The 288,358-nt window shown below is 40.4% G+C and overlaps 3 protein-coding genes across 5 annotated transcripts in view; 2 read left to right on the forward strand and 1 right to left on the reverse strand.

Moving 5' to 3' along the window:
- Positions 1-81,255: 81,255 nt before the first annotated feature.
- CD109 (CD109 molecule) lies at positions 81,256-201,940 on the reverse strand. Its single transcript, XM_080665861.1, has 33 exons — positions 201,620-201,940; positions 200,307-200,479; positions 180,465-180,493; positions 174,839-175,069; positions 168,546-168,671; positions 152,090-152,129; positions 149,409-149,493; positions 139,427-139,523; positions 138,780-138,921; positions 137,769-137,878; positions 134,539-134,763; positions 133,845-133,946; positions 133,694-133,756; positions 132,077-132,253; positions 131,448-131,600; positions 121,482-121,556; positions 120,901-120,961; positions 115,777-115,918; positions 114,820-114,937; positions 112,996-113,109; positions 111,120-111,338; positions 109,627-109,771; positions 106,631-106,807; positions 99,241-99,322; positions 96,950-97,178; positions 95,788-95,953; positions 92,047-92,237; positions 91,423-91,578; positions 90,292-90,357; positions 87,348-87,490; positions 85,109-85,256; positions 83,287-83,389; positions 81,256-81,731 (listed from the first exon to the last, which is right to left on the reverse strand). The coding sequence occupies exons 1-33, from the start codon at positions 201,700-201,702 to the stop codon at positions 81,559-81,561; spliced, it is 4,344 nt and encodes a 1,447-aa protein (XP_080521987.1). The 5' UTR covers positions 201,703-201,940; the 3' UTR covers positions 81,256-81,558.
- Positions 116,538-116,989, forward strand: LOC308247169 (eukaryotic translation initiation factor 1-like). The gene has a single exon (XM_080665862.1). The coding sequence runs from the start codon at positions 116,565-116,567 to the stop codon at positions 116,904-116,906; it is 342 nt and encodes a 113-aa protein (XP_080521988.1). The 5' UTR covers positions 116,538-116,564; the 3' UTR covers positions 116,907-116,989.
- A 50,075-nt stretch (positions 201,941-252,015) lies between the features above and the next one.
- Positions 252,016-288,358, forward strand: part of SLC17A5 (solute carrier family 17 member 5) — a 79,301-nt gene continuing 42,958 nt past the window's right edge. For 2 of the 3 annotated variants that reach the window (XM_080665500.1, XM_080665502.1), the window contains exons 1-6: positions 252,016-252,259; positions 266,237-266,433; positions 277,357-277,590; positions 280,135-280,222; positions 286,920-287,006; positions 288,175-288,293. In XM_080665500.1, the coding sequence (XP_080521626.1) occupies positions 252,169-252,259; positions 266,237-266,433; positions 277,357-277,590; positions 280,135-280,222; positions 286,920-287,006; positions 288,175-288,293 (816 nt within the window). In that variant the 5' untranslated portion in view covers positions 252,016-252,168. The remainder of the gene's footprint in view (positions 252,260-266,236; positions 266,434-277,356; positions 277,591-280,134; positions 280,223-286,919; positions 287,007-288,174; positions 288,294-288,358) is intronic. The other variant, XM_080665501.1, reaches the window with a different exon arrangement.

A 288,358-nucleotide genomic window follows, 5' to 3' on the forward strand; every position in this document is an offset into this window, starting at 1 on the left:
ACCTTCCAAAACTCAATCAGGAAGAATCTAAACATCTCAACATGCCAGTAACTATGGAAGAAATTGAAGCAGTCATCAAAGAGCTTCCAGCAAACAAAAGCCCGGGGCCAGACGGCTTCACAGGAGAGTTCTACCAAACATTCAAGGAAGAACTAAAACCTATCCTCCTCAGACTATTCCAAAAAGTTCAAGAGGAAGGAACACTTCCAAGCTCCTTCTATGAAGCCAGCATCACCCTAATACCAAAACCAGATAAAGACAACACAATGAAGGAGAATTACAGGCCAATATCCCTCATGAATGTAGATGCCAAAATCCTCAATAAAATTCTAGCAAATAGGATCCAGCAGTACATCAGAAAGATCATACACCATGACCAAGTAGGATTTATCCCAGGAATGCAAGGATGGTTCAATATCCGCAAATCAATAAATGTGATACATCACATAAACAAATTGAGAGATAAAAATCACATAGTCATATCAATTGATGCAGAAAAAACATTTGACAAAATCCAACACCCTTTCTTGATAAAAACTCTCAACAAGGTGGGAATAGAAGGATCATACCTCAACATAATAAAAGCTATATATGATAAACCCACAGCTAACATCATACTCAATGGGCAAAAACTAAAACCATTTCCCCTAAGAACAGGAACAAGACAGGGATGCCCACTCTCACCACTCCTGTTTGACATAGTACTGGAAGTATTAGCCACTGCAATTAGACAAGAAGGAGAAATAAAAGGCATCCAAATTGGAAAAGAAGAAGTAAAGCTGTCCTTATTTGCAGATGACATGATATTGTACATAAAAAACCCAAAAGACTCCATCAAAAAACTAACAGACTTAATAAATGAATTCGGCAATGTAGCAGGATACAAAATTAACACCAAGAAATCTATGGCATTTCTATACACCAACAATGAACTTACAGAAAGAGAGACTAAAAAAGCAATCCCATTTTCCATCGCACCAAAAAAATTAAGATACTTAGGAATAAACCTAACCAAGGAGGTAAAAGACCTATATGTGGAAAACTACAGGACACTGAAAAAAGAGATAGAGGAAGATGTAAACAGATGGAAGAACATACCATGTTCATGGATTGGTAGAATCAACATCATTAAAATGTCCATACTACCCAAAGCAATCTATAGATTCAATGCACTCCCCATTAAAATACCAACGGCGTATTACACAGACCTAGAAAGAACTCTCCAAAAATTCATCTGGAATAAAAAAAGACCCCGAATAGCCACAGCAATCCTGAGAAAGAAGAATAAAGTAGGAGGGATCTCAATACCAGATTTCAAGCTGTATTACAAAGCCACTGTCCTCAAAACAGCCTGGTACTGGCACAAGAACAGACATATAGATCAATGGAACAGAATAGAGAATCCAGATATCGACCCAAACCAATATGCGCATTTAATATTTGACAAAGGAGGCATGAGCATACAATGGAGTCAAGACAGTCTCTTTAATAAATGGTGTTGGGAAAATTGGACAGATACATGCAAAAAAATGAAACTAGATCACCAACTTACACCATACACAAAAATAAACTCAAAATGGGTACAGGACTTAAATATAAGATGGGAAACCATAAAAATACTAGAGGAATCCACAGGCAGCAAAATCTCAGACATATGCCAAAAGAACTTTTTCAGTGATACTGCCCCTAGGGCAATGGAAGCCAAACAGAAAATAAACAAATGGGACTACATCAAAATAAAAAGCTTTTGCACAGCAAAAGAAACCATCAACAAAACAACAAGAAACCCCACTGTATGGGAGAACATATTTGCAAATGGTATCACTGATAAAGGTTTAATTTCCAACATCTACAGGCAGCTTATACAACTTAATAAAAGGAAGATAAAGGATCCAATAAAAAAATGGGCAACGGACCTAAATAGAATCTTTTCGAAAGAAGACAGAAGGAAGGCCAAGAGACACATGAAAACATGCTCAAAGTCACTAATTATCCGAGAGATGCAAATCAAAACAACAATGCGATACCATCTCACACCTGTCAGAATGGCTATCATCAACAAATCAACAAACTACAAGTGTTGGCGAGGATGCGGAGAAAAAGGAACCCTCGTGCACTGCTGGTGGGAATGCAGACTGGTGCAGCCACTGTGGAGAACAGTATGGAGTTTCCTTAAAAAACTGAAAATGGAACTCCCATTTGACCCAGTAATCCCACTCCTAGGAATATATCCTAAGAAACCAGAAACACCAATCAGAAAGGATATATGCACCCCTATGTTCATAGCAGCACAATTTACAATAGCTAAGATTTGGAAACAGCCTAGGTGCCCGTCAGCAGATGACTGGATCAGAAAACTATGGTACATCTACACAATGGAATACTATGCTGCCGTAAAAAAGAAGGAATTACTACCATTTGTAGGCACTTGGATGGAATTAGAGAACATTATGCTAAGTGAAATAAGCCAGTCAATGAAAGAAAAATACCACATGATCCCACTCATTTGGGGATAATGAAAAACATTATAAACTGATGAACAAAAAGATAGTTACAGAGGCAGTAAAGCATCAAACAGACTGTCAAAATACAGGGGTAAGGTTAGGGAGAGGTGGGGGAAATAAGAGATCAACTGAAGGACTTATATGCATGTATATAAGAGTAACCAACGGATGCAAAACATTGGGGGGTGAGGGCATGTATGGGAGTGGGGTGGGGGGGGCAATGGTAAGATATGTACACATATAATACCTTAATAAAAATTTGAAAAGAAAAAAAAAAATAAAAAATATAAAAAATAATAAAAAAAAAAATATAAAAATAAACGGCACCACCGACCTGGTGCCGACGGACAAACACTCAGCTTCCCCCAAGTAGGACACAGGCCCCGCCACCACCCCGGAGCAACAGCCCACCAAATCACAGCCAATGCTGCCAAGACCCCATAGCGCAAAATGCGGCCCACAGCCCAGCCTAGCCCGGAAATGGTTGCTGTGGGCACCAGGTAATGACATCACATAGCAATGCCCGGCTTCCTCTCTCTAGGGACTAGCCTCCTTGCAGTATCATCAGCCCTGGAACCCGACTTGCTTTATAGCCAGGTGCAAACATTTTACAGTTTAACCAAATGTTTGTGATGCATTTTCCCATGCCCCATCTCATTAGATTCTCACAGAAGTCCTAAAGTAGGTAGATAGGAGACTCGGTAGAATCCTATTTTCTTTTCATTAGCCAGAAAATGGAGATTTAGAAAGTTTAGAAACTTGACCTGACTGAAAAGAAGTAAGAAATGGTGGAACTTTGACTATATTCTGTGCAGGTTTTCTCACTGCACAGAATATAGTCAAACACTGCTGCAGTTAAATATTTTACCCTTTGTTCTCCCTGCGTGATCTACAATAATAATGTGCTTCATGTTGATATTTACTGCTGAGTTGCTGACAATTACCTGAAAGAGGAGTTGGGGTGCTTTACTGGGCTGGGAAAAATTTAGCTAAATCAGAAAGCAGGTCTAATTAAGCAAGTTTATCTATACATATAAAGCTCTCGCTGGTGCCAATCACACGCATGTGTTTCGATCTGTCATTGTCAATTGTGAATTTGGTTGACACTTCTATTATAGAGAAAGGGTGAGTAGCAATATTTCTTCTAATTAATTTTCTTTCCATGTGCATGATTCCATGCACCGGGACACTAATCGTATTATAAAAGACTATAGTAAAAATAGTAAAAGCACTATAGAATGCATTTTTATTTACAAAAAGAGCAGGTACTATTCAACATGAGGCACAGCTAAACAAGCAAATATCTTGTTATACACTGAGTGGCCAGATTATTATGATCTCTGAACGCATAATAATCTGGCCACTCAGTGTATAGAGTGGAAAGTCTAATATGCAAATTGTCCCCTCGACCAGGAGTTCGACCAGCAGGCAGGCTGGCCAACCGCCATGTCCCCTACCCCTAGCCTGGCTGGCCGGACCCCACCCATGCATGAATTCTAATATATACACACACACACACACACACACACACACACATACATATACACACACACTGTTCAGAGATCATAATAATCTGGCCACTCAGTATATACCTTTCAGTCTGATTCTCCTTTCTGAACCACAAGACTTTAAACATAAACTCAGATTTACCCATTTTACCCATCTGGGGACCTCTCCCTGGATGTCTAAATGTATACTTATAATTCATAGCCTTATAAAGGAAACAAAAGATTGCTGGAGAATTATAGAGCCTGCACTACTAAGTGCATTGTGGATGCTTTCCAAATACTTGTTATTTAAGCAAATACTACAAAAGACAACAAAGCAATAATATTTACATATACCTATTGAAGTCTGGTGTTACTACCAATTCTTTATAACTAGAATATCAATAAAATCTTCATAATAAAATAAGTAAAATATCCCCTGAACCTGTTCAGATCCTCTTCTCACAGCATTCATGCCATTACCATTCCCAAAGGATAGACTATTGAAAACACATTTGTCAAAAAAGAATGAGCCAAATGTCAAAAACTGAGAAAGGAGCCAAGGAAATTGCAAGCTAGAGGAACTAATGCAAGGCAAGACAAAATAACAACAGGAGGTCAAGCGCAAGAGAAGCCAAAAGTTAGAGAAAGTCAGGATTGGAGATGAAGACAGACTGGTTGTTGGCAGCTCTGGGAATGCCAATTGTATGATTAGCATGTGTGAGTCAGCATGTGGCACTGGATAAAGCTTGACTAGTTAAGGAGTTAAATGTGCCCAGGCACCACCTTTACCCTCAGGCTTCCTACCACCATACAAGCACCTATACAGACAACAGGGAGAGGCTGCTCTTTTCCCAGTTTCATCTTTTGAAAAGCCCCTGTGTAGTCTAGGGCTCCTTTAAGTTCAGCCAGAGAATCCCACATATAATTCGTTCTGCATCTCTGAAGGCCCACAAGTCCTACTGGACCAGTTCTCTTTATGCTACAGCTCCCAACCAGCTCACCTCCCCTATCCCTGTGGAATCCTTTGGCCCAAAGGCCACTCCTGTTCTGGCATCTCTACCCTGATGACTGGAGTAGATAGGATAATGGACTGGAACCTGCTCATTGGCCCTGGCTGAAAGCAGTGGACACATGGATAAGGAAGCTGAACATTATAGAAGCAAGTGTAGGAATTGTTCTTTCAACCATAAAGGGCTGGGGGACACAGTTATGACACAGAAAAGACCCTAATCTGGCTCTCCTCCCAATCACTGCCCTATGCTTCCAAATGTTAATGGCCAAGGCCTAATGCCAAAAATGCTTCACAGAAAATGTAAATTTTACACAGGTTGTCTTAGTTTAAAAATTTTTTATTGTAACTTTATGTACAGCAATCAATAATGGTGACAACCACAAATATTTGAGCCATGATCACAAACCTCTCTATAAAATATCCTCATAACTTCTGCACATTCTAAGTTGTATTTACTTTTTTATTCCTTTCTTGGGTGGCCAACAAGGAATACCATTTGCTTTGTCTCATATGAGAAATAAATGGGTTGAAAGAACATAAAGTTTCCTATCACCTCTAGGTCATTTATATTCAACAAAGATTTATCGAACACTAATAATGGCCCAGGCAATATGCTGGGGATTAAATCCCCAATCCTTAGAGATTCAAAACATGACTAAGTCACAAACTTTTGTTTTGATTGGCCAATACTTGAGAAACAGCTGTCTTAATCCTCCGGGCAACAAGCAAGGCTAGATGGCATCCTGGTGGTTATTATGCTGAAGGAATTCAGTACCAGGTGGGCCCTCCTAACCTCTCTTTTCCATGACCGCTTCCTTTTTTCATAACTTTCATGTCACCTTCCTTCCTCCACTTACTCCCGGTCACTGTCTGGCATCCTGTCCTCAACTAGCTACTACTGAAGAGTTATGCAAACCCACAAAATTGAGCTTTCTTTCCTACTGTTAGAGAAGAGATAAAACAAGTAGGAGATTGAAAAATAAATATTTTTTTAAATTATTATAAGAAAAAATAAATAAAACAGGAGAAGAGGCAGGGAAATCTTAGAAGAAGAGTGTCTGAGGTGTGAAGGGCTTGTTCCTGTTACCACTAATCATCTTCAGTGCGAACTTCTGAAGCTGAGTGAGAGGTGGGAGAGTCATAGAAAAAAAGGACACTGTATCTCCTATGATTTGGGGGCTCTAAGGAATAGGGAAAAATATATTATAAAATACACCCCCATTTGGACAACGCTGTGGTGATTGTGGAGAAGGGGTGTGAGTAGAGGTGGAAGAGGGCATAGAGGGGATAAGTGGTGGTGGAAAAAAGAAAATGAAATACACCCCCAAAAGTTTCTCCCACAGTCAAATTTGGTATAGAGGAATTTATACATTTTTGTGGACCCAAAATTAAGTGGGTTAACACACCAGCAATCCACTCAGCAGAGTGGTAGGGGTCTAACTTTGAAGGTTGGCAGGATCAGGAATGCTGCACTTTGGGGGTTCACATCAGGAAACCAGGCAGAGGTCCCAGAGGAAACAACCAGGCCAACTAATGATTACCTGACAGATCCCACATTGAACACCACACTCCACATAAGGATCCTAGCAGATGGTGACACAGCAATGGACAAATGCGGAAAAGCAAACACAACACCACACAAAAGTGAGAAGCCTGCAAGTCCAAACAAAAGCCACCCCTCTGCACCACTAGTGTATGGCCAGTCATGGAAGTGGTTCTTCAATTAAGAACCACTCTCAAACACACACCTACACATATATACATCTATACACACACACACACACACACACACACACACACACATACACACATCTCCATCAGACAGCAGGCATGACCAGAAAGAGAAAAAGAATAAATAGCCTAATAGATCCCATGGAATGAAATGTTACTAAGAAAATAATCCTGAATTTCAATGAAAAATCACTGAATTGAACTGCATTTTCTTGGAAGAGTCTGAATAAGTTTTCCACGAGCAGTGGAAATTTAGTTCAGCATCTAGATAATTGCATTCTACAAGTCTCGTACTCAAGTTTAACTTAATACATTAAATGTATATCTGTTAAATAAGAAAATCATGTGTCAAATTAAATTCCTTACAGAGGAAACTGAGAAGATCAATCAAAGCCTGTGACTCTACCAGAGTGGGATTTCAAGTCATGAAGTAACAAATCAAGTATTTTACTATAAATATTAGTGTATTAAGTTAATTAACAATTAGATTACTAAAGTATTTTTATGCCAGAGTCATTAAAATTGATTACATTGTAGGAAGAAAACAAAATTTAAAAATTAATTCACCACCTGCTGGTGTGACTCAATGGTTGAGCATCAACATATGAACCAGGAGGTCAAGGTTGGAGTCCCAATCGGGGCACATGCCCAGGTTGTGGGCTCAATCCTCAGTGTGGGGCATGCAGGAGGCAGCCAATTGATGATTCTTTTTCATCATTGATGTTTCTCTCTCTCTCTCTCTCTCTCTCTCTCTCTCTCTCTCTCTCTCTCTCTCTCCCCTCTCCCTTCCTCTCTGAAATCAATAAAATATATTTTTTAAAAATTAATTCGCCAACCCATCCAACACATTGATTGGGTTGATTTATTGTATAGCTCATTGACAGGGGTGGACATAACAAAGTCCCTAAATTCCAATAGGTCATTTTCCACTTTACAGCACAAGTATGCATTGAAACTGTAAATAAAAATAAATACTGACAACATTAGGAATGATGCATGAGGGGGAAAGGGGAACATCTGTAATACTTTCAACAATAAATATTTTTTCAAAGAAAAGGGAAAGATTAATAACATCTAAAAGCAAGGCAAACCTTCATGAAGGACTCCAGAACCCAACTGAATCTTGAAGGAGAGGCTTAGGATAGTTCTGGAACAACCAACACACTATAGAGAAAGAATTAAAATCAAGGATGTCATCTCTCTTTTTAACTTTATCATGTAGCAATTTTCATAAAAATAAATGAAAACTAATGAGTAAAATTGGATATATCTTATATTTTAGCACCTACCACAGATCTACAGATTAAATAAAAATAAAAGAAAAAAATAAAGAGGGAAAAGCAGGTAGTTGCATGTAAGACAGAAAAGTTCTAATTTTAAGAGAATTTATAGAAGCGAGTTCATTCCATTTTGAAGTCCTAGAATCTAAAAATAGGAATCACGTCAAAACATTACTCATGTATGTCTATTTTTAAGTTTTCTTGTGGGGATTAACTACATCTATAATCAGAAAATAAGAAAACTCCCCTAAATAAAGCCCCTTATTCTGTGTATCATACCCCAAGGGAATAGTATAAATGCTAGTGCTTGAAACTTCTTGAATGAACCAAGATTATCACTGGCAAAAGCATTGCAGGGACCGCTCTTGCATGAGGCAGGAGAATGAAACCAGATGATTTCCTTGTCTAAAATGATGAGTCTGTAAAGTGGGTGAATCGTTTTTAAATGACCTTTTTTAAAAAAATTGAGACAAGAAGAATGAAAGTAACTGTTGTGCTATTAGAATGCAGCTGAATTTGAAATGCACACAAGGGAGAATTATATTCCAATAAAAGCCAAGAAGCCATAATTTTTTTTTCTCCTTTGCCTGGGAAAGAGGAAATGGAAAGAAAGAAAAAATGAAAATAGCCAAGAGCAGCTCTGGTTTACACGCTGTCTGCTAACATTTCAGCTGGGATGGAGACAGGAGAGATGTGGGTTTGGGGAAGATTACATCATGAAGAATGTAGGAAACAAAAGTAAAATTAGAGGATGTTTCCATTGTCTATAACTGCTTAGATAAGTAGATTTAACAGAAAGCAAAAGTTCTAAAACTTACACAAATGAATAAAGTACAATAAATGTAAGCTAACCTTTTTGTATTTGAACCAGGTTCTTATAAATATTTGTTTGAACTACATATTCTAAAGATAGCATTCTAGCAACAGAAGCAGTGCTAAGATTGCATGGGACAAGGCTCAGGGGATACTGCAGCACTTAGCCTGAAAATGACCCTAAGATCCAGGATTTTTGTTTGATTTTGTTTGATTTTTCACTACTTGTCTCTTTCTCGGGAAGATAGTACTCATATTAAGTATGCATAGCAATGTCACTTTTGAAGCATAACTCATCTGGAATCATACTGTATCAAATATGATACTCAATTTTTTTATTACATGACCCTGAGTCACCTTCGTCTCTCACCATTCCCCTACTTGAGTATTTAACACCAGGCAGGGCTGTCAATCCTTGCCAGTGGAAGCATCTTGTTCTCCCAGGTCTAAGGTGACTAGCCATGTCCTTCCTGAAACTCATTTAACGCCTCACCTAGGGCAGATGTCTTGTAAGAAGTGCACATTCTCATCCAGACCCACCCCAACTATTCCTTGTTTTTAGCAGTCCAGGGATGGAAGGACAAAGTTTGATATAGGAAGAAAAAGCTTATATATCAAAAGATTGCAAGAGTATGTATATAAACTGGAGACCAAAGGGAATAGACTAAATTGGGATCAGGCTAAATGTATTGATTTGGGTATACTAATCTGAGATTTGGGGTTGAAGGCTGTAGCTTATGCAGCTGGAAGTGGTCCCAACAGTTTACTTGGTTGTTGGCTAGAACTCTCTCCTCCAGCAATCACAATCACAAAGTCAAGCAAGTCACAAGGCTGAACCCTCAGGCATCTTCATGGACAAAGTCTAATGATTCTTCTGAATCACTTCTGAACCATCCATTATGCATAGCACCATGGGTGACCTCTCTTCTTTGTTACCCATGCTGACAATTTTGACTTTATAGCATCATTAGGACCAACAATGGAATCAATATTGAAGATATTGACTCCATTTCCTGTTTATTTTTTCCTTAATTGACTTGCCCATCAAGTGAAGTTAAATGACCTTTCCTGAAAGTTAGACAAGTTTTTGACAGAGAAATGTTGCCTATCTGTGCAAAAAGCCCTCAAAATACATGAAAAGAGTATAGCAATCTATTTTAGCTTGGAAAATTCTATGATCTATTCTGAGATACTTGGCAATTGCTACTATTTCTCATTGCATTGCCTATAAAATGAAATTCATTCTTTCCCATAAACAACATTTTTTTTACTGCTACATGATGGTATAATCTTTTTTTTAATATGTTTTAAGTGATAGTTAAGGATCCAGATTTAAAATTCAACCATGTGTGTACTTAACAATGGCATAATTATACTGAGGTGGTAACCATAAGAAATGATTACATCTGTGCATAGCATGGCTCTTGCATGTATAATGATAACTAGGTCATAAGTTTTTCCTACATCTGGCAGACAACTTTTTCCACATTGCACTCCAGTTGCAGATACATATTTAGAAGAGAAAAATTACATCTTAGAAGAACTGTGGGAACTTGATATCAATGTATTTTAACCTAGATAAAATCATATTACAGTATCATCTTGAAACCTTCTTTCTCAGTTAATAGTCATATTTATTTTAGTATATATAGCTCTACATATTCTTTCCAAAGGATAATTTTATAAAATGTATATATCATATTTACTTAACAATTTTTCAATTTATCTGCATATGAGGGAATTCTTACCTTGTTTGTTTCAATGAAAAGTAATGTTAAAATGAATATCCTTACAGAAATACTGTGGAATAAATTTCTAGAAAGGAAGTTATTGGTTTCAGGGCTTTAATGTATTAACGAGGAAAAAAAAGGAATGTGTAAATTGGTATCACCAATTTGCCCACCAAAAAATGCTGTATTAATTTACTCATCATCCAACAGTCTGTGAGGGTGTATGTTTCTACATATGCTCGCCCTCTAAAGTATTGTCAAGCTTTAAGATGTTTACCAATTTTATGAGCAAAAAATATTACCTCATTTTCCTTTATTTTACATATATTTAAAGGGGTTTTTTTTGCCAGTTTTATTTTATCTGAATTGCCTATTCATATCTTTTACACATTTTTCTGTTACATTGATAACCTCTTTATTGATAACTATGACATCTTTATATTTTCTGCATATTAAGTCTTTGCTTTATGCTACAAATATGCAAACTTGAATCTGTCCATTGTTTCTTAACATTGATAATAGTGTTATTTGCCATGTTAAAGTTTTATATTTTATGTGAGTAAATCTGTCAATATTTTTCTCTGAGGCTTTCAGTTATCTAAATTTCATACATTGTTCTTATCCCAAAACCATCAAAATAGTCATTTCCTAATAAATGCTTCTAAGACTAAAGTATTTAGTCCTATTTATGGAAAATCTTACATGCTTGTTGTGTTAATAAATGGTCTAATTTTTACTTATTCCTAGTAGATAATTATTTTTATTTAACTCCTTAGTAAAGAAAGCTTCAAGAGAAATATTTTTAAATTTCCAAATGTACAGGTTGGGATTTTCATTAGTTTTTATTCTCCTTCATGTGTTCAGAAATGTAGTATTAATGATTTTCACTTTATGGAAATCACTGAGATTTTTGTGTGACTAACACATGGTCAAATCTGTTCTCTAACCTAACATTATGCAGGGCATGATTTTCAAAATACTTTTTTAATTTGCATTTAAATGTTTATAGCAGTGCCTTCCTTAGTCTCCAGGATCTGTCTCTTGATTCAACAGTTTTTTAATGGAACAGACCCAGGGATGCCCCTTCTTCCTCCTTCCACCACCTTCCAACCTCTTTTCCAGTCACCACCCTTGAAACCATCTCAACCATTCTTAGCCTCTGAGACCACCCAACCCACCCAACTTAACTCCTTATTGCCAAGCTACCATAAGCTCCTAAATTCATCAGAATTATTTCACCGAGGTGGAGGCCACTGTCACCTGCCTGGTCAGCCTGCCATGATGCTGTGGCTCTGAAGGGTGTGGGCTACATCTTCCCCGAGTTGGCCGAGGAGAAGCCAAAGGTGCCAAGCTCTATTGAAGACACACAATGAGCACTGCCTGCCGAAGCTTTCCCAAGATGAGTGGGGTAAAACTCAGGACACCAGGGAAGCCACCTAGGTCCTGGAGAAGAACCTGAATGAGGACCTTTGGATCTGCATGCCCTTGGGTTCTTCTCAAACAGACCCTCAGCTCTGCAACTTCCTGGAGAACCACTTGCTGGAAGAGAAAGTAAAACTCACCAAGAAGATGGAGGATACCTGACTCACCTCCACAGGCTGGCCAGTACCCAAGATGGGCAGGGTGAGTATCACTTAGAAAGGCTCACCCTCAAACATAACTAGGAGCCTTCAGAGCGCAGAGGCCTTTGAAGGGCCCCTCTGCATCCCCCTGGTGTCTGACTTCTGCCTGCAACCATTAGGCTGCCTTTTAACCACCCTGGAGGCCTCTCCCATGCCCTGAGCCAAATGGAAACCATAAAGCTTTTTTTCAGAAGGAAAAAGGGATCACATATATTCTGCCTATATTCCCATTTTAATAATTAATAGCTGAAAGTCACATCAGCCATTTTTGTTTTAAGAAATAAGGTGAGGGAGAAACCAAGATGGCGGCATAGGTAAACACCTGAAATTGCTGCCTTGCACAACCACTTCAAAACTACAACTAAAAGACAAAACAGACATCATCCAAAACCACGGGAAGGCTGACTGAGTGGAAATTCTACAACTAGAAGGAAAGAGAAAAGCACACTGAGACTCAGAGTAGGTGCGGAAGTAGAGTGCAGAGGTATGGAGGCGCGAGTGCTGAAAGGGCTGGGAACTGAGGACACAGTTGTCTTTTTCAATTGGGAGGGAGACACAAGCTCCTGACTGCTCTGAACTCCAGTTCCGGGCAAGACTCTGGGGACCCAGACTCATATGGGGAAAAAATGGACTGTCTGGCTTCGGGCTGAACTTGAGGGTGGCTTTCTCTCAGAGGTGCTTGTGGCGATTACCGAGGGACACTGAGACCTGAGGGCCTCTTAGGGCAGGGCTGACAGTCAGCCATAGCTGTTTGCTCCGCCCTATTGATTCCCTGAGACCCCGCCCCACCCAAGCTGTGCGCAGAAGCTTTTGCATATGAATGGTCTTGTCCTTTGCAATCTAAAATTACCTAACAAACTGCAGCTGGGTCAAAGAGCCCCAGAACATCCAAAATAAGGGCCAAGGCCCCACAGCAGTTTGCATTGCTTCACAGCTGGGCCTCATCTGGGCACCTCCAAACCCCAAACAAAGAAGAGGAATCTGAAGATCTCTCCATAGCTCTTGCTAGGTGGCCTCAGGCAGAGGCTAAATTAGCACCTCCTTAGAGATTCAAGAGCCTGTGTACCCAGGGGTCAGAGTGGGACCATTCAGATTACAACTTCTCAGATCCATAAGGGACACACTCAGGGGGCAGACTCAGTAAGCACCAAAGTCCCACTGAAGCAAGTCTTGCCCCATAAGGGTGTCTCCAGCACAGAAGTTCTCCCATCACAGACACAGCTGATTCTCACAGCCAATTGACCTGGAGGTCAATTCCTCCCAGTGATATCAACAACAATCAAGGCTTAACTACAACAAGACTGTGCACACAGCCCACAAAGGGGTGCACCAAGAGTGTCCACCTCAGGTAACTGGGGAGGCTGAGCCACTGGGCCCTATAGGACACCTAGCACACAAAGCCACTCTATCAACACAGGGAAGCAGCCAAAATGCGGAGACAAAGAAACAGATCACAAATGACAGAAATGGAGGAAAGCAAATGACTGGATATAGAGTTCAAAACCAAGGTTATAAGGTTTTTCAAGAATTTACTAGAAAAGGCCAGTAAATTTGGTGAGACCCTCGAGGATATAAAAAAGGACCAACTAGAAATTAAGCATACACTGACTGAAATAAAGAATATTATACAGAGATCCAGCAGCAGACTAGAGGATTGCAAGAATCAAGACAAAGATTTGAAATACAAAGAAGCAAAAAACACCCAACCAGAAAAGCAAAAAGAAAAAACAATCCAAAAATATGAAGATAGTGTAAAGAGCCTCTGGAACAACTTCAAGTGTTCCAACATCCAAATTATGGGGGTGCCAGAAGAAGAGAGAGAACAAGATATTGAAAACCTATTTGAAGAAATAATGACAGAAAACTTCCCCTATCTGGTGAAAAAAATAGATTTACAAGTCCAGGAAGTGCAGAGGACCCCAAACAAAAGGAATCCAAAGAGGACCACACCAAGACACATCATAATTAAAATGCCAAGAGCAAAAGACAAAGAGAGAATATTAAAAGCAGCAAGAGGAAAACAGTTAGTTACCTACAAGGGAGTACCCATATGATTATCAGCTGATTTCTCAACAGAAACTATGCAGGCCAGACAGGAGGTCAAGAAATATTCAAAGTGATGAATAGCAAGAACCTACAACCAAGATTACTTTATCCAGCAAAGCTATCATTCAGAATTGAAGGGCAGATAAAGAGCTTCACAGAGAAGAAAAAGCTAAAGGAGTTCATCACCACCAAACCAGTATTATATGAAATGCTGAAAGGTATTCTTTAAGAAGAGGAAGAAGAAGAAAAAGGTAAAGATAAAAATTATGAACAACAAATACATATCTATCAACCAGTGAATCTAAAAATCAAGTGAATAAAAAATCTGATGAACAGAATAAACTGGTGAATATAATAGAATCAGGGGCATAGAAAGGAAGTGGACTGACAATTCTCAGGGAGAAAGGGGTGTGGGGGTGCGGGAAGAGACTGGACAAAAATCGTATACCTATGGATGAGGACAGTGAAGGGTGGTAAGTGCAGAGGGTGGGGTGTGAACCGGGTGGAGGGGAGCTATGGGGGGAAAAAGAGGAACAACTGTAATAATCTGAACAACAAAGATTTATTTTAAAAACTAGACTAAAAAATAAAATAAAAAAAGAAATAAGGTGAATGGGACAAAAAATATTTTATAAAATATATAAAATAATTTTTATAAAATCATTTATATTTCATATTTATCAAATCCTTTACACCCCTCTTTGCCCACACCCCAACAGGTTTCATGAAATCATGTGATCTTGTGAATTAAGGTGAGTACACTCAGAAGAATAGGGTTTGACCCCTGGTTTGCCACAAATAATTGCATGATTCTTGGCAAATCATTTAATCCCTTTGAGCCTTGGTTTTCTCACCAAAATAAAGGGGGGTGGGAGAATACCCACCAAGAACATCTGTGGTGATGATCATGAGAAATTATATTATTGTACTATTTAATGTACACCACGTTAAGTAATAATCAGTAACAGGTTAATACTACTGGATAATAATGAAGACCACCCATTAGACTATAATCAAGATTCTTACTTATTTAAGTCAACCCAGAGAAGGCTCCTGGCTGATTCCTTCTGACGTCAAAGTAGCATCCTGCCACTCCTTTGCATATTATTTTAGCAATTAATAAGCAAGACTGGTGAGGAATAAACCATGGGTGACATATTATATCATTTCTAGATTAATTTTTATGTGGGCAAGGAGTTATCAAAATTACCAATCTTCATTCACCTGGATATTGCTTTGTAATTGTATTTGGTTCCTTGACCTGTCACTAGGTCTGTGTTATGGGGAATCAGCACACTTCAAATTACAAATTTCTTTAAATATTTTATCTAAAAAACTATCTCACACTTGTCAGAATGGCTATCATCAACAAATCAACAAACAATAAGTGCTGGCAAGGATGTGGAAAAAAAGGAACCCTGTGCATTGCTGGTGGGAATGCAAACTGGTACAGCCACTGTGGAAAACAGTATGGAGTTTCCTCAAAAAAATTAAAAATAGAACTCCCTTTTGACCGAGTAATCCCACTTCTAGGAATATATCACAAGAAACCAGAACACCAATCAGAAAGAATATATGCACCCCTATGTTCATAGCAGCACAATTTACAATAACTAAGATTTGGAAACAACCTAAGTGTCCATCAGCAGATGAGTGGATTAAAAAACAGTGGTACAGAATCAAGATGACAGTGTAGGCAAATGCTTGCACTGGCTGTCTCCCACAACCACATCAAAATTACAACTAAAATACAGAACAACCATCATCCAGAACCACTGGAAAGCTGGCTGAATGGAAGGACTGCAACTAGAAAAGTGAAGAAGAAAGCACACTGAGACTGGTAGGAAGTGTGGAGGTGAAGAATGGGTTGGGCTGGCACCCAGGTGTGCCACTTTTTTAATCCGATGGGAGATCGCCTCTGTGGAGACTGCCTGGAGGAGCTAGGGGCCCCAGCCCCACACCAGATGCCCAGACCAGAGTCACAGAGCTGGGAAAAGAAGTCCCTACAGGCAGTAAGGACTACGGGCACCACAAACTGAACTTACAAGCTCCCACTTCCTCTGAGCTCCAGTGCCAGGCGAGGCTCTGGGGAACCCAGACATATACAAGGAGAAACTGGACAGTCTGGCATCGGGACAGGAACTTGGGGGCAGCTTTCTTCCAGATGGAGATACTCACAGCGGTCATTGTTCTCATGCTGGGACCTTCCCAGTCACAGGGCTGACTGGCAGCCATTTCTATTTGCTCAGCCCTGGTGATTCCCTGAGACTCCACCCCACCCAATTTACAACCCCACTCAAGCTGTGGGCAGCAGCTTTTGTATATGAATGGCCTGTCCTTTCTCAGGCTAAAAACCTGTCAAACAAGCTGTAGGTGGGTCAGGGAGCCCCAAACCTATCAATAAAAGGCATCAATACCCAGCACCAGCACCAGCCTGCCTTGCTTCACAGCTGGGCCTCATCTGGGCACTTCAAAACCCAATACAAAGAAAAAGAATCTTCAGGTCTCTCTTTAGTTCCTGATGGGTGGCCCCAGGCAGTGGCTGACTTTGCACCTCCCTGGAGACCCAAGAGCCAGTGTATCCAGTGGTCAGTGTGAGACCATACTAGATTACAACTCTTCACATCCATAAGCGACACACTCAATGGGCAGAATCAGTAAGCACCAAAGCCCCACTAAAACAAGTCCTGCTCACAAAGGTTGTCTCCTGCACAGCATCTTTTCTCACTGTAGTCACAACTGGTCCCCACAGACAATTGGCCTGGAGGTCAATTACTCCCAGTGACACCAATAGCAATCAAGGCTCAATTACAACAAGACTGTGCACACAGCCCACAAAGGGGTGCACCTAAAGTGTCCAACTTAGGTGACTTGGGAGGCTGAGACACTGGGCCCTATAGGACACCTACTACACAAGGCCACTCTATCAAATCAAGGAGACTTAGCAGCTACCCAATACATAGAAACAAACACAGGGAAACAGCCAAAATGTGGAGACAAAGAAACATGTCACAAATGAAAGAAATGGAAGAAAGCAAACCACTGAATATAGAGTTCAAAACCACGGTTTTAAGGTTACTCAAGAATCTTCTAGAAACCTCCAAGGGACTTAATGAGATTTTCAAGGATCTTAGAGAGAATGCCAAAAAAAAAAAAAAAAAAAGGAAAAGGACCAGTCAGAAATTAAGCACACACTGACTGAAAAAAAGAATAATATACAGGGATTCAACAATTGACTTGAGGATCCTGAGAATCAAATCAACAATTTGAAATATGAGGAAGCAAAACCAGAAAAGAAAAAAGAAAAAAGAATTCAAAAATATGAAGATAGTGTAAGGAGCCTCTGGGACAACTTCAAGTGTACCAACATCCGAATTATAGGGGTTCCAGAAGAAGAGAGAGAGCAAGATATTAAAAACCTATTTGATGAAATAATGATAGAAAAGTTCCCCTACCTGGTGAAAGAAATAGACTTACAAGTCCAGGAAGCGCAGAGAACCCCAAACAAGAGGAACCCAAAGAGGACCACACCAAGACACATCATAATTAAAATGCCAAGGGCAAAAGACAAAGAAAGAATCTTAGAAGCAGCAAGAGAAAAGCAATTAGTTACCTACAAAGGAGTGCCCATTTGACTGTCAGCTGATTTCTCAACAGAAACTATGCAGGCCAGAAGCGAGTGGCAAGAAATATTCAAAGTGATGTATAGCAAGAACCTACAACCAAGATTACTCTACTCAGCAAAGCTATCATTTAGAATTGAAGGTCAGATAAAGAGCTTCACAGACAAGAAAAAGCTAAAGGAGTTCATCACCACCAAACCAGTATTATATGAAATGCTGAAGGATATTCTTTTAAAAAAGGAAGAAGAAGAAAAAGGTAAAGATAAAAAATTTGAACAACAAAGTGGCAACAAATACATGTCTATCAACAATTGAATCTAAAAATCAAATGAATAAAAAATCTGATGAACAGAGTAATCTGGTGAATGGAATAGAATCAAGGGCATAGAAATGGAACAGACTGACGATTCTCAAAGAGAAAGGGGTGTGGGGATGCAGGAAGAGATTAAACAAAGGTCTTATATGCATGTATGCATTACCTATGGACACAGACAATAGTGTGTCAAGGGCCTGGGGCAAGATAGTAACTGGGTGAAAGGGAGCTATGGTGGGGTGGGGGAGACATCTGTAATAATCTCAACTATAAAGATTAATTTTAAAAAATAAAATAAATAAAAAACAGTAGTACATCTACACAATGGAATACTACACTGCTGTAAAAAAGAAGGAATTCTTACCATTTGCAACAGCATGGATGGACCTGGAGAGCATTATGCTAAGCAAAATAAGCTGGTCGGAGAAAGAAATATCACATGCTCTCACTCATTTGTGGAATATCATGAACAACATAAACTGATGAACTAAAGTGGATCCAGAGACATAGAAGCATCAAACAGACCATCAAACCTCAGAGAGACGGCAAGTGTGTGTGGGGGGGGGGGGGCAGTGGGGGAGGGTGTTGAAAGATTAACCAAAGGACTTGTATGCATGCATATAAGCATAACTCATGGACATAGACAGTAGGGGGGTGAGGGCAGGTGCGGGGGAGGGGGGGAACGACCAGGGAGAGAACAATGGGGGGGGAAAGGAGACATACGTAATATTTTAAACAATAAAGAATTAAATTTAAAAAAATAAAATAAGAAAAAAAATAGTCTACCATGCAAATTAAACTACAATCTTGGTTCTTGTACAATCTTCTCTTCTTGAATTCTTTTTCAGTAGTCTGCATAAACTATACTGACTCCAAACAAGCCCATTAAATTCAGGAACCATGTCTCACTCATTTTTTTCTTTCCATACCTAAGCAGAATATTTAGCACATAGTGGAATTCAGTGAAACTGAGCAACATTATAGCAGCATTTAACTTACATGAGTTTCAAGCATATGGTCTCTGGAAAAAGAGAAAGAATGAAAAGAAGGATGAGGAAAGAATTAGCAATTATATAATGTAGGTAATTCTTCTACCCATTCTACTACATATCTATGTATCTACCTATATATCTAGAGAGAGAGAGAGAGACTCTGAGTGTGCAATGGAAGGTGTAAAACTAATTGTACCCCTGTTCTTAGTTTCTGGCAAACTCTCAAGGTATGAGCATGTCACTGATCTGAGTGATTTTAGCCTTGAAATATTCATATTTTCCATACAGAATGACCCCAGAGCAAAGCCAAATATGTTATCTATTGCTTTAAAAAAAAGAATTTTCTGTTTCAATAACAGAGGTAAAACTGGCTGAGCTCACCTTCATAAGGGATGTGAGCTCATACACGAAGTGACATTTTCCTAAGGGCTTTGACTCTTCACAACCTGGTTTTCCCTACTAGTTTTAGAATCTATGTCATATGGCTCCTCTTTTGCTCCTGTCTCCATCCTAGCCCCATCTCCTCCTATGTTCTGTATTTCAGGGAACTACAGTTACCAAGGTCTCTTGCTCTCTGCCTTTATTAGAGAGAAGTGCACTCTTCTGCCTTCCAGGTAGGTCTGGCCAGTGGGAGGCACTGACATAAGATTACAAAGCTAAAGTAGCTAAGCCAAGTCTTTCTCCCCTTCTCTCTGTTTTCGACGGCGCTAAAGGCAATAGCTATACTCTTCTGTGATTTCAGCTCTCACTAGACATCCTCCGTGAGGTTTCTAGATCTTTCCATAATGCCCCAAATTTTAGGATCTGAAACAACACTTCTCTCACTGTCCCTCTGACATGATGGCTGGAGCAGCATTCTGCGCTTGCTATTCTCTGGATTGCCTCCCCATTCCTTTTGCTGCTGAGCTCTTTCTTCGAGTTGTGACCAAGTCCCTTTACTAAATTCCCTCTGCTAAAAAGCCTAGAGTGATTGCATTGTTTCCTAGCTGGATTCTCACGGATAAAGAACCTGCTCCACACACAAATGAGACTACCCTGCATGAGGAGACTACCTCACTATGATTATTTTTTAAGTAGGAAAAAATAGATGCTGAGCAGAGGAATAAAGGGAAAAAATATGAGCAATAACATAGCAGAGGAAGTAACTCTATCTTTTCACTTTTGAATATCTTAGAAACAATTTTAAGACCCTCATCTGGGAATAACAACCCCATATGGAATCCAGATTCTCTTCCAAATTTGAATAACCAAATATGGAGAAATGTTGTTTTTTTAAGTTGTTGGTTTAATGCCACATGATTAATTTGAATTGGATCAAACGAGTATTAACAGGCCTAGCCTCTACTAAAAATGTTAAGATTTTATTATTTTAAAAAGTCATTCAGGTTCTCAGGGACTCAGTTTCCTCAACTATGTAAGCTAGGAAAGTTAGGCTACATCAATGGTTCTTAACCTTTTGGGGGTTATCAACTCATTTGAGAATTTGTTCAGAGCTATGGATTCTCTTCCCGGAAAAATGAATTTAGTCACAAAATTTTTCATACCACTTCAGGGATTCTCGGACCCTTTGAAGCTCACCCATAGTCCTTCATATGGTCCATGGACTGACATTTTGGGCCTGTGGACTACATTCTAGATAAATCCAAAGGTCTATTAATTGTTAAGTTTTGTGAGTTTTCCTATATCAGGTCAGGAAACCAAGACAGAAGGAAAATGATTTGAGAATACGCCGCAGTTATCTTTGATATTTCCCAGTAGACTGTGCTGACAAAGATTTTCCCAGTCCTAGGACACACACTCTTTCCCAAGTGCCTGAGATGAGATCAGCTTTTTGGAGTTATCAACTCGCTGGCAGGCACACAGAGCGTGAGGGCCTCCCTGGGACTGACAATGGAGCAAGGCTGCTTGCCATTGCCTCCCCAGTCTGTGAAAAAGCAAGAGAAACCCCTAGGGGCAGTGCAGAATGCTAATATTTCCAAACTTAGGACAGAAACAGAAAACTTTAATAAAGCTCAGGTTTGACTCAGCTGTTCCTACATCATTCATTTGGAAGGCTTTTTCTCCATCTCCCACTCCTCCACTCTCCTCACTCCCCTCCATAGACCTTCTGGTCCCCATCTGTTTCTGAATTGCTTTCTTCATGGACAGATAATGCTAAAATCTAATGGCAACACTTTACTGTCATGAAAAGCAGGCATGGTTCTGATAAAAAAAGAAAATGCTAACAATTTCAAAGTATTATTCAGATAACAGCAAGAAGATAGAGCAGCAGTTTTGTATTTTGTTTAAACTTGAAAAATACAGGCTAATTCCTTTGTTTTGACACAATAAAAGTATGTCTTTTTAAAAGCTCTGTTTTTACATGTAAGTTGTACAAAATGGTTGACAGTAACTCTGTTGGGTTTCAGAAGAACTGAGCTTTTCTTTATTAATCTCATCTAAGGGTATGTTTTTATTGATTTTAAAGAAAGAGGAAAGGAGAGAGAGGAACATCGATGTGAGAGAGAAACATTGATGGGTTGTCTCCCATTCACGCCCTGACCAGGGATCGAAACCATAACCTAGGTATGTGCCCTGACCAGGAATCAAACCTGAGACCTTTCAGTGTATCGGACGATGCTCCAACCAACTGAACCACGCAGCCAAGGCCAGAAGACCTGAGCTGTAAGTCTCAGGTCCACCACTAATTATCTGTGTGCCTTTAGATATTTTAAAGTCTCAAGATTGGGATACATCTTCTCTCAACTATATTCCAGCTCTAAAATGTTATGATTCAACCAGCATTTCTCAAAATATACTTTAGAGAACATTGGCCCTCAGGATGTTTCTTCAGAATAAAAAGTGTACGTATGTAAATAACTTTGGGAGACCCTGAAAAATCTCTCCCCATCTCTCTCCTATACCTTAGAGCAGTGGTCGGCAAACTGCAGCTTGTGAGCCACATGCGGCTCTTTGGCCCCTTGAGTGTGGCTCTTCCACAAAATACCACGGCCTGGGCGAGTCTATTTTGAAGAAGTGGCGTTAGAAGAAGTTTAAGTTTAAAAAATTTGGCTCTCCAAAGAAATTTCAATCGTTGTACTGTTGATATTTGGCTCTGTTGACTAATGAGTTTGCCGACCACTGCCTTAGAGGTTCTCTATACGTGTGAACATATTAAAGACTATGAGAAGTCTACTAGGAAGGAAGGGAGGAAGAAACATGTTTAGTTTTGTCTAACTCACCACTTCCTAAATGTATTTGCCTCAAAAGTCTTTCATTAAATTATGCCTTTTGACAGTCCATGGAACAAACTTTGAGAAATATTGTTCACTGTATTAACAAAAATATTGCAAATTATGCTCAAGCAAGTGGAGTTATTAAAAATTGGAAGGAAGTGGAGGTTTTTAGATAATGTGTAAATGAATGGGAAAAGATCCAGTATTTTGTGACCCAGTCAATGCTAATCAAGTTAAAGGGCCTCGAGTAGATCCCTCGATGAAACATTAAACTGCTAATCAGGGTCACACTTTCTTGAAACTGAGAGGATTGGCTGGAAGGTCAGGGGTGAGGGGGGATTTCTAAGAGATAACCCTGCCACCTTCCACTTTTCAGTTAGCAGTGAGCCAAGCTGTAGTATTATCCCCTGCGCAAATACCTCCGGGCCACATAAAGCCAGATGCAAGTAGGTCAGACATTCTTAACTTGGTAAAGGCCTTAGCAGGTGTTTTCATTTGCTAGGGCTACTGTAACAAGATGCCACAGACTGGTGGATTGAAACAACAGAAATGTGTTGTCTCATAATTCCAGATGGTGGGAGTCTGAAATCCAGGTGTGGACAGGGCCACATTCCCTCTGAAACCTGTGGGGGAGCCATTCATGCCTCTCCCTGGCCTCTGGGGGTTTGACAGCAATCTTTGGGATTTCTTGGCTTGTAGCTCTATCACTCCAATCCTCCATCTTTTTTTTTTTCATTTTAAGTTTTTAATGAAAGTTGTATATAAGATTATTTTATTCCTGTAATTTTAAAGAAAGAGGAAGGGATAGAAGAAGGAGATAGAATCATCGATGAGAGAGAACCATCAACATCCATCTACTGCCTCCTACTCACCCCCCACTGGGGATCCAGGAATTGAACTGGGACCTCCTGGTGCATGGTCAATGCTCAACCACTGAACCACACCAGCTGGTTCCAATCTTCACATGGCGCTTTCCCTGTGTTTATCATTTCACATGGCTGTCTTATATTCATCCTATTCAGTGTGACCTCATTTTAACCAATTATGTGTACAACAACAGCTCTATTTCCAAATGAGTTTACTATGGTACTGGGATTAGGACTTTCACATATATTTTGGGGGACACAATTCAATCTGTAACAGCAAGACTTTAGGACTAGCTCATAAAGCTCTTAGATCTTTTTACGGAAGGCTTTCCCATGACCTCCAGTCTTTTATTTGTGATATTTATTGTCTTCTCAGCCTATTTCTATATGATAATATTGCAAGTTATTGACTTTGTACTCTCATCTTAGAATATACACCTTAAATTTTACTGGTTGTGAGAGCAACTAAGTTTATCACCTTTTTGTTCACTTAGCTATTCACTTAGCAATGAAATATCTTAGATTTTCCATATTGACTTTCTCCACCTAGAAATTTTGAAGAGGCATGAGGAGCAAGAAAGGGCATGAATTTCCTTTGTTTTTGCTATGCACCTAAATAACCATCTTTTTCATTATATTCAATTGGGAATGTTTGCAGGGGGAAGGGTGAAGTTTGTGCTACCTCAGTGAGGATCCAAAGAGAACAGAAAACTCCAAACAGCTTTCTACACCTGTGTTTTTATGCTTAGTCATGGGATGTAGACATCTAGCCAATAAGAGCCAACACTACTGAAATTAACCATGTGAGCATCAGGATAGATACCGCTATCACAGAGCAAATGCAAAACTGTCATTGCCTGTTTGTTCTGAATGCCCTTTTCCTGTTTATATTAGTTTTCTATTGCAACATAACAAATTACCACAAACTTAGTGACTTAAAACAACACAAATGTTATTATCTCACAGTTGCTGTAGGTTAAGAATTCAGGAATGGGGTCAGTATCCTCTTTGCCCAGGGTTTCACTAGGTTGAAATCAAGGTGTCAGACAGGGCTACAGTTCTCTCTGTGTAAGTTCTCTCTCCAAGAGCCTCTTCTAAGCTCACTAGTTTTGAGCAGAATTCATCTCCTTGTAGTTGTAGGACTGAGATGGCCAATTTCCTGATAGCTGTTAGCCAGGGACCATTCTTGGAAGTCACCCCTAGTTCCTTACCATGTGACCACCACAAGGCAGTTCACAGCATAGATATTTACTTTCTTCCAAACCACCCAAAGCATGTTTCTCTAACTTATTTTTTAGCCAGTCCAACACACACACACACACACACACACACACACAAAACTTTCTGCATTTAAGGGGCTCACATGATTAGGTCAGATCCATTCAGGATAATCTTCCTTTTGCTGTATAATGTAACATAATCATGCAAGTGATAGCTCCTCATAGTCATAGGTTCCAATAACAAATAAACAAAAGGCAGAATAAAAAATGAAAACTATAGAAAATTTGGAAATTTATAAAATAAAATTTTTGTTAAAATTATATATTAATACTAGAGGCCTGGCGCACGAAATTCGTGCATGGGTACGGTCCCTAGTCCTGGCCCGTGATCAGGGCCATCTTCCCCGACTGCCCACAGCCGGCCCCACCTCCCCATTACTACCCACCCCCCGGTTCCCCATTCACCATCGGGCGATCAGAGCCTGATGGCTAGGGGATGAGCCCGAGAGGTCAGCTGTTCCCGCCTGCTCACTGACCCCACCCCCACTGCATGTTGCCCTCTGTGAGGGGTGACTGGTGGGGTGGAGGCCTTGGCCTGGTGCTACCCGCCACCCACCCCAGTTCCCCATTCGCCATCAGGCGATCAGAGCCTGCTGGCTAGGGAAAGGGACTGAGAGATGGTCAGTGCATCTCATAGTGATTGGTCAAGTGGTTGTCTGGTAGTTCCACCAGTAGGATCAATTTGCATATTGCCCTTTTATTATATAGGACTTTGAAACCTAGATAAAAGTGTTTAATTGCTAGAAATTTTTAATATGTCAAAATAGGAATGAGAAGAAATAGAAAACTGAAATAAACCAAAAAGCATCAAAGAATCTGAAGGGTATTCAAATATGTCCTCTCCTCCCCTGCGCGTGCATGCACATGCGCACACACACACACACACACACACACACACACACATACAAGGAAAGCCCAAATAGCTTTGTATGTGAGTTATACCAAACTTCAGTGAATTGTTAAATTCTACATAATACAAGTTGTAGAAAACTGTAAAAAGAATGTAAGCCTATACAATCAGACCATTTTTTATCCAAAACTAGGTAAGGAGAGTGCAAAAAAACAAAACAAAACAAAAAAAAAAACGAGAAATATACAGCCTTGTCACTTAAAGCATAGCTATAGGCAATGGAAGTAACTTAAGACAATACAGAGGGGTAAAATGCAGCCTTAGAAATATTAAAGATCCCAGAAAAGCTTTTATTTAATGAATTTTTTGTTTCATTTTTCCAGCTTTATTGACATATATCATTATGTGAATTTAAATGTACAGCATGATGTCCAGCAGATGTGGCTCCATGATTGAGCATTGACCTATGAACTAGGAGGTCACTGGTTTGATTCCCAATTAGGGCACTAGCACAGGTTGTAGGCTCACATGATTAGGTCAGACCCATTCCTCTGTAGGGGGCGTGTGCAGAAGGCAGCCAATCAATGATTCTCTCTCATCATTGATATTTCTATCTCTCCCTCTTCCTTCCTCTCTGAAATCAATAAAATATATTTTAAAAAGTGTACAACATGATGATTTAATACACATATATACTGTGAAATGACTACCAGATAAGGTTAGTTAACACACCCTACACCTCACCTAGTTACCTTTGTGTGTGTGTGGTGAGAATATTTAAGATTTACTCTCCTAGCAACTTCCAAACATACAATACGGTATTGTTAATGATAGCCCCCATGCTGTACCAATAATAGATTTCCAGAACTTATTTATCTTATAAATGGATGTATGTGCCCTTTAACCAACATCTCCCCATTTTTCCCAGCCCCAGGCCCTGACAACCACCAATCTACTCTCTGTTTCTATGAATTTACCTTTTTTAGATTTCACATATAAGTGAATTTATACAGTATTTCTCTTTCTCTGACTTATTTCATTTAGCATCATGCCCTCAAAGTCCATCTATGTTATTTGAAATGGCATGATTTCCTTCTTCCTTATCTATATATATAAAAGGCTAAACAACCATCTGACCAGCCAATCGGCCAGTAGGTATGATGCGCACTGACCACCAGGGAGCAGATGCTCAACACAGGAGCTGCCAAGCTGTGGTGACTTGGCAGAGGTGGTTCCCGGGTGACACACCCCAGAATCAGAGAGGAGGGAGCTTGATTCTGGGGTGTATCACCTGAGAACCACCCTCTGGCAATCCAGGACCCCTCAAGCAATGTTGAAGAGCCAGTTTGGGCCCAATCCCCGCAGGCCAAGCTGAGGGACCCCACGTGCTGGAGGGACCCCGCCTGCCAGAGGGACCCCGTTCACTCCACAGACGCCCTTAGAGCCATGGCACTGCCCCAGGTGCAGCCGGCCAGGGAGGGACAGGGGGAGGCTGGCTCCAGGGCATGTCTGGCCCATCTCGCCCATTCCTGCCCTGCCACCCACCTTCTAATTAATTTCCTTTCAATGTGCATGAATCTGTGCACTAGGGCACAAGTGGTTTAATAACATTCAATTGTGTGTATATATCACATTTTCTTTATGCATTCATTCATTGATAGACACTTATGTTGTTTTTATGTCTTGGCTATTGTAAATACTACTGCAATAAACATGGGAATGCAGATATCATTTTGATATCTTGGTTTCATTTCCTTTAGCTATATACCCAGATGTGGGATTTCTGAATGATACTGTAGTTGATTTTTAATTTTTTAAGGAAATGCCAACTCTGTTTTCACAGTAGCTGTTCCAATTTGCATTTCTTTTTTTTTTAGTTCTTTATTGTTTAAAGTATTACATAAGTCTCCATTTTCCCCCATTGACCTCTCCCCCGCTGCCCCCACTCCCCAGCACATGCCCTCACCACGCCCCCATCTGTGTCCATTGGTTATGCTCATATGCATGTATACAAGTCCTTTTGTTGATCTCTTACCCCCTTATCCCCCTCTTTCCCTCATAGATTGGACAGTCTGTTCAATGCTTCTATGACTCTGGTTCTATTTTTGTTCATCAGTTTATGTTGTTCATTATATTCCACAAACTAGAGGCCCAGTGCATGAACTGATACACAGGTGCAGTCCCTAGACCTGGCTGGCAATCGAAGCATGAGCGTCTGCCATGGAAGTGCAGGTCCCAGTTGACCTCTAGGCCCTGGGTAGCACCTGGGCCCCAGGTCCCCATTCGCCCCCCTCCACCTGAGTCAACGGGCCCCCACCTGGCTCCCTAAGCACCTGGGAGCCAGGCAGTGGCGCCGTACCCTGCCACCGCCACTGATCGCCACCTGCGGGGTGATCGGCAGGACAATCAGTCCCTGCTCACACCCGCCTTGGCCTGGCGCCGCCTGCTCACCTGCTCTACCATCCTGCCAAGGTCCCGCTCTCATCAGGGCCCATCAGGGCTGGCAGCATCTCCACTGACCCCCGCTGCCAGCACCGCGTTGCCGACACCTGCCATGATCTGCGCCGCCCCCTGGTGATCAGCACATGTCATAGAGAGTGGTCGAACTCCTGGTCAAGGGGACAATTTGCATCTTAGGCCTTTATTATATAGATGAGTGAGATCATGTAACATTTATCTTTCGCTGACTGGCTTATTTCACTTAGCATAATGCTCTCCAGTTCCATCCATTCTGTTGCAAATGGTAAGAATTCCTTCTTTTTTACAGCAGCGTAGTATTCCATTGTGTAGATGTCCCAGTTTTCTAATCCACTCATCTGCTGATGGGCACTTAGGCTGTTTCCAAACCTTAGCTATTGTAAATTGTGCTGCTATGAATATAGGAGTGCATATATCCTTTCTGATTGGTGTTTCTGTTTTCTTGGGATATATTCCTAGAAGTGGGATCACTGGGTCAAATGGAAGTTCCATTTTTAATTTTTTGAGGAAACGCCATACTGTTTTCCACAGTGGCTGCACCAGTTTGCATTCCCACCAGCAGTGCAAGAGGGTTCCTTTTTCTCCACATCCTTGCCAGCACTTGTCGTTTGTTGATTTGTTGATGATAGCCATCTTGACAGGTGTGAGATGGTACCTCATTGTTGTTTTAATTTGCATCTCTCGGATGATTAGTGACTTTGAGCATGTTTTGCCCAATTTGCATTTCCATCAACAATCACAAGGATTTACTTTTGTCCACATCCTCACCAACACTTGCTGTTTGCTGTTTTATTGATGCTAGCCAATCTAACAGGTGTGAGGTGATATCTCATTGTGGTTTTGAGTTCCATTACCCTGGTGATCAGTGATGTTGAGCACCTTTCTATGCATCTGTTGACCATTTTGATGTTGTCTTTGGAGAAAGTGTCTATTTAGTTCTTCAACTCATTTTTAATTGGATTATTTTGGGTTTGTTTCTGTTGAGCTATAGTTCTTTACATATTTTGTCTGTTAACCCCTTATTAAATGTATGGTTTGCAAATATTGTCTCTCATTCTGTAGGTTGCTTTTTCTTTTCTTTTTTTCTTTTTTTATTGTTTTGCTATGCAGGAGCATTTTATATTGATGGAGTCTCATTTGTTTATTTTTGCTTTTGTTGTTTGTGCTTTTGGTGTCATATCCAATAAATCATTGCCAAGATCAAATTCAAATAGGTTCTTCGCATTTTTCTTCTAAGAGTTATACAGAATCATGTCTTATGTTTAAATCTTTAATCGATCTCAAGTTAATTTTTGTGAGTGATGTAAGATAGGGATCCAATTTAGTTTTTCTTCATAAGATCATCCATTTTTCTTAGCAATCAAACAGGGATGTGGACTAGGCTCTGCAGCCAGGCTTTGTTCCAAGGCTGCCCCAGGTCACTGTTCAATTTTCCTGTACAGCTAAGATATATGCAAAAAAAAAAAAAAAAAAAAAAAAAAAAAAAAAAGATTGATTTATCCCCGCTGGGTGGCTCAGTTGGTTGGAGTGCATGGTACACAAAAAAAGGTTACGGTTTTTATTCTAGGTCAGGGAGCATACCCAGGTTGTGGGTTTGATCCCTGATCAGGGTGTGATTGGGGTGTGTACAGGAGGAAACCAATGAATGTTTCTCTTTCACATCAATGTTTCTCTCTCTCTCCCTCCCTTCCTTTCTTTCTAAAATCAATAAACATATCCTCAGATAAGGATTTTTTTAAAAAGATTGTTTTATCACACTCATTCTGCTTATCCCAATACTATCCATTTTCCATGGGGTAAGATGCAAGGAAATTAAATATGAAAGGGCACTGAGTGGTGATGTAGGCTTTGTTCCCAGCAAGACTGGATGCTGCATCGAGGTCAGGAGTCCTGCACTGGATCCCTGGAACGACAACCCTCCTGACTGTGCTGTACACTGACCCTGCTCACCTTCCAGAAGAATTGAACCACTAAAACACATTTATCACCTTCTACCCAAAAGGCTGCTGGGGACCAAGAAGTGCTTAAATGCCATGACTGGGTTTTTGAGGTGTGGTGTGTTTTTTTTACTCTAATCTGAGTAATTCCAGTTTTTAAGGAGGAAAAAAAGCTATTTTCTAAGAAGTCATTTCATAAGAAAGAAGCATTATATGTCCTTTTCCCATATCCAGAAAAAAAGTGGAGCCTATACTTAGATTAAATATCAGACCACATCCTGTCACGTGGAATGGTATGGAGTCCTGCCTGATCCCTGGCACTGAATGGTAACTCTTTGGAAAAGAGTCTTGTTCATTCGTCCTTTTAAAATGAAAAGGGGTCATTACATTTGAAATTTAATGAAGCTAATTCTTCAAGAAAGAGGGCCAAAACAAATCTATCCTGCCAGGCAGACAAAGATGAATTTCTCAAATCCTCACCCCCACACACAAAGACACACGTGAACGCACAAACACACACCCCAGACCAGAGAGACTATACCAGAGCATTCTCCTGGCACAACCCCCAAGCCACACAGCACAGAGGAGACCAGAAGGCACCAAGGTTTGAGGCTGCCAAACCACATCTCAGGATTTTCTAGTTTATTCTCCAGTTTCTTTTTGCCTTTCAGGTGGAGGCCAAGGGAAGAATGATCTTTAGTTAAATGATGTTTCTAACCAGGAGTACCATTGCCAGGACAAATCAACTCTACTCACCTGAGTAGAAAAATCTCCCCCCTCCCCACCTCCTGCAAAGCTTATAGGGAGTCTGTGTTCTCCTGTAAAAAAAAAAAAAAAAAAAAGGCAAGGATAGGAAATCCTAATAAAAAGAATCAATGGCAAGTTTAAGACCATTTAATATTGATTTCATTCTCATTTCCTCAAACTATTTTTACAAAGGTCAATACAATTTTTACATAAATTATACCATCCATAGGATTGTATGGCATGAAGAAGTCCAAATCAGGACATCTTATAAGTAAGGAAGTTATAGAAAGGCTCATAAACATTCCGTGTTGGGAGGAAGGGGGGCAGGCAGAGTCAGTACTTAAACCCACATATTCTGACTACCAATCTAGAATTTTTTACTCGACTCTGTTACTTTTCTAATAATGATGCATATACATATTTATGAAGATACTAGAGGCCCAGTGCACAAATTCATGCACCAGTGGGGTCTCTCGGCCTGGCCTGTGGGATTGGGCCGAAACTGGCTCTCTGACATCCCCCAAGGAGTCCCAGATTGCGAGAGGGTGCAGACCAGGCCAAGTGACCCCACCGGTGCACAATCGGGGCCGGGGAGGGACCCAGGAGGTTGGCCAGCTGCAGGAGGGCTGCGGGAGGGCTCCAGGGCATGTCTGGCCCATCTCTCTCAGTCCCAATCGGCCGGACCCCAGCAGCAAGCTAACCTACCAGTCAGAGCATCTGCCACCTGGTGGTCAGTGCATGTCATAGCGAGTGGTTGAGCAGCCTTAGCATATCATTAGCATATTACGCTTTGATTGGTTGAATGGGTGACCGGACACTTAGCATATTAGGCTTTTATTATATAGGATATTTTTTAAAGGAAATATCTTTAAAATGATCATGCTTTAATTAACCAAATAATTTTTTGAGTGATTAAAACACTTCTATGTCTCCCTATTAAATCATCAATGGTATTTATAGCTTTACTTAAATACACACAGCAGGAGTAAATGATATTTAACTAATCAGATTTTTCTGTTTGGGATAAGCCTTTTTTTCCCCATTTATTTAGAGAAAAATTGACTTAATGTTTTTTAGCATTTATAAACGTAAGATAAAAATTAATTCTTCAATATTGAATATAATATGTTACAGAGAAAGTAGGAAGGATCTAATGTCTAATAAGAGTGAAATACACCTGTCTGGAGGCCCTCCATCAAAGTTAAACATCATTTCACATCTTCATTTGTCATGTAGCTGTCCCAATCCACCACATCACTGAAAATACTTTTTCAACTACTGCAGTCACTGAACATTGTCATTATTTTGTTTATTCATTTCTGACAGATTTTAAAAGGGAAGGTGGTCTAATTTGCCTGCATCTATAAATGAAGCATTAGCCTTCTACTATCTTCTACTTCAAATTCTTCTGTTAGCACACTTATCAAACTTAGTGTCAGTGCCAAGATATTAAGCAGATAACACTGAAAGCAATGGCCTTCGGCTGGAAAGGAAAGCAGCAGCAACTTATTCTTTTGACTTAAAGGCATGAGTTCTGATTAAAACAAGTGATAAAAAAAACAAAAACAATCTTCGAATTTGGCTACAAATTTCTCAGTTTGCTTGGACTAGCCAACTTATGTCATCAACTAGGGCCTGAATGAAAGGAAAATTCCTATACTGACTAGACAGCTGTCTATTCAACAAGAAAGTTTTTGGAAATTGTTTCCTATCTCATATTCCCTCTAAGCTCTTCCTATAAGACTGAGCCCTAATCAGTTCATCAACTGACAATGTCTTGAAAGATGTCCTATTTTCTTCTAAAGAAATGTTTTAGGTGGGGAGAGGATAGTGGGTGGGAAGAGATTAATCAAAGAACTTATATGCATATATGCATAACCCATGGACACAGACAAAAAGGCCTGGGGTTGGGGGTTGGGGAGAGGGTGAAGGCGGGTTTGAAGAGGTCAATGGGGGGAAAGAGGGGACATGTATAATACTTTCAACAATAAAGATTTTAAAAATAAATAAAGACATTTTATGGAAATCATAAAAAAATAAATGTTTTGACATGTTTGTTTATATGCTCGCATTAAAGAATTTCTGCTCCTTTTTATTTGCTCTTACAAAGAGACCATCAGTACTCCAACTATGCCTCCCGGCAGTAAAGAAATCCGAGATAAAGAGAGCCTTACACCTGGTCCATTGTTTGTTTCCCAACATTATATCACTTTTTCCCATTCTTATGACTTACCACAATAATTTATGGTTAACTGGTAGCAACATGCTATAATAAAACTAGCTCAAGTTTCACTACCTTACAAAAAATATGTGTAAGCAGTTGCCACTCTTATCCAAATGATCCAATTTTAAAATATGTAATAATAACATTTTAAGTCAAGAAAATATTTGGTGGCTCCTTATAGCTAATTGTGAATGCATATAATTGATTCAACTACCACTTTATGAGTACCAGGCACTGTGCTAGGAGTTGGCAACCCTACTACAAGCAAGAGAGTAGACCACCGAGATGTTAGATGAATTTATAAAGGAATATCATTTTGACTAATGACAAGAAGCACTTAAAATTAAATGAATGCAACAGAAGGTGATTGCTTCAGGGCTATGGAGGATGGGTAAACAGGGAAGGCCTTTCAGAGGAAGGACATTTAAGCCCAAACTTGAACAACAAGATGCAGGCACGATGAGCATTTCAGCAGAAGCAACAGGGCAGGGTTTGATCCATGCGATGGCACAAATGCTCTACTCTCCAAGGGGCTCTTCTTCTGTGGATGGACATAAGGCAAACTCTGCACCTCCAGGCCTGCTTCTGGGCAAAATTGGATGAAAGTGACATTTGTCTTGCAGGTCTGAAGTCCTTTCACCCATCCTTTTCTTCCCTCTGTACCCTTCATTGATGCCTAAGCTTATATCCCCAAATTACTCATCATCTTCTTCTTCTTGCCACCACCCATCTAGTCCTACATGTCAGTTACACTATGATGCAGTGATTTTCAAACTATTCTACTGAAAACCCTACTGCCGAAGGACTTGAACCCATGTGCATGTGCCTGATCTGTGCTGTGAGCTGCAAGGCAAACTTGGAAGTGTATGGTCTAATTAGGAAGAATCACAAATAACTGTCAGAGAAACCTCAAGAAGATGTGCATTTACCATGTGGTAGAGACCAGCCACATGGTTAAGTCACATTAATAGGGGTTCCTGAAAAGGAAACATCACCATGGGTAGATAATGGCTGTATGAACCTAGATACATTATTTTGAACATGTGTTTTTTTAAGTTCTGTCTTTCTTCCTCAAAGATGAAAATCACATCTAATAATTCTAACTTTTAGCCCCACTTAGCATTTTCAACATAATGGAGGCTTTTATTTCTTTTTAACTAAATAATTTTGAATAAAACTATCTTGCTATTAGAACAGCTTATCCAAGAGTTGCAGCAGTTTCACATAGAAGCCATACTTGATCTTAAAGAATGAGGAAGGCCTGGCTGGTGATGCTCAGTAGTTAAGCGTCAACCCATGAACCCATGGCTCGATTCCGAGTCAGGGCACATGCCCAGGTTTCAGGCTCAATCTCCAGTAGGGGGCATGCAGGAAGCAGCCAATTGATGATGTTTCTCTCTCATGGATATTTCTATCTCTCTATCTTTCTCCCTTCCTCTTCCTCTAAAATAAATAAAAACATTTTTTTAAAATAATGAGGAAGAAAAACAATGACATTAGGACATCATATAGTCACAACCTAAGCATTGGCCTACACGTACCCTGTTATAATTGCCTTATTTATCCTTACAAAAACTCTTAGGTAGTTATTACCATCCCATTTCACAGAGAGAGGAACTGAAGCTTAGAGAAATCCTATGACTGCCCAAGATAAAGGCAAACTCAAGCCTTGAGTTTGTTCTTTTCATGGATATTGATCATACTTATTGTACTTTACTTTTCTAGAGTCAGTGTAACATCAGATAACCATAAAAAGTAGTTAATGATGGATAAGAAAAATGCATTATAAGACATAACCAAGAAAAGTTAGGATGAAACCTCAGAGGCAGAGAGGCAGAGCCACAAAGACTGGCAGACAGCACACACAGCTCATAATAGCCTGAAGAGGCAGATTTTATAATTTTCCAAACTTATTTTAAAGTAACATTGAAATTATCAACTGCACAAATTGAAGAGTTACCAAGAACAGCTACCACTAGGGTAATGACCACTAGCAAGACTCTTAAAGGTCTCCAAAGAGTTTAATTACAGAATGAGGAAGGTGGATGGATCAATCACTGAATTCAATTTTAGCTCCATAATTGCATGATTAATTTAGCACAACTGAATGCAAGAATGTTCCCTTTGAAAAGGAAATATCTGGGAACTCTGTCTTTCAAATGTTTTAAATGTACCGTAAGTCAATAAACAAATGAGTGAGCCATAAGTATTTATGGATGCAGGGATTACACTGGATCTACTTTTCTTTCCCTTTCTTCTTACTCTTTCTCTTCCTAATTGTCTTTACTTTCTATATTTTAATAATATGCATTTATTAGCTTTATAATACAAACACCTTTTAAAAATATAAAAGCTTTGTTGATGAGTATGTGTGGCAATAATGGTAAGACCCTCAATATTACCTGTTCTCTGTGCCTCATGACAGCGCAGAGCATCAGAGGGGCCCAGAAATACCAGGAAGGTTTCTCTCAAGTCCAACATTCACTCTGGCATTTAAGACAAGCTCACTATATGCAGCATTTCTAAGTTATTTGAGGTATTTCTGTTAAAATAAATATATTGAAATATGCAATAAGTAATAAGCATAGTGGTAAACTATTTACACAGAGAATATTAAGTGGAACTATCAAAAGCGGTTGGTTGGGAAGGGAGTTGAGGACAAGTAGCTGACTGTGTAGCCTATTCCCACTGGAAGAAGTCAAGGGCTCTGGATCCTAAAGGCCTGGATGCAAACCACTCACTCCAAGAAGAGCATTTAAGCTTGTTTACAAGTGCCTGGTCAGGAACTGAACTCTGAAAGAGCCTTTGATGAAACTTGGCTCGGCTTTCTCAGGTCTAAGAGAGTGGCATCTGGGGCTGTTTAAACAGATTACAGTGGTCGGCAAACTGCAGCTCGCAAGCCGCGGTTTGCAGCTCTGTTGACTAATGAGTCTGCCGATCACTGGATTGAGATAAGGAGCTATTTACATTTCAAATACATATTTGCTTTTGAAAGAACCAACTTCAGATGGAGGTTTTATTTGGAGACCTAGTCAAAAGAGCATACCATCCTCCAGTTTTGATTGTCACAAAATAGTGGTGTTTCCATAGGCATCTAGAGTCCTGCTGCACACAACCAAGAATTGTCCCACCCAAAATGCCCATGACTATGTAAAATAAACCAGTCAAAAAAAGACAAATACTATTCCACTTATATGAGATACCTAGACTACTTAAATTCAGAGAGACAGAAAGTAGAATGGTGGTTACCAGGGGGGTTGCAATAGAAAAGAATTGGAAGTTACTATTTAATGGGTACAGAGTTTCAGTTTAGCAAGATGAAAAGAGTTCTAGAGATGGACAGGGTGACAGTTCCACAAGAATGTGAATGCATTTAATACCACTGAACTGTGCACTTAGAAATTATCCAGATGATAAATTTATATGTGTTTTATCATAATTAAAAATATTTTTTAAATGCAACAGTGCTTCTATTTGAGATAAATTGAATCACAGTCCAACCCTGAATCTGCCAAATTGAACATCAGAACCCAAGAACAGGCTCTATTCTCTTGATCATTTAGCACTAACGAGGGATAGAGTTCTAACAGTTAGCGGTCATACAAGGCCCAGTGCCAAATAGGCTAACATCCCATGAAATATAAACAATAACAAGCTAGTACAATTCAAATCCTTGTGAGATATATGAAGAGACTTCATTGCTTCTGGTCTAAGAACTCAGAGAACACCTCATTTGGTTCCAAATGTAATTGCGTGCATAAAAGATCTTTTTTAAATTGTAAAATAATATATAAATAAGGTATATTTATTTACTTCTTATTTGATACAGATTTTTCCTTCTGCTGCTTCAAATTAAAACATTCTACCACAAACCAAATTGGGGGGGGGGGATGTAATCTGGCCTAAGTTTCTCAGAACACAATAGTTACTATACATTAGGGAGGGGGGAAAACGCAATAATTTTGCATGACAGCATGCACTATCTAATTTGGTGTTTAGACTCATAAATCAGTAAGAAAAATGTGACAGGCCTATGGGGAAATGGGAAGGGACTCGAACAAGCAATTTTCTAAAGATATACAAAGAAGCAGACAAATTTACAGAAAACTGTTCAATTTCATTAGTAATCAAAAAGTAATCCTATCTAATAAAAGAGTAATATGCAAATTAACCATCACTCTGCTACACCCACAAGCCACGCCCACCAGCCACGCCCAAATCAGGAGCGAATATGAAAATAAACCCAACCAAGATGGCTACAGCCACAGAGAGCAGGAGGGAGGCTTGGGTTTCCCCGGCAATGGAGGAAGCTAAGCTTTCCACCTGCCCTTGCCGGCCTAGGCCTCCACTCAAGGCTACAAAGTTTCAATGATAGAAGATACATAAACCCAAACAGAAATGGCGGCAGCCACGGAGCTGGAAAGAGCAGGAGGCTAGGGTTGCCCCCGGTGATGGAGGAAGCCAAGCTTTCCGCACACCCTGGCCGGCCCAGGCCTCCGCTTAAGGCTACAAAGTTTCAATTATAGAAGATACATAAATCCCAATAGAAATGGCTGCCGCCAGGGAGCAAGCAGAAGGCTTGGCTCCACTCCAGGCTACAAAGTTTCGATTGTAGAAGATAAATAAACCCCAGATACCAGGGCCTCCGCTTGGGTCGCCAGGGGGGCGTGGCTGGCCTGCAAACCACCACAGGCCCCTCACCCAGGCCGCCCCACGCCCCAAGGGAACCCCCACCCTGATCTGGGATATCCTTCAGGGCAAACCAGCTGGCCCCCACCCGTGCACCAGGCCTCTATCCTATCTAATAAAAGAGTAATATGCAGATTGACCATCACTCCAACACACAAGATGGCTGCCCCCATGTGGTCAAAGATCCTGCCCCCATGTGGACACAAGATGGCCACCACAAGATGGCCAGCAGGGGAGGGCAGTTGGGAGGGACCAGGCCTGCAAGGGAGGGCAGTTGGGGCAATCAAGCCTGCAGGGGAGGGCAGTTAGGGGTGACCAGGCCTGCAGGGGAGGGCAGTTGGGGGGGACAAGGCCTGCATGGGAGGGAAGTTAGGGGAAAACAGGCTGGCAGGGGAGCAGTTAGGCATCAATCAGGCTGGCAGGGGAGTGGTTAGGGGGTGATCAGGGTGGCAGGCAGAAGCGGTTAGGGGCAATCAGGAAGGCAGGCAGGCGAGCAGTTGGGAGCCAGCAGTCCTGGATTGTGAGAGGGATCCCAGATTGGAGAGGGTGCAGGCTGGGCTGAGGGACACCTCCCCCCCCCCCCCCCCCCGTGCATGAATTTCGTGCACCGGGCCTCTAGTAATTAAATAATTAAGATATTTAGGCTTAGTGGCAAGATTAGAAGTGATGTGACTGGACTAGTGGCCCTCCCGTGACCTTTCTCCAGAGGATAATAAACTCATTGACTCAGAAAAATCCTTGCTAGAACTCTCACCTCACAGATTGACTTTGTAGATGCAGAGACAGAAGAGAGAGTTAGATCCTTCCCTATACCTGCAGTCCCTAAGGTGTGTTATCTGGCAACAGGAAGAAAAAGGTTACTAACTTGCACGGAGAGAGAGAAACAGCTTGCAAACTTTTTAAAATTTTATTTTATGTTTTTAGTTTGAAAATTTTAAGACAAGAAAACAATTTCATCTCTTTTAGGAGTTCAGACTATCCAGTGCCTGAGAATTAAAGCTTGATCTTGGGAGATATGTGAGTACTTGCCGTGTTTCACAGGAGTAAAGGTAACAAAATTCGTCTCCAGCTCACTCACCTTGCAGGCTCCAGAGAGGGCCCCTCACCCATTCTGGACCCACGGAAAGATATGTGCTTCCAAATTTCTGAGGAAGAAAAGGCTTAACTTCTTTTACTTGCTCCTTGGACTTTGGAGAAAATCTTAATAAATAACATTATTTTTCTCTCCCCTTCCTGTGTTCAAATTCCCCTTTTAAAAATGGACTAGGCCCTTTAATAAAGAATGTGGAAAACACCTGAACAACTGAATTGGCCTTTTGGGGGAGTCTGTGGCACAGGACGTATGTGAGAGGTCTCCCTGAAGCCTGTGGGGTAGGGATGTCAGTCAGTAGTCTATCAAAGGGATCATGACTGAAGATTCCATTCAGAAAACAACAAGAGGGAGGCCCCATCTATATTTGCCAATTTTCTATTGGCAGAAATTAAATCTTATTTTTATATCTTGTTCAGCATTAGACCCAATGCCTTTTCCCTAAGCAATGCTCAATTCTCCCTCAGGCCCACATTGGTGGTAACTATCGAATGGCATTTTCCTTTAAATAACACAAAAAGCGACTCTTTTCCTCCAGATGTTTCCCTTCTTGCTACGAGTTTAGTAAATCATTTTACTAACGAAAATATCTCAGTGATGGGCTACAAATGGCCCTGGGGACAGAACTGGGAAAGTCCCCTGAGACAGAAACATCACATCCCCATTTCTTCTGGGTTGAATTTCATGGGGCCCAGTTTCGGCTGGGACACCTTACACCACTTATGGATTGTGAGGCTGTATTTCATTAGGAGAAGGCTGGATGCTGCTCAGGTTCTAGAAGCCAAGTGCTGACAGTGGGTGAGACGCTTTATGCCCAGCTCTCCTGGGATGAAAGAAAACAGCTGTGTTTGTAGAATGCAGGTGGACATCATTAACATGATGGCCAAATAGTCATTGGGTAAAAAGTAATTCTCTCCCTTTGCGGGAGACAAAGAGATGAGTCTGTAAGGGGATGCTCTTTAAATTAGGGCCTAGAAATTTGGATAAATTGCAAAATTCTCTTCAATACTACTGCCTCCCTAGAGTCTACAGGACTTAACAATGACACAGCAAGTGACTTCAATGCCATATGGCTTTGAGAAAGAAGTGGAATCCCCTGATGTGATATTTTCCTTTATTTAAAATGTTAGCCATTTGTCAAGGTCACTGTCTTAGCACCAGATGTCTAGAACTACATTCAGGATCGGTCATAACTCAGCCCAGGAGAGCATCTTTCAACTACCTGAGGGAGAAAAACAGACGCACATTCCAATGCTATACATCAGAGTAACTCAAAGCATGCAAAGAATTTTCCATGGCATCTATTACAACCATCCACTGTCCCCTAATTAATGTTTTTTGTTTGGCCCCCTATGCAATGCACCCTTCCCCCTCAAGAGCCATTAGGGCAAAGAGGGAAGAGTGGGAAATACTCGTAAGTTGACAGATTTTGCACCCATTGACTGTCACCTATTCATTCTAATTCTTGGAAATGTTTCAGAAAATATGCTCTTTGTCCCTGCCACCTCCCTGGCCTGGATTACTGGGAGAGCCTTCGAAAAAAAAAACCTACATAAACTCCAAACCAACCCTTCTGTGCACCAAATCAACTCACATACCACATTTGCTTTTATTTTTTTAAAAAGATTATGAAGTTCATTTTGACACTCCCCAATTCAATAATAAATAGCTTATTAACTGGTTGATTAAACAAATAACAACAAAATAACATTGCTTGTAAAGTCCAAATGCACCACCACATCATACAATCTCACCCCACCCTTCCTTTCCTAAACACCTGACCACAGATCTTAAGGTTGGATCCCTTGACAGAACTCACCTGAGTGCAGCTGAATAGACACCGTTTGGCCTGTAGTGGGACTGGATCTCTTTGAGCACTGATGGACTAGCAAAGGTGAGTGTCTTCAATAAGCCTGGCCTTACGTATTGAGGGGTAACTATGTGAAGGTGGGATCAGAACTGCCCTGAAAGATAGCAAATTGTCTCACTGCAAGGGAATAACTATGCCCCCAGTTGACTTTGAGCTTAATGGTTAAGCCCATGATCAAGAGAGCACAAAGCAAGGGAAAATTAAGGGGAACAACACTCTTATTGTTTCCTTCCCGATGGAGGGAGCTCCACTAGGGTGACACTTCTGACCTCCTGTGGCCACTTCCTTCTTTCAAAGCAGGTGAGATGCAGTGACTTACATGATTAGCAAAATTAGGGAGCATGCCCAACTGAGCTCATTCTTCCTCTTAGGAATGATCCATTGTGCTACTCTTCTAGGGGTCAGTTAGTAGGTCTTTCAGCTCTCACACTAAACTAGAGCCGTAGATTTAGCCTTGATCAGAGATGAAGATGATATCTGTTTCTCATCTGCTACTCTCTTGTTTTATTTCTGCATGTTCAGCACTGAGGGAGGAAGGGGGCAGCTCTATTGAGACTCCCCTACTCCTCTAACATTACTTGTCTGCCAGAGCCATGCCCATTGTTGATTCTACACCTTTTATTAGGTGACTAGAGGCCCAGTGCATGGGTTCAAGTTCGTGTACATTGAAAGGAAATTAATTAGAAGAAATATTTTAGAGGCTGGGGAGGGACCACAGAAGGTTGCCTCCAGGGTCTGTCCAGCCCTTCTTGCCCAGTCCCGATCAAGGCCAACTGGGGCCAGCCAACCAGGGAGGAACCATGGGAGGGCTCCAGGGTGTGTCAGGCCTGTCTCGCCCAGTCCCCATTTGGGCTGGACCCCAGCAGCAACCTAACCTACCAGTTGGAGCATCTGCTGTCTGGTGGTCAGTGCACACCATAGCAACTGGTCGAACATTCGAATGAATGTTCGGACACTTAGCATATTAGGCTTTTAATATATAGGATTGTACTTTCCTCTAAGTATCTCCCTCTCATTTGCTAATTCCTCAAGATTTAACAACTCCACAAATCCCTTCATAAACATTCCTACCCCTACCCACACCCCCCCCCCGTATCTCATCCAATTTCCACTCCAGAATTCATATTAATACAGAGCTATTTTATATGTGTTTGTCTTATTTTCCCAGGATACCTAGTTCCTGAGCAACTGAAATCTTGCTTATATTTATTTGTAATTCCTCCACCTTTGTGACACCCAACAGGATGTATGCATGTTGAAAGTACTTGATAAATTATTTTTTAATACATGAGTACTTTCTCTACATTTCTCTGACATCTAAAAAATGCTAAATGGTTTCCTTTCTATTTAACTCGATGATAATAATTTCAGAAATCTGAGTATTTGAACCATAAAAGACAAAATTTCTTAGGAGTGTGTTGCTTTTTTGCAATATGTATAAAATGGGGAAGGGGGGTGAAGTCCAAGGAATTATATATTTCTACAAACCAAACCTCATAAAAATTTTGGCTTTATTATGTATTTGTCTACTGAGTGCCTACTATCTCCCTAGCCTCATTCTAAGTAAAGAGCATAAAAAAAGAAGAAAATTAGAGCCTGGCTCACAGGGAGATGACCCTCTGATGAGTGATATCTCAAAGTGCGGCCCAGAGACCATCTCATCAGAATTACCAGCCATTAAACATTCTGACTCCAGGTCCCAGGACCTACTGAAACAGAATCTCTGGGGGTGGTCCCAGTAAATGGATTCCCAGGTATTCTTAGGCACACTGAGAGCCACTGCTGAGGAGCAAGATGGGGGCAAGCAAGTGATATGATCGAGTTATGAACACAACACCGAATAAGCACAAAGTGGAGCACCAGATCTCGGCTACTCTCAAAGGGAAGCAGAGAATCTTCTGGAGGGAAGAGATATCCAAGAAGAGGTTGATGATGAATAGGGTTATTCAAGTGACAAAAAAGGGGGAAGGCAGTTCCAGCAAGCAACTGAGTTTTTATTTTTTATTTTAATCTGCAATGGTTCTTACTCAAAATAAATTCATCTAACAGGAGGTGGTGGTGATGGTTGTTAACACTGTATAACTGGGTAACACACCATTCCATTTAATCCTCACATCACCCCTCTAAGACAAGCAGAGCTGATATTTTTTAACTTATCTATACTAATAAAAGCCTAGGTGGTGTCTCGCCCTCATGTCATCACAAGATGGCCGCCCCCATGATGTCACAAGATGGCTGCCCCCATGTCATCACAAGATGGCCAGCAGGGGAAGGCAGTTGTGGGCAATCAGGCCAGCAGGGGAGGGCAGTTGGGGGTGACCAGGCCAGCAGGGGAGGGCAGTTCACAGCCATCAGGCCATCAGGGGAGCGGTTAGGGGGTGGATCAGGCTGGCAGACAGAAGTGGTTAGGGGCAATTAGGCAGGCAGGCGGGCGAGCAGTTAGGAGCCAGTGGTCCCGGATTGTGAGAGAGATGTCCAACTGGGATAGGGCCTAAACCGGCATTCAGACATCCCCTGAGGGGTCCCAGATTAGAGAGGGTGCAGGCTGGGCTGAGGCACGAATTTCATGCACTGGGCCTCTAGTTTTATAGATAAAGAAACTGAAGTGAATAGTTTGTCTAATGTCATACACCAGGCAAATGCCAAAGCCAGGATCAGAAAAACTAGTGTTCTAATACCAATACCTGTGACTTTTATTTCACCAGGATACGCTATCACTTAAAAATTTGTACCAACTTCAAAATACATTCTACCACCCAATATTCCTCTTCCAATTAAGGACTGAAAAGGATTTATGCATGGTAGATTACCTTTGATGTCTACCCAAGCACTAACATTCCACATATCTGTGAAAAAATTTTAACCTTGTTAAAATAAGAGTTAAGGTCACCACTAATAAACTCATTCACGAGATATTGCCCTTAGTTTCCAAACATGTGTTTATTTTCAGGCAAAAGCCATGGTCAAATTGGGAAACACCAACTGGAAAAAGCATCAAAAATTAATGTTATGATTCAAGTAAGAGTGCAAAGATAAAAGAAAAAGGCCACCATGACTGACTATTGTGACATGACATGATGTCATATGAATATTATTCAAATACCAGTAAATTTTTAAAAGGAAAATGTTTAGTTTAGCTACTCATAGAATTCATTTTGGTTTTGGAATCATTTGTTGGAATTTAGACATAGAGTTTTATTATTTTGACCTATTTCAATCTGACAAATGAATAGTGAAAGACATACCCAAGTCTGTCTTTCAAAGAGCATTAGTGTTCACTTGAAGTGTGAATATTTTTAAATTTTAATTCGTGTTAATTTTTAATTTTCAATAATGTAATGTGTCTCAATAAACTGATCTTTAAGATTAGAGGTGGGAGAAAGAAAGGAGGATAAGGCTTATTATTGAAAAAGCTTTTAACTTAACCAAGAACTTTGACTCAATTGATTCAATCAATAAAGAATTTATTATCTCACATTGTAAGAAGTTAAAATAGAAAATAGTTCCAGGACTAATTGATTTACCAGCTCAATCCACTGGCACCATTGAGGATTAGGTTTTTTCCTCTTTTTTTGCTCTGCTGTCTTTAGCAAACTCACCTCATCCACAAGCTAATGGAAATCAGTTTCTAGACATCATATTTTTATTATAGACACAAACAAAAAACTGCTTCTTCTCATTTTATTGATGGGTTAAGCTTTTCCCAGAAGCACTTCAGCAGACTTTCCCTCTCATCTCATTAGTCAAAATTGTGTCAGCTCCCCATGCCTACACCAATCACTGGCAAGAGGAAAGGGGCCTTTGTGATTGCTCTAGACCAGTGGTTGGCAAACTCATTAGTCAACAGAGCGGCAAACCACGGGTCGCCAGCCACATGTGGCTCATGAGCCGCAATTTGCCGACCATTGCTCAATGGTTTTCATGTGGAACTAAGACTAGTACCCCCTCAGCATGCTCTTTGACACTCCTCCCCTGCTAACATAGCATCTAGAAATGTTAGAGAACATTTTTAATTGTCACAGTGATGGGAAATGCTTTGGAATTTAGACAGTGAAGATCAGGGATATTTCCTGTCCTGCCATGTATGAAATAGTCCCACAAAACAAAGAATCAACCTGGCAGAAATGCCTACAGTATCCTCCTTCCAACTTTGAAATTACTAGCATTGTCCCCTGGGGCTGAATTCAGGGCCTACCTTCCCTTAAAGCACATAGTTCACAGACAGTGGGTTCTGGAAGGAAACCAGGGCTCTTCTGGGTGGGCAGCACCATCAGTACCTGCTGTGGAATGCAAGCCAGTGAGAACATTAAAAGAGAGAATTCTGGAAGCGAATTCAAGCTATTCTTTCTTCCTGAACTCTTAGATTCGCATATCATGTCTTACACAATCCTATCTAATAAAAGAGTAATATGCAAATTGACCATCACTCCAAGACCCAAGATGGCTGCCCCCATGTGGTCAAAGATGGCTGCCCCCATGTGGACACAAGATGGCTGCCACAAGATGGCCTGCAGGGGAGGGCAGTTGTGGGAAGTTAGGGGTGATCAGGCCAGCAGAGGAGGGCAGTTGGAGGTGACCAGGCCGGCAGAGGAAGGCAGTTGGGGGGGACCCAGGCCTGCAGGGGAGGGCAGTTGGGGGGGACCAGGCCTGCAGTGGAGGACAGTTGGGGGGACCCAGGCTTGCAGGGGAGGGCAATTGGGGGTGACCAGGCCAGCAGGGGAGAGCAGTTGGGGAGGGGGGGGACCAGGCCTGCAGGGGAGGGCAATTGGGGGTGACCAGGCCTGTAGGTGAGGGCAGTTAGGGGCAACCAGGCTGGCAAGGGAGGGCAGTAGGGGTGACCAGGCCAGCAGGGGAGGGCAGTTGGGGGTGATCAGGCCTGCAGGGGAGGGCAGTTAGGGGTGACCAGACTGGCAGGGGAGGGCAGTTAGGGGTGACTAGGCCAGCAGGGGAGGGCAGTTAGGGGCAATCGGGCTGGCCGGGGAGCAGTTAGGCGTCAATCAGACTGGCAGGGGAGTGGTCAGGGGGTGATCAGGCTGGCAGGCAGAAGCGGTTAGGGCCAATCAGGCAGACATGCAGGTGAGCGGTTGGGAGCCAGCAGTCTTGGATTGTGAGAGGGATATCCCACCACCTGTTTAGGCCTGATCCCGGTGGGATTGGGCTTAAATGGGCGGTCAGACATCCCTCGAGGGGTCCCAGATTGGAGAGGGTCCAGATTGGGCTGAGGGACACCCCCCCTCCCCGTGCATGAATTTCATGCACCGGGCCTCTAGTTTTTATATAATTTTATAACAATCAGCACTTCAAACATGATACATAATGAAAGTCAGTGTTCTAATTGAGTGAAAGGATGGACTTAATAATGACTGTCACACTTGGTCCATACTATTTTGACAAGCATGATAACTATCAGTGCCCTGCTTAGTTATGCCATAAGGAAAGTATATATTTTATTTATCCACAAGTACCACTTTCTTCCATTAGAAACAACAAAGTGCCCTGAGGGTTGGCTATGAAATTTGGAGTGCACCTGCACTAGGCTGACTGACAATAGGGGCTGTGCAGAACGGGGAAACGGTGGGGAGAGCTACACCTGGCTGGTAGAACTAACAAATCTTGTTCTGATTTATGGCAATTCCCTTTGTTTTCTTCTGCATCTGATCTGCCTCTTGGATTGCGCCCTGGGCTGCATTGATGAAAGATTCCAGTTTATGTAAATAATATCATATTGTCTTTAAATATTTGAAGGCTGGTTATGTGGAAGGGAGATAAGATACTTCTCTATGGCTCCAATGAATCCGACCAGCATAAGTGGATTAAAGCTATAAGGAGATCATTTTCCAGCAGCCAGAGTTTTCTAAAGATGGAATGATTAGTCTTAAGTAGAATGAGGATATAGGTTTGGCAATGTCTGTAAGACAAAGTTAAAGAATTTTGGACTAGATGATCTTTAAGGTGTCAAGTGACTTCTTATTTCATGGTAAACTTTATCATATAGCTTCAGTTCAAATCCAAAAGATAGTGCTAATTTATATCATTTAAAAGAACTAGTACATTGCAGTAAAACTGAAAAGTTTAGCTACATAAGAGAAAGGCGGTGGTTAAAATGTCTTGCTCATATTTAACATATTTAATTTAAGCAACTTTCACTATTGCATGATAAATATAGGTGGGGCAAAAGTAGGTTTATAGTTGTGAGTACAAAAAACAGAGTTTAGTTTTGTATTATTATTTATTAACTAGAGGCCCGGTGCATGAAATTCATGTACTGGGTGGGGGGTCCCTCAGCCTGGCCTGCCCCTTCTCACAGTCCAGGAGCCCTCAGGGGATGTCTTACTGATGGTGAGTGGGCCTAAGCCGCAGTCTGGCCTCCCTTCGTGGGAGGCGACCGGCTGATCAGGGCAAAGCACCACCCCTATCACCCCCTCACTTCTGCTGCCTCTGGCCTCCCTCTGCAGGAGGCAACCCTGCGATCAGGGGAAGGCGACGTCCCCATCACACCTCTGCTGCTGCCACTGGTGTCCACAAGGCTGCCTGAGCCTTGGCCATCGCAGCCACTGTGGCTTGCCTGAGCCTCGCCCAGCCCTCACTGCCTGAACCTCGGGCCCTTGCAGTGGCAGCGGCCATCGGCAGCTTGCTGGAGCCCCAGGTTGGCCCTGGGCAAGCGGCAGCAGCTATTGGCCACGAGCTTCCCCATGCTTAACCAATCAGGTGCGCTCATCTGGTGATGGGCAGACCGTGTCTTCCAGGGTTCTCCTAGCTGAAGGGGAGGGTGCAGGTCTCCTTCTGGCCCTGGATTACTGGGTCCAACTGCTAGAGAAAATTCCCTACATTGGTTGCCTGGACACCTGGAGGCCTCCACCGATTCCCAACCCTGACCCAAGGGGCGTTGAGGGGCGATGGAGACGGCCTGGGAGTTTGAGAGCCTCAAGAAGGATCTGCCTTTCTCAGAACCCCTGACCTGTGGTGCTGGAGGCCAAGATGGGGCATGGCTGGGCCGGGAGCTCTTAGCCATGGAGCTCAGACTTTTCCTCAACTGCCTTCGCTGCCAGGCTTTTCCTTGCTCACCTGCCTTAGCTGCTGGGCTTTCCCTCGCTTACCTGCCTTCACTGCCGGGCTTTCCCTTGCTCACCTGCCTTCGCTGCTGGTGGGGAGTTTCCTGGCAGAGCGGCTCTGCTGCCACTTGGCAGAAGGAACCTGTGGTCCTTCTGGGCAAGCAGCAGTGGCCATCAGGAGCGCTCACAGCCGCTGCTGCCACCATGTGGGGAGTACAGGCTGCCCTCTGCCAGCCTGCCTCCTCCACCCCCATCCCTGCTGCCGCTTGCCCAGGGCTATCCCTGGGCAAGCGGCAGCCGCCATCCTGTCCCCAATGCTGCAAGTCCCCACCCACCCACGCCTGGTGCGCATGCAGCCTGCTGATCGGTCATTACTGTGATGGCAACCTGACCAATCTGCATATTACCCTTTTATTAGTATAGATTATTGTATTGCTTTCTAGATGAATGACTATAAACCTACATTTGCCCCATCCTATACATAACTGTATAAATGGTAAGGAAATTTTTCACAAATCAAATCCAAATTTGTTCAAATATTCTGCCTAACACAGACCTTGGGAATCCATCCAAAAATCTCCTGAATCACATGCAGTTCCAAAGTGTTCACTTTTTATAGCCTTCAGTAATTTTTGGCTTCTCTGGTCAGTTTTTAAAAGCATCACCTTATATATTTGAAACACGCCCTTAAAAAAGTTAGATACTTCACATTTCAATATCCAAGTTCTTCAAAGAGGACTGAGCACTAGGAAGTCACAAGCTTAGTTCAATACTCTGCCGAGTGTGCCCTTAACATGTGTATGTCAGGGTTTCTCACAAACATTATAAATATTTTGGGCCAGATAATTCTTTGTTGTGTACGACTGGCCTTTATGTTTTTTAGCAGATGCCAGAAGCACATGCCCTCTACACTTCCCCTGTCATGAAAACCAAAAATATCTCCAGGCATAGTCAATTGTCATCTGGGAAGGAAGGTAAAAATCTCCCAATTTGAGAACCAATGGTATAGACAGAGGGGCGGGGGGGGGGGGGGGGGGGGGGGCGTGTATTCATTAATTCTCTATAATTTTTTGTCTTTTCTGTTAAATATCTGATTTTTTTAAATTTCAGAACATAATATATTATAGATATGAAATTTACCAAGAGACTAGGTTTCAAGGATTCTCACCACACACACACACAAAAAAATGGTAACTTATGATTTCACTTATATGTGGAATTTAAAAAACAAACAAAATAGAATCAAACTCATACAGAACAAGTTGATGGTTGCCAGATGGGAGGGGATTTGGGGGAATGAGTTAAAAAGGTGGAAATAATTAAGAAATAAAAATTGCTAATTATAAAAATAGTCACAGGGAATATAGTCAATAATATTGTACATAATAACTGTATGTATGGTGTCAGAGTGTACTACAGAAGGTACACAATGTTGAATGATTATGTTATTCACCTGAAACTAGTATAATATTGTATATCAACTGTAAGTGGAAAATAAATTCATTTTTAATGGTAACTACATGAGGTGATGGATATGTTAATTATCTTGATTGTGGTAATCATTTCACAATGTATACATGTATCAAAACATCACCTTAGCCCTAGATGGTTTGGCTCAGTAGACAGAGCATCAGCTTGTGGACTGAAGGGTCCCGGCTTCAATTCCAGTCAAGGGCATGTACCTTGGCTGCAGGGTTCTCCCTGGCCCTGGCCCTGGCCCTGGTTGGGGCCCATGCAGGAGGCAACCAATTGATGTGTTTCTCTAATGTCGATGTTTCTCTCAATCTTTCCCTCTCCCTAAAACTCAATGGAAAAAATATCCTCAGGTGAGGATTAACAAAAAACAAAAACAAAATCACCTTACTAGTAAATATACACAAGTATATACCTTAAGTATATACACTTGTGCATCTTAAATATATACGATTTTTGTCAATCATACTTCAATAAAGCTGGGGGAATTTTTTTAAAAGAAGTCAGATCTCTACAATTATTCAAAGTAGAATTTGTGCATTAAAGTAAATGAAAATAATTGGAAACTTTATCAATCTTCATAAAGCCCAGCCCTCATTCTGTACTTCCCCTACTCAAATGTCAGCAATCATTCCTACCAAAATTAGTTCAAATTTCTAGTCTGGCATTTGAGACTCAACACAATTTCATAATAACCTACCTTCTAGGCTGATCCTGAAAAGCACCTGCTTGGATCAATTCATCCTAAAAGGTGCACTTAGGTGTCATATTCTATCCTCAGATCTCTAAACCAATAGCTTTGCAGACTGAAGTGATAATTCTTCTTCCCTTGGTTGTGTAGGTAGCCTTGCAACTCCAGCAAAGGAGAAAGATAATTAGAGAGATTACAAAAAAGTTAATCACATAGTATTAAATCCAGGGGAAGGGGGTGGCTTAAGTACTAAAGTTTGTAAGTTTTGTGATCATCATAGTACCTTGAGTATATTTTGTTTTTTAAAGATTGTTTAAAACACTAAACATGATTTGAAATACAAGTAATTGAAATTTAAAGCTTGATTTATAGCATTTATGAGATACTAATAAACCTACTATAAATGTAAAAGATTAAGCAAAAAAGGGATTAGGATTCAAATTTGGGAGGAACTATGGGCAGTCAGTGAAGGACTCAGAACATGCAAAAGTTCTTAAGTAAAATTTTATTAATTTTAAATAATTGTGCCTATGTTACACATAATTTTTTTAAAAAAACTCTTTACACTTTTTGTAAAAAAATTGTTAGATAGTTGGATATATGTTACACATGAATGTAGTGTGTTATGTTAAAGCACATGTGTGCTATAATGTGCAAATAAAATGGATATTTTAATATTACACACATAAGTATTTCTAATTATTTCATAACATTTAACAATACTTAACAATAGAGATTCGCCTCATTATGTTCACTTTATTCTTTAAGTCACAGCTCAGATTTTTAGTATTAGTAGTTATACTACAAATGCTTAATGAAAATGTCAACTTTGATTAAGAACTGCATCTAATCAATCCTAAAAATGTATCAAACCCATTCAAAGGCAGATGACTTGCACAAAGATATTTGCCAACTTTAGCACTTGATCAGAACTCATTGAACTGAGCTTAATTCTGTGATATTATAATTTGGCAACCCTTGACTAAATTAGGACTTTTTAACTTCTGAATCACACTCCAAAATGGCCAAATGTAAACAATCAGGAAGAAGCCCATCATTCCTAAATCAAGTAGCTTAGAAAAGTAAACTTTGAAGATTTTAAGTGAAAATTAGGCCTGACAACTCTATGATTCTGTTAGATGAATGAAAAATACAGGGATTCCATTTCTCCTTTAGGAGGAAAAGAACTAGGTTAGAACTTGGGATTTTATTTCATCTTGAACATTTGAAAAATTGAACTAATCCTCTAGAATCTGGGTTCATCATCAAACTCTTGTGTCCTGTACTATTTAGAAAGGGATATCTCATTTGGGAAATGGGACTGAAAGATTTCCTTTCCTATATAACAGGATGGAAAATTTGTTCTAAAGATAGGAGAGATTTTTAATTTTAGCTTAATTTACCATAGTGTTTCTCATCGTTGAAATGTATATAGCCATTCTATTCCTTCTTGTTCCACATAAAAAATAGAGAAAATTTACAGATTAGATAGGTAATAATATTAGAATTAATATGCTCCAGGTTAAAAAAAAAACACCTTTATTTTACTTATTGGTGGCACTAATTTTATTTTTAGATATCTTTCAGAGAATATGACAACATATCACTTCATTTAAAAAACATGTATATAGTTTATCACTTAATTATTTTGATATAAGTGATTTTCCTCATTTAGAATGTGCATCATGGTTAGCACCCTAACCTGAAATTAAAAATTCCTCTTTACAAAAAAATTAAATAATTTAATATAGAATTTGAAGAATATGCACTTGGCTATGTTTGCTTGATCACCATTATATATACCTTTATTCTCTCCTTAATGTATGGGCATATTATTTATCTCTAGAAAAGATGTTTTAATATAATTACTATGGTATTGTAACCATGTATAAAGGGGGACTTTAAAAAAGTAAGTATACTATTTCTAGTATTTCAAAGGCTAGTCTTATGACTTTGGTTGAATAACTTTTACATTCTGTGTAATATTAAGGAGTGTACATGGCTTAAAATAGGTCCATCACTGCAGGTGCGAGCTCACTAACCTCTTCAATTATCTCCCACATCTCACTTTTATACAAGGCAAAATGAACACCTGAGGCAGAATTGAAAGGGAAAAGGAATCACAAGAATCAGAAGAGCAGATCTGGAACCGGAAAGTGGAGCTTATCAGAAGCCTGAGAATCCAAACTGCGGCACCCACGGAACAGCTGCGAGCTCCAGAACAACGCTCCCCAATGGGTACAAACACACAGGTTCAGAGGAGCTCTACACTCCACCACGGAAAGGTCAGATTTCGCCTGGGATAAGGAGAGAGAGAACTACATAACCAGACACCCAGAGAAGAGAGACCATGGGGAGACAAAGACACAGCCCGCATATGAAAGAAAAGCAGGCATCACCAGAAAAGAAAGTAAACGAAATGGAGGCAAGCAACCTTCCAGAAAAAGAATTCAGAGAAATGGTCATAAGGTGGCTGAAAAGAATGGAAGACAAATTCGACAATATGAGCAAGAACCAAGAGGAAATGAAGAAGAACCAAGAAGAAATGAAAAATGACATCGCTGCTGTAAAGAACTCAATAGAAAGCATCAAGAGTAGACTAGAAGAAGCAGAGGACCGCATCAGTGAGCTAGAAGACAAGATGGGAAAAAATACCCAAGTAGAGCAACTTCTAGAAAAAAAATTAAAAGGCAGGAGGAGAGCCTAAGGGAACTTTGGGACAACACAAAACAAAACAACATCCGCATAATAGGGGTTCCAGAAGGAAAGGAAGCTGAGCAAGGAATAGAAAACCTCTTTGAAGAAATAATGACAGAAAACCTCCCTGATATAGGGAAGAAAAAACCCACACAAATCCAAGAAGCTCACAGAGTCCCAAGCAAAATGAACCCCAAAAGACTGACGCCAAGGCACATTATAATTAAATTGGCAAACACCAACGAAAAGTAAGAATCTTAAAAGCGGCAAGAGAGAGACAGAAAGTTACATACAAAGGAACCCCCATCAGACTAGCAACTGATTTCTCAACAGAAACTCATCAGGCCAGAAGGGAATGGAATGAAATATACAAAGTCATGCAAAGGAAGGGTCTGAATCCAAGAATACTGTACCCAGCAAGGCTGTCAATCAAAATTGAAGGAGAAATCAGGAGCTTCACAGACAAAAAAGGACTAAGGGAATTTATTACCACCAAACCAGCAATGCAAGAAATGCTAAAGGGTCTGCTGTAAAAAAAAAAAAAAAAAGAAATAGGAAACGAAGAAGGAACACAGGTGTAAAGAATAGAAATGGTGACAAATAAGTACTTATCAATAATAACTTTAAATGTAAATGGATTAAATGCCCCAATCAAAAGACATAGGGTAACGGATTGGATAAGAAAACACGACCCATATATCTGCTGTCTACAAGAAACCCACCTCAGAAAAAAAGACGCACACAGACTGAGGGTGAAGGGATGGAAAAAGGTTTTCCCGGCAAATGGAACTGAAAAAAAAGCTGGGGTAGCAATACTTATATCTGACAAATTAGATCTCAAACTGAAGGACATAACAAGAGATAAGGAAGGCCACTTCATAATACTAAAGGGAGCAATCCAACAAGAAGAAATAACTCTGGTAAACATATATGCACCCAATACAGGAGCACCCAAATACATAAAAAAAACTCCTGGAGGATATCAAGGGAGACATTGACAGCAATACAATCATAGTAGGAGACTTTAATACCCCACTATCACCAATGGACAAATCCTCTAAACAAAAAATCAGCAAAGAAACATCAATCCTAAAAGACTCACTAGACCAGATGGAATTAATTGACATCTTCAGAACATTTCACCCCAAAGCCACAGAATATACATTCTTCTCAAGTGCACATGGGTCATTTCCAAAGATAGACCATATGTTGGGACATAGGCAAAGTCTCTTCAAATTCAAGAAGATAGAAATCATATCAAGCATCTTCTCAGACCACAGTGGCATAAAACTGGAAATCAACTACAATAAAAACAACCCAAAGAAATCAAACACATGGAGGCTAAACAGCATGCTATTAAACCATGACTGGGTTACCAGAGAAATCAAAGAAGAAATAAAAAACATCATGGCAACAAATGACAATGAAAACACTACAATCCAAAATCTATGGGACACAGCGAAAGCAGTCTTGAGAGGGAAGTTCATAGCTCTACAAGCCTACTGCAAAAAACAAGAAACAATGGTAATAAATTACCTAACCCAACAACTCAAAGAGTTAGAAAAAGAGCAACAAGAAAAGCCCAGTGTAAGCAGAAGGAAGGAAATAATAAAGATCAGAGCACAGATAAACGACATAGAGACCAAAGAAACAACACAAAAGATCAACAAAACCAAGAGCTGGTTCTTTGAAAGGATAAACAAGATTGATGAACCTCTAGCCAGGCTCACCAAGCAAAGAGAGAGGACCCAAATAAACAAAATCAGAAATGAAAGAGGTGAAATAACAACAGGCCCCACCAAAATACAAAGGATTGTTAAAAAATACTACAAACAACTCTATTCCAATAAACTGGACAACGTGGAGGAAATGGACATATTCCTAGAAAAATATAACCTTCCAAAACTCAATCAGGAAGAATCTAAACAGCTCAACATGCCAGTAACTATGGAAGAAATTGAAGCAGTCATCAAAGAGCTTCCGGCAAACAAAAGCCCGGGGCCAGATGGCTACACAGGAGAGTTTTACCAAACATTCAAGGAAGAACTAAAACCTATCCTCCTCAGACTATTCCAAAAAGTTCAAGAGGAAGGAACACTTCCAAGCTCCTTCTATGAAGCCAGCATCACCCTAATACCAAAACCAGATAAAGACAACACAATGAAGGAGAATTACAGGCCAATATCCCTCATGAATGTAGATGCCAAAATCCTCAACAAAATTCTAGCAAATCGGATCCAGCAGTACATCAGAAAGATCATACACCATGACCAAGTAGGGTTTATCCCAGGAATGCAAGGATGGTTCAATATCCGCAAATCAATAAATGTGATACATCACATAAACAAATTGAGAGATAAAAATCACATAGTCATATCAATTGATGCAGAAAAAGCATTTGACAAAATCCAACACCCTTTCTTGATAAAAACTCTCAACAAGGTGGGAATAGAAGGATCATACCTCAACATAATAAAAGCTATATATGATAAACCCACAGCTAACATCATACTCAATGGGCAAAAACTAAAACCATTTTCCCTAAGAACAGGAACAAGACAGGGATGCCCACTCTCACCACTCCTGTTTGACATAGTACTGGAAGTATTAGCCATTGCAATTAGACAAGAAGAAGAAATAAAAGGCATCCAAATTGGAAAAGAAGAAGTAAAGCTGTCCTTATTTGCAGATGACATGATATTGTACATAAAAAACCCGAAAGACTCCATCAAAAAACTAACAGACTTAATAAATGAATTCGGCAATGTAGCAGGATACAAAATTAACGCCAAGAAATCTATGGCATTTCTATACACCAACAGTGAACTTACAAAAAGAGAGACTAAAAAAGCAATCCCATTTTCCATCGCTCCAAAAAAATTAAGATACTTAGGAATAAACCTAACCAAAGAGGTAAAAGACCTATATGTGGAAAACTACAGGACACTGAAAAAAGAGATAGAGGAAGATGTAAACAGATGGAAGAACATACCATGTTCATGGATTGATAGAATCAACATCATCAAAATGTCCATACTACCCAAAGCAATCTATAGATTCAATGCACTCCCCATTAAAATACCAACAGCATATTTCACAGACCTAGAAAGAACTCTTCAAAAATTCATCTGGAATAAAAAAAGACCCCGAATAGCCACAGCAATCCTGAGAAAGAAGAATAAAGTAGGAGGGATCTCAATACCAGATTTCAAGCTGTATTACAAAGCCACTGTCCTCAAAACAGCCTGGTACTGGCACAAGAACAGACATATAGATCAATGGAATAGAATAGAGAATCCAGATATTGACCCAAACCAATATGCACAATTAATATTTGACAAAGGAGGCATGAGCATACAATGGAGTCAAGACAGTCTCTTCAATAAATGGTGTTGGGAAAATTGGACAGATACATGCAAAAAAATGAAACTAGATCACCAACTTACACCATACACAAAAATAAACTCAAAATGGATACAGGACTTAAATATAAGACGGGAAACCATAAAAATACTGGAGGAATCCACAGGCAGCAAAATCTCAGACATATGCCAAAAGAACTTTTTCACTGATACTGCCCCTAGGGCAATGGAAGCCAAAGAGAAAATAAACAAATGGAACTACATAAAATAAAAAGATTTGCACAGCAAAAGAAACCATCAACAAAACAACAAGAAACCCCACTGTATGGGAGAACATATTTGCAAATGTTATCACTGATAAAGGTTTAATTTCCAACATCTACAGGCAGCTTATACAACTTAATAAAAGGAAGATAAATGATCCAAAAAAAAAATGGGCAACGGACCTAAATAGAATCTTTTCGAAAGAAGACAGAAGGAAGGCCAAGAGACACATGAAAACATGCTCAAAGTCACTAATTATCCGAGAGATGCAAATCAAAACGACAATGCGATACCATCTCACACCTGTCAGAATGGCTATCATCAACAAATCAACAAACGACAAGTGTTGGCGAGGATGCGGAGAAAAAGGAACCCTCGTGCACTGCTGGTGGGAATGCAGACTGGTGCAGCCACTGTGGAGAACAGTATGGAGTTTCCTCAAAAAACTGAAAATGGAACTCCCATTTGACCCAGTAATCCCACTCCTAGGAATATATCCTAAGAAACCAGAAACACCAATCAGAAAGGATATATGCACCCCTATGTTCATAGCAGCACAATTTACCATAGCTAAGATTTATAAACAGCCTAGGTGCCCGTCAGCAGATAACTGGATCAGAAAACTATGGTACATCTACACAATGGAATACTATGCTACCATAAAAAAAGAAGGAATTACTACCATTTGTAGGCACCTGGATGGAATTAGAGAACATTATGCTAAGTGAAATAAGCCAGTCAATGAAAGAAAAATACCACATGATCTCACTCATTTGGGGATAATGAAAAACATTATAAACTGATGAACAAAAACATAGATACAGAGGCAGTAAAGCATCAAACAGACTGTCAAATTACAGCAGTAAGGTTAGGGAGAGGTGGGGGAAATAAGAGATCAACTGAAGGACTTATATGCATGCATATAAGAGTAACCAACGGATACAAAACATTGGGGGGTGAGGGCATGTATGGGAGTGGGGTGGGGGGGCAATGGTAAGATATGTACACATATCTTAATACCTTAATAAAAAAATTTAAAAAAAAAGAATCAGAAGAGCAGAGTTGAAAAAGGAAAGGGGAAGTTCCATTCATTTTATTTTTTTTTTGGAGGGGGGGGAATGTTTTATAGACTATTCTATGCCAACACCTGGAAGATCCAGTGCTTCAGTGAATCTCTGCCAGCCACTCCTCCTCACCGCAGCACTTTGGTATTACTTGTCAGTGCATTTTATGGAGCACTTTGTCCTCCTAAACAATATTCCTGCAGGTGCCAACTATAAAGGAAACAAACCCTTATCTGTGCCTCTCTGTCTCACCGCCTCCCTTAATATGTAATTCTTTGGCTAGTCAAGCACTACTATTATCTAAATAGTTCTGATCTCACATGGAACATATAACCTTTCTTATTCACACCTGATTCCAACTTTTGCTCATATCCTAAATTTAAGGTACAAGCATAAATGTCTTATCTCTTCTTTATAATTTCAATTACTCTATAATTCTACCCTTAATGGAAATAAAGACTAACTGTTCTCCTGGTACATTCACATTACCTTAAAGTCCAGAAATGCTAAACAGATACTTGTTGATTTGCAGTAGGTGGAAGAAAGGAAGCGTCAGTGGGCTAGGCAAGTCCAAATAAAAGTCACAGGGGAGAATATGAAAAGCATCTGAGCCAGGATATTTAGAGATGGAAACCTCAAGTGACAATATTAGATTCAAAAACAAAATCTGAGAAATAAGCCTAAGCCTCGAGCAGAGATCTCCAGAGCACCTCACGGCGCCTGCAATGGGCAATGGCAGCGAATTCCCATCTGTTCTGCATTCCATATGTTGTCACTCATGCAGATCAAGCAGGTGTCTTTACTTAGCTAGAATTCACCATAGAGAAAATTTTTGGTATTCTGTTTTTATCCATTCTCCTCACATTTCTTGCTCATGAACATCAACTTTCTATGATTGTTATTTCAATTAGCTAAAGCTCTTGCCTCCCATATTTACTGTTGGAAACTATCATACTGGTGTCTTATTCGGGAAATCACCCAAAAGCAATGAAGAGAATGAGTAACAGAAAGTTAAGCTCCGGTTTTAATAAAATTCAGAGGCTTTTATAATTCCAAAACATAATACATGAGGATGGGCTGCCAAATGCACTGAAGGTCAAACAGAGATAGAAAGGACACCCAAAGAGGAAATATTTAGCTAAAGATCTCAAACAAAGCTGTCAGAGCACTGGTCTCCAGGGCAACTGAAGAGGTGTGTAGGCTGTATCAAGAAAGAACAGGAAAGGTCGAAGTAAACCAGGATTCACTGTATATACACTATATTTTTAGGAAGGTTTTTGGAAGTGAAGCAGAATAGAGTACATTATGGACAGTGCTGTGGCTGGCAATCTCAGGTGGCTGGGAAGAAATAAAGTTAAAATAGTGTACCCATACAACCCTGTACCATAGGTCACAAGAATTTTACTTGTAACAGTAATTTTCTACAAGCTTGAAAAATTCCCTCACCCCTCTTTTATATAACCCTCCTATAATATGTGATGCAGAAAATACTCATTTAAGAATAAAGAAAAAATAAAAAGCAACCACTGAATAAACATCAGCACAATACCACCAAAAAATGAGAGAGAGAGAGAAAGAGAGAGAGAGAGAGAATGGGGAGAGATGGAAAACAAATGGCAAAGAATACTCACAAGAAAAATATTATCAAAGCAAAGTTTAAAACTTAAACTGCTTCTGTAAAACACAATCTCAAAGCAAGATTCAAGAGTTGAAGCAAGAGTTCAATCCTTATCAAAATCTCAATGACTTCTTTGCAGAAATTGAAAAATCCATCCTAAAAATCATATGGACTCTCAAGGGACCCTAAAAAAAAGAACAAAGTTGGAGGTCTCACATTTTCTGATTTTAAAACCTACTACAAAGCTTTGGTACTAGAATAAATAGAGACATATAGATCACTAGAAAAGAAAAGAGACCAGGAATAGATCCTCACATATTTATTTTTTTTATCTTTTATTTATTTTATTTTATTTTGTTTTTTAAATAAATCTTTATTGTTCAGATTATTACAGGTGTTCCTCTTTTTTCCCCTTAGCTCCCCTCCACCTGATTCCCCACCCCACCCCATGCCCTTACCCCCCGCCACTGTCTTCATCCATAGGTGTAAGCGTTTTGTCCAGTCTCTTCCCGCACCCCTCACACCCCCTCCCCCCTGAGAATTGTCAGTCCACTCCCTTTCTATGTCCCTGATTCAATTATATTCACCAGTCCATTCTGTTCTTCAGATTTTTTATTCACTTGATTTTTAGATTCACTTGTTGGTAGGTATGTATTTGATGTCATTTTGTTCATAATTTTTATCTTTACCTTTTTCTTTTTCTTCCTCTTCTTAAAGAACACCCTTCAGCATTTCATGTAATCCTGGTTTGGTGGTGATGAACTCCTTTAGCTTTTTCTTGTCTGTGAAGCTCTTTATCTGACCTTCAACTCTGAATGATAGCTTTGCTGGGTAGAGTAATCTTGGTTGTAGGTTCTTGCTGTTCATCACTTTGAATATTTCTTGCCACTCCCTTCTGGCCTGCATAGTTTCTGCCGAGAAATCAGCTGACAGTCGTATGGGTGCTCCCTTGTAGGTAACTAACCGTTTTTCTCTTGCTGCTTTCAAGATTCTCTCTTTGTCTTTTGCCCTTGGCATTTTAATTATGATGTGTCTTGGTGTGGTCCTCTTTGGATTCCTCTTGTATGAGGTTCTGTGTGCTTCCTGAACTTGTAAGTCTATTTCTTTCACCAGGTAGGGAAAGTTTTCTGTCATTATTTCTTCTAATAGGTTTTCAATATTTTGCTCTTTCTCTTCTTCTGGCACCCAAAAATTCGGATGTTAGTATGCTTAAAGTTGTCCCAGAGGCTCCTTACACTATCTTCATATTTTTGGATTTTTTCTTTTTTTTTTTCTGGTTGGGTGTTTTTTGTTTCCTCATATTTCAGCTCTTTGGTTTGATTCTTGGGGTACGTTGATCTACAGTTGAGTTTCTGTATATTCTTTATTTCAGACAGTGTATGCTTAATTTCTGACTGGTTCTTTTCCATTTTTTTGGCATTCTCATTAAGGTCCTTGAAGGTCTCACTAAGCTCCTCGGAGGTCTCATCAAGTTTCTCAGCGGTTTTTAGAAGATTCTTGAGTAATCTTATAAATGTGGTTCTGAACTCTATGTCGTCCATTAGTTTGCTTTCCTCCATTTCTCTCATTCGTGACATGTTTCTTTGTCTCCGCATTTTGCTGCTTCCTTGTGTTGATGGAGTGGCTTTGTGTGGTAGGTGACCTATAGGGGCCAGTAGCTCAACCTCCCCAATCACCTGAGGTGGACGCCTTTGGTACACCCCTTTGTGGGCTGAGTGCAAAGTCTTGGTGTAGTTAAGCCTTGATTGCTGTTGGTACACTGGGAGGAATTGACCTCCAGGCCTATTGGCTGTGAGGACCTGCTGTGTCTATAATGGAAGAACTGCTGCGCTGGAGACACGCTTATGGTGCAGGATTTGTTTCAGTGGGGCTTTGGTGCTCACTGAGTCTGCCTCTTGAATGTATCACTTATGGATGTGAGGAGTTGAAATCTGGTGTCTCACACTGACCACTAGGTACACTGGCTTCTGGATCTCCAATGGGGTGCAGGTCAGCTACTGTCTGAGGCCACCCAGCAGGAGCTACAGTAAGAACTACAGTTTTCTCCTCTTTGTTTGGGGTTTGGAGGTTTTGGAGCTGTCTGACCCTGGCTGCAAGTTTGCTATGTTAAGCTGCGATAGGGCAGGCCATTCATATGCTAAAGCCGCTGCTTGGAGCTTGGGAGGGTTCGTAGATTGTGCAGGGTGGGGTCTCAGGGTGTGACTAGGCTAGGGCGTGGCAAACAGCGATGGCTGCCTGTAAACTGGCTCTGTGTCTCGGACCGTGTCCCCGCATCCCGTGCCCCAGCGCAGTAAACAATTGTTCCTGCATGCAGCCCTGCAAGCAAGCCTCCCTCACTTTCCGACCCCACGGCAGACAGTCCAGCTTCTCCCCGTAGGAGTTTGGGTCCCCCGCGTCTCCCCAGAAACGAGTTCGGAGTAATCGGGAGCTTATCTCCCTTCGGGTTGAAAACAGCAGCGCTCCCAGTCACCCGTTGCCAGCCCGATTCGCGTGTCTCCGTACCTCAGCTTTTCAGCGCTTGTGCACCCCTCAATGCTGTTTTCTCTTTCCTTCTAGTTGTAGAACTTCCACTCAGCCAGCTTTCCCGTGGTTCTGGGTGATAGACGTCTTTTAGCTGTAGTTTTGAAATTGTTGTGCGAGGCAGCAGTTTAGGTGTTTACCTACGCCGCCATCTTGGATCTCTCCGATCCTCACATATTTAATCAAATGATTTCAACAAATGTGCCAAGACCATTCAATAAGGAAAGGTGTCTTTTCAACAAGTGGTGTTGGGAAAACTGGGTATCCACATGGAAAAGAATAAATTTGAAATCTTACCTAACACCACATTCCAAAATTAATTCAAAATGAATCAAATATTTAAATGTAAGAACTAACACCACATTCCAAAATTAACTCAAAATGAATCAAATATTTAAATGTAAGAACTAACACCACATTCCAAAATTAACTCAAAATGAATCAAATATTTAAATGTAAGAACTAAAATTCTTAGAAGAAAAGAAATAAGGGATATGACACAAAAAGCACAGGCAACAAAAGCAAAAAATAGATAATATGGACATCAAAAGTAACAATTTTGTGCACCGAACAACACTATGAGCAGTGTAAAAAGGAAACACATAGAATAGGAGAAAATGTTTGCAAACCAAATATCTGATAAGGGATTGAAACCCAGAATATATAAAGAACACCTACAACTCAACAATAGCAACAACAACAGCAAAAATTTAAAAGTCAATACTTGAATAGATATTTCTCCAAAGAAGATATACAAATGACCAATAACCTCATGAAAAGATGCTTCACATCATTAATCACTAGGCAAATGCAAGTCAAAACCACAATATTATTTTACTTCACACCCATTTGGATGGCTATTATGAAAGTAACAGAAAATAACATGTGTTGGCAAGGAAATAGAGAAATTGGAACCCTTGAGCATTGCTGGTGGAAATGTAAAATGCTAAAGCCACAGTGGAAAATAGTAATATGGCAATTTCTCAAAAAATTAAATATAGGATTTTCATATGATCCAGCAATTCCACTTCTGGTTATATACCAAAAGAATAGAAAGCAAGGACTCAAAAAGATATTCGTACACCCATGTTCATAGCAGTATTATTCACAATAGCCAAATGTGGAAGCAATTCAAGTGTTTGACAGATAAATGAATAAACCAACTGCGGTATATGCATTCAAGGAAATACTATTCAGCCTGCAAGGTGAAGGAAATTGTGACACATGGATAAACTTTGAAAACATTATGATAGGTGGAATAAGCAAGTCACAAAAGGACAAATACTATTGATTCCATTAATATGGTGTATCTAGAGTATTCAAATTCATAGAGACAGAAAGAACAGTGGTTGCCAGAGGCTGAGGGGAAGAAGAATGGGGAGCTCTTGTATCACAAGTACAGAGTTTCAGTTTAGAAAGATGAAAAAAGTTCTGGAGATGGATGGTGGTGATGGTCACACTACAGTGTAAATTACTTAACACCACTGAGCTGTACACTTTAAAAATGGTTAAAATGGCAAATTTTGTGTTATAAAAAAAAGTGATCCATTATAAATAAGAAGTTCAATACTAGTAAACTAAATAAAAAGGCAGAGAGGTATGTCAATGCCAATGGTAGAGTTACAAATGGTCTTAGAAAATGTATTAGAAAAGGCAGTGGCTGCCCTAGCTGGTTTGGTTCAGCGGATAGAGTGTTGGCCTACGGGTTCAATTCCAGTCAAGGGCACATGCCCAGGTTGACAATCCACAGTAGGGGACATGCAGGAGGCAACCGATCAATCTCTCTCATCATTGATGTTCTCTCTCTCCTTCTCCCTTCTTCTCTGAAATCAATAAAAACATATTTTTAAAAAAAAAGAAAGAAAAGAAAAGGCAGTGGCTGGTACAATGGAAAGAACTCAGAAACTCTATTTCTCATCTCTGCCACTCTGCTTCCTTCTCTCTCACTGAAGTCCTGGTTTGTATCGTCTCAATTTGGGAGAATAGCTAACTGTCTAGAATCTCTTGGTCTCAGAGATTTTATAAGGGACATATTAGCCCATATTTTGCCCAATTGGCTGTGAAGGCAAAGACATGTTGTATGAACTTGGCTGCTCCCACTATAACCATGGGGAGGTGGAGAGCAGGGAAAATGGATTGAAGGTTACCAAAGAAGGGGAAATATTGTGAGCTGCGTAGACAACTGCATAGCTGTTCACTGCAAGGACACTTACATAGTTAGTTTTTCCCACTTTTCCAAATTTCCGTTTTGCTCTCCCCACCCTTTGCTCCTAGTAGCCCTATTTCATTGAAGATTCTCATACCCTCCAAGCCCACTGGCCCACTCACACATGCCTAAAGTAAAATGCTGGTGATGAATTTACCTGTCGCAGTCCCTTTTCAACAAGGGTTTGCCCCATTCTCTGCAACTCAAAGCAGCGCATTTGGCTAATGCAGCACTCTTAAGTTAATACATGGTCCTCCTGGAATGACCCTATTCGCATTTCCAGAGGACTGTCTGGATATGATACTTTACTTCTCTGTGCCACTGACAAGTATTTTAAGGCCGGCACTTTTCTGCACCCCTCAAATCCTGGCATGCAGAAAAACTGACATTGGCAACTGAGTTTGGATCAGTTGTGTTTGCTGAATAATTTGTAAAGATAATTGTAGGACCAAAATTTTGTAAATTTATAATTACATATGTATATACACTTTTTAATGAAAATATCAATCTTAGTGCTCTATAAATTCCATTATTTTAGTGAAAGAATAAGACTTAAAGTAGTAAAACATATATTATTAAATTAACTACCAAGAAAAATCGTTTCCATAGAAAAAGAAACTCAAACAATGCAAATAGCATACAGGAAAGAGTTTGAGCAAATCAAAGCCAGATGATGAAAGCTGAATAACAAAAGAAGAAAGAATGGTACGCAGATGGTTGAAGAGCAGAATAGAAGCAGCAAAATAAAATTCAGGACCACAGAGGCCAAATTTTTACTGCTCACAATTTTTCAGGGAAGCCAACTGAATGGAAAGACGTCTGTCCTAAACAAGAAAATAGCCAATTAGGGTGCTGATGTAACTCAGTGGTTAAGAATGTGGTCCCTGGAGTCATAGTGTTGGGTACAAATAAGTGCTTACCTCATTTGGTTGCTGCGTGTATTAAGAAGCAGTACATGTAAATCATTTGCATTACGTTTAGTTAAGTACTATTTCAGCAAATAGTAGCTATATTACTTGAAAGTAACATTGAGTCAAATATAGAAAATGACATCCTAAACCATATTATTCTTAAGTTGGTACTAGAGTGATTTTTATCATCAAACTCCAGTTTTTACTCTGGATTGCTCTCCCCAAACTTCTATGTATGTGGTCATATCAGAACCTAAGGAATTGTGGATAAAATATGCAAGATTCAATCTAGGCCCATAGCATTCTATGGAAGTCAGGTGAATGCTAACAGGTCATAGGGTGGAGTAGTAGTTAGGAGCACACACCATGGAATCAGACTGCTAGGATTTCAGTCCAGGTTCTCCACCTACTATTAGGTGACCTATATTCTTAACTTCCTTTTGTCAGCATCTTCACCTGTAATATTGCACCTATCAAGGCATTTGGAAGGATTACCCAGTATAAAGCATGTAAAAAACATAGAACAATGCTGCACACATAGTAGGCAAGCAGCCAATGTTAGCTGCTGCCACAAAGGACACATGCTGGCCACACAGAGCTGCCATCTGGGAAAGAGGACTGGATGGATGTTACAGAAGAACCACTGACAATGCCGTATCATACAGTGATTTTTCTTTTACAAAGGAACACAGAGTCAGTAACCTGTGATTATTAAGTAACTGTCATCAACATCTTGGAGTTTCTTTCCCAGGAGATACACTGCACTGAGGAGGATAAAATGAAATGCCTGCTCAATGCCCTTTGTTTGGAATTGAGATGGCTTGTTTCTTTCACGTCTAATTAAAAACAGCCCTGCCGGCATGGCTCAGTGTTGACCTATGAACCAGGAGATCACAGTTCTTCATCAGGGCACATGCCCGGGTTATGGGCTCCATCCCCAGTAGGGGGTGTGCAGGAGGCAGCCGATCAATTATTCTCTCTCATCATTGATGTTTCCATCTCTCTCTCCCTCTTTGAAATCAATAAAAACATATTTTTAAAAAAATAGAGAATTTTGCCCTTCTGGGTACTGGATGAAGGAAGAGGGTAATGATTTTATGTCCCCTGGCCCACCATTTCTTTCCTAAAGATGCAATAAAAAGAGACACAATCACACACACACACACACACACACACACACACACACACTCCTCTGAAGCACTCATCTTGTCACACCCTCAGGGCTTAGCTGTGGGGTGCAAGAGACCCTTTCTGTGCCTCCCCCTTTAACCAATGAGCCACACATCTCTGAGTCCCAGTGTCCTAGAAAGAATTTCACTTTCAACACAGGTCTGAAGACTATAAAATTAATATCTAATATTGTCTTGGTAGAAAATAAAGAACTAGTAGAAACCTTTTATTTTTTCATTTTTTCTTGAATTTATTGGGGCAAAATCCTATATAATAAAAGCTTAATATGCTAAGTGTCCAGTTGTCCAGTCATCCATTCAACCAGTCAAAGTATAATATGCTAATGATATGCTAAGGCTGCTCAACCACTTGCTATGACGTGCACTGACCACCAGGTGGCACACGCTCTGACTGGTAGGTTAGCTTGCTGCTGGAGTCTGGCCAATCGGGACTGAGCCCTCCCGTGGTCCCTCCCTGGCTGGCCAACCTCCCACATCCTTCCCTGGCCCCAGTGGTGCACTGGTGAGGTCCCTCAGCCTGGCCTGTGCCCTCTAGCAATCCAGAACCCCTTGGGGGATGTCAGAGAGCTACTTTCAGCCTGATCCCACAGGCCAGGCCAAGGGACCCCACTGGTGCATGAATTCGTGCACTGAGCCTCTAGTTGGTTAATAAAATTATATAGGTTTGAGGTGCCAAATTTATAATAATACATCATCTGTAGGCTACATTGTTTGTTCACCACCCCAAGTCAAGTCTTTTTCCATCACCATTTATCTCCCCTGTACCCTCTTCTACCTCCCCCTACCCCCCTTCCCCTCTGATAATCACCATACTGTTGTCTGTCTATGAGTTTGTTTCTTTTTTGCTTAATCCCTTCACCTTTTCACCTAGCCCCTAACCCAGGGGTGGGCAAACTTTTTGACTCGAGGGCCACAATGGATTCTTAAACTGGACCAGAGGGCCGGAACAAAAACATGGATGGAGTGTTTGTGTGAACTAATATAAATTCAAAGTAAAGGAGCGGAGGGGAGAGCAAGAGAACCCTCCGCTCTTTTGGCTCTGCCCGGATCCGGCCCGCGGGCCGTAGTTTGCTTACGGCTGCAACCCCTTCCCCTCTGACAGCTGTCAGTCTATTCTCTGTATCTGTGAGTCTGTTTCTATTTTGTTTGTTACTTTATTTTGTTCATTAGATTCCACATATAAGTGTCTTTCTCTGACTGGCTTATTTCACTTAGCATAATCTCTCCAGGTCCATACATGCTGTCGCAAAAGATAAGATTTTCTTCGCTTTTGTGGCCTAGTAGTATTTCACTCTGTAAATGTACCACAGCTTTTTTTAATCTACATCAAAATAAAAAGTTTTTGCCTGGCAAAGGAAACCATCAACAAAATGAAAAGACAACCCACTAAATGGGAAAACACCTTTGTCAATGATACATCTAATAAGGAGTTAATATCTAAAATGTATAAAGAACTTCCCTACCTGGTTTGGCTCAGTGGATAGAGCATCGGCCTGTGGACTGAAGGATCCTGGGTTCGATTTCAGTCAAGGGTATATGCCCAAGGTTGTGGGCTCAATCCCCAGTGGGGGGCATGCAGGAGGCAGCTGATCAATGATTCTCTTTCATCATTGATGTTTCTATCTCTCTCTCCCTCTCTCTTCCTCTCTGAAATCAATAAAAATATATTTTTTAAAAATAAATAAATAAAAAAATTTTAAATGTATAAAGGACTTATACAATTAAACACCAAAAATACAAACAATTAAAAAATGGACAAAGGACCTGAATAGTCATTTCTCCAAAGAGGACATACAGATGGCCAATAGATATATAAAAAGATGTTCAATGTTACTAATCATCAGAGAGATGCAAATTCAACCCACAAGGAGATGTCACCTCACACCTGTCAGAATGGCTAGCACGAGTAAATCAGCAAACAAGTGCTGGAGAGGATGTAGACGCAGGGGTCCTCAAACTTTTTAAACAGGGGGCCAGTTCACTGTCCCTCAGACCGTTGGAGGGCCGGACTATAGTTTAAAAAAAAAACTATGAACAAATTCCTATGCACACTGCAGGCCCCGGGGCGAGTCGGCGGCTAAGCAGGATAGGCAGCGGCACCCAGCAGGCCGGATAAATGTCCTCGGCGGGCCGCATGTGGCCCGCGGGCCGTAGTTTGAGGACCCCTGATGTAGAGAAAAAGGAACCCTCATGCACTGTTGGTGGGAATGCAGATTGGTGCAGCCATGGTGGAAAGCAGTATGGGGTTACCTCAAAAAATTAAATATTGAACTGCCTATGACATAGCAATTCCACCTCTAGGAATATATCTGAAGAAACTCAAAACACTAATTCGAAAAACATATGCACCCCTATGTTCACTGCAGTGTTTATAGCCAGAATTTGGAAGCAGCCTAAGTGCCCATCAGTAGATGAGAGGATATAAATATTTTTTGACTGGTGTTTGACTCTTGGAATCCTGAAACGCCTAACTCATTGCAGAGTAAGACTTGGCCAAGAACATCCCTATTTGAGGAAGTGTCAAACCACTTGGACACAGGAAACCTGAGTTTTAGCTCCTCACCCCAACTTTAACTCTGTAACTTCGGGTAAGTCACTTAAGCTCTCAGAACTAGTTTTTTGTTTCCTCACTTGAAAACAGTTGGGTAAAGGAGTCAATTCTGAGTTGATAATAAATATAGATAAATCACTTATTAAAACTTCTCATCCTAGTAATCTATAGATTTGAAAGAACTTTGTCAAGGGAAAAGCTTAAGGGGCAGCCCTCTGTAGCACTTGGTGGGGGAAGAAATCCCCACCATGCCTCTGTCCACATGTCCTGTGCTGCGTATCTGGGAGGACTCCATTGCCCTTCAAGGTGACGATGAATGAGGGCGTCATGGAGAGGGAGGGCTGGGCCTGTGACTGATAATCAAATTCCTGCTTTCAATGGCTCCTCTGCTAAAGCTTTCACACTGGCCTCACAGGAAGGCATGGTTCTCACCGAACAATGTCAAGTCTCCTGTGAAACTGAAAAGAGCCAAAACGTTTAGAAATCACTAACTCTAAGAGGTAACAGGGAGAGAATAAGTGGCCAACTACATAATCAATGTATGTGATTATGTTTATTCATCTGCAGCCTCCTCCCTCTGTCCAAGTCTTCCTCTGCTTAGCAGCAGCTGTCCTGAACCCCTCCTATCTGGGAACATCCTCAATGATGTCTGAATATCCAAAGTCCAGACCCAAGAGAGCCCATCCAGAGGAAGGCAAGAGTTCCCTCTCCCACCTCCTGATTTCCATTTTCCTGTCTAAAGACCCACAACTTCCCCAGATTATGAACCCCTCCAGAACGACTGCCACCTTCAGGGAAATGCAACCCCCATCCAAGGACCTTCCTCAGCAGCAAAATTGTATCACAAACAAGCATTCACTTTAGGGAAGGGAAGAAGAGAAGAGGTGGGGCCCATGTGGGTAGGTCCCTTCTTAATAGTATCAAATGCAAGAATGTACTTTTCTGTTAGGGACTTTCTAGAGAGATCTTCCAAATGAGATGCTCATAAAACACTTTTATTCAGTTCACCCAGTTCACCATAACAAGAACATGTGGGAGGCTGGTGTATAGTGAACACGGCCTCTAAAAAGCTTACGAGGCAACCAAACCACTAACAAGTACATTCTGCCACCTTTTCAGTTATATTTGTTCTAATTATAAAAAAGTAAAAGTAAAATAAAAGTATTTTAAAAGTAAAGTAAAAGTATTTAAAAGTAAAATAAAAGTATTAAGAGGAAGGAAAATACTTCAAGCACAAAACAAAAGTAGGAGGAAAAGAAGATAGTAATAAATACATGTTAGAGGATTTATGGAGACTCTTTGATTCCATTAAGAGATTAAAATTCCACAAATTCTAGGTCAAACTTTACTTGCCATAACTTATTCCCTAATTAAAACAGGCTACAGAATGTCGTAGAGTATGGCAATAGGATTGCTTTCTAAATTGTACAAAGGCTAATGATTTCTTAGGTTTTGAAAATCAGGATTTACTTTCATAAAATCAAAAAGCAGCTTCCACTCTGGATATGTTTTTTACTCTAAAAATAACAAATTAATATGTATAAATTACATGCTGAAGATAAGAATGCATACTAAGGAGTATATGGTAATAGGAGTAAGCACGATATTTTAATAACCTTATTATCTGTTTTCACAGAAAGGAAAAAAGTGCTCAGATCTCATTTCATTTTTAGTACACAACAGGAATTTTTAAATTCTGGCAATAATTTACAGGAAGTTTCTTTGCTCTAATCTTCTCCTGCCCCCTAGTGGCAGCATATTTTATGTGACATTTTCCCCAGCTTTATTAAAGTATTGACAAATAAAGATTGTATATATTTAAGGTATACAATGTGATTAGTTGATATAGGTATACATTATGAAATGATTGCCACAATAAAGTAAATATATATCACCTCACATAGTTACCTTTTTTTTCTTGGTGTGGTGAGAACACTTAAGATCTACTCTTTTAGCAAACTTCAAGTATACAATATTATTAACTATAGTCACTATGATGTATATTAGAACCCCAGAAGTTATTTACCTTACAACTGAAAGGTTGCACCCTTCGACCAACATCTCCCCATTTTCCCCACACCCAAACCCTGGCAACCCCATTCTACTCACTCATTCTATGAGTTTGACTTTTTTGCCTTTAGGAATATTTGGTTGTTATTTTTCCATCATATAGTAACTCTATTATATTTACGACTACTATACCACCTTAAAATCAACTTAATAGAATTCTTACCATTTGCAATAGCATAGATGGAACTGGAGAGCGTTATGCTAAGCGAAATAAGCCAGTCAGAGAAAGATAAATTTCACATGATCTCACTCATTTGTAGAATATAATGAACAACATAAACTCATGAACAAAAATAGAACCAGAGTTATAGAAGCATTGAACAGACTGTCCAACCTATGAGGGAAGGCGGGGGGTGAGTGGGTAAGAGATCAACCAAAGGACTTGTACGCATGCATATGAGCATAACCAATGGACACAGATGGGGGCGGGCAGGGGCATGTGCTGGGGGTGGAGGTGGTTGAGGAAAGGTCAATGGGGGAAAAGGAGACTTATGTAATACTTTAAATAATAAAGAATTTAAATTTAAAAAATGAAATAAAAAAATAAACTTAATAAACACATGTGACTGTATAAAAAACATCATGATTGCTTTAGAACTTAATATGGCCTATTAACATACAACATCTTTACCCAAAATATTTTCCCTGGAAAACTCAAGAGAGAAATACTCTGAGAAAAGAACATGAATGTGCCGGGCTAAAGATTTGGAAAGCACAGAATATCATATCCTCTTAAAATTCAAAACATACAATACCATATTAAAGATAAATCCTCTAGCAGTGACCCTTTTGCTTGTGATAGTGGTTATTCAAATCTACATGTCTTAGTAAATTCAGGCTGCTCTAACAATCTACCATAGATTAGGCGGTTTAGAAACAACAGATTTTTTTCAGTTCTGGAGACTGGGAGGTCCAGGATCAAAGTGCCAGCAGAGGTCTAGTAAGGGCCTTCTTCCTGGTTCCGAGGTGGCATTTTTCCTCTGTAACTTCAAATGGGGAAAGAAGGTAAGGGAGCTCTCTTGAGCCTCTTTGCTAAGGGCACTAGTCCCATTCGTAAGGCTATGCCCTTATGATCTAATCACCTCCCAAAGATCCCCCACCTTAGGAGTTAGGTTTCAACGTAAGTATTTTATCGGGACACATTCAGACCATAGCACTTAGAAAATATCCTAGAATTAGACACAAAGACATAAGAAAATGAATGCACATAAAAAAAATCATGAAAATGGAGTAAGGTCTGTAGTCTAGTTAATTGTATGGTGCCAATCAATGACCTGGCTTCCACAGTGCACTATAGTTATTTAAGATGTCACCATTGAGGGAGCTGGATGAAGGGCATATAAAACCTCTGTGTAGTATTTTACAACTTGTTATGAGTTTATAATTATTGCAAAATAAAACGTTTTTTAAATCAAATCCTAAGGTCGACACCAATTATTTTTTATATGAATTCCTTTGGATTTTTCTAAATTCCTCTAGATTACAAAAATATAGGAATTGTAGAGGAGTAATTAAATAGAGTATTGCAGAGGAATAATTCGGTAATATAGTGTTGTTACTTTTCACATTGACAGATTACTTGAGGTTCATAACTATATGCTGTTCTTCACAAGGAATGGAATGAGGTAAAATGACCCAAATGGAATTCTTGATACACACACACACACACACACACACACACACACACACACACACTTCCTCTTTCTCTGGTCTTCCTTCCTCTCAATAAATGCCTCTCCCCCATCACCTAGTTGCTAAGGCCAGACTTTTTGACTCTTGTTTTCCTCAATTTCTACATCTAATCTATTCTGCAGCCTTCCTGATTAATACCTCCAAAATACCTCAAGTCTACATTTCCAACATACATAAAGGGAAATGAGAATTCAAAGGAGACTGAGACAATACATCCTGACAGATGGGAGAAAAATCAAGAGAGTCTGAAAACATAGAAAAAAAATAAAGAAAGAAAGAAAATTCAGGGATTCAGGAAAAAGATTGGCCAATAGTGTCAAATGCTACTAAAATATGGAGAAAAGAAGGAAGGACACTGTCCCTTGGATGCAGAGAAAAAGAAGAGCGCTGGTCCCTTTATTTAGATGATCTTTTATAGATTAAGTCCAGACTTCAGTGGTCTGAAGAATGGATTAGAAGTAAGGAAGTGTAGATAAAAAAAATATAGCTCTAGCTGGTATGGCTCAGTGGATAGATGATGTTTCTCTGTCTCTGCCCCTCCCTTCCACTCTCTCTAAAAATCAATGGGAAAAATGTCCTCGGGTGAGGATTAACAACAACAAAAGAATAATAATAATGATAATAAATATAAAAAATCCTATCAAAAAGTTTGGCTGTGATGCCCTGGCCAGTTTGGCTCAGTGGATTGAGTGTTGGCCTGCGGACTGAAGGATCCCAGGTTCGATTCCAGTCAGGGCATGTGCCTCGGTTGTGGGCACATCCCCAGTGGGAGATGTGCGGGGGGGCAGCTGACAATGTTTCTCTCTCATCGATGTTTCCGACTCTCTATCCCTCTCCCTTCCTCTCTGTTAAAAAAATCAGTGAAATATATTTTTTAAAAAAAGTTTGGCTGTGAAAGGAGAAGAGTCTTCAAGATTTTAAAAATTATCCTAGTAAGAAGCTATATTGCTATTCTTTCATAATATCACTCATTTTGTAATTAATTTAATACTCTGAAAGCATATTTAGTAACTCAGAACTATGATATTTATTACAAAAATTAGTTAAAACTAAGAAAAATCAAAACCTTCCTCCTGCAGACTTTAGCAAGGGCAGCAAGAAATTAAAGAATGCAGTAACACGGAGAGCTGCATTTACTGATAACTTTATAAATTAAGGTTAACTTTTTATTTAGCATTTAAAATACATGACTTAAATATCTATAGTGTTTGGGAATCAGCTAAAATTCACCAAACCCCCATAATTGAAATTTAATAGGTCACATACTGGTTATTTTTAGAACTATTGCATATTTCTCTATCTCCTGCTTTTGCCCCCTTCCACCCTACCCTCCCTTCCACTATCTCTAGTCCCATTTTTTTATTATTATTATTCATGTGAAAAAGTTCTTAATTGCAGGTACTTCAAATTCTATTATTCAATTAAATATTTCTGAATATCTACAGTGTTAAAAGTATTATTTGGTACCCTAGCCTGCAGACTGAAGGGTCCTGGTTCAATTCTGGTCAAGGGCACGTACCTCAGTTGCAGGCACGATCCCTGGGCTTGGTCCAGGCACGTGTAGGAGGCAACCAATCCATGTGTCTCTCTCACACTGATGTTTCTTTCTCTGTCTCTCCCCCTCCCTCCCACTCTTTCTAAAAATCAATGGAAAAATATCCGCAGGTGAGGATTAACAAACAAAAAAAAGTCCTATTTGGTGCTATCAAAGCTAAAGCATGAGTGTGATATCATATGCCCCTTGTAATTAATATTTGCAATATTGTCATTTATAAGAAAAAGGTATATTTGGTCATTCAGATGACCAAAATATATTTCTCATATATGTTCGGTTTTTGTCCATGGCTCCTGGCTCACACCTTCCAAAACCCTTGGAATTTCCCAAATGATGAGAGCAATAAAGGTGTCTTTTGTTATGTTAATGAAGTGACCTTTGGAAAGCACCTAGATACAGGTGGGCTGGTTTCCAGGGGAGCCAACAACAGGATTAGAGGGTTGGAAGTTATAGCCCACTGAGAAGAGGGGCTGGAGATTGTGTCCAGTCACCAATGGTCAATGATTCAATCAATCATGCATTTGTAATGAAGCCTCCATCAAAACCCCAAGGAAAGGGTTCACTGAGCGTCCGGGTGGGTGACTCCACGGAGGTGCAGAAGTAGCTCACCCGGAGAGGGCACGGGAGCTCCACACATTTCCCCCGTATCTCCCCCTGTGAATCCATTACACGTGACTGCTCCTGAGTTTTCTTTCATAACAGACCAATAATTTACAGTTTCCTGAGTTCTGTGAGCTGCTCTAGCAAATTGATCTAACCAAAGAGGGCTCTTGGGGACCTCTGATTTATAGCCAGGCAGACAGAGTAATAGGTAACAGCCCGAGGTCTGAAGTGGGCTACAAAGTGAGGAGGGCAGTCTTGTAGGATTGAACCCCGGTGTGATGCTATCTCCGGGTAGATGGTGCCAGAATTGAATTGAATTGTGAGACACCCAGCTGGTGTCCAAGAATTGCTTGGTGGTGGGGAGCCCCACACACACACTGGCGAACAGAACAGTTAGTATCTAAATAAATTAGCTGAAGTTCTGTAGGGAACCTGGCAATGGACCTAAAAAATATTCTTTTCATTCAAAAAATAATTTTGAAATCTACCAGATTATCTACTATATGCCAAGCTCTACAGATACTGAAAATTAAAAGGACAAAATCCCTGTCCTTCAGGAACCTGTTTCGCATTGCTTCTGATAAGCAGAGTAGAGAAAAAATTAAGGGAAGGGGTGATATTGGACGTGAGCATAGGACTCTCAGAAGCTAGTGAGAAAAGTGACACAAACCTAGTTTGAATTCCCCAAGAACAGAGAAAATATCCTTTCCAATGTGCTTCTTTAAAATGAAAGCGAAAAATAAAAACCTTCGAAACATGAGCTTTTACTTGCCAGTTTACCAAATTATCTTATATGCCTTAATAACTTCTCCTGTTCCTTATTATCTGTTAACCAGTTCCTAAGACAACAAAATGTATGATAACCTGCAGAGAAGAAAAATACACTAAAACTGGAAAGTCAACCCCTTTAAGAAAAAAAAAATGTTTTCACTCATTTGGAATGCCAATACTTTTAATGCACAAGACCTTTAAGACCAACAATAAAAGCAATTAGTTCATAGTACAAGCTAATATAACAAAATACTAAATTATGTATGGCAGACTAAGTCAGGAGTGGCAAATTCCCAGCTCAAGTGCCACCACCTGGCCCTGCCTCAGCCATGCACACATTCACAGCTGATCCCAGCTTTGTTCCCGTTAGGTCCAAAAAGTGGCCTCAAAAATCCCTGGCAGAATCTCTCCAGCCATCATTATCAGGTGATTTCAGCTGGTATTCAAGAGGAGGTCTATTTGCCATCACTGCTATAATAGGGTTTATTAAAACAAACAAAAACCAGTGAGTAAATTAGCCTAGAATGGATGGCGATCCAGTCCTCCTGCCTGTGAGTGAAGGCCTGGAGGCAGGAACGCTGAGAGTGGAGGGTAAATGTTGGGGCTGAGCCATTCAAACTGGGTCCACAGGACCGGAAGCAGGAGCTGGGAAAGCCATCAACATGCTAGACTTCAAACTCCAGGTAAAGCAGTGAATTTATTCATTCCACAATATTTATTGAGTGTGTGCTACCACCGGCAGAAGTCCCAATTTTGCTCTTAAGAAGTTGTGAAGGGGGGCGGGAGGGGGGATGTTGTAAAACTTGGCAAGGCACTTAATGTCCCTGGGTCTTAGTAAAATTGGAGAGTTGTGTTGGCTTCTTAAGACTGCTGTAATCAAGTACCACAAATTGGGTAGCTTAAAACAGCAGACATTCTTTGTCTCACAGTTCTGAAGCCTACAAGTCTGAAATCAAGGCTTTAACGAGGCCATGCTCACCTCTGAAACCTGTAGAAGACTCCGTCCTTGCCTCTTTCCTTGGCTTACAGCAGCCTAAATCCAACCTCTGCCTTGGTTGTCACATGGCACTTTCCTGTGTGTCTCTGTCTTCACATGAACATCTTCTTATAATCTTATAAGGACACCATTCTTACTGCATTAGTATTCCATCCTATTCTAGTATGACCTCATTAAACTAGTTACCCCTGCAACAATTCTATTTCCAAATAGGGTCACATTCACAGGTACTGAGGGTGTTAGGACTTCAATATATCTTTTGGGAAACACAATTAAATCTGTAACAGGCTCTAAACTAGAAAACCTCTTATCTCTACCACTAGAGACCTAGTGCACGAAAATCATGCACTTGGTGGGGGAGGGGGAGGTCCCTCAGCCCAGCCTGCACCCTCTCACCGTCCAGGGGATGTCTGACTGATGGCTTAGGAGCGAGCCTAAGCACTGCCACAGAGGCAGGAGAGGCTCCTGCCAGCGCCACTGTGCTTGGCAGCCAGGAGCCCGGCTTCACCAGTATGGCTGCTCTGCCCCGAGTTCTTTATGGGAGTCTGATGGTGAAACAAGTTTGGAAACTACCATTATAGACATTTTCAGTAAGTAATTACTACATATTTTCCCAGTATCCAAACTCAGCTCCTAGAGTTGAGACATAGATTTATTTTTTTTAATCTAAATATCTGTCCAATGACTCTAATGACTCTATTATTGTGTAAGGATGGCATTAAATTAATCATATTAAATTAATTGATATTATTAGGTGATTACAAACCTCACTCCAACACCAAACACAAAGAATGAGGAAGGAAGTGAAGGGGGTTCATGATCAAGTCTCCTTCACCTTACTCATGTCAAACTCTTGTCACACAATAATGCCAACTCTAACCTACCCTCAGACAACCCGCTTCTCACAACTAAACATGTTTACAGATGTGCTATAGACATGATTTAAGTTAAAATAAAAAGAACACTGATAATAGATGGGCATTTTAATTTTTTATTGATAAACCATGATTTTTATTGAATACATAATAGAGTACAATTAATAATAACATAACATTTAAAATTTAAACTTTCAGAATTACCTTGATCAATATATAAAGCTTTAGTTTCTGGGAAAATAATGCTTCATTTCAACAGTATTTGTCACATATGCAAAACAGCTTCTCAAAATAGGAGATTTATGAGCAAAATTTTATAAACCTTCCTGTGTTCATAAGAAATTGACTCTACCACATCAAGTGCAACCTCCTGAAAATCCAAAACATAAAGGCTTGAGGGACCAGGATAGAGCCATATTTTATTGAAGCTATTAAAGATAAATCTCAAAGAAGAGTGGTAAATTGTGGCCTCATGACATGAGATAGAATTCTTCTTAAATATGTGGCTACATATATCAATATCATCCCTATTCCAGACACACACACACACACACACACACACACACACACACACACCCTTGAAGTGAGAAACTCAGAAACCATCTAGAAAATATCTATTTTCCTGTGTTAGAATAATAATGAAAGTCAAAATGACAACATTCTATGGAATGATGCAATGTGGCACTGTCTCTGGATGAGGCACACGAAAACAAAACTCATTGGCTAGAAATAATTTTGAAACAAGCCTACTCCCACTGATATGGACTTAATAAAAATGTATAGTTAATCTTTAGTTTCCTGAAGTAAGACAACAGACCTCTATTCAAAGTAGTGGTAAAAATAATTGCAACTCTGATTACTCCCAATGTAACTTAAAATACTTAATATTAACATAAATATCATTCAAATAGAAGACAGAAAAATTTTAAGTTCCTACAAGTATTATGCTTTATTATAAGTTGAAAACAAAGGAAAATGAAGAACATTCTCTTCTGTTTAACAGAAGCCTCTATGGAGAGTATAAAAGGTTCTGAAGCTTATCCAAGAGTGAATCCACTTACTATAGTGTCTCAGATTCACAATGTGCAAGAAAATGATGCACACAAGAATAAATATACAATGGCACTTGGACCCATAGTAGCCACTTGGCAAGCTCAAAATATTATTGTCCTTATGTTAAGAAACCTTGTCAAGGAGTTATTTACAATATATTTTTATAGAAATCAGTATTAAACTTCAATAACTCAAATTATAAAAAGTAAGGCTGTTACAAATAACTCCAGATTATATACCAACAGGTTAATAAGATGGCTTCTCTTTTAAATGGCCCAAATAAATCATAGCTTCAATTTCTTAAAAAATGTCATAGGAGAGCCAGAAATGTTTAATGAAATAAATGAATTATATCAAAATAAAGATAAATGGTGTTATATTGCCAGATTATTTATAACTATTCTTAACATAAACAGAAATTAGGGCTAAACATAACTTTAAAAAAAATAACTATATGCAGGTTCAAAAGAATGGGAGCAGGGAGAATTATGCTATCTACAATTCTGAAAATTTCCACATATAGGATATGGTATTCATATAGAAGTAACAAACTGTTAAGTGATAGATATATATATCTGGATTTTATATTAGCACAATGCTCCTTGAATTTTACTATAATCAACATACTAAAACAAAGATATTATTGTTAGAACATATGGAAAACATAAAGTACAATAGGTAGTAAGATGGTGAAAACAAATATAAAAGCATTGTTCTGTTCTTGAATTGTTTTGCTACTAGTTTTCCCAACATTCAGTCTCTGGAACCATTGTCCACTCAAAACTGAAAGTGAGGAATGCTGGTGTCACTTAATAAGGCTCCTAGTTGATGGAAAAAGGAACGGGGGGGGGGGGGGGCTTTATATTAGTTCCTATAAGTATATGAAATTAATGGCATTCTAAATGGAATTTAAATCAGCATAAGCAAACTTACAAGTAAAGTGAGTTTTTAATATTACTCATAGCATGTGAAGAAAATAGTCTATATCATTAATTTTCACTGCTACGTGTCCTCCTTTCTCCTTATGTCTGTGGCTTTTTAATCACTTTTCATGCAAACCCATGGCCTGTAGCAGGCGAGTCCTCTGAGACATGAAGGAGGAAGTCCTAATTTTTAAATGAGGAAATATGGTCTAAAAAATATTCAAAGCCTGGCCCCATGGCTAAGTTGGTTGGAGCATCATCCCATGCACCAAAGGTTGCGGGTTATAGAAGGCAATGGATCAATGTTTCTCTCACACCTCTCTCTCTCTCTCTCTCTCTCTCTCTCTCTCTCTCTCTCCTTCCCTCCCCCTTTCTTCCCCCTCCTTTCTTCCCTCCCTTCCTTTCTCCCTTCCTCTCTAGAATCAATGAAAAATATCCTCAGGTGAGGATAAAATAAAAAAATATTCAAGCTATCTTCCACTGGCCTGTCTATCCTAGGGTTTTCTAATATATTACACTCAAAGTTAAGTATAAATTGTTCACCAAAGAATATAAGGTATTGATGGTCAGCAGGGCAGGCTAGGAGGTACCTTTGTCAACCCCCCCCACCCAGCCGCCCATGGCCAGCTTCATTACACCATATAGGAGGCCCACACATGTGATATCAATCCTATATAATAAAAGGCTAATATGAAAATTATCCCCTCAACCTGGAGTTCCTGACCAAGAGTTCAACCAGGAGTTTGACCAGGGGGAAAGGCCGGCTGGCCAACTGCCAATGGCCCCTCCCACTGGCCGGCCCAGCCAATGGCCCTATCGGGGCAGGCTGGCCAGACCCATCCGTGCACGAATTCATGCACCAGGCCTCTAGTTACATATAACAATGCTTATTCTAGATCAGAGTGTTCAAAGGTGTGACAGAACTTTTCCCCACTTGGAAACAAACACAGGAAAGTGCTATTTAACTGCTCTGTCTCCAGAGACCACTCAAACTTTAAAGTACTAAATGCTGGTGATTTCTACTTTGGTATCCAAAATATCCATAAGCAATAATACATGAACATGCACTCGACTACACTTCCTTAAAATGCAAAAAAAAATAAAATTCTCTTTAAAATTCCTTTTAAAGGATATATTTGCATACTTTACTTTTGACAGATTTATTTTTAAACAGTTGAAAATATTGTAATGCAGACTCTCTGGAGCCCATGGCAATTATTTTTCCCAGGTCCACTTGAGAGATATGCCATGGACTTAAGGAGTAATATTAAAACATTTCTTAGACTTAGTAAAAGTTCTTTCATTTGTTTTTTATATAGCTAATATATTTTAATATATTTAGAAGGGGAAGTAGAAAGAAAGAAGGGAAGGGGAGTAAGATAGAGGGAGGAGAGAAAAGAGAAAAAATAGGAAAGGAATTCTTCTTTAAAGATTTCACCCAGATAAATGAATATTATGACCCAGGTGCTCAAAATTCATGAAACTTCTTAAAGATTCGCAGCAAGCATCAGATGTCCCCAGACGGCCGGCAGTCTGGCGCTCAGATGCTGGAGCCTAGAAGCGCTTCGGCAGGACCCCGGCAATGCCCTACATACTTCACTTCAGCCCACTCTGGTCCCTGGCAAACCTCAGCTGCTTTCGCAGACCAGAGCGGTCACTCGGCCGTGACTTATTGAAGATTTTTTCATAGCCCTGGCTTATCACGCCCTATTGCTAACAAAGCTTGTGCCTCCTGGTCTAGGACCTTCTAGTCTAAGTCACATAAGGCAAGTATTGCAATGCGCTCCAACCCTCCCCCTGAAATAGAGCCAGCGTGTGGGCTGAGGACGTGAGAAGGAGAACAGCACACCCAGGACCCCTTCGGGCAGTTTTCTGTACACACCTCAACCACTGCCCCCACCAGCAAAGCACAGGAAAACACATTCCCTTTCCCATTCTTCTCTCCAGAAGACAGAGGAAGAGTAAAGGTATGTGGTATATGGTTACATTTGGAGTGGAAAAACAACATTTTTATAAAAAAAAAATTCACCATCTACATTGGAAAAAGAGGGATGTGATATGCAATGACAAAGGTGGTAGGTACAGAGACCATGGCGGTGGGGTGGGCTGGGGAGTAGTGTTAAGGTGGGTGTGGGAAGGGAACAGAACAAGCTCCTCCTTCTGGTTGTTTTCTCCCAGTTCTCAGGAAATTCGTCTTTAATACTAAAAAATAATATGAATGAAGCTACTTTGAAATGGAGTCCAAGCTGCCATCCCAAAGGAGCTGCCCTGCAAGTCTGATGCCTCACACCTTTGGAATGTTAAAACAGGGCAAAATCACCTAAAGCGGCATTGTGTCTGCAAGGATAGCAAGGAAGCAGCTATTGTGACTACCACATTGATGGCTACGGAACTGAAAATTAAAAACATTGTTCAGAATTAAACATCGCTAGGTTAGCTTATCTGCACCAACAGAAGTGTCTTCCTTCTAATGATGTCATTGCTTGCCTTCCCTTTCTCATACATACCCCTTATCTTTGTCTCCTAACCCGAACACTATCTGGGCTTCTGCCTAAATCAGTGCTTTCCGAGTAACTATTCCTTTTTATCTCAAATAAATGCTGATGCCTCTAGCTTTGGCCTTTTATTTTTAGGTTATCAATATTAAAGGAAAGACTGATGTTTAACAAGTCTGAAGAACCTCATTTCCTCTGGAAAATGAAAAGAAGAACGGATCTAAAATAACACATTTATTCTGGAGAAAACAACACCTCCTCCAAAATCCTAAAATATTTTAAAGAGGGGAAAAATAAAGATATACAGCTGCAATAATTCTACATTTTGTTGCACATGGAAGTCAGGTGAAGAAATCTATGCAGCCATACTTACTAAGACCTGTTGTACAGCATCCACCTCAACCCCGCAAAAAGAAAGAAAAAAATTGTTTTTCAAAATAGTCAGAAGCAACATTGGATTATGAAAATAAGACAATCACATGTGACTCTGGAAATGGGTTCCACAGAGCCCTTAAAAAGTAAGTCACAGCCAACGCTGCAAAGAGAACAGAAGCACGAAACAGAAAACGAAAACAACTGGAGAGCGATGGAGGGAGGCCGGCGCGCCACTCACGCAGTGGCAGCCCCCAGTGTCCCCACAGAGGTCACAGGAGGACAGCTTCACTTTGGAGTTGTAACTTCTCACCGCGCGTCTCCCTGTTCAAAGAGGAGGACATCAGTTTACACGTCTCCCTTGTTTAGAAACGTTTACTTTGCCAAAACTTAAAAGCATTTCAATACGCGTTCCTGAGTTTTCCATTCTCCATATAATTTTATTTTTCTTTACAAGAAACAACTGAAATGCTCCAGAGGGGCCCACACTGCTAACCAAATCCAAGTGGGAAACGGTGCTTTCGGTCCAGTCTGTGCAGCACCAGCAGTTACCGGCCTGGACCCAGAAAATGGGCTGAGCTGCCTGCTTCAGGGCACGCACCCTGGAGCCTAGTGGAACGGGAAAGACTTTCAGATGAGGGTTGTTTCACATCCTCCAGAGTTTCTTTTAGGGCGATATTGTCTATGCATTTGAGTAAAGTTCTAATCATGAGAACTACTGAAAAGAGATATTTATATGTATGTTAACTATAATTGAAAAATAAATTAATTTTTTTAAAACAGAAATAAGGTATTTACCAAGGGCTTTATTTAAAATTACAAAAATATGAAGAAAACTCCACTTATGCAATGCCTTGTTTCAATGCTTTAAAACGGTGATTTTCCAACTGGTGTGCTGCAAGAACTCTTAAAACATGCAATACCTCTCTACTGAGTCAGGGCACTGACCTCCTTTCCCTTACATTGCCAAATAGAAAAGGACAACAGTCAATACACCCATACCTGTCCAATGTGAATGAATCAAAATTATACCTTATTTTTTTGTCAGATCAGCAAAAAATTTTATTTTGGGGAGTGCTGCAGAATTTTAGTAATTAGTTTATGTGTGCCATGAGATGAAAAGAAATGCAAATTGCTGCTTTAAAACATTGAGAACATAATCTCTAAAAAGTACTCAGCTTTGGTAAATTTTATAGGATAAGCTAGTATGAAACAAACTATATAAAGCACTTATAACACCCTAATGAACTCATTATAAAACAAATTACTTTTTTACAATTTTCAAAAATATTCTATATTCAAATTTCTTCCTATTTAATTTTTTAATGTTATAAATATGTTTTCTAACTTTAGGATTTTCAAAAATGAGATGGTAGGCTTTTAAAACTCTGATCTTTCCCAAATGTTCATTTAAAAATGTGCCCCTCATAAATAAGTTGTTTTCCACACACAAAAATAAATTTACATGGACTGAACCTCTTTTGTTTCTTAAAGGTTGAAAATGTTCTCCACACACCTAAGAAACATCAATTGGAAAATTTTGCAGCGAGGTTAAATAACAAAGTTGGATAACTAGGTACTATCCTTGAATCTCCACAGCATATCCCATCCTTCTGGCAGAAAAAAAGGTACATCAGTGGTTCCCCAAAATGTCCCACAAGGACCTTGTAAATGATCAGTTGTCTTCATTTAAATGAAAAGCTTACCTCAGGCTCCCCTACCTCCTACACTTCCCCTAACAATACCCCCCACCACAAAACCAATTCAGTTGGTGACCACTTTGAATAAATGAATTAATGAGTGAGTGAATGAATGAAGGGATGGATGGGTAGATGCCTAGCTTAACTCCTAAAGTAACAGGAACTCAGAACTCACTTACTTGGTTCATAGTAATCCACTATGGACACAGAAGCATCTCGTGTACTTGAAACTTTAAAGTTTCTCACAGCAGGGATATCAACACAGAATTGGCTTTCATTTACCTTGAAAAATACAAAAGACTTTTAAGAAAATGGCAGACAATGTGTTCATGAAAAAGTAAAAGATATTTCTTTTTCTTATCATTTTAGGAAATAGATATAGAAACTAACATTCAGGGAGCACTTCTACATGTTCTGTCCTCTGGTAAGCACTTTATATAAATTATCTCATTTAATCATAAACTACACTTACAGGACAGGTATTGTTCTTACTCCCATTTTGCTGAGAGGGATAGATACTGAGTGGTCAAGCAGCAATCCCAAGGCCAAATGCTCTGAGGCCTGGTGCCTCACCCAGACCCCCTGCCTCAGGCAGTGCACCCACAGCAGTTCCTGCTCATAGCTCACAGCAGCGCCTTATCTGGAGAAAGGCCCTCAGCTCACAGGAGCCACTTCTCCCAGTGAGTGAGGTAACCCTGGGGTGGACGGGTACATCGGGTAGGTGGGAGCACCCCACAGCCAATGACTGATATGAAGTACAAAAGGCCAGCCTCCTTGCTTCTAAGAGGGACAGCTTATGCCAATTTGGCAAACAAAACTGGTTAAGGAATCCAAAATTGATAAATGCCTTCAAACATTCCATCATATACCAATTAGCAGTAAATAAAAATTCAAATAAATCTGTCAAAACATAATGGACACTCAAATTAATATAACTATTAACAAGAACATCTCAGGTATAGGACAAACTTCAAAATCAATTATGTTATTAAATAAAAACCTTAAGTTTGTTCTTCAAATTCTAAATCAGGCCTGTGGCTTTCAAGCAGTTATTTAGTATATAAAAATTCCTGAACAGCAACAGAATCCTAGAGACCCCGAATTAATTTTAACAGGTTTTTAACCAGAGTGACTTTTGAAGTCTTAAAACAATGAGAACATTCAAGAACTAGCTTTTTAAAAGTAGATATATTGCTAAAGCAATATATTTCTGATTCATATTTGGCAAAACTGGAATAAGAAACATACATATTCCCCCCATGTAACATGAAATCCTAAAAACAGTTAGAACTCAATTTCAATTCAACCTATGAATTTCATATAGATGTTAGAAGAAAAGAATAAACTTACAGACCAGCGGTTTTGAGACAAAAGTAGAGTCTTGAATTCTTCACTTACATTATTCTCACATATTTTATGCACCTTATTCTTGGATCAATAATTTTCATACAGCAATGGGAAGTATGTATGAAAATTATGTAATAATTACATGTAAAGACCAAACCTCTGAAAATATTCTTCTATTATGTAAGCACCTGACATCAATGCAGGAATATTAACCCATTTGGGATTTATTAAAGCTTCATAAAATCATTTTAAAACATGTAATTAAAGCTTTCATCATCAGCATTTAAACAAATATGTTTAGCAATTCCCTGAGGCGGGAGAGGGATTCTCAAAGTGAGATCTGGACTTAATTTTTAAAATTCTAATGTGGCAGTTTCTATATATTTATTTTACATCTGGCATGAAATAACGATTTGGTTATCAAGACTTTCATCGGGGTCATCATCAATAGCAATTCTCTTTAATTAAACTAATTCTATAATGATGTCTTTTTAATGAGAACAAATATAAGGTTGCTGTGTTAAAGTCACTCAGGGACACAAAATGCTGAAATAACAACTTAAAGAAAACATGCGTAAAGTAAGGGAGACTTTGAACACAAGAGCTAGAGGCTCTGTCAATGGTCACCATCATGAAACAGGATTCACTACTTACAGAATCCAAGTACAGGTTGAGTTTCCCATGATCGCACTCCACTTTCTTCACTGTCTCGCTCAGAGGAATTGCGTCTGAAGGCACAGTGAAACCGCTGAGCAGGTTAACCTCCATGAGGGCCATGCCACTTCTTTCTGGGCCCAAAAACCTACATAGAAAGGAAAGGATGGAAGAAAAACCGAGAGCTGCTGGCAAACTATCTTCATAGAAAAGTTATAACTGCCAAGTGTCATTTCAAACATTACTATATTGTTCCAATAAAAATCACTGCAGAAAACTGTAAAACAGGTAATCCTTTCCTTCCAGGTGTGAAAGCCTTATCACTTTCAACCATAGGAGGCCTAAGGGTAGAAATGTGTTCACTTCGCAGACAGTGCGAAATGCCTGCCATGGAACAGGCCAGGTAGGGTGTGACAGGTACAACCTAGGTGCCCATTCAGCAGGCAACTCTGTTTTCGAGTGGTGACTCCAAACTGAATTGCAGTATTCATTTTCTCAAAAGCTAACAGCCCAAAAGGTTCCCGCAAGAAGCCAGGACTGACACAGAGGCATCGTTCACGACCACTTCGCAGCAGAGCTGGGCCAAGTCTTTAGCAACCTTGCCTTCGTCTGGTTTTACGTCCTTCCCTTTGTTCTCCCGCATACTTGGAGCACATTTTGTGTTTTCTTTGGCCACCTGGAGACAGTGACAAGCCTCGGAAAGTTTTATCACACTGCCTCGTTCCCTCACACTGCTGTACACAATGTCACCATCAAAGCACCTGGGCACCAACAACATTTTGTCTCCTTTAAAGTAAATATTTTTCTAAAATAAAGAGTTGGCAAAAACTTTCTGTTTGGAGTAGAAGGAGCCCAGTGTGGTTACGGGAAGGAGTGTGTCTCCAACATGAAAGTATCATAGCATCGTTAAGTGAGTTCCTGGTGTCCTTTCCCGCAGCAAACCCCAGCAGGACTGCAGAAAATCTTGCTTTTTAGAGCAATGAACCAATGACTGGTGGAAAAGCCAGACAGTACAATTGCTGACTGCAGCTGGCTCAGCAATCCCAACTGTAAAGTCTCTTGATTCAAGAACTTTCTGCCTGGCTGGTGTGGCTCAGTGGTTGAGCAGTGGCCAATGAATCAGGAGGTGACTGGTTCGATTCCTGGTCAGGGTACATGCCCAGGTTGTGGGCTTGATCCCCAGTAGGGGCCGTGCAGGAGGCAACCAGTTGATGATTCTCTCTCATCATTGGTGTTTCTATCTCTCTCCCTTCCTCTCTGAAACCAATAAACAATGCTTTTTTAAAGAAAATTTAAAAAATTTAAAAAGAACTTCCTAAAGGAGCTGCTCTCAAACTTGTGTGTGTGTTAGAATGAGCAGAAAGCTGAGGACCACAGCTTCACAGACCCCGCTCCACTATACCTTTGAGTGGAACCTTTTTTCCTTACGATTTAACAAGATTCTCAGACACTTTGGATACAAACCAAATTTACAAATACCTTACACGTACTCCCAAAAGCTGTAAGTGCCTAATTATCCACGGTGAAGACCTTCTAAATTGGAATATTTTCACTATCTTCATTGAACTTGACTGCTCTTATGAAATTTTGAGTTAAAAATATAACACTCACCCTAACTGGTTTGGTTCAGTGGACAGAGTGTCGGCCTTTGGATCAAAGGATCTCAGGTTTGATTCCGGTCAAGGGCATGTACCTTGGTTGCAGGATCCTCCCTGGCCCGGACCCTGGTCAGGGCTCATGCAGGAGGCAACCAATCGATATGTTTTCTCTCACATCAGTGTTTCTCTCTGTCTTTCCCTCTCTCTTCCACTCTCTCTAAACATCAATAAAAAAATATCCTCAGGTGAGGATTAACAAATAAATTTTTTTAAAATAACACTGAGCACTAAATATGAACCTGGAATAATTGCTTAACATAAAAATTACTACCAACAAGAAATAACCAATTTGAGTGTATTAATTTCCAGTTTTCATCAATTAGACCTGAGTTTTAGTAAATTTTTCCATGCAAAGTTCTTATAAGTACAAAGAAAACTTGTAAATAATGTTGGACACATTGAGAAATGCTTAAATATTATTAGCAGTTCACACATTTCTAGTTTGAAGTCTAAAATGTAATACATAACAAATCTTTGTTCAATGTAACTCCTGTATTGATATAGATATACATAAATAATTAAATCTTCAAATCTTTTCTTTTTAAAAGGAGAAAGAGGAGGAGAGTTAAACAGATACCAACCTTGTGCATACATTCAAATTCAAATGATCAATATCATCTTTATTATCTTCTACAGCAACATCTAAGTCAAAGACTTCTTGACTTTGGATTTGTGTTTGTCTTATGGAAGACTCTGGATCTTCCACATTATAAAAAACATTTAGCTTCAAAAATAACAAATTAGCATTAATAACAAATTAGCAATAAATTACCATCATTATGTTTTCTAAATGTTAGGTAATGATTCTCAACTACATTCACAATCTGCAATCTAGAAAAAAATTAGTTTTACTAGCTAACAAAGTCTCATCAATAACAAACATTGTTATGAAAGTTTATAAGCAATGATTTTTAAAGCTGAGAAAAGTTTTCTAACATTCCAAAACAAGTGTCATAGACTATCATGAATGATAGTCATGGGTATTGTTTTTTCCAAAGAATGTAAAACATTACCTATTGGGAAAAAGTGAAACTATTTCCAACTTTCTCTCTTTATTATTATTATTTTTAATCCTCACTCAAGGATATTTTTTCCATTGAATTTCAGAGAGTGAAAGGGGTCAGGGGAGGAGAGATAGAAACATCTATTGACAACTTTCTTGAGAGTGTCCACTAATTTCTTAACTCTGCTGCCCAAATGAAGTCATCTTTCACACACTGGAACCTTAGAGACTCTAAGATAAAGCCAAACTAAAACATCTAAGAGCCTTGGTGGGACAGAAACCTATTCAACTGCTCAGGATCCTTTTTTTATCATATATTTTTCAGAGATGATAAAATAAATAACGGTTTTCAAGTCAACTGGGTCTTTTTCAGCATATACATACTCTGTGGACACTGGAGGGTGTGAGGACCAGTGTTTTACTCAAATGGATCCTAAGATCAGAAGCTTGGGAAATTTTTCTAGGCCTGCCTCATGCCACGTTGTACTGGAATCTAAATTTTTTTACCTCTTCCACATTTTTTGATCCAAGGTTCATAAGCCTTCCTTATTGCTATGTAAGTTGTATTTTTTTCTGATTATACTTAAATCACACTCACACAGAGAATTAAACCTCTAGTACCCATTGTGGATATACATACTATTAAAAATCCTTTCTATGAGCCTTTATCTTTTAAACCTAAGATTTCCAACTTTTCATTCTGCCACTCCTAGCTCAAATCCTTCATCCCCTTGATCACTCTTTTTTTCTCACCCTGGAAATTCCCCAACTCTTTCTTTAACTACAACTAAAATTATAGAGTATTTTTGGAGCAGTTGAAGGAATGGTTTCATAACTTTGGAGAGATTATTACTTTCATCATCCCTCTTCCAGTGACATGCAATTGTCCTTTAAGAACCAATATCATCAGGACATAAATAAGGACTATTAAATCTGTCCTCTGGGACATAAGTAATGCCATCTATAACTAAGTATTAGGGTTTATGTTTGGCCCACAATGAAGTTCAACTGCTCACTCAGAGAACTTCAAAGATCTTGCAGCTTATTTCCAACAGCTTAGGCTTTTATTACTCAAAAGAAGTTAACATTTACTGTAAAACTGAGAGTTTTCTTTGCCATTCTTTTTTCCAGGGCCCTTAGAAAAATATCAGCTAGAGGAAATCTCAACATTTATTCCAGCGTGACTTTCTTTTTGCAGTGTTTTTCTCCATCATGAGCAGCACCTATTGGTCCCTACCTTTTGTTTTCTGCATTTTGATAAAGACATAGAACTGATGAACATTCTGACCAGTAGGTGCCATATTTACCGCTGTGCTCTTCTAACCTCAAGTAAAAATCACTTGGCTTAAGGAATTTGTCTACATTTGGTTTATCGAGAATGAGTTCCAACCAATTTGGTGACTTAAGTATACTTATGTAATTTTTCAATTGTATTTAAAATATCCTGTGTATTTACTTTCATATTTACTGTTTGCATTGAAAGATAGTTTAGGAATGACAATTTTTACCTGGTCTTTGTTAGTAAAGACCAATATAAACTCTTCACTCTTTTTTCTTTCAATCTTTTTCATTGAATACTATTCCTTTAACTGTGATCATTTTTCCTTGATTTTAAAAAAAATGCACTTGTTCTGAGTATCAGAAAAGTTAATCTTAGAATTATTTGGAAGTTCCTAAATTATACCTGAGCTTCTGCCTTACTTAGCAAGTATATAGCATGTGTATCTGCTATCTTGTCTAGAACAACTGTCCTGGTGTTTTAAAAAGTCCATTTTCTCTATAATAGCCTTTTTTTTTTTTTTTACTTTCTCAGTAAATCTTTCAGGGTTTGTTTGGTTTGTTTTTCTAATCAAGTACATAATCATTGTTGGTCCTATCACATATTATATTTGGTTTCTAATGAACTGATTTTTAGTTCCTATGATTTTCGTGTATTATTTAGTATAATAATTATTTCATCCTATATTTCATCCTGTATTTTTCATGCTACTTTCATTTTATTCTAATCCCTATTGCATGATAAAAGGTAGATTTCTTTGGATTTTCTTCCTGTACCGGAGCATTAACCATATCATGCTCTACTACAGGACACATATCCTATCTTTGGGTCAATTACTTATAATGCCATGTTGACCTTTATATTGTTTGATGAATATTAAGTTGTAAGTAAAATGCATATTTATTTATCAAGTCATAGCATTAAAATTCTGACCTCTATTTTCATAAAACAGTGTGGGAGTTTCCAACAATTCACAGGAATAGTATTGGAGGATTTTCATCCTCACTTCAAGCTACATATAATAACCAAGAAATATTTATCCAATAGATTATCAATCCATAGAGTTGCTGTCTATTCTCCAGTTAATAACATCTCTAATAGTGATTTATCTTACCTAAATCATATAAATAAATCATTAAGGATTCTATACATTGTCTAAATTAAAGATTTAGCAGTGCCCCAAACCAAAGAATTGTTATAACAAGTCATATTTAACCAAACAAAACCAAATATTATCACATACCTGACAAATAGCAAATCCAAAACCATTTGCGGAAATATTAACTTCAATTGGCTCTGTCACAGCAAGCTGAATAAAGGTGGGACAAAAAATGAATAAGGCTAATTTTCCATATCTAGGTCCTTCCAAGTAGCAGAAGAGGTCAGTGTGATTCCTCATTAGGGATACAGCGTGAGCAATCTGTGGAAAGCTCTAAAAACTTTACAGGGCCTCACACATCAAAAGCTATGAGTCAACCATGATAGAGGTGAATTAGAGAAAGTAGCACCCACTCTTCACACGCCCTCACCTCCACCCTTTAGAAAAGCACATTAACGCTAGGGGTAGCCTGCTCTTCTGTAGGGGCTGATGCATGAAAGACAAGAAACAAGCCAGATCTCTCCACTGACCTCCCTTAGTCAGTGCCTAATCCCTTGGTCATGCTGGAACCCAGTGACACATCATCATTGCCTATGACTAAGTTTATTCCTTCTTTTCCTTTGCCATAACCCCTCTTCCTCCACTTCCAGCCTTGAAATTATTACTTTCATCCATTACCCTCAAGTTCCCACAAGGTTACCCAGGGGAATAAGGTTAGGGTCTAGCATAGGCCTTTTTTCCATTTCAAAGTAAGAATTCTATTACTGGTTTTATCAATTCTCTAATGAGGCCAGGTGTGGCAGCTGAAAAGAACATGGTCTTTGAAACCATGAGTTCAAGTCATAGCTCTACTGTTGTTAGTAACATGATCTTGAGCAAGTTCTTAACCTCTCTCAGCCTCAGTTTTATCATGTGTACAATAGGGATAAAAGTAAGAAAATATCTGCTGGATGGAACTTAGTGTTGGTTTGAGAAATAAGTGCAGTTGCACATGTAAAGAAATTGAGCACGATTCCTGCAAAGAATAGTATCTCAATGGGGATTCATTCTGGTCCCAATATGTCAGCGTCCATGTTTTCTCCTTTTCAAAGTTCCCATCCCCTCCTCCCTTCCCCAGCTCAGCAAATTCAACCAAAGGAGTGTACTCCTTCCTCCCAGTCTCTATAGGGCTCTGGGAACAAGTCTTTGTTGAAGTCAATAGAACAGAGATAAAACCATTTTCTACCCTAAGGAGTCATCTGCGCAGAATTTTAAATAACTGCCCCTTGTCCACACCTCTGCTGTCTGGAGGATAAAGCGGTTCTCTGTGTCAATCTGAAACTTTATAGGACTTGGTGCACCAGACGCCATTATGGTCACTTGGATATGTGTCCTTTCTGTGTTCATCAGGGCTGCAAATTCAGACAGGGCCTTCAAGGCCACAATGGTGTCCTGTTGAGAAAAGAAAACCATGTGTGCATATAAGTATATATCAAGGTCTTCCAGGAGTAAATACAGTAATGTTTAGGACCCCCACTATACAGTTATCCACCTTTCCTGAGAGTGGAAGTCTCCTTTATTCATCTTTGAATCTCCTTGTGAGGCTCAGAAAACATCGGATGGACAGAACTCATCATCTACATTATCAGTTACCACAAATGGAAAAATGGCTAATACAGATGGGGAACTAATTTATTCCCTATAAATATCAGAAGTGATGTTTATATCCATGATGAGAAAAAGTTAAAATGAGTAACTTAAACCTTTGGCTTAAGTTACTTAACTTTTAAACTGCTAAGTAATTCTATGAAGTCATGAAAAAAAGCAACTACATACTTCCTAAAGCTATGAATGGATGGATGGATGGATGGGTGAATGGATGGATGGATGGATAATAAATTAAAAACTGTCATGACTCACCTGGGTAGATGCAAAACCTCCCAAGCTGTTTCTTTGCCTGCTCAGCCACCTCATAATCGGGATTCCCTCAGCAACCTGATGCTGCAGGAAGTGTGAGAGCAGCGCATAGGCTGCGACTTCAATATCCAGGGAGCTGGGCTGCCAGGACTCAGCAAGTCCAGACACTGATGACACCCAGAAGTGCATGTCTCCTGCAAGAGAAAAGTAATGCCAGAATGATCAATGACAGAAAAACTGCATTCTATACCATTCAATATCCTTACACGGGTCCAAGTTCTACTTGGCTAACATAAAATGATTTCTATCGCTTTATATGTGTATATGTATGCCAAACAAAACATGTATATTTAAACACACACATGCATGCACAGATATAAACATGTACTTATATGTCACCTTTTAAACAACTGACACATTTTCATTCTTTCCCTGTTGGTTATATGTAAGGATCTTTTGATGAAAATATTTTCCCAAAAGATATCCATATGTTTGGCTCTAGACTCAACAGCTATAAATAAAAGAAAAAAAAAACATACTATATCCCAGAAAATAATGTACATAACTTTTCTGACCAGGCCATCACAAAAATATTTTAGAATACATTGGAAAGAACCCTGCTCTGGGAATCAGCCATTAACCAGCTCTATTATTCTGGGAAACCTCTCCTTCTTCATTATCTGAAAGTTGGTGTTATAAGTTCAAAATCCAAGCCCCCAAGAAAAAAATGAGGGACCCTGGCCAACTCAATAATCTTCCTAGAGATATTCCTACTAGTCCCTGGAGAAGCATCCTATTTGGTGCCTTCCCCCTCAAATATTACTGTTTAGATGTTGATTACACTTGGGTGGAATATATAATAACTGCCACCTAGCCAAGCAGAGAAGAAGAAATGTCAAGGACTGCTTCAGCCTCTGTGCAATAATCTTTATCCCCAGCACAACAATAGGTGATAAGGATTCAATCTATTAATGCTAATCCTAGCTAATAAAGAGGGAATATGATAATTGACCTCACGCCATCACAAAGATGACAGCACCCACAGCCAGTACAGAGGGTATATGCTAATTGACTGCCCCACCCTCAAAGATGGTGGCACCCATAGCCACAAGATGGCAGCGGCCAGTCCCCTCAGCCCCGCTGGGGTGGCAGGCACGCGGCAAGGCCGGGCCCGCCCTGAGGCAGGCCCAGCCGCGCCGCACGCCTGCCTCCAGAGTCTCCCAGTCCCCTTAGCCCCTCAGCCACCCAGGGCCAGCCCAAGGCACAGGCAAGCCTCAAATGGCAGCTGCCCAGTTGCCCAGGGTCAGACTGAGGCGCAGGCAAGCCTTGGATGGTGGCTGCCCAGCCGCCCAGGGGCCGGCCCAAGGTGCAGGCAAGCCTCAGATGGCAGCTGCCCAGCTGCCCAGGGCCATCCGAGGCTCAGGTAACCAGGGCCAGCCAAGGCTTGTGCTGCCAGCAGTGGCAGCAGCAGAGGTGTGATGGGGTGTCACCTCCCACCCCTGAGGGCTCCCAGAGTGTGAGAGGGGGCAGGCCTAGCTGAGAGACCCCCCTCCAGGGCATGAATTGTCATGCACCGCGCCTCTAGTAATAATAATAATACAATATTTTTTTACAGTCTCAGAAGTCTCAAAATACTTTCTACAGTTTGAAACAGCTGTTTCTACTTTGAAACAGCTCTGTTTCAGTCCACTCATCCCCATATCTATCTACTAGAGGCCCGGTGCACAAAATTCGTGCACGGGGGGCGGGGAGGGGTGTCTGTCAGCCCAGCCTGCACCCTCTCCAATCTGGGACCCCTCGAGGGATGTCCAACCAGGATCAGGCTTAAACGGGCAGTCGGACATCCCTCTCACAATCCAGGACTGCTGGCTCCCAACTGCTCGCCTGCCTGCCTTCCTGATTGCCCCTAACCACTTCTGCCTGCCACCCTGATCACCCCTAACCACTCCCCTGACAGCCTGATTGATGCCTAACTGCCCCCCTGCCAGCCTGTTTGCCCCTAACTGCCCTCCCCTACAGGCCTGGTCACCCCTAACTGCCCTCCCTTGCAGGCCTGGTCCCTCCCAACTGCCCTCCCTTGCAGGCCTGGTCCCTCCCAACTGCCCTCCCCTGCTGGCCATCTTGTGGCAGCCATCTTGTGTCCACATGGGGGCAGGATCTTTGACCACATGGGGGCAGCCATCTTGTGTGTTGGAGTGATGGTCAATCTGCATATTACTCTTTTATTAGATAGGATAGAGGCCTGGTGCATGGGTGGGGGCCAGCTGGTTTGCCCTGAAGGATATCCCAGATCAGGGTGGGGGTTCCCTTGGGGCGTGGGGCGGCCTGGGCGAGGGGCCTGTGATGTTTGCAGGCTGGCCACACCCCCTGGCGACCCAAGCGGAGGCCCTGGTATCTGGGGTTTATTTATCTTCTACAATTGAAACTTTGTAGCCTGGAGCAGAGCCAAGCCTTCTGTTTGCTCCGTGGCGGCAGCCATTTCTGTTGGGATTTATGTATCTTCTATAATTGAAACTTTGTAGCCTTAAGCGAGGCCTGGGCTGGCCAGAGTGTGTGGAAAGCTTGGCTTCCTCCATTGCCGGGGGCAACCCTAGCCTCCTGCTCTTTCCAGCTCCGTGGCTGCTGCCATTTCTGTTTGGGTTTATGTATCTTCTATCATTGAAATTTTGTAGCCTTGAGTGGAGGCCTGGGCCAGCCAGGGCAGGCGGAAAGCTTGGCTTCCTCCATTGCTGGGGAAATCCAAGCCTCCCTCCTGCTCTCTGTGGCCGTAGCCATCTTGGTTGGGTTTATTTGCATATTTGCTCCTGATTGGCTGGTGGGCGTGGCTGGTGGGCGTGGCTGGTGGTGTAGCGGAGTGATGGTTAATTTGCATATTACTCTTTTATTAGATAGGATACATTCACAAGCACATGCATACACACACACACACACACACACATACACCCTGAATCCCTGACTGTAGAGGCCATTTGGGAAGTGACAACATCTGTAGGGTTTACCCTGCTGTAGCCCTTAAATAGTCCCCATTCAAAAATATATATATCCTACCCATAATTCACTAACAACATTTTTTTGGCATTTGTGTTTCTATTAATTACTATTGTGGTTCCCATTTTTAAACATGTATTATGCAGCAAGCACTGTGCATTATCTCACTTAATCTTCATAGCAACCCTTAAATTGGTGTTACTCCAATTTCACAGTTCAGGAAACTGCAGCTCACAAAAGGGAGTAGCAGAGGCAGAATTTGAACCCAAATCTCTCATAAACCAAGGCCTTAAAAACCACTCAAGGCCATTAAGCTAGCAATGGTATCAGAGAACTACCAGGGTAACTGACATCTGGTAGAATATATCTAAAAGAAGAAAATACCCATGCCCCAAAATTCTCTGGAAAACTCTTGGGGAAAGTAGAAGCAACATGGCCATGTCATAATCCTGTGATCTCCTCTGTGCTTCATGCTTCATCCCATTTAGAAGATGTAAATGTAATCAACTTCATATCTGGCTTACAAAACTCTCTCACATAATTTATATATTTCCTAGTGCCCAACAGTCTAACAACTTCCAATGGGACCTGTGCGTTACCCCCTTTTTTAAAAATATATTTTTATTGTTGATAGTATCATAGATAGTTCCCATCCTCCCCCTCCCTTTACTCCCCCCCACCTAGCCCCGGCCCACCCCACCCCACCCCCCAGGTCTTCACTACCCCACTACCCGTGTCCATAGGCTATGCATATACCTTCTTGTTCTGCTCTCTGAGTCAGGATATTCAAAGCTTCCTTGGCTTTAGGACTCCCCAGGAGGGACAGCGCATACGTTGTAAGAGCCAGAGTATAATTGTCTGAAATTCCTCTGAGGAATTCAGACTCCAAAAAGTTGATAGAGTTTTTCACATCAAGATTAGGCTTGAAAGAAAAAATACATATTTTACCATTCAAAAGAACCCCAAAAGTATTTTCAAGCATTTATTCAAAAAATAATTTCAGCGTACACGAAGCACCTGACTTTTGTCCTAGGCAATGGGAATCAACAATGATCGTTGACATTCATTGATTAGCCATGTGTTTAAACCATAACACTACTTTTCCATTTTTGGAAGTAAATAGGCACCGTGCCTTACAGGAAATAAAAAGTAGAACTTTTGCCAGGATTTCTCCCATTGGATATCATGAATTCAGATGCAAGCATACAATATAGTTTAAGAAAGATATTTCTCATATGTGATCTCAGGGGTTGAAGCTCTAAATTCAGGGGAAAGTTTCTCTTCTGCACGCCTAGACCTGGGCTAGGAAAATAGTAGGAGCTTAATATAGAGAATAGCTGGTTTTGATCATGTGAAATGCAGTCGGCATTAAGCAGTAAAGGCATCAATCATTGAGACAGCTCTGGAGCAAAATTAAGCTCATTAGCATAACTTTCCATGTACACTCATTCTCAACCAGACATCCATGCTCATTTAACACGCTTTTTAGAGTGTGGGTATAATTTGTACTAAATGAGCAGACACTGTAATTGCTCCATAATATTTTAGAAATTTAAAAAAAATCCTTCACAACCTAAATTTAATAAAATGCACTCCCAAATTCTGTCCCCTAAGAAATTAACCTTTCCAACAATAAAATAGGAATTGACTTACCTTACCAACAGCAAGTACAACAACATTTATACTGGAAAGCATTTTTAGAATTCTCCTAGTTACTCTGAGAAAGTGGGTCAATATTTTTATTTTCAGATTTTGGAATGTGGTCACGAATGCAAAGCAAAAGGATGCCCAAATTCATACTTCAAATGTGATATAAAATTACAAAACTCCCTAAGTTTCCAGACACATATTGGACCTATCCAAACCTACCTCTCCTGTGATTCCCCACCCATCATTTATGAAGTCAAAGATGAAATACCTGATACTTTCTATATCTCAGGAGAGAAGTCACAATATAAGCTGTAAGCGTTACTGGACTTTTATTGCCACCTTGAAGCTCACTGTGGATCACTCTTCCTGGCTCCCAAAATTCACCATTGGATTTCTGATGTCCTTTGAGCCATGTATATGTTCTGTGTAACACATTCTGATCAATATCTATATAAGGATCAGCTTCAAGGAAACATCGTAAAACAAAGGCTGACAACCTTGGGTAAAAGGGGTGGAGGGAAATGACATAAAATACAATTAATAAAGTCCTCCAAATAACGCTGAGCAAGAAAACACCAACAACAGCAACACTTTTTTCCCCATCAGAAGGGTCACCCAAGGGAGAATCACCGAAGAAGAAACAAAGGGAAGAACACAACAAAGAGGTAACACAAACAACTCCGCCTAGCTGGGTAGACCTAGTTCCCACTTGAGTGTGATCAAGAAATTTTAGGTCCAGGGAAGCATCGATCAGACTGTCAAACCTCAGAGGGAAGGTAGGGGAGGGTGGGGGTAAGGGGAGAGATCAACCAAAGGACTTGTATGCATGCATATAAGCCTAACCAGTGGTCACAGACAACAGGAGGGTGGGGGCATGTGTGGGGAGGGGTTTGGGATGGGGATGGGGGGATGAGGACAAATATGTGATACCTTAATCAATAAAGAAATTAATAAAATAAAAAAAAGAAAGAAACATCAACAGGGAAAAAAAAGAAATTTCAGGTCAACTCACATCATCTCAGAATTAGAATGGAATTTAGAAATCATCTAATACAGTTTCACTATTTTATAGATTGACATTTTGACTGAGAATATGACATTCCAACAGAGTTAAATAAATGGTCCAAGATTACTCATCTTTGGACTGTTCTAGGTATATACCAAAGATGAACTTATTACATCTCTCAGCCCTAAAAATATGAATAAAGTATATATAGTTCACAAACTGACATACTTTTAAGTAGAGAAAACGAATGTTTTCTTTCCCATAGGACAGGAGGCAGCAAATTAAAGTCTCTGAGCTAAATCTGTTGGGCCAGGTCTGGTCCTTAGGCCAAATACAGCAGAGTCTGTTTTGGGGGTTGTTGTTTTCTTTACCTCTTCCCCTCTATCCTCCATCTAAAAAGTTGTTTTAAATGGATAAAGAGAAAAAGAGAGGAATGAGAGGAGAGGGAAGCATATGCTGCAGAGACACCATGTGGCCTGTAATGCCTAACATACTTACTCTCCGAACCTTTACAGAAAAAGCTGGCTGATCCCTGCTACAGAACACTAAGTATTGAGGTGAAAAGAATGTCAAGCAATAAAACAATGAAACCTTTCTATATTTGGATCTATATCCTGACTCATGCCAAAAGAAAACTTGAACCAGATCTGTTTCATCCTATAAAAAATTTAGTGTGGTAAATATTACTAATATTCAATAATATCCAGATCCCTTTTACTTTCAGGATACAGAGGAATTCACTTTCTTGCCTCCCTGAAGTGAAACATGGACATGTGACCAGCTTTGATAATGATAAAGTGAAAAGAAATTTTGCACCCAGGCTGAAGCATCCAATTGCCAGGGCTGCATATTAAAGCCTGAAGCTTCCCGCTGAGGTGAGATGGTGGCAGCTGAAGCATAGACTGCAGTGCCCCCTGCTGGCCCATAATAGGAATGCAGCATGTGAAAGAAAGAAACCTCTGTTGTAAATAAGCTACTGAGATTTAAGGGGTGGTTACCATAGCATGCCCTGTCCAACCCGACTGATACAGTCAGTCTTTTTCTGAGTGAAATGTAGAATTGAAGATAGTAAGGAAAAAGCAAGGAGAGAGAGCAATCATCCAAAATCAGCCATGCAGAGATTCCATTCTGGAGGAAACTCTAGATATTCATTACTTAATCCCATACACATAAAAATAACGTTAAACAAACTACACTGACTGCCTTAACACAAAATTCACGTTGATCATACAAATTAAAGAAAAAATTATGTCACAATCACCCGGTATTTCTAACAGAATTTTCTTGTCAGCCCTACCATCGTCATGTGGTATTTTTATTTTTGCTTTTTCCACCAAAAGAGGACTTATGACCTATCTTTTCTAAACAAAAACACTTGCTTTGTTAGTGTTTTAAAATCATATTTAAAAAGGAGAATCTCTTTTAAAGCCAGGCTATGGGCAAAACAGCCTCAGAGCCTATATATACAACACATCTATCAATTTCATGGCCATTGTGACCTAGTGAGGGCCCAATCCATGACAAGGATTTGTTCTGTTAGCAAGAACACTTACCAAGTGCTCCCAGAAGGGTCATCATTCCCAAAAGCACTGAAAGAGCCATCTTCCCTTTGATAGAGAAGTTCTCTCTGGTAACCTGAAGACACCAAAATAGACCATCAATGTAATCAACTTGCAATGACTGGAAGTTTCTAATCAGGCTTTCATACCGAGAAAACACGGGTAGAGAATAGGAAAGAAGACGAATTCAAATCAGCAATTAATATCAAATATTTTCCATGTTAAGTCCTGTAAAAAATGTAAAATACCAGAATGCAAAGCAGAATGCAAAAAATAACAACTGTGATATCCCCAAATTAAAGTAAATTCAGAATACTGAAACATAGACAATAATTCTAGCCATTCAAAAGCAAGCTATTTAAAGGCAGAGTTTTATTTAACTCTGCAGTTTCCAGTCCACTGCTTTCAATACTTAGTCACCTAAAATTGCTGGATAGCTAAGAAAAAAATCTAGAATTTCAAATTAAAGTTTAAAGCTAAAACAGAAAGTGAAAATGCTTTCTCATTTTAGGCCAACAACAGAGGGATTTGGAGAAAGGGAGAATTGTTAAATAATCAAAGACAATGCCTCTAAAATTTTTGGCCATGGCCAACTGAGGTAAATCAAAGACCAATTGTTCTGCTCAATTCTAATTTCTCACTGAAGAAAAAACAACTTGCCCTAACCGGTTTGGCTCAGTGGATAGAGCGTCGGCCTGTGAACTGAAGGGTCCCAGGTTCGATTCCAGTGAAAGGCATGTACCTTGGTTGCAGGCACATCCCCAGTAGGGGGTGTGCAGGAGGCAGCTGATCGATGTTTCTCTCTCATCGATGTTTCTAACTCTCTATCCCTCTCCCTTCCTCTCTGTAAAAAATCAATAAAATATATTTAATAATTAAAAAAAACTTGGTGGTGGTAATGAAATCTTTACTTATAGAAGTAAATTAGGGAGGGGGTTAAGGTTCATGTGTTTGCTTTAATAAAAACAGATGTTTCATATTTACAAATAAATGATTGCAAATAAGAGGCACGTGTTTCATAGCTGCAGAGTGATGCCTGTAGGTCTCAAAGTCCAGTGACTTAGAAACCATAGGCCCAAAACTAAAGACCCACCAAACAACCCACAACAGACTAACTTGCTAAAAATGAAGTTAAAATAGCAATAACTTATCATTAAACATCAAGCATGAGCAACAGCCAAAAACATTTCCAACTCCAGGCATTATCAGTGATTCTCTAATAAGCAAGAACCCTTCCTGGAAATGACAGGATTCCAGCACAGGCAGGTGAGGGCACACACTATGACCCTGCAGCGCCCACGCAGAGCCCAGCAACCATGAACATTTGTAATATGTTGAACTTAATCCCTAGTGAAGTCTAGTAATAAAAACTTTTACTTTATCAATACCACATTTTAGAAGCTTCAATAATTATAAGTATTCATATCTGATTAACAAAACGTAAGCACTAATATTTTTAAATTACAGTGAACCTGATCTTGCCATGCCCCAAACTTTTCTCCATAAGTCTTCCCACAAGAAACCCTAGATCTGAGTAGCTGACTTAAACTACAGTAAGACAAAACATTCAGAAAACAAGACACTGTCTCATGGTGACCTTTAAGATCGATGGTAAAAGAAATATAGATACCATTTAAATGATGACAGAATTTTGCTTAATTTGAAGAAGAGGGTATTGGGTTATAACTTATATGTTTGAAACTAAAATATTATGGCACAGTAATTAAATAGCCAACCTTTATCCAACACTATGTGTCAGGAACTGCTCAAAGCCCTTTCAGGACCCAGGTAATCCTCAGGACAACCCTATGATATAGATGCCATATTAGTATCCCTTTTCAAAGATGATAAAACTGGAACTCGGACACACCATGTGCAAGGTCACACAGCTGGTGGGTATTGAAGCTAGGCCTTAGCCAAGATCTCTTTGTCTGCAACTGCTGTTTCCTATTAATTCAGAGACCTCTTTCAATGACTTATGTATGAAAAGTCCTTAGCACAGCACCTTTTCCATGGCAAGCTCTCAATAAGCAACAGGTATCATTTCAACCGCCCAGTCATTTTTCAAAATAGGTCAATTTGACCACAAAACATTTTATTTTAAATTTTTCATGGCAAACACACTATTAGCCAAGTTAAGACAGGTGATGAATTAGAAGAAAATATTACCAGCATATAAGAGAAACAAATGGCTAAAATCCATAACAACAAATTTTATGTATATGTTTATATATAATTACAATATATTTATTCATATATATAAAGAAAATTTTTAAATATAAAGGGAAAATTTTTAGATCTCTTATAGGGAAAAAATGAATAAAGGACAAGAACAGACATTTTATAAAAAAAAACAAAGAAGGATGGACCTTAATATGTGAAAAATATTCATCTTCATAATAGGTGAAATGCAAATTAAAGCTACATTGAGATACCATTTCTCATCCATCACATTAGCAAAGATTCAAAAGCTTGACCATTCATTCTGTCCAGAAGGCTGTAAGGAGACCAGCCCTCATTATTGTGGGGGTAAATTCAAAATGGTACAACTCCTGTGTAGGAAAATGTCTATACCTTCTAACCCAATAATCCTACTTCTAAGAATCCATCCTAAAAATACACCTCCAGCAATATAGACATATTCATGCAAAAGTTTATTCATTGAAGCATTATTTGTAATTGCAATAATATTGAAAATGACCTAAATGCCCCAAATTAGACTCTGGTTGAACAAAATGTAGTACATACTCACAATGCAGTACTATGCAGCTGTGAAAAAAGAACGGGGGCTATTTCTCTGAATTTAAGTGTGGTGATTTGATGGATATATTATTACGTGAAAAAGGCAAAGTCTAGAATAGCATATATAACATATAACCTTTTGTGTAAGAAAAAGAACCAAGAAAACATATGTGTAGGTGTTCATTTCTGCAGAGAGAGAAAGAAACTAGAAACTAATGAAGTAAGTTACCTACAAGGGTAGGGAGAAGGGATACAATAGTTACAGATACCCTTTGCATATACCTTTTAGAACAGGTTTGACTTTTGGAAGAATTGTTCTACATATTCAAAAAATCAAAGAAGAATGAAAAAAAGTTAAACTTTTGGAAAAAAAAACACACAACATAAAATCTCTTCCTTTTTCAGAGCTAGTCGGGGATCACAGAGCAGCAGAATAATGGTCTAATATTCACAAAAGAAATTAGCAAAAGAGTCCAAGACATTCTCCCTTGATTTCCAATTCAAGACTAAATCTACCAGACTGTGAACTCAGTCTGGCAGAGGAGAAGGGAGGGGTGAGGAGGAGAGAAAGTAGAGGAGAGGAGAAAGAAGAGGAAAAGAGAAGAGGACAAAGAAAAGGAAAGGTTCAGGGCCCTCCATCACTACAGGAGCTGCTCCTGTGAAAGGAAGGACCCACATGGAGAAGAAGACCATGTGACTCCAAGCCCCAAATCACATCAACAACTGCAGTTCCAAGTATGAGTTATTGTAAAACCAGTCAGAGAGATGAGCTCATGGAGATGAGATCAGTGCTTATGGAAATTACCCCTCAGGTGGCTGACCTCCAGCAGTCCCCATTAATATCAACAACTAGCACCATTCTTCCACCAGGGGCAGCCAGCCCAGAAGAGGGGGAGGACTCGCGGACAATCTCCTGCTGGGGAGTGCATTTCTTGAGCTGGTTTAGATAAAATGAAAAGCTAAACCACCAGCCCTGCTCCCATGGTAAAACAAAGGAGAGAATCAGAGCCCAAAGAGAGGAGCTCACATGGCTCTCCTGATGGGAGGGCGTCTCCTGTGACGTTCCCTTCCTCGTCCTAAACCACCTGTGCATCCTTAAAGAGCCCTCGGCTGCTGGTCCTCCAAATCACCCATCCCATAAGCAGAAATGACACTGTTGGCTCAGCTGTAATGTCTATCAATACAATTCAATGTTCGGTGTAGTCACCTAAGTTGGAGACGTTTCACCATGATAGGTGAGAAAGGCAAAAGCATCGTGTTCCCCAAAAGTTTATGAGGAAATAAGAGTATAAGCTTGAAGTTCATAGTTTTATGACTAGTTCTTGAGTTAGAAAGTAATAATACCGAATAACCAGAATTAACAGACACTCTGACAATTAAAATACAGAAGAAGTCCAGAGGTCCACATGAACTGTCACTTATAAAGGGCCAGAAAAGATGCATACTTATGGGCCATGACTTTTCTTTGAAATAGCCACAAATGTAAAACATTTACAATTTATCATAATAAATATGAAAGTCGTGCTCACAGAAACACACAGAGAAGTAACGTTCTAACCATAATTTAATATGGGTTACCTCAAGTGTCAAAATTGCATACAAAAAATAAAAGGAATAAAATCAGCTCCCTGTGACTATATTAATCAGTTTCTGTGGTTGTTTTTTTTTAAAAAAAAAGCTGGTGAAAATATCCTCTGTACTAAAAGATAAGTAGTCATTATCAACTCCCTTCCTCTCTATGACTTGAAATGGAAGATGAGAACTTTACCAGGTTTTTCGGTAACATCTTCACCATTGCCTCTGGCCATTCTTGTGATGACCAAATGCAGCATCAGACTTCTGAAACCTACTTTTCCCCTGTTTTTATTTCAACAGAGAAAATATAATGTGTTTTCAACTAAGCCCAGTCTGAGTCTCAGTTGAAAATCAAGCTGTGGGCACTAGGATTTAAATATTTGAGGAAAACAAGTGTCTTCAATCTCTAATTAACAGATTCAGGTCCTTATCAAAAACAGCTTTCATTTTACGGTTCTATTTTTCTTTTGACAGCAAAAGACACTTCATTCAATGATGTAGCTGTTGTTTTGGCTAAAAAACAATGGGTCAGGTTACAGGGTTCTTGGGCCAAGCATGATTTAAGTAAAACAATGCGCTGTTCATAAATGACATTTAAATAATATAATCATGACTCATGCCAAAGCCACTTTAATTTCGTAAAAAATAAAAACAACAACGGTATATTTAAAGAACTTTGGCAAATGTGATGGCAAAAGAAAAAACAGAGTCTCTGAAATGAGACGCTGATTTCATAATGAAAATCATTATACCAAGAAGTTTCTGTCCTTCACTTGAAATATGATTCAGTTCAGCGTGTGAAGTGGTGCCTTTCGGGGCGTTCCATTGTACCGACTTCCATCAGCCACTCCACCAGCTCAAAAGGCGAAACACTAAAACCACTGGTCACGATTCCTAGCTGATCGGAACCTGCCTGCAGTGTTGACAAATAACTACTGCATTGTGGGAGCACTTGAGAGACCTTCTAGATCCAATCTCCACATTAGGATGGTGAAACTAAGGCCCAAAGAGGTCAACATTGATAGTAATGTGTCATCCATCCTGCATTTATCGAAGCGCCAAGAGAGGGATACAATGGAGAAGATATTAAACATGGTCCCCACTGTCAGGGAGCTTACATTCTAGTGCAGGAGATACCTGGATTATAAAAAGAATAAAAATTAAAAATAAAAAGGGGGGATGGGAGATATCTTTAATAATATCAACAATAAAAATATATTAAAAATAAAAATAAGTAAAGCCAGCTGACGTAGCCCAGTGGTTGAGCATTGACCCATGAACCAGGAGGTCACAGTTTGATTAACAGTCAGGGTACATGCCCAGTTTGCAGGCTCAATCCCCAGTAGGGGGCATGCAGGAGTCAGCCAAGCGATGATTCTCATCATTGATGTTTCTATTTCTCTCCCTCTTCCTTCTTCTCTGAAATCAATAAAAATGTATTTAAAATATGTTTAAAAATAAAAAAACAAGATAATTTTAAATAATGTTGTGTGGTGAATAAATGAAATGGTATAATATAAGTGATAATTAATAAATGGTCAGGAAAGGCCACTCAGAGGAAAACACTACATGAGTGATGAGAAGGAGCCGGTCACAGGAAGATCTGGGGGAAGAGCCTCCCAGGAGAAGGAGAACAAGTTTGAAGGCTCTGAAGCCCCAGGCAGGGAGCCAGACAGGGCAGCATCAGACAAGGTGGAAGGTGGAGGCCAGGCCGTTCAATTGGGGTTTTGTAGGATGAGGCCGGGAACCCACTGGAGAATTTTAAGCAAGGTAGTGACATGATTTTGACAATTTCAAAAAAATCTCTTTTGTAATATGTGGAGACGGTGAGCACAGAAGCAGAGAGTCTATTAGCTCCTGGAGTGGTCCAAGGCGGCATCTGAAGGGGAGAAACCAGCCATGGAATGGACAGAGGGGAAGAAGCTCCCATTTGTTTTCAGAGGGAGAATGGACCAAATTTACTTGCTGACTTTAGACCCTAACTCCGTAGGTGGATGCAACTGACAGCTGCTACAATATATCATGTCATCTTCACAACAGTGTAGTTCCCACATACTTTCCACTCGAAACCAACAAATTAAATTTTGAATACAAGTCAGAATCTTGTTTTCTCAAGATTAAATTATGACCATTTCAAATACATTTTACTCATCTCCTTAAATACAACCATTATTGCAATGTGCAAAGATCTCCTTTGTTTTTAGCATGGCACACACTACTATACCACAGAGAGCACTTGGAGTTCAAATCCCAGCTCTGCCATTCACTTGCTATAGGACCCTGGGCAAGTCAGTTAACTTTTCTGTGCCTCAGTTTCCTCATCTGTAAAAACAGAAGGATACTACTAATTATGAGCATTAAATGAGATATTAGATGTAAAGTGTTTAGAATACTGCCTGCCACATAGTAAGCACTCAACTAATGGTCACGGTTGGTATTAGCAAGTTGCAGACACCAAGTATCTGGTGTCTACAAAACAGTATGAGCCTCTCAAGGAGTCAGGGTAGAGTCACCACTGGTGTGCCCTTTTCTGAGGGTCAAGCAGGGCCTCCCCATACAAACATTTCTCTCCTCGCCATCTGCTTGACATTTTACTTGCACTGAGAAGGTCCCCACATGGGACACCACCTGTCTGTATGTCCAGACTCTTCACTGAACAGGGCATTCCATGAGCGGAAAGGCCCTGACTTCCTCTGTGCCCATGGCACTAGAAAGGGCTAAATGTTTAATGAATAAGTGAACACTCATTCCTTTACATAGCTTTAAATTTCATGTCCCTTATGAAAATACAAACCCCTCCCAAAACCAAACCCTTAACAAACACCTGAGCAGCAATCAGAAAAACAATGAGCTGAAGACTCATACTCCCAGCACATTTCAGCACCATCTAGTCCCACGATCACAGAGCAAAGACACAATCTGCCTGTTTTGAAAAATGGTCTAGAGTGAACTCTGCCTTAAAAAATAATAATAAAAATAAAAGTACGTTTCTAAAATGCTTACCTTGAAAGGGGACATATGTAATACTTTCAACAATAAAGATTTTAAAATAAAATGAAATGCTTACCTTGTCTCATAAATGAAAGGGCTTTTTCTTTTAAACTCTCTGTCAGTTGTTTCTTTTTAGTCAGGTAATCCAAAACATAAATATTTGGAGCAAAGTTTATCATGTTCTGTTCACCACAGCCATAAGGCATCTGAACCAATGAGGCTAAGCCACTGATGGAAGAGCCAAGAATATCTCCTGAAAGCACAAGATGGTAACACATTCAACAAATACTCCATACCTGGGCCTGTTGGCGGCGAACAGACTTCCACATCCAGTGCCCAGAACAGTAGAAAATTTACATCAAGAGTTTAGGATGATTGCTCCAATATGCGGTAATACAGTGATACTGAACTTGTAGATTACATGGCAGATTAGGACACCTTTATCTCAGCTAAAGATACAGGCATACATAGGCAACAAAATAAGTTTAAAAATAACTATTGAACAAAAATGTCAAGAATTAACCATAGCAAACCATCATTCTTATATAGGAAAGAAACGGTTTTTTAATTAATATTCTTTATATAAATAGAACTTCATTCTGATTTCTTACTAATATGCTACAAATACTAGAGAAATAATTTTTTAAAAGATAGAAATTATAATATTTTTCAATGTGCTTTAGCAACAACGAAGTGGAACTAACAAATAGAAGCATTTCAATGACTTTCAGGATCAAAAAGGTTAGAAATACTCTTCAAAGATAGTTACAGAAAATTAAACCAAATGTAATTAAAAGACTTCCCTACCCACATTCTAACACCATGACTCAGGGAAATAAGTAAAAATTCAGAAATATAGACATTGAGTTCTAATTCTGCCCCCATTGAGGTTGAGCTATATGAAGAAGAATATTCTTCTGTGTAGTTTAGAAACATACCATTCCAAGTCCAAACCTAATGAAAATCTGATCCTTTAAAAAAAAATGAATCCTAAAAGAGAGGAAGAACTCTTTCATACGAGTAGGCTGCAGTCACACTACCGTATGATGTCAAACTTTATATGTTAACACAAATATCTAAATAAAGGTTATATTATTACCACTGCAAGTTTTGTTTCTAATATTCAGAGTGAACATAAACTTAGACTCTCAAAATTCAAAGAGCAAGCTGATATTCAAACATTCTGGGCTACCAAATAGTCTTTTCAAAATAAAAACCATATCAAAATAAAACTTGAAAGGCCATTCTTTACCTCAAGCTTAAAAAGTAAACCTCAGAGCACTTCAATGACCCTAGATAGACTCATTCCAATGTAAGGGGTGATGGTATACATGTAAAATTCAAGGCTCTTGCCCTAGCTGGTTTGGCTCAGTGGATAGAGCGTCGGCCTGTGGACAGAAGGGTCCTGAGTTTGATTCTGGTCAAGGGCACATGCAGGAGGCAGCCAATCAATGATTCTCTCCCATTATTGATGTTTCTCTCTCTCTCCCTCTCCCATCCTCTCTGAAATCAATACAAATATATTTTTAAAATAGAAATAGATAAAATAAACAAAATTCAAGGCCCTTCCCTTTGTGTGCATATGTGGGCTGCATCCTCCCAGCATCCCCTCACTGCAGGAGATGCCTATGCAGAATTTATTCCCCTAAACAAAGAGTTTATTTAATTCCTTTTTAAAAGTTATATCTGCCCTAGCCAGTTTGGCTGAGTGGATAGAATATCGGCATGGTGACTAAAGGGTCCCAGGTTCAATTCCAGTCAAGGGCACAAGCCCGGGTTGCGGGCTCAGTCCCCAGTAGGGGCATGCAGGAGGCAGCTGATCAGTGATTCTCTCTCATCATTGATGTTTCTATCTCTCTCTCCCTCTCCCTCTCCCTTCCTCTCTGAAATCAATAAAAATATATTTTAAAATACTTTTTTAAAAAGTTATATCTAAGCCTCCAAAGAAAGTCCTCTATAGAGGAATTAGTTACTTGGGGTTATAATAAAAAGCATTACAACTGCAGATGAGATGTAAAAGAACCTCTGAGAAAGTGCCTAAGGTCTTAACACCCTGAAAACCGAACCATTTCGATGTTATTAATCTAAACATTTCCTTTAATTTGTTAGAAAGCACAACTATATAAACAAAGTGTTTGTGTGGAAGATCTGTTTAATAGTCAGTACAAAAGTACTTTTCGGGCATCAGCAGGAGATGAGGAGAGGGCCTACAGTCAGTGGGTACCTTCCTACTGTAAAGGTGGCTTGTGTCCTGCACAGACAGCTCCCCTAAGCAGCAGCCCTCAAACTCTGGTGATCAGAATATACCTACCCTAGGCTTAGCCCAAGAGATTCTGACTGAGGAGGTTGGGAGTAGAGCCCAGATATTTGTGTTTTTACAAAGTGCCATAGAAGATTCTGATATTTGTTGGGACTTGGGAGCCACAGAAGCCAGAAGTTCTGTTCATAGAAATAGCCTCCCCCTACAGAAACATTATAATGGGGCCTTACTGCTCAAAAGTAGTCTGCACACCAGATGTATCATCATCAGCTGGGAGCTTATAAGAAATGCAAAAATCCCAGGCCCAGCCCAAGCCCACTAAACCAGAATCTGCCTTTAAACAAGAACCCCCAGGTGGCCCTAACTGGTTTGGCTCAGTGGATAGAGCGTCGGCCTGTGGACTGAAAGGTCCCAGGTTTGATTCCGGTCAAGGGCATGTACCTTGGTTACGGGCACATCCCAGTAGGAGGTGTGCAGGAGGCAGCTGATTGATGTTTCTCTCTCATCGATGTTTCTAACTCTCTATCCCTTTCCCTTCCTCTCTGTAAAAAATCAATAAAATGTATTTTTTTTAAAAAAACCCAGGTAATTCCTATGCACATTGAACACTAGAATAACTGGTCTAGGATACATATCTTGCTAGCCTTTCTATTGTAATCTTGCTAGCCTTTCTATTTGGTACCAACTGAAAACTTCTTGCAACCTTCTCATTTTGACTAAATAAGAAAATGCAGTACATCTACAAAGAGATGAAAACATATATTATCATGTACAAATAAACCAGTAGTGATGGTGATAGACTGTATTCTTACCAACGGCAGTGATCTGAACTCTTTCACTGCCATTCACTGTATTGGGAGGAAAAGAGAAACTCAGTGCTTTCTGTGTAGTTTGCATCCTGTTGTCAGTCAAGTCCAACAAGATGGATTGTGAATATAACTTTTCTATTCCTTCTCCCTGTTGAAACAAAAGCAATATAATTAATGTGGTCCCTACTCATCAGTTTACCAGGAACTGTATGCAAAGCATAAGACAGACATTTGGCCTGTTGTGTCTACAGTGTGTGTACGGTTAATGCCTACCATTTTTTTATTCTTGCTTCAAATCTGTTAATAAGTGTTTATTTTCTAGTTTAGGCAAAACATTTCATGGAATGGTAATGGAAATGACAAAGCAGAAAATGAAAAGGTGATAAGAAAACCTCTCTGAGGTAGGTTCTATTATTACCCAAGAGAGAAATTAAATACCTTATCCAAAGTCACACTTGACAGAGCTGGGATTTGAGGCCAGTGCTGCCTCACCTCAGAGTACAAGTGCTTATCCACTATGCTGAGTTGACTTTTTGTGCATAATGTGTTCTCCAAAAAAAATCTACAAAATCTCTTCTACCGGTGCTGAGGAATTTCAAAATTCAAAATCTACATGTCCACTTAGCATGATTTAACAGGATCCCACTGTAACACAATTTGTAAATGTAAATGACTACAAAAGAGACTTGCTTTATAGTCATACTATAAATTTATCTTTTATTTATTTTAATCCTTACCCAAGGATATGTTTTTCATTGATTATAGAGAGAGAGAAACATTGATGTGAGAAACAGATCAATGTGAGAGAGAAACATCAATGTGAGGAGAAACACTGATGTGTGAAAGAGAAACATTGATGTGAGGGAGAAATATGCTTGGACCAGGAATCAAAACCGAAGCCTGGGTATGTGCCCTGACCAGAAATCAAACATAAGACCCCTCAGTGAACTAGACGACACTCTAACCAACTGAGCTACACTGGCCAGGGCATTCATACTATAAATTAAAGAGAAGCCCTAGCCAATTTGGCTCAATGGATAGAACGTCAGCCTGTGGACTGAAGGGTGGCAGGTTCAATTCCTTCAAGAGCATATACCTCGGTTGCAGGCTCGATCCCAAGCCCTGGCCGGAGCATGTGTGGGGGACAACCAATCGATGTGTCTCTCTCACACTGATGTTTCTCTCTCTCTGTATCTCCCCCTCTCTTCCACTCTCTCTAAAAATCAATGGAAAAATATCCTCTGGTGAGGATTAACAAAAAATAAAATATAAAATAATTAATTAAATACATTTAAAGAGGAAATTGGCAAGTACTTCCAAAGAGTAATATATTTTTACATATAGATGAGAAAAAAATCATTAGACATTACCAGAAGGATAGAGGAAGTGAGTGAGCTTGCAGGTCTTGCCAACAAAGCTAAACAAGAAAAACTATCTCCTGTTTCCTTTTCAACTATGTATTTCCGTTTCATTTATTTGAAACTCCAACCACTTACCTTCACTAAAATCCTCTGGGTAATTGCATCAGAAGCAGCAGGTGAAATAGCTGTGACTGTGATATGAATTTCCCCCAGATGAATTGGTTTGACTGGGAAAAGAACAGTCACCCCATCCTCACTGGGGACCAGAATGTTCTGCTGGTGCCCTGTGGCATTGACTTCATTTGAAGCCACTAGAATATCAAATTTGACACTTTCCTCAATGATCACCTTAACCTGGAAGAAAAATTATTATCAAAGATTTTGTATAATAAATGCTCCTCTGTAAAGTGTTAACATTATTACTATTTTAAGTTCTATTTATCTGTGAGGCCCAAGACTAGAGAAAGGTGAGACAGATCCAGTCAAGAAGAGGATGAAAGGGTACCATGTAAAACTTCATTGCTTTCTTATGCTTTCCCATCTACTTCAAGGTATGTGGGGAAAGGGTGTTCTTCAGAACATTAATTTCCCTTGTTATCTGAAGCCTCTGAGTGGTAAGGAGATGCCCAGAAAGGTTATTCATGTCATGGTATTGCCACCAGCCTGGTTTAACCATCATTCTGGGACACTGGTCTTACTAGAAAAACCTGAGACCAAAGGATGAAATGTTGTGACATTCATTGAGAGTCTCTGCTAAAATTATTCCAAGGAAAGTCTGACCCAGACATTAGCTCTGAAGCACACACTGGTGGTCAACTTTGTAACATACGCCAAAGTTGCAGTCCCATCAAAATGAGCATTTCTCTAGGCCTTGCATATTATGACTTGTTTTCCCATTTATTTTCTCAAAATATTTTCTGTAAAGATAGTAATTATTATTACCATTTCACAGATGAGGAGACTACAACTAAATTATTTGCTGGTAAGTGGTAGAGTGGAATGCTGAATCCTGGCCTTGGACTCCAGAGCTTAGGAGTCCATATTGACTAGATGAAAAACTAAATTTTTAAAACAAAAAACAATTTGCCTGGCCAGCGGGGCTCAGTGGTTGAGCACCAACCTAAGAACCAGGAGGTCGCGGTTCAATTCCCAGTCAGGGCACATGGCCAGGCTGTGGGCTCAATCTCCAGTGTGGGGCTTGCATGAGGCAGCCAATCAGTGATTCTCATCATTGATGTTTCTATCTCTCTCTCCCTCTCCCTTCCTCTCTGAAATCAATAAAAATATATTTTAAAAATTAATAAAATAAGAAACAATTTACTCTACAGACATAGTGCTTAAAGAGATGACAGCATTTTCGTGAAGTACGGCTAATAAGGTTGATTACATATCCCCACTTACTCTGGGAGGAAAAACAACCAATCATTTGGTTAATATTCCTATGGACACAACACAAACAGTGAGCCTAATCCTGCCTTCCAGGGAACTGACGCGCTAAGGAGACACAAGGCACATGGCTCAAAACACCAGGCCCTGGAAACAGACACCCTGTCTAAATGTGAGGACAACACACAGAACAGAATGGCGAGGAAAGGCATCTTCGTTTCAAGCCAGGTCTTGAATGGAATAAATTCTTGCCAACCACACTGGGCAAAGAATGGCAGTGACAAGCAGCAACACATTCTAGATGTGAGTCAGACGAGGAAAAAACTGCAGACGGCAGGAAAGAGGAAGACCTGCCCCAGAGACAATAGGGAAGTTATGTGGCTAAACTGAGGGAAATGTGCTGGAAAGGACAGAGGAGAGAGAGAGAATGCGTATACATGTGAATAACATCCCTAGACGTTAATAAGCAGAAGAAATCGCAGCCTAAGGGTGTTTATGCTCATTCCTCCAGAATGTATGAAAGGCTTAGATACCCAGAGCCTAAACACTAACCAAACCAGTCCCTGCACGTTTTCTCCATTTCTTCCTGTAGTATAAGTGGTTAACAAAATCTTTCATACATTACCTCAGTGGCATCTTTCAAATAATTGAATATGGTTACTTCCAAAGCAAATTCTTCACCTCTGATCACAGAGTAGGGAAGATTCAAAGAAATGAAAAATGGCTGAAAGACTTGCAGCTGGAAAAAACACAATGAATGCATATTTTATTCCTATCGAAATGCTTCACATTTTATTGAATTAAAAGCAAATCTCACAAAACCTATGAAGCTTAACTTCACATAGAAATGTCCACCTGCCTATCAACATACAGCAAATGGCAACTTATCACAAATGAATATGGTAAATTGATTTGATTTATGTTAGTTAACACTAGACTTTATTAAGGGCCTACTAGGAACCAGGTACTTTACCAAATTAACTCATTTAATCATTACAACCTTAAGAGGCAGTGTTATCCTCATATTTTACAGGGATTAAAGAGGAAGCTCAGAGACCCTGTAACTAGTATAAGATCATATTGCCAGTAAGTGGAGGAGCCAGAACTGGATCCCAGTGTGTGTGGTGTCAAAGTCAAGTTCCTCTGCTACTATGTTATACTGACTCCATCATTCTGCTTTAAAAGCCACCAACCAAATCAAAGACTGTTTCAGACTCATGTACAAAGTCTAAATGATGGTCTGCTTACTACTTTTAACCTACATATGCAGACACCTGTACTTCCTCGTTGGTGACTTAACTCCGATACTGTTGGCCAAGTCCTGCAGGAGAAACTGAACCTTCCCCTGCCTCTAAGGATAAACCTCAATTCCTTTAAGCCCATGGTTCCCACTGGCAGCAGGAATTATTTCTAGAGGTTTATTTGGGCATCTGTGGAAGTGTCTTAGGTTGCCACAACGTTTGAAGAAGCTATTGGCACTTAGCAGGTGAAGGCCTGGAAGACTCAAGAGTCCCAGACAACGAAAAATGGTCCCATATCCCTCATGAGTCTTGAATGTCTTTTCAGGCATCCATGTAGACAACGTACCTGCTTATAAGAACCTGAACTTACAACATAATTCCAACATAATGTAAACCCAAAACGTTTTTCAATACACACTGAATTTCTCATGACTACAATTATTTTAGAAATTAAAAGAAGACTGTACTTGTTTTGTTTGTAACGTTACTAAAAGTTGTTCACGGTTTCAGAAATTTATATCACCACAGGCAGCTAAAACAATACAAGTATGTCAACTGCATCTCTGTGCATGGTATAAATATTTAAATATGTTATGATGTCTTCTAATGCAGCTATGCCTGCTCTTTATATCCTGAAATATGTATTATTTTATTATACATTACCATCCTTCTATTTCTCCTTAATATTCCACTTAGTGTATCATATTGATTTTCAATTGAATATGTAGGTATAGTATATATTCTATGAATTTCATTTTTATTGGTAGAGGGACAAAACAAAATATCTGTTACAAAAAGGGGCTTCAGTTATGACCAAGGGTAGTTATTACATTCCTCTTGCCAGTGACTGGTTTAGGAAGTGACATGTGATGCAATTTAACCCAGGAGATGTGAAGGAATGTCTGCCTGGGCACATCTTGAGAAGTTCTGTTTGTCCTTGAAAGAGGGACACACAGAAATATTCTGTCTTTTGACCTTTGGAAGTGGTTGGATTTGGTAAATAATAAACTTTCTACCCAAATCTTAATATGGAACCAGCACATTTAGTAGCTTAATACAACTCACATTCTAAAATATAAAAAAAAACACCTAGTGATCTCTAAACTGTGATCAACATCAAAAGCAATCTTTTTTTATCTATTGAGGAATTGACACTTTCTTCACTTCATGACACTGTAACATTTATAAGCAGCACTTTAATATGCTACCTCCGCTGGAGCAGTTGTTAGTCCAAAACCCAAGTCCTCAGAGACCACAAAAGCAGTAGCTACCCAAGTAGTGATAGAATCAGGTACAGTAACTTCAAATTCTTGGTAAATCCTGGAACTGAAGTCAAGATAAATATAAAAATCACAAAACCAAGAACTGATACATTTCAAAATAAGTGAACATGACCTAAACCATTTTTTGGAAGAATATTAATTCTCCAAAACACTTACATATCTAAAATTTTTTAAGATTTATACATAAAATAACAACAAATAGGTCATAATAAGATCATACTGATCCATATTAAAATAAAAGCTTTCTACAGTGTTTATATCTTAAAGATGAACATTATTTTCATAAATTTTGTATATATAATAAATATATTTTTTCAAATAACTTTAATTTCATCTTTCAATTTGCATAAAAGTTTCTATATCCCAATCAATGCTACTATTTGTTGGGTATTTTTTAGGTTTGACTTGTGTCTTATTTCAAGTTTCCGTAAATAGCAGACTATAAAATACGTATAGATTTCATGATTTACCTGCTCGGTCATCAGATAAGTAGCACAGGGTTTGTCACCTAAGTGAATTCCTTACACCACCCACACCCATTTCCCTGTGGCTCAGGGGAATGTATTATGAAGAGCCACAAAGTAGAGGGAGTAACCATGGGTGCTCCCCACCCAAGGCAACAAATATACTCAGTAATTTTTCTATAATGAATCAAAAGACTTCAAATAAGTTAAAAATCACCCTTCATTAGTGATGACTGCCACAATTCGCATGTGGCTTTACTAAATACCATATTTAGATGCAATCAAAATCACTTCGAAATAAAAACCTCTTGGTCTATTTAGTCCTTAATCACACTATGTTTGTACTTAACAAAAAAAGGGCAAAACTTCTTTAAAACTAACACCAAACAAAATATATATGGACAAACAACTTTTTTACCCCATGTTGGTGTCTAGCCAAATCCAAGTCTCTGGAAAGTCTTTTCTGACACGTGGATTGTCAGCCGAAGAAAAGTCATAGTAATCTCCCACATTTGCATCATTTTCCCCCATGTACTCCTCATCAAATGATATACTGTCATCTAAAAATAAACATTGGCAACTGTTAGGGGAAAAAGTCACTCTAGACAATGATTATAAACAGTCCACAGAATCACAGCACCTCTCAGCTGAATGGGACTTTAGAGTTCATCTTATCCAATCCTCTCATTTTGCAGATGAGCAATATGAGAAATTAAATGACTTACCCAAGACCAAGTGGCCAGTTACAGCCAAGAGAGAAATAAAAAAATTAAATTAAAAAAAAAAACCTTTCCTGCCCCTATGGCCAATACCCCAAAAACTACTTACAGTTCAGTTGCTAAAAATTCAGTTAAATCACATTTTTAAAGCTACCTCCTTTTTTGCTATTCTCCTCCTTTTAGCTCTCTAATGCTGATGATCACCATTGCCTACACTGGCCATAAGATGCCACTAACTTTATTCTTATTTTTAAAACCATATTGCCATACAGATTCTGGATCACCTATCTCTATTTTTGCAACTCATCCATAAGTCTAAAATTCTTTCAAAATAAAATGTAGGCCCCAGTGACTGAGCCGCCGCCGAGGACTCAGCAACCTCCCCCTAGAGCTCCCCTCGCTTCCCAACGCTCCGTTCCCCCTGCCCGCCTTCTATCCCCGCAGCCTTCCGCAGGCCGTTTCCACCGAGGAAAAGGAATCGTATGGTATGTCCACCATCCAGAACCTCCACTCTTTCGACCCCTTTGCTGATGCAAGTAAGGGTGATGATCTGCTTCCCAATGGCACTGAGGATTATATCCATATAAGAATTCAACAGAGAAACGGCAGGAAGACCCTTACTACCGTCCAAGGGATCACTGATGATTACGATAAAAAGAAACTAGTGAAGGCCTTTAAGAAGAAATTTGCCTGCAATGGTACTGTAATTGAGCATCCAGAATATGGAGAAGTAATTCAGCTGCAGGGTGACCAGCGCAAGAACATATGCCAGTTCCTCGTCAAGATTGGACTGGCTAAGGACGACCAGCTGAAGATTCATGGGTTTTAAGTGCTTTTGGCTCACTGAAGCTTAAGTGAGGATTTCTTTGCAATGAGTAGAATTTCCCTTCTGTCCCTTGTCACAAGTTTAAAAACCTCACAGCTTGTATAATGTAACCATTTGGGGTCTGCTTTCAACCTGGACTAGTGTAACTCCTTCATGCAATAAACTGGAAAGAGCCATGCTGTCTAGTCTTGAAGTCCCTCATTTAAACAGAGGTCAAGCAGAAGGCGCCTGGCAGTGTCCAGCCTGAAACGGCAATACAGTGAGGTTTCAGCCAAGCCCATGTCTGGCCAAAGCTCCTCACCAGAGTTCCCTGCCCTCAGAGAATGTCACCGCCTGAACAGCCTTCGGTGAAGCTGAGAGGAGAGGGGTCAGGCAGCAGCGGCATGTGTACCACTAGTGGAAGCCTTCCGTAGTCAAAGATCTACACCTGACCAGGTGGATGGAGCTTAGAGCAGCCTGCCACCTTCCCTCCAGTGAGGTGTAAGGACTTCCGGCTTGCCACCAAGACATATCCTAGCTAATTGTTGTCCAAGCACCATAATTTGAGGCCAATCTTCTATCCGAGTTAAACTTTTGACAAGGGTACAAATTTCAAACTGAAGTGTCAGTCATGTAACTAGCTGTAGAGCTTGCAACTTAATAGCAGCAGCTGCCCAATGCCATGTGAAGTAAAAGAAAAAATATTTTTGGGGTGTTTTTTTTCCCTCCTTCAGTTTTAATGTTATGTTATGTATTTAAACCCTTATTTAAATAAAACTTGTTTTCAGAAGCAAAAATAAAAATAAATAAAATGTAAAAAAAAAAAGTATACTATAATAGGTATCAAAGATACAAAGATGAATGTAATGAGCTCCACTCTATGGAGGAGGGAGACAAATAGAAAACTGTAGCAAACAAGAATAGTTAATTTCACACAGAATCTGGATCATGAAAAAGAGTATGGCTATGGGGGAAATTCCATTTTACATTATTTTGGCCATTCCATTTTCCTTCTGTCTCCAAATAAAAAGTATCCCATATAGTGGGGGAAAGTAAACTAAGTACAAAGGCATGTCCAGAGTATGACAATTAGTACTAGGTAAAAATGGCATACAATGAGGGGGAAAGAATGGCTGGGTCCATATTTTAAAATATTCAAATATTCCATGATGAAGGGTTTGGACATAATCCTTTAAGCAATGATGACCTATTGAAGGTTTTAAATGAATTAGAAACATGCTCTAACCCATGTTTTATAGGATAACTCTACCCTCAGTGTAAACCATGGTTTAGAGCTGGGGGGAAATGGAGGTGGGCAAAACTGTTAGTTAGGAAGCCACAGCAATGGTCAAGGAGGCACTGCTAGGAGCCTGAAACCAAAGAGAGGAGGAAGAGGATAATGTCAATAATTCTGTTCTGTCTCTTGTACCCCATGATTGGATGAGCTCTGTGTGTGCCCAAGGCACCCTGCATTTCCCCCATCAGCACACTCTTCTTCCTATGTATTGCTTTGCTCCACTAGACCAAGTTGGAAGCTCTGTTGCCTTGTACATGTTAAGCATGCAATTAATATCATCCACTATCTTTTGAATAATGAATGAACAAACTGGATTTGAGGGATAATATAATAGGTAATTGCAGACTTAGAAGTGTCAAACAAGTGTTAAACATTTATATGCTTTTGAATTTAATCTCACAACAATGCTGTAATACAAGTAATATTATTAGTCTTATACTTCAGGGAGAAAACTGAGGCTTAGAGAACTTAATTGATTTTCTCGGTCATAAGGTCAGAATTCAAAGCCAGAAGTAGTTGGTGGAAAATCCTTTTCTTAACCACTATGCTGGTCCACACCTGACAGGAAGAGATGATGAGTTCTGAAGTTTTTATTTGGACATCTGAGTAAATAACGATTTCATTAACAGAGATATGAAATCATATCAATTCAAGGAATCATATATCAATCGAAACATATTAAGGAAGAGTGAGGTTGTAAGAAGAGACAATATCATAAACTTGGTTTGTGATATATTGGATTTAAGGTATTTGTGGGGCATCAGAGGGGTGCATAAACAGAGGGGTAAGATAAACAGTTGAGTTGTTCCAAAGTTGAGTTTAAGGAAGACAATGTCATGGGAGGGTCTGGGGAAGTATTCTACCAAATTGTGTCACCATATACTAGTAGTCCAGGCCAGGAATGGGAGAAAAACAGAGGCAGAGGAGCCAATAATTCAGAATAACAAAAAGACCAAATAGGATATTTAATAGATTTTTAGGGGATTGAGAGAATACACAAGGCAGAAGGCTAGGCATTTGAAATGTTAGGAGTAGAGCCGTGTTCAGGTGATAATATGACCTTGGGTGACTATTATTTCCACAATGGTGATCACAGGACAGCACACATTAGATGGATTGACCACATGGACATTCAAATCTCCCAGGATGACAACAGGAGTAAGACTTTGAATCTTTTGTGAGAGCATCGAGGTAGAGAAAGGGAATGGAAAAGTTGTTGGCCTGAATTTTGATTAAAGGAGTTATAATTAAAACTTTATGAGCTTCAAATAATAAGGAGCTCTTAACTGAAGATTGTTGAACAGTGGGTCTTAAAGTAACTAAGAAAAAATAGGCGAAAAAAATACCCTATGTACCTACTGATCCTGATCCAAAGGAGAGAAAGATAAATAAATGTTCATTTGAGAAGGTTTCTCAGGATACAATACACTAGTAAGAGTATCAGGTGTGTTTTTTTGTTTGTTTTTTCTTACTATAAAAAGGTAGCAGAAGGTTCTCAGAAAAAGGTAAAGGATACAGGAAGTATTACTAACAATAGAATGAGTATAACAGTGGGCATCAGGAATTGAAAAGATGAACAAAGATGTGTAAAAGTTGAGACTAACAAAGAGTGAATGAAAAAAGATAAGATTGTTTGGAAGGCGGTCTAGGATAAGTAATTATATGAAGGAAGCTAAATGAACCATATGTCTTTAATGTCATAATGACTCCAAAAATCTTTAAGACTATAAAATTATCCTTTTAGTTTCAGGAAAGAGGCTCAGGTATGTAGCAAGAATCAACCCAATGCCAAGAGCTTGGTGTGGAGAAACTCAGAACATCTGACAGAAATAGGAATTTAGGGAAAGAAACTGTGACGGTTCTGAAGCCTTCCAGGATGATATTAGTTTAACTTGAAAGAAAACAGAACAACTTTTAGAATTATTTATTCTCATTTATACATTTCCTCAGTCAAAACATTTTATGATTTCTTCCTAAAAGTACACTTATTATTAGCTGAGTGGCCAACTGTATTCAGCAATCTAGGGAACTAGATGTGACCCCACCAGAAAGAACTCAGATTGATGTGATGATGATGTGTGTCTGTGTGCACGCATGCTTGTGTGTGTGTGTGTGTGTGTGTGTGCATGCCAATATATTTTACTAGAGGCCTGATGCACAAAATTCAGGCAAGAGTAGGCCTTCCTTCCCCCAGCTGCCAGCACCGGCTTCCCTCCGACACCCAGGACCCAGGCTTCCCTCTGGCCATCAGCAGGCACCAGGGACCCGGGCTTCCCTCGCAGCCCTGGCTTCGTCTGGAAGGACGTCTGGTCTAATTAGCATATTATGCTTTTATTATTATAGATGGTGAACATTCTAGGTGGAGATCAAAAAGCTAGAGAACAAAAATGTTTCAAAAACATATTGCTCCTTTTATCTAATTCCAAAATAACATCACAGTTTGCAATACAAATTGGAAGCATAGGGTCTTCCAATATGTCCAAAAATGTCATCACCTGAAAGAATTACAGAGAGCAAATGGAAAGCATTAATTTCAGAGAAGCCCAGTTGAACATTCCATGTCATGCCCAGATGTACTCCTAAATACATTAAACTCCAAACATTTTAGGATAAGAGAACAGAAAATAAATATCACAATATCCACGTTCCATATAAATAATGTTAAATAGCTGAGATGAAAGACTTAAATACTTGAAAAGCACTTGGTCAGGTTTTACTTACAAACACCATCAATGTAATCCTTCACAAGGCTGGCATCCGTCAATACCCAGAGGCCACATTCCTAGAAAGAATAATTAAAATTTTCTTTTAAAAGGTTAATGCTATCTAAATTGTCACAGCACTCTCCCACATTCTACCTCACTTCTGCTCATTTTTTTATGTTAGTCATTTTTTTCACTCTTGCTCATTTTTGAGTGTTTAGATATGTACATGTGTATACATTCTCATTCTCTCTCTCTCCTCTCTCTCCTTCTCTTTCTCTCATATACAGACAGATACACATACACACACACACACACACACACACACACACACGCACGCATAACAAGTCAAGGAAAGTGATATAAAGGAAAAAAAGTATTTGTTTAATGACAATTCCTTTAATTTCTCTAATAGTGAGTTTTTCCATTTGCTTTTAAACCTGGAAGGATGATTGTCTTTCCACTTCAACTTACATTTATATAACACTCTGTACTTCAGCAACACATTTAATAAAAGATTAACACTTCATAAATTTAAATCATTAATTCTAAAAGTGGTTGCAAGAGTAAAAATATTAATATCATTTCAACTAAACATACCTGAAAGACTGCAAAAGAATTAACGAACGTGCCTAAATAATATCCCGTGTTATAAAGTTCCAACTCCTGGACCACCTAAGGAGAAGATAAAATATATGGAATGGATAGATTCATACCAACCTGTTCTGTGCTGTGCAACGTTTCTTATATGTAATTTAGATAAGACAAAGCCAACATACTTATCAAATTTGAAAATGACACAAATGGAGAAATAATTAGTATGTAAATGTCTTGCTCATGATTCATTCAGTCAAAATTACATTTCTTATTTAAAGTTGTTTTTACTCTGTTTAGCAATCAAGAGTTCCTAAGAACTATGGACTTGAGTTTTGCCCAAGAGGAATTTAAATGTCTACTGGCTGACAAGACCAACACATAGAGGTCAGCATTAAAATGACCAATATGTTTGGCAGAGATAAGCAAGCTAAATTCAATGGTTAAACTAAGTTCTGCAAAATATCAGTTAAATTTTTTAAAAATAATACAAAGAGAAAATTCACAAATAATGAAATACAAATTACTAATAAGCAGAAAACATAGTCAACTTCATTGATAAAGCAATGCAAATTACAACATCCATGAAATAGTTTTGCAGAGATATTTGCATGTATCACATTAGTGATGTTAATTTTTAAGAGCAGTATTCATTACTAGCAAGAGTGAATAAAATTGGCAGTTTCTAAAATAGTTAAACACAGAATTAGACTGTGGCCTGGCAATTACACTCCTATGTATATACCCAAAAGAACTGAAAACAGAGACTCACAGAGATCCTTGTATGACAATGTTCATTGCAGCATTAGTTACAATAGCCAAAAGGTACAAACAACCTAAGCATCCATCAACAGAAGAATACATGAACAAGATGTGGTATATGCATACAACAGAGTATTATTCAGCCAAAAAAAAAAAAGAACACTTTTGATACAAGCTACAATATGGAAGAACCTTGAAGACATTATGTTACAGAAATAAGGTAGACTGAAAAGGACAAATATTGAATGACTAGTGGCCTGGTGCACACAGGTCATTGTGCACAATGAAAGGAAATTAATTAGAAGAAATATTTTAATATAGCTATTAGCCCTTTCTCTACAATAGACATGTCAACCAAATTCATGATTGACAATGACAGATCAAAACACATGCATGCGATTGGCACCAGTGAGACCTTTATTGTATCACGCATGTGCGAGTCAACTTAGCCTTTTATATATATAGAATAAACTTGCTTAATTAGACTTGCTTTCTGATTTAGCTAAACTTTTTCCAGCCCAGTGAAGCACCCCAACTTCTATTCCAGTTAATTGTCAGCAACACAGCAGGAAATATCAACATGAAGCACATTATTTTTCTTATTTTTTTAAATTTCTTTATTGATTAAGGTATTATATATGTGTCCTTATTCCCCCATTACCCCCCACCCCCCCCATTCATGCCCTTACCCCCCTGTTGTCTGTGTCCATTGATTAGGCTTATATGCATGCATATAAGTCTGTTGGTTGATCTCTCCCCCTTACCCCCACCCTCCCCTACCTTCCCTGAGGTTTGACGGTCTGATTGATGTTTCTCTGTCTCTGGATCTGTTTTTGTTCATCAGTTTATGTTGTTCATTATATTCCACAAATGAGTGAGATAATGTGATATTTATCTTTCTCTGCCTGGCTTATTTCACTTAGCATAATGCCCTCCAGCTCCATCCATGTTGTTGCAAATGGTAAGAACTCCTTTTTTACCACAGCATAGTATTCCATTGTGTATATGTACCACAGTTTTTTAATCTACTCATCTGCTGATGGGCACTTAGGCTGTTTCCAAATCTTAGCTATGGTAAATTGTGCTGCTATGAACATAGGGGTGCATATATCCTTTCTGTTTCATGTTTCTAGTTTCTTGGGATATATTCCTAGAAGTGGGATCACTGGGTCAAATGGGAGTTCCATTTTTAGTTTTTTGAGGAAACTCCATACTGTTCTCCACAGTGGCTGCACCAGTCTGATGAAGCACATTATTATTGTAGATCACACAAGGAGAACAAAGGGTAAAATATTTAACTGCAGCAGTGTTTGACTATATTCTGTGCAGTGAGAAAACCTGAAGTCATTTTCAAGGTCCACTATTTCTTACTTCTTTTCAGTTGGGTCAAGTTTCTAAACTTTCTAAATTTCTGTTTTCTGGCTAATGAAAAGAAAATAGGATTCCCCCAGTTTCCTATCTACCTACTCCAGGACTTCTGTGAGGATCAAATGAGATGAAGCATGGAAAAATACTTCACAGACATTTGGTTACAGTGTAAAATGTTTCCACCTGGCTATAAAGCAAGTCATGTTCCTGGGCTGAAGAAACTCCAAGGAGGCTAGTCGCTAGGGAGAGGAAGCTGGGTGTTGTTATGTGATGTCATTACCTGATGCCCATAGCCACCGTTTCAGGATGGGCTGGGCTGTGGGGCACATTTTGCACCATGGGGTCTCAGCAGCTTAGGCTGCAATTTGGTGGGGTGTCGTTCTGGAGTGGTGGCAGGGCCTATGTCCCACTTGGGGGAAGCCAAGTGTTGCTTTGTGGGCACCAGGTCCGCAGTATCATTTATTGTTAAATGGCCTGTCGCTAGGGAGAAGAAGCCAGGCGTTGCTATGTGATGTCATTACCTGGAGCCCACAGACACCATTTCCGGGCTGGGCTGGGCTGTGGGCCACATTTTGCGCCATGGCAGTGTCGGCTGCAATTTGGTGGGCTATTGCTCCAGGGTGGTGGCAGGGCCTGTGTCCCACTTAGGGGAATCCTAGTGTTGCTTTGTTGGCACCAAGTCCAAGTTGCCATTTCTCTGTAAATGGCGAGTGCTCATCATGGAAGCTCCTGCATTGAGTACCTGCCCTGTGGTGGTCAGTGCGTGTCATAGTGACCGGTCAAAGGGTGGAGGGACACTTAGCATATTAGCCTTTTTTATATATATAGATGCCACTTATATGAAATAGCTGGATAGGCAAATTCATAAAGACAGAAGTAATTAGAGGTTTCCAAGGACTGGAGAAAAGGAGGAATGGAGAATTATTTCTCAATGGTTACAGAGTCTCTGTTTGAAGTGATGAAAATGTTTTAAAAAAATACTGGTGGTAGTTGTATAGCATTATGAATGTAAATGAATGAATGAATTCTACTCTTTAAAATTGTACTTTTATGATATATATATACAAAAGCGCCTGGGAAAGGCCCCTGAGCTGATTGTTGTCTAAATCCAGTGGCACCTGGCAGAGCCATGCCCTGGAAACATACCCTGCCAGAGGCAGGTGTGTTGTCAGCCTGACCTTTAGCTCAGGTGCCAAGGGTTTTGGCTGGTTTCATTACCTAAATCCAGCCAAGCACCAGGAACAAACATGATTATCTGGGTCCACCCAGAAGTGATGATTACAAAGAAGCCACAAGAATGCACATAATCTCCTTTGTCTTGGGCTTTAGTAAAACTTCCTGGTATTTTGCTATATGAAATAAATGCGCTGTATCGGCTCTGGTTCACTGTCTCTCCATCAGAGGACAGTTGTCCCACCCAGCCCAGCTTTTTCCTTCTGTCTCTGTGTCTGTCAAATATAAATATTTCTCTCTTTTCCACATCCAGAGTGGCTAGAGAGCTGTCCAGTTCCTGAGTAAGGGCAGCTGGGGATTGAGAAAATGAAAGAAAGAGACAGACACAGAGATAGAAGGAAAAAGATGGGTCTAGGTGGGACAACACCAAATGAGAAGACAACAACCAAATGAGAAAACAAAATGTCATACTATCTCAACAAGCTGGCAAATATAGTTATTAGCCCAATACAGACATTAGAGACAGAGCCAGACATAATGGAGAGAAAAAGGTTTCAGTGCCACAGAACACAAAGGCATGCAAGATCACCTTCTGCTGACACACAGGCATGAACTGATGCAATTCCCTAGGAAGCAGAATCTAACTCATAAAGATATCCTTCTTTCCTCACTGACTCAATAAAAAAGACACTGCCAAGCTGCAGCAAAGGCTAACGAATGAAAGGATGGTATCTGAAAATTATTCGTGAAGGATCTCTTACACTTACTATTCCTCAACAGACTTTTCAGAGTAGTTGCCAAATCAACTAGACATTCAAAGAGTGTAACTTCCATAAAAGACATCCAACTAGACAACACAGCACGTGAAGCAGAACACTGGAAAAGCCAGCTCAAGATTTAAAATAAACCCAGTAAATAATAATAAGACATGGAAAATATTATCAATAAAAAAACAGGAACAAAATATAACCAAAGGGAAATAATAGATATTAAAAATGTAATAGCTGGCATAACAAATCCAATGTAATAGATCAAAGTAGGATATTGCTGGTGAATGATCGGTAAGCTGAAAAGTCAAATGAGGAATTCTCCCAAAAAAATACAGAAAAGACAAAGAGATGGAAAACATGAAAACAAAAAGCTAAGAGATGCAAAGGAGTAGAAATGGCAATCTCTAAATAACAATAGTCCCAGAAAAAGAGAAAAATTAAAATGGAGAAGAGAAAATATATGAATCAATAATTGATGTCAGTTTCCAGAACTAAAAAATGTAGGGAAAGCATAGATTTAAAAAGCAATAAATAATAACACAGAACTAAAATTCTATACAATACCAACATGATCTGGGCAGAAGTGGGGAAGTTAAAAACTAACAAGGAGAGACAAAAAGAATGTACAAGAATATTATGAGAGCACACTAAAATGATTGTCATGTTAGATGAAGACACAAATGTTGATAATCTTCAGAAATCAGTAAAGATATTAATATGAGTATGGTTTGTGAGTTAAGGGCATCTATCATAGGAATAAAAATAGAATGTATATCTTACAAAACCAGCAGAACAAAATTTGATCTATCTGAGAGAGAAACCAAGATGGTGGCATAGGTAAACACCTGAACTGCTGCCTCGCACAACAACTTCAAAACTACAACTAAAAGACAAAACAGACATCATCCAGAACCACAGGAAGGCTGGCTGAGTGGAAATTCTACAACTAAAAGGAGAGAGAAAAGCACACTGAGACTCAGAGGAGCTGCGGAAGTAAAGGCAGAGGTATGGAGGCGCGTACAGAGAGGGCTGGCAACTGAGTACTTGGCTGGCTTTTTCAAGCAGGAGGGAGACAAAAACTCCTGACTGCTCTGAACTCCAGTTCCAGGCGAGACTCTGGAGACCCAGACTCATACGGGGAGAAACTGGACTGCCTGGCAGTGGGCGGAACTCGAGGGCGGCTTTCTCTCAGAGGTGCTTGCAGCAATTACCAAGGGACACTGAGACCCGGGTGCCTCTTAGGGCAGGGCTGATGGGAAGCCATTGCTTTTTGCTCTGCCCTGAGACTCTGCCCCATCTGAGTGCAGAGGCTTTTGCATATTAATGGCCTGGTCCTTGGAATTCTAAACTTACCTATCAAACTGCAGCTGAGTCAGTGAGACCCAGAACATCCAAAAGAAGGCCAAGGCCCTGCAGCAGCTTGCATTACTTCACAGCTGGGCCTCATCTGGGCACCTCCAAAATCCAAACAAAAAAGAGGAATCTGCAGATCTCTCCGTAGCTCCTGATGGGTGGCCTCAGGCAGAGGCTAAATTACACCTCCTTGGAGATCCAAGAGCAAGTGTACCCAGGGGTCAGAGTAGGACCATCCAGATTACAACTCCTCAGATCCATAAGAGACACACTCAGGGGGAAGACTCAGTAAGCACCAAAGCCCCACTAAAGCAAGTCTTGCCTCATAAGGGTGTCTCCAGCACAGAAGTTCTCCCAACGTAGACACAGCTGATCCTCACAGCCAGTTGACCTGGAGGTCAATTCCTCCCAGTGATACCAACAACAATCAAGGCTTAACTACAACAAGACTGTGCACACAGCCCACAAAGGGGTGCACCAAGAGTGTCCACCTCAGGTAACTGGGGAGGCTGAGCCACTGGGCCCTATAGGACACCTAGCACACAAAACCACTCTATCAACTCAGGGAAGCAGCCAAAATGCGGAGACAAAGAAACAGGTCACAAATGAAAGAAATGGAGGAAAGCAAACGACTGGATATAGAGTTCAAAACCATGGTTATAAGGTTTTTCAAGAATTTTCTAGAAAAGGCCAACAAATTTAGTGAGACCCTCAAGGATATGAAAAAGGACCAACTAGAAATTAAGCATACACTGACTAAAATAAAAAATAATATACAGAGATCCAACAGCAGACTAGAAAATCAAGTCAAAGATTTGAAATACAAAGAAGCAAAAAACACCCAACCAGAAAAGCAAAAAGAAAAAAGAATCCAAAAATATGAAGACAGTGTAAGGAGCCTTTGGGACAACCTCAATCGTACCAACATCAAAATTATGGGGGTGCCAGAAGAAGAGAGAGAGCAAGATACTGAAAACCTATTTGAAGAAATAATGACAGAAAACTTCCCCCAACTGGTGAAAGAAATAGACTTACAAGTCCAGGAAGCGCACAGAACCCCAAACAAAAGGAATCCAAAGAGGACCACACCAAGACACATCATAATTAAAATGCCAAGAGCAAAAGACAAAGAGAGAATATTAAACGTAGCAAGAGAAAAACAGTTAGTTACCTACAAGGGAGAACCCATACGATTGTCAGCTGATTTCTCAACAGAAACTATGCAGGACAGACGGAAGTGGCAAGAAATATTCAAAGTGATGAATAGCAAGAACCTACAACCAAGATTACTCTACCCAGCAAAGCTATCATTCGGAATTGAAGGGCAGATAAAGAGCTTCACAGATAAGAAACAGCTAAAGGATTTCATCACCACCAAACCAGTATTATATGAAATGCTGAAAGGTTTTCTTTAAGAAGAGGAAGAAGAAGAAAAAGGTAAAGATAAAAATTATGAACGACAAATACATATCTATCAACAAGTGAATCTAAAAATCAAGTGAATAAAAAATCTGATGAACAGAATAAACTGGTGAATATAATAGAATCAGGGGCATAGAAAGGGAGTGGACTAACAATTCTCTGGGGGAAAGGGGTGTCGGGGTGTGGGAAGAGACTGGGACAAAAATCATACACCTATGGATGAAGACAGTGGCGGGGGGGGGGGCGGGGAGGGGAGAAGGTGGGGTGGGAACCGGGTGGAGGGGAGCTATGGGGGGAAAAAAGAGGAACAATCTTAATAATCTGAACAATAAAGATTTATTGAAATGAAAAAAATTTTTGATCTATCCCATGAAAAGCAGAAAAAAAGAAACAAAAAAGAGTAGTCTAAATTTTAAAATATAAAATAACAACTATAGTTGCAAATGAGGGTGGAGGGTGGGTGGGTGGAAGATAATCAACCAAGGACATTGTATGCATATATGCATGGCCCATGGACAGAGACAATAGGGCACTGAGATCCTAAGGGGGGGAAGGGCGGGAGGGGGCAGGCTGTGGAAAAATGGGGGGGAGGAGACATGTAATACTTCCAACAATAAAGAATTTTAAAAAAAAATAAACATACCAATAAAATAAAAAGGCAGAAAATTTCTAATTAAAACAAGAATTACCATATGTGTAATTGGGTTAAATAAGCTTATCCTACATAATAAAAGCCTAATATGCCAAGTGTCCAGGCGTCCAGTGACTGGTCAACTGTTCAACCAATAAAAGTGTAATATGCTAATGATATGCTAAGACCGCTCTCAACTGCTCATTATGACGTGCACTGACTACCAGGGGGCAGACAGTCAACTGGTTGAACAGTCGCTATGATGTGCACTGACCATGAGGGGGAAGATGCTCCAACCAGTAGAATAGCTTGCTGCTGGGGTCCGGCTGATTGGGACTGAGCGAGATGGGCCAGACATGCCCTGAAACCCTCCTGAGGTCCCTCCCGCAGTCCCTCTCCAGCTGGTCAACCTCCCGCTCCCCTCCCCAGCCGGCCAGCCGGCCCCAATCAGCCTCAATCAGGGACTGGGCGAGACAGGGCCAGACACGCCCTGGAGCTCTCCTATAGTCCCTCCCCGGCCCCGATTGCGCACTGGTGGGGTCCCTCAGCCTGGCCTGCGCCCTCTCCCAATCCAGGACCCCTCAGTTTTGGCTCAATCCTGCAGGCCACTCCCCTTAATAGGGTGCCAGACACAGGGCTCACAGCTGGCGAGCACTGCTGCAACTGTGTAAGCCTCTCCCAATCGGAACTGATTGGGTGCAAGCCCACAACAGGTGCAGTGGGGCGGGATGAGTGGGAGTGACAGAAAGGAGCTGCAGACGGCGTTGGACTGGGGGTTTCAGCCCAATTCCTGCAGGCCACCCCAAGGGACCCCACCCGTGCAGGAATTCATGCACCAGGCCTCTAGTTAAAAGATATTGACTACCAGATTAGATTAAAAAACAAATGCATATAGTTACGTGCTAGCTGTAAAATATACTTAAAACCAAAACTCACAAAAGGTTTAAAATAAAATGATGGGGCCCTAGCTGGTTTGGCTCAGTGGATAGGGTGTCGGCCTGTAGACTGAAGGGTCCCTGGTATGATTCTAGTCAAGGGCACATGACCAGGTTGTGGGCTCGATTCCCAATAGGAAACATGCAGGAGGCAGCTGATCAATGATTCTCTCTTATCACTGATGTTTCTATCTCTCTCTCCCTTTTCCTTCCTCTCTGAAATTAATAAAAATACATTTATACTTAATTAACTAATTAATTAATTAAATGATGGGAAAACACACCAGGCAGGTATAAATCTAAAGAAAGCTGAAGTAGCAATTTTAGTTATGGCAATATTTAATATAAATATAGAGAGAGAGATAGAGAGACAGCAATGGAGACAGAGAAACACAGAGAGCATGAGCACCAGAAAAAAGTGGTGTGTGTATGAAAAAATAAAAATATTTAAGATATTTATAAAGTTGTAAAATGACAGCTACTACTATATTCAGTCAGGGGTCCTCAAACTTTTTAAACAGGGGGCCAGTTCACTGTCTCTCAGACCGTTGGAGGGCCGGACTATAGTTTTTTAAAAAAACTATGAACAAATTCCTATGCGCACTGCGGGCCCAGGACGAGTCGGCTGCTAAGCAAGACAGGCAGCGGCACCCGGCAGGCTGGATAAATGTCCTCGGCGGGCCGCATGTGGCCCGCGGGCCGTAGTTTGAGGACCCCTGAAAATCAATTGCAAGTTGCTATATATTTTTTAGAGTAATATGAATTTTAGAAAAGTCAAGAGAAAAATACGATCAATGGGCTATAAATGAGTTGTGTTTGTTTGTTTTTTAAAGGATTGAGAAAAATTAGCTGTATAGGCCAAAAAAGGAAGTATAATTTTCCTCAAGAGTATTAATTTTACAATAAGATGACCAAATTAGTCTAAGCATATATAGCTTTCTTCCTGCCGTTGTTAATCACTGTACATAATCAATTAACAGGCATAAGTTATACAACCTACATTTCAACTGGCACTGGTGCACCAGGATAAATCAAGAACTTACAAATAAAACTGAAAGGACTAATATATAGGAATTCATTTGTGTAACACTAGACATTCACATACTTCTTGCTTTGTAAATTTTCTGAAGTTTCACATGATTTCACTCCCTCAATACAATGCAAATTTCTGATTCAATGTGGATTGTAATTGTTTATAACCATATGTATAGCCAGATAGAAGGTATTTCAAAACTATCAAAAGCTCTCTGGACCGATGTCACCCCGAATTGGGCAAGTCAATTTCCTAGTACTGCCTCAAGAGTCTTAAATTAAAATATAGTATGAAAATGAGGGAAAACTGCAGATGGCATTTCTCGTGCAAGACAGCAATCACAATAGACCACATAAGCCTCTTTCCAACATAAGGACTGAAATGCAGATCCTAGTTTATTTGGAAGCCCTCCTGGGTATTAACTTCACCTGAAGAGGAACTAATGAAATTTCTTTTAGATATCTGAAGTCATGCAATGGTTTCTCTTTCACGTGTATTTTTGTAATGAGACACAGCTAAACTCACATTTTCCATTGTAATATCATTTGAGGCATTCATCAGGTACACACTTTTGTCAACAGCTACAATCCCCACTAGCGAGTGGGGCTGTGTCACAGAGATCCTCAGAGAGACTTTCTCAGATGGCTCAGCAATAGGTTTACTCCAAAATAGGTTTATCTAAGAAAGGGAGAAAACTGGATTGATTTCACTGGTTAAAGCATTACTTACCAATAACAGAGCAACGCTTCAAAATCTAGCAAAAATTCTACAGTTGCCTTGGCTCAGAGATCATTCTGAAACCATCCATAAGCCTTCTCAAGGAAAAGGAATTGTAAAAAGAAAACTTTACTCCCACAGTGTCTGCAAGTTATGGAACTTCTCACAGTGCCAGAAATCTAAATTACCCTTCACTTCTCTACCTTTCCTCTTCCCTTTCTCCATCCCTCACAACTCAGCTCCCACCCAGTGCTGGAGAGAAAACAGCAGTACTACATACGTAGTAACTAAATATGAAGAGATTTAAGCACAGTTCTAGAAATGAATATAAATTTCTAATCAGTTTGGTTTAATGATACTTTTCCAAAGAAATATTACATTTCTCAGACTTCACAAATATAAAGTTTTCTTGTAAATATCATTACCTGAAACCTTACCTTATTTTTTAAAATAAGCTGAATAGGAACTTTTAGAACATCATTTATAATTTCCCCATCATCTTCAATATAATACACAATGATACAGGCTTTTGGAGCCCAAGAATTTTCTGGTATTAAAGAGAAGGTTGTTGAACTTTGCTTGCCCACAGCCATCAACTGTCCCTTGGATATTACCTGAAACACATAGTAGTTGGTTTCATTTTATGCTAAAGCTAGTGAGAATTTCAACCGCAGCTACATTTATCATGATTTTAACTACACACACAAATTTTTTACTTAAACCAACCTCAAAGTCGATTTGAATGTCAGAAAGCCGCCCTGACCAACACAGAGAGTATATATAGGCTGGGAAATAGAAAATGATAAGACAAAGCAACACTGACTGAGGCAACAGTAGTAGTTTCACCGAGAGTCTACTTTTTGCATTATTTACAATAGCCAAGATCTGGAAGCAACCTACATGCTCACTGGTAACAATGGACAAAGAGGTTGTAGTGGATATTTACAATGGATATTAGCCAAAAAAGAATGAAATCTTGCCATCTGTGACAACATGGATGGTCTTAGAGGGCATTATGCTAAGTGAAATAAGTCAGACAGAGAAAGAAAAATACCACATGATTTCATGTATATGTGGAATCTAAAGAGCAAAACAAATAAACAAAACAAAAATAAACTAACTCATAGATACAGAGAACAAACTGATGATTGCCAGATAGAAGGAGGATGGGGGATGGGCAAAAAGATGAAAGAGGTTAAGAAGTACAAACTGCCAGGTATGAAAATAGTCATGGGGATATAAAGTACAGCATAGAAAATATAGTCAATAATATTGTAATAACTATGTATGGTGTCAGATGGGTGCTAGCCTTATCAGGGTGATCACTTCATAAGGCATATAAATGTCAAATCACTCTTTGTACACTTGAAACGAATATAATAGTATATGCCAACTATAATTTAAAATAAATAAATAACATTTTTAATTTTAAAAAGTCTATTTTTGAATGGAAGGAATACAGAGCATCTTTGGGAGACCTGGATTAGCAAAACTACAAGGCTGAGGGTAACAATTTTACTTTCTTTTTTGTTTTTCTTATATTTTATAATTTTCTACAATGAAGATGTGGGGCATATCTAATAGAAATTTAAATTTTAAAAGTTAAATTTAAAATGTAATGCAACATTTCATTACCCATCTTAAATTGGAAATGCAAATATAGACAAGGAAACAAGACAAGATATTGTGACTACAGTATAAAAAGGACAGGCTAAAAAGTGTGAGGCTGAATTTTAAAAATAAGTAAGTTTAGCCTGGCCATTGTGGATCAGTGGTTGAGCATCAACCTATGAACTAGAAGGTCACGGTTTGATTCCCAATCAGGGCGCATGCCTGAGTTGTGGGCTCAATCCCCGGTATGGGGCATGCAGGAGGCAGCTGATCAATGACTCTCTCTCATCATTGATGTTTCTATCTCTCACTCCCCTTCCCCCTTCCTCTCTGAAATCAATAAAAATATATTTTTAATTAGTATGCTTAGTCTAGACATAAGGTAGACACAATTTAAGATGATTCCATAATAGATCATAAATTTAGATTCTATAACAGATTACCATGTAGCTGAACTCCTTCAATTGCTTGTTGCCTCTAACCACCAACTCAAAAGGTGATCCCACCTAGAAAAAAAAATCTTAATTAATATGTACATATTAATGGCATAAGAGTATAATTATATTGCAATTATCAAGTGATTGTAAGCATTACCTTTATATTTTCATCTCTTGTTTTTAGCTGGATGTATGTTTTACTAGGAGACTTAAATACACCATAAACCGCCAAGTTATTCACACTATTAAGAAAAAAGGCCTATAACAAAAGAAAAGGGAGCTATAAATTTTTATTTTTAGCAAAACCTTGAGAAAAGATGCACCCTGATGAACAATTACTGAAAAGAAAATGTACTTTTACTTTTTTTTCATGCAGGAAAAATACATTCCCCAGACACTAGATCTTTATCATTTCATAGCTTATACTATAAACAAAGTGATAGCTGTAAAACACGGAAGAGTGTCTTCATCATCATGATCTAAGAAGGATTTCTTTCCTTCTCTCCACAACACAGAGCTCATTTACAAGCAAGAAATCATATTTGGCTCCTGCCAAAACACAATTTCAAGTGATTGAGAATCAACCTAGACTGGGAGTTTGGGGAGTTTCTCCATCATATTTTCAACTTGCTATATTTTACTGTACTTTTCAACATGAATGAATGAGGAAGCATTCAGTGTAACCTTGAGTCACTGTCATTAAATTACTTTTAACACTTTCCCCCATTTTTAGAAATAGAAACATGTCCACTTCCTGTGCACTTTGACCTCCAGCAGATTGAATGCCTACCACAAGATTACAATTTTAATGATGTTACTGCAGTAACATAATGATGGAAAACAGATGGTACCTTTAATTGTAGCTGAGTGGAATTGTCCAGGATTGGGAATTCAATCTTAAATATTCCATTCTGGGGGACAGAATAGTTTAGGATCTGGGAAGCTTCTATTTCCTGATTTCTACTGTTCCATCTGCTCCCGTACTCTGTAGAGTTTCTCTGTGTCACCATTATCATTACATTATTCATTCTTTCTTCAAGACTCAGTTGCTTACCATCAGAACGTGTTACCTTCACCTAATAATCAAAACACAACATTTTAAAAACAGGTTACAAGAGAAGTCAAGGAGCCTGGCTGGCATGGCTCAGTGGTTGAGCATCAACCGATGAACCAGGAGGTAACGGTTCTATTCCTGGTCAGGGCACATGCCCAGGTTGCTGGCTCTATCCCCAGTAGGGGGCATGCAGGAGGCAGCTGGTCAATGATTCTCTCTCATCATTGATGTTTCTATCTCTCTCTCTCTCCCTCTCTCTTCCTCTCTGAAATCAATAAAAATGTATTTTAAAAAGAAAGAGAAAGAAGTCAAGGATTTAAGTTCAGTTAAACCCAGTTTCCATCAATACTATTCCTATAAAACCAAACTCTCAAAATTATTAGTGGCACCCTAACTTCCAGATTAAGTGGCCTCTCCCTTCTATGACCACTGATGACTCCACTGATGACTCCCTTCTTGATATTATAGCTTCTCTCGCCTTCAGTGTCTCCACAACTACCTCCTTCACTTCATACCCCTCTTCCTCCATCCTCTCAGTGCCCTTCTTGGTTCCTTTTCCCTCCCGCTAAATATGGAGATTTGTCAAGACCAAATTATCAATGAACTGTTATTCTGTCTTCCTACTGCCACCCATACCTCACTCTGGAGCTCATGCTCAACACCTCTAATACCCTGCAGAATATTTCTACTTGTATATCCCTGTCATTTCAAATTCAACACATTTAAAACTGAGTAACCATCTCACCAGTCCTCTTTTTACTAACACCACAATTCTGCCAGACTTGTTTCTGAATTTTCCTCACCTCCCAAATCTAATGTACACTAAGTCTTGTACTGTACTTCTCTCTTTCATCCTCTCCACTCCCACATCCACCACCACAAGGCTGCCATCCTCCTGCATAGGCCCTTGATCAGTCTCCCTGGAATACTGCTTCCATGCCAGGGTTCTTGTTCCAGCATTAAGAAGGGTTCAGCAATCTGGAGAAAGGCTGTTCATAGATTAAGTAAGAGTCCAGATATGAAAGATAATTTTGAAAGGCATTGGGGGTCAGAGGAGCCTGGCTGAAGAAACCAGGTTCTCCTTGTCTCAGGACCCTTGCTTTTTATTAACACATTTTGTCCTTAGGCAAGGTGGAGATAATACACTTCAAAGGATAGGGTTTCATACAGAAGTATTGTCAGATTGGGGAATAGCCTACGGCTGTTCAGGTGTTTAGCCAGTAGGAGGCAATAACATGTAGATTAAGATGCCCTGAGCTGTCTGGCAGCAAACAATCATCCTATTCAGGTTTTGGGGAAATGCCTTTAGCCATTCCAACAGGTGATTACATATGTGACTCAGCCCTTGTTGAGTCCCCAAGTTCCATCAACCTTTTGATGAAACTCTTGCAATTATAACATGCTGGAACTGGCTTCTGGCACTTCCACCATACCCCTCCCACGTTCATAGGCTCCTAGACTCTCACCACCTGGAGCATAAAGTTCAAACACATATGTGAGCCATTTAGGATCCTTTACAACTCCTCAAGCTCTGCCTTCTGTTTTCTTCTTGACGATTTCCAGACAAAAGTTCTCTGCTGCAATTGCACTAGTCAAGTTGCGTCTCAGCTCATCTTGCCCTCCATCTCCCAACCCCACACCCAAAGATTTAAAATCCTTGTTTGATCTTCTAACAAATAGCTTAAAGTTTCCCCTTCCACAGAACATCTCTTTAATGACCCTCCTCCATATCCCAAAGCCAACTCTTCCTCCCTGAGCTCTCATATATATTTATATATTATTTCAGAAAGGAAGGGAGAGGGAGAGATAGAAACATCAATAATGAGAGATAATCATTGATCGGCTGCCTCCTGCATGCCCCCCAGTGGGGATTGAGCTCACAACCCAGGCATATGCCCTGACCAGGAATCAAACCTGGAATCCTTCAGTCTGCAGGCCGGCGCTTTATCCACTGAGCCAAATCAGCTAGGGCTCTCATTGTTTCACTCAACTCATTTGGAAGTTACTATATGCAGCCTCATATGTTTTTTGGTTCTTGGTTTTTGGTTTTACTTACTTACCTTTTCAAACTGTCAATTATAAGGTCACTGAAATCACAAACTATCTAAAATTTCTCAAGTCATTTAGATTTATGGGATATATAGAATTGTTTCCAAATGACCTTTGTCTAATTTTCCTGAAAAGGTAGTTTCCAACAAAGATATTTTTTCAAAAATTATTTAATAACCAATTTAAGTTAGATTTGGGTAAATAAAGTTTTATTGGAACATAGCCACCCACACTGCTTACAAAGTGGCTATGGCTGTTTTTATGCTACCACAGCAGAGTCAAGTAGCTCTGACAAAGACCATGTGGCCCACAATGCTGAAAATATCTGCTATTATCTAGCCCTTTGCAGAAAAAGGTTGTTGACACCTATTTTAAATCCCTGTAGAAATATATTCATGACACTTAGCCTGCCCTGAATTCTATTTGTGTGTGTATTTTCTAGTCACCATCACAAAAACCGTGAATCTAGGGCAGGGACTGCATCTTTCTCATCTCTGCAGCCCAATAGATCACTATGCCTTACACAGTGTCAACATTCACTCAATTAACAAGTGATAGTTCAACATTTTCCTAAAAAAGAAAAAATGAGTAGATTTGTTGATCATTTTTTAATGCTACCTCTTTGCTAGAACTAAAATTAGTCATTATAAAAATCTAATTAAAATTGAATATTTTGATCAGCATCTAATTCCTTCAATGACTTTATAAAGACTTCATTGTAACAACCCAAATCTAACTTAAATTGGTTATTAAATAAATTTTGAAAAAAATACCTTTGTTGGAAACTACCTTTTTAGAAAAATTAGACAAAGGTCATTTGGAAACAATTCTATATATCCCATAAATCTAAATAAGAAAAGTAATCTGTCCACTTTGGGCTTAAATTTTTTGAAAAGCGCTAAAAAAATATTATTTTGCATTTTGTTTCATTAAATTGAACTTAATGCTTTTAGGTCACTGATAAATATCCCAACTTACAGTGGCTGTGAAGTTGAGAGATGGCTTCAAGACAGTAGCATAATCAGAGAAATCAATGGTGTACTCATGCTGCTTGAAAAATACATTGGAGCTTGCATTTCTTGAGATACCTGTTTTGGAAATTGCATCATTTAGAAAGCAAAAGTTATAGTTCACCAACAGGCTTCTAGCTACCAGACTTCCCCATCTGAGCTAATTCCCCAAGGGGTTAAGATATCAGGGCACAGAAACCTCATTTCCACATCGGCTTCTGTGGCTATTCTGTCCTCTGTGGGTCCCTTCTAAGCACCATTACTGCCACCCCAACAGATTAAGGCCACTGACAGAAGTCTTTCACTCTTTTGGGGATTGGTGAAAGCTGTTGAAATAGCAACAGAAAGATCCAAGTAATTAACCTTTATTTAATTACTAAGAGAAAACTGTCTGGGAGCAGGTGTGATTTCAGAATATGTTAAGTGATTAAAAAAAAAAAAAAAAGATGATCAATCAGCTAAAAAGGTATGCCTTTCCATGTAATTCTCATGCTGAAAATAAAGAACAGAAATGGAAACAATTACAACTATCTATTACATGTGGTTGAAGTACAGACTTTTATAGGAAATAAATTTCCCCTTCATGATGAAAACATTCTGCACGCTGGACTAATAAACAGTTGTGACAATTTCAGCATTAAACAGCATCTTTAGAAAGGCAGTGATGTTCCCAGACAAGCATGCTAGTTATAATAAGAAAGATGACAGAACAGCCATGGCCAGCATAGCTCGCTCTCTCGCGCTCGCTCTCTCTCTCTCTCTCTCTCTCTCTCTCTCTCTCCTCTCTCCTCTCTCCTCTCTCCTCTCTCCTCTCTCCTCTCTCCTCTCTCCTCTCTCCCCCTCCCCCTTCCTTTCCACTCTCTAAAATCAATGGAAGAAATATCCTCCAGTGAGGATTAACAAAACAAAACAAAAATTAAGAAAGATGACAGAGCAGCACCACATAAATAACTTTACCTTCATTTCAAAGTCTACAAACCTGTAAGTGATTCTGTCACCGTGGCTAAAATTTCTACCGGCCCAGGGGATGACGGAGATTTGTGTTCAGAAAGCCGATCTGAAAAATCCATTACCTTTTTCATCTCTTCGTCAGTAAAAGAGAATTTTGCAGATCCATTTATCTGTTTTGTTAAAAAAAATGTTCAGTTTTATTGTTCACTTTAGCAATCCATATTTTAGAAATAAAACTCAAATTAAGTCACATCAAACAATGTGATGGCTCTGGTTTGACTCTAATCCAGGGGTGGGCAAACTTTTTGACTCAAGGGCCACAATGGGTTCTTAAACTGGACCGGAGGGCCGGAACAAAAGCATGGATGGAGTGTTTGTGTGAACTAATATAAATTCAAAGTAAAGGAGCGGAGGGGAGAGCAAGAAAACCCTCCACTCTTTCGGCTCCGTGGGCTGGATAGAACAGCCGAACGGGCCGGATCCGGCCCTCGGGCCGTAGTTTCCCCACAGCTGCTCTAATCACTATAAAGGGGTAAATTCTCACTTATCCAATGTCAGAAAGCTCTTTTTTTCTTACACTCAATTATTTTGTTAACTCTGTACAAATCTTATTTCTAGAAAAAGAATGCTCATAGTTATCCCCATTACTAGTTATAAGACATCTGCAAAAGTTACCTTAAATTTTTTTGTAATATTTTTCTTCGGGCCCCAAAAAGATAAAGGTAAAAATGTAAGTGTTACATCTCCTTTCACAGGCTTCCCATATGTATACCTGAAAAATAATAAATGGGTGGGGTTTTTTTTACATTTCCAATTTGATATTATCAAACTAACAATTAAAAATATTACTTTCAATAGCATATACTGGCAACCCAACTTAAAAGAATTATATTAAAATATACTCTTACTACAAATTTTCAAAACTAAGCATAGCTAAGAAGTGTCCTTAATAAATAGTGATCCTTGAAATTAAGTCTCCAAAATGGGAAGACTTTTAACTACACCACCTCATAGCAGTTCCTAGAACACACTTTACCCAGACTCTAATCATTTCAATGATTAGAGATAATACATAAGTGGGAGTGACAGTTTTCTGCTCCAAGATTTTTAAAAGATTATGAAAACCATTTCTTCTAGAAATCTGGACTGACTGGCCCATTAACCAAATGCATGCCTAGGAGACATCAAAGTTTTTGAACATTTTAACATGTTCGTTGAAACTGCAATCACCTTGGTTCACTGCTGCATGTTTCAATATTAACCAGGAGGACTTATTAGACCAGACATGCTGGGGCACCGAATGGGCTTGTGGCTCTCAAAGATTTTTTTCTTCAGGAAATTTTATAATAAGAGTACAGGGTTTTAATGCAAAACTAACTTCTTGAATTAAATCTCATCTCTGCTGCTTGCATTCTATGTATTAATTTTATCCCCTCTCATGAGGAGAAAGTCTCTTCGTGTGAAGGAAAGGCAATCTTTAGTAAACCATTTTATTGCCAGAGAGCCTTTTGTAAATGTGTTTCCTGGGTTCCATCCATGTCTATGTGAAATGTTGAGGCAAACTTGGATGTCAATTTTGCTCTGCACTATATAAATCAAACAGCAGCGCCTGCTTCCTGAATCCATTAGTTGAACACAGAAACTGTCTGAATCAACTCAACTCAAAAGTCAATGGTAAAGTCAATGAAAGAAAAATACCACATGATCTCACTCATTTGTGGATAATAAAAAACATTATAAACTGATGAACAAAAAGAGAGATACAGAGGCAGTAAAGCATCAAACAGACTGTCAAATTACAGCAGGAAGGTTAGGGAGAAGTGGGGGAAATAAGAGATCAACCGAAGGACTTATATGCAGGCATATAAGAGTAACCAATGGATGCAAAACATTGGGGGGTGAGGGCATGTATGGGAGTGGGGTGGGGGGGGCAATGGTAAGGTATGTACACATATAATACCTTAATTTAAAAAAATAAAAAATAAAAAAAAAGCAGAGAAAAAAAGTCAATGGTAAAATGTAGCAAATTCAAAATTAAGAATAAAATAAATCAGTCTTCAAATGATAACAGTGAAGTTAGTGGAAACCTTGGTTAGCAATTTCAGTATCAAATTCATTCATTCAAAAGAGAGTTCTCAAAACCTAACCTTGCTGTATTTTATTAAAGTTTAAATAAATGCATGTCTATAATATCAGAACATTGTATTTTAAAAGAATTATATCACATGAGTAGTACAGGGAACTTTAAAATCATAATTTAAAGTATTCTCAGACACAAATATTTTTTAATTTTGATTTAAATGTGAAGCAGATTTAGCTTTCCAAGCCCCAAGCTAATTATAATAATTGTAAAACAAGGATACTGGCAGTTATTGTCGTAAATAGAATCTGGAAGCATTTGGCATACACTAATTTTTCAGAAAGTAGTAGTTTGACAACATTTAAAAAAGCAAATCAAAGATATTCTTTTTTTGGAAAACAGCCATAGCACAAAAGGTTTACAAAATGATACCTAAAAATTTGAAACTTTTAATATAATCCGTGTTTATCCCCACCCTTTTTTTATGTCATTTCCAGGATACAAATAAATAAATTCTTCAAAAAATAAATGCATTTTAATAAACCTTAGGTTAAATAATATTTTTTAATTTCTACTATCTGCAGGAGTTATGGAAGTAACTAGATGTATGCTATGTCATTTTCTTTATAATTCTCTAGAACCCACTGTGGTTGGTGGAAAAGAATCTATTATTTATTTTAATAAGGTGGGAATAGTGAGCAGATGTTCAAGTTAGAGATTTCAAAACTAAAAAGAGATTGTTAACCTTCTTCTTTGGGTAATGTGCAATGCTTTGCACATTAACTATGCCTAGATGAGACAGATGGCTACTAGCAAAAAAGCAACCTAAACCCGGCTGGTATGGCTCATTGGACTGAGTGTTGTCCCGTGGACCAAGAGGTTCTGGGTTCGATTCATGGTCAGGGCACATGCCCAGTTTTTGGGCTTAATCCCCCAGTAGGGGGCATGCAGGAGGCAGCTGATTGATGTGTCTCTCTCATTGATGTTTCTATCTCTCTCCATCTCCCTTCCTCTCTATCTAAAAATCAATAAAAACATTTTTTAAAAGGTAACCTAAATTGTTTATCATTTATTCATAGAGATGAATATAATAACTATTATGAAACATTTTTAAATCATCTAACTTAATAACAACCATCCAAGTGGTAAGACAACAGAACTCATCTTTCACCAAAATACACCCAAAGAATAAATGGATTTCAAACCCCACTCTCTACCCCCTAATTCTGTGACAAGACCAAACCCATCACCCATACAATTCAATTTGGTTCATTCCAAATAGCAGGCTTTTGATTGGGTATGAAGCTCTTTGCTGTGCTACACAGAGCTTGGAACTGAAACCTATGGACTGTATTGTTTATCCACTTGTTCTTTCAATAGTACTTATTAGATACCTACTCCATAACTAGCACTGTACTACCAAGATGCCGTGATAAGCAAGGAACAGACTCACCTTCAAAGAGGTGGACTAGCAAACAGCAGTACTGTGTGACTAGAGCTATGAGAGGTATAAAGATAGAGGGTTAGGGGAAGTAGCCAAGCCTTGAAACAGCCTATGTAAAGGCCTATTGGTCAGAAAAAGCATTTTGCATTCTTAAAAACACAAGTAACATTTGGGAAGGGTTTGGGTGGGATATTTCAAAGGACATAAAACTAGAAAAGAGCCCAGCTGTCATGGCTCAGTGGCTGAGTGTCAACCTATGAACCAGGAGGTCATGGTTCAATTCCCAGGCAGGGCACATGCCCGGAATTGCGGGCTCGATCCCCGGTGGTGGGCATGCAGGAGGCAGCCAATCAATGATTCTCTCTCATCATTCATGTTTCTCTCTCTCTCTCTCTCCCTCTTCCTTCTTCTCTGAAATCAATAAAAATATTAAAAAAAAAAAAAAAACTAGAGAGAGAAACCAAGATGGCAGCATAGGTAAGCACCTAAACTGCCTCACACAACAATTTCAAAACTACAACTAAAAGACAGAACGGACACCATCCAGAACCACAGGAAAGCTGGCTGAGTGAAAATTCTACAAACTAGAAGGAAAGAGAAAAGCTCACAGAGAATTGGAGGTACGGCAAAGGGGCTTTGTGCGTGCAGAGGGAAGGGCAGCTGAGAGCCTGGCTGACTTTCTCTGGCGGAAGGGGGAAGGAAGCCCCCGACCGCACTGAACCCCATTTCTGACTGCACTGAACCCCAGTCCCGGGCGAAACACCGTGGACCCAGGCTCATACAGGGGGAGTCTGGACTGTCAGGTAGAGAGAAAGGCACCCGGAGACTCAGAGACCCGAGGGAGACCCGGTAGGCAGGGTTCTGGAGGCGCGCGCACCAGTGTGCACAAAGGCTGCGGAGGTTGCCACAGGCTTTCCCTAGCAGAAGGGAGTCCGAAGCTCCTGACTGCACTGAACCCCAAATCTGACTGCACTGAAACCCAGTTCCAGGTAAGCCCCTGGGGACCCGCGCTCTTACGGGGGGGAATCTGGACTCTCGGGCAGAGACTTGGGAGCCAGGGAAGACAGAGGTCTGCAGGCGCGCGCATGCCAGTGCGCACAAAGGCTGCAGAGGTTGCCACAGGCTTTCCCTAGTGGAAGGGAGTCAGAAGCTCCTGACTGCACTGACCCCAGTTCTGACTGCACTGAATGCCAGTTCCAGGTGAGCCCCTGGGGACCCAAGCTCTTGTGGGGGGAATCTGGACTCTCGGGCGGAGACTCAGGAGCCGGGGAAGGCAGAGGTCTGCAGGCGCGCACGCGCGCAAGGGCAAGGCTGACTGGAAGCCAAGAATGTCTGCTCCACCCTGAGACTCCACCCCATCCAAGCTGAGCAAAGAGGCTATTGCAATTTGGCAAGTCTAATCCTATAAGGCTGTCTCCAGCACCGAACTTCTCCCAGCGTAGACACAGCTGATCCTTACAGCCAACTGGCCTGGAGGTCAATTCCTCCCAGTGATACCAACAACAATCAAGACTTAACTACAACAAGGCTGTACACACAGTCCACAAAGGGGTGCACCAAGAGTGTCCACCTCAGGTTAACTGGGGAGGCCAACCCACTGGGCCATATAGGAAACCTAGCACACAAATCTACCCTACCAACTCAGGGAATCAGTGAAAATGCGGCGTCAAAGGAACAGATCACAAACTAAAGAAATGGAGGAAAACAAAGGACTGGATATAGAATTCAAAACCACAGTTATAAGACTTTTCAAGAATATCCTAGAAAAAGCCGATAAATATAACAAGACCCTCGAAGATATGAAAAAGGACCAACTAGAAATTAAACATACACTGACTGAAATAAAAAATATTATACAGAGACCCAACAACAGACTAGAGGAACACAAGAATCAAGTCAAAGAATTGAAATACAAAGAAGCAAAAAACACTCAACCGGAAAAGCAAAAAGAAAAAAAAAAGCCAAAAAGTTGAAGATAGTGTAAGAAGACTCTGGAACAACTTCAAGCGTACCAACATCAGAATTTGGGGGTGCCAGAAGAAGAGAGAGAGCAAGATACTGAAAACCTATTTGAAGAAATAATGACAGAAAACTTCCCCCACCTGGTGAAAGAAATAGACTTACAAGTCCAGGAAGCGCACAGAACCCCAAACAAACGGAATCCAAAGAGGACCACACCAAGACACATCATAATTAAAATGCCAGGAGCATAAGACAAAGAGAGAATATTAAAAGCAGCAAGAGAAAAGCAGTTAGTTACCTCCAAGGGAGCACCCATACGATTGTCAGCTGATTTCTCAACAGAAACTATGCAGGCCAGACTGGAGTGGCAAGAAATTTTCAAAGTGATGAATAGCAAGAACCTACAACCAAGATTACTCTACCCAGCAAAGCTATCATTCAGAACTGAAGGGCAGATAAAGAGCTTCACAGATAAGAAACAGCTAAAGGAGTTCATCACCATCAAACCAGTATTATATGAAATGCTGAAAGGTATTCTTAAAGAAGAGGAAGAAGAAAAAAGTAAAGAGAAAAATTATGAACAACAAATACATATCTATCAACAAGTGAACCTAAAAATCAAGTGAATTAAAAACCTGAGGAACAGAATAATCTGGTGAATATAATAGAATCAGGGGCATAGAAAGGGAGTGGACTGATAATTCTCAGGGGGAAAGGGGTATGGGGGGGGTTCAGGAAGAGACTGGACAAAAATCATACACCCATGGATGAGGACAGTGGGGGTTAGGTAAGGGCAGAAGGTGGGGTGGGAACCGGGTGGAGGGGAGCTATGGGGGGAAAAAGGAGAAACAATTGTAATAATCTTAATAAAGATTTATTTTAAAAAAAAACTAGAAAAGAACTTTATTAGATATCCTAAAAGTCTTGAACTTCGTCCTCAAGGCAGTGGTCTGAAAATTTTCATGCAAAAGCGTCAAAATTGATTTGTCTTTAGCCTAAAGTAAAGAAAGAAACAGAAGAAGGAGAGGAGGAGGAGGAGAGGGGGGTAGAGAAGGGAAGGGAGAAGAGGATGGGGAGTGGGAAAAGGAGAAAAACAGCAAGAACTCTGGATGATTCAGAGTAAAGAAAACACTGAAGGGTAAAACTGAAGTCAGAAAAAACTTTTCAGAAACTACAACAGTAACTAAGGAGAGAAAGATGATGTTGGCCTGAATCAAAACAGTGGCAATGGAGATGGATTTGAAAGAAATCATGGAGTTAAAACAAATAGCATTGGATACTGATTAGATGTGGAGATTGAAGGAGTGGGAAGAGTATAGTTGACTTGGGCAGCTAAACAGATAGTGGTGCAGTCCACCAAGAAAGGACACAGAAAAGAATCATATTTAGGGGAAGATGACTAGTTAAAGAATCTGTGGGATACTCAGCAAGAAAAGACATGAGGATCTGAATCTCAATACAGAAATATGGACTAGAGATATAGATTCGGGTGTCACAACTTACAAACAGTAGCAGAAGTCCTGGCCATGGAGAAGATAATTCAAATGTGTAAAGAAAGAAGAGAGCCAAAGATGGAACACTGAGAAATAAGAACTTTTCAAAGATAGGCAGAAGGGAGTTGCCTTCAAAGAGTCTCAAAGGCGTAGCCAAGAAGAAAGAAGGAAAAAAAAAAAAAAGAAAGAAAGAAAAACAGGAAAGAAATAGAGAGGACAACAATGTCAGAGCTACAAAGAGGGGAAAGGTAAAATGAGTTTCAATGGCATGACTCAGGGCATTGAAAGGCAGACTGTAGGGGGCTGAAGAATGACTGGATGTAAAGAAGTGACAAATGCAACTCTAAGTAGGCTGGGAAGATAGGACGGTATTGGGAAGTAGACAGGAGATTCAAGGGAAGGTTTGTTTCTTTTAATGATAGATATGTTTAAATACATAGTGAAGACGCTGCTAAAGAACCAAGTAGAAGAAATCAAGACACAGGTAAAAGAGGAAGTGGGATTGGAAGCCTCTGATAGGAGGCAGCATCCAAGGCCTAAATGGAGGGACACAGAAAAGAATTTCCTCTGAAGGGAGAATAGATGTTGCTTTCATTATGACAGACACAAGATCATCATCTTCATCATCATTTCAATCTTTTCTGGGACATAGTATTTATAGAATAGGTCTAAGCCAATTTTTAACATATATTTTTATTGATTTCAGAGAGTGAGAGGGAGAGTGATAGAAATATCAATGATGAGAATCATTGATTGACTGCCTCCTGCACACCTTTCACTGGGTATCAAGCCCAAAACGCAGGCATGTGCCCTGACTGGGAATCAAACCGTGACCTCCTGGTTCGTAGGTTGATGCTCAACCACCGAGCCATGGTGGCTGGGCGGTCTATGCCAATTTTAATAGACTTAAAGAAGACACTGTTGGTCAGAAGGTTTCATTAGCCTGTTGCAAAGTTGTAAATTATATCCTCAGTCTGAATGAAAGCAGACCCTCCTGAAACTGCATTGATAGGCCTGAAAGTCATGACAGCTGGAACAAGGGAGAAGTTTATTCCTATGAGAAAAGGGGCCTATGCCTTTGGATGTTGACACAGAAGATCACACTGCCCTGAGACAGAACTACCTTCCTTTGCCATAACCACAGACATCACCCATAGGCAACTGAAGCTTGAAGAAAGGAGACTTGGAATGGATTATTATCAGAACTAGCCAGATCTGAGAACTTCCAATGGCAAAAAGAGGTTCACTATCTACAACAGACAAAGCAAACATACTGAAAAGGTCTTGATGTGTGAACTTCACTAGTCTAGAGTGCCCAGTCACTCAATCAAACATTAATCTACATGTTGAGATGAAGGTATTTTATAGTTGTGATTAAATTCCATAATCAGCTGGCTTTAAGGAGATTATCCTAGATCATCTGGGTGCACCTGACTCAATCAGTTGAAAGGCCTTAAAAGCAGACCTTAGACTTCGCTAAAGAGGAAGAAATTCTGCCTGTGGACAACTTCAGCCTATGCCTGAGAGTTCCAGCCTACCCCTCCTGATGGCCTCCTCTACAGATTTTGAATGTGCCTAGCCAGCCCCCACATTCACATAAGCTAATTCCTTGCAACAAATCTTCCTATGTATCTCCTACTCATTCTACGTCTATGACAGAACCTTGACTGCTACAACACTAAGGAAAATTATGAAAATACAATGTGGTGAACACTAAAGAAATGCCAGAGAGCCATCACAATTATTATGTCCCTCTCAGCCATTTGTATTTCAAAGAGGCTCAACAAATGAGAATCAGGATGAAATGACAAGGTTTCTTACTGGGCTAGAAGGAGGAGGGTGTGGCTTCAGGAGATCTACACCCCTTAAATTGTATATAAAGTTTTCTGAAGTTACTAGAGTTAAGAGCCACTGTTTTAACTAATTGTATTAAATCCCTGGCAAAGCACTGAAAAACAAAAGCAAAGATTACATATATCCACCCTCAACTTAACCTATGCAAACACTGATGGGCTGTGTGAATTTGCACTTACTAAATTTTATAAGCATTAGTCAAAGAACTCAAATTAAACCCAGACAGAGGCTTAACCTTCAGCCAAGATCAAGGGCAAGATAATAATTATGTAAAATGCAGGCATTAATATGTTTTCTAAACCATAAATCCATCCACAATACCCAAGTTCACTTTGGAAGCTACTTCTTAGTTGAACATGGGCAGAAAACCAACTTGGTGTATAAATCGGAGACATGTTTTTGCCATTGTGTTGCATGGGCTTCAGGTGATTTGGGCCAGACAGAATCTAAAGCAGGAGTCCTCAGAAAGTTTTGGTCTGTGGACTGCTTCTGCCAGGAGACTCAGGGCCCCTCGCTTGCCAGTGACACAAACCCTTACCAAGAGAGGAACATGGCACTGAGACAGCAGTGAGACGAGGTCCAGTTTTTATCAGCTACTGCAAATAAATTCTGAAACTAAATAAATTTCAATGAAAAAAGCACAGATATTGACACATCAAAAATAAAAGCTACAAGAGATCAGTCCTAGAGTTACTTGAGGGCAAACCCAGGCTATACTTTTGAGAACCACTAATCTGAGCCTATACTTTTTTAAAAAAAATGTTAAGTCTAGATATGTCAGGTTCTTTTTTTTCTTTTTTTTGTTAAATGTATTGGGGTGACATTAGTTAATAAAATTATATAGGTTTCAAGTATACAATCTATAATACATCATCTGTAAACATCATTGTGTGGCCACCATCCAAAGTCAAATCTTTGTTGATCACCAAACACTCAACTTCCTCTACCCTTCGCTACCTCCCCTTTTCCTTTGATAACCACCATACTGCATCCTGAGTTTGAGAAATGCTAGTCTGGAACTTTCAGATGCTTGTTGTCTCAGCAAAGCCAAAAGCTTTGCTGTTCAATCCAATAGATCAAAAATCACGGGAGTCACTATATATCTGTGGGTTGGAAGTCTCTGTGTACCTATGCTGAAATGGATGATGAGTGTGAATTATTTATTCATATGCTAATTGCAATCAGACAACCAAATCCCTCCCCCAAGAGTCAACCTCCATCATTAACAGAGAAAAAAATTAGGATTTAAGAAGAGGTCCATCCATGCCTTAAGAATGAGGAATAACGGTACTTTTTTAAAAAAACAAATCTGACATAATCTATAATATAAATCCCTTGATTAGTCTTGGGAAGACACTAGTGTGTGGAAAATATTTCAGGACCAACTTGGAAGCAGAGAGATGTGTACAAAGATCTGTACAGACGTGTTCCATGCTTAATTGTTTATTGTAGATATTTGTCTCCTGCCCATTAAGGTATCTTTTTTTTAATATATATTTAATATATATTTGTATTGATTTCAGAGAGGAAAGGAGAGGGAGAGAGATATATAAACATCAGTAATGATAGAGAATCATTGATTGGCTGCCTCCTACATGCCTTCCACTGGGGATCAAGCATGCAACCCGGGCATGTGCCCTTGACCAGAATCAAACCTGGAACCCTTTAGTCGCCAGGCTAATGCTCTATCCACTGAGCCGAACTGGCTAGGGCCCATTGAGGTATCTTAATAAGCAGAACATTGTGCTACTATTCTGTGGTATATAATGAGTTCTCTGTCATACAGTTTTATAACAGTTTATAGTCATGAAAAAGGATACTCACTTTGCTGTGACAATACCATTTAAACTCTTAGAATTCAAAGAATAATATAATGGTGTCTGCAGAGCAACTTCAAACTTTGGTAATACTGGGGAAAAAAGAGTAAATATTTTAAAGAATCTATTTTACTATCATTTACAGCTTGACAAAAATCACAAACAGAATTGCTCTAAATGAGTTTATAATTGGTACTATTTGAAATTAGATTCATCATGATCCAAATGAATACACATTAAGACTTAGATGAAAAGCACTTTATCCAAAGTCAGAAATCCAATGAAGCTAGTGACTAGACAGTGACAGTGGGGGCCAGTTGCTGGGACAGTAACAGTGGGGACTTCCATTGGTAGAACCTAAATTGTATCCAGAACACTAAATGGGAATGCATCTGAGTGCTATAAGACCAGCTGTCACCCATTAGTGTGGCCTTACTACTTGATAAAACACTTCCATATTGTTTGGTAGACAGCTGCTTCTAGAGCAGCCCCTTCCCTCATCTCTTTCACCAATTTGGCTACTAAAAGCACATCCTGGGGACCCAAGTCTCTCCTTCTTCTGGATGATGCCACATATGCAGTCATAGACTCCTTGTCCTTTGAGGCAAAGGCAAATCAAGTTGTATAGTAGAATTTCTAGTTAATAGGTAAGATATGGCTATAAAATATTTTTTTTCTTGTCACAGGTACTGATAGGTGATTCCAAAATTAGAAACCTCTACTTTAGTCAGCTTTATATAATTAAGATATAATATATTTTATCAATATTAATGCTATCTGATATAAAGAACTCACCCAGAATATACAATTTTTGTTTTCTTTCAGTATACAGAAATATTTTTTCTCTAACTTCACTGGCCAAAGAAGTAGATCAATCTCATAAAAAAGCATCTCCCCATTCAATTAACACAAGAGTAGTAACAAGAAGGCCAACGGCTCAACAACATAGGGCAGACCTCCAGCTCCAAACCAGGCTATAGATCCTTGGTGTGCCAAGACACTCCTGGACTCAAGACCAATCTAGGATTGGAGAGTCAAAAAGCCATATGGTCAACTGTGACCTTCCTCCAAGGCTCTCCACCAACACAGAAGTTAGGGAACACTCAGAGGTAGAGTTTCCTTAGAACAAGGAAATTCAAATGTCCCCTCCTCAAAAAACATAGGCAATTAATTCCCCACTTCCACTAGACCCCATTCAGCAACATACCACAACCCAGCACCACCTCTATGTGAAGTGAAAATAGCCTATAAAAACCCTGGCCACCCAGACTTATTCTTCTAGATCAAGGCTGTCAAAAAGAAATAAAATGTGAGCCATACAGTGTAATTTTACATTTCCAGTAGCCACATTTAAAAAGAAAAAAAAACAGTAAAATTAATTTTTGCAATGTTTTATTTAACCCCACATATCCAAAATATCTATAATAATAAAAGCATAATATGCTAATTAGACCAGTCTTCCTTCTGGACAACCTTCCGGACGAAGCCAGGGCTGCAAGGGAAGCCTGGGTCCTGGGTGCCTGCCGGCAGCCGGAGGGAAGCCCAGGTCCCGGGTGCCTGCCAGTGGCCAGAGGGAAGCCCGGGTCCAGGTTGCCAGAGGGAAGCCAGTGCCAGCAGGCGGGGGAAGGAAGGCATACTCTTGCATGAATTTCGTGCATTGGGCCTCTAGTAATCAGTATAAAAATGTATTATTCATGAATTATTTTTCTTTTTTCTTTGTGTATTGTCTTCAAAATTTTGTGTTTTACACACTTAGAGCACATCTCCATTTGGACTGGTCACATTTCAAGTGTTCAACAGCCACACTTGGTGAGTGACCCCAAATTAGACAACAGAATTCCAGGTCAGGGGTCAGTAAATAATGACCAGCAAAAACTAAGAGTGTTTCGTGCATTTTTAACTGTTTGAGAAAAAATCAAAAGCAGAATATTTCGCGACATAAAAATTACTAAAATTCATATTTCCATGTCCACAAACAAAATATTATTGGATCACAGTCATATCCACCTTACATAGTTTTTGTGGCTGCTTCGTAGCAAAGTTGAGTGGTTAGGACAGAGACATATGGCCCATAGAACCTTTATAAAAAATATTTGCTGTTTCCAGTTCTAGTTGATCATGAGACTTAGATGTGGTATAAGCTACATGGAGGCTGAACCACAAAAGTATAAGCAAACTATCTCCAGAATTTCTAAAGCTGAATGAAACACAATCTCAAAAAAGTGACACAAACGATATAAAAAAGCTTGTGTATAACCTCAAAATAGCTATTAAAATTAAAACTAATACTAGATCCTATGCTTTAACTCTCATCTCTACTTTCTCTTCCTCCACCAACAAAATGCTTGGCTCACACTGTTTTTATCTATGTGTGTCTAAGTGCAATATTCACAAATTTTTAAATATGTATATTATGATCAAGACAAAGTAGAAAAACAATAATTGTGCATAAAAGAAATAGTCTAGCATAATGGAACTATAGGTGATCTTTTTCCTCCTTTATTCTTTATTATAACCTTTTATAACTTTCACTTTTACAAAGGAAAAAATGATTAGATCTATAAGAAACATCAGGATTTTACCTCCACTGGGATTTTTAATTTAAATTACACATCTTTTGGAAATTTCTCTTATCTCTGTGGAAAGTAATAAATGTGTTTCCTTCCAAATAAATTGAAAAACTCTTACCATATTCTGAAACCTGGAATAATTGATAATATGTCTGGTCCTATTGGGAGGAAGAAAAAAAAAGAAAATATATGAGTTCTTATTTTATTATTTTGCTTGCTTACTTACCTCACAAAAAGATTTTGGGAGAATTTAATGCATTTATAATGATTGAATGAAGAAAACAGTTTATTTTCACTTGCAGAAGTTTATTTTTAGTCATCTACACATGAAGTCTGTGGGATTTTATGAGTTTTTCTTGCCAATTCACTAACATAAAAAAGTGACGTGACTCTATAATTCACTGTAGCTTATTTAAACAAACTGCTTCATCTGACTTCCCTCATTTGTGAAATGAGGCAAGGACAATATGCCAAACTAACAGGAAAGGACTTCAAATTGGTTTTGGAGGTCACTACCAAAAAAATGGAGATAAGTAAGTTATACTTAATTCAAATACTTATAATCAAGGATATAAAATCATCGTGGACCAACATCCTCTATCTCCCAATTACTGAGATTATTTCTAGTGTATCCCTTAAATCAATACATTCTACCTTATTTTAATAGATATTGTTAATTATTTCCTTTTCCACAAAAGAAAAAATGTGGCCTATCTTTTTTCTAACTCCTCATATTTCTATCTGTCCATTCTAAATCATAGGTAACACATTAAATAGAACTACTTCAAAATAGTTAAATAATTCCATTAATAAAATTGGTATTCTAATTCTGATTCCCTAAATTTATCAAATAAAATACACAGATGCAGCTATAAGAAAAATAACTTTTTCAAACATTATCCTTGTTTAATCTAAAACAACTGTACAAGTTTTTTAATCCTAAAAGAAGGATATAGTTCATTTCAAAGTATAAAACAAATGTAACTACTTATACACTAACAAAATAGTTGTCTATAAACATTCAGTCTATAAACATTTTCAAGACTTCTTCCTTGTTTCCTTAATGGTTCTCTCTTTCTGGTCCTGAAATGCTGGCCCTTCCCATCCTAAGCCCAATGTTCTTCCCACTCTCCAGATCCTTAATGAGCTCATCAACTCTTACGGTTTTAATTGCCATCTCTATATGACCCCTACATAGTTATGGCTTGCCCAGACCTCAACCCAGAGATCCTCACTCAACTCCACCTTCTAGACATCCCCACCTGAATGGCCTACAGAATGTCCTGGACTTCTTTATCTGGATTTAGCCTCCACTGGGCACCCTTCCTTGATTGCCTCTCCCCATGTTGTTAGATGGACCTTCTCTCCCATAATATCATTTTACTTAACACAATATATTATCTTTATCTGCTTTGTGTCCATCTCCTGTAATGGAATACGAAGCCATTAAAGGCACAGCACCTAATTCAGCATGCCTTCAATGTCTGTTGGATTGAATGCATGCGTAAATGAATGAACAAATTGGTTCCTGTCCCCAGGCTGGTTCTTAAAGTGCTCATCAGATTAGCCTCAGTTAGTATACAGTATCCCTGAATGCAGTATCCCCTGAAAGAAATTAAAATAACCTTATCATGAACAGAATCAGACTACCCTGAAGAGGCATGGCCATCTGTCAAATGACCCATAGAATAACCTCCACTCTCTGCCCTGCATTTGGAAGGAATAAGGATGCCAAGGAGTGAAAGAAGCCAGCCACGTGGAAAACTGAAGAAAAGGCAGAAGGAACATGCTTCTTTTCAATGTCATTTTTAATTGTGCCAATAAATCAAAAAATCATTCTGTAACTGAGTGCTGACAGTGTGCTTTGTCCCAGGCAAGGTTTTCCCAGGCTGTAATTTTCAACATATTGTCCATTAGGCAACCAGGCCATATCAATTTTCATGAGTTTAGTTACTTTTATGAAATATTTTTATAAAACATATAATCAAGAATGGTAGAAAATACTAAAAGTTTTAAATTAATAACAATTCAGAGAATAAGTAGCAATGTATGCCGCTTATAAACACAAAAACCCTGATACTGAGAACTTTCATTAGTCCAGAACAGAGATTTGCAAACTTTTTCTATAAAGGACCAGACAGTAAATACTTTAGGCTTTGCAAGTGAAAGGGTTCAGAACAGCCCTCCCCACGGTGTGCCACTTTGGCATGAGAATTATTTTGAGCTAAAGGCAATCAAGACCCTGTGGGCTCATGAGAAACTTTTACCTCTCCCTTAAAGAATTTAAATTTGGGGCCTTGCCCATAATAAGAGTTATTACCAGAAATAACTTTTTATGATCTATCCATAGGGCAGGGCAAACTTCTAGCTACTGAACATTGGCTCTTCTTAGCATCCAGCTAATGACTTTCCTCCCCTCCGTAGCCCCAAAATGCTTTACCTCTTAGCTCAGAGGTCACAGACACCTCATTTTAACTTTCTGTCTCTGGAACTCTCATGTGTGGGGGTTCCCATAGGTACATATGTTATTCAATTTTATTATTTTTTCTTGTTAATCTACCTCATATCAATTTGATTATTAGACCAACTGGAAGAACTTAGAAGTGTAGAAGGAAGTTCTTCCTCCCCATATAAGCTATATGGTTGCTGTCGCAACTACTGTTCTCTGCCATTGGAGTGCAAAGGCCAGAGACAATGGGTACACAAATGAGACTGTCTGTATTCCAATAAATGTTTATTTACAAAAACAGGTACTAGACTGAGTTTGGCCTATAGGCCAGGGTCAGCAAACCCTGACCTAAAAAGTAAAATTTAGTCCAGACAGCATGACTCAGTGGTTGAGCATCGACCTATGAACCAAGAGGGCACATGCCCAGGTTGCGGGTTCAATCCCTGAGAGGAGCGGGGAGAGAGGGGGCACAGGAGGCAGTCGATCAATGATTCTTTCTCATCATTGATGTTTCTATCTCTCTCTCTCTCTCTCCCCCCCTTCCTCTCTGAAATCAATAAAAATATATATTTTTTAGAAAAGTAAAATTTATCTCCAAATTGTTCTATGTCAATTTTAACTGAACTAAATTAAATTTGACTGACCGTGACTAAAAACATGCAGCAAAACCAACCTGAGGCCTTTAGAAGGAAGTGTGAGTTTCACTTACTGAACAATTTCCCTTCAGTTTTAAAGAAACAATCTGCTTCAAAATGAGTTTTATGTTTACTCTAGCTCATCAAATCCAGCTTGTGCTCATTCACTCTGCCAACAGCTGGAGAGAGAGGCTGACCTGAAGGCATAAATACTTGGGCAGCATGTCTTTTAAGCAAACACCTTTCCAGGAGAGAGAATATGTAACTCATCAATGTCTTCTGAGTTCTTTCCCCAATATGGTCATTGTTCCATGGGGAGAGCGCTCCCTTAGAAAACCAGCTCTTGGAACAGACTGAGGGTTGCCAGATGGGAGGGGGTTTGGGGGCAGGGTGGAAAAGTGAAGGGACTGAAAAGTACAGATTGGTAGTTACAAAATAGTCATGGGGATGTAAAGGACAGCATGGGGAATACAGACAATAATACTGTAATAACTATGTACGATGCTAGGTGGGTACTAGAATTATCGGGGGGGGGGGGTCACTTTGTAAAATATATGTGTCTATGACTATGCTCTATACCTGAAACAAACATAAAATAATACTGAATGTCAACTATAATTAAAAAATAAAATTCTAGAAAAGCATTCAAAATAAAACATAAATAATATATTAAAATCTTCAACAATAAGAGAAAAAAAGAAAACCTGCTCTTAGGCACATGTATTCACTTTCCATTTGTAGTAGATGTAAGCCTATTTCAATTAGATTTCCTAAACAACTTCTAAAGCAGGAATGGAAAAGAAGAACCAGGAGGTATTCTCAGTAATCTCTGAAATTTCTTTGTCTCTTTATCCCTAAGTCAATAGTGGATTGTGGGAGTGTATGTATGGAAACAATCAGATGAAGGGGGAAAGAGAGAAAACACACTGTTTTTACCATCCTCCTAAGAAATACGCTCTGACTAGAGTACAAATAGGAGATGTGAATTACATCCATTCCAGTTACAGAATTTCCCTTCTCTAACCATGAAGCCATCTAACTTGAGAAGGTTTCCATTTTTAACAAACTTAAAGAAATATGGCACACTTCATGACCATTAAAATAGGTGTTTTTTAAATGCAGGGAAGCTTCTTTCAACTCTTGCTTCTGGAGTTAAAAAAGCAAATGCCAGAAATAGAACTGAGGTGCAGGATGGATTATTTCTGTTTACACATTTAGAATCATTGCAATTTCCCAAAGTCTGCTTTAGCATTAATCTCCACTGTCTGGATTTAATTTTTATTTAAAGATGAATAAAAGGACTGAATTTTTTACATCCACACATAACAGAATGTTAAAGTAGAAGTAGTTCAGACTCAGTGTTGGCTTTGTCCCCCAAAACAACAGATGGCAAGGATATCCACATTCCAAAGTGAGGTAAGACTAGCATGCAGGACTTGTAAAGGGGGTTTTCAAACACTAGTTTTGCAACTCTCAGCCAAAAGTACCAAGATTAAAATAAATTAGAAAGAAATTTTAGGAGAAAGCTTTTGATGGGGTAGGAGTCACACACACTCCATCCCCAGGGATTAGGTGGACATTGCTCTTGCCCCTTCAATCATAGGACAGTCCAGAGAGCTGGATGCATGTCCCTTGAGCATCCTCAAGTTGTCAGTGGGCAGGCATTGACATGCCTGAACAACCTAAAAAGCAAATACTGCTACGGACCAGCTGCAGGGACAGCTGAGCTAAGGGAGTGTGCTGAGTGGGGTGGTCTGCACATGCTGACTTTCAAAGAGAAAGAAAGTATGAGCATTTCTCCCCAACTAGACAGGCAGAAAAGAGAGAGCCAGCAGGGGGCTTCCTTCTCTCATGATCAAAACCAGTCTCTTGCAGGGTAAGGCAACCTCAGGAGACGGAAGCTGGAAGTGAAGTGTAGATGCCCAGAAGCTGAAGGTGGAGCTATGAGCTGCCAGTTGGAGAAGACAGATTCAAAAACACTTTGGGTGAGAGACCTCCCAGAATGGAGGGGTGCTCTAAAGAACCCACAATAGAGTCCTAAGAAGGAAAGGTGTTAGTTTTAAATGCCTGTAGGCCTTGAGAGGTCTGATGCCAGATGACAGCAGTATCATATTGAACTATATTAATTTGCCATTTCTGTAGGACAAATATTGGCAAATTCATATGACTCATTCCTATAGATCAAGTAAGAATTTTTACACCTCACCTGTCTTCCCTCCACCCAATTCAAACCTGGGCAGGTCCCAACTTACTTCAGTGAGTCGGGAACAAGCAGCCAGACTAGAGAAGAACCAAGCTGAGAGAAGAAGGCACTTAATTTGGTAGACTGGACGTATTAGCTACTGAATGTAAACTGGTTTGTGTGTGGACATGTAATAAAAAATGGCAGGGTCATGTATTCCCATAGAAGAACCAGAAAAAAAATGGTGGGATTTTCCCTACATTTCATTCAAGGATTAGAGTAGAATTGCTCCCCAATAACAGGACTAAATGGGAGAAGAATAATGTGGTATTTTATTGTACCTGTTGAGTAATAAACGTTCCACCTCATAGTCACACAGAAATAACGAGGTACACCAAACTGTGTAGTCATTCATGTTAAGGATAGAGATACAGAGTCACCCTTGTTAAAAGAAAAACTGAAGCATATTAAAAATTTTACAAGTTTACTTAAGCAAAAATCAGTTGGAATTAGGCAGTGCCAAACTAGAAGTGGTTAGGAGCACTAACCCAGCAAACTCAGAGAGAGACTTTTATAGAGAAAATATGGAAGCAAAGTAAGGAAATTATTGATTGGCTATAGTTTAAAGCCTAGTTAGCTGTTTGTAACCGGTTGTCTTTCGCATTTTGATATCATTAGCTTGAGGCATTTATTTGCTTATTTCAGCCACCACAGCATTAGTGCCACATCAGTCTAATGGCCTCCTTGTTTAATTAATTTAACACCTTTTACTCCTCTTCCTTTCTCTCCAATCACAATCCAATCAGTCACTAAACCTAATGATTCTTCCTTTAAAGTGTCTCTTTAATTCATCCATTCCTCTTTGGTTTTTGCTGCTCCCCTAAAGCAGTCCCCTATTACCCTCAGACTGTACTATTATAACCCAACATAAAAGGTAGTCATACATTTCTTAAACAAAAATACTAATCTCCTGGTTGTCTCCCTAACTTCAGTTCCTCTCCCTTTAATCACCCCACATGCTATAATCTTCCTAAATTCCTACTTTAACTATATCATACTATTGCCTAAAAAACTTCCTACAAAAATCAATAAGGCAACAAATATTGGTGATTTCTTTTATTTGGGTGTTTATCATAAGTGTGTCATTCTTCTCATTGAATAATGTTTGGGTGTTTTTACACTGAGCATGCCTTACTTTTATAATCAGAGGAAACCAATAAAAGTGTAAATTTTATAGCTTTTATAATTCAAGAAGCTCATTCATGCACATTTTTGTTTTCTTTGTCCTCTAAAGTCTTATATGAAATTTATAACATTGAAATTCAAAGCACAGTAAAAGTTTTGGAGCCCCCTACTGTCTATAAAATAAAATCTAAAACTTTAGCCTGATATCCAAACCCTCCAGAGCTTGACTCAGAAACTTTAACAAGAAATCACAATGAAAACATTGTCAGTAGATGTGTATTGACCAACTTGGAGAAAGGGTAGATGTGCAAAATGACTGAAAATGTTTGTTAATATTTACATTGTCCTTTCCTTTCCTCTTTAGAATCTAAACATCTGTCACTTTAACTGCAGCTGCAACATAGTTCTCTAGGAATTTCAACCCAAAGTGAACATCGGGATCAACTGTGGTAGGTGCAATAAGTGAAGATGCCCAGTTCCCACCCCAGAGCTACTGAATCAGAATTAACAGGGATGAAACACAAATATAACAAATGCATTCATTCATCCATCCCTGCAACAGGAAATTATTGCATCTACATGCCAGGCATTATGCTAGGTGATGGGGATACACTTTCCTGTCATGGAGCTTTTGATCTAGTGGAAAGGAAGATATTTATCAAATGACCACACACATAAATACATAAATAGAAATAAAATAATAATGAAATGAATTAAAGTGAATTAAACTCATTGGGAATTATGAAATCTGAAGATGAGGCTGGAAAGGTAGACTCAGATGAGGCAGGACCTTGTGTGGGCCCTAGTAAAACATCTGGATCTTTTCCTGAGGGCAATGGAAAGCCTTCGGAGAGTTTCTTGGTTTTTGTTTTTATTTTATTTTTGTATTGATTTTTAGAGAAAGAGGAAGGAGAGGGAGAGAGAAAGAGAAACATTGATGTGAGAGCAAAACATTGATTGGCTGCCTCCTGCATGCCCCTGGGTATGTGCTCTGACTGGGAATCAAGCCTGCAACCTGGGTATGTACTCTAACTGGGAATCAAACCAGCAACCTTTTGGTGCAAAGGATGATGCCCAACCAACTGAGTCATACTGGCCAGGGCGGGCTTTTGGAGAGTTTTAAGCTGAGGAATAATGTGATCCAATTTTAATGTTTAAATTACTTTTGCTGCCGTGTAGAGAAATTGCAAAGGGAAAGAGTAACTTAAGGAAGATGTATTAAGAGATATTGCAAACATCTAGGGAAAATATGATGGTGGCTTAGACAAAAAAATGTTAGAGTTGGCAAATTGCATGATATGTGTATCTTGCCACAATGTTTTTAAAAAAGGAAAATAATTACACTGATCATTAAGTGCTGCAGCAGAGGTGTGTACCATGGCCCATGGAAGAACAGAGAATGTAGTACTGACCTCTGCCAGCTGACACTCTAAGAAATAAAATTCTACAACCGATTCCTCCCTCCCTTCCTCATTGCACATGGGAAGAACCTGAGGTATTTCCCAAGAAAAGCAATCTTTTAAGTGGAGGCTAACAAAAGTGTTCTGGAAGCCACGTCCACATTCCAGAGAGGATGCCACTGTTTTCTGACCTGTCACAATTTGCTCCATGCTTTCTGTTAGGTTGTCATCACGAGCCAGAAGGGTTGACCAGATGCTACTTGTCGAGGGCTTCAAGGACAAGCACTGTCCAAACAAAGATGTGCTCTTCTGCAAAGGACAACTGGCTCCAGACAAGCCTGCCAGCAGAAGCTCACTGACCCAGGCAGCAGCCGGGCAGCAAGGCCGCGACGACAAGGAGCATTCTGAATGGCTAAAAAAAGTCTTGTCTGCTGGCACCCAGCTCAACCTTTCCACAGTTAACTCAAGTGGACACGACTGTCATAAACAAAGGAACCACCCAAATGAGACCACTTCTGAATTACATAATGTGACACACGCATACCCCTGCCCCACAACGTGTAATACAGGCTCCCAAAGAGGAATCTCAAGCCTAGGAGCTATGGAGTTTTCTATCTTCTATTTCTTGTCCCCCGTTCCCAGCACTGGCTCCAGGGTGAGATAAGGACTAAGAAACTACAGTCCGTTACTGCTAGAAGAGACCACAAGATTATCTTTAGAGTTCAGTGGTTCCCAAGCTGGCTATGTATCTAACTCACCAGAGAAGCTATTATAAAAATTCAGATTATCCCCTAAGAACTGATTGAGTAAGTCTAGGGTGTCAGGGGGCTTTATGGAGCTACTCATCTGGAGAGGTAAAATAGCTTAGAGTTTCACCACTAGGGTGTCCAATGAATAAATCAGGACCCTGCCCCCAATTCTGTACCTTTTCCACTACCCAGCACTGCCTCTCAGTGGAATAGAGGGAAATTAAGATGCCTGGCTATGGGCACATATTCAGTACTCATCAAAATGGGGTCCAGAAAGCAAACAGAGGGCTGGTGTGGCTAGATCCCTCCTGGCTGCCAACAACATTAGCCTGTCTTTCAAAGACCTATAAAATTGCCTTCTAATAATCTGGAATACACTTTTTAAAATCAGAGATGTAAGAACATTTGTAACTAAATCTGGTATATACCTATAAGGGAATATTATTCAGTCTTAAAAAGGAAGGAAATTGGAGTAACATGCTGAGAGAAACCAAGATGGGGGCATAGGTAAACACCTAAACTGCTGCCTCACACAATTTCAAAACTACAACTAAAAGACAAAATGGCCATGATCCAGAACCACAGGAAGGCTGGCTGAGTGGAAATTCTACAACTAGAAGGAAAGAGAAAAGCACACTGAGACTCAGAGGAGCTGCAGGAGGCAGAGTTACTGAGATGCGCGTGCACAGAGGACTGGCAACTGAGTGCGCGCCTGGCTTTCTCAAGCAGGAGGGAGACAAAAGCTCCTGACTGCGCTGAACTCCAGTTCCAGGTGAGACTCTGGGGACCCAGACTCATACGGGGTGAAACTGGACTGTCAGGAAAGAGAAAAGCACACTGAGACTCAGAAGAACTGTGGAAGGCAGAGGTACCGAGGCACGCACGCAGAGAGGGCGGGCAACTGAGTATGTGGCTGCCTTTCTCAAGCAGGAGGGAGACAAAAGCTCCCGACTGCACTGAACTCCAGTTCTGGGCAAGACTCTGGGGACCCAGGCTCATTCAGGGAGAAACTGGACTGTCTGGCAGCAGGCGGAACTCAAGGGTGGCTTTCTCTCAGAGGTTCTTGCAGCGATTACCACGGGACACTGAGACCCAGGGGCCTCATAGGGCAGGGCTGACAGAAACCAATGCTGTCTGCTCCGCCCTGAGACTCCACTCCATCCAAGCTGAGCACAGAGGCTTTTGCAAGTCTTGTCTCATAAGGGTGTCTCCAGCACAGAAGTTCTCCCAGCGTACACACAGCTGATCCTCACAGCCAATTGGCCTGGAGGTCAATTCCTTCCAGTGATACAACAACAATCAAGGCTTAACTACAACAAGACTGTGCACACAGCCCACAAAGGGGTGCACCAAGAGTGTCCACCTCAGGTAACTGGGGAGGCTGAGCCACTGGGCCCTATAGGACACCTAGCACACAAAGCCACTCTATTAACTCAGGGAAACAGCCAAAATGCGGAGACAAAGAAACAGGTCACAAATGAAAGAAATGGAGGAAAACAAACGACTGGAGATAGAGTTCAAAAGCATGGTTATAAGGTTTTTCAAGAATTTTCTAGAAAAGGCTGACAAATTTAGCGAGACCCTCGAGGATACGAAAAAGGACCAACTAGAAATTAAGCATACACTGACTGAAATAAAAAATATTATACAGAGATCTAACAGCGGACTAGAGGATCACAAGAATCAAGTCAAAGATTTCAAATACAAAGAAGCAAAAAACACCCAACCAGAAAAGCAAAAAGAAAAAAAGAATCCAAAAATATGAAGATAGTGTAAGGAGCCTCTGGGACAACTTCAAGCGTACCAACATCCAAATCATGGGGGTGCCAGAAGAAGAGAGAGAGCAAGATACTGAAACCTATCTGAAGAAATAATGACTGAAAACTTCCCCACCTGGTGAAAGAAAGAGACTTACAAGTCCAGGATGTGCACAGAACCCCAAACAGAAGGAATCCAAAGAGGACCACACCAAGACACATCATAATTAAAATGCCAAGAGCAAAAGACAAAGAGAGAATATTAAAAGCAGCAAGAGAAAAACAGTTAGTTACCTACAAGGGAGCACCCATATGACTGTCAGCTGATTTCTCAACAGAAACTATGCAGGCCAGACTGGAGTGGCAAGAAATATTCCAAGTGATGAATAGCAAGAACCTACAACCAAGATTACTCTACCCAGCAAAGCTATCATTCAGAATTGAAGGGCAGATAAAGAGCTTCACAGATAAGAAAAAGCTAAAGGAGTTCATCAGCACCAAACCAGTATTATATGAAATGCTGAAAGGTATTCTTTAAGAAGAGGAAAAAGAAGAAAAAGGTAAAAATAAAAATTATGAACAACAAATACATATCTATCAACAAGTGAATCTAAAAATCAAGTGAATAAAAAAATTTTGATGAACAGAATAAACTAGTGAATATAATAGAATCAAGGGCATAGAAAGGGAGTGGACTGACAATTCTCAGGGGGAAAGGGGTATGGGGGGTGCAGGAAGAGACTGGACAAAAATCGTACACCTATGGATGAGGACAGTGGGGGCGGTAAGAGCAGAGGATGGGGTGGGAACCGGGTGGAGGGGAACTATGGGGGGAAAAAGAGGAACAATTGTAATAATCTGAACAATAAAGATTTATTAAATTAAAAAAATAAATAAAAATAAATAAAAACACAAAAGAGAAAAAAAAGGAAGGAAATTCTGACATGCACTACAATATGAATGAAATTGATGATTTTATGCAAAGTGAAATGAGTCAGTCATAAAAAGGCAAACACTGTTTGATTCCACTATATTAGATACTTAGAGCAGTCAAAATCATAGCGACGGAAAGTCGAATGGTAGTTGCCAGAGGCTGGGGGCACGAGAAATGGGCAGTTATTGTTTAATGGGTACAGAGTTTCAGTTTTGCAAGATTAAAAGAGTTCTGGAGATGGTTGCACAAGAATGAGAATGTATTTAATATCACTGAACTGTACACTTAAAAATAGTTTAGAGAATAAAGCTTATGTGTATTTTACCATAATTTTAAAATTTGGGGGGACAAACATTTGCAACTATTTGGAAGAACCAAGAATACCAGTCAAGAAATAGATACTCCCCTCCAAAGAAACATTGATGTGTCTATCTCTCCCTCTCCCTTCCTCTCTCTGATATCAATAAAAAAAAATTTTTGTAAAGAAAGAGCTGCGAGAGGTAGAAGAAGAACAAGTACAATCCCCAAAGCAGCAAAGAACTATTCACATTCAATGCAAGTATGCAAATTAAGTATATGCATAAGTAGCACCACAAAAAAGTCAGTGTTCTCATTAAATTTTACTAATTTTAAGAGGGCTTAAAAATAATATCAAGAGTTGCTCTGCAATTTAATTAAATTAGCATTGTAAAAGAAAATACATGTCTATGAAGATATAAGATATAAAGAAGTTACTATGCTCCACCATCAGAGACTAAATAATAAAGGGAATGCAAAAAAAAAAAGAATAAAAGCCTGAAAATTTTACTAGCTAAAATAATTATTCATCATTAAAAATTCTGAAGGCGAAAAGGATTACTTGAAGGTCAAAAACAACTTAAGTAATCTAGAAAGGTTAACAGTAAATTAAATGACTCATTCATACTTACTGTGTAAATGTTACATTGTAGAAATGCCAAAGAGCCCGAAGGTGCTTTGCCTAAAGGATACTTTTCCTGACCTAGCGGAGTGACTTAAGAATGCCACTCTGATTATCTGCATAATCACGACAAATCAAAGCTCTGATAAGTCCTGTATTTTTTTTTTATTAAATTGTCCTTCAGTAGTAATAGTAGGAGCATTCCATAGTTTGTCTGGAAACAAAATGTGATTTCAAAACACTCACCTGAAAGTAACTATTTTCCCCTCCCTGAGATTAATACTAAGAATTGTCACTGCCTTAGGAAAACAAAAAAAGAGAGGCTATAATGTTGTACTGTTTAAATAATAAAAATATTTCCACCACTATTAATGGCTAAAAGAAGTTCAGTAATAAGCAATATACAGTGCATTAATGCTATGCAGAAACCAAGAGAAGATAAAAACCAGAGACAGGCTAAGTTGGGTGTTGCTTCTCATAACATTTCTTTGATTTTACTGACCTCTAGTGGCTCTTGAAGGACTTTTTTTTCTTTTTTAATAAAGGGCTTATTTTTTCTTAGTTGTATGCACAAATCCTTTCACAATGTATATAAATCACGTTGTACATTTTAGATACCCTACAGTTTTATTTTTTAATTATATCTCAAAACCAGGGAGGATATAATATCACTAATAATAAGTACTTGATCTACATGCTGTCTTCAAAAGAATAAGGATGATTAGAACGTGGAAAGGGGAAAATTATATTTAGTTCAAGACATATGACTACTCCAAAGCTTTAATATATTCATTTAATAAATATTGACTTCTATGTGCAAAGCACTAGGTCCCAGGGGTACAGGGATAAACAAGTCCCCAAAGACTATAATCTATAACATACCATCAATTCAAAGTGACCTGAATGAACCAAGACAAGCACAGAGTGTTATGGGAATGTCTAGAGAGGTTCATTCATTTTACGATGATTGGAGGGCAAAACCAAATTGCCTGAATAACAGTGAAAAACAGTGTTCCAGGGAACAGCACAGAAAGGCTCTGAGATAAGACAGACTGGTAAGAGATATGTGTCTAAAGCATGGAGTGCAAGGATAAAGGTAGCACTTAACTGAAGATGAAGGCTAAAGAGGTGGGCAAAGGCCAAATTTTGCAAATGTTTTTAATTGTTTTAGTAGCTAAATTTTCTTTTTTTCCCCCCTACCTAAGCTATATGATAGGTCAAGTACACAAACCAGAAATCCTATAAATCTTCCCACCTACAATCTTACATCTTCTAGAAGTCTTTCTCCGCTATTTTATCCTCTTCTCTCCTCTGATACTAATTCTGTTCACCATTCACTGAACAAATTAATCTCTCAGATGCCACCACTTACCTGAGACTTCCCTGCCTGGTCATTGCACTGGGTGGTTTCCAAATGGACCAGTGATGGACACCTCACCCAGGAAAGCCCATCTACCCAGGGTTCTCTTGCTCTCCCCTCCGCTCCTTCACCAGCAGCAGTGTTAACATGGCAATGTCGGGAAACACGGCCTCCTTCTTCTGAGTGGGCGGATTTATATCCCCATTCAGTAGAAGGAACAACCTCTCAATCTTCCAGAGGCTCCTTGTAATGCCCGCAGACGCGTCCCCCGACATCACCCTGGGAATGCGTAGACACGCTATCGTGGTGATGTAGGGAGACACGCCCCTGGAGAGCACAGTATCAGAGCATTAGCTAAAAAGGAGACCAACAACACTGTTCCCACTGAAGTTGATGTTTCAAAGACCAAAAACCTTTCAACCCAGTCTACATTGCCATCTACATCTACGTCCCGGGCATAATTTGGAAGTTGCACTAAAGAAAATGTTTAATTTACTGTTTACACATTTTGTTCTTTTCTATTTGTTTTAGTTTTAAATTATTTTATTATATTTAAGTTTAATTTGAAAGGCTTTTGTACCTTTCCTTTGTTAGGCAATTTCATTTTGCCTTTGCCATCTTCAATATAAGGTATGTTATTGTGCTATGATTCCTCCATTTTTTTAAGTTTCAAATTATAATAATTAGTGTTTACATTCTTCTTGTTAAAATGATTGAAATGAATAAAACTATTGAAAGAAAAAAAAAAAGACCGTACCCTTTTATGTAATGATGTTTACTTTGAATTTATATTAGTTCACACAAACACTCCATCCATGCTCTTGTTCCGGCCCTCCGGTTCAGTTTAAGAACCCATTGTGGCCCTCGAGTCAAAAAGTTTTCCCACTCCTGTTGTAAGGCTTTAAGGACAGTGGTGATTTAGCTGAGCCAATGTGACCATTCCAGATTTGGACCAGAGAACACCTTAAAGATTGTCAGAAGTGTTTAAAGAAAATGGAGCAGACCACAAGAGACAGAGGGAATACCTGGTCCCAAAAAACATCGGTGCTCATCCTTACAATAAATCCTCTTTATCCCAAGGTGGTCTCAATGAGACTCCATCCTTGGAGGCATAGATGGACCTCGCTAACTTAGCACCTTACCATTCCACTGCCTTCTGTTTTTCTGTCACCGCTGTGTCATTTAACTTTTATCTTATTCTTCTCACCATAGGAATGGTCTTTGAAGACAGAGATCACATGTTTAGCTTCCTTGTATTCATCACAGCACTATAAGCCCTCAACACATATTGGATGAATGGATGGATGGATGGATGGATGGATGGATGATGGATGGACAAACAAAAACGAATTCCTAAAGACTTTATAGTGAAGTCAAAAAGTGGGAACTGAGAATAAAACCTAACTCCTTAAACTCACAATCTGCTTCCTAATCCTCAAACCCTATCATTCTCCATACACTCCAAACCTCTCCCAAATCCCAGACACATGAGGCTCTCTGCCTCTACACAAATCCTCTCTCCTAAGTCTCACAAACGTCTGCTCTTTCCTCCTTCTCTACAAGTTCAATTGTCTACTCCCCCGGTATCCATCACCCCTGCTCTACGTTTCTATAACTCCTTGTACATGCCTCTACACATTCTCATTTCCCATCTGTCTCCCTTTCCTGGCACAACCTCTCCACAAGCCCAGCGTGCTCTTCATCTTTATGCAGATGCTCAAAAAGCATGTGCTAACTAAGGTGATGAGTTCTGCTTTCAGGATGTGGTTCCAGAAAATGTTAGCCAAAGGAAAAAACTGTTTACTTTTTTATGTATTAAGCACTTGGTACTTTTACCTTGCCTCAGGTCTAATGCTAATGAATGCTTATTCCTTCTAATACAGTGGTTCTCAGTGGAGGAGGGGAGGGCATTTTCCTCCAGGAGACATTTGGTGAAGTCTGGAGACATTTTTGATTGTCACAACTTGGAGAGAGGGGAGACCACCACTGGCATCTAGTGGTTAGAGGCCAGAGATACTGTTCAATGTCCTCCAATGCACAGGACAGCACCCACAGCAAAGAATTTTCATCCCAAATGTCAATAATGAGAAGCCCTGTTTCAACAGAATATCTTTTAAGCTCTTATTCACAAATTTATGTTAATAAATTCCAAAGGGAAACATTCGATGGATCTTCAAACATCACACGGTGATGCACAGGAGAACACCTGAATCACAGATGGTGTTCTAATGCCCCTGCCTGGTTAGATCCCAAAGCTACAGGAGTTAGCAGCAAATAAAGGAAGCAGGTGGAAGAGTTGGGGGGAAAGAAGGACCGGGGAACAGAAGATTGATGTGGCTGTTTAAAGTCATTGTGTTTTATGGAAGCATGGAACAGAGTGTGGAATCTCGGAAGGAAGGCAGGGGAGGGTGGGTAGGTGGGAAATAATTAACCAAAGGCCTTGTATGCATATATGCATAACCCATGGACACAGAGACTAGGGTGGAAAAGGTCTGGGCAGGGGACGGGGGTGGGCTGGAGGTGGTCAATGGGGGGGAAAGGGGCCATATGTAATACTTTCAACAAAAAAGATTTAAAATAATAATAAAATTAAAAATAAATAAAGTCACTGTGTTTTAAAACAAAAATAAAAATAAGAGTCATCATTCTGAGACATAAAATATGTTAAATAATACCTATGTATTCATTACTTAGTTTTAAAATACTCAATATATGCAATAAATAAGTAAAATAAACATCACTTAATCAGTTTTATACTAAAAGGTAAAATGTTTTAACCTTGAAACATTACATTATAGAAAAAGACAACAATGACTGAAACTCATACATTATAATTAAGTTAACCCATTGAAAAACATAGTAAATTAAAAACAAACCACTTAAATTGTCTGAATGTTCAGATTAATGTTTTCCTGTTCATTGAATAAATGACTTTGGATATATTTCCCCACCTGACCTATTTAAATCAGTTTAATGTTCCCCCTAAAAATATATTTATACTCACATTGACTTGAACTTGAATGGACCAGTCACCAAATATTGGATGGGAAGATAATTGAAAAGTTTTGGAAATAACTCCAAGGTCACTTTGTTCTGACAACCACTGTTGGACCAAATTTGACTTGGGGTCCTACAATGAAAACCATACATGTTAACTATACAAAAGCTGTCTGTGTACATACATACACTATCTACTTATGAACAATCCCATCAGCATTGATGTTTTGTTTGTTCCAAAATATGGCACAGAGATCATTTTGAAAAAGATGTCAGTTCTATACCACTAAATAAGACAAATCAAAGTTTCTTCTTTGCTCATATTCTCCTGAGAATATCTTGATTCTTCTCAACCTTTTAATTCCAGGCATCATGTTTCTTCTACATGAAACACTACAACATGCACATCAGCAAACCTATCTTGTTGTTATTGTTTAAAAATATTCCACTGTACAGATAATAGGCTCCAGGTATTAAATGCCCACTATGTGTCAGACACTCTGCCTAATCAGTACCATTCATACACCATTCAGTCACTAAAATTCTCCTTCAGGGCAGGATTATCTAAAAGTATAGTTGAGAAAACTGATGCCTAGAGAGGTTAGGTAAGTACTCAACTATAAGCGATTAGCATGGTCCAATATTATAGCACTACTAGAGGCCCGGTGCATGAAAATTCATGCACTGGAGGGGGGGGTCCTCAGTCCGGCCTGCCCCCTCTCACAGTCTGGGAGCCCTCAGGGGCGGAAGGCGACACGGCGATCAGGGGAAGACGACGCCCCCATCACACCTCTGCTGCTGCCACTGCCGGCAGTGCAAGCCTCGGTGGCCCTGGTTACCTGAGCCTCAGGCGGCCCTGGGCAGCTGGGCAGCCGCCATCTGAGGCTTGCCTGTGCCTCGAGCTAGCCCTGGGCGACTGGGGGGTTTAGGGGACTGGTGAACTCCAGAGGCAGGCACGCGGCAGGGCCGGGCCTGCCTGGAGGTGGGCCCAGCCTTGCTGCATGCCTGCCACCCCAGCGGGGCTGAGGGGACTGGGTGCCGCCATCTTGTTGCTGTGGGTGCCGCCATCTTTGAGGGCATGGTAGTCAATTAGCATATTCCCTCCTTATTGGCTGTGGGTGCCACCATCTTTGAGGGCAGGGCAGTCAATTAGCATATCCCCTCCTTATTGGCTGTGGATGTCGCCATCTTTGCGACGGCGTGAGGGTCAATTAACATATTCCCTCTTTATTATATAGGATTACATGGTAGAATTCATGATTCAAGCCCATTATCTTTTAATTCAATAATAGTGTAACCAAGGGGATGTATGAAAAACCCTTGCTTATTCCTATACTCTCCCAGACAACAATCCCCTCTCACACCATTCATCTAGCCCAGTGGTCGGCAAACTCGTTAGAAAACAGAGACAAATATCAACAGTACAACGACTGAAATTTCTTTTAAGAGCCAAATTTTTTAAACTTAAACTTCTTCTAACGCCACTTCTTCAAAATAGACTCACCCAGGCCATAGTATTTTGTGGAAGAGCCACACTCTAGGGGCCAAAGAGCCGCATGTGGCTCCCAAACAGTAGTTTGCCAACCACGGGCCTGTCCTTTCTCAGGCTAAAGACCTATCAAACAAGTTACAGCTGGGTCAGGGAGCCCCAAACCTATCAATAAAAGGCCCAAGTCCCAGCACCAGCACCAGCCTGCCTTGCTTCACAGCTGGGTCTCGTCTGGGAACTTCCAAACCCCATACAAAGAGGAAGAATCTGCAGATCTCTCTGTAGCTCCTACTGGGTGGCCCCAGGCAGTGTCTGACTTTGCACCTCCCTGGAGACCCAAGAGCCATTGTACCCAGTGGTCAGTATGAGACCATACCAGATTACAACTCTACACATCCGTAAGCAACACACTCAAGGGGCAGACTCAGTGAGCACCAAAGCCTCACTGAAGCAAGTCCTGCCCCATCAGGGTGTCTCCTGCACAGCAGCTCTCCCACTGTAGTCACAGTTGGTCCCCTCAGCCAATTGGCCTGGAGGTCAATTCCTCCCAGTGACACCAACAGCAATCAAAGCTCAACTACAACAAGACTATGCATACAGCCCACAAAGAGGTGCACCTACATTGTCCACCTCAGGTGACTGGGGAGGCTGAGCCACTGGGCCATACAGGACACCTACAACACAAGGCCACTCTATCAACTCAAGGAGACTTAGCAATTCTACCCAATACATAGACACAATAAGGGGAAGCAGCCAAAATGCAGAGACAAAGAAACATGTCACAAATGAAAGAAATGGAAAAAAGCAAACTACTGGATATAGAGTTCAAAACCACAGTTATAAGGTTACTCAAGGATCTTCTAGAAACCTCCAAGGGACTTAGTAAGACTTTCAAGGATCTTAGTGAGAATGCCAAAAAAATGGAAAAGGACCAGCCAGAAATTAAGCACACACTGACTGAAATAAAGAATAATATACAGGGATTCAGCATTAGACTAGAGGATCCCGAGAATCAAATCAACGATTTGAAATATGAAGAAGCAAAAAACCCCCAACCAGAAAAGAAAAAAGAATTAAAAAATATGAAGATAGTGTAAGGAGCCTCTGGGACAACTTCAAGCGTACCAACATCCAAATCATGGGGGTGCCAGAAGAAGAGAGAGAGCAAGATACTGAAACCTATTTGAAGAAATAATGACAGAAAACTTCCCCTACCTGGTGAGAGAAATAGACTTACTAATCCAAGAAGCACAGAGAACCCCAAACAAGAGGAACCCAAAGAGGACCACACCAAAACACTTCATAATTAACATGCCAAGAGCAAAAGACAAAGAGAGAATCTTAGAAGCAGTAAGAGAAAAGCAGTTAGTTACCTACAAGGGAGTGCCCATACAACTTTCAGCTGATTTCTCAACAGAAACTATGCAGGCCAGAAGGAAGTGTCAAGAAATATTCAAAGTGATGAATAGCAAGAACCTACAACCAAGATTACTCTACCCAGCAAAGCTATCATTTAGAATTGAAGGTCAGCTAAAAAGGTTCACAGACAAGAAAAAGCTAAAGGAGTTCATCACTACCAAACCAGTATTACATGAAATGCTGAAAGGTATTCTTTAAGAAGAGGAAGAAGAAGAAAAAGGTAAAAGTAAAAAAAAAAAAAAAAAAACATGAACAACAAAGTGGCAACAAATACATATCTACGAACAATTGAATCTAAAAATCAAACAAATAAAAAATCTGATTAACAGAATGTACTGATGAATGGAATAGAATCAGGGGCATGGAAATGGAACAGACTGACGATTCTCGGAGGAAGGGGGTGTGGGGGATGTGGGAAGAGATTAGACAAAGATCTTATATGCATGTATGCATTACCTATGGACACAGACAATAGAGTGGTGAGGGCCTGGGGTGGGGTGGGAACCAGGTAAGGGGAGCTGTGGGGGGGGGGGGGGGGGAGAGGGACCTCTGTAATAATCTCAACAATAAAGATTAATTAAAAAAAAAAAAAAAAGTCAGCCGGTAGCCATCAGATGCACTTCTCTATTTAGCCTGCAGGTGGTACTGTGTAAAAGGAATACAACTGTCCAAGTCAGCGGCTCTTATTAAGTCCCACATTTTTCTGGGAAATTTTTCCAGGAAACCAACTCAACTATTCCTCACTGAACAATGTAGAAAGCATCACTGTCTGATGAACCCCAGCCCAAATGATTGTTTTCAGATGGAGGAGTACAGCGTGTGGGCATCCGCATCAATGTTATGACCTGGCCTCTGCAAGTTACAAGGAAGGAGGCAGTACACTTGAGCTCATGTCTCAGCCTCACTGCCTGGATGCAGAGAGCAGCGTATAGCCACCTCCCCTTCACTGTTCCCAAATACTTTGCGTTCCAAGTGGAATTTTAGTCTAAACTCCACTCCCCCAGGCCAAAGAGGCCATACATGGGCCAAACCAGTAGGATCCCTCAGGACCAGAGACAGCAAGAGGAAGGTCTTAAGCGCTTCTGGGAAAGCTGAATGTGACAGGCGAAGTTCAAAATTAGAGATAAGAGCAGAAAGAATCTGCAAATCAAAGGTTTCAAAGGCAGGTGCTAGAGCAGAATAGAGAGGCAAAATTATAAAAATGCACCGAGCAGCTGTCCAGAATGAGCTGGGTTAGCTCTGGGTTAATGGCTCAAACAGGCACTTTATTCAGTGCTGACTTTAAGGTAGAAGAAAGCAAACTGGATGTGTAAGCAGCTAAAGACAAGCAGGCATTTACCTCTACCCATAGTTTCTGGCATAGAGTAAGTTCTCAGTATATGTGGATAAATGATAAAGAATGGTACGAATAGAATCCATAAAGCCCTGCTCAGAGAGTCACGTGAATTTAGAAATGTTATTCACTATGACAACCTACTTTATAGATACTCCAATAAACAGCAGGGGCAGAAATTCACAGAGCCGCCAGCTCTAAAGTAACCCTAGTTTAATCCAGTAAGTATGCATTGAGCACCATGCCAACCAACGTGGTATTTACTACAAACACACCATGGCTTTAAGTCCTGTGTACACGTTTGTTTGCTTGATTTTTGTCTGTTCAATTAATAACAAATAAACTAAAAATAGGAAGACACTGAACTAAAAGCCTAACTTTACCTCCCATTCTGTTATTCATCAGAACATTGAGGGTAACCAATGTCCCGGACTGAACAGATTCCTGGGACCAGGGACTTTCAGTTTTAAAATCAAGAGAGTCCCAGACAAACTGGGACTGGGAGTTGGTTGCCTTATTTCCATGTTACAATTAATGTCTAGCATTCTCCTTGGCTTAAATGTAGAAACCACATCCAGGTGGGTCTCAACTGTCTTCAACTTGGTTCTCACAGGAACGCACTCAGTCTGCTAACCATGCTGCCTCCAGATGATCGGAGTGTTCAAGCAGCAAAGGACCAGTGACTCCCTGCCAAAGGAGGCTCCTACAATAATAATAGCCGACATTTAGTGAGCATGTACTATGTGCCAGGCACAGTTCTAAAGGCTTTACTTGAATTATCTCACTTAATCCTCACAAAAAGTTTCTGAGATATTATTATACACTAGTAGCCCAGTGCACAAATTTTGTGCACTCGGGGGGGGGGGGTGGAGTGGGTCCTCCAGCCTGGCCTGTGCCCTGTCACAGTGCAGGAGCCCCGCAATCCATCACCCCAAAGAGGTAGGCCCCACCCACCCATCCGGGGTTCCTCAATGGGTTGCCCCAAAGAGGTAGGCCAGAGGCAGGGGAGGCCTGCGAACCCTCAGCCAGGCCCACGGCAGAGGGGCTTCTCCATGCACCTGCAGACCCTCAGGCCGGTGCAGGGGGGCGGGGACGCGAGCCTCACATCCCAGGTCCCGTTGCCAGGGTCGGGACACAAGCCTCATGTCTCTGGGCCAGCACAGGGAGTGGGGATGCAAGCCTGCTGATCAGTCGTTATGTGATGGCGTCCCAACCAATTGCATAGTATGCTATTATTTGATAGATTTTACAGATAAGGAAGCTGAGGGTCAGAGAGCTTAATTAATTTCCTTAAGATCCCACAACCAGAGCTATTCTTAGAGCAGATCCTTTTCAGATTTATGTCATATCACATTATGCCTCTCCTCAGAATTCTCCAGTGAGTTCTCATTTCACTCAGAATAAAATGCAAAGTCCATGTAAATGGCCAACAAGACCCTGAAAGACCCCTCCTCCAACCCACTTACCTGTATCTCCCAAAACGGGTTCCCTCATTCCCTGGGCTCCGGCACACTGTCAGCGTGTGGTTCCCCCAAAGCTCCTAACAAGCTCCCACCTCAGGGCATATGCATGTGCTGTTCCCTCTGTTTGTATGAGCTCATTCTTTTATTTCCTTTAGGCCTCTGCTCAAATAGTACTTCCCTAACAAACCGATAGGAAATAACAATCTCTCTCTTTCGCTCACTCTCTCTCTCACACACAAACACACACACACACAAATATATACATATCTACCTATCTGTGTGTGTGTGTCTGTGTGTGTGTGTTTCTATTGTCTATCTTCCCACTGAAATATAAGCTCGATGTGAACAGGGACCTAATCTGTTATGTTCACTGCCCTATCCCAGCACCTGGAACAGAAATTTAATAAATGGTTAACAAATAAATAAATCCACGAAGAAGCCAGGACTGGAACCCTAGCTCCCCCTCCTAGAGAGAGTATTCCATGTTGGGAGGGAAGCTTGTCCATGGGGAATACTAAGATAACATGTACGAAACTTACAAGAGAGCTTCAGTAAGATGGCTCGAACTCCTCCCTTCATTTCTATCTGGCACTTACCATAATTCGAATGTTTAAAGGGGTTTTAGAAGGTTTAAAATCTGAGAAGAGTGTAACAACACGAAACTTCACTTCTTGCTTTGGCTTGTACAGGGTTTTGTCTGTTTGAACGAAGACCGTCATTCTCTTTCTGTCAAATGATAAGCGTGTACTATTAGAGAATAAAAGCTCATCCTGTGCACGTCCAGTTACACGGAGCTCATAGATCTCACTTGGGCTGTTCAGAGGTAACTAGGGAAAAAAGAGATCAGACATATCAAGGTCTCAATATTTTACATCAAAAATATTTTTAATTATAAGTAGAATAAAAAATGAAAATACATAGTATTATCGAAAGTAATTGCAAGGTTTACCAGAAAAAGTAATTGCAAGGTTGAAACATTTCCTCCTAGGCACCTAAGTTAAACAATTTGCTTTCCTTTCTTTAACACCCTGTACTTTGCTCTCCAATTAAATCACAGGGTTTCTGGAATGTGAGACACATCCCACAGCTCACTCTCAGCTGCCAGTCACCTTGTCATTTCCTATTCCAAGTGCAAAATTTTCCCTCACTGACAGTCATTGTGGGTCCAAAAATCTAATATTCTTCAACATTCCTTTCCATGCCACGCCCCACCTGAGGCCATCCGTCGGTGAAAGGCACATTTGCACAAGAATCGGGTTTTTTGCTATCCTCTCTCAAGCTCTGTTCTACACACTCTCTTCCTATACCTTGTGCAGTATGTGTCACAGTCCTTTTACTATTTCTAGTAACAGAAACCTCACTTCCAACATGAACAGACCAGAACAGTTTGCACATGCTGTGTCATTTAACCTCACGACAACCCCTCAGATGGGTGCTCTCACTAATACAATTTTACACACGAGGAAACTGAGGCATGGAGGAGTGAAGGAAGTAGTTCCAGGTCACTAGCTGAGATTCCAACCCAAGAGGAGCTATGCTGCTCTTAAGAGCCTTTCATGTAGTGGTTTTAAAATAGGTCCCAAAATTCTCTGATCTCCCCCTCCCTTGGAAAGATAGAGCCTAGTTCCCAGATTTCGTGGCTTGCTTCGCAAGAACAGAATGAGTCTGCATCATGAAAATGATGGTTTCTGCCTGGTTCTCTCTTTCTTTGATTCCTCGCTCTGGCAGGAGGCAGACACCAGATGCTAAGGACACACAACACGCCCACATGCGATGGAACTGAGGCCTCCCACCAACACCCAACCCCAACCTGCCAGCAGTGCAGAAGAGCCCAGCCCTAGTGAAGCCATCGGATGAGGGCAGCTCTGGGTGACATACTGACTGCATCTTCGTGAGAGCCCAATCAGGACTGCCCTACTATGTGGTTCCCAGATTCCTAACCCACAGAAACTGTGAGAAGTAGTAAGAGTGTATTGTATTACGCCAAAGTTTTGGAATAATAGTTTATACAACACAGATCATTAGCACACCTGACTTTTAGTTCATGTTCAGATTTTAAAACCTGAAGTTCTAAAATTACATTCTGACTCCTTTTTGCAAATCAGTTTTACCCACAGAAAGCTCAGAGGAATTTTCCAGTAACAGCAGCTACTATAAAGCTAGGAATATGGGTAAGAATATGAAGGAAATGTATCAAACCACCAATAACATGGTCAGCGGGATATATTTAAGGAGAAAATAGTGATGGCTGCCATTTACTTGGAAATGCATTTTAAAAATAAGATAAATAAATGGATGGAGAGATAGGTAGATGGAGAAATATGTGATGAAGCAAATGTGAAAAAAGGTGAATGGCAGATTCTAACTGATGGGTATATAAAATTCTTTCAAGTTTTTTTGTACATTTAAATATTTCTTAACAAAATAGTAGGTAAAAGAATCAGTAATATCACCTTCAAATGACTTCCAGTGTTAATTTTTTTTCTTCAATAAATAAGTATTTATTGAGCACCTTCTAGCTCCAGGATGTTCTAAGTGCTTGGGATACATCATGATGAACCAAAGATGTGTGCCCTGATGGGGCTGAGAGTCTAGCCTGAAACCTGCATTCTTATATTGTTTTCTCAAGTGACACTTCAGTCCTCAGATTTTTTAAAACAGATTCCTTAATACTATACACAGGAAAATGCACATGCCAGGAACCATTATATCATATGCTTACATATGGAAAAGATTTATAAGTATTAAAAATTAGATACTTGATGAGATTTCTCTTTATAATTTGGACTAGTTTGATCATTTTTAGTGGCACAGAGGCTCCAGAACAGAAAGTAGATTAAAGACTTATGTCAAAATAATGATACAGAGGCCTGAAGCTAAAAAGGCCTATTAGCCACAAGAGGTCAAAGAATTAGAGAATTAGAATAAACACGAATGGGTCCAAAAACATTCACTCTGTCCCCTCCTCCATCCTCCTTCAGGGAGCTGACGCGGCTCCCTGGTACTGACTATCTTTCTGCTCCTTCCAGTTACCCTAATTTTCTTTTTCAACTCTCCCCTGTTAGAAACCCCACTGCCCCATATGTAAACTTTAGGCTGTTTGGGATCCTCCAAGCCTAGGCGCTGATCCCAGTGCTGGAAAGTCAGAGAAGACAACACGCACTTGGCGCTTCAGTAGACCTAGGGTGTCTCTGTGAACCTGAGCATCGTCACGTCACACAGCTTGGGGTGGCCTGTGGGCTCCGGATGGCACAACGGATCCTGAATGTAGGTACAGAACTTGGCCCTTCACTGTTAACAGTAGAGGGACATACTGAGAAGGAGACTGAAAAAGATATGCTGGATTTTAAACAGTTTTTATGAAAGTTTCTCTCTGCACCAGATCTGGAACGGGTGTAATCTGCTTCCCATTGTGGAGAGAACACCAGAGGTAATAAAGGCTCCTGAATCTCTGCTGATCAAATGCCTTCTGCCTTCTTAGGGCCACAACTACTAAAAATGGTTCTCAGAATTGGTAATAAAGAGGGTCCTTCATAAGAGGTTCCTCCATATCTCTTACACAAAAGCCAATTATTTACCCACAGAGATTTTGGACTCCTTCATATTGAACTGAGGGCACAGGGCTGGAGAAAGATGCAGTTCCCACAAATGGGCACTGTCTGGCTGCAGGACAAGAACCTGAGTATGACAGTATCAAGGGGCTTTGATCAACCAAATAGCAATCAGCATCTGAGTTGGGCATGGTTGATTCTCAGTTATGCTAGGTCTGTTTTGTGTCTATGTCAATATACACTCTAAGTAAAAGATAGCTCTCTGCCCAGGATACAAAAGGAAGGCACACTCACAAAGGTCTTTGATGTACAATAAATGGATTTCTCATTTTAATCTGAGCTGTCTAAAGCCATCTCACCTTCTCTGAAAGATCAATTGTCTATGGAAATGAGACATGATAGTGTTTCTCCTACTTTAGTTCATTAGTAATAGCAGTTCCTGAGAGCAATGGAAATGTCAAATAATTTTCAAAATACAGTGAGAAATTTTTTTAAAGATGATAGTCTCTATCAAAAATATATTAGTAATTTTATCTAACATAAACTTTAAAAACATTTCTAATTTTAAAAATCACTCCCTTGTATGATTTAACTTAACTTTATTAACAAAGAGAATAAAAGAAATTTTTTCTACCATATTCTGTACAAAAAATAATCTTTGTAATAAACATTAATTTTTTATTTACTCCTTTTTAAAGGCTCATTGGAGTGTATCAAAAAGTAGAAAAAATAAGTAACCAGATGTTAAAACACATGTTTTAATGCATCCAAATACTCATATTTTACAGCAAAAAATTCATGAAGGCCTTAATTTAAAATAATACATTTACAAACATCAGAATGCAAGTACACTTTGAAAGTTGGGTCTATTTTAATTGAAAACTCATAAAAATGCAGAACCTTCGATTTTTGCCTAATTATTAAATTTTCCCAGACACTTTATGACTAAGTCTTTAAAATTGTTTTACTAAAAAGGGATAAATCCTGAATATAATTTCTAGTAAAGCTTTCAATAAATATAGCTATAGCTACATGCAATAGAAATAGCATTATATTAAAGACACATATAGAATGTCAGGCTTAGTATTTCATGTAGTTAAGACTTAAAAGAATAATAGTAGCCAAATTTCCAGCTAATGAGAGCTCAGATGGGTGCAGTTTATACTAGCATTATGGAACAAGTCCAAGTGCCCTTATCTTGTCTAAATGCCTTCTCTTCTCAGCCTTTCTGCACTTCCAGTCGATGCAATTGCAGACTTCTTTGAGGAAACCAGAAAGTTACTGTGCTTTAAGCTGTGATTCCTGAACTTAAATCCCACCCCTTTCTGCTATAGGACAATTCTATTACACAAAATTTATTTCAGTATTCTCACTGGAATGCTCTTTCAACAGTGTGACATACACAGGCACTGGTGGCCAGCATCTAATGTTTTAGGTTTCATTAACACAATCTAATGTTTTATTGTCACCAAGATTCCCCACTTTTGCCTGCTATGCCCCTTCCCTCCCCTCCACTTTATTTAATAATATAAAATAAGTATATTTTTTCATAAGGAAAACACAAGCATAAATAGCTAAGAAACATAATAGCTATGAAATATAAGTAACTTTTATAAGGTCCTGTTGGGGAGCACTAAATCCTCAAGGAACCCCCCAAAATGAATGTGGTTTCTGAATGTGCTTGACAAGTAACCTTCAGGAGGTAATGGGGGAACCCAGCTCGTCAAGTAATGCTGACCCTCCATAAGTATGGAATGTGTCAGGGTCAAAGTCATTAGTCATCTATTCTCAGAAAAGTATACCAAAGTGTACCTCTTGTTGGATGCTGTGCTCTACTGCACATTAGTGTGAAGCTCCAAAACAAAGCACAGTAATAAAAGTACAAACTTCCAAATCAAAACTATGGGAAGTAGGATTCATTCACAAACAACATTTATTAATCAGATTCTATGACTCTCTCAACAAAATAACAACCCCTTTGCACTTCTGTATCAAAGTTTACAGCACTGTGACATCCGATTTCCCCTCCAGGGTACCTGCACCATTATGAAATAGACACAGTGTCTTATCCTCTTTTCCAGGGCCGGGTCTAGGGTGAAGTGCGTGAGGTACTTGGCTCAGGTATAAAATTTAAGGGGATACCAAAAAACTCAGTAATAAAGATAAATAACATTATTTTAAATAGTTTAACATATCCAAAATAATACAAATAAATCAATTATGAACATAAATAAAATTTTAAACTAAGACAGTATCAGTGTTACTGATGTTTCCTTTTGCCTCCGACTCCAATAGGCTCAGCATGGCTCTTCCCTGTTCCAGGATGAGGAGACTAAGGGATGGAGTGTTAATTACACAATCGAGACTGTAGGGCTCATTAAGGCAGAAGCAGGACCAAACCAGCCCAGGTTCCTGCGCTATTAGTCTGGGCCAATTTCCTTCAGTGAAGTTCTCTATTTTATAAGGAGAAAAGCTCTGCTATGAGTTTGAAAGGCCTAATAACCAATCTCCCTGAAGGAAGATTATTCTTACATAGTCTGAAGGTGCAACTGAACTCAAGCCAAATTCACAAGGAATTTAACTGGATACAAAAACCAACAAAATATTAATGTATTTAGTTCACTGATGAAATGGACATTTCTGAAACCAAAAATTTTTAATGGATACTTACTGATGGAAGAATAAGTATCTTGAAAGAGCCTAAAAGGGAAATGAAGGGGGGGAAAAAAGAGTCATAATTTGAATCTGATGATATAACACAGAACTTGCAAGACTCCCCTAAAATTTTTGATGTGGAAGGAATCATAAACTTATTTGATCAAACCAATACAACATTGTTAATGCCCAGAACACCTGAGAGATTATTACTTATCTTTGTGCCAAAGAATTAAGGAAAACTGGGCCAGACTTAAAAGGCTATTACTGAGTGAACCTCCCAAAAAAATTAGTAAGTTTTACGTCCCTTGTCCATTATCATTCCTGTTGGCATGGTTGCTGCAGCTCCTGGTGCTGTTTTAATATTATACACATTTGAGCAACACTTCAGAGAATCTACAGAAGGAATCTGAGGTGTAGTTCTTATGTTCTCATACCCTCATGATAAGGCAAGAAAAGGAAGGCATTAGTCATGTCAGTAGTGAGCTGGGAGTCATAACTGGCTCATTAGTATTAGAGTAATGCAGACATTTTTTCATGTAAAGTTTCTAAACATAGGACTGCTAATTCAACTCGTGTCATTTTTTTTTTCATCAGAACCATTTATTTCAAGGGAAAAAGTGTTTCATGTTAAAAATAAAAAATTACTTATCCAAAGTTCCCATTTAAGTGGCATGAATTTAGACATAGTGACAGACCCTCAGTCCCTTCATTCGCTTAAGAAATATTTATTAAGGGAACCACAACAAACAAGACAAACACAGTCCCTCTCCCGAAGGCCACATGTGTCTAGAGCCCATGGGAACATACGGGCAAGGCAGCCCATACGGAACAAGGGTTAAGCAAGTGGCCTCTAGAATCGGACCACATGGGTTCTATTCTGAACCAGTCACATACTACCCTCGCCCCAGACCAAGTTATCTGAGTCTCCAGAGTCAGTTTTTTCATTTATAAAATGCGGATGCTAACAATCATACCAATCTCATAACGTGGTTTTAAGCAATAAGTATGTCCATGTCTGTGAAGTATATAAAACAATGCCTGGCACATAGGTAACACTTGATAAATATAAGCCATTATAGTGCCAGGAAGCTTGAAGAGTTACCCACTGGGAATGTCTGCGTGACTCTATAGCAGTGGTCTTCAAATTTCTGTGGTGGAGTATTCAATCAATAAACTATTTAGGCCCAGCAGGTATGGTGCAGTGGTTGAGCATCAACCCAGGAACCAAGAGGTCACTGGCTCAATTCCCGGTCAGAGCATGTGCTCAGGTTGCAGGCTCGATCCCCAGTAGGGGACATGCAAGAGGCAGCAGATCAATGATGTATCTCTCATCGATGTTCCTATCTCTCTATTCCTCTCCCTTCCTCTCTCTAAAAATCAATAAAAACAAATTTAATAATAAAATAAGCTATTTAGTACACACTACCAATGTCAACTTAGATTTATAAAGTTTATACATGCCCTTTCTCAAACAAAATATTAAATATTAGAAAACCTTCATTTCTTAGTTTTGCTCAGTAAAATTATAGCAATAAAAGCACATGTTCTACCTACACCCTTATAAATGGGCTTACGCACTCCCTGATGTGTGCACACCCACGCTGAAAACAACTGCCTCAATGGGCCTCAGTGAAAAAAAAATGTTTTCAGGAGCAGATAAGCAATTCAGCAAAATAATTTATCCTACACTAGCACAGATCAGTTTATCCAATAACTGTCACCATAGGAAGCAAAGAGCAGGAGTCTTAAGTAACAGGACATTGGACTAAAAATGTTTTGAAAGGTGAAGAAGGAGAAACAAGGGCTGCAATAGAGGTAGGGCAGGGAGCACATTGGAGGGATCAAGGGAAAGTGCCTAGAGAAACTGATGCCACAGTCCTGGGATGTAGGATAAGGAGAAATTAGCCAAATGAGGAAGGAGATGAAGTGTTTCCAGGCAGAGTCGCAGGAAATGCAGGAGTAGAACATGAGCCTCGCAAAGCAAAGCTCTGGGTGAGACAGGCAGGGAGAGGGTAGTAAGGGTGAGGACCGGCTCATGAGAGGCCTTTTAGACATGGTGAACCCTCTCCAGGACTGTCCCAGGTTACACTGTTATCCTAGCACCCCAAGTTAGCATTTTTGCTGGACCTTTTTTTGTTTGGCCAAATATTGAAGCATTTTGAACTGGGAGGAGATAAGAAGAGAAAGGGTCAAGTGATCAGTTCTAAGCTTCATATTTTGTTTTATTATATAACAATAAAATCTTGATATGTTCACTTCAAAAAAAAGAAAAGAAATTGAGAAGCTCTATGATATTGCAGCAATTAAACTTGGTGAAACATTCAAAAGGACCACAAACAGAGGCAATTCACTTGACAAGTTTTGTCTTATAAAAATATTTGTCAAAAGAGTCGTGGTACTCTACAGGCAAAATGACAGACCATATGAAATACTTGGGCTGAAACATTTAAACATTTCAACATGGAAATAAGACTTACTGTAAAGCTACAGCAATCCAGAGAGTGTTGTATTGGGGGGACGGGAGAAGAGACAAATAGAGCAATGGAGGAGAATAGAAAGCCCAGAAATAGACCACCTTAAATATAGTCAGTTGATCTTTGACAAGCAGCAAAGGTAATACAATGAAGTAAAGATAGTTTCTTCAACAAATGATACTGAAACAACTGGACATTCACATGCAACAAAAATGAATCTAGACACAGCCCTTACAATCTTTATAAAACTTAACTCAAAATGGATCATAGACTTAAAGGTAAAATGCAATACTATAAAATTCCTAGAGGAAAACATAAGGAAAAGACCTAGATGTTCTCTAGAATTTGGGTATGATAATGCCTTTTTAGATACAACAGGAAAGACCTGATGTATGAAATAATTGATAAGCTAGACTTCATTCCAATTAAAAAATTCTCTACAAAAAACAATGTCAAGAGAATAAAAAGAAAAGCCAGACTGGGAGAAAATATTTGCAAAAGACACATTTGATAAAGGATTGCTATCCAAAATATACAAAGTACTCTCAAAACTCAACAACTTAAAAAAATATTGATTAAAAAGTAGATCAGCCCAGCTGGTGTGGCTCAGTGGTTGAGCATCAGCCCATGAAGCTAGAGGTGACTGGTTCAGTTCCCAGTGAGGGCACATGCCAGGGTTGCTGGCTGGATCCCCAGTAGGGGGCATGCAGGAGGCAGAGATCATGTTTCTCTCTCATCGATGTTTCTATCTCTCTATCCTGCTTTCTTCCTCTAAGATCAATAAAGACATATTAAAAATATAAAACTAGACTTAAAAAAAATAGGTCAAAGACCTGAACAGACACTTCAGAAAATAAACAGATGGCAAATAAGCATAAGAGATGCTCCACATCACAAGGAAATGCAAATTAAAACAACGAGATACCACTATATACCTATTAAAAGAGACAATGTTCAAAATACAATACCAAGTGCTGACCAGAATGTGGAGCAATAGGAACTCTCATTCATTGTTGGTGGGAATGCAAAATGGTACAGCCACTTTGGAAGACAGTTTGGTAGTTTCTTACAAAATTAAACTTACTCATACCATATACTCCAGCAATCATGTTCTTGGTAATTTACTCAAAGGAGTTGAAAACATATGTGCACATAAAAATCTGCCCACAGGTATTTATAGAAGCTTTATTGATAATTACCAAAACTTATTTTTTAATTGATTTCAGAGAGGAAGGGAAAGAGAGAAAGAGAGAAACATCAATGTGAGAGATCAGTTGCCTCCCACACACACCCGGACTGGGGATTATATCCACAACCCAGGCATGTACCCTGATAATGCTCCAATCAACCAAGCCATACCAACCAGGGCAATAATTGCCAAAACTTAGAAGCAACCAAGATGTCCTTCAATAGGTGATTAGATAAATAAACTGTGGTACAGCCAGACAATGGCTTATTATGCAATGTTAAAAAGAAATGAACTATTAAGACATTACAAGAAAAGAAGGAAACTTAAATGCATATTATTAAGTGAAAGAAGCCAATCTGAAAAGTCTACATACTATATAATTTCAACCCTATAAAATTGTGGAAAAGGCAAAGCTATAAAGACAATATAAAGATCAGTGGTTGCCAGGGGGAGGCAGGGAGAGATGAACAGGCAGAGCACAGAGTATATTTAGGGCAGTGAAAATACTTTGTATGATATTATAATGTACATTTGTTCAAACCCATAGGATATATAACACCAAGAGTGAACTCTAAGGTAAACTATGGATTTTGGGTGATTATGATGTTATGATGAGTCAATATAGGTTCATCTTTGGTATTTAAAAAATGTACCATTATGGTAAATGATGTTGATACTGGTAGAAGCTATACATGTATGGGGGCAGGGGTAGTATGGCAAATCTTCAAAAAAAATATAAAATCATGAATATATGACTATATCTATATAATGATATATAATGGTAAGACAATTTGAGCATTCAAATAAATAATGGATTATAACCTACTAAAAAAAACTCAAGAGTCTATGAGTTCGTGCTACTATATAATTAAGTAAAAGACTAAATGAGAGAGAAGAAAAAGTTCTTCTTTACCATAAATGTAGAAGGAATCATGGAATTAGAAAATGTCACAACTATCATGGTAAGAAATAGGTCAGCCAATAATCACCAATCTTGTGTGTACAAGGCTGGGTGAATGAGACTCGTGAGAATTAATAATCCATTGTTGTTTTAAGCCACTACGTTTTGGAGTTGGTTCATTCACAGTAAGAGCTAACTGGAACACCTCTGACATTAAAAAAGGTTAATTAGCAAACCTCTGAAGCTGCACACAGTCCAGTACAGTAGCCTCTAGCCACAAGTGGCTATTAAGCAACTGAAATATACTTCATGTGTAAAATACAACCCATATTTCTAAGACTTAAAACAAAAAGTGAATGTAAACTATCTCAGTAATTTTTATAGTGATAGCATGTTGAACTGATAATATTTATGAAGTATTGGGTTAAATAAAATATATTATCAAAATTAATTTCAGCCGAAACCGGTTTGGCTCAGTGGATAAAGCGTCGGCCTGCGGACCAAAGGGTCCTGGGTTCTATTCCGGTCAAGGGCATGTACCTTGGTTGCGGGCACATCCCCAGTGGGAGGTGTGCAGGAGGCAGCTGATCGATGTTTCTCTCTCATCGATGTTTCTAGCTCACTATCCCTCTCCCTTCCTCTCTGTAAAAAATCAAAATATATTTTAAAAAATTAATTTCATCTGTTTCTTTTTACTTTTTTAATGTGGTTACTAGAAAATGTTATATTACAAACTTTAGATAAATAAATAAATAAATAAATAAATAAATAAATAAATAAATAAGTCATATTACATAGGTGGTACCATTATACTCCTATTCAACAGTGCTGATCTAGAGGATGGAAGAATGAAGATTTTTCTCAGAAGCAATAAAACAACCAACAGCTCTGACTGTGTGTAATCTTTTTGATTTTGTGAATACAATAACAATATAGATATTGTTTAGAATGCTCTACAGCTATTACATACATTAACTGGTTTAATCCTCACCATGATCCTGTTAAGCATTATCATCCTTACTTTACAAATGAGAACCCTGAGTCACACAAACACTAAGTGACTTGCCCAGGGTCACACAGAAAAAGTAAGGGAGCCAAGGTTCTAACCTGGCAGCCTGGCTCTTGGGCCCCATCTCTAAACCACTACTGTCCTCTCAGTACGAGAACAGCAGTTGTTCTTTTGTCCATTTATTCTCTTATCTTTGACTGTTGTAAAAGTTCCACAGCCTGGAGAGCCTGCTGGTGCATGCTGATGTCACCCCTCTCTCAGTCACAGAGGTTCAAAATCTCAGTCATCTCGGATTCCTTTCTCCCCTCAACTTTATGTCTGTTGTCTTCCATAATGTTTCTCCCAACCCTTATAGTTATATTAAGCACTGCAGCAGTGAAACTAATTTTAAAATAACTCATGCTATACGACAATTTCTGAAAAGGATGTATGAAAACTAGAAAATTTCCCAACTCTTACATCGGTTCTTCACACTGCACAGTTATGATACATTTGAAGTTAATGTCAAGATCTGAAAAATCCCTCTTCAAAGCAAAGTAAAACAATAACAACATCTAAGGCTGGGTTCCAACTCTGAGATGATAATTAAAGTGCAAGAGGTTTTGTAGGGAGTGTCTTAGAATGGGCACCTGGAGAAGGGAAGGGAAGGGAAGGAGACAGGACCAGGGAGAGGAAGGGGAGAGAGAGAGCTGCAGGCTCAAGAGACGTCCACAAGGGGCACTCAGAAGCAGCCATGGCCCTTGAGAGTTGTCCTGAGTTGGCAGGACCTCCACCCAAGGAGGGGTTGACCTCCACCCAGGGAGGGGTGCCCCTCTGGCAAGGGGGCCTTGTTTAGCTGATGAATCCCCAGAGGGCGCTGGCCCTGAGAGTCTGTGGCAACACTCCCAGAGCTTGAGGCAATGAGTCCTTCATCAATGAAGGGCTGTATCTGGGTGGTACAGCAAGGCATCCACCACAAAGTCCCAGATTGAAATAAAACCAAAAAAATTAAACTGCAGTGAGCTGCGCACCCCTGAAAACCTGCACCCTCAATTATTGAGAGTTATTTATTTTTCATTACTTTAGGACACATTATCAGGGTTGACTATTTTGTCAGCCTAGTGACCAGAGGAAACAATATGCTTCTTTTGTCTCATGGCCTGACACACGGCCTACCTCCCACCACCCGCAAATTACTAAGTAGGAGGCAATGGGTGGCCAGGGGAGGGGGTAACGGGGGGAGGGGAACAATAATTTATGTTTATCTAAGTGACACCAGGCAAGATGAAAATAAAAAATAGCTGTGGGTCTACAAACCAAATAAATAATAGTTTGATTAATTGGAGGGCAAGCATTTTAGCAATCAAAATCAGCTCCCTAGATTTGAAGTGCAGGAGACACCATTTCATAGAACTTTTCTTTTTAATGCAGCTCTTAACATAGTCAAACCTTTGATGGATTTCATCATTAGCAAGAAATTGGAACTACATGCCTGGGTCTGACACGTGACCATGTCCATTCACAGACCCAGGAAAGACAGAGGCAGAAACAGAAGCTGCCCCCCCAAAAGCTAGAGTGTAGGGGCAGAGATGCCCACCCACCGCTGACTCTTGCTGGCTTCAGTGACTCAAGGATGAGGAGAGAGATCCCATTTAAGGCCCACGCACTGCTCTCATGTGTCCTTATTAAAAGGTCAACTTTGAGTACTTGACATTTTTTTCTACTTGTTGTCTTCCCTCTAAATTTACAAATGCAGCTTGGAATCTCCTAGGCAATTATTAAGTCTTATTTGAAAGTCCTAATATTCTAGCAATAATGTACACCATCAAAACATAAAATTGGGGGTGGTGTAGTGGGCGTGTAGACGAGGGATAGTAATCTCTTTCTCTGCTGTTGCTAGGTTGAGGATGGAAATACACAGTATTTACAAGTTGTTGTGAACTTTCCTCTCTCTTTTGGCAAGGATCCACTCAGACACGGGAAACAGTCACCACCTCACTAAATAGTGCATGGCACTCTTTGAAATCACCGAGAAAAGATACACTCTGCTACATGAAGTCCTTCTTATCCTGTCTTTGTAAAACTCAGATCATTTTTGTGTATAACCAGAAAAAGTCCATCTAAACCCTTCAGAAGCTTCCTCCTTCCCAGTGTCACCAAGCCACTCAAAAGAAACCTTGTCTTAAGGCTTCATGCTTGGCACAGCCTGAGAGCTGGCCTTTTGACTTACAAATAGAGTCAAAGCTATTTTTAAATTGTGTAATAAGCATACACAAAAACTAACCTTTCCTTAACTTTTTAAACACACTCTATAACACCATATGCCGCCTCTTCTGACATCTGTGCTCACAAAATAGCTCAGTAGAGAATCGCTGGAAAGAAGGAGTAGTGTGTAATTGGAAATCCACTAGGTCCAGAAATATCCTCTATGGGGAAAAAAAAAGATTTTCTACAATCTATATGCCTGACTCAGTATTTACTGTTAAATTCTTTTTGGCAGCTCTCTGCTATTCAGTAATGTACCATATAGTAATAAACTTAGGTATATACTTTTAAGCTGAAAATTTTGACCTCTCTACCAACTTATTAAATATTCTCTCATTATTCAGCAATTCCTTGATTGTAATGGACAAAGTGAAAAATGGAGTTTTCCACCAAAATCCATGGAGGATAAAACCTTAAAATATAATGTCTCTGCTTCACAATTTAGTGTCACTTTAAGAGGTTGATAACTCATCAGTGAATACAAGCTATACAGAAAACACAAGTATTTCAAGCAAAACGAACCAAAAATATCTCCTTTGGTCCCTTACATACTCTAATTTCTTTCTCTCCTGCCTCCCTTGTTTACAAATACCTCAATAAATATGAGTTTCATAAATAACCTTTTGTCCCATTTAGAATGCTGAGTGTAAATTAGGTCAAACAAAAACCCACTAAAAGTAAAATAAATAAAAGGATACAGTATAAACTAGATGTTAGGTTCAGTACAAATGGAAAACCAGGAGTCAAGCAAGGCTATGGGCTGCTAAATGCATAGGGTATTTATTACGGCAGGGGCAGCAATCTACGGCCCCTGGGCCAAATCTGGCCATGACTGTTTTTTGTACAGTTCGAGAACTAAAGATGATTTTGCATTTTTAAATAGCTGGAAAAAAATAAAAAGAACAGTATTTTGTGGCACACAGAAGTTATATGAACTCCGAATTCAAGTTCCATAGGTAAAGTTCCGCTGGTACACAAGCACACTCTTGCTGTGTGCTCTCCATGGCTGCTTTCACCACCAAGGGGAAGCTGACTAGCTGCCACAAAGACCATAAGGCCACCAAAACCTACAGCGTTTATCCTCTGGCCCTTTACACCCTTATAGTATGGTTCTCTTTTGAGGGAGACTTCTTCCTTCCTCAGGGAACACAGAATAAGCTTGAAGGCCCACTCAAGTCAGAGTCAAACAGCCATAAAGAGAGAGACCTGACCCCATACTCCAGACTTGAGGGAGACATCAGTACTAATATCTAATACTGGGAAACGTCAGCTACAACACAGCTACACTCTCAAGTGTTTCCATGTGCCAGGCACCATGATAATGTTGTAAGGCAGTACACTAGGAAAGCAAAGAGAAATGGGTGAAATTATTTTTAGTAACACATTTTATTTAACCCAATATATCTCAAATCTGACCACTGAACATGTAATCAACATAAAAATTATTGAGTTTCAGTGAATTTCTGGTACTAAGTATTCAAACTCCAGTATGTATTTCACACACACAGCCCATCTCAATTTTTACGAGCCACATTTCAAGTGCTCAAAACTACATGTGGCCAGTGACTGCTATATTGGACAGTGCAGTTTTTTGTTGTTGTTTTCTAACGATTTTTTATTGATTTTTAGAGAGAGGAAGGGAGAGGGAGAGAGAGATAAACATCAGTAAGATGGCAAAACATCATTCAGCTGCCTCCTGCACACCCCCTACCAGGGATGGAGCCCATAACCTGGGCATGTGCTCATAATCCTTCGGTACATGGAGATGAAGCCCAACCAACTGAGCCACGCTGGTCATGGCTGGGCACTTTTAAAATCTCTCTTAAGTCTCACAACAATGCTCTGAAGTAGGTACCATTATTATTACCATTATAGAAATAAATAAACTGAGACTAAGTGAGATGAAGTGACTTGCCCCAATGCCTCATAGGTAGTAGTAGCAGGTAGTGCTAAGGGTTCAATTACAATGTGCCTCCAAGGCCCCCATTTTAATCCACTGTCTCCCAAACTGTACACAACAGACCCAGCTAATTCTTCTAAAATATTAGTCCAAACAAAACCTCATAATCTCTCCCTGTCCCTCCTCTGTAGCTTAGTGCAATCTGGTGTTAGTATTTGGATGCATCCACTCTTCCATCCTTTCTCTCTTATCCATGTTGTTATTACTTCTATCCCCTATGTAACCCTGTAGGCAATCATTTCTCCTCAACCCAATGGACTCACTTGCAGGCTTCATACCACAGTCCCCATTCTCATGTCCATGGAAGACACAGCTAATCCATCTATTCCAGTAAACCCAGACTTGATCTTGAAACTGTCATCAGCACAGCACTCCAAGCAACCTCTACCATCAACTCAAGTTGCCACATGAAATGAAACCTATCTTTCTTCCTTAAGAGGAGCATAAGGACAAGAACTTCGTGTGATCACCAAACATTTATGCCACCCAATATTGTGCCATATACAATTTGGACCTAATAAATGTTTAGAATTCTCAAAATAGTAAATGCCCTGTCTTAACTAACTATATTCTTGAGATTTAACACTTATTTCAGTGGAACTTAATTTATAATACTAAATCAATTCTGCCAGTTATATTTTCATAAATGTAAATTCTTAGCACTGCCCTTCCAAAAGGAAGTTACCGGATGCTCTTAAAAACACACACACACAATCCTTGCCCTGACCGGTTTGGCTCAGTGGATAGAGCGTCGAACCTGCGGACTGAAGGGTCCCGGGTTCGATTCCAGTCAAGGGCATGTATCTTGGTTGCAGGCACATCCCCAGTGGGGGGTGTGCAGGAGGCAACTGATCGATGTTTTTAACTCTCTATCCCTTTCCCTTCCTCTCTGTAAAAAAATCAATAAAATATATTTTTTTTAAAAAAAACAACACACAATCCTCCTCCTTGTTTATTTCCAAGCTCTTCACCACTCTGGTTTTCAGATTTTAATTCTTTGACAACTAAAGATCCACAGACCTTCCTACTACCTCCCTCCACCAAGTCTTCTTTGATCAATTTCATCCCCACCCTTGCAAGAAAAGCAAGTCAAATCATGGAATTTTCCTAAGGGAAGTAAAGAATAGACGAGACAGAGCAAGACCAGGACCCGGTATAATTATTTCCTTCTCAAGTTTTGTCACTGCACCTTCGGTGTGATGGTCATCTTAGCCCAGACCAAGATGATGATGAGTTACAATTCCACTTCTTACTCACACTGACAACAATGGAAGTAATAAAATACCTCCCCACCCCAATCCCTCAAGCTTCAAGTGAGGCAACCAATGAGGGGAAGCATAATTTGTCACCCAAAATATGCCTTTTGGTATATTGATTACTTTAAGCTGGTTATTTTTAAGAAACAAAAGACTCAGATAGAAACTTCAACCTTCCCCAAACTGCGTAAAAGAATTTAGACAGAGGAGCTGCTCCATGAAGGGAACTACCGTCACGGGTAACTAACTATACTTTAATATGAACTTGGTGTGACAGACAGGGAGGAAGCTAGCAAGGCCCATTTGATCCCATTGTTAAAGATGGCTCAGCAAACACTTTATTTACCAATCATTTTCTATCTCTATGCGAATGGCCCCTCTGCCCTCTGAAGTCTCCCCACACTTCTCCTTAGCTCAAGATGGTATATAAGCCTTAACTGCTTGATCTGTCTGCAGGTCTCATATTCTTATGGGACCCCTCATATGTACATATGTAACAAATTTCGTATTTTCTCCTGTTAATCTGTCTCATGCCAATTTGATTACTAGTCCAGCCAGAAGAATTTAGAAAGGTAGGAAGGAAAGTTATTTTTCCTTCCCCCCGCCCCCGACTGCCACTTTAAACAGCCCCTTTCTCTTCTGTCTTCTGTGCTCCTTCCCCCACACCAATCCACATATCAGCCTTTGCATTCCCATATCCCACAGTCCAGCAGGACCCAGGTTAGGGCACCACCAGGAAATATCTCCAATCTGTGCTTCTCTCTCCAGTGAGACACTGCATTTAATCTTTATTCCTGCTTCCAATAAAGAGATGGCCAATCTGTACAATGTAGAGGCAAATAGATTATGGCAAAGTTTTCCTAAAACCATATTTCAACTTGATTCTTCATCTCAAGTTCATATCTCAAAATATTTCTTCCTTTTCTCATTCTCTTCTATTTCTTTCTTAATCAAAGAAAAGGTATATTTTTGAGGATAATCTATTCACCTGAGTTCCTGATCTTGATCTCACTATCTCTTACACATAAATTATCCACCCCTCACTTTTGCATCAACAAGTTTACCTCTCTAACTATGCCTTTTAACAGACCTCTCTCCTTTCAATTGCCAAACTTCTGTAAAGAGTGATCTATACTTTCTGATTATATTTTCTCACCATCCATTTATTAGTTAAAACTTGGCTTTTCCTCCCAACACTTGACTTAAAACCAATGCCCTTTTTATTTGTCTTCCTCTTCTCTGGCCTCCTGGGACACGTGGCACTACTAAAACCTTTGTAACTCTTTCTTCCCTTGGGTTTTTTTTTTTTTTAATATATATTTTATTGATTTTTTACAGAGAGGAAGGGAGAGGGATAGAGAGTTAGAAACATCGATGAGAGAGAAACATCTATCAGCTGCCTCCTGCACACCTCCTACTGGGGATGTGCCCGCAACCAAGGTACATGCCCTTAACCGGAATCGAACCTGGGACCTTTCAGTCTGCAGGCTGACGCTCTATCCACTGAGCCAAACTGGTCAGGGCTTCCCTTGGTTTTTGAGACATCTTACCATCTTTAATCTATTCCTGTCCCTGGCTGCTCACTCTCTATCCATTTCATTGAGTTCCTTTCCTCTTCCCAAGCTTCTGTCATCAGTCTTGTTCTTTCCATAAGCACTGTCTCTCTTGTGCCTCTCATGCATTCCCACCAAGACTTCTAATATTATCTACCTCTCTGAAACAATGTCTTAAACTCTCTCCCTAGCTACAATTTCAAAAATATCCATTGGACACTGCCTCCTGGATGTCTCCCCAAACTTATATCTAATGCAGAATATAAGTAACATCTTTTCAGAAAACACACTCACAAATCTCTATCTCCTCACAACTTCACTCCCAGACATCAGCACTTTCCTCTGGCACACCCTTCCCTTCTCTAGTCTGGGAAATAACTGTTCCCACTAAATGCCAAAGATGTCAGCAGAGGTGGGACATTTATGAACGGACATTTGTGTAGCTCTGATGTAAAAACAGTACCATGCACAAGGTTACACATAAGAAGCACTATTTACAAACCACATTGAATTTTTTATACAAACAAAAATAAAAACTCTCCAGCCTTCTGCATTTTAAATATTGTATGTTAATCTTCTAAAACCTCTGAACTTCCTCAAATGCCTTCCTTCCTTTTATTCCCCACCCCTCATTCATTCATGTTTCACATACAGTACATAATAAATACTAAATTAATGGGGAGAAATGTCCTTGGGGAAACAAGTAGTTTCAGCATTGCAAAGTCCTCTTAACAACATAAAGCAGCGATTTTCAACCACAAGAACTTATAAAACATATAATACCTGACTATTTAGTCAGAGGCACTGACCTCTTTTCCCTTAGGCTCTCAAAAAAAATGACAACAGCCAAATACATTAGCTATCCAATATGAATGAATCAAAGTTATACTTTATTGGTCAGAGTGGCAAAAAAATATATTTGTGTGTGTGCTGCAGAATTTTGGTAGTTTATGTGTGTCATGAGATTTTTTTAAAAATAGGAAATCACTGACATTAGGAATCAAACAGTAACTCAGCCCAAATTCTTAGGATCTAATTTCTATTTCCACCAAAACCCTCAGTGAGTCACTGGAACAGTGACTCATTCCGTGTTAGAAGAGGAGCTGCAAATGTTTAACTTGGAGTTTGAAGAATCATTATGTTCACTTTCAACTTCACTCAATCACTGATTCATAATCAAACCCAAGTTTCTATACTGCTTAAAATTAACACCAATGCTTAGGGTCGGGGGGGGGGGGGGGGGGGGATGCTTGAAAGGCAAATGCGGAAGTCTGGGAGGGGCCTGCTCTCAGCTGCCTTGAATCATCATCCACTTGCAAAGGCATGCCTCACTCTCAGGCTTTCCCTGTCAGGAACAGATACACAATGTTTATTGCCCTGGAGGACATCAACCAGCTTTGTGTCAAGCTAGCAATCTACTCTAATATTCCTTTTTGTTTTTCAAGTTGCCTATAAATAGTTCCACTGAGTGTCTTTTTTTCTTTCTTACTTTTTTTTTCTTTTTATCTTGATTTTACAACCTCCTCCCTACACTCTCAGGTTTCAGTCATGGTAGGATTCAGATTCTGCCTATGTTTGTTTGACTTAGACTTTTACTTCATTTATTCGGTTTTCCTTTGCAATCAAATTCCATCTTACACACACATTCATGCAAGCTCCGAGCTATATTTCAAGGAGTGAAAAAAAAACCAAACTTGTCTTCCTTTCAAAGTTTCTTTTTGAAACAATTTTATGTTCTACTTCATTAATTAATGAGTTGAATAAATTTTGCACATGTTTTAAAAAAAGAACAATTCTTTAGATACTAAAGGACGGCTGTTCTCATTTTAAGGTTTCTAAAAATCACTTGTGGTGAATGCGTAAAATAAAGTTTAGATGGCCAACCTTACTCATGCCTTGAAGGGATGGGTGGCCACAAATCTGTATTTTTAATAAGTACTTCTCGAACTTTGAGAAACACAGCCACAGAATTTAATGTTAGAAAGGCTCCCACCCCTGATGCAGAGCCATCAGTCCATAAAGAGCAACTCCCCCTTGAACTGAATTAAGAAACTTGCACAAAAATGCAGGTAAGCATTTTAAAACTCCTTAGTTAGCCTTATTTCCTTCCATATTAAAAAAAAAAAATCAACGTTTGCAAATATATCCTCAGTCTTACACACAGTCCTCCAGATGTTAGGAAAGTTTCCTAGAGTATAATAGAAATAGCTCTGGACTGCCAATTTGGGGACCTGCAATGGGCTTCCACCCATGAGCGATTTCACCTTGGGCAAGTCACCCGACACCACACCTCAGCCTCCTCAGCCATAAATTAAGTGATTGCATTGCCTTATCTCTGAAGTCCCATCCAGCTTGAAAATTTAAGAGAGCCAGCACTGTGTATTGCGATTCTTTGGATTCAAATTATATTTCATTAGATCTACGACTAAACTCCTACCAGCAAACATGAAAATGATTTCAGAGGAAGATGACTGATACAGCTCTGCATTGATATGGCAAAGTAAAGCAAACAAAAACTATTTCATGCTTTTCCAGGCAGTAGAAAAACCTTCCAATTCAGAACCAACAGAACCAACTTCTAATTCAGACTTTATCATTTACTGTATTAAGTCAGGAAAATTAATTGTTCTCTCTTAGCCTCAGTGTAGTGCCTTTTTCATAGGGTTATTGAAATGAAATATTGTGCAGAAAGTCCCTGGCACAATGGGGAACTCAAAAATTAACACATTAAATCCCTTCCCATTCTCTCCTAGTGATGTGCCTTTTATAGAGTTCCCGTCCAAGATCGTCACAATAGGCGATTAATAATTGCCTTAGACATAATCGTTGCAGTTCTCTTCTAATAACAATAGCTACCATTTTCTTAAATAATTCCTATGTGTTAAGTGCTTTAATGAAATTAGCTCACTTAATCCTCACAATAACTGTGTAATTGTAAAAGGCAGGAACTACCATTCTTCAGATGATAAAACTGAAGCCTGTTGAGAATGAATGAAGGGGCATTCATGTCGCCTGGCTCCAGAACCCAAGCACATCAGGCACCACCTACCTATTTATACATATCACACACAATAGCAAAGACATGTGAATGAAGAGCCCACACTCTTTAACAATAATTCTCATGTAACTACAAGTTTAGACTGAGTTCTACTAGCAAAGCTGCCTGTGTAAACCTGTCCTGGGAGATCCGCCCACACACTATACTCATTAATCTACTCTCATAAAAACCATGGGGCTGATGTTGATCTATGAGTTATGAAATGTATGATCAGGAGCTTTGTTTCCACCAGAAAGCCATCCAAACTGAATTCGATGAATTTTTTTTTAAGTTTTCAGCTAATATCTCAATTTAAGAACTATTGATTTCCTACCCTTACCGGATCAAGATGGAAAATAATATACCCCATAATCAATGTGGAAAAGATAGAAACAATAAAGGACAAAGAAGAATTTTTAATTCTTAAAAAATAGAAGGTAAACACCCCGTTAACTCTCCAAAATTTTAGGGCAAAAAGAAAAAGCAAGTTATTAAAGGATACAGACACACTCAGAGAATACACCTCACCCCAATACGTCAATGAGAAGGTGGAAGAAGTCTTGGCACCACAAATAAATGGTGCCTCCAGACCAGGAGGCACTCACCAGGAGATGTCCTATTCTTTTATACAATAGAAGAGTAGATCACGAGCCTAGTTCTATTCACTACAGAGATGATAATGATGAGATTGATAATGAAGGTGACATGATGTTGGTGGTGATAATGACAAGTACACCTGAATGTATGAATATCGCCACTAAAGGGGCATTAATACATCTTTAGAGAACTGTTTAGTAGAAACACTTTTTCTAAAGGGCTTGGTTGCTAAAAAAAAAAAAAAAAACCCACCCATAATTGATTTCCAATAAATGTAGAATGCATTAAAAATGAATCAATGAACTCTAAGTAATCAATGCTGCTGGTCCCAAGGATAAAAATGCAAACAAAATTTTCCCCATGTCTGTCAAAAAAAATAAATGAACTCTTCCTTGAGGACAAGCCATGCTTTTTTGCCCTTATTCTACAATAGGAATCCTTTAGCTATTACTTTTTCTGACACAAATTAAGCAAGAAATGCTTTCTAGTTATGGTGAAACACTGCCCTGCTCCAGGAATTTCTAAGACTAGGACTGCTAGAAACAGCCACTCAGAAACAGTTTCCACCCTTACCCAGCTCTGCTAGAAGATGAATCTTTATTAAAATAAACCTTTTCTTGGAAGGCCTAAGAAAGTGATGAAATAATCAGACCTAAAATGTATTTATTTTTGTTTATGTAGTTAAGAATAAAAATGAATCCTAGGAAGATCCATACCCCACTAGTTTAGAAGTCCTCTTTTATCTACATATAGTTACACCTGGAGAAGTCAGATAAAGCAAAGGATGTGAAAACAAGAAGGGAGAAATGTCTTGATCCTTAACTCCTCACATTCCAGGAAGCATCTGTTCTGAGAACAATGACTCACAGCCTCTGATAACAGAATAACATTCTCCTGTCAAAGAAGGACCAAGCTCCCAGCAATGGTGTTTTCAATGAAACTGTGTAGTAACAGTCAAAAACAGCCCCTGAAAGAGCAAATTTTCTCTTTCTTTTTCAAAAACCCATTCTGCAACCAGGATAGCGTTTTCCTACCCAGTCTTGAGCACTTTAGCCTTCCCAGAGGCATGTGACAGACTCTCCTCCCAAAAGAAAAATCTAAGAATAAAGTTAAAAACCAAGCCACAATAACATGCACCCCCAGAAAGGAGACTGATCATGGAAATTGCAGAAAAGACAATGCAGGGGAATAAAAGTATGCAAACTTCCAAGCAAAGCCCAAATATTTGTCAAAATCATCCAAATTTGCAATACAGAAAAACTGTCACACATGTAGAGCCAAAATAATAATTCTTAATAAATAATAATAAATGTGGAATTACCTTAAATATTGTCTACTGTGACTTAGTATTTCAATATTTTCTTTAGCCATTATCGTAAAACAAGGATTGATTCATTTTTAGAAATAATGGTTCAATAATGAAAATAGAGGTCTGTCTTCATGTAAAAAAGAAATGATGCTTCCTGCATCTTCTTCTTCAGTATTATTAAATTATATATTACTTATAATATTAACAGCTGTTGTTTACTGAGTGCCTAACAGGTGCTAGATACTGATTTTAACTTGATAACTGCCCTGGGAATTCAATTTCATTATTCCCATGTTACAGATGAGGAAATTGAAGCTCAGAACAGTTAAGTAATCTGCCCAAGATCACACAACTAGTGCTAAGATTCAAACTCAGAACTTAAGCTCTAACCAACATTTCCTTTTCCAGGAAAACAAAACTTCCCTTTTTCCTGACATTCTCCTATGAAAGACCAAGTGTCCTAGCCCCTGCACACATTACCTCTTCCTGACTCCCATCCCAAACATATACACCTAGTCAATCAACTTCCAGTGGAGAAAGAACCACAAATATAGGTCAACTTTGATTTTATCTCATTTCATGATGCTGTGAATTCCTCTATGCTGGTAGAGGATAAATATTTATACAATGAATTGTGGTGGAATCCCATCCATCCTTCATTATGTGCCCTACAAAACTTTTTTAATATAACTCTTAACATTTATAGAAATTTGTGCCTCAATTTCTGGCCACTGACTAAATCTAAACATGCTTCTGGTTAACAATGTTTATATTTAGGTTGGTAGGATTATGGGTGATTTTGGTTTATTTCCTTTACTTCCAGTGTTTATCAGGTTATAAGTACTGACCATATATTACTCTTTCAATTAGAAAAATATACAATAAATGTTATTTCGATTAAAAAATATTTAAGTATTTACCCCCCCCCAAAAAAAATTTTTCCCTTAGTATTGAAAAAGAAGACATTCATTGACCCAATTTAATCCTGGGCCAGGTAAGAACATAAACTTGAAACAAGAGATGTAGGTTCTTTTATAAATGGCTCCACTTTTACATTATCATTTTTGTTACTTTAAAAATTAAGAAATATTTCATAAAACTGGATTTTAGCTCTTGTGTTGCTCTTCTTTTCCTTCCCATAGGCCTATTTAGTAAAGTACTCTACACCCAATAAATATGGTTTAGTGTCAGACTGTTAGCTATATCCATTTCTTCTTCAGGGCACACATTCGCCTACATTCCCAAATCTCCTTTGTAAATGTGGCCATTGAAAGAGGAGCATAATGCCCTGACTGGTTTGGCTCAGTGGATAGAGCGTCGGCCTGCGGACTCAAGGGTCCCAGGTTCGATTCCGATCAAGGGCATGTACCTTGGTTGCGGGCACATCCTCAGTAGGGGGCGTGCAGGAGGCAGCTGATCAATGTTTCTCTCTCATGGAGGTTTCTAACTCTCTATCCCTCTCCCTTCCTCTCTGTAAAAAATCAATAAAATATATTTTTTAAAAAAAGAAAAAAAAAAAGAAAGAGGAGCATAAGTTAAATGAGCCACTTCTAGATCTAGCCCATAAAAACCTCCCCACATGAGAAAATCCATGCTCTTCCCCTGCAAACTTGGAAGCTACTTGTTAATGATGATGGAGCCACAAGATGGAAGGAACCTGGATCTCTGAATCGCCACTTGAAAGAACACCCAAAAATACCATTTTGGAATTTACGGAAGTAACAATTAAAAATATGCCGAAACAGGTTTGGCTCAGTGGATAGAGCGTCGGCCTGCGGACTGAAGGGTCCCGGGTTCGATTCCGGTCAAGGGCATGTACCTTGGTTGCGGGCACATCCCCAGTGGGGGATGTGCAGGAGGCAGCTGATCGATGTTTCTCTCTCATCGATGTTTCTAACTCTCTATCCCTCTCCCTTCCTCTCTGTAAAAAATCAATAAAATATTTAAAAAATAATAATAATAAAAAAATAAAAATATATTACGTGAGCCATTCCAAATTTGAGGTTTCACATGGCTTTATTAACATACTAGAGGCCCGATGCACGAATTCGTGCATGGGTGGGATCCCTCAGCCTGGCCAGCTATCGGGGCCAATTAGGGCCAAGCTGGCCGGGGGGCGGGGGGGGGGGGGGAGGGACCATGGGAGGTTGGTTGTGGGAGCACACTGACCACCAGGGGGCAGCTCCTGCACTGAGCATCAGTGCACATCATAGCGACCGGATGACCGGTCATTCGGTCTACTGGTCATAAGGGTTGCTTAGGCTTTTATATATATAGATTCCAATTACCATAGAAGAAGGGTAAAACTCAATGCTTTTTATCTTACCTTTTTCAAAGACTCCTTCTGCTTCCAGAACAGAGATAGTGAGGTTTGCTGTCATCTTGACCAGCTCTGCCTTCACAGTGACCGGTGAGGGGCTGTGCTCCAGGAGATGCACCCCAATAGTAACATTTCCTCCAGGCCTGATGGTTCCTGGAGCTGTCACCAGAAACCTGGGCCTAAAGAATTCCCAACAAGGAAAAATCCAAAGTTTTTTTTATCCTCCCATCACCATTCTTTTGTAATCCTCAAATTTTATAGACAGTGAGACAGACGCCCTATATTGTGCCAAATGCAATTGTTCCAATTAATATTGCCCTGCTGCTCCATTTAGCAGCTGCATTGAAATGCCATTGAAACAATAATTCCCATAAATTAATTTTAATGCAGTAATTCATGTACCACTAGAGTAGAACCTGTGTTATTACTTCCAAACTGCAAACAGCACAGGATGAGCCTCCATGCAGATGGCTTACACTGGGGCGTGCAGAAGTTATTGGCAATGTGCAAGCCTCTAAACTTCTATTTTACAGATGACCTCATCCCAGTGTGACTTTTTTTTTCCTTGGCTTAAACACACACACACACACACACACACACACACACACACACACGCAAGTACATACACACAGATTTTGCCTGTTTCTTATTCTAAACTTTATGTTTGGGCATTTGCCCAAGAAAAGATCATCTAACCAATACTACTGATTGAAATATACCATCAGACATTAAACTATCAGTGGCAAAATTTCCAGGTGTAGCAGAGCATAAAAATTGCTAAAACAGCACTTTCTCTGCCCAAGCTAGGGGTTAGAGCTCAACTACAAAAACCTTGAGAAGTGGGGCACTTTCCAGTATTTGGGTGCCTCCGTAGTTATCTTCCTACAGTGTCTGCACCTTAATCACGCATCAGCCACCCAAGACACACTTGCCCATGCCAAAGGTTGAGAAAAACTAGCACCATTTGTCTCTGAGAGAAGAAGGCAGGCACATTATTTGGGAGCAAACGGCTGAGAAAATGTAGAGGCAACGTGGACTAAAAATGACTCTCTTTAGAAAGTAGTGATGGCCAGAGAAACGCTTAAACAACTTCAAGGGTGAAGAAAATAACTATCTCATGGAAAACCAAGCTGAAGGGACACATGGGAAAACCACCAGGCCAGTGCCTGGCTGAGGGCTGCCGCCGCGGGGCCGTTCCCACCCGCTGCTGCACTACTGCTGCTCCTCTCGCAGCCCGCAGCCCGCAGCCCGCAGCCCGGGCCCAGGACAGCGCTGCCCGTCCCGCCCGCCCCGCGCACCCCGCGCGCCCGCGCTCCTACCCGGGGGCTGCGGCCAGCGCGGCGGTCCACACGGTCCACACGCAGATGAGGTGGGCGGCGGTCAGGCGCTGTGGGCCCCGCATCTCGCAGCGTCTGCCTGGACAACCGCGGGCTCCTGGGGAAATTCGCGGGCACTGCGGGGTGTGGCTTCCACCTCCTCCCTGATTTTTCCCCCCTGACTCGAGTTGAATAGTCTGAAATGGGCGCGCCTAAAACCGGAGTGAGAGATCTAAATTGAGACCGGACTTGGTGGCTCCACCCCTCCCACCCGCACCACAATGGCGCTTCTCGCTGCTCTGGCAAACATCGCAAATCCAGGAGGGTCAGAAAGCGGTCTCTAAATGAGGTCAGCCCAACCTGGGCCAAGCATCCCTATTCCCCACGGAGCGGGAGCGCCCGGGGCGCCCACTTCCCCAGCCCTCCGGGTTCCCCTGGCAGTTTACACTAGCGATCTACCGACGCGGCCAGGAGTGAGTAAACAGGCCCATCCTTGTGAGGAGAAATTCATAGCAGCTATGTGAAGTGGAAAAAAATTAATCATTGTCCTCAGACTCTGAGTCAGAATTTTAGAGACATGGCACACACACACACACACACACACACACACACACACACACACCAAACAGGGGTGTATTTACTGGGTAGTTGTTTCATGTATATGAATGTGCACCAGAGAAAACTTTATTACCTTAAAGCAAAAATCGAGATATATATACATATACATATATATATATATTTGCCTTACCAGGAAAATGTGGTTTTCTCAGCTTATAAAAGAAGAATCCTGGCACATGCAAGAATTAGGTGTTGCTACTTGGAACTCTGAGAAACAACTGGGGAGATGCTTTATACCTTGGGCTGTGTCTAAACACACTTGCCATTAGAACTGTAAAGCTTGCAGCAATTTGTATTAACTAGGACTGGGGTAGCTCTTCTGTTGGAAAGAAGGCTAATGGCCCCGGTGCCCAACCTTACTGATCTCCAGTTCCTCACTGTCCTGGCTTGTCAGCAGCTCCTTCCCCAGCAATTTGGCACTGCCACCATCTTCAGATGACTCAGGGTTCACCATGACTACACCATAAAGGCAAGGAACTGCCAGAAACTTCAAAAACAGGCACATTCAATCCCAGACAACTTAAAGTTTCTAATTCATGGAGAAAAGTTTTAGATGGTGACTTTTTCATATGGGGCAAAATGCAAAAGGAAAAGAGGCAGCAAACGGATGTCTCATGACAAACTTACGTGCTAAATGCGGGAAAGTAGCACCTAGACAAACTGTGGTTTTTGAAATCCAGGAACTTACTTTCCTCCCTTTCCTGTTCCACCCATTTTCACCCGGCTGAACAACTTTTGGAGGACCCTCATGTCCTTATGTCTCCTACAGGCAGCCTATCTTTAGTGGCTGACTTCCTGTACAGGCAGGGCTTGGGTATGGGGAAAAGTATATAAGTGGGTACAGATCCTGTTTCTGAAATAGCTGTTACTGCTAGTCTGGTCTCCTTATCTCTGTTGTTAAGAAAGAAGGACCAGGGACAAGTGTGAACCAAGTATCAAAGTCTAAATCGGTGCTTCTCAAACTCTATTGTGTGTGAGAATCACATTAACTGCAGACGGATTCAGCAGGTCTGAGATGGGGATTGAGATTCTGCTTTACTTCACCTTTCAGTGAGCCACAGAGTATCTACAGGTAGAGGTAATTTGGGGACACTTTGATGAGAAAAGGAAGCTGGAGAAAATTCTTTTCAAGCTTCATTTTATAAGATGAATCAATAAATTCAGGTTTATTCTAGAGTCAGGCAGATGTAAGAGGGACTCTAAAAAATTCATTGATAATGTTGCATTCCAAGAAGACTTCTAGAAAGGCTTAGAACCACCTAGTTGTTTTGTAAAATTAAATACATGCAGATTTTGAATTGATGCAACACAGTTATTGAAAAGCTTAACCATGCAGAAATTTAGCCATGTGGATTTTCACAGAGATGAAGCTATTACATGCTTTGCACAGAACAGCTACTCAATAAAAAATTAGTTAAAAGAATTAATGATCTTGCCCTGGATGGTTTGGCTCAGTGGATAGAGCATTGGCCTGCGGATAAGAAAATAGCTCAAGGATGCCCTAGCCCAGTGGTCGGCAAACTCATTAGTCAAGAGAGCCAAATATCAACAGTACAACGATTGAAATTGCTTTTGAGAGCCAAATTTTTTAAACTTAAACTTCTTCTAACACCACTTCTTCAAAATAGACTCGCCCAGGCAGTGGTATTTTGTGGAAGAGCCACACCCAAGGAGCCAAAGAGCCGCATGTGCCTCACAAGCCACAGTTTGCCGACCACTGCCCTAGCCGGTTTGGCTCAGTGAATAGAGCGTCAGCCTGTGGACTGAAGAGTCCCGGGTTCGATTCTGGTCAAGGGCACATGCCCAGGTTGCGGGCTCGATCCCCAATGGGGGGTGTGCATGAGGCGGCAGATCAATGATTTTCTCACATCATTAATGTTTCTATCTCTCTCTCTCCCTCTCCCTTCCTCTCTGAAATAAATAAAAATATTTTTTTTAAAGAAGAAGAAAATAGCTAAAGGAGTTAATCACAAGCAACCAGTATTACAAAAAAATGTTAGAGGGACTTGAGAAGGAGAAGGAAAAGAAGAAGAAGAGGAAGAAGAAGAAACCGAAATATTAATACCAAAATGTCAATAACTACATGCCTATCAATAATTACTTTAAATGTAAATTGATTAAATTCTCCAATTAAAACACATAGGGTGGCTGAATAGATAAGAAAATAAAAATATGGTGCCTAGAAGAGAGCCACCTCAGATAAAAAGGCATACACAGACGGAAAGTAAAGGGATGGAAAAAGATATTTCATGCAAATGGAAATGGAAAAAAAAATGCTGGGATAGCAATACATCAGACAAAATAGACTTTAAAACAAAGGCTAGCCAATTAGAGACAAAGAAGGACCCAATAATCCATTTTGGGGTATTTATCTGAAGAAACCCAAAACTAATTCAAAAGACATATGCATCCATATGTTCATTGCAGCATTATCTATAAACTAGAGGCCCAGCACACATGAAATCATGAGCGAGTAGCTCACTTCCGCTTGCCTCAGCTGGCAGCCCCACCCATCACTGCTCATAGCTCGCTACCCCGCCCCCGGTGAGAACCGCTGCTCGTTTGGTTATGACAGCATTACAGTGTGACAGCCACAGGCCTTTTATATAAGAGATAATAAAAGTGTGATATGCTAATTAGACTGGACAGCCAGACAACCTTCCAGACGACCTTCCAGACGAAGCCGGGGCTGCGAGGGCTGAGGAAAGCCACTGCAGCTGCGACGGCCAAGCCCCTTGCACAAATTTTGTGCATCAGGCCTCTAGTCTATATATATAAAACCCTAATATGTAAATAGACCAAACGGCAGAACAACCGAGTAACTGGTCGCTATGATGTACACTGACCACCAGTGGGCGTGCACGGAACATGGCACGCGTTGGCAGCAGGCGGCAGAGCGCAGAACATGGGGGGCATCGGCTGTGGCAGGATGGTGGAGCAGGTGAGCAGGGGTGCCAGACCAAGGCGGGGTGCCGGATGCTGTCATCAGGGCAAGCTGCTGGTGGTTACTGAAAATTCTTTGCTCCTGCAACAGCAGTGCCACCAGGCACTCGCACCTGCTGCTGGCACCGGCCCCAATTGCTCAGCACCATTAGCAGGTGCGAGCAGCAGCTGCCGGCCCCCTTCGCCCCTCAGGGCTTCTCCACCTCCCCCTGTTCCTGAAGGGCGATCAGGGCCGGCAGCTGCCTCTCACACCCACTGACAGTGCTGGCCCCACTCACACACACTCCTGGTGCCAGCCCCAATCACTCCGCACCATCAGCGGGTGTGAGCGGGGCCAGCACCGTCAGTGCGTGGGAGTGGCAACAGCAGGAGCGGGGCTGCTGGCAGGGGACCGGGGGCCACAGTGGGAAGGGCCGGGCAGGGACATGGAGGATGGGCCAAGAACCACCTCTGTGCTCACTGCAGCTTCGTGGCCCACAGTTCCTTTCAAGGTGCACGAATTCATGCACTGGGCCCCTAGTTTATAATGAAGATATGGAAGCAACCTAAGTGTCCATCAATAGACAAGTGGATAAAGACAAATGGTACAGCCCTGGCTTGTTTGGTAAAGTGGATAGAGCATTGGCCTATGGACTGAAGGGTCCCAGGTTCGATTCCAGTCAAGGGCACATGCCTGGGTTGCAGGCTCAATCCTCAGTGGGGGGCCTGCAGGAAGCAGCTGATAATCAATGATTCTTTCTCATCATTGATGTTTCTATCTCTCTCTCTCTCTCTTCCTGTCTGAAATCAATAAAAATATTTTTTAAATATATTTTATTGATTTTTTACAAAGAGGAAGGGAGAGGGACAGAGAGCCAGAAACATCGATGAAAGAGAAACATCAACCAGCTGCCTCCTGCACGCCTCCTACTGGGCATGTGCCCTTGACCGGAATCGAACCCAGGACTCCTCAGTCCAAAGGCCAACACTCTATCCACTGAGCCAAACCAGCTAGGGCAAAAAAAAAATTTTTTTTTTTAAAGATGTGGTACATATATACTATGGAACATTCCTCGGCCATAAAAAAAGAGTGTAATCTTGCCATTTGCAACAACATGGACAGACCTAAAGTTACTATGTTAAGTGAAATAAGTCATACAGAGAAAGACAAATACCATGTGATTTCACTTATATGTGGAATCTAAAAAACAGAATAAATGAACAAGCAAAACAGAAACAAACTAATAAATAACAGAGAACAACTGATGGTTGCCAGATGGGAGGAGAGTTGAGAGGATGGGTGAAAAGGGGGAAGGGATTAAAAAGTACAAATGTGTAACTACAGAGTAGTTACAAGGATGTAAAGTACAGCATAGGGAATATTATAATATTGTAATAACTATGTATGGTATCAGATGGGTACTACTTATAGGGGTGATCACTTTGTAATTTATATGAATATCTAATCACTATGCTGTACACCCAAAACTAATATAATATAGTATGGCAACTGTAATTGAAAAATAAAAAATTATTTTAAAATGTAAAAGATTTTTTAAGGAATTAAAAATTAATTAAGAAAAGCTGAAAATAGTCTGAGAGTAACAATAAAAAATTGGGTTAAATAATTATGGTATACTTATGTAACATTATAAAGTAATTTAAAAGTATGTTCTTGAATTGGAGACTATTTCATTATTTAGAAATAAATATTTATGATATACTGATGGGAGAAGTCTGTTTTATAAAACAGAATTCAAATATTATTCTATTTTTATAAAACTAAAGTATATTTATGTATATATACATATTATTAACATATGCATTGAAGAAAGGCATAAAGGATAGTCACCAAAATGTCATCAGTATCCTGGTGATTACCAAATCAGCCAATTTTCTCCAATAAGTATATATATTATTTTGTCTTTAGGAAGGAAATAATGAAAATGGTATTGTTTTGGTAAGTAGTCTTTAAGAGAGCATCTTGGCCCTAACTGGTTTGGTTCAGTGGATAGAGCGTTGGCCTGCGGACTCAAGGGTCCCAGGTTCGATTCTGGTCAAGGGCATGTACCTTGGTTGTGAGCACATACCCAGTAGGAAGTGTGCAAGAGGCAGCTGATCGATGTTTCTAACTCCTTCCCTCTCCCTTCCTCTCTGTAAAAAATCAATAAAATATATTATTTTTAAAAAAGAGAGAGAGCTTCTTGAAATAAAATTCATGAATTCTGATACCAAAAAAAGTATGTATCTGCCTCCCATGAACACTGAATGACCTTTGGCATAAGAACCCCACTCTACTATCCCATGTCCCGTCTGACCTGTCTTTAGAGTATAGATCGGTGAGAAAAGCAGAACCACTGTGAGACCTATGCAGTTATGGGAGCTGTGGAGCAGCCATTGCCCCTGCATCTAGTGTTGAGCCTAAAGTCACCCTTAGTCAGCCAGGAGAAAAAAGCTGAATGTGAACGAGAGCAAGGAAACATGAGGGAGAATTAGAACCCATGTCTCTACCTCCAGCTTTGATGTCACAGTAACCTGAAGAAGACACTACTATCTTTCACCCAATGCTGGGCCCAGAATTCAGAAAGCTCAAGGAGGAAATCCTCTGAGAACTAGAAGAACTACAAGCCCCATTGCCACCCCACACCCACCAAATCAACTAGCAGATCAATAAAAATATGGACAAATGGTCAATCTGACTCACACATTGCACCGACCTTCAGGCAGTAAAAAATATAGCTCTGCTATACTGCTCGCTTGCAAATTCACATAAATATCTCTTGCAGACAACACCAATTCAGAACCATATAGAGAGAGGAATTCTGACAAATTTAGCTCCATCTTAGAAAAGTCAGCATAATACAAAGTTACCAAAGTCTATGCCTTACCAACTTGCCATCTCTATATACCCCTTTAAGCCATACTTAACTTCAAAAAAAGACAATGGAAAAATAATGCTTTCACTTAATATGATGCAATTATCCCTCATACAACCAGAAACAACCTAACCCTCTCTCCAAGAGGATACAAATTCCCTTTAACCACCTGTGGGTGTTGTTCATGTCTCTTCTAGCTTTTCTAGCCGAATTTTCCTTTCATATCCTGTAACTTCAGTACTGAGGTATAAGGTTAACTACTATTAACTCATGTTAGAGGGTAGAGGAATGAGTAGGAAAAGGGAAAATATTGGTTAATACCATGGTCGGCAAACTGCAGCTCGTGAGCCACATGCGGCTCTTTGGCCCCTTGAGTGTGGCTCTTCCACAAAATACCACTGCCTGGGCGAGTCTATTTTGAAGAAGTGGCATTAGAAGAAATTTAAGTTTAAAAAATTTGGCTCTCAAAAGAAATTTCAATCGTTGTACTGTTATTTGGCTCTGTTGACTAATGAGTTTGCCGACCACTGGGTTAATATATAAATAAATATATTTATACCAAAACAAGAAGGAAATACAAATAACTATTACAGTCCTTATTTTTGCTACTGGTGGCATGGTAGTAGATGGTATTTATAATGACCTTCTCCCTCTACCTATTTTTGTGCTCTCAGTAAGCACCTAAGCCAGTCTTCACACAGTGGGGTGATCCAAATCTTTATTCCTGAAGGGTCTGAGCCATTAGCAGTCCTCCTGGTATTGTTTTCTATTGATTTGAATCACAGGACCTGGGAAGAGTAAGAGTGTCCCAGTATATCTTCTGCATTCCAGAAATACTCCTTACTTCCTTTGTATAGTAGCAACTCCTTGACAATCAGGATCATTCAATCATCCAGCCAATAGAGTAACCCCTTCTTTGGCTGTTGATTCACTGGCATGAGGAGCCCTAAGTGGCCAGGTAGCAACTTCAACTGCCAATTTAACTGAACCATCTCCAGTGGAAGAGTTCCTCTCTTGAGAGCTGAAGCCTCTACACCAGTGGAGCCCGATGTTGAGGAAAGGGAAGCAAAATTTTGAGAAGTGGGTCGCTGCCTTATTCTCAGACCAGTGCAGCTGGCTTTGGGAGAAACACTGAGAGAAACATCTGTTACTGATTTAGAACATATACCACATTTTAATTTTGAACTAAATTCAGATTTTGTAACATTTCAGAAGTATAATGTATGAAATTAATGTCTACTTACATTCATCTCTATTATAGAACTATTTAAATAAAATCCTGCATAGAACACCACAATATCCCCTGAGAATCTTTTTTACCTTACCCAAAGGCAGAAGAGGAAATCCCTGTCCACTGAAAGATAAGGAATGATGTTGAAATTAACAGGGAGTAATAATAATGAGGCTTGCTCTTAACTTTACTTATAAGAGTACAGATTTAAAATTAGAATACTCTGTCCAACCAAACTATCAAGTGAGTGAATATAGAATAAAAACACTTTCAGAAATGGAATGCCTCAAAAACTTTGTCTTCCACAAACTCTTTATAGGAAGTAATTTTATAAGGACATAGTTAGCAAACCAATGAAATAAGCCAAGAAAAAAGGAAGATATAAGATTCAGGGAAATGAAGAGAGAAGTTCCAACAGTAAGAAGAATTCAAGGAATATGCCTCAAGGGGTAAAAAGAACCATAATAGAATAAATGTGATCTAGAACAGAGGGGAAAAAATGAGACTATAATAATGTAAAATAGTGCAATGAAAGGGAAGGAAATTTAGAAACTGGGGGGTGGGCGGTGGAGTGTAACCATAATTCATTAGTTGGCTCTGCAATGAACAATAATTATATAATTATACTAGTGACCCAGTGCGCGAAATGGCGCAAGATAGAGACCCCCAAGTCCGGCCAGTGCCGCAGGACTCCCCTGAGTCCCAGCACACCACAGGACCCAGAGTCAAGTCCCCGCCCACCTGCATGCGCCTTGCTGTGCACACAGCCTCCTGGTGACCGGTCTTTGGTCATTACGGCGTTAGGGCCACTGGGTTTTTGTTTTTTTGTTTTTTAATAAATCTTTATTCAGATTATTACAATTGTTTCTCCTTTTTCCCCCCATAGCTCCCCTCCACCCAGTTTCCACCCCACCTTCTGCCCTTACCTCCCCCACACTGTCCTCATCCACAGGTGTATGATTTTTGTCCAGTCTCTTCCTGAACCCTCCCATACCCCTTTCCCCCTGAGAATTATCAGTCCACTCCCTTTCTATGCCCCTGATTCTATTACATTCACCAGATTATTCTGTTCCTCAGGTTTTTAATTCACTTGATTTTTAGGTTCACTTGTTGATAGATATGTATTTGTTGTTCATAATTTTTCTCTTTACTTTTTTCTTCTTCCTCTTCTTTAAGAATACCTTTCAGCATTTCATATAATACTGGTTTGGTGGTGATGAACTCCTTTAGCTGTTTCTTATCTGTGAAGCTCTTTATCTGCCCTTCAATTCTGAATGATAGCTTTGCTGGGTAGAGTAATCTTGGTTGTAGGTTCTTGCTATTCATCACTTTGAAAATTTCTTGCCACTCCCTTCTGGCCTGCATAGCTTCTGTTGAGAAATCAGCTGACAACCGTATGGGTGCTCCCTTGTAGGTAACTAACTGCTTTTCTCTTGCTGCTTTTAATATTCTCTCTTTGTCTTTTGCTCTTGGCATTTTAATTATGATGTGTCTTGGTGTGGTCCTCTTTGGATTCCTTTTGTTTGGGGTTCTGTGCACTTCCTGGACTTGTAAGTCTATTTCTTTCACCAGGTGGGGGAAGTTTTCAGTCATTATTTCTTCAAATAGGTTTTCAGTATCTTGCTCTCTCTCTTCTTCTGGTACCCCCATAATTCTGATGTTGGTACGCTTGAAGTTGTCCCAGAGGCTTCTTACACTATCTTCAACTTTTTGGATTTTTTTTTGCTTTTTGCTTTTCCGGTTGAGTGTTTTTTGCTTCTTTGTATTTCAATTCTTTGACTTGATTCTTGTGTTCCTCTAGTCTGTTGTTGGGTCTCTGTATAATATTTTTTATTTCAGTCAGTGTATGTTTAATTTCTAGTTGGTCCTTTTTCATATCTTCGAGGGTCTCGTTATATTTATCAGCCTTTTCTAGGATATTCTTGAAAAGCCTTATAACCATGGTTTTGAATTCTATATCCAGTCATTTGTTTTCCTCCATTTCTTTCATTTGTGATCTGTTTCTTTATCGCCGCATTTTCACTGCTTCCCTGAGTTGGTAGGGTAGCTTTGTGTGCTAGGTTTCCTATATGGCCCAGTGGGTTGGCCTCCCCAGTTAACCTGAGGTGGACACTCTTGGTGCACTCCTTTGTGGACTGTGTGTACAGCCTTGTTGTAGTTAAGTCTTGATAGTTGTTGGTATCACTGGGAGGAATTGACCTCCAGGCCAATTGGCTGTGAGGATCAGCTGTGTCTACGCTGGGAGAACTTCTGTGCTGGAGACACCCTTATGGGACAAGACTTGCAAAACTGCAAAAGCCTCTGTGCTCAGCTTGGATGGGGTGGAGTCTGAGGGCAGAGCAGACAGTCTTGGCTTCCCGTCAGCCTTGCCCTTGCGCGTGTATGCACCCGCGCCTCCAGACCTCTGCCTTCCCCGGCTCCCAAGTCTCCACCCGAGAGTCCAGATCCCCCCCGCAAGAGCATGGGTCCCCAGGGGCTCGCCTGGAACTGGGGTTCAGTGCAGTCAGAACTGGGGCTCAGTGCAGTCAGGAGCTTCCAATTCCCTTCTGCTAGGGAAAGCCTGTGGCAACCTCCACAGTCTTTGTGCACACTGGCACACGCGCCTCCAGACCCCTGACCGCCGGGTCTCCCCCAGGTCTCCCCCGGGTCTCCGAGTCTCCGGGTGCCTTTCTCTCTACCTGACAGTCCAGACTCCCCCTGTATGAGCCTGGGTCCGCGGGGTTTCGCCTGGAACTGGAGTTCAGTGCAGTCGGGGGCTTCCTTCCCCCTCCCGCCAGAGAAAGTCAGCCAGGCTCTCAGCCACCCTTCCTCTCTGCACGCACAAAGACCCTTTGCCATACCTCCAATTCTCTGTGAGCTTTTCTCTTTCCTTCTAGTTGTAGAATTTCCACTCAGCCAGCTTTCCTGTGGTTCTGGATGATGTCCATTCTGTCTTTTAGTTGTAGTTTTGAAATTGTTGTGCGAGGCAGCAGTTTAGGTGCTTACCTATGCAGCCATCTTGGTTTCTCCCGCCATAGGGTTTTTATAATATAGATTGGTGTTAGCATGGTTTATCACTTTATAACTTATAGAATCAATCTCGTTAAAGGAAAGAATTAAGCTCCATCCTGACTTTCCAACATGAACTATATTACTGGTAATCAAATAGTGGATATGGGGAAATTTCCCTTCATAGAAGTTTTCCAGCTTGTAAATGTAAAATCAATGTTATAACTAGAATAGCACCACATCCGAACCCTTAATGAATTACTCGTAATAGATCTAGACCAGCATGGTCCAATAGAACTTTCTGCACTGATGGAAATGTTCTATATCTGCCCTAACACAGGAGCCAAGAGCAACATAAAGTTATTGAGCATTTGACATGTGGCTAGTGCAACTGAGCAATTGAATTTTTAATTTTATTTAATTTGAAAAGACCACGTAGGTGGTGCTTTATTCTATCAGGAGACTTACCAGTATAATATCTGGATGTCTCTTTTTGTGATACTAGCAGTCATTATAATCATTATTTTATTTATTTAATTTATCTAGCAACCTGTGACTCTTAGTTACCATATTGAATCACATGGATCTAAACAATGAACATAAATCACAAGAGGAGACATCCAGATACTATAAGTCTCCTGATAGAAGAACACAGCACCACCTAAGTGGTCTTGTCAAAAAATTAAACCTGAATCTGATCAGGTCTCTAGATTCAACTACTAACTTGCAAAGAAATATAATGGAACATAAATACCACGCAGTGATATTATCAAAATCGAGACTGTAGGATACTTTCTTAAGCAATACAATTTCTTCAACAAATTAATTGCAAGGAAAAGTAAAGAAAATTTAAAGAAACTATAGATTTAAAGAGATGTAAATGACAACAAGTAATAATAATGTGTAAATATTACGTGGCTGCAGATTCAAACAGAAAACTTAAAAAGAATTATTACATTTCTGAAATAGTTGAAATTGTGAATACTGACTGGATATTTGATATAAATAATTTTTAATTGTTTAGGTTGGAGTTATATTTTTAAAGGGTCTTTATCTTTTAGTAATACATACTGAAATATTTGTGGGTAAAATGTTACGATGTCTGAGATTTGCTTCAAAAATAATACAGGGACCTGATCCTTGTGCCTCAGTTGGTGAGCTTCGTTCCATGCACCAGGAGATCCCAGGATCAAGGCACATGCCCAGGTTTCAGGCTTGATCCCCAGTAGGGGGCATGCAGGAGGCTGCAGATCATTGATGTTTCTCTCATCCTCTCCTTTCCTCTCCCTCTAAAAATCAATATATATATATATATATATATATATATATATATATATATATAATTATTATTATTATTATTTTTAATAATACAGGAACTGGCCCTGACTGGTTTGGCTCAGTGGATAGAGCGTCAGACTGCGGGCTGAAGGGTCCCAGGTTCGATTCCGGTCAAGGGCATGTACCTTGGTTGCGGGTACATCCCCAGTAGGGGGTGTGCAGGAGGCAGCTGATCGAAGTTTCTCTCTCATCGATGTTTCTAACTCTCTATCCCTCTCCCTTCCTCTCTGTAAAAAAATCAATAAAATATATTAAAAAATAATAATAATACAGGAACTGGCCTTGGCTGGGTAACTCAGTTGGTTAGAGCATTAACCCAATACACCAAGGTCTCTGGTCCAATCCCTGGTAAAGGCATATACTAGTATACAGGACTCAATCAATGAATGACATAATTAAATGGAACAATAAATGGATGTTTCTCTCTCTCCCTCCCTTCCTCTTTCTCTCTAAAATCAATCAATAAAAAAATTTAAGATTCTTTTTTTTTTTAATATATTTTATTGATATTTTACAGAGAGGAAGGGAGAGGGATAGAGAGTTAGAAACATCGATCAGCTGCCTCCTGCACACCTCCCACTGGGGATGTGCCCGCAACCAAGGTACGTGCCCTTGACCGGAATCGAACCTGGGACCTTTCAGTCCGCAGGCTGACGCTCTATCCACTGAGCCAAACCAGTTTCAGCAAAATTTAAGATTCTTATTTAAACTATAATAATAATACAGGAACCAATTTAGACCTATTAGAATGGCTATTTTAAAAAAAAAAAAAAAGCAAAATAAGTGTTGGAGAGGATGTGGAAAAAATGAAACTCTTGTGCATGCTGATAGGAATGTTAAATGGTGCAGCCACTATGGAAAACACTATGGCATTTCCTCAAAAAATTAAACATAGAACTACCATATGATCCAGCAATTCAACTTCTGGGTATATACCCAAAAGAATTAAAAGCAGAGAGTCAAACAGATATTTATACACTTATGTTCATAAAAACATTCACAATCCAAAAGGTGAAAGTAACCTAAGTGTCCCTTGACAAATGAATGGATAAACAAAGTGTGGCATATACTGTACATACAATGGGATATTAATCAGCCTTAAAAAGGAAAGAAATTTTTATACATGCTGCAACATGTTTGAACCTTGAAGACATTATGCTAAGTAATATAAGCAAGTCACAAAAGGACAAATATTGTCTGATTCCATTTATATGAGGTGCCTAGAGTAGTCAAAATCATAGAGGTAGAAAATATATTTTACTAGTGGTTCCCAGGGGCTGGGGAGAAGCTTGAATAGAGTTATTGTTTAATGGGTAGAGAATTTCAGTTTGGGAAGATTAAAAAGTTCTTGAGATGGATGGTGGTGATGATTTTACAAGAATGAGAATATGTTTAATTACATAGAATTGTACACTTAAAAATGGTAAAAATAGCCCTAGCTGGCTTGGCTCAGTGGATAGAGCATCGGCCTGCAGATGGAAGGGTCTTGGGTTTGACCCCAGTCAAAGGCATGTACCTCGGTTGCAGATTTGCCCAGTCAGGGCCAGAGATCAATGTGTCTCTCTCACATCGATGTTTCTTTCTCTGTCTCTCCCCTTCCCTTCCACTCTCACTAAAAATCAATGGAAAAAATACCCTTGTGTGAGGATTAACAAAACATTTAAGAAATGGTTAAAATAGTAAATTTTATGTTATGTATCTTTTACTATTAAAATAATAACAATAACAGGAGGGCACAAGCAGGTGGGGCAGAGATGGAACAATATGGCCGTGAGTTGATGATTGTTGAAGCTGAGTGATGGGGGTATATGGAAATTTATTGTTCTTTTCTCTCTACTTCTGTGTACATTTGAAATGCTCCATAATAAAAATATTTTTGTACCAAAATAAGATTTATACAAAGATACAAGCAAATTCCGTTTAAAAGAAAAAAAAAAAAACTAAAACAGAAAAATGGCTAATAATACTCACCATAAAAATGTTATCACAGAGATGAAAATTATGACCAAAAATTTTGTCCCAAATCATCACAGCCTAAGTAAGATATCTAGTTGAAATCTCAATGAAGAGATGGCGAGCTGATGGAAAAAAATAAATCTTGAACCAGAAATGCCAAAGAAGAAAATTCTCAGTTTAAAAGGAAACAGATAATTGAAGGTTAAGGGAACTGCTGGTGTTTCTTTTGGTTTTCTACTAAGTCTTGTAGAATTAGTTGAATTTTTAAACTATGTTTATATGGAATTTTTTAAAGACTAAATTTTAATTTTAAATGTGTGCTTTTTAAAGGAGGGAGAGCCAAGACTGTGTCAAGATTTCAAAACCTGGCCAATGTTATGTAGACACCAAAAGTTAATTGTCACATGGACCTAATACTTTAGCTTTGCTCTGTTGCCCACATTTTAACTTCTTGGTTTCTCTTTGCTTTACACTTTCAGTGTTCACTTTTGGTTTGGGGTCACCTGTGGAGCCACCTACTTGCCTTAGAAATGAACGCTGTAGGTTGGCTACCAAAAAGCTATCGACTGCCTTCTGCTTTGGGTAATATATTTACAAATATTCCTTTGTCAGAGAGGCTAGAAAGCTAAAATATGCCTTTGCAGGCTCATTCCATTAAGCCGTGGCAATGTGACATAATTCTGCACAATGAGACTGCGAGAAAGCATTCTCTTCTTAAGTAAAAAGGCAACACCTCAAGAGAGAGGGTTCTTGCCTCTTCCACTTCCATTCTGCCCAACACAGGCATCAGACCTTGCAACTCAGAGGATGAAAGCCACTGGAGGAGGCAGAATAGAAAGAACGTTTGAGAGCACCCGGGTCCCTGAGTGCACATGTAAGCGGCTGGAGCAGCCCTGGAATGCTCAGGTGCCGCCCTTCCCCACTGATCCACCTGCTTGAGTCAGTGCCATACTCTCAAGTCCTCCTAACCTGGGACTCTCCCCTGGGGAAGCCTAGCAAGTCACTATTCCTCAAAGCTGTCCTCTGTCACTTCCCTCTCACTGCCTGTTCAGAACACAAAAGCTGATCTTTCAAGGATGTCTGCCCCCTCAAAATACAACACACCCCTGAGGTCAGTGACTTCCAACAAGGTTAAGACTTCTGGGCATAGAAAGCAATTTTCCCATCATTCTTCAATTTATTTTATTTTATTTTTTTAGTACAGCATACTCTCCCACTGTCATATTTTAGTCATAAGTAATATCCAGTCAAGCTTCAGAGGCTGCTATAAGAATATATTTAGCCCTGACCCGTTTGGCTCAGTGGATAGAGCATCAGCCTGCAGACTGAAGGGTCCTGAGTTCGATTCTGGTCAAGGGCATGTACCTTGGTTGTGGGCATATCCCCAGTAGGAGGTGTGCAGGAGACAGATGATAGATGTTTCTAACTCTCTATCCCTCTCCCTTCCTCTCTGTAAAAAAATCAATAAAATATATTTTTAAAAAAAAAGAATATATTTACCTCCAGGTAGTAAAATGGGTTTGCTTGTTTAACTTCTATCAAGTTACAGATTTTTGCAAATAGAAATTGTATAAGGGAAAAGGAATAAAAACAATCTATAATAATAAAAGCATAATATGCTAATCAGACCAGACGTCCTTCTAGACATCATTCCTTCCGGACAAAGCTGCAGCCGGCAGGGGCCGTGGCAGAGGCAGCAGAGGCCCCCGGCTGCGGCGGGCAGAGGCTGGGGCCAAAGCCCTTGCACGAATTTTGTGCATCGGGCCTCTAGTATACATATAATTAAATAAGTCTGTATATGTTGTTTTTATATATTATCCATACATATAAAAGCCTAATATGCAAAGTGTCCCCTCAGGAGTTCAATCGACCAAGAGTTCGATCACTCACTATGACATGCGCTGACCACCAGGAGGCGGCACGGAATGAAGAAAGGCCCTGGCCTGTAGGGGGCAGCCACTTAAGGACCCTACCTGTGCACGAATTTCATGCACTGGGCCTCTTGTATTTGTACAATATGTTTAGAATATAAGTCAAATAGTCAATGTATAAAAATAAAAAGGACTTGAAACAAACAAAATAGAAATGAATCATGAACACACCCAAATCCCTGGGTTTGTAGTCTCCAGTTTCACCCTCTTTGGTCACCTACCTCCAGACCTTAGACTTACTTCTGATATCTTATCCAACCTGGTTTCATGTACTTTTCCATGCAGTCCCACCTCAAGATTTACCCTGAGCCTGTGTTCATTCATTCACATTTAGCTCATTTTGGCTTCTGCTCCCCTCCCAGGGTAAGCTCATCCCAGCCACACAGTTGCTTTTCTCAGCTCCTTGCTTTCACAGGCACCAAATATACATTTTGGCTTCCAGAGAGCCTGTCACCCCACCACCAACTACCAAACTAGTCTTCTGTGTGGCTTCTCAATGAGAGAGATGATTTTTTTTCATTTTAGATATGTTAAGAAATCAGATATTAATGAGGACTTCATTTCAGATGCATCTTTTAATTACTGAAATAATTTATTGCTGCATACTGCCTTTTTCTTTTTTAAAAAATATTTTTTTATTGATTTTAGAGAGGAAGGGAGAGGGATAGAGAGATAGAAACATCAATGATGAGAGAGAATCATTGATCAGCTGCCTCCTGCACGCCCCATAGGGATCGAGCCCGCAACCCAGGCATGTGCCCTCAGCCGAAATCAAACCTGGGGACCCTTCAGTCCATAGGCCAATGCTTTATCCACTGACCCAAACCGGCTAGGGCTGGGGGTTTTTCCCCCCTTTTATTTTTTAAAATTACCTAGGTATGACTCATAAATTAAGGGCCATCAAAATTGTATCTGATGACCATCTATATCAAGAATTCCTAGCATAGGGGGCAGGAGCGAGTGGGAAGAGGAAAGGAGACATATGTAATACTTTCAACAATAAAAAATTTAAATTTTTAAAAATTTCAAAAAAATAATTCCTGGCACAAACAATAGGGTGATGAAGGCTTGGGGTGGGGGGTGGAGTGGGGAAGCTAGAAAGGGTCAATGAGGGGGAAAAGGGGACATATCTAATACTTTCAACAATAAAGTTGTGTTGTTTTTTTTAATTAAAAACAGCCTGCCACCTAGTGGTCACAGCAATTGATCCAATATGTTACTTGGAGTCTATACACAGTCAAGTGCCACTTAAGGAACATTCTGAGAAATGCCTGGTAAGGGGATTTCGGCCTTGTGTGAACATCACAGAGTGTACTTACACAAACCTAGATGGTATCGTGGTAGGCAGTTAGACAGACATGAGCAGAGCAAGGGCAATGGGCCAGGTACCGAAGGTCACCAGAGTAGGATCTCATCCCCAGGGTGACCTTTCCTCCTGTAGCATGTCGCTGGTCATACGGTTCAGACCCCCTGACTTTTCATCCCTAGAGATAACATCTAGGCCTCAGTTGTATTTCAACTCCAGGCCTGAAAAGCAGCAAAAACCAGACAAGTAAAACCATGAGTGACCTCAGGACCAGCTGCATTGAATAATGATGCCCTGCCCTGGCACTGACCAATAAATCAGTGGAGACCCTAAAGGACAAACCTAGAAATCTGGTGGATATTCTACTGAAATCTTCAGCTGGAACCTCCCTAAAATCTTCACCCTAAAACCCCTAGGACAGATGATTCAGCGTGCTCTCTCTCCTGGGAGCATGCCCATGCCTGTCCTTTCCCCCTATTAGAATGACTAAACTCTAAAACACCTCAAATGCTGGTGAGCTCCCAGGTATTTACCCAAATGAGTTGAAAACTTATGTCCACACAAAGACCTGTGCACAAATGTTCCTAACAGCTTTACTCCTAATTGCCAAAATTTGGAAGCAACCAAGATGTCCTTCAGTAGGTAAATGTATAAATAAATTGTGGTATACCCATGCATTGGAATAATATTCAACCATAAAAAGAAATGAGTTATCAAGCCACAAAAAGACACAAAGGAAATTTAAATGCTCTTTTTTAAAAAAAAAATGTTTTATTGATTTTAGAAAGAGACAAAGGGAGGGGAGAGAGAGAGAGAGAGAGAGAGAGAGAGAGAGAGAGAGAGAGAAACATTAATCAATTGCCTCCCGGGAATCAAACCCTGGTATGTGCCCTGACTGGGAATTGAACTGGCAACCTTTTGAAACAGGAATTTTAGGGGTAAAATAGGACAGGTTTAGGAAATTTTAGAAATTAAGAGGACCATGGAAGAAGCACAGGGCAGAAGGTACAATTTCATAGAATAGGGGAGCTGAAAAGCTGCCACAGGTACATTTCCATAGAATGAGGGAGCTGGGAACAGCAAAAGGTCTGTATTTACAAAATAAAGAGAAGGAAGCCCTTCATCCAGAAGGAGAAGAAAGCCCAAAGAGAATAGGAAAACAATAAGGAGGAGTGGGGGGAGAGAACCTCAGGTGTCCCATGTGAGGTTTAACCTTTGAGCCCAGGAGTTACCATAGTAACCAGTCCAAGGGAATAGTGACCAATCAGAGGGAATATCAAGGCACCAGGATCTGCAGCCTTTATAAGCCATAGGGAAAGGGAACCCAGTGGGGCCCTTTCCCCCTCCCACGTGGGAGTCTATTCTGTGGGACTCTTTCCCTCTCCCCACATGGGAGTCTGTACTTGTTCTTCAATAAATCTCCACCTTTGCTATACTACCCTCTGTCCTTGGATTCATTCTTCGACTCCAGAGGACAAAGAATCCGGATTCCAGTTCAAAATTTTCATTTCAAATTGGTACATTGGCCAGGAATTTCTCCATAAGTCAGTCAACCCTCTTTACATCAAACGGTGAGTAGCCACGGAGTCTGTCCCTCTGTCCCTTTTCTGTCTCTTATATGATTTTGGAGGCTGACAGCCGCCCACCAGTCATTTAAACTTGGCTGCCATCTAAAAAGCAGATCTCTCTCTCTCTCTCTCTCTCTCTCTCTCTCTCTCTCTCTCTCTCTCTCCTTTCACTGCTCCTTTCTGGATGTATTCTCCAGGGCCAAAACCAAAGGGGGCATGGGTCAGTCAAGTAAAGGCCACTAGGGCGACTGCCACTACAAAAAAAAAAAAAAAGTCTCACATGGAAAGATAAAGTGGTGCTGGGTCAGGTTAGAGCATTAGGCTTCGGCCAATAGCAAGTCAAAGCCCGGCCATTGACTAAATGAGTGCTTGGGTCCCTGCCCAGCTCCCAAGATGAAAGAGGCAAATTCCTCCCCCTGGTTAGAGCATCTCAAATGTCCTTATGTGAGCACAGGACCTCGCAGGGATGTCTGGGTTGTTGAACTCTAAAAGACGTGCAAGGCCTCGCAGAAACAACACATGTAATTAAATTCTGACCTGTCCAGGGAATGCAAATAAGGTTGGTCACCCAGCATTCCAGGTCCTCGCGGATGTCTTAAACAGCTGAGAGAGAAACTAAGACACGGGTAAAAAAAAAAAAAAAAAAAAAAAAAACCAGCACATTTCTGACCCACTACATATGTCCACTCCCCTGGCCCAGGTCCCAAGCAGGTTTTAATTGGAGAATCATCTGTCTTTTCTTCTGCTTTCTATCCCGTCAGGTCAAATAGCATCCAGCCAAGACCGCTGCCTCCGCGTTCCAGGTCCCACTAAGCTTAACTCCTCAGTCTTCGTTTGTGCAGGCCTTTATAGTAAGGGTCCTAAGGAGAAACTTCTAGGCAAGAGTTAAGAAAGGGGGGGCCAGCCCTAACCGGTTTGGCTCAGTGGATAGAGCGTCGGCCTGCGGACTGAAGGGTCCCGGGTTCGATTCCGGTCAAGGGCATGTACCTGGGTTGCGGGCACATCCCCAGTAGGGGGCGTGCAGGAGGCAGCTGATCGATGTCTCTCTCTCATCGATGTTTCTAACTCTCTATCCCTCTCTCTTCCTCTCTGTAAAAAATCAATAAAATATATTTTTAAAAAAAAAAAAAAAAGAAAGGGGGGGCCAGCTAACTGTTTTCCACTTCTGGCATACGAGCATGGCCTAAATCTTCCCATCAGGCATAACAGGAGTTAATCACAGCCCTTCGCCACCACCCCTGTAGAGGTTTTACCCTTTCAGAGAATTCAGCATTACAGCCAGACAGCTGTTAAGTTATCCCATTAATTACTGGGTAACTCGCCTCTAGTCTTTATTGTGATTCTGTAAAATGGTCACATACTCTCGGGAGTGTTCTTAAAAGACTCATTTTCACCATGTTTTTATTTCCCAGTCTGTTATTTGAAATTTGGATAGATGAGACATTTCTCACAATTTAGGGACTTCTGTAACCGTGTAGAGGGAAAATCTAGTTCAAAGGGAGGTGTCCGACCTGATTTTGGGGGGCCTCTTGGCCTGAGCCCCATGTCTTCATGGATGCTATAGAATAGTTCCCAGATGGTTTTTCTTTAGAAAACGGTGAAAATGACGCAAGGGGAATATACGCAAGGCAAGCCACATGGCCAAAATAGGCCATTGAAAGAATGCTGAGGTTCTGGGGAGGGTCAGTCCCCCAAACCTGGGACAAGAGACATTGCTTTTTTAATGGAGTGCTTTCTGGAGTGTCTGTGGATTGTGCACACTTGTAAATATCATATATAAGAGTGTTTCTATTGATGTTTCCTGTTGATGTTTGAATCAATCTGTTTAAAGATAGGGAACGTCCCAGTTTGCTGGGGCCCAGCTGCTTGTGGACAGGGTAAACATGTGGCAGGGTTTGAATCTTGAGAGTCTTTTTGTCTGCAATGTACTTTGGTTACTGATTGCTTTGCTAGCTTATTTTGCTCTTCACTGTTTTTATTAACATAGAAAGCCCTCTGTCTCTGCTCTGTGTAGGGTTTGTGCCACTCAGAACCAAAGGTTATTTACTGTGCTGGGTTAAGATTTTAAGATTCTAAGGCTAATTTGAAAGTGTAAAATTTGTGAAAGTTACATATATGTTAGCTCAGGGAAGTTTAAACAAAGACCACTAGCCAAAGTTGTAGCCTGCCTGTGGTTGATAAACCATTGTCTTCCCCACCTGGGGCGAAGCGGGAGGGGAAAGGGGAAAAAAAGAGCAGTTTTACTCAGACAAGTGACTTTTGGTTCCAAAAGCAGCTGAATAAGAGGTGGCACTGGCCGAACCTGAGCAGGTGCTTAGAAAAGAAGAAGGCGGGGGAAATTTACAAAGCCCTGTCCAGCATCGCATCCATTAAACATCCGGTAGGCAGCTTAGGTATTAATAGGGACCAGGGACCAGGTGGTCCTCGCCTGCCTCTGACATCAAAAACCCGAGCAGGATGGCCGAAGTGGAACTGAGGCTAGCTAAGGGGCAACCACTTCTGTGCCCTTGGGGGCACGGCAGCAAGGGTATGGGCAGATGGTAGGCTTGTCCTCCCTGCGTTTTCTCTGTAACATTCAAAGTGTATCATATCTGTGATATTACTAAGATATAAAAATTTAATGGCCAAATTGAAAATAATTATTTCTATAGTCAAGACCAAATACTTAATATTAAAACCGGTTTAAGTTTTAATGATCTTTAAATTGGGTATATTTGACAGCTTTTCTGAATGTGATATTCCAAGAATTTAACTGAAAGATAGCTTTGTGACACCCCGAGGGCCCTGAGGTGACGCAAAGATTTGTTCTCTCTCCCTAAAAATAAATGTTTTTGAACTAAATTAGACAAATCCAGTATACTTGAGATTGCATGAGAAAACTCTGCCAAACAAAAATTAATAGCAATGTTCTGTTTGAAATATACATACTTTGAATGTTATAGAAATTTCAGTCTGCTTCAGAAAAAAAATTAACTTACACAGATTCAAAGCCAAGTTCCAACAGGAAACTTTCAGTCAAGGCAAGCATGATAATTCTCTGTGTCTGCCAGTGACATTCTGGAGGTTTTACATTTCTTTTATTAGAATTTATAAATTGTTTTTAATGCTTTAATGCACTGTCTGCAATAAGTCACAGGCCACATGTTATATACACAAATTGTTGTACTAGAAGGTTGTTGTCTCAGAATATTATAAAGCAAAGGTTTTATCAATTGCATTTTTTAATAAATCTTTATTGTTCAGAGTATTACAATTGTTCCTCTTTTTTCCCCCATAGCTCCCCTCCACCCATTTCCCACCCCACCCTCTGCCCTTACCCGCCGTAGACTGGTGTACGATTTTTGTCCAGTCTCTTCCCGCACCCCCAACACCCCTTTCCCCCTGAGAATTGTCAGTCCACTCCCTTTCTATGCCCCTGATTCTATTATATTCACCAGTTTATTCTGTTCATCAGATTTTTTATTCACTTGATTTTTAGATTCACTTGTTGATAGGTATGTATTTCTTGTTCATAATTTTTATCTTTACCTTTTTCTGCTTCTTCCTCTTCTTTTTTTTTTTTATTGATATTTTACAGAGAGGAAGGGAGAGGGATAGAGAGTTAGAAACATCGATGAGAGAGAAACATCGATCAGCTGCCTCCTGCACACCTCCCACTGAGGATGTGCCCGCAACCAAGGTACATGCCCTTGACCGGAATCGAACCCGGGACCCTTCAGTCCACAGGCTGATGCTCTATCCACTGAGCCAAACCGGTTTCAGCTTCTTCCTCTTCTTAAAGAATACCTTTCAGCATTTCATATAATACTGGTTTGGTGGTAATGAACTCTTTTATCTTTTTCTTATCTGTGAAGCTCTTTATCTGCCCTTCAATTCTGAATGATAGCTTTGCTGGGTAGAGTAGTCTTGGTTGTAGGTTCTTGCTATTCATCAATTTGAATATTTCTTGCCACTCCCGTCTGGCCTGCACAGTTTCTGTTGAGAAATCAGCTGACAGTCGTATGGGTGCTCCCTTGTAGGTAACTGTTTTTCTCTTGCTGTTTTTAATATTCTTTGTCTTTTACTCTTGGCATTTTAATTATGATGTGTCTTGGTGTGGTCCTCTTTGGATTCCTTTTGTTTGGGGTTCTGTGCACTTCCTGGACTTGTAAGTCTATTTCTTTCACCAGGTGGGGGAAGTTTTCAGTCATTATTTCTTCAAATAGGTTTTCAGTATCTTGCTCTCTCTCTTCCTCTGGCACCCTCATAATTCTGATGTTGGTACACTTGAAGTTGTCCCAGAGGCTTCTTACACTATCTTCAAATTTTTGGATTCTTTTTTCTTTTTGCTTTTCCAGTTGAGTGTTTGCTTCTTTGTATTTCAAATCTTTGACTTGATTCTTGCGGTCCTCTAGTCTGCTGTTAGATCTCTGTATAATATTTTTTATTTCAGTCAGTATATGATTAATTTCTAGTTGGTCCTTTTTCATATCCTCGAGAGTCTCACTAAATGTATCGGCCTTTTCTAGAAAATTCTTGAAAAACCTTATAACCATGGTTTTGAACTCTATATCCAGTTGTTTGCTTTCCTCCATTTCTTTCATTTGTGACCTGTTTCTTTGTCTCGCATTTTGGCTGCTTCCCTGTGTTGATGGAGTGGCTTTGTGTGCTAGGTGTCCTATAGGGCCCAGTGGCTCAGCCTCCCCAGTTACCTGAGGTGGACACTCTTGGTGCACCCCTTTGTGGGCTGTGTGCACAGTCTTGTTGTAGGTAAGCCTTGATTGTTGCTGGTATCACTGGGAGGAATTGACCTCCAGGCCAATTGGCTATGAGGATCAGCTGTGTCTACACTGGGAGAACTTCTGTGCTGGAGACACCCTTATGAGACAGGACTTGCAAAAGCCTCTGTGCGCAGCTTGGATGGGGCGGAGTCTCAGGGCAGAGCAGACAGCATTGGTTTCCCATCAGCCCTGCCCTAATAGGCCCCTGTGTCTCAGCATCCTGTGGTAATCGCTGCAGGTACCTCTGAGAGAAAGCCGCCCGCGAGTTTCGCCCACTGCCAGACAGTCCAGTTTCTCCCCGAATGAGTCTGGGTCCCTAGAGTCTCACCCGGAACTGGAGTTCAGTGCAGTTGGGAGCATTTGTCTCCCTCCTGCTTGAGAAAGCCAGCTGCGTACTCAGTTGCCTGCCCTCTCCGCGTGCACGCCTCGGTACCTCTGCCTTCCGTAGTTCCTCTGAGTCTCAGTGTGCTTTTCTCTTTCCTGACAGTTCAGTTTCACCCCGTATGAGTCTGGGTCCCCAGAGTCTCACCCGGAATTGGAGTTCAGTGCAGTTGGGAGCTTTTGTCTCCCTCCTGCTTGAGAAAGCCAGCCGCACACTCAGTTGCCAGTCCTCTGCACGCACATCTCAGTACCTCTGCCTCCTGCAGCTCCTCTGAGTCTCAGTGTGCTTTTCTCTTTCCTTCTAGTTGTAGAAATTCCACTCAGCCAGCCTTCCTGTGGTTCTGGATGATGTTCGTTTTGTCTTTTAGTTGTAGTTTTGAAATTGTTGTGCGAGGCAGCAGTTTAGGTGTTTACCTATGCCGCCATCTTGGTTTCTCCTATCAATTGCATTTTAAATAAATCTATAACCATGCCACTATTGAAATTTGTCATTGGACAGCCATTGCCTTACTTTAGTGCATTTAAGTCTTTAGAAAAAACCATGGAAAGGACTCTGACTTACTCTAAATTGCAGGCTTCTAAGCAGGTCATATGTTTGAACTAAAAGGTGTTTATAAAACTGCAGGAAATTATTAATTAGAAACAATAAATAAAATATATATTGCCGCATCCATTTACGGCTAGGGTTCAGGATCTGAAGAAGGGGCTGCGCACAAATGAAAACACTAGACAAGAAATATGAATTTAGAAGGCATGGGGGGGCCAGGCAAAAACTTTCCTCTAGTGGAGAAGTTCTCTGACCTCTGGGTCCCATCTGCTTTTATTCACTTGAATACACATTTGCCCTTTAGGAATGCATACAAGCATATCAAAGGTAAAGTTTGGTAAACAGTAAAAGGATTATCAGGTTAGGGGATTGCCTTGAGCCATTTGGCCAATAGCAGGGCAATATTATGCTGATTTTCAGCCCTTCTGTATATCAAAGTCCATTGGCCTTCCAGTGGGTCTTTTTGCATAATATGCTAATTACTGTTGATTTTAGCCTCTGGCAATATATAGAAGGTGGCACCCCTTTCCTAGCATACCTGAATAAAATAAGCTTTAAAAAGAAAGTTTAAAAATCTCTTCCACCAATATTCACCATTAATAAAAACTAAAAAGGTGTGCCTTTTTAGTGCCCTGTAAAGTCAACTAGCATATCCCTCTCCCAGCAGGGAAGCAACCAAGTTGGTTGCCCAGTTTAAAGGAAGGTGATATTTTTAAGGTTTGAAAATAAAACAGCAGAAATTAAGGGTCAGTAAAAACTAAAAGTTAAGCCAGTGAGCAGGGAGTTTAAAATATAAAATCAGTCAGAAGATGAATCCTTTAATGACGAGGGCATACAAGGGGTGGGGACTGGAGCTGTTTATACTTTTCCTTGAATCCCTGGATATTGGCCAAACCAGGGTTCAGTGTACTGTGTAAACTCTCTTAAGTCCTCATCCTAGAGTAGACCCCTCGGAAATGCAGTTCAGCAGGCTCTCCAACCCAACCAGTTCAGTGCGTACTTCAAAACATTACAGCCACTCAGGCCCTTTTAAATCACAGAGAAGGGACCTGAGAGCAAGACTGGGTATGCACGCTTCCCCCACGAGATAGGGAGGCAAGTGGATGGCCTCTGCGTGAGCTCAGGTCATCACCGCGGTGGTCAGTGCAGCTAGTCCACCCGGCAACCTTGTTCGTGGCCATATGTGGGCAAGGAACCCCTCACTCTTAGTTTGAGAGTGGGGACTCCCTTTAGTCTTGTCCAGGTGGGGGACACCTCACTGGCAAGGACGTCTTTGTAAGCACAATGGATACAGGAAACATCCTTGTGAACTTCTTTTTCTTTTTCTTCTTTCTTTCAAATGGGAAGCGTGTTCTCTACACTACAAAGAGACAGTCCATTAGGATGTATCCTCAAGAATTGGGATAAGTTTGACCCACAAACCTTAAAAAGAAAGTGCCTGATTTTTTTCTGCACTCAGGTTTGGCCTCAATACCAACTAGCAAATGGGGAAAGTTGGCCCTCAGAGGGAAGCCTCAAGTATAATGCCATCCTACAGTTAGATCTTTTTTGTAGGAAAAATAGGAAATGGTCAGAAGTCCCATATGTCCAAACTTTCTTTACCCTAAGGGACAAGCTAGATTTATATAAAAATGTAAAGTAAATCCCTCACTCCTGGCAATAACAACCCAAAGTCCATTGAGGGAGAAGGGGAAGGCCGTGCTCCCCCCCGGTGCTGAGCCAACCTTAGCTTGCCCCAAGACAGATGAAGGATCTGGCCATACTTTAGCCCAGATCCCCTTCTTACCCCAGGACATGAGACAAATGAAAAGTGATCTAGGAAAGTTCTCAGAAGACCCTGACAAATATATTGAGGTCTTCCAAAACCTCACTCAAGTATTTTATCTCTCATATAGAGATATCATGCTCATATTAAAGCTGACCCTCTCAGCCACTGAAAAGCAAAATATATTAGAAAAGGCAAGAGAATTTGGGAATGACCATTTTCTTACTTATGCTGGGGGAATAGAGGACTCTGAGGAAAGAAACAGGGATTTCTTAACAGGACAAGAGGCAGTTCCCACCATGGACCCTAAATGGAATCCTGAAACTGAGAGGTAGAAAATGAATAAAAGGCCTCAGACATAATAAAATAAAGCCTGTCAACTACTCTAAATTAACCACCATTAATCAAGGGGCTGACAAAAACCTCTTGGCTTTTCTAGAAAGGCTCAAGGAGGCATTGGCTAAGTATAGTAATATTACCCCAGATTCAGAATTGGGACAACTAATTTTAAAGAACAAATGTATCACTCAGGCTGTCCCAGACATCAGGAGAAAATTGCAGAAATTGGCTATTAGTCCCAAGAACACTTTAGAGAACCTCCTGAAGATTGCCACCTCTGTGTTCTAAAATGGAGACCAGGAAGAGGAAAAGAGGAAAAACAAGAGAGACCAGGCTAAGGCTACAGAAATAGAGAAGATCATAGTAGCCACGCTTCGGGAAAGCAGAAGCCCCCAGTCAGAGCCCAGAGGCCAACGGTCAGTCCCAGTCACCTGCTACAACTGTAGACAGGTTGGACTTACGCACCAGAATTGCCCTAACAGGCATATTAGACCCCCGAAGCCCTGTCCTGTCTGCCAATGAAACCACTGGAAGTCGACTGTCCCCAGAGACTGAGGTCCCTTGGGGCGGGCCTGGTGACCCAGCTGGCCCAATAGGACTGACGGGGTCTGAGGTCTCCCATCCTGGCTCCTCAGAGGTCTGCCATCTCCACCCCGGAGACCCGGGTAAGCCTGACAGTGGAGGGCAAGGAAATTAATTTCCTCCCTGATGCTGAAGCCACCTTCTCTGTACTCCTCCCAAACCCTGGTAAATCATCCTCAGAGGCTGTAGCCGTTACAGGCATGTCTGGGAAGCCAAGAAAGAGATCTTTTTCTCAGCCTTTAGGGCGTAGCTGGGGTAAGTTGTTCCTTTCCCATGACTTCCTGCAAAAAGCCTCATATTCACATCAGAAACAATGTCATCTCAACCCTAAGGCTCTAGAAGGACTCAATATTCTAATAAGTCATCTGTTTTAAAAGCCCAAGGTTTATTGAAACCTTTTCATTGTCCTTACAATACCTCCATCTTAGGGATACAAGAGCATAATAAAGGGGGAGGACTAGTTCTTATAACTAGTAAATAAAACAGTGATTCCTATCCTGCCAATTGTCCCCAACCCTTATGCTTTACTTGCCCAAACTCCAGAGGACACAAAGTGGTTTACATTACTAGATCTCAAGGATGCCGCCTTCTGTATACACCTATATCCTAACTCAGTGGTTGGCAAACTGAGGCTCACAAGCCGCGGTTTGCCACTCGGTTGACTAATGAGTTTGCCGACCACTGGGATAGGGGCTTAATCACAAGGAACAACAACAGCCTGTAATTATTGGAATCGAGAGTCTAGGTCAGTGGTCGGCAAACTCATTAGTCAACAGAGCGGCAAACCGCGGCTCGTGAGCTGCATGTGGCTCGCGAGCTGCAGTTTGCTGACCACTGTCCTAACTCATAATCCCTGTTTGCCTTTAAAAGATCCCAGTAATTAAAGCAGTCAGCTAATATGGTCAGTACTGCCCCAGGATTTTGGGGAATAGCCCTCATTTATTTAGGCAGGCCTTTAAACAGCCCCAAAGGCCCTTTTATAGGCATTGGCTTTAAGTATCCCAACAGGTCAGCAGCATCAACTCCTGGATACATCTGTCTCGAGTAAAGCTTTGGACACCAGCCCAGGAGGAGGATGAAGCTGCATTACCCTCAACTGAATCACTGAATTCCTATTCATGTGAACCTCTAGAGCAGTGGTCAGCAAACTCATTAGTCAACAGAGCGGCAAACCACGGCTCGCGAGCCACAGTTTGCCGACCACTGCTCTAGAGGACCTGAAACTTCTCTTTCAAAGGGATCCTAAAGTGTCAATAAGTACCAAATAAGTAACATTCTCTGGTATTTCTAAATAATCAGTATTTTCACCTTTTTAACAATTCTTATTCTGTCTTTTTATAAGTGTCATCTAAACCCTAGGCTGGTACCTGGAGGAGACCTTCTCTGTCCTTACTGGGACCCAGAAACACCACAAGATACTCCTACTTATAGCCCCTCTCTGTAACCCTGGTACAGTAAATTTTTCAAGCCATACTGGCTCCCCAAATCCCTAACTACTATGTTACAAGCATCCCAATTCAGAGTCAAATAATCTCAAGTAGATATATATCTCCCACATCTCTTTCAGAGTAAAATGTGCTAAACCTTAGTCTATAGGACAACTTTATGCTACCACTACCACCAACCAGAACCACTTCTCAAGCTTCTACATCAGTCGTTCTCAACCTTTCTAATGCCGCGACCCTTTAATACAGTTACTCATGTTGTGGTGACCCCCAACCATAAAATTATTTTCGTTGCTACTTCATAACTGTAATTTTGCTAAACCGCTGCTGTAGAGCCTAAGACCATCGGAAAACACAGATATTTACATTACGATTCATAACAGTAGCAAAATTACAGTTATGAAGTAGCAACGAAAATAATTTTATGGTTGGGGTCACCACAACATGAGGAACTGTATTAAAGGGTCGCGGCATTAGAAAGGTTGAGAACCACTGCTCTACATATTTTTATTCACAGAAAAGCCCTTGATTGAGCAGGGCAAAGTCTGTGCCATGAATAACACTTCTTGTTGCAAGCAGCTTAGCTAAAAGGAAGGCCTCATAGCCTCTTACCCCAGAAGTATGGGCACCCATTAAAGACATAATGCCATCACTATTAGCTAACTCCCTTCCTCAGAACTTGATTTATACTGTTTTATTATTACTCATCTTTAACCATTGCTTGTTATATTTCACTAGAGGCCCGGTGCATAAAATTTCATGCACGGGGGAGGGGCGGGTCCCTCAGTCCAGCCTGTGCCCTCTCACAGTCTGGGACCCCTCACTCCTTACCACCCGCCTGCAGCTGAGACAGGAGAGGCTCTAGCCACCACCGCTGTGCTTGCCAGCCATGAGCCCGGCTTCTGGCTGAGCTATGCTCTCCCTGTGGGAGCACACTGACCACCAGGGGGCAGCTCCTACGTTGAGTGGCTGCCCCCTGGAGGTCAGTGCGCATCATAGCGACTGGTCGTTCTCCCATTTGGTCGATTTGCATATTAGGGTTTTATTATATAGGATATCCTCCCATTTAGAAGCCCTAAAGCTACAAATGGTCTTCCGCATGAAACCACAGATGAAGGCCGCTGCATCCATCATCCGTGGACCCTTAGTTAGCCAACTTCTGATGGGACCCTGACTGCTGCCCCTCAAACTATGACCCCTTTGCCAGCAGGAAACAGCCAGACAGATCGGTGTCCATTGTCCCCACAGGGCAGAAGAGCAGCAGAAGTTACATTTCCATAGAATAGTGGAGCTGAAAAGCTGCCACAGGTGCATTTCCATAGAATAAGGAAGCTGGGGACAGCAAAAGGTCTATATTTACAAAATAAAGAGAAGGAAGCCCTTCATCCAGAAGGAGAAGAAGAAAGCCCAAAGGGAATAGGAAAACAATAAGGAAGGTGGGGGGGGACCTCACATGTCCCATGTGAGGTTTAACCTTTGAGCCCAGGAGTTACCTTGGTAACCAGTCCAAGGGAATAGTGACAAATCAGAGGGGATATCAATGCACCAAGGCCTGCAGCCTTTATAAGCCATAGGGAAAGGGAACCCAGTGGGACCCTTTCCCCCTCCCCACGTGGGAGTCTATTCTGTGGGACTCTTTCCCTCTCCCCACATGGGAGTATGTACTTGTTCTTTAATAAATCTCCACCTTTGCTATACTACCCTCTGTCCGTGGATTCATTTTCAACTCCGGCAGACAAAGAATCCGGATTCCAGTCCAAAAATTCCATTTCACTTTCAGTGTATGGGAGGATGTTTAACCAACTGAACCAGACCAGCCAAGATTTAAATGCTTATTGTTAAATGAAAGTAGCCATTGTGAAACGCTACATACGATATAATTCCAAATATATGGCATTCTGGAAAAGGCAAAACTAGAAAGACCGTAAAAAGATCATTGGTTGCCAGGGTGGAAGGACTAGACAGGTGGAACATAGGGGATTTTTTACGACAGAGAAACTATTCTGTATGATGCTGTAAAGGTAGATACATGACATCATGCTTTTGGCAAAACCCATAAAACTAGTACAGTATAAAGGGTGTGATGTAAGCTATGGACTTTAGTTGTTAGTAACAGATCCATATTGATTCATCTGCCTAATAAAAGAGTAACATGCTAATTGACCGTACCTTCACGACGCCCACCAACCAATCAGGAGTGAGTATGCCAATTAACCCAACAAATATGGCGGGTTAATTTGCATATTCAGGCGCCAAGTGGCCGGGGTGAGGCAGGATGCTGGCGTTCCGCACCCCCCCAGCCGCTCCGGGCCTCTGGGCAGCATGGGAAGGCAGAAAGGCAGCTCCAGGCCAGAGCGGAAAGGCTGCTCCGGCCAGAGCGAAGGCAGTGCCAGCAGCCAGGGGAAGGAAAGCCCATTCTTACACGAATCTTCATGCATTGGGCTTCTAGTCAGTTATAAGAAATGTACCACACCAATGTGCCAATGCAAGATGTTAATAACAGGTGAAACTGGGGGTACAAGGGGGAGGGGGGACAGATAATATGGAAACTGTCTATACTTTCTATTCAATTTTTCTGTAAACCTAAGACTGTTGAAGAAATAAAATACATTGTTTTTTGAAAAGAGAGACATATCAACCAGTTTAAATTGAACCTGTTTGGATCCTGATTCTAAGAAATTAACTGTAAAAAGATATCTTTGAGCCTGGGCCAGTGTAGCTCAATTGGTTGGGTGTTGTCCCGGGGCACTGACAGGTTGTTGGTTCAGTTCCAGGTCAGGGCACATGCCTGGACTGCGGGCTTGATCCCCAGTGGGGGGTTTGCAGGAGGCAGCCAATTGATGTTTCTCTCTCTCCCCCTCTCCCTTTCTCTCTCTCTAAAAAAAAAATCTCTTTGAGACAACTGGGGAAATTTGAATATGGATAAGTAATAGGTAATATTAAAGAATTATTGTGAACCAGTTTCGGCTGGGAGTCGGGGAGTCATGGGGTTCTTCTGGGACTGGGTGTTGGCATCCCTTCTTGAGGTTCCCAGGGTGTACTTCTTAGGTGAGCAGTGCTGGGAGCAGAATTTTTGTGAGTTTATTTGAGCCAAACTGTTGTCAATTGCCAGGAAGCAGAATCTCTATATATTGGGATAATCTTCCAGAGAATGGCAGTTTTTCACCTTGTTTTATACATTACAATTAAAGGAGGAGACATAAGTGGGTTATATGAAATCCACTGGTGATAGATTAGGGAGGTGGGAGAAAGCAAAGGGAGGGACCTCTGGGATTCGATAAAAAATAAAATAATAGACACATACTTTCTTTTACTTAGGTGGGTATAGAATAGTTAACAGTCAACAGTTAACAAGAACAATGAAGGAATTTATGGCATCAGTCCCAGGGCCCAGGGCATTTGGTTGTGCCCTGAGGGGTCCAGAAAAAGGAAAGTTACAAGTTACCCTGACATTTCACAGGGATGTTATCTTAGATGCACAAAGACAATAGGCTCAGTTAAGGTAAAGATTGACCTTTGTCAAGGAAGATACTGGCCTAGGACATGACTACCCACTATAAAGTGCTTTTACTTAAAGTTTTAATTTCAAACCACCCTTTGTGGTTACTTTAGGTCTTTGAGTTTGCAAGACTGCCATGCAGGCCTTCCCTGAGCTTGTCAGGTTAGCATGTGGCCCTTTTTTTTTTCCATCCACAGGAGTAATGGGGTTTAATGCAGCATTCGTACTAGTAGTTGGTTCTCAAAGTGTGGTCCCCTTACCAGCAGCATCATCATCCCCTGGTAACGTATTACAAATTTTCAACACACACACACCCCCCGCAGACTTGAATCAGAGACCTGCTTTAACAAGCCTTCCTGGTGAAACCGATGTCAACTCAAGTTTGAGAACCACTTCTTTTTGTAATAATAAAAATCTTAGTAGTAGCAACAAAAACTAATTAAATTGTGGCAGAACCTATTGGAGATACGTTTATTTAAAACCTATTCTGTAGGTCTGGCTGGTGTGGCTCAGTGGTTGAGCGTCAGCCCATCAACCAGGAGGTCACGGTTCAATTACTGGTGAGTGCACATGCTCCTGCTTGATTCCCAGTAGGGGGCATGCAGGAGGCAGCCGATCAATAATTCTCTATCATCATTGCTTTTCTCTCCCTTTCTCTTCCTCTCTCTGAAATCAATAAAAACATATTAAAAAAAAAAATAGAAAGGCCCTGGCTGACGCTGCTCAGTGGTTAGTGATGGCCCAGGCACCAAAGGGTTGTGAGTTCGATTCTGGTCAAAGGCAGGTACCTGGGTTGCAGGTTAGATCCCCAGCCCTGGTTGGAGCACATGCAGGAGGCAACCAATTGATTTGTCTCTTTCATATCAATGTTTCTCTTTCTCCCCCCTCTCCCTCTCCCTGCCACTCTCTCTAAAAAGCAATGGAAAAAAATATCTTCAAGTGAGATTAACAACAACAACAAAAATAGAAAGCAAATTCTGACCAAAAAGATTTTTCAGGAGTGAGGACTCAACAGCCAGCACTGTAGCATCACATATTAGTTAGAAGAACAGATTTGGACAGATTAGTTCTAACTAACAGATTAGCTAGAGCAAATCTTCTAATCTGCCTGAGTCATTCAATTTTGAGTTGTTGTACATGCACTTTTAGCTTATTTCTGAAGGTCATTCTGTTTCTTGTGTGATTTTCTTAACTGATTTGCTATCTACTCCACTGATATTTCACAACATTTGCCAAAAATTGATTTATTTTAAACTCCTTGAAGTTGAAGAGATAAAACTATGTATCTTAAATTTTTCAGTGTATTTAAATGTTACATATCAGTCTCTTTCAGGCTTTACACAGAGGCAACATTACTTATTCCTTTTTTTTTTTTTTAAATATATTTTATTGATATTTTACAGAGAGAGGAAGGGAGAGGGATAGAGAGCTAGAAACATCGATGAGAGAGAAACATCGATCAGCTGCCTCCTGCACACGTCCCACTGGGGATGTGCCCGCAACCAAGGTACATGCCCTTGACCGGAATCGAACCTGGGACCCTCCAGTCCGCAGGCCGACACTCTATCCACTGAGCCAAACTGGTTTCAGCACTTATTCCTTTTTTTAATGTGGCTACTTTTTCAGCTCCCTTATAACAAGTAAATAAAAGAAAATTGGCCCTGGCGGGATAGCTCAGTTGTTTAGAGCATCATCTTTTTTTTTTTTTTTTTGATATGTCTTTATTAATTTCAGAGAGAGGAAGGGAGAGGAGAGAGATAGAATCATCAATGATAAGAAAATCATCGATCGGCTGCTTCCTGCACACCCCTCATTGGGAATCGAGCCCACAATCTGGGCATGTGCCCTGACAGGGAATCAAACCATGACCTGCTGGTTCTTGGGTCGACACTCAACCACTGAGCCAGGCCAACGGGTCTAGAGCAACATCTTAATATGCCAAGTTTACAGGTTCTATCCCCGATCAGGGTACATGCAAAAATTAACCAATGACTGCATAAATAAGTGGCACAACAAATCAATGTTTCTCTCTCCCTTCTCTCTAAAATCAATAAATTGGAAATAAAATAAAATTGACCAAAAAAAGACATGTAATTTTTAATTAGCACTTAACTTCAAATATTATATACTTATCATTGAAATGACTTCCAAGACTAAAAAAAAACTGTACTAAAAAGTTTTTTTTAGAAAAAAAACCAAGATGGCGGCATAGGTAAACACCTAAACTGCTGCCTCGCACAACAATTTCAAAACTACAACTAAAAGACAGAACGGACACCATCCAGAACCACAGGAAAGCAGGCTGAGTGAAAATTCTACAACTAGAAGGAAGGAGAAAAGCTCACAGAGAATTGGAGGTACGGCAAAGGGGCTTTGTGCGCGCAGAGAGGAAGGGCGGCTGAGAGCCTGGCTGACTTTCTCTGGCGGAAGGGGGAAGGAAGCCTCCGACCTCATTGAACCCCAGTTAGGTCTGAAGGCGCGCGCGGGCCAGTGCGCACAAAGGCTGCGGAGGTTGCCACAGGCTTTCCCTAGTGGAGGGGAGTCAGAGGATTCTGACTGCACTGAGCCGCAGTTCTGACTGCAGTGAACCCCAGTTCCAGGCGAGCCCCTGGGGACCCACGCTCTTGTGGGGGGAGTCTGGACTCTCGGGCGGAGACTCGGGAGCCGGGGAAGGCGGAGGACTGAAAGTGCGCCCGCGCCTGTGCGCACAAGGGCTGCGGAGGTTGCCGCGGGCTTTCCCTGGTGGAGGGGAGTCAGAGGCTCCTGACGGCACTGTGCCCCAGTTCTGACTGCAGTGAACCCCGGTTCCAGGCGAGCCCCTGGGGACCCACGCTCTTGTGGGGGGAGTCTGGACTCTCAGGCGGAGACTCGAGCTGGGGAAGGCAGAGGACTGAAAGCGCACGTGCGCGCAAGGGCGGGGCTGACAGGAAGCCAAGACTGAGGCTCCACCCCATCCAAGCTGAGCACAGAGGCTATTGCAATTTGGCAAGTCTAATCCTATAGGGCTGTCTCCAGCACCGGGCTTCTCCCAGCATAGACACAGCTGATCCTTACAGCCAACTGACCCAGAGGTCAATTCTTCCCAGTGATACCAACAACAATAAATACTTAATTACAACAAGGCTGTACACACAGTCCACAAAGGGGTGCACCAAGAGTGTCCACCTCAGGTTAACTGGGGAAGCAGACCCACTGGGCCATATTGGAAACCTAGCACAAATATCTACCTTACCAACTCAGGGAATCAGTGAAAATGCGGGGTCAAAGAATCAGATCACAAACGAAAGAAATGGAGGAAAACAAACGACTGGATATAGAATTCAAAACCACCATTATAAGACTTTTTAAGAATATCCTAGAAAAGGCCGATAAATATAACGAGACCCTTGAAGATATGAAAAAGGACCAACTAGAAATTAAACATACACTGACTGAAATAAAAAATATTATACAGAGACCCAGAAACAGAATAGAGGAACACAAGAATCAAGTCAAAGAATTGAAATACAAAGAAGCAAAAAACACTCAACCGAAAAAGCAAAAAGCAAAAAAAAAAATCCAAAAAGTTGAAGATAATGTAAGAAGACTCTGGGACAACTTCAAGCGTACCAACATCAGAATTATGGGGGTGCCAGAAGAAGAGAGAGAGCAAGATACTGAAAACCTATTTGAAGAAATAATGACTGAAAACTTCCCCCACCTGGTGAAAGAAAGAGACTTACAAGTCCAGGAAGCCCACAGAACCCCAAACAAAAGGAATCCAAAGAGGACCACACCAAGACACATTACAATTAAAATGCCAAGAGCAAAAGACAAAGAGAGAATATTAAAAGCAGCAAGAGAAAAACAGTTAATTACCTACAAGGGAGCACCCATACGACTGTCAGCTGACTTCTCAACAGAAACTATGCAGGCCAGACGGGAGTGGCAAGAAATTTTCAATGTGATGAATAGCAAGAACCTACAACCAAGATTACTCTACCCAGCAAAGCTATCATTCAGAATTGAAGGGCAGATAAAAAGCTTCACAGATAAGAAAAAGCTGAAGGAGTTCATCACCACCAAACCAGTATTATATGAAATGCTGAAAGGTATTCTTAAAGAAGAGGAAGAAGAAAAAAGTAAAGAGAAAAATTATGAACAACAAATACATATCTATCAACAAGCGAACCTAAAAATCAAGTGAATTAAAAACCTGAGGAGCAGAATAATCTGGTGAATATAATAGAATCAGGGGCATAGAAAGGGAGTGGACTGATAATTCTCAGGGGGAAAGGGGTATGGGGGGTTCATGAAGAGAATGGACAAAAATCATACACCTATGGATGAGGACAGTGGGGGGGAGGTAAGGGCAGAAGGTGGGGTGGGAAAGGGGTGGAGGGGAGCTATGGGGGGAAAAAGGAGAAATAATTGTAATAATCTGAATAAAGATTTATTTAAAAAAATAAAAATAAAATAAATAAATAAATAAAATGTTTTTTTAAATATATTTTATTGATTTTTTACAAAGAGGAAGGGAGAGGGAGAGAGAGTTAGACAGAAACATCGGATAAGAGAGAAACATCGATCAGCTGCCTCCTGCACACCCCCTACTGGGGATGTGCCTGCAACCAAGGTAGATGTCCTTGACTGGAATCAAACCTGGGACCCTTCAGTCTGCAGGCTCACGCTCTATCCACTGAGCCAAACCAGTTAGGGCTGTACTAAACAGTTTTAAGATGAAAACGGAAGAAACTTAAACTTTACTATTAAAATATTGAGTACGTATAAACATGAAAGAAAACTATGCATATTTATCTATCTTATTTTGTTTATATTTTAATCATTGAGAACATCTGACAGTACAGCTGCCTGAAGGAAACAGGATATGGGAAAGTATGTCTACTATCCATATTTGAAATTCTTTCCTAAAAATATTATTGCTCTTCCTCTGGAATACATTAATCATATATCACTTGCTCTCTAGAAAATATAAATTAAAAAACATTCCCATATGTCCTCTACCTTTCATAATTGTCAGAAAAATATTTATGCTTCCCTTAGACAGTAGTTAAGAAATATTTCCTTCCCTAGCTGGTTTGGCTCAGTGAATAGAGAGTGGGCCTGCAGACTGAAGGGTCCTGGGTTCGATTCTGGTCAAGGGCACACGCCCGGGTTGCGGGCTCGATCCTCAGTAGGGAACATGCAGGAGTCAGCTAATTAATGATTCTTGCTCATCACTGATGTTTCTCTCTCTCTCTCTCCCCCTCCCTTCCTCTCTGAAATCAATAAAGATATGTATTTTTTAAAAAGACCTGTAGGTCTTAAATTTAAAAAAAAAATTTTAATTATAAAGTAAAATAAAATACTTGGTATATCGGGTTAAATAATGTAGTATATTATAAAATTCATTTCACCTTTTTGGGGTTTTGTGTTATGTGTGTTTTTAATTTTTTTATATGGCTACTAGAAAATTTAAAATTATACCAGTATATGTGGCTATTCAACAGCACTGATTTAGAATATTGGTAAAGGAAGAAATTGCCAACTGAAAAACAAATAATATCAACAACAACTTTCTACAGCAGTGAGTGGTCAGGAAGTAAATGCCAGATATAAGAAAGAAAATGGCCCTACTTGGTTTGGCTCAATGGACAGAGCGTCGGTCTGGGTTCAATTCTGGTTGTGGGCTTGATCCCCAGAAGGGAGTGTGCAAGAGGCAGCTGATCAATGATTCTCTCTCATCATTGATGTTACTATCTCTCTCTCCCTCTCCCTTCTGCTCTGAAATCAAGAAACTAAAAACACCAATCAGAAAGGATATATGCACCCCTATGTTCATAGCAGCACAATTTACAATAGCTAAGATTTGGAAACAGCCTAAGTGCCCATCAGCAGATGAGCAGATTAAAAAACTGTGGTACATCTACACAATGGAATACTACGCTGCTGTAAAAAGGAAGGAACTCCTACCATTTGCAACAACATGGATGGACCTGGAGAGCATTATGCTAAGCGAAATAAGTCAGTCAGAAAAGATAAATATCATATGATCTCACTCATTTGTGGAATATAATAAACAACATAAACTGATGAACCAAAACAGAACCAGGTTTGACAGTCGATCAGACTGTCAAACCTCAGAGGGAAGGCAGGGGAAGGTGGGAGGAAGGGGAAGAGATCAATCAAAGGATTTGTATGCATGCATATAAGCATAACCAATGGACACAGCCACTTAGGGGGATGAGGGCATGAGCGGAGGTGAGGGGGTTGGGGGGCAATGGGGAGATAAGGACACATATGTAATACCTTAATCAATAAAGAAAAGAAAAGAAATAAAGAGAGGAAGGAAGGAAGGAAGGAAGGAAGGAAGCAAGGAAGGAAGGAAGGAAGGAAATGGTGTCATCTTATACTTTAAAAAAAAAAATCTTCTTGGGAAGATTATAAAACAAAAAAGGAAGTTCCTCCTCTGGGCCTAGAATCAATGACAATGCAGCAGCAGGAAGTATATCAAGCATCCATCTTGGTTTCTAATATCATTCACCTTGAAGAAATGGCAGGAGCAGAGACTATATAGGATGAACCTAGAGCATCAGAATATACCATACTAGAGGCCCAGTGCACGAATTCATGCACCAGTGGGGTCCCTCAGCCTGGCCTATGGAATCGGGCCAAAACTGGCTCTCCGACATTCCCCAAGGGGGTCCCGGATTGCAAGAGGGTGCAGGCCAGGCAAGGGACTCCACTGGTGCATGATCGGGGCCGGGGAGGGATGTGGGAGATTGGCCAGCTGGGTAGGGACAGCAGGAGGGCTCCAGGGCGTGTCCGGCCCATCTCGCTCAGTCCTGATCAGCCGGATCCCAGCAGCAAGCTAACATACCGGTTGGAGCTTCTGCCCTCTGGTGGTCATTACATGTCATAGCGACTGGTCAACCAGTCAACTGTCTGCCCCCTGGTGGTCAGTGCACGTCATAGTGAGCAGTTGAGTGGCCTTAGCATATCATTAGCATATTATTCTTTGATTGACTGAATGGCCGACCGGTCGACCAGACACTTAGCATATTAGGCTTTTATAATATAGGATAGTACAGTAGTGCTCAAAAAGCACAATAGGGGCATGTATAAGGGACACAGAAGTCAACTACAAGAGCTCCCCATCACCTACCTGGAACAAGTTGAACAAGAAAATAAATAGCGAGAGGAAAAAAATGGCGGCGGAATAGACAGACGTGTTCCGAGCCTTGTCCCGGAGCAGAAAGAAAGAACAGCTGAGGGTCGCACTAGGAGTGTTTGTTGGCAAGTTGGGGGACAGCTGAACTCCAGAAGAAGGTGGGAGACTGCTAGACGGGGTTCCCCTGACCTGGCAGCTCCCACTGCGGCTGGGTCCCCTCCCGGAGCTGCAGGCTTGGACGTGGAGTCTCCGCCATCTGGAACCGGAAAGTGGAGCTTATCGGAAGCCTGAGAATCCACAACTGCGGCACCCACGGAATAGCTGCGAGCCCCAGAACAACGCTCCCCAATTGGCGCAAACACACTGGTTCAGAGGAGCTCTACACTCCACCACGGAAAGGTCAGATTTCGCCTGGGATAAGGTTAGGTCTCTAGTCCCAGCGCGAGAGAGGAAGGCGCGTTTTGCGGGAGCTGGAGGACCAGGGAAGTCTGTGCCTAGAAAAATCGGTGGCTGTTGGGGCTGGCGTGATCTGTGAATGTGGAAGGGGGTCCTCAGAGCTGCTAACAGAAGGGCTCTCTAAAAAGCAACCCATTTTGGTGGGGCACAGACCCTCACCCCCCCAACCTTGCAGGGGCCTGAACCCTCACCCAGTCTGAGGGAGGTCTACTGCCCCCATGGCTGCTTTGCTTCCCACGCCCAGCTCAGATCGGGACACAGGTGGCAGACAGTGACTTGCCCAGCTCAGATTGGGACCCAGGTAACAGACAGAGACATGGCCGACAGCAGCTGCCCTATATCTAAATCCAGCCTAGCACCAGGAATGTTCAGGGCCTACTCAAGAATGCAAATAATCCTTTCCACTAATATTTACAGGGTAAATTAAGATTGTTGGTAGAGTATTAAAATTGACAGTAAAATAATAATCAAGTTTTCAGACTAATTTAAATAGGCTAATTGAAATAAGTGAATATTCAAGAAAATTTAATTATACTGGACAAAAAGCTGTTCTAATGTGGTAACTAAAATTTCTATTGGTAGTTCATCTCATGGTAAAATTCCTGAACATGCAATGAAACTAAAGCAGTCATATTTTTGTCAAAAAATTAAAATTTAAAGTCATCAAGACTGCATTATAAAAGTTACAAAAGCCTCCATTAATCAAAAAAGGGGGGATAGAAGGGTAATATCATGTAAGGAAAAATATCCTATAAGTAAATTACATCTAGAAAATTTTTACTTTACAAAATTAGTTTTCATTTGTAATGCTAACAGCAAGACACCCATGAAAAACACACATGGTGTCTAAATAAGACAAAGGAAAATCGTTTGGGCAAAAATAAAAAGGATCCCAAATCAATTATATAGAAAAGATTCCTTTATTAACTTTTGGTCGAGAATATGTTTGTATATTTTCAGAAAACAACTCCAAGACCATGTGGATTCCTGCAACAGAGAGGAATTGACAGGTCTGCTCCAACCACGAAGACAAGAGGAGAAACAGTCCAGAGATGGAAGACGCTGATGACGCCTTGCCACGCTAGCAGTCAGCAGCTGTGCGATGCAGCAAGTTGCCTAGGACCAAACCAGAGAGGGTCGGACCTGCATTACCACCATGTGCCCACCATCTAGATATCATTGCTGACATGTACACATAAGGAACTGTTTGACATTGAAATGGGGACTCAGAACTGTTGGACATGGAAATTGGGACTCAAACATTTTTTGTTATTATATGTTTATTTCTAGTCTGCAGAGGCAAGATTTTTTAAAGGAATGAAATGGGGAAAAAATAGATACAGAGGCAAAGAAGCATTGAACTGACTGTCAAACTACAGTGGGAAGGCAGAGGAGGTTGCCGAAGGATCAACCGAAGGACTTGTACGCATGCATTTAAGCATAACCAATGGATAAAAAACACTGGGGGGAGGGGGCAGGTAAAGGCATGTACTGGGGGGAAGGGGAGGCCGAGGAAAGGTCAATGGGGAAGGAAAAAAAAGGAGACATATGTACTACTATTTGTAATACTTCAAACAATTAAAAAAATAAAATAAAAATAATAAAATAAAATAAATAAAAAAATAAAAAGCAACCCATTTTGATCTGAAGTGCAGGGACACCCTAAGAATTTCAGGGGTGTGCTAGATTTACGCGCAGCCACGGAGTGCGCATACTTGGGCTTTTTCCTCTTGAAATTCTTGCTTCTGATTACTAAGCCCAATTCATAGGATCACCCAGTTGGGGACACCCTGGGAGACTGCAGGGGAAAGTTGTTTTTCTGGAACCTGGGGATCGGAGCGGGGAGTGACCATCGGAGAACCAGCTCTGAGGCAGCCCACTCCCACAAACCGGTAGTGAGTGCCACAGGGAAAGAAGGCTCTAACACTCCCTAGAGAGGCCATAGATAAACCCAGAAGTCAATCCAGAAACACTGCCACCCAGGGGCTGAATCACAAATTGACTCTTGTGTAATCAAAAATAAAGGAATACGAATTAAGACACACCGCCTGCTTAAAATCAGAACTGGCTTACATCACTGAAGAGCAGTGGAACGCAGGGAACTGCAATACTGTCCGGACTGAGAAACAGGCGTGCCAAACAGAACAACAGAATGACCTTCACTACTTCACATTTTATTTTTATTTTTTATTTTTTTATTTTCATTTTTTGCATCTTTTACTCAAGAAACTAATTTTTTTTCCTCACTTGATTTTACCTTTTCAATTATTACATTTTTATTTTCAATCCGTATTATTACTACTGCTATTTTATCTTTTTTTTTTTAAGTGTCATTTTATTTTCTCTTCATTTTGTTTTGGGATTAATGTTCTACATTCTATTTTTATCTTTCCTTTAGCATCATTTTACTCTATCTCAAATCTACCTTTATGCCATCACTCTCTTCCTCACTTTTCCCTTTTCGGTGTCCTGTTTATCTTACCCCTTTCCTGCTTTAGATTTTCCCTATTCTTTCTGTTTACCCCCTGTTAAAATTTCACCCTACTTATATATCTAATCTCCAATCCCCTGCTCCAAGTCCATACACACCTCTCTCTTCGCTGTCTTAACTATCTAAAAAATTGTTTTTCTCTCTGTCCTTTTGTTGTTGTTCGCTTGAATGTAGATTATATCAAATTTTTATGCTTTTTTGTGAGATTGTTTTGCTTATTCTTCTTTTGTTTATTTTTTTGTTTGTTTAGTGCTTCTGTTTTCCCTTGCCTCACTCAATATTAGTTGGTGTTGTAGTTTGTATTAATCCCCAGGTACTTGTTGCTGGCATTTGCTGGGATAAGTGATTGTTCTATTGGAGTTTTATCCCCAATATATATAGCCTGTTTCCCTTTCTCTCTTAGTCTCTTTCTTGTCTCTCTTACTTTTTTTTCTTCTTTTTTTCCCTTTTCCCAATTTCATTTTGACGCCCCTTTTTTTTCTTCTTTCTTTCTTTTTCCTCTTCTTCTTTCTCTACTATCCCCTAATTTGCCTTTCTCTGGTGGTCACCTTTATTGGAGGTTATTAATATCGTGAATAATTTTCTGTTCAGTGCCTTGTGTGTTGTACCTGGTAGTGCTGTATTTTGTGCCTTTAAATCGACGCAGGAGAGAGAGAACTACATAACCAGACACCCAGAGAAGAGAGACAAAGACACAGCCCGCATATGAAAGAAAAGCAGGCATCACCAGAAAAGGAAGTAAACAAAATGGAAGCAAGCAACCTTCCAGAAAAAGAATTCAGAGAAATGGTCATAAGGTGGCTGAAAAGAATGGAAGACAAATTCGACAATATGAGCAAGAACCAAGAGGAAATGAAGAAGAACCAAGAAGAAATGAAAAATGACATCGCTGCTGTAAAGAACTCAATAGAAAGCATCAAGAGTAGACTAGAAGAAGCAGAGGACCGCATCAGTGAGCTAGAAGACAAGATGGGAAAAAATACCCAAGTAGAGCAACTTCTAGAAAAAAAAATTAAAAGGCAGGAGGAGGAGAGCCTAAGGGAACTTTGGGACAACACAAAACAAAACAACATCCGCATAATAGGGGTTCCAGAAGGAAAGGAAGCTGAGCAAGGAATAGAAAACCTCTTTGAAGAAATAATGACAGAAAATTTCCCTGATATAGAGAAGAAAAAACCCACACAAATCCAAGAAGCTCACAGAGTCCCAAGCAAAATGAACCCCAAAAGACCGACGCCAAGGCACATTATAATTAAATTGGCAAACACCAACGACAAAATAAGAATCTTAAAAGCGGCCAGAGAGAGACAGAAAGTTACATACAAAGGAAACCCCATCAGACTAGCAACTGATTTCTCAACAGAAACTCATCAGGCCAGAAGGGAATGGAATGAAATATACAAAGTCATGCAAAGGAAGGGTCTGAATCCAAGAATACTGTACCCAGCAAGGCTATCAATCAAAATTGAAGGTGAAATCAGGAGCTTCACAGACAAAAAAGGAATAAGGGAAATTATTACCACCAAACCAGCAATGCAAGAAATGCTAAAGGGTCTGCTGTAAAAAAAAAGAAATAGGAAGCGAAGAAGGAACACAGGTTAAAGAATAGGAATGGCGACAAATAAGTACCTATCAATAATAACTTTAAATGTAAACGGATTAAATGCCCCAATCAAAAGACATAGGGTAATGGATTGGATAAGAAAACATGACCCATATATCTGCTGTCTACAAGAAACCCACCTCAGAAAAATAGATGCACACAGACTGAGGGTGAAGGGATGGAAAAAGGTTTTCCAGGCAAATGGCACTGAAAAAAAAGCTGGGGTAGCAATACTTATATCTGACAAGTTAGATCTCAAACTGAAGGACATAACAAGAGATAAGGAAGGCCACTTCATAATACTAAAGGGAGCAATCCAACAAGAAGAAATAACTCTGGTAAACATATATGCACCCAATACAGGAGCACCCAAATACATAAAAAAACTCCTGGAGGATATCAAGGGAGAGATTGACAGCAATACAATCATAGTAGGAGACTTTAATACCCCACTATCACCATTGGACAAATCCTCTAAACAAAACATCAGCAAAGAAACATCAATCCTAAATGACTCACTAGACCAGATGGAATTAATTGACATCTTCAGAACATTTCACCCCAAAGCCACAGAATATACATTCTTCTCAAGTGCACATGGGTCATTTTCAAAGATAGACCATATGTTGGGACATAGGCAAAGTCTCTTCAAATTCAAGAAGATAGAAATCATATCAAGCATCTTCTCAGACCACAGTGGCATAAAACTGGAAATCAACTACAATAAAAACAACCCAAAGAAATCAAACACATGGAGGCTAAACAGCATGCTATTAAACCATGACTGGGTTACCAGAGAGATCAAAGAAGAAATAAAAAACATCATGGCAACAAATGACAATGAAAACACTACAATCCAAAATCTATGGGACACAGCGAAAGCAGTCTTGAGAGGGAAGTTCATAGCTCTACAAGCCTACTGCAAAAAACAAGAAACAATGGTAATAAATTACCTAACCCAACAACTCAAAGAGTTAGAAAAAGAGCAACAAGAAAAGCCCAGTGTAAGCAGAAGGAAGGAAATAATAAAGATCAGAGCAGAGATAAACGACATAGAGACCAAAGAAACAATACAAAAGATCAACAAAACCAAGAGCTGGTTCTTTGAAAAGATAAACAAGGTTGATGAACCTCTAGCCAGGCTCACCAAGAAGCAAAGAGAGAGGACCCAAATAAACAAAATCAGAAATGAAAGAGGTGAAATAACAGATCCCGCCGAAATACAAAGGATTGTTAAAAAAATACTACGAACAACTCTATTCCAACAAACTGGACAACCTGGAGGAAATGGACATATTCCTAGAAAAATATAACCTTCCAAAACTCAATCAGGAAGAATCTAAACAGCTCAATATGCCAGTAACTATGGAAGAAATTGAAGCAGTCATCAAAGAGCTTCCGGCAAACAAAAGCCCGGGGCCAGATGGCTTCACAGGAGAGTTTTACCAAACATTCAAGGAAGAACTAAAACCTATCCTCCTCAGACTATTCCAAAAAATTCAAGAGGAAGGAACACTTCCACGCTCCTTCTATGAAGCCAGCATCACCCTAATACCAAAACCAGATAAAGACAACACAATGAAAGAGAATTACAGGCCAATATCCCTCATGAATGTAGATGCCAAAATCCTCAACAAAATTCTAGCAAATCGGATCCAGCAGTACATCAGAAAGATCATACACCATGACCAAGTAGGGTTTATCCCAGGAATGCAAGGATGGTACAATATCCGAAAATCAATAAATGTGATACATCACATAAACAAATTGAAAGATAAAAATCACATAGTCATATCAATTGATGCAGAAAAAGCATTTCACAAAATCCAACACCCTTTCTTGATAAAAACTCTCAACAAGGTGGGAATAGAAGGATCATACCTCAACATAATAAAAGCTATATATGATAAACCCACAGCTAACATCATACTCAATGGGCAAAAACTAAAACCATTTCCCCTAAGAACAGGCACAAGACAAGGATGCCCACTCTCACCACTCCTGTTTGACATAGTACTGGAAGTATTAGCCATTGCAATTAGACAAGAAGAAGAAATAAAAGGCATCCAAATTGGAAAAGAAGAAGTAAAGCTGTCCTTATTTGCAGATGACATGATATTGTACATAAAAAACCCGAAAGACTCCATCAAAAAACTAACAGACTTAATAAATGAATTCGGCAATGTAGCAGGATACAAAATTAACGCCAAGAAATCTATGGCATTTCTATACACCAACAGTGAACTTACAGAAAGAGAGACTAAAAAAGCAATCCCATTTTCCATCGCTCCAAAAAAATTAAGATACTTAGGGATAAACCTAACCAAGGAGGTAAAAGACCTATATGCGGAAAACTACAGGACACTGAAAAAAGAGATAGAGGAAGATGTAAACAGATGGAAGAACATACCATGTCCATGGATTGGTAGAATCAACATCATCAAAATGTCCATACTACCCAAAGCAATCTATAGATTCAATGTACTCCCCATTAAAATACCAACAGCATATTTCACAGACCTAGAAAGAACTCTCCAAAAATTCATCTGGAATAAAAAAAGACCCCGAATAGCCACAGCAATCCTGAGAAAGAAGAATAAAGTAGGAGGGATCTCAATACCAGATTTCAAGCTGTATTACAAAGCCACTGTCCTCAAAACAGCCTGGTACTGCCACAAGAACAGACATATAGATCAATGGAATAGAATAGAGAATCCAGATATCGACCCAAACCAATATGCGCAATTAATATTTGACAAAGGAGGCATGAGCATACAATGGAGTCAAGACAGTCTCTTCAATAAATGGTGTTGGGAAAATTGGACAGATACATGCAAAAAAATGAAACTAGATCACCAACTTACACCATACACAAAAATAAACTCAAAATGGATACAGGACTTAAAATAAGACGGGAAACCATAAAAATACTAGAGGAATCCACAGGCAGCAAAATCTCAGACATATGCCAAAAGAACTTTTTCACTGATACTGCCCCTAGGGCAATGGAAGCCAAAGCGAAAATAAACAAATGGGACTACATCAAAATAAAAAGCTTTTGCACAGCAAAAGAAACCATCAACAGAACAACAAGAAACCCCACTGTATGGGAGAACATATTTGCAAATGGTATCACTGATAAAGGTTTAATTTCCAACATCTACAGGCAGCTTATACAACTTAATAAAAGGAAGATAAATGATCCAAGAAAAAAATGGGCAACGGACCTAAATAGAATCTTTTCGAAAGAAGACAGAAGGAAGGCCAAGAGACACATGAAAACATGCTCAAAGTCACTTATTATCTGAGAGATGCAAATCAAAACGACAATGCGATAGCATCTCACACCTGTCAGAATGGCTATCATCAACAAATCAACAAACGACAAGTGTTGGCGAGGATGCGGAGAAAAAGGAACCCTCGTGCACTGCTGGTGGGAATGCAGACTGGTGCAGCCACTGTGGAGAACAGTATGGAGTTTCCTCAAAAAACTGAAAATGGAACTCCCATTTGACCCAGTAATCCCACTCCTAGGAATATATCCTAAGAAACCAGAAACACCAATCAGAAAGGATATATGCACCCCTATGTTCATAGCAGCACAATTTACAATAGCTAAGATTTGGAAACAGCCTAGGTGCCCGTCAGCAGATGACTGGATCAGAAAACTATGGTACATCTACACAATGGAATACTATGCTGCCATAAAAAAGAAGGAATTACTACCATTTGTAGACACCTGGATGGAATTAGAGAACATTATGCTAAGTGAAATAAGCCAGTCAATGAAAGAAAAATACCACATGATCTCACTCATTTAGGGATAATGAAAAACATTATAAACTGATAAACAAAAAGATAGTTACAGAGGCAGTAAAGCATCAAACAGACTGTCTAATTACAGCGGTAAGGTTAGGGAGAGGTGGGGGAAATAAGCGATCAACTGAAGGACTTGTATGCATGCATATAAGAGTAACCAACGGATGCAAAACATTGGGGGGTGAGGGCATGTATGGGAGTGGGGTTGGGGGGGGGCAATGGTAAGATATGTACACATATAATACCTTAATAAAAATTTGAAAAAAAAAATTTAGACCTTAACTATAAAAAAAAAAAAAAGAAAAGAAAATAAATAGCGTAGTGTTGGATTATAACCAAAGTATAGAATAAATAACAGTGAGTCCATACCAATATTAATAAATGATTGAATAAATAAATAAATGGGGGAAAATAGACAAATCTCCCTTACAAAAGAATCCTGCCCTTCAGAAAAGTGGATCATAACTCCCTACCCCTTAAGTAGAGGCAACACATACTTCCTTCCAAAGAGAAAAGTATGGGAAGGGAGGGGAAGAAAAGAGTAACTTTACAGGAGGGAACACCTGGTAAACACTATCTCAGGCATGTGATAAAATTTAATGTCAAAAAAAAAATTTAATGTCACCAGTGATAATCATCAGTGATAAGTTATATGGACTGCACATTCCCTGCAATTATATAATGAGAATGACACCACCTCTGTAGTCTTCTTCCCTCAAAACACATAACCTCAGTCTAATTATAATTTTAAAAAAATCAAACAAACCCAAATTGAGAGACTTTTTACAAAACCTACCAGTATGGTATAAAATTGTCAAGGTCAACAAAATAGGGAAAGTCTGAGAAACTATCACAGAGGAGTCTGAGAAGACACAAGTGCTACATGCAATGTAACATCCTGGATGGGATCCTAGAACAAAAACGTAAAAATTAAAAAAGTCTGAATAAAGCCTGAACTTCAGTTAATAATAATCTATCAACATATGCTAATTACTTATGACCAATACCTATGCAAGAGCCTATCAGGTCTGACGAGGCAGAGTATGAGAATTCTCTATACCAGTGGTCGGCAAACTCATTAGTCAACAGAGCTGCAGTTTGCTGACCACTGCTCTATACTATTTCTGCAACATTTCTGTAAACCTAAAACTTTTAAATAAAAAGTGTATTTTTGAAAAAGGATCTTCCCTAGTTTGGAATGTTTCAAATCTCTTGGAATCTTTATTCCCTGGTCCAAGTCCTCTATAACCTAACTATTCAAAGTGTGGTCACCGGTAAACTTCTCAGAATCTCAGCCCACCTTAGATACCAGTCAGGGTTTCCAGTGAAACAGAACCAATTGGATGTAGGTGTGTGAAAAGAATTATAAGAAATTGGCTTATGCAATTATTAAAGCTGGCAAATCCAAGTCTACAATGCAGGCCACCAGCCTGGAGGTCCAGGAGATGTGTAGTCCATATAACTTATCACTGATGATTATCATTGGTGACATTAAACTTCATCACATGCCTGAGATAGTGTTTGCCAGGCGTTCGGCCTTGTAAAGTTACTCTTTTCTTCCCCTCTCTTTCCATACTTTTCTCTTTGGAAGGAAGTGAGTATGTGCAAAGGCTGTCTGAAAGCAGTCTGCTAGGAAATGCCCCCTTGCTCAGAGTTGGCCTTTTTGTTCCACTCGGCCCTTTAATTGCAGTCTACCCAAGTTAAAGAAAGCAATCTGCTTTACCCAAAACTTGCTATTTTAAATCCAAAAACACCCTCCAAGTTGACACACAAAATTTATTGTCACACCAGACCTGATAAATCTGAATCTGCATTTTAAAAGGACCTGCCAGGTGATTTCATGCATATTCAAGTTGAGCAGCATTGCTCTACAAGGCTCCTAAAAAGCTGGAATCCCTTCCCTCAGAGAGTTTTAGATCTACATGGTAATAACTCAGAAACAAGGCTTGATTTGTTGTTTTAACTTGATAACTTTCCTAGCATTTACTGACCGGGAGGTTAGGGGTATCTTCATAAATCCCAGCCCTCCTTGTGGGGCAACAGTGACGTTCCCATTTGTTCTCCACTTGGACCACACCATACCTCTGATCTGGTTTATTGAATTACTGGCTTGTAAGTCTTCCCTGGCCACAATGAACTCCCCAAGGTCATCTACCATATGTTTTTTTTTTTTTCCTTTTCCTTCCATATCTTTATTACCCACAATAACTGATGGTCAGGACAGAGGCCCCAGGTCTGTTCCACCCTCACCCCCACCGGCCCCCCAAGACAAGCGGGTCCTCCTTCCTAGTTCCTCTTTCTGCGTCAGCAAATACCAGGCGAGGCTGTTTGGAACCTCAGACCTGTGGGGCACAACACCCATCAGAGGATTCTATAGGTGGAATCCTATCAAACTGCCGATATTGGGTTATTTTGACCTACAAAAGCGGCAATTTCATGGGACTCAACAGGTTTCTATTGACTTTTTCCTTCTCAAAAGCTACTTTAGGGACAGTATGCGGTCACAGGTAGATAGTAACAGGGCTGCTAATATTCATGGCCATTTACCGCCCATAAATGAACGTCAAATGTACACCATCCACTTCCTAAATTCGAGCCAAACATTCTCCTTAATTATGCGCCACTCAACTGCCCTCCTTCAGCCTCCAGGTTCCCACTTATCCGCGGCCCCGGAGGGGTGGCCCGGCGCCTCCCAGGGGAGAGCAGAGGACAGGACCATTGTTCGTCAGAACCCGCCGGCAACGAGCCGCGCGGACCCCGCCCCCCAGCCAGAGCTCCCAGAATTCCGCTTCCCATTGCCCAGTCGCCCACAGCCAAGATGGCGGCGGGGGCGGAGTCAGCGCGGCCGCCTTGGGGCGGGACCGAGGAGACCGGACGGGGCTGAGGGGCGTTGCCAGGCCGGGGGCTGCCCCGGGGTTCGGCTGTCCGGCCCGAGCGCTACCCTGAGCCGGTAGATCGGCCACCTGCTCCCCGGAGACGTCATGAGGTCTCCGGTTCCCGGCCAGTCCCCAGATGGCGAGAAGGTCTCGGACAGTACACCCCTCTTGCAGGGCGCCCCGCAGGCGGAGGCCGGTGAGCCGCGGCGCGATCCGTGGGCTTCGGGCGGGCGGCCGTTCGGAGCAGGGATGGCCCGAGTCCCCGCGCCCTCGGTCTGTGGGGCCAAAGCTGCTGCGGCCGAGGGGCGGGCGGGGTCGGGGAGAGCCCGCTTCTGGACCCCGGGGGCGGGCGTGAACCGTGAGGCCAGGTCCAGCCGGTGAACTGAGTGGGATCTCGGCAAGTGCAGCCCCGCGGGGCCCGGGCGGGGAACTGCTGGCGCCGCCGGCACTGGGCTCCTGGCGATTTTCTGTAGTATCGAGCGGGGGACCCCATGGGAGAATGAACTGGGGGAGAATCTATAAATGAATGAAATCAATAGGCCAAGGGGCGGGCGGAGGACCCCGTGTAAGAGCGAACCGGGGGAGAAACCTGCAAATCGACCGGCTGGACAGAGCTGCTGGCTCTTCCTCCCTGTCTCTCCAGGTTTCCGCAGCTGCACGTCTGCCAGCTTGTGGTCTGGTAGCTCCTTGGGCGAGGAAAGGAGACCAAAAAGGAGGTTTATATTTGTGAGGACGCGGATGGAAATTATTGCATAACCCAGCGAATATCTTGAAATTGTGCAGTAAGAGATTAAAAGTGCTGCGCACTGTTATTTCCGTCTTGACATTTAAGTTAGGAAACAGTTTGGTTATCCTCAAGATATATCTATAAAGTTCCAAGGTAACTTGCCAAAGGTCTTGCAACAAATAGAAACGGGGATACTTCACAACGCATCCTCCCTGAATGGGGGGAGAGAGGGAAGATTAAGATATTGTGCTATTTGATATCTCTATAATGAAACTTCTTTAAAAGTAATGAAAACTAAAGAGCAAAACAGTTTGCGTGCATTCGGTCGTTGCAAAGAAGTGTGCATAAGAAACAATTGAATTAGAAATTTGACTTTTCCTGACCAAGAACAGTATAGTCCTGTAGTATCTTTTTTATTTAACATTACCAGATGGCAGCAGTAGAGGTGGCAACATTCTAGTTCCATCCGGCGCTGGGAGCTTGTTTTGGTGGATGTTCATGTAAATACTGTACCACAGTGATGTATTACCTGGGAGTTGGACTGAGTTCCATAAATCGACCCCCCCCCCCCCACCCCGTGGCATATAGTGTTAGATTTCTATAGTTTTCCTCTGTAAAATAATCTAGTATGGAAATACAGAAATAAATGTCATAACAAAGATATTCCCTAGAGACTACTAAAGTCTGTTGCAATTTGGGAGCAGATATTTCTGTGTGTGTGTGTGTGTGTATAAAATTTTAGCTAAAATATTAAACATCATTAGTTGTCAAGAAAATGCAGATTAAAACCACAACGAGTCACTATATACCCACTAGAGTGGCTAAAATTTAAAAGGCTGAAGATACCAAATGTGGACTAAGACGCAAAGAGTAACTAGAACTCTCATTTTGCTGGTAAGAGTATAAAATGTTACAACTACATTGGAAACTGTTTGGCAATTTATTTTGAAGTTAAACATATATTACCATAATATAGCAGCTTTATTTATAATAATAAAAAACTGGCAACAACCTAGGTATCCATCAACAGGTGACCAGATAAACAAATTGTGGTATGTCCCTACAATGAAATACTACTCAGTAATAAAAAGAAACTACTGATATACATGTTAAACAATAACCTTCCAGGCCAAAAGTTTTTCTGAAAGAAAGGGTTTATTGAGCAATATGCTAACCAGGAAAAGGACCAGGTCCTGGGACATACCGTCTACCATCAGCAATAGAGCTAGGTGGGAAGGACAGACATGCCAGCTGTCCTGGCATTGATAGAGCTCCTTTATACAGTGATTTTGGGGATGAAAAAATAAAGGGGCAGAGGTGGTAGTGGTCTGATGCAGGGCTAGTTTGGGGATAGGTGTATTGTCCATAAGGAAGAAGTGTTTACTGCTTTTGGATTGGTTGTGGGCAACAGTCCAGAGAGTTTATGCATAAGCAGCATGCCAGGTTATCTGGTGGTGGGCTATCTTTTTAGATGAGATCAAATAGCCACCTAGGAGTTGATTCATAGCCTCAACATACATTTAGGAATATGAGCAGTCTTCGTTGGTTTCTTGCCCCCCGTTCTATTAATTGGTAAACCTTCCTCCTTCATCCTCGTGTATTTTAATTTAGGACATCTCAGAATTTTTCTCTTGTCACATATAACAATCTGGACAAATCTCAAAAACACTGAGCAAAAGAAGCTACCATATTAACATATGGTTCCATCAGCATGAAGTTCTAAAATAAGCAAAATTAATCTGTAATAACAGAAAGTAGATCAGTGGTTGCCCTCAGTTCTATTAACTGATTAACCTCCCTCCTCATCCTTGTGTATTTTAATTTAGGACATCTAGAATTGGCTTTAGGTCATTCCAATAGGCCCTGGAATGCCTCAAGAATTTGTTTTCTCTGATGAAGGAAAATGTTATACTGAAGGTACATGGGAAACTTTGTCAAATAAAGAAATAATAGCTATATTCTATTTACATATGCAAATTAGTAAAATAGATGTAAAATCTCCAGGAGTCTATAAATTCTGATATGCTTTCATTTATAACTATAATTGGTTATTTAGGAATATTGTGTTTTGCAGAAAGGACTGAATTCCATGTTAATTGCACTGTAATCAAATCCATAACCATGTCATTTATTAAATTAATTGGGGCAACATTAGTTAACAAAATTACATAAGTTTCAAGTGCACAATTCTACAATGCATCATCTGTATATTACATTGTATGTTTATCACCCAAAGTCAGATCTCCTTTGGTCATCATATGTTTGACCCCTTTTACCCTTTACTCCCTCCCCTCTCCCCCTTTTCCTCTGGTAACCATCATACTATTGTCTCTGTGTCTGTGTCTGTGTCTGAGTTTTCGTTTGTTTGTCTTGTTTCTTCATATGTTGCTTTCAGTTTTGTATCACATGTGAGTAAAATCATATGGTTCTTGACTTTTTCGATCTGACTTACTTCGCTTAGCGTAATATTCTCAATATCCACCCATGTTGTCATAAATAGCAATTTCTCATCTTATGGCTTAGTATTCCACTGTATACATGTACCACATCTTTGTCCAATCATCTTTCAAGGACACTTCAGTTATTTCCATGTCTTGGCCACCGTGAATAAATGCTGCAATGAACATAGGGGTACATATATCTTTGTGTATAAATATTTTCAAGTTTGTCAGTCTTCATTCCTTAAAGCTTTCTGGAATGTCTGTTTTTCTGCCAACGTCATGTTGTTTTGATTATTGTCGATTTGTAATATAATCTGAAGTTAGGGAGTGTGATACCTCTGACTTTCTTCTTTTTTCTTAGGATTGCTTTAGTTATTTAGGGTCTTTTGTGGTTCCATACAAATCTGATGGTTTTTTTGTTCTATTTCTTTACAAAAGCCATTGGGATTTTGATAGAAATTGCATTGAATCTGTATATTGTTTTGAGTAATATGGCCATTATAACTATGTTGTTTCTTCCATTCCATGAACAGGTAGTATATCTTTCCATTTTTTTCTGTATTCTTCAATTTCTCATAATAATGTCTTGTGGTTTTCAGTGTATAAGTTCTTCACATCCTTTGTTAAGTTTATTGCAATTGAAAAATGAATTGTTTCCTTTTTCATGTCTTTTTCTGAAATTTTAACAATGGATTTTTGTACATTTTTCATTAAATTATGTTCTATATATATTCACTTTGCACTTTCATGAAAATAAGGATGTTTAGAAAAAAAGTTTCCCAACCACATCAATACATACAGACCCAGGGAAAGGTCCCGGCCTGAAAATCTACCTCCCTAAGTGCAGGGCAGATTAAGATCAGAGAATGAGGCTGCCACTCCACTCTGATAATTAAGAGTTTATTAAGGGAAACTTACATATGTGGCACGTTTGGCGAGACTAAATGGATCCCTGCACTGCTTGGCATGTGCCGGAGAATTATACAGAATAAGACAGGATAGTCACTAGTATTGGTAAGCGACCAGTCCCAGGTACAAATGCTTTACATGCTTGACTGAGTGAAGACAATGTCCTCTTCCAGGAGCCAGCATGTAGCAGCAGGCAGGGGAGGGGTGGTGATTTACATCAGAACATCGACTACCATCAGATTGTCTCTAAGAGGGGTTTGCCATAAGCAATCTCCATTCTGGCCCGGTCCAGCTAGAGGGCCTGGCATTAGTCACATTATGGAACAGTGAGGACTCCTCCACAATTCAGAATTAGTTTTTTTAGGTTTGGTGCCTGAAGGAGTAAGTCTTTAGAAGTCCTAAAAATTTCTCTTTCCATATGTTTGCATACATTTTATTTACCTTTTATGTTTGTTTCTGGAACAAACTGATAATGAAATTAGCTGTACCTCATCTATGCCTAAGTGTATGGTTTTTTTTTCAGAAGAGAAAAGCTGATAAAATGTTAGTTATAAAATTGTACAGCACTTAACAGACCTTAGAAACCAACTACCACCTACTGGCACATCCTTTCATACATAAACTAGTAGCCCGGTGCATGGATTCGTGAACACTGAAAGGAAATTAATTAGAAGAAATATTTTAATATTGCTATTTGCCCTTTCTCTATAATAGAAGTGTCAACCAAATTCATGATCGACAATGACAGATAGAAACACATGAGTGTGATTGGCGCCAGCAAGAGTTGTATATGTATCGTACATGCATGAGTCAATGTTTATTTTTAAATTGCCAGCGTGCATCATATGAACCGGCTGGTTGGTCAATTGGACGGACAGACGGACAGACGGTCACTTAGCCTTTTATATATATAGATACCTGAGGGCCAAAGAAGTTAAGTTCCCAATGATTGCATGAAACTCTATTAATGACTAACTTGAATTCTGGATTTTAGTCCCATCCTCCTTCCTTGACACAACACTGCCACATTTGTGTTATATTTGAGAAATTCCTATTTGCAAAATGCTTCATTTTTACTTGATCCTTAACAAAATTGAAAGTTTTCCACTTCACTAGGAATAAGATGACATGGTTTTAAATTATGTATAGTGTTTCTTTATTGAGGGAGCTAAAATTAGGATATGATTCTTTGGTGTTAAGAATTAATACCTCTCAGGTTGATATAACAAAATTCTTAATAACCCTACTGTGGTTTGCCTCTCAAGTATTTGCTTTAGTACTTAGGCCAGCGGATTTCAGAGATGCACACCAAAATGACTTGGGAAGGGTGGTTCAATGCTAATAAACAACAGGAAGTCTATAGAGTTTTCTAGCTAATTAGGTAGAAAGAAGGGAGGGAATTAGGTAAGGAAGAGCAAAGTGTCCCCTCCCATACATAAAAATTCTTTATTCCTCACATTTTCCACCAGTTGAAAGTTTACTTTTGTATGAATGAGAAGTGTCTTATATATACTTAAGTGGATTTTCAAAATACTGTTGCACCAAAAATTAGCTCATTCATGTTGAAGAAATAAGCTTTAGGGCTTCTAAGACATCTGTCTGTGCTTAAAGGCAGAACATGGATTTGGAGCCAGAGTGCCTAATTGCCAATCCCAGGTCCACTAACTAGTTGTGTGAGTTACCTAATCTCTCGTGTTTTCTTTATCCATAAGTCAGGCAAAATAATACACCTGATTCACATGGTTATTGTGAGTATTAAATAAGCTAATAGAAAGTGCTTAGAATAGTGTTTGGCACATGGTATTAGTTACTATTAGTATCATTATCATAATTATCATGATAAATAAAAAGACCATTTGGATTTTATATTCCTCAGAGAAGCAGGAATCCACAAAATGAGGGTCCTATTCTTCACTGTCATGCTCTGTAGGAACTTGTGATTTTCTAGCTTAAAATATAAGGTATGATGTGCTGGTAAGGAGCAACCATAAATGGAAATTGATTGGGGAGCTAGGAAGGCATAAGGATTTATCAGGAATTAATTACACATAAGTCAGGGTAAGACCAGTTGAATATTACCCTTTTTAAAAGCAAAGCTTATGATAGCCATTTAGATAGGAAATCTTTTTAAATGTGATTCCCTGGCCAAGGAGACTCACTAGATCCAGTGCCCACACTCATCTAGAGAAAGCCTTCATCTTTGCATGGGTCAGTGCCCCTCACCATGGGTTTTCCACCTCAGTCTCAGCCTTTCCCTGTTAAGTATGTATTACATGCTCCTCATCCAGGCCCACACCTCCACACTGTCAAATCCTTCCACAGTGAATAAATGCTTGACATCCTCGGGTTTTCACCAGTCTTGCCTCACCACCTGTACCTTCTCTGCTCAACTGGAACCTGGCTTCTGGGCATACCACTCTCACTTTCCACTGCTCTCTCAAGAAGTGGTAATTTTCAATTTTCTCTTGCCTTGTGTTAATTGACGAGATTGATGCCTCCTTATTCCACATTGATGCTTCTAGACAAGTACCCCTGCACTCGCAATGCCTTTTGCCTACATTGTTGTGTCTTGTACCCACTTCCTGGCACTTAGCTTCATTCATCAAAGGTTTGCCATCTGACACCCCTCCATCTTCTACAGTATTTCTTGCCATTTTCTTGAGTGACTTCTCATCCAACACCATGTCCCCTCAGTTCTCTGGACTTCTACATAACTTCCTTTCCTCCTGTCCTCATAGAGCTTTTATATTCTATTTTCTTGCCAGTACTCGAAATTCCCTTGCCCTTTGTGTTGTTACCACCTCCATCTCAGTGCCATGTCTTCTTTCCCAGTGACTACCTCTGAGCACAGGTGTGCAATTCTTTAAGGTCACACACTAGGGCAGATTGCTCCTGCCAGTTTTGTATGGGTATCTACTCACTTGGCAATCTTATATGTTTCACAGGGAACTTTACACCTCTACTCTGTACCTTGACCAGGAAATGAACCAGCGACCTTTTGATGCATGGGACGATGCTCAACCAACTGAGCCACACAAGCTAGGGCTCAGTTAACCTTTATATAAGCAAACACACTTGGACTAGTGTAGTGCCAGGAACCTAGTAAGTACTCAATAAATATTAGTTATTTTTGTTATTAAACTCAATACCCACTTCCCCCTCACAGTTACTATAGTACCATAGTCCAGCCACAACAAATTATTTTGTTTTCTGCTCTTCCTTTGCTTGACTTTCTCATTTCCTCACTTCTGTACATACTGCTGTTTTTGCTTACGTTGTTCTACTTCCTCTAATCTGTCTGATGACTTTTTGCTCATTGGCGAAGACTCAGTGCAAATGTACTTTCTCCAAGAGGACTTCCCTGATTCCTTCCCCCCCGCCCCCACACACACACACCACACGCAGATTAATGTAATTCTTTTGTCCCTTGTTACACATATATCTTATAGGTATAACTTTCTCCAGCGTCAACAGGGAAGGAACTCACTTTTACTGGGTGCCTACTATACTGCTCTACAGTAGTTTATTTAATCACACAAAACTCAGTGAGGTGGATGGTGGTCACCTCATTTTCAAGCTGAGAAACCTGAGAATGAAAACTTAAATAACTTCCCCAAAGATACACAGCCAGTGAAAATCAGAACTGAGGTTCATTCCCACGCCTGCTTCATTCTAAATTAGCCTGTTTTCTTTCAGCTACACCCACTCCACATTCCTAAGTTTAAACCATATTTGAGAAGCTGATGTTTGCTTTGCTGGGTGCTCTGTTCAATATGCAAGAATGATTTTGCTTTGAACTTGATTGCAGTGTGTCAGATGCTCAGTGGATATTATGTTCTTTTTGTCATGCAAGCATGCTTTCATTGGACCAATTTCAAACATTATCCAAATTCACAAGCACATTTTGCTTTATCACCATACTTTTTTGAAATAAAATTTTTCTGATTTGTAATCAACAACCATTTTTATAAAGACATGAACCATCTATCTTTAATATTTCTTAAAACCTCATAATCATATACTTTGTGGCATCTGTGTTGGCTTTTTATTTTCTGATTATTGACTATGCCCCCAAAAGTTGAAGTAGTGTGAACCACAACTTCTACATCATATTTTCAAGTAGTATCACTAATAATTTGAAATCATTCACTTCCCAAGCTTTTAGCCTCACATCTTAATCACATGATAAGGTATGTCAGAGTCCAAATCAAGGAACATGTGGAAGAAACTAATAATATACAATAAAAAAGTAACTAAATAAGGATGTAATGGGATAATAGCATTACAAATCAGAATAGCATAAAATATTATTTAGAGTAAGAGAATATAACTTAATTCCTCCTTTTTACTTCCATATCTAATACATATCTCAAATCTGCCCATTTCTCTCCATTGCCCCTGCTTTACTCTAGTTTAAGCCACTTTCATCTCTTACCCAGAAAACTACAATAGTTCCTAAGTAATCTCCCTGAGTCTGCATTCCCTACCACAATTCACACTTCTCTCCTTTGTAATCTCCATACAGTAACCAGAGAAGCACTTTAAACCATAAATTGCATCTTGTCACTCCTGCTGAAGCAGATAATGAACTTTGCAAAGCAGACTGCATATAAATCTAGATTTTTCTTACTATAAATTATTCCAAGTAATACAGTCTAATAGCCCAAATTTGTCTAGATTATGAGTCCCCATCCAGACTTCTATGTATTATTGTCCAACACAAAATGATGATTAAAAAAAAAAGAGTTTTATTTAAACATGCCTTGCAATAGTCAGACTGTCCTTAACCAGACCACTGCCCACTTGGTTGGAGCAGAGAGCAAATGTGTCTAGATTTCAGTAACAGACACCATGAATGGAGCCTGGAAGTGCAGTTCTCATGGGTCTGGATCTAACTATGGTAGTGCTTCCATAATCTGATAGCTGTACTCCTGAAAAAGGAGTCAAGAATACCAGATGAAAAGTTCTCTGTTAAAAGATGTAAATCTTGCAAAGAGTAAAAATGATAGCAGTTGTTTGACCACCTGAGGATTTATGGAAAAGTGAGTTGGATTATAGTATATTATTATATATCTAAGTATAGTTATGCCCTAGGTATTAATGCTTCAGTCTGAATAAGTACAAAAACCTTGGTACTCTGAAAAATGTATTAGTGATTGAGGCTAGGTCCGTGAAAACATCAGGATTTCTGAGTAGGAGACTCAATAAAAGAAGAAAAAAGAGATAGAGGAACCAAGATGGTGATGCAGGTAAACTCAATACTCGCATGCTCCCACAACCACATCAAAATTACAACTAGCTCGGCCAGAGTGGCTCGGTGGTTGAGCATTGACCTATGATCCAGGAGGTCACGGTTCTATTCCTGGTCAGGGCACATGCCCAGGTTGTGGGCTTGATCCCCAGTGTGGGGCATGCACGAGGCAGCTAGCTGATCAATGATTCTCATCATTGATATTTCTCTCTCTCCCTCCCTTCATCTCTGAAATCAATAAAAACATTTTTTTTTTAAATTACAACTAAAATTCAGAACAACCATTATTCAGAACCACTTGAAATCTGGTGAATGGAAGCTCTACAACTAGAGAGTTAAAGAAGAAACCACAATGAGACTGGTAGGAGGAGCGGAGGCATGGAACAGGCTGGTTTGACACCCACATCTGGAGTTTTTTTAATCCAGAGGTACATCTAGAATGTGGAGGTGCCGCCCCCAGAGGAGAGAAGGGTCCTTGCCCCACACCAGGCCCCCAGCCCAGGGTTTCAAAGCTGGGAAGAGATGTCCCCATAACTTCTAGGTATAAAAACCAGCAGGGATTGTTGCTGAGTGACATGGAGGCTGCTGGAGTCCCAGGCAGTTCTGAAACTGGACAACCAAGGGGTCTGGACTATCTGTTACTACTTGAGCCAATTAAACAGAGACAGGGTTGAATCATATATGCGCATTTATTTCAATACTGCCAGAAGTATGGGAGAGCAGCAGTTCATCCACAAAAATCTGCTCTGCACTCGCCCATAAGCCAGTTGCTTATATTGAGTAGGACAAAACTTATATGGGGAAGTAGGCAAAAGAAATAAGAATGGGTGTGCAAAATGAGTATTTTTTTAAATATATTTTATTGATTTTTTACAGAGAGGGAAGGAGAGGGATAGAGAGTTAGAAACATCAATGAGAGAGAAACATTGATCAGCTGCCTCCTGCACACTCCCTACTGGGGATGTGCCGGCAACCAAGGTACATGCCCTTGACCGGAATCGAACCTGGGACCCTTCAGTCCGCAGGCCGATGCTCTATCCACCGAGCCAAACCGGTCAGGGCGCAAAATGGGTATTACAGGCATGGGGAAGTAGGCGATGCAGACTGGGGAGGGACTCCTTTGTTTAGTTAATAAGGTTGTTAATCTTTCAATGATAATAAGCAGTTCTCCAATAAGGGTGGACTGCATTCCAAGATTGATTCCCAGGTCCAAGGTTGACTTCTAAGTCCCTGAGGCATACAACTCCTAGCTAGGTTAGAATGTGCTTCATTTAATTAGAACAAAATAATCAAGGTTAACAGAACATGATTAATATTTTTATAATTATAGCTAGTCTCCAATATTCTATTTCTGCCCCTAACAGTTCCTCTTAAAGGTCCCACACATGGACTTATTCAGACTTACTCCCTCTGAGCTCTAGCACTTGGGCAGTAGCTTGAAAAAATCCAGGGACATATGGGGAGGAAATAAATTGTCTGGCATTAGAGCAAGAACTGGGAGACAGCTTTCTCCCAGACAAAAGTAGTGACAGAGGTCATTGTTCCTCTGCTGAGACCTCCCATGCCACAGTGCTAAAAGGCAGTTGCCATATCTGAGTCTCCATCAACCTTGTTCATACTGTTCATCCCACCTTGCTGATTCCCTGAGATCCTGCCCCACCCAATTTGCAGCCCACCTAAACTATTTGCAGTGGCTTTTCCATACAAATGGCCTGTCCTGGCTCAGGCTTCAGACTTTCCTAAAATCTCTCAAACAAGTAGCAGCTAGACTCAGTTTGCCCCATACCTCTTGATAAGTTGATGCCTGGCCCAGCACTAACAGCAGCTTGCCGAGGTTCACAGCTTGGCCTCTCCTGGGCACCTCCAAGCCCAACACAAATAGCAGCCATCTGCAGATGTTCTGTAGCTCATGTCGAGTGGCCAAGTGGGGCACAGGCAGTGGCTGACTTTGCACCTCCCAGGAGGCCCCAGAGCCAGTGCACCCAGTGGACAGCTTCAGACCAAACCAGATTACAACTCTACCACATCCACCAGTGACACACTCAAGGGGCAGACTGAGTGAGCACCAAAGCCCCACTGAAGCAAGTCCTGCTCCATAGGGGTGTCTCCTGCACAGCAGTTTTTCTGCTGTAGTCACAAGGATGTCAGTTCCTCCCAATGATGCCAACAGCAATCAAGGCTCAACTACAACAGGACAGTGCACACAGGACAGTGCACACAGCCCACCTAAAATGCCCAGCACAGGTGCCTGGGCAGGCTGAGCCACTGGGCCCTACAGGACACATTACACAAGACCACTCTACCAGTTCCAGGAGAAATAGCAGCTCTACCTAATACATAGAAACAAACACAGGGAAGGAGCCAAAATGGGGAGACAAACATGTCACAAATGAAAGAGCAGAATAAATATCAAGAAAAAGAATAAATGAAATGGAAGCAAGCAAACTATTAGATACAGAGTTCAAACCAATTATTATAAGGATGCTCAAAGAACTTAATGAAAGCTTTGAGGAATTTAGTGAGAATGTCAAGGAACTTAATGAGAATCTTAAGGAAGTTAGTAAGAACATCAAAGGCATGAAAAAGGACCAGTCAAAAATGAAGGATAATTTACAGTAGAGTAGAGGATGCTGAGAATCAAATCAGTGATTTGGGATATGAGGAAGTAAAATACCCAATCAGAAGAGCAAAAAGAAAAAAGAATCCAAAAATATGAAGATAGTGTAAGGAGCCTCTGGGACAACTTCAAGGATACCAACATTCACATCATGGGTGTGCCAGAAGGAGAAGAAAGGGAACAAGAAATTGAAAACCTATTTGAAGAAATAATGACAGAAAACTTCCCCTACCTGGTGAAAGAAATAGACGTACAAGTTTAGGAAGCGAAGAGAGTACCAAATAAGAGGAACCCAAAGAGGCTCACACCAAGATGCATCATAGTTAAAACGCCAAAGGTTAAAGACAAAGAGAGAATCTGAAAGCAGTGAGAGAAAAGCAGTTAGTTACCTACAAGGGAGCACCCATACAATGATCAGCTGATTTCTCAACAGAAACTGCAGGTCAGAAGGAACAGGCAAGAAATATTCAAAGTGATAAAAACCAAGGACCTACAACCAAGATTACTCTACCAAGCTGTATCACTTAGATGGTCAGATAAAGAGCTTCATAGACAAGAAAAAGCTAAAAGAGTTCATCACCACCAAACCAGTATTACATGAAATGTTGAAGGGTATTCTTTAAGAAGAGGAAGAAGAAGAAAAAGATAAAAAACATGAACAATAAAATGACAATAAATACCTATGTATCAACAATAGAATCTAAAAATCAAACAAGGAATCTAATGAACAAAATAAACTGATGAATAAAATAGAACCAGAGTCATGGAAACCTGGAACAGACTAATGAATCTCAGAGGGAAGGAGGGAAGAGATTAACAAAAGAACTTATGTGTATACTAGTAGCCCATCGGGCGATATTGCGCACAGTAGGCCGCCGGCCACTTCCGCGGGAGCCGGCGGGAACCACAGCACTCCGCCGGGAGCCACACTGCTTCCATGGGAGGTGGAAGGGACCCACGTTTATTTCACAGGAGGCAGGAGGGACCTGCGTTTATTCCGCAGGAGGTGGGAGGGACCCGCGCTGCTTCCATGGAAGCCGGGAGGGACCCGTGCTGATTCCGTGAGGGGCGGGCCCGCCATCTCCTCTCCGGGCCTGCACTCAGCCGCAGAGTCTGCGGGCCAGTCCCCCTGTCCCTGTCCGTGTCTGCTCTGGCTCCGGGGGGCTGGCCCTAGCCGGTGTGGTGACGAAGCACGCTGCCTGCTCTCAGTGGCCACCCTCCCGGGACTGGGGGACTCCGGCGGGCCTGAGAGGACTGGGCGCCACCATCTTGTGGCTATGGGTGCCGCCATCTTTGTGATAGAGTGACAGTTAATTTGCATATTGCCCTTTTATTAGATAGGCTATGCATTACCTATGGACACAAACAACAGGGTGATGAAAGCCTAGGGCAGGTTGGGATCAGGGTGGAGGAGGGTAGTGTGGGGGGAAACAGGGCAGCATCTGTAATTCAACAATAAAGATTTTAAACATGAAGAAAGAGAAAATATGTGCATAAGCCTACAATTAGAGCTAAAAATAGGTCAGACTTCTCTCACATGATCCTTTTTTCACTGGCTCCTCCAACCTACTCTGTCGGCCCTTTTTTTTTTTTTAAAGTATTGCAGTACATTCACTTATTTCCCTTTTTGCTTTGGGCCCTGTAAGCATGATCAACTGAGCAACTGCCACATATGCTGTAATTTTCATAGATTCCGCAAGTTTTTCAAGGTAAGAAATTTATCAAGGGGAGTTTCCTGCCTTAGCCTTGGCAGTAAACTTTTTGGTTATGCTACATTTACAATGAGATGGCTACTAACCTGTAGTCAGTAGTATACATGCTATGCCCTAGTGAGTACTCAAGTACTATTGGCCATGTTTTAGATAATTTTTTAGAAATAGTGATGCCATTAAACCCCCTCATCTATTTTTCTCATATTTTTGCCAGCCGGCAGGAATTGGGTTCACTATTGACTCTGAAATGGAAATTTTTCTGAGCAAAGTTGATAAAGCTATTACCTCCATGTTTTAAGAAATTTTTACAGTATAGGCTTGCATGTGTTAAATGTTTATTAACTACAGATACCAGGAACAATTCTTTTTGACAAATGTTTTTAGATATGCTTATCTGAGAATATTCTGACAAAAATATTCAATATTTACCTCAGAAAAAGGTAACCTTTTTAGTAATTTAGTCAATATCATCTGTTATTCTTTTAATGAAAGTTTTTCCCCAATCTTTTATTTCAGCTCCAGTGTGCTGCTCTGCTCGTTACAACTTAGCAGTTTTGGCCTTTTTTGGTTTCTTCGTCCTCTATGCATTACGTGTGAATCTGAGTGTCGCATTAGTGGATATGGTTGATTCAAATACAACTTTAGCAAATAATAGAACTTCTAAGGAGTGTGCAGAGCATTCTGCTTCCAATAAAGTTATTCGTAATCAAACAGTAAGTACTATTTTTTTAAAGCAAGCAGTCTTAATATTAAAATATATCTAAGTAAAAATATTGCAGGGTCTTTCTTCATCCTACAAAAAATCAAAAACATTTCTTCATGTAAATTCTCAATCACTTTCTTTTGTGTTTTCCCAGGAACTGGTTGGACAGTAACTTATAACTAACTTTTGCTATTATGCTGTAATACTTGTAGCATGTGTAATATACCTTGATCTGTTTGAAAAGTTGTCATTTCCTCTATAAACGTATCACCCTTAAAGAAAATGTGGAAAACATGTTTGGCGTACCAGTGAAGGGGTTCAGAACAGGCCTCTCCAAGACATGACACTTTGGAATATAAATTATATTCAGGTGAAGTCAGTTGTGACCCTGTGAGCTTACAAGAAACTTATCTCTCCTTTAAAATTTCAAATTAGGGGCCTTGCCCATAATAACAGTTATCACCAAAAGTAACTTTTTATGACCTATCTGTAATGGGAAGAGGAACTTCTTTTATTTATTGATTTGAGAGAGAGAAACATTGATTTGTTGTTCCACTTATTTATGCATTCATTAGTTGAATCTTGTATGTGCCTTGTCTGAGGATTGAACTCACAACCTTGGTGTATCTGGGATGATTGTCTAACCAACAGAGCTACCCAGCCAGGGCATGGAGTGTAAAATTCTAATTATGAAACATCTGCTTTCATTGTTCTGCAGTGACCTTCCTCTCCTCTGAAGCCCAAAGGAGCCTTGCCTCATCCTTAGTTCAGAACGCCCTATAATACCTTAAACATTTTGTCTCTGAACCTCTCATGTATGTGGTGTTTTCATATCTACATATATAATTAAATTTGTTATTTTCTCTTATTAATCTGTCTTATGTAGATTTAATTATTAGACCAGCCAAAAGAATGTTGAGGGTAAGGTAAAGTTTCTTCCTCCCACACAGCACTGTGAGCAGAATATCTCACAGCTATTTACTGCTCACCCTGACGCTATTGCAGTAGAAAGTTCTTTGATCCTCTAACATGACCCAGCAAAAAAATGGTAAGAATTCTTGCCAAGCCCAACTCCCAGATCTCTGCCTATAGAGTTTGGTGGATTAGAGTGGTGAGAGTCCTTTTTTTCCTTTTCTAATTTAGGTTAGCAGGAGAAAATATTTTTAAAACTAGCTTCTTGGGCTTAGTGACTCTTGATTATTTGGTATGAATATGCATAGGTTTTGTATTCTGTTTTTCTTTGTCTCTGGTATTTCTCCTTTCATTTTGTTATATGTTCTGAGAATTCAGCTTTAAGACCATGCCATGCTCTCAAGGGAGTTTTCTGTGTCTATCCATTTTCTCCCAGAAATCATAAAAACTGGGCCCCTCATTCTTGTTTTGCACTAGTGAAAGGATGTATATGTATCTGGCAAGCCCTGTGAAGGCTGTAAATCTAAGCACAGGAAATCTAACCCCGTTAAAAGGAGTAGAGTTGGCCCTGGCTGGGTAGCTCAGTTGGTTAGAGCATTGTCGCAATATGACAAGGTTGCAGGTTTGACCCCCAGTCAAGGCACATACAAGAATCAACCAATAAATAAGTGGAACAACAATCTAGGTTTCTTTCTCTGTCCATCTCTCTCTCTCTCCAAAATAAACAAACAAACAAATAAATAAATAAGGCATCAGGGAATACATGATTCCCTGTGTTTTGGAATGGCTATTTCTAATTCTGGAAGTGAATTTTATCTTGTGAGAGTTGCATTTTTTTTTTAATTGATTTCGGAGAGGAAGGGAGAGGGAGAGAGATAGAAACATTAATGATGAGAGAGAATCATTGATCAGCTGCTTCATGCACACCCCCTATTGGGGATCGAGCCTGCAACCCAGGCATGTGCCCTTGACCAGAATCAAAACCAGGACCCTTCAGTCTGCAGGCCGCAGCTCTATCCTAGGGCAGGGTTGCATCTTTTTGCACTCTCCTTTGGGGATGTCTCTTGTATCCCCAGGTCTTATTGGTTTGAGTTGCTATTAAGATTCTACCTGTCAAGATCAGATGGTGGATCCTTTGAATTGGAAAAACTTCTAAATTGAAAAGAAAGAGAAAAAAAAAAATTTTTTAAATATATTTTATTGATTTTTTACAGAGAGGAAGGGAGAGGGATAGAGAGTTAGAAACATCGATGAGAGAGAAACATCGATCAGCTGCCTCCTGCACACTCCCCACCGGGTATGTGCCCGCAACCAAGGTACATGCCCTTGACCGGAATCGAACCTGGGACCCTTGAGTCCGCAGGCCGACGCTGTATCCACTGAGCCAAACCGGTTAGGGCGAGAAAAAAAATTTTTAGAGAGCTTTCATATTGTTATAATTGCTGGTCATTAAGGTTCGCTTAATAAGATGGAAGAACAGCCCTAGCCGATTTGGCTCAGTAGATAGAGTGTTGGCATGTGGACTGAAGGGTCCCGGCTTCGATTCTGGTCTAGGGCTCACACTTGGGTGGCAGGCTTGATCCCCAATGTGGGGGCATACAGGGGGTAGCCAATCAATGATTCTCTCTCATCATTGATGTTTCTATCTCTATAACTCTCCCTTCCTCTCTGAAGTCAATACAAATATTTTTTTAAAAGATGGAAGGACAGAAATTAGAAGAAAAATAAAAGTCCACTCAGACCCCTTCCTAATTGCCTTCAGATATTTGCAGATATTGTTTAAAAAAAAAAAAAAAAAAAGACAATGGGTGTACAATTGTCCTGCGGTTAAGAAGAAAAAGGGAAGGAAAAAATTGGCAAAATCTTACTAAAAGACAACTTAAATTTTTGTGTCCTAAGAACTCAGCTTGGTAACCATCAGGTTGGAAGCTCCAAAACATGGTCAAACGAATATGGGCTAAACCAGCCTTGGGCAAACTACGGCCCGCGGGCCGGATCCAGCTGTTCTATCCGGTTCTCTTGCTCTCCCCTCCGCTCCTTTACTTTGAATTTATATTAGTTCACACAAACACTCCATCCATGCTTTTGTTCCGGCCCTCCGGTCCAGTTTAAGAACCCATTGTGGCCCTCGAGTCAAAAAGTTTGCCCACCCCTGGGCTAAACTCTTAAGGCAGGGTCCTACAAACTGCTGCCAGCCCTTGAGAAAAGTGTAACCTAAAATTACAATGGCAGTTGTGCCTAATGTTCCAATTAGATTAGATCATTTAAAAGTGCACTTAAAAGCAAAGACTTCCAAATCAAATAGAATGAAATGCCTGTTTTTAAATATTGAAACTATGAAACAAACTAGAGTCACAGAACTCGTTCCAGTAGGGTGAAAATCTTTAGATGATTATTAAAAAGGGGAGGGAGTAAATAAAATGGGCATTAATGGGGTTAAAACAAAGATTTTACTATGGTACTACAAAAGGCTGGATGGACCAAAGTGGCCCCTTGTTGGTCCCCCAACATCTCCCTCAAACAAATCTGTTCTTTTTTTTTTTATTGATTTTTTTACAGAGAGGAAGGAAGAGGGATAGAGAGTTAGAAACATCGATGAGAGAGAAACATCGATCAGCTGCCTCTTGCACACCTCCTACTGGGGATGCGCCCGCAACCAAGTTACGTGCCCTTGACCGGAATCGAACCCGGGACCCTTCAGTCCGCAGGCTGACGCTCTATCCACTGAGCCAGACTGGTTTCGGCAAATCTGTTCTATTTACCCCAGTTTAGAAAACTTTAAAGTTAGAAGGCAGAGATTACAATGAGAAACTTGACCAGCATTCATTTGGGGCAGCGGTCAGGCTGGTTAATCAAGTTAAAGATTGAAAACAGGGCAGGATCCCTTGGCTGGACCCTTCACTGGGGACCTTTTTACACAACTGTGGGTAAATGGTCAGGGAATAGAAAAGAGAAATTTCCAGGACTCCTGACTCGGGCTTCAATTAGATTAAAATAATATAGAATATAGGGATTGGTAAGATTATGAAAATTTGAATGTTTAAGCAAACTTTATGTGAAGTTATTGGGTCTCTTTTACCTGATGTATTTATTACAGGGGTGGACATTGTTTCTCACTGGGAAACATTCCCCTTGCCTACTTTTATGAAACGAAAGGCATATAAATTCACCGCTCAAGCAATATTAATTAGACATGCTAAAGAAGAAGTAAAAATGTTTCATTGAGTGGTTGTTGGAAAGAGAGAATGAGAAATTAAAGAGATAAAAGGTACCTAAAATAAAAGACTATATGACTGACATTACTCCTTACAGATGATTTTCCTCAGGTAGTTTTCACTCCTTGGTCTAAGGCCAAATCTAAAGGCCATAATTAGATAATTCTTAAACTCAGGGAGGATTATCTGATTTGTAAATGGATTACCTCATGAGCCCAGTGAGAGAGGGAAATAAAATTTCACACTGTTCCTTCCTTCCCAAATCCAGACCAATTGATTATTGATCCTCTTTCTCCTAGGGATAGCTATTGCCTGTGTCCTAAGAGCTTGGAGTGGCTTTCTGCTTGCCAGGGACATGCAGACTGTCAGTGTTTTCTTTTGCCTATCAGAGGAAATGACTCTGGAAGGTAATGACTTCTGCATCTCTTCGGTCTGTGAGGAAGGAAGAAACTTTTCCTCTACCCTCATGGTTATTTCGGCTGGTCTAATAATCAAATACACATGAGACAGAGTAACAAGAGAAAATAACCACATTTAAAACATCTACATGGAACCCCCCATACATAAGAGAGTGAGAGACCTTACACACATGAGAGGTTCAGGGATAGAAAGTTAAAATGAGGTATACAGAGTGTTCCCCCCCCCACAAAAAAAATGTATTCACACTTTAACAGCTGATAGCTCAATTTTGAAAATGGAATGTATTTAATAAACTGCCTTTATAATTATGCAAAGTGTGAGTATACATTTTATGGGGGATACCCTATATAAGAGAAGGGGCCCTGGGAGATTCAAGAGGTCATGACAGAACTATAGGGAGAGAAGATGTTTAGAATTAGAAATTTGCCCTGCCCTATAGATAGGCCATAGTAAGTTATTTCTAGTAATAACTCTTATTATGGGCAAGGCCCCTAGTTCTTTGAGAGGTAAAAGTTTCTCATAAGCCTGCAATGTCTTAATGTCTTCAGCTCAAAATAATTCACATTGCAAAGTAGCACACTTGGGGAGGTCTGTTCTGAGCCCCTACAAGTCCATGATATTGTTTCATACTGCCAGAAATATTGTCCCAGCTGAAACCTAACAAGACACTTGAAAAGATTTAATAACTTTTTGGCTCAGTGGTTGGAGCTTTGGCCCACGAACTGAAGGGTCTCAGGTTCGATTCCTGGTCAAGGGCACATACCTGGGTTGCAGGTTCGCTCCCTACCACTGGTCGGGATGTGTGTAGGAGGCAGCCAATCTATGTGTCTCTCTCACATCGATGTTTCTCTCTCTCCCTTCCCCTTACACTCTCTGAAAAGCAATGAAAAGAATATCATGTGAGGCTTAACAAAACAAACAAACAAAAAAAGAAATTTGGCAAAATTGGAAGCTAAAGATTCAAAGCCTGATGGGAACTTTTAAAAAAAGCCTCCTCCCCTAAGCTAAAATAAAGAAATATATAGCCGGAGGGAAAGAAGAAAATTAGGAAGATGTAGTTGTCACAATTGTATTGTAGTTAAAACACAATTCTTTGGGGAATTGAGAACAATTGTCATTACCTTACAAATCTGTGAAACCAGAAATGCAACTGTAGAAGTCATTTAAACCCTGTGACTTGGGACCACTGAGAACAAAAAATTGTCCTTTTCCCAAAGTCATTAAGAGCTAAAGTTGGACAACTTGATGTAAGCTTCAGACAAATCTTCACTACAGCTCATATATGGACAATCTTTTTGCCTATTGCAGAAAGATCACCAGAGACATTCAAACTTCAAACCAAGAAAATCCATCCACTGTCTGCCTTCAATCTTTTTGAAAAATGATTCGAGCCAGATATCTAGAAATCTTCTTGACTGCCTTCAGAATTCAGAACTGGGACTATAGTCTGCTCAATCATTAACTACTAGAGACCCAGTGCATGAAATTCGTGCATGGGGTGGGGGGTCCCCTTAGCCCAGCCTACACCCTCTCCAATCCAGAACCCCTTAGGGGATGTCCGACTGCCGGTTTAGGCCTGATCCCTGGGATCAGGCCTAAACCGGCAGTCGGACATCCCTCTCACAGTCCTGAACCACTTGCTCCTAATCGCTCACCTGCCTGCCTGTCTGGTTGCCCCTAACTGTCCCCCACCACCGCTGGCCTGATTGCCCCTCACTGTCCCCCTGCCAGCCTAGTCATCCCTAACTGCCCCCCGCTGCTGTCCAGGTGGCCCCCAACTGCCCCCTTCTGCCGGCCTGGTTGCCCCTCACGGCCCCCCTGCTGGCCTGGTCGCCCCACGCAGCCTGCTTGTTCAGTCGTTTGGTCATCCCTCATTAACCCCCCTGCCAGCCTGTTTGTAGGCAGCCATCTTGTGAGGGTGTGAGGGTTAATTTGCATATTACCTCTTTATTTTATAGGATAGTTTTTCTTTTGTTTCCATAAGGATACCTCCTAAATACTTAATTGTTTGCACCATAGGCCTAACTTTGGAACTCAGTTGCATCACTGGCTCCTGAAATAAGATAAAATTGTTTAATTAAACTTACCTATTTTTTAAGACTGAGACTGCTTTACTGAGATATGAAACAATCTATCAACCTAGTTTCTAGAATGTATAACTTCTCAGGAAGTTTCAAAGGCAGGACTGAGGGGGTTCAGAAGAGGCCCCTTTGACATGTGAATTATTTTGAGTTGCAGCCTTGTGAGAAACTTTTACTGCTCCCTTAAAGAATTTAAATTAGGGGCCTTGCCCATAATAAGAGTTATTACCAGAAATAACCAGGGCAAACTTCTAATTACTGAACATCTGTTTGTTCTTATTGTTTTGCAATAACCTTCCTCCCCTCTGAAGCTCCTAGGTGCTTTACCTTATCCTTACTTCAGAAAGTTATATATACACTAGAGGTCCGATGCACAAATTTGTGCAAGGAGCTCGGCTCCCACCCGCACCCACAGCCACCTCTGCCTCAGCCCCTGCCACTATGGCTTTGTCCAGAAGGTCATCCGGAAGGATGTCCAGAAGGACGTCCGATCTAATTAGCATATTATGCTTTTATTATAGACTAGTGACTCAGTGCATGAAATTCGTGCACATTAAAAGGGGATTAATTAGAGGAAATATTTTAATATTGCTATTTGCCCTTTCTCTATAATAGAAGTGTCAGAGATGAAAGAAAGTTAGTAAAATGTATATGAAAATCTTTTTCCTGTCAGAGACTGGGGTGCGCCATGGGACCCAGAGTCAAGTCCCCACCCACCCGTGGTGCCTCAAAATCACGTGCGACCCAGACCCAGCCAGCCCCACCCCCATCAAGCCCTACCAGGTGGAGGGGGCGCAGCCTCAGGTCACCTGGTCCGGTGCCAGGGTGGGGGATGCAGCCTCAGGTCCCTCGTCAAGCCCCACCAGGTGCGGGGCACAGCCTCAGGGCCCCCGTCAAGCCCCGCAGGGTGGGGGGTGCAATCTCAGGTCCCCTGGCCTGGCACCAGGGCAGGCAGTGCGGCCTGATGTCCCCTGGCGCACCCTCAGGTCCCCGGCCTGATGCCAGGGCAGGTGGTGCGGCCTGAAGTCCCATGTCAAGCCCCACTAGGTGGGGGAGCGGGGCCTGAGGTGCCCTGGCCTGGCGCTGGGGTGGGGGGCATGGACTGAGGTCCCCTATCAAGCCCCACCAGGTGGTCCCCTGGCCTGGTGCTGGAGCGGGGGGCATGGACTGAGGTCCCTCCATCAAGCCCTGCTGGGCATGGGGCACAGTCTGAGATTCCCTGTCAAGCCAGGCTGGGCGGGGAGGCGCAGCCTCAGGTCCCCCGGCCCGGCGCTGGGCGGGGGGGCGTAGCCTCGGGTCCTCTGTCAAGCCCCACCAGGTGTGGGGCGCAGCCTCAGGGCCCCCATCAAGCCTTGCCTGGTGGGGGGCACAGCCTGAGGTCCCCTGTCAAGCCCCACTGGGCAGGGGGCGCAGCCTGAGGTCCCCTGCCCTGGCCCAGCACCATGTAGCCTCAGATCCTTGCTGATTGCTCCTTAAGGCTCGTTATGGGAATTTGGCCTCTGCTGTGGGTGCAGCCATCTTGTGTTACGGAAATCCCACCTCCCCTGTGGGCGCAGCCATCTTTGTGATGGTGTGACAGTCAATTTGCATATTCCCTCTTTATTAGATAGGATAATTTTCCCTTTCTGTTTCTGAACCTCGTGTATGTGGGGTCTCTGACTCCACATGTACTGGTATGTGGGTTCTCACACATAAGTTATTAAATTTGGTTCTTTTCTCTTGTTACTTAGTCTCTCTCATGTAGATCTAATTATTAGAAATGGAAAGAACCTAGGAGGGTAGGTTCTTCTTCCCTCACACCAGAAAATTTGATTGTTTAATGTATTGCTGAATAGTTTTTATGGGTCTATTATTTAATAGCTGTTGTACTTATAAAGCTACTCTTGTAAGAGAGTTTAGATCATCTAAACTACAGGATGAAAAATAAGATTAGATCAATTTCTTAGGACATTCTTTTCCAAAATTTATACATGCCTAAACTAAGTCATTTAAGTTACTTTGCCTGCCTTATATTATAGTGGAATTGGTCATTGTGTTTATCATTTGTTCAGAATTGAGTTTTAAACACTTTAAATACAGTCATATGCCACTTAATGACAGGGATTCATTTTGAGAAATGCATCATTAGGTGATTTTGTCATTGTGTGAACATTATAGAGTGCCCTTACATCAATCTAGAATGGTATAGCCTACTACACACCTAAGCTATATGGTATAACCTATTGCAGTGTAGGGTTCTTGGCTAGACATCCCTGTAATAAAATACAGATTAACAGGAGAAAAACAAACAAAAGTTTGATAGCATGTACACTTCCTTTAAACATGAGAGAGACTCAGGAAAACTGAGTAAACTGCCAAAATGGCTGAAGCCACTACCTTAAAGATCATCTTCAGCTAAAGACAAAGGAAGATGTTGGGGGTCTACGGAGTCATTTATTTTCCATTTACTTCTAGAAACTGTATCTGTATCATGGTGGCTCACCTACTTTGTAGGAAGTTTGCTTGTTTGTCAGTCTAAAAGGAAAAGCCCAGTACACAAGGGTAAGTTTGTTATGAAGATTTAAGTCATATATTTCTTTACTGAGATGAGGTCATCCCCACCTTCCAGGTATAGAGAGGAAAACATCCTTACAATTGGAGATTTCTTAAAATCTAAATGTCCTTTATTTTATTTTTGTTGACACTATTACAGATGTTCCCCATTTCCCCTCCTTTGCCCACCTCCACCCAGCACCCCCACTTCCCTGGCCTTCATCACACTGTTGTTTGCAAAGATGGGCTATGGATATATGTTTTTTGGCTAATCTCTTCACAGGGTAACTTCTACTTGGTTTTCAGAGCTTCTCCCATATATGCTGTTTAAAATAAAGTTAACCAGCCTAGCATAACCCTTATGCCAAATAGACATATTTGGGGGTAACAAATTCTGTTCCCCTTCAGCTCCTAGGCTATAAACCTATAGAGCATGTACTAAATACTATAGGCAATTGTAACACAATGTGAAGTATTTGTGTAATGTGTTGCACTACAGAATCACTAGGCAATAGGAAATTTTCATCTCCGTTATAATGTTATGGTACCACTTTACTATATGTGGCCCCGTATTGACTGAAATGTCATTATGTGGCACGTGACTGTATTTTATTTTGCTTATCACACAGGGAGACAATACAGGGAGAAAAGCCTGGTGTCCTTTTTTATGAGTATATTTTCATCCATTTTCAGTGCTCACAAAGGAGCCAGATCACACTTAGGTGAGTCTCCTCTGCCATTTACAAATGAAAGCATTCAAGCAAGAAAGAGGTTTTCCTGCTCAAGGAAGCACATGTACAAAAAATCTTTACATTTGACTTAACTAATGTTGCTAAATACATATTTGGGTACATACCACCCACTTTCACCCATGCCAACCTTTGACATATAACTGTATAACTAAAGTCCTAAAATTGTACAGATACACTACAAATTGGTACCATAAACAAGGATAATTAGGGATTTGTTTTGTACCTTTCCCTTTGGCAAGTGCTTTTGTTGATCTAGCTACTTATCTTCATCTGCCTTATAAAGAGAAATCCTAGAATGGTTCTTTACACATTGGCTCGGTTATACAGCTATTAAAAATGTCAAATATTCAGATCACTTACTAAATCTTCATTATTACCTTACTATGTGCTGCTACTAATTAAACATTTCCTATTCACATGAAGTTTGTGGCTTGGTTTAAATTCTTGTTTTTTTGTATTGTTCTATATGCTTATTCAAGTGCTTGGTCTGCAATGGGGAGATATTAATGATCCATATTGATGTATACTAATATCCAACATTAAGTGAACACTTAGTATGTGTCATGCCTTATTTTATGTGCCTTTTCATTTATTCTTCCCAGAACATAAATCCAGTAAGTAATAGAGCTAGCCTGGAACCCAAGCTTGGCTTCAAAGCTTGGCACAGTCATTACAGTAGCCTATTTAGTAGCTTTCTGGATTAAGCCTGTGCCTCTTTTTTGAGCCTTCTTGGTCCTGATCATTACAAAACCTCTACAACTCATCCTATAATCTAGTTTCATAAAATAACAAGCCTTCTTAAAGTTTTTATCTTTCAATTATTTTCCATTCTTCTAGATAAGAAACTGCATGCCTGTGTCATGGTGACTCGCCTACCTTTTAGAAAGTTTGTGTGTTCTTCAATCTAAAACAGTGGTTCAGAATTACATTTTTATGTATTTACATGCCAGTAAGATAAAGGAGCTGTTTAATGAAGGTCTTATAAGTTTGGTGTTTTTTTCCCCCTTTCTACTCTTTATAGGGTAAAAGATACAAATGGGATGCAGAAACTCAAGGATGGATTCTTGGTTCTTTTTTTTATGGCTACATCGTCACACAGATTCCTGGAGGATATGTTGCCAGCAAAGTCGGGGGGAAACTGCTGCTAGGATTTGGGATCCTTGGCACTGCTGTCTTCACCCTATTTACGCCCATTGCTGCAGATATCGGAGTTGGAGCTCTCATTGTACTCAGAGCACTGGAAGGACTAGGAGAGGTAATTTTTTTCTCTCTTCTGGTTTTATTCTTACTCTATATAGCTTTCTTGTCTTTTTAAAGATACCATTCTTTGGTATGAATATGAACCAAAAGTTAATATTGGAAGATAATAGGGATTTATTTTTTACCAAGAAAGATGATTAACTAGAAAATAACCTGAGTAGATTTCCTTTATGGTCCATAAAGTCTCGAGTGGGAGCATCCTGACATTGGAAGCTTTACTGAAAGAGCAGAGAAGACATTTTCTAGGAGACATGCCATAGCTCTCTCTTTTATTTTAGGAGCTAATAAAATAAAACACTACTAAAACAGTTAAGACAGACCTCTGGAACTTTTGCCATAGTTTATCTCTGCCGCACAGACCTAAAACACATTTTACCCAATAGATTATTGAATTGCCTTTTTACTTTTAAATTTGTTGCTATTCAAAGAATTTCCTCTTTATCATTTGTTCTTTTTTCTGGTCCTCTAACTTAGAGAAATTATTTTGTCATTTTATATAAATTTCTTTGTTTCTATGATTCTTCTGTTCTTTCTGTTGCTTTTAGAATTATTATTAATTTTTATGTCTTTCTCCCTCCCCTCCAAAGACTTTTACCATTTAAAAAATTTTTAATTCCTTATCTTTTTTCCTTTTCACTTCTCCTTTGCATTTCATATTTGTACCTCCATCTTTAAATAAGGATTTTTGTTTGTTTGTTTCTTTTAACTTTCTTTTAACTAAACCAAGGCATAGGTTAGTTTTCTCTCTCTTAACACTTCTCTAACCCAAGCAAAATAGTGGCCTCTAGATTTGGTGTAGAGCATGAAGGTTATTTCAGGTAGTAATGTATTATGCTATATTAGAAAACCACTAACTGGAGTCATAAAAACAGAGTTTGAATAATACCTTCACTGTGAAAATGTTAGGTAAGTCCTAAGGTCTAGGCCTCAATTCCATAATTTTTTAAAATTGGGACTAAAATACCTGCCCCATATTCAGTCACAGCCCAAATTGGATAATGATTGCTAGAGTACTTTGGAAAGTGCCAAGTCCTAATTTAATTTAAGCTTTGATCACTCATCTGAACATTTTGTCCTTATCAAATAGAGATGTACTAAATAAATCCCTCTTGACTACAAAATAAAAATTATCCCTGTATTACCAGGTTCCTCTTCTCCTTACCTAAGTAGATTACACTTAATTGTAGTATATTTTCTCTGTTCCAGGTATTGAATCTCCTTGCTGCATGTATTCTCATATTTTAGTACACTGTCTATTAATGCCACCAATTTAGCATTATAGTATATTGATTGTATTACTACTGCTATCTCAAGTGACCATTTTATTTCTGAATAGAATTTAAGTTGTGTTTATTCTGAGGTTCTTTTGTCTTTCTTTATTCCTCCAATATGTATCACATGTACATTGCCTCATCCATAAAATCAGGTCAGCATCTTTCATCCCTAGCATCTGATTCAACATAAAATATACCTACATTGTTCCTAGGGTTTTATAATAAAGTTTTCCACAATATAATCTCGGTTGACAATTCCGAATGTCTTAAGATTTATTATTTCTATAATGACTCCTCCTGTTGCTCCATGATACAGATTATTACCTATTTGGAATGCTGCCTAAGTCATTTTTGCTTCTATTAGTATTTCTTTCTTTTTTTCTTTTGGAAAGAATCAGCAGAAAGTACAAAGTAATAAAGCATATATTCTTCTCTCCATTAATAATAGCACTAGTACCATTTATTTTTACAACAAGCATGCAAGATAGGGAGTATTATCTCTGTTTTACATATAAAGAAACTGAAGTTCAAGGAGATTAATTGAGACTACACAAAGACTATACACACTGTAATTGAATTTATCCCCCCCCCCCAGACCATTTTTTTTTATCAGTTAAGATCAACTTGAATTTCTTTCAGTATCCCAAAGTATTAGCTCAGTATTTTTAAAAGTTATATTGGTGCCCTAGGTAGTTTGGCTCAGTGGATAGAGCGTCGGCCTGCGGACTGAAGGGTCCCAGTTTCAATTCCACTCAAGGGCATATGTTCGGGTTGCAGGCTCAATCCCCAGTAGGGGGCGTGCAAGAGGCAGCCAATCAATGATTCTCGCTCTCATTGATGTTTCTATCTCTTTCTCCCTCTCCCTTCCTCTCTGAAATCAATAAAAATATATTAATAAAATAAAATTTAAAAAGTTATGTGTTGGTAACATTTCCATTTCATTCAGGCCTTTAATAAAGTGAATGAGTAAAATTAACCTTGAGAGGGATCTTTTATGTCATCATTCAGTCCATTCTTTTGGATTTATTGTAACCTTTACCTTAGTCCTCAAATCAGTTGATAGAATTCACAAATCTTTGTTCAGATTTTGAAAGTACTTCATATAAGGTATTGTCACTTAACGCTATAAAGGCATTTCACTTTATGGAACCTGATTCTGGTTTGATACTTATCCAGAAATTTCTCTTGCAATAAAATGCAACTGAATTAAAACATTAGCACAGCTACCTTATATTTCATCAGAAATGTCCTTTTCCCCTCCTCAGGGTGTTACATTTCCAGCCATGCATGCCATGTGGTCTTCTTGGGCTCCCCCTCTTGAAAGAAGCAAGCTTCTTAGCATTTCATATGCAGGTGAGATAACTATTCTCTTAAAAAATTTTGCTGTAATTGCTTATGTACATAACAACCTTGGAGAAAAGTGCCTGCACACCAGCATCATAGAGTGTCCGATGCCTCCTTTGGGGGAAAATTAACTTTTGGGGGTATAACTTTATTTTTCCTTTTTTTTCTTTGGCTCAACTATATAAAGCAATGTGGCTTAACTAACTAATGTTATTTTGTTCATCTACCATAATTTATTTTTTAAAATGTTGACTTTCCAGATATCCTATATAATAAAAGGCTAATATGCAAATCGACTGAATGGCAGAACAACTGGTTGCTATGACGTGCACTGACCACCAGGGGCAAGACACTCAATGCAGGAGCTGCCCCCTGGTGATCAGTACGCTCCCACAGGGGACACCACTCAGCCAGAAGCCCTGAGCCAGGCTCATGGCTGGTGAGCGCAGCAGTGGTGGCGGGAGCCTCTCCCACCTCCATGGCAGTGCTAAGGATATCCGACTGCTGGCTTAGGACCGCTAAGCCATCAGTCCGATATCCCCCAAGAGCTCCCGGACTGCGAGAGGGCACAGGCCGGCTGAGGGACACCCCCCCCTCCCGCCGAGTGCACGAATTTTGTGCACCAGGCCTCTAGTTGGTATAGAAAATACTATGGGTTTTTTTGTGGGGGTTTTTTATTGTTGTTAATCCTCACCCAAGGACATTTTCTCCATTGATTTTGTTTTTAGAGAGAGTGGAAGGAAGGGGGTAGACAGAGAGAGAGAAACATCTATGTTAGAGAGAGAGAGCGATTGGATGCCTCCCGCACGTGCCCCAACCTGTGCTAGGTATCGAGCCTGCAACTGAAGCACAGGACCCTGACCGGAATCTACCTCCGACCCTTCAGTCTGAGGGCCAATGCTCTAATCATTGAGCAAAACCAGCCAGTGTGAGGATGCTATGTTTTTTTAAAAAGTCCAATGGCTGGAAAATTGAAGGCTCATCCTTAAATTGTGATTTCTAACTTTATCATCTAATGTACATTTCATGACTCTCAACCTCTCTCTTCATATATCTTTTTTTCTATGCATTTATTTGCCATCATTTTTATAAGTGAGATAGCATAGGCTTTATATGTGAATTATAATTTTACCAGATTACACAAGAACTCTAGCCTTTCTTCTATTAACTGAATTAAAACTTTTGCTTTTAAATTCAATAGTTGAGAAAGGCCTCTCTGTGGTGACTTAAAAGCTAAAATCTAAAAGGGTAAGAATGAACTAGTCATGCAAAGAGCAGAAAGAAGATCATTCCAGCCCATCAGAACAACATGTACAAGGGCTCTCAGGCAGGAAATACATAAGGGTTCAAAGAAATGAAAAATCACTATGGGTGGCTAGAACATAATGAATAAAAGGGATATTACATAAAAGTTTAGAGAAATAGACAAAAGCCAGATAATATCAGGCCTTATAGGCTACAGGAAAGAATGAGGATTTTTATTTCCAAAATATAATGCGGAGACATCAGAGGGTTTTATTTTTGGTTTTGTTTTTTTCAATCCTCACCTAAGGAAATGTTTTTATTGATTTTGAGAGAGAAAGAAAGGAAAATATCAATAGGTTGACCCAAGGATCAGACTCACAATCTAGGTGTGTGCCCTGACCAGGAATTGAACCCACCACCTTTTGGTGTATGTCAGTGGTCAGCAAACTCATTAGTCAACAGAGCCAAATATCAACAGTACAATGATTGAAATTTCTTTTGAGAGCCAAATTTTTTAAATTTAAACTATATATGTAGGTACATTGTTATTAACTTAATTAGGGTACTCCTTCAATCGCACTGTACGTGCACGCCCACACGTGGCATTTTGTGGAAGAGCCACACTCAAGGGGCCAAAGAGCCGCATGTGGCTCATGAGCCGCCGTTTGCCGACCACTGGTGTATGGGGTGATGCTCCAACCAACTGAGGCACCCTGTCAGGGCATAGATATCAGGGGTTTTTAATCAAGAGAGAGACATGATCCAATTTATATTTTTAGAAGATGATTCTTATAGCTGTATAGAGATTAACATGAGAAATCTGATTATAAGTTCAGGTACTATCTGTGGTTCCCTTTCACAGTTGAATATAGTCTAACCTCGAATTATTAGTCAACATTTTTTACACTCTTCACCACTTCATGTCTAAACTACATCCAGCATGGCCAGTGGTGAACTTGAGGAGGGGTGGCAAAGGATTAAAGAAAACAGCCAAGAGAATACAGTTGGGGCCAGGTGGATCACTGTGCTTGGATGAGAAAACAGTGACACAGCCTGTAAGCCGAAGCTTTATTTTATAGTCAGATCACACAAAGTAAAACAAGGACAAGATGTTTACAATGTTCTTGCGAGTTTCAAATCTGCTTCTTTCCTATTGTTGCCATTCTCTGAACTCTTATCAAGCTTTGTTTTGGCAGCACCTGCTGCACCTCCCGCAGTCCACATCTCTTAGCTACCTAGAACTGCAGGTTCGGACTATAAGGTCAAGCTTACAACCATAGCCTTTGGCTATAACCGTGCTGGGAGGCCTTTGCCCTCCAAGCTGGGACTTGTATGTGGCTTTGCCACAAGTAAGTCCAAGGCTTGATCCTGTCTGAACTCTATAGCTACTCTCCACACATGTCAACTAGCCTATACCCTGGCACATAGTGCTTGGTATGGAGGACATATTCAGTAACTATACGACTTGTTTTACAGCCCTTATCTTCTTTTCCTTCACCCCATGTTCTCAAATCCACTCTCTGCTTTTCTACTTCCATGCCTTTACTCATCCTATTACAGATCCCTCTGTATCTTCTTTCTTACCTTGTTTCTACGGGACCAAATTTTACCCATCTTTTCAAAGCCCACTTCTGCTTATTACATCTTTTCCTGACCTCTGAAAGTCAGAGGTCATCTGTCTTATATTTGAACTTTCATATTGCTCTGTGACACTTAACACTTTCTAACATCTAGCCTATCTAATAAAAGAGTAATATGCAAATTAACCATAACTCCGTTACACCGACATGCCACGCCCCCCAGCCAATCAGGAGCAAGTATGCAAATTAACCCAACCAAGATGGCTGCAGCCATGGAGAGAGCAGGAGGGAGTCTTGGGTTTCCCCGGCGATAGAGGAAGCCAAGCTTTCCGCACACCCTGGCCGGCCCAGGCCTCCACTCCAGGCTACAAAGTTTCAATTATAGAAAATAAATAAATCCCAGATACCAGGGCCTCTGCTTGGGTCACTGGGGGGCATGTCCGGCCTGCAAACCACCACAGGCCCCTCACCCAGGCTGCCCCATGCCCCAAGGGAACCCCCACCCTGATCCGGGACACCCTTCAGGGCAAACCAGCTGGCCCCCACCCATGCACCAGGTCTCTATCCTATGTAATAAAAGAGTAATATGAAGATTGACCATCATTCCAACACACAAGATGGCTGCCCCTTGTGGTCAAAGATCCTGCCCCCATGTGGACACAAGATGGCCACCACAAGATGGTCAGCAGGGGTGGGCAGTTGGGAGGGACCAGGCCTGCAAGGGAGGGCAGTTGGGGGCGATCAAGCCTGCAGGGGAGGGCAGTTAGGGGTGACACAGCTGGCAGAGGAGGGAAGTTGGGGGTGACCGGGCCTGCAGGGAAGGGCAGTTGGGGGGACCCAGGCCTGCAGGGGAGAGCAGTTAGGGGTGACCAGGCCTGCAGGGGAGGGCAGTTAGGGGCAATCAGGCTGGCAGGGGAGCAGTTAGGCATCAATCAGGATGGCAGGGGAGTGGTTAGGGGGTGATCAGGCTGGCAGGCAGAAGCAGTTAGGGGCAATCAGGAAGGCAGGCAGGCGAGCATTTGGGAGCCAGCAGTCCTGGATTGTGAGAGGGATCCCAGATTGGAGAGGGTGCAGGCTGGGCTGAGGAACACCCCCCCACCCCCATGCACGAATTTCTTGCACCAGGCCTCTAGTCTATATATAAGCCTAAGCAACTGAACAACTGGTCGCTATGATGCATACTGATCACCAGGGGGCAGACACTCAATGCAGGAGCTGCCCCCCTGGAGGTCAGTGCGCTCCCACAGCCAACCTCCTGTGGCCGGCCAACCTCCCATGGTCCCTTCCCCTGGCCAGCCCAATCGGGACTGGGCAGACGGCCCCGATCAGCCCTGATCGCCGGCCAGGCCAAGGAACCCCACTCATGCATGAATTTGTGCACAGGGCCTCTAGTATAATAATAAGACCACAGCTTGAGCCAAGAAACAATATCTGATTATTTTAACTCCTGTCGTACCCACTAAGGTGTCTTGTGTATGGCAGTTAAAATTAATTTTATTATTTATTTCTCTGAAACAATTGTTTGTAACATATTGTGGACAAATTAGATTATTACAAGTTTTCATTTTTTTAATTTTAATTAATTTCATTATTGATTAAGGTATCACATATTTGTCCTCATCCCCCCATTCCCATCCCAAACCCCTCCCCATGCATGCCCCCACCCCCTGTTGTCCGTGACCACTGGTTAGGCTTATATGCATGCATACAAGTCCTTTGGTTGATCTCTCCCCCTTACCCCCACCCTCCCCTATCTTTCCTCTGAGGTTTGACAGTCTGATCGATGCTTCCCTGTCTCCAGGTCTGTTTTTGTTCATCAGTCTATGTTGTTCATTATTTCCCCTAGATGAGTGAGATCATGTGATACTAGAAATACCCTTATAAGAACCGAAAATGAGACAAACAATAATGGTTATGCTGGGAGGCAAATGAGTCAGTCTGTAGTGAGTTTCTTTCTAGGCCAACAGTTCTTTTGAGTCCCAATTTCAATGTCAAACAGTTCCTTATGTGTACATGTCAGCAATGATATTTCAGTTCTGGATGGTGGACAAATGGTGGTAACGCAGGTCTGACCCTCTCTGGTTTGGTCCTGGGCAACCTGCCACGACGCACAGCTACTGACTGCTAGTATGGCAAGGCGTCGTCAGCGTCTTCCATCTCTGGACTGTTTCTGTTCTGTCTTCATGGCTGGAGCAGTCCTGTCAATTCCTCTCTGTTGGAGGTGTTTTCTGAAAATATACAAACATATTCTCGACCAAAAGTTAATAAAGGAATCTTTTCTATAAATTTGACTTGGGATCCTTTTTCATTTTTTGCCCAAATGATTTTCCTTTGGCTTGTTTTGACACATGTGTGTTTTTCATGGGTATCTTGCTGTCCGCATTACAAATGAAAGTTAATTTTCTAAAGTAAAAATTTTCTAGATGTAATTTACTTACAGGATATTTTTCCTCACATGATATTCTTCTACTGCACCCCCTTTTTTATTTAAATATTAGGAGGCTTTTGGAAATTTTATAATGTAGTCTTGATAGCTTTTAAATTTTAATTTTTTGCACTAAAATATGACTGCTTTAGGTTCATTACATGTTACGCAATTTTACCATAAGATGAACTACCAATAAAAATTTTAGTTAATACGTTAGGAACAGCTTTTTGTCCAGTACCATTAATTTTGCTAGAATATTTGTTTATTTCACTTAGCCAATTTAAATTAGTCTGAGAACTTGACTACTATTTTACTGTCATATTTAATACTCTAACAACAATCTTATTTTACCCTGTAAATATTAGTGGAAAGGATTATTTGCCTTCTTGAGTAGGCCCTGAGCATTCCTGGTGCTAGGTTGGATTTAGATATCAAAAACCCACTTCCCCATACCATGGGTACAAGACAACTCAAACAAGTCTTGTTGCAGTGAGAGGGCAGCTGCTGTCGGCCAAGTCTCTGTCTGTTACCTGGGTCCCGATTTGAGCTGGGCATGGGAAGCGAAGCAGCCATGGGGTCAGGAGACCTCCCTCAGAAGGGGTGAGGGTTCAGGCCCCTGCAAAGTTGGGGGGGTGAGGGTCTGTGCCCCACCTCTGTTGACCCCCAAGTTCTCTCCTGATGGCCCCTCTGCGACTGTGCCTGTCTTAGGTTGTCCCTTCCCTGAGGAATCTTACCCGTCTCTGGCTAACCAGCCATCCTCCGGGGCCAAGCAGGGTGATGTGAGGTTCAGTTCTGTCTCCTTGGTAGCCTATGCCCCCATGGCCTCCACGCCCAGCACCTGCCTTGGGATCCCCTCGCCTGCTGGCGGGGCCCCGGCACTAATCACATATCTTGGGGAACCCAGGTTTCTTTCCAGTGAGGGCCCAGCTCACCCCACTGGGCGAGAGACAGGTCCATGGTACCAGCCACCACGAGGCTTCAACCTCAGCATGAACAGAAAGCACAGGCAACAGCTGTGGGCAATTGGATTGTGAGAAGAGGGACAAGTTTTCGTTCTTATTTCATCAAGTATGCTGCTCTAGGTTATGTTTATCAGCCTTAGAGATCACCTTTGAACCTCAGATACCTAGATTCCTAACACATGTGACATTTACCCTTTCATATTATAATAGGTCTTATATCGATAGATGCCTTCTAATGCAATAGCTACATAGTTGTAACTAATGGAACTACATATTAACGTATACATTTTACATATTGTGGATTCTCTGGTAAATGATTCCTTAAGAAAATGGATTGTTTGTATTTACATGTGACTAATTCAGTTCTTGTAGGATCTGAATCATTCTTTCTCTTCTCCATTATTTGTTACCCATCTTCTTTAAGCAATAGATGGGTAACCAAGTCTTTGTTCATCTCTCCAAAGTTTACAAAGTCTTTGTTGTTGTTCTAGGAGCACAGCTTGGGACAGTAATTTCTCTTCCTCTTTCTGGAATAATTTGCTTCTATATGAATTGGACTTACGTCTTCTACCTTTTTGGTAAGTTCATTGAAAAATTTAACCTAAATTATAGTGTAACGAATCCAAAATGTAATAGTAGTCTCATAATTGGTTAAAAATATATATTCCAACTCACTGAAGTAATCATCTCCAAAATCACAAAGCTCTAAAACACTGATAACCTATTTTTCAAGTTGATAAGGTCAAAATGATCTAGCTGAGTTTTGACCTGATATTAGTTTGGGGATATTTCTCAATAGAAACTGCTGTTGAATCCAAGACTTAAATGCTATACTTACTATCAAAAATTACTACGTTGAATATTATTGAAATGTATATTTTGAAAATTTTCTTCTCAAGCAAGATAGGATGCTCTCATTTGTTAGTTTTAATTTTGTCCCAGGGCCTTTTACTTCTCAGTCTCATTAGCATAATGATACATGTTTTCAATAAATTAGATTGCCACAAAGACATTTTATGCAGAAAATCTATCTGCAATCAAAACAAAAGAAAACCAACACAAAACAATAACAGATACCTGTGGAAATAATAGCTTGTGGAAATTTATATTTTAAAAGGTTTGCCAGCTTGCTCTTCCTCTCTCTGGAGCACACCCATGCCTTTTCTCCTCTCCTTCTCTCTGCCTTTTTTTTTTTCCTAAGCTCAAGGGCCTTCTTTTGTTTTTGTTAGGTGTGTTTTTTGTTTGTTTTTTTTTGGGGGGGGGGGAGCGGGGGTGTTTTTTCTCTTTTTTTTTAAAATAATTTATTTTTGAAAGTATTACATATGTCCTCTTTTTTCCCCCATTGACCCCCTCCAGCCTACCCCTGCCCTCCACTCCAGGTCAAGGGTCCTTCTTTTGTCTCTAACTTGTTTCCTGAGCCCACAAAGCTCAGCTGGCTCACTGCTTCTACAGCTCACTTCTACCTCTGACTTCCTAAATAAACTTTTGCAAATAAATAAAAATAAAGGATTTGTCTGGTATACTCTGAAAGGCAGAGTCATATGGTCAAAAGTTGTTTTCTTCAAAATTTATAGGAAATAATACAGATAGCAATTATCCCATTAAAGAATTACGAGAGGAACTTGAAATAAAAACTAAACTGAAACCAATATACATTGATTTTATAATTACATAATTTTTTAACACATGTAAGAATTACTGTTGGTGCATTCTAATTTTATTTAACTATTATTTTTCTATTTCAAGGTATTGTTGGAATCATTTGGTTTGTTTTATGGATCTGGTTAGTTAGTAATACACCAGAAACTCACACGACAATCTCCCACCAGGAAAAGGAATACATTCTTTCATCGTTAAAAAATCAGGTATTGACTTTGGCATATTTTAAAAATAATTTTGAAACTTTTTTTTCTTCAGAATTTAGATACCA

Source organism: Plecotus auritus (genome assembly GCF_963455305.1).
Source record: "Plecotus auritus genome assembly, chromosome: 4".
NCBI lineage: Eukaryota > Metazoa > Chordata > Mammalia > Chiroptera > Vespertilionidae > Plecotus > Plecotus auritus.

Bases quoted from the DNA above. Each gene is read 5' to 3' on its own strand.
- LOC308247169 (XM_080665862.1), top strand. From the start codon at position 116,565: ATGTCCACCATCCAGAACCTCCACTCTTTCGACCCCTTTGCTGATGCA.
- CD109 (XM_080665861.1), bottom strand. From the start codon at position 201,702: ATGCGGGGCCCACAGCGCCTGACCGCCGCCCACCTCATCTGCGTGTGG. The intron at 175,070-180,464 runs GTAAGTATCCAT...TTTTTTCCCTAG, and splicing joins AGATACTTATTCTTCCATCA to TTACCTCTGAACAGCCCAAG. The intron at 91,579-92,046 runs GTGAGTCATGAC...TTTTCTCAACAG, and splicing joins GAGGTTTTGCATCTACCCAG to GACACCATTGTGGCCTTGAA.